Source organism: Delphinapterus leucas, chromosome 1 (assembly GCF_059928025.1).
Source record: "Delphinapterus leucas isolate spDelLeu-1000000601 "Yukka" chromosome 1, BTC_Dleu_Yukka2, whole genome shotgun sequence".
Taxonomy (NCBI): domain Eukaryota; kingdom Metazoa; phylum Chordata; class Mammalia; order Artiodactyla; family Monodontidae; genus Delphinapterus; species Delphinapterus leucas.
The window spans coordinates 87,036,120-87,324,477 of NC_143129.1; the positions used below are offsets into that span (position 1 = coordinate 87,036,120).

Here is a 288,358-nt window from a genome sequence, read left to right on the forward strand (position 1 = left end):
TCGATTGTGTGACTGGATTGCTCACTTAGCCGCTCAGAAATGTCCATTGAATGCCTACATGTGCTGAGCATCATTCAGGCACCGTGGGGGCCCAAATGGCCAGCTCCTGTCGCACGGAGCTTGTAGATTCGCAGAGGACACAGAGTTGGGTGTCTCTGAGGAGCTGAGAAGCCAGGGTTGTGGTGCAAGGTGGGCTGGGGGCCTCTCAGGAAGTTTGACAGCAGTCACACCGAGGTGGCTCCAGCCAGTAGGGGGCAGCAGAGCTGAGCGCCCCCACGAGGGATGGCAGTAAGCAGATGCCACAAAGCACTAGACGACGTGAGCAATCAGAAGCATATGAGATGGGGAGGAGAGGAAAGAAAGATGGCGGGTAGGAGCCATGGAGGCAGCAGCCGAGACAAGCCCAGCTGCAAGGATGATAAAGACACAGGAGCAGAGAAGAGATGATGCAGCATCGGAGGGACCACAGGCCACTGTGCTGAAGCCCTGCTGAGGCAGCCCGAGCTTCATCCCTGCTCACTGCTCTGCCAGCAGTGCAGGAGGTTGCCCAAGCATGCGCCTGGTCCTTGCATCCCAAAAGCACCAAACGCAGGACAAAGCTGCCATGAGCTGCCATGGGCTGGGCGGCCACCAGCCTACAGAGGCGGCTTCTTTAAGGCCTCCTGTGATGATTACCCAGAGCGGCCACACCAGACCAAGATTTGCTCGGAAAGTCCAAAGTGCAGGGAGAGCCTGCAAGCACTGGGTGGCAAATTGCAGGATTGGAGACCACAGAAAGCCACAGGAAAATTCCCGTCAGGGCCAGGAGCAGACACAAGGGGAGAGGGGCTATGAATGGCTCCCTGGATGGGAGGGGAGATAGAACGCTCAGCTAGATGGTATGGAGGAAAATAAAGAAATGATGGAACAAATGTCTGGAATCCCTGAGTGGAAAGGCTGGCACGGAGAAAGGGAACTATGTGACCAGATGTTTGCTTTGCCTCCTGGATGGAAAGCACTCCAAATGGAAAATTTTCCCGTACCAGTGAGGTCAGAATGTATGAGCAGCCCCTCTTCCAAAAAGCAAGATGGTGGTGCCTGCCAGCCCCTCTGTGCCTCTCAGGAGGACTGCTGTGGCCGGAGGGCAGGCAGCATGGCGGAGACCTCAGCCCCTTCCCTCTCTGGTCCTCTCTGAGAAAGACCACTTGTGGACCGGACAGAGTGTGGCAACACACCATTTGCTCCCCAAGTTTACAGACCTGGCTCTGGAAGGAAGACCCACGGGAAGGGAACCACATCCAACCGGAGGCCGGGAAATGTTTCCCTTGGTCTGCGGCAGCAGCTGGTGTTGGCCTGCTCCCTTCTCGTCCACAACAGAATGGCCTGAACGAAGGCAAACAAAACAGCAGCCAATGCAAAGGGTTCTTGGGCTTTCTGATGAGAACGATCCAGGAACCAAGGGCAGGAGCAACGGAGGAGCCCCCGGGGGAGGGTGGGGGGCGAGAAGACCCTGTGGGAAAGCTAGCCGGCTCCAGGGACCTGCTGTACTAGCACAGGGTCTTATGGAAATAAAGGGCAGACGATGTGGAGGGTTGCCTTGTGTTTCACGTGTGTGTATGCCCGTGCACACCTGCGTGTGCATGTGTCTTGTCTACTTCAACCCCCTCCTTGACTTCAGCCTCCAAGACCTGGCACCTCTCCTCTCTCGAGGCAGTGGGACACCTCCTTAGAGCCCCTCCCCCTTCACCCTCCCCTCCCACCTCCTCCTTTTTCCCCCAGTTTTATTGAGATATAATTGACGTACAGCACTGTATGAGTTTAAGGTGCACAACAGAATGCTTTGACTTACATAGATCATGAAACGATTACCACAGTAGGTTTGGTGATCATCCCTCTTATACAGATACAACATTAAAGAAATAGAAAAAAAAAAAGTGTTTTCTTTGTGATGAGAACTCTTAGGATTTACTCGACAGCAGCTTTTATTTAAAACATACAGCAGTGTTAATGATCCTTATTATGTTGTGCGTTACATCCCTAGTACTTATTTATCTTATAACTGGAAGTATGTACCTTTGACCACCTTCATCTTATTCCCTTCCCCCAAGCCCCCTACCTGTCTCTGGTAGCCACAAACCTGATCTCATTTTCTATGGGTTTGTTTGTTTGTTTTTGAAGTGTCATTGACCTACAACACTATGTTAGTTCCTGGTGTACAACATAGTGATTTGATATTTATATGCATTTCAAAATGATCACCATGGTAAGCCTAGTTACAAGATGTCACCATACAAAGATATTACATAATAATTGAGTATATTCCCCGCACTGTACATTTCAGCCCTGTGACTCATTTATTTTGTAACTGCAGGTCTGTACCTCTTAATCTCCATCACCTATTTCTCTCCTCCTCCCCACGCCCCGCCCCTCTGGCAAGCACCTGTTTGTTCTCTGTGTCTATGACTCTTGTTTCTGTTTGGTTATGTTTGTTCATCTGTTTTGTTTAGATTCCACATGTGAGTGAAATCATACAGTATTTGTCTTTCTCTGTCTCACTTCACTTGGAATAATACCCTCTAGGTCCATCCGTGTTGTTGCCGATGGCAAGATTTCATTCCTTTTTATGGCTGAGTAATATTCCAACCCCTCTTCTTCTCAATACTGTGTCAGTTTGGCTGCAGTAACAAGCAAACCCAGTGTCTCGGGGGCTCACAACCACGCACATCTCCTTCGCACTCACATCACCTGTGGGAGGCTGTCGGCTATGGCTCCACTGGCTCCACCCCACAACTCCTCATCCCAGGGCCCAGGCTGTAGGAGCTTCCCCAGCTGGTCAGTGCATTCTTCTGACACACTTCTCAAGCAAGTGCGATGATGGAAACTCTCACTAAACTTCTGCTGAGACCTGGAATACATCACCATATTTATTCACATTCCGTGGGCTGAATTGTATTACATGGTCAAGTCCAAAGTCAGTGGGATGAGAATGAACATTTCTCCCAAAGGGAAGGAGGGTGCGAATGAGTGCAAACTACCATGTTATTTCATATTGTATGTCAATATTGTCTACCTCCCTTCCAGCAGGTCTCTCCACAGCTCAGCAGTCTCCTCTGAGCAAGCCTCTTCTGTTCTCCTAACAACCTTAAGAAATAATCGCAGTGGCAAAAGTAACTAACTTTTACTGCCTCTTTCTTTGTGCCAGGTGCTCTTCTAAGTGCTTTACAGGCGTTCTTTGAGTTAACACTCACAGCAGCCCCATGATGTAGCGACCACTGTTATCCCCATTTTACGTGTAAGAAAACTGAGGCTGAGAGGTTGACTGGCCCAAAGTCACACAGCTGCTAAGGGTCAGGTCTGGGATTCACTCCGAGGGCGCCAAAGGCTGTACTTTCAACCCCAGCAACTACACGGCTTCTTCCTATGAGGCCAGGGTGGGGTAGCGGCCCCATATGACAGATGTGCAAACTGAGGCCCAGAAAGTTGACTTGACCTGACCAAAGATACACCCTGTAAACAGAACTAAAATAGAAATGCCCTGGTGTCTTCTCCTCCTCAGCAATCCCTCCCCTACACCAAGCTGGGGACATTGTCGTCTAGCACTTTGGGGACACTGACTGCCACCCTGGCCTGGAGCCGTGCAGAGGGAGGGTCCAGTGATGGTGCCTGTCTGTCGGCCTTTTCCTACCGGTCAGCCCAGGGTGGTGAAGTAGCCCAGTCCTGGCTCGACCACTGACGACCTCAGGCAGGTTCCTCGACCTCTCTGAGCTTTACCTTCCTGGTCTACAACATGAGAGCCACAGAGCTTAGAGCATAATGCCAACCAGAGTAACTGGCCTGACTTTCACTCTTCAGCTCCTCCACTCTAAATCCTGCTGGATTTCTTTGATTAAGACACTCTTGCCCCCCACCCCACCTTCACTTCCTACCCCACCCCTCCATCCATCCTTCTTGGGTTCGTGTCACCTCCACTGCGCACTCAGACAGGTTTGAGAGGAGGCGTGAGATGAGGTGGGGGCCACAGTCCCACCTGAGCTTCAACAAAGAACCAAATGGGCTGGCTCTCTGTGCTCCCCACCTGGATACACGTATACACGTGTGCACAGACATGCCCACATGTATATATCACACGCCCACATCACATGCTCATGTATACAATACGCAAAACACTTACATACCTGTACACAAATACACACATACCCATGTACCTGCATGCACACATGTACACACATATACACACAGGCACCTGTACACATATACAGAGACACACATACGTATCCACACAAACACACACATACATATACGCACCTACACAATATACCTGTGTATATGTGTACACACATACCCACAAACACACACATGCACATGTCCACAAATAAACACACATACACACAAATATGCACACATACATACACTCCATGCAGGCACAGCCACTGGACAGGGTGTGGCTTGTGGGGCATATAATGCTGTCTGTCCAGCCAATTCCTCCCCTGGAGGGTAAGTGCTCTTCTGGGGGCGGGGCCTTGGTCACAGCCAGAGAACGCGACAGAACATGAGGGCCCGTGGGGGTCAAGCCCCTCCCTCAGCTGCGTCTTGCAGGTGAGGAAACCGAGGCCCAGAGGATAACGGAAGCACACAGCGCTCCAATATGCCAGGCACAGTTCCAAGCTCTTCACCTGTACTAACCCACTGAACACTCACAGTCACCCGCTGAGGGACCCACTGTCTCGTTTTTCCAAACAGGAGAACTCAGGCCCAGAGGGTCACGCGTTAGTGGTCACTCAGTGGGCAGTGGAGTCAGGCTCAGGCAGCAGCTCCTCACGGGCAACCTGGGCTGCCCCTCTGCTGCCATCGCTGATCGTGTGACACTGGGCAGAGGGACCGTGATCGCTGCCGAGTCAGGTCAGACCCAGCTTCCGACCCCTGCTGCCTCAGGCAGCCTGGCTGAGAGGCTGTCGTCTGACCACGTGGTAATTTTCAGGGACACGAGGACACGCCAGACAGGCGGGCCGAGGGAGGGAGGTGCCTGGGCGGGCAGTGCCATGTGTGCTGCTGTGGTCTCTGCCCCTCCTGCTCTCGGGGCATGAATGGCCCGCCTGCCCTGAGACGGGAGCCCAGTGTCTGAGCAGGCCGGATGCCTGGTTTCTTTGGCAACTCAACTCACATTCTCCTGGCTGTGCTTTCTGGGGCTTGATTTAAGTTTAATTCCAGCCGGAATGACTGGAAATACCAAGTATTTTACTAGGATTAGTGCTTGGCTGGAAGGGCCAACTGCCTCTGCCACAACCAGGTACCGTGGACCTCAGAGGAGCGTTAATCCCAAGGAAGTCTCCGTGACTCAGCCTCGGGCGGCTTCTCAGCCCCAGGAGGGCCAGCCCAATGCACAGACGCCCAGGCTGGGCCTCCGCTGAGCTGGGGGAGGGGAGAGGCGGCACAGGAGGGCTTGCCGAGCTCAGAGCAGCCCTGCTCTCCCACCCACGGCAGGGACCCATCCAGCCCATCCCCCAAAGCACACGCTTCGGGGAGAGCGGGGAGCAGAGTGGGGCGGGGCAGGCACACAGTGCGGGCACGGCTCTGTGCCGCGGGTGGGGGGGTGGGGGCGGGGTAAGGAGGCACCGTCTGGTGGTCCGGGGCACAGCTGCCAGTCTCACCAGCACTTAGTTTCTCGGCCCTGGCCACGTCTAACCGCCCTGAGCTGTGGTTTCTCGTCTCTAAGTAGGGATGATAACAGCACCTCCCACGCAGAGCGGAGCGGAGCGAATACGAAGATTAAATGAGGCAGGGTTTTCAAAACACATAGCACAGTTCCTGGCACATGGAAAGCCCCAGATAAATACTAGGGATCAATGTGAAACATTAGCTTCTCACACCTGCCAAGCCTTCAAGATTCTGTGAAGGAAAACAGTCAAAAATGTGAAGCACCTCCCTTCCCAAGGTAATGGAGCTGGTTTTCCTTCCTACCTATTGGCTCCAGCCTGACAAAGGTGTCTACATCAGAGGAAGGTCTTCTAGCAACGGGCTCAGCCCCACCTGGCAGCTCCGGGCTCCCATGTAGCCCTCTGAGCCCCCATGTTGCTGCCCAGAGCAGGCATCCCTAACTGCCTCTGCCCTACCCCATGGGCTTGGCTTCATCTTCTCTGCCCTGGTTCCTATGCCTGGTTCTGAGCAGCCCTCCTACTGGGATCCCAGGTGCCCTCCGAGGTAGAGCCCTGCTGTGAGCCCCACGTGGTGATCAGTGAGCAGGTGGGGAGATTGCCCTTCAAAGCTGGGGTCCTGTCACCCACAGACAGATCCCCACTAGTTTCCTGGGCATCAGCTGCCTGCAGGAGTCCCTGCCCTGCTTCTCGCCTCTCCACGAGCTGCTGGAGCAGCTCTAGACCCTGCTGTGTGGCTGGGAGGGTCCTGCAGTGCCTCACACCCAGTCCCAGACTATCATAGAAGGGGCAAACCCAGAGGGAGACAGGGGAGTTAGTTAGAGGAAAGACAAGAGAAGGCCACGGGGAAAGATTGGCAGGGGCAGAATGCAAGCAAATGCCAATCAGACATAATTTGAGGCTGAAAGCAGTCAGTGAAGGATTGCCCACACTGCTCTCCAAGATGAACGTCTTCCTCCCGCAGTCACACTTGGTCACCCCAGCAACCCAGCAAGGACTTTATCAATGATCCTAGCTCTGTACCCATCATGGAACTTCAGTCCTCCAGGCCCTGCAGAAACTTTTCTTTCTGCTGGAATACCTGCCAGCCTTCCCTAGTATGCACCACGAGTGAACTCCTATTTATCCTTCAAAACCCAGCTCAAACGTCACCTCCTCTAGGAGGCTTTCCCTGAACACTCCCTCCCATATTCAACCACAGCCTCTTGAGATGCCCCACAGTGTGCTCTACATCTATGTACCTCTCTTTGTTGTGGTTTATTGGCTCATATGTCATCTTCCCTTGCTGTGCTCGGGGCAATGAGTGTGTCTTATCCATCTCCACATCCCCAGCTCCTGTCACAGAGCTAAAGCACGGAGTGAAGCCTCAGCTAAAATTTGCTGACATGGAAAGCAACAACAACAAAACAACATCTTTTGACTACTCCTTCACACCTCCCTGGCGAAGCAAATCTAAAGTCCTAGCTCAAGCCCTCTGAGGGGCTGAATGTCTAAGAGGGACACCAAGACAAAGTCCCAGACATCACACAGCCTCATGGAAGTATCAGGACATGCCCGGCCTCTGGAAGGGTGAGCCAGAAGGAAGCTTCCAGAGGGGCTCAGAAATCACCCACTGGTGTCCTGCAGTGAGAAAGCCACCCTGGCCGGCGGCGATCTGAAGCACCAGCAGCATGAAGAATGAAAAGGCAGAGTGTGGCCAGAGCTGAGAGGTTGGCACTTGCAGGCTAGGAACCGAGGAGGAGCGGCCCTGGGGGAGAAACTGAGCCAGGCGTGACCCCTAGCCCGGGGGGTTCCAGGCAGAAGAACAGCCCACTGATGTCCCTCTCAAGCTATAGGAATATTGTGGGCACTGAAACCCCATCTCCTAAGAATACTCCACACTGCTCCAGTCCCAGGCCTGACTCCATCGGGACCGTACTGCCAGGGGCGTCAAGTCCAAGCTCCAAGTCTGCCTTCCGGCCCCCGGCACAACTGACCACCCCCACACCGCTGCCGCCAACGGCTGTCCTCACTGAATTCTCTCCTCTCCCACCCACCGCCCAGGCCCAATCTCAGCCACCATCACCTCCATCCCAGCTCCTAGGGGCCAGCCTGTGGGGCTGTCGCTCTTCCAGCCTTGCCCTTGAGATGCACCTGGACAGTCCCCGTTAACATGTGGATCAGACCCTGTTTAAAAGTCTCCCTTATCGATCCTCCTCTGGAGGAGGCTGCTTTGGGGAATAAGGTAGGGGGTCAAATGCGTGAGAAACTCCCTGTCCAGCAGAACTGATGCCCTCTGCTCACCTCTCCAGCCACTTCTCATCATTCCCACCATACGACCTCTGATGCTCAGATGACAATATCCTTTCCTCCTTTTTCCACCTGCCGCCCTCCAGGTCTGTCCCCCCAGCTGAGGGAGGCACCCCCACTGTTCCCATAATGCCCCCCCCATCTTTGTTATCTCTCTCTCTCTGGACTGGGGATTCTGAGCTCTAATTCCTGAGCACCGGGAATACAACAGCAAAGCAAACAGAAAAATCACGTACGGGATGGAGAGTACATAAGATGCATACGTAAGTATATACGTACACAAGATGTCTGGTGCTGGGGAGAAGTTTTAAGCAGGACAGAGGGAATAAATGCTGGTGGCGATTTAAACAGGATCCGAGGAGGCAGGGAGCCAGCTGTTGGATAACTGAGGGAACTTCGTGCGGTGGGGAAATGTTCTGTATCTTGGCTGTGGCAGGAGGCTATGCAGTTGTATACATTTGTCCAAACTCACCGAACTGTATGCTTAAAACCTGTGGATCCTACTTGTATAAATTATATACCTCAATAAATCTGACATCATAAAAGAGTGTCCCAGACAACAGAAACCTAGAGGCAGGAGCATGCCCAGAAGAACTGGTACAGGGTTGGAGGAGCCACAGGCCAGGCACTGTGGACAGGGCAGAGGTGATGTCCAGTGCGTGCGTGCGTGTGCCTGCGTTCCGTGTTCTGGGTGGGCCCAGGCATCAGTCTCCTTATAGATGTCTGCAGGTGGCGCACCGCTGGTGTAGGTGCTGCTTCTCAGCATCTTCCTCATTACCTGTGCTGGCAGCCCCCGGAGGGCAGGAATTGTGCTCTACTCATCCCTGCATCCCTAGGAGGTACTGAGGAGGTGCTCGGTGCACGGTGCATGGAGATTAAATGGAGCTGATTCCCACTGAACCACGTCCAAGGAATCTGAAGCTGTCTGCAGCAGTGGACATCCCCCGTGCTGGAGGGGCAGGGCCCAGTCAATTTCACTGTGGATTTGGGCTGGGACAACCCTGTCTCTGGGGTTCACCTGTCCCAAGATGATGTGTAAGGAGGGGCCAGTCAAGGCCCGCTGTTCGTCGTGTGGATTCCAGACTCTCTCCCCCTCTACCTGACTCCGAGGGCTCCGGGTGGGGTGTGGGCCAGCAGCCCTAAGCCTGGACACTGTCAGCCGCCTCTGTCTTCAGGGGCAAGAAAAGACGGCAGAAAAAGGCTGATGAGCAACTCAGAATCCTCTCCTCCTCAGCTCAGACTCAGCTTCCTTGAATGAGCTTGAGTGGCAGAGGCCCTGCAGGCTTTATCTGTGTGCGCCTCTGGTGGGGGCTCGCGGAGCCTCACTTCAGAGACTCTGAGAGCAGAGCCTGCGGTGCACTTGGAGAGGAGAGGAAACCTCACATTTCTTGAGCAAATGCCATGTTTTGGGCACTAAGCCAGCACATCACACATGTCATTGCTTTATCTTCACTGCAACATGCAGGGCGCCAGGGTCCTTGTTTACAGGCAGGGAAAATGGGTCACAGAGCGGTTGAGTCATTGTCCAATGCAAGCGTGGCAGAACCGAGGTCTTTCTGTTCCCAGGGTCAGTGCCACCTCAGAGGCGAAGGAAGGAGGGGGCTGCTGTGAGGAAGGTCACTGGTTGAGAGGAGCTGGGAAGGGGATGGGGTGAGTGGAGTGGCAGCGGCTGAAAATGGGCTGCTTTGTCCAGAAGCCAAGGGATGGCCCGGGATTCCAGGCAGAAAAGGTGCTGTTTCCCCCAGGCCAAGGTGAGTAAGTCTGGTAGGGGCCTGGGGTGGAAGTAGGGTCAGCCCAAGGAAAGGACAGTGGCTGCAGCAGGGCTCTGAGCCAAGGGCGACCGGAGCACAAGGGAGTCCAGGAGGCCTCACTTCCAGCCTGAAGATGACAGATCCCTGTGACTGTGATTCACCAGCTGCCATGACCACAGTCACAGCCCCTGACATCTGCACGGCGCGTGGCACTCTCCACGGACCTTGCAAGTGTCCACACATGACCACGTTCCGTCTCACTAGCAGCCCCCTGAGGGTGGCAGGGAGGTGAGGCAACGAGGGCTGGAGGGCTTAAGCGGCCGCCGAGGTCACACAGGGCTAAATGGCAAATCAAGGCTTGAGCGACCCCCATAAATGGCAATGCTGATCCCCTGTCTGTCCATCTATCTGTGTGCTTCTGGAAGGCCTGTATGACCAGACTGAACGGTGGCCCTGGATGGAGCTGGTAGAGTGCTAGAGACTAAATGTTTGTGTGCCCCCAAATTCATATGTTAAAACCTAACCCCCAAGGAGATGGTGTTGGGAGGTGATTGGGTCCTGAGGGTATAGCGCTCAGGAACGGAATTAGGGCTCCTGTGAAAGAAACTCTGGAGAGCTCCCTCACTGCTTGCACCACGTGAGGCCACAGCGAGAAAAGAGCTGACTAGGAACCAGGAAGTGGGCTCCACCAGGCAGAGTCAGCCAGCACCTTCCTCTTGGACTTCCCTGCCTCCAGAACCGTGAGAAATAAATGTTTGCTGGTTAAGCCACACAGTCTGTGATATTTTTGTTATAGCAGCCTGAACAGAGTTAAACCAGGCCAAGGATGCCAAGATCTTAGCCTCTGGAGGAATAGTATCACCCTCCCTGTCCATGCTCCCTATAGGGCTCAGGGCTGAGCTGGCCAAAGCAAGTTGGGTCAATGGGCTTTTGGTTTGGGGACTGCCAAGGAAATATCTGTTTCAGCACTGGGGCTGTCAAACATGCAGAGACTGAAAACCATCCATCCATTCATTTTGCCAGCCAGCCAGCCAACAACCAGAGCTCAGGTGTGTGCATGCCTATATGAGGAGACCTCTGACCCCAGCTCATCAGGTTATTCATGGTCCTCAGCACTTACCTCTTTGGGAGTCAGGGGTGAGGGTAGTGCTTCCCTCTGGCCTTGCTGGTGGGAGCCTGGAAGGAAAGGAAACCCTGTCCTTCATTGGGCACAAATGCTGGTGCCTATGGAGCTCTGTTGGGAAATAAAAACTGCCTTCATTCTGGTCCTCATATTTATGTTCCCCCAGGTTCCCAGACAGGTCTCCAGCAGACGGACCTCGGAGCCAATAAGCTTGGGATATTGTCCTCAAGGCCTGAGCAAGCCCCTCCCTGATCCAGGCTCGGAGAAGTCTCCCTAGTACAGGGACCAGCTGACACTTTGTCACTCAGTGCTTCCCAAGCGTATCATCCCCAGGTCCCTTTTTGGGGTCTGTAGAAGTTTTTAGCCTGGCACACCAGTTGCCACGGGGCTCACTGGAAATCACTGTGCCAGAGAAATTTCCTGCCTAGAGGCTCCCGTTTCCCATTCTGGGTCAGCCCTCAAGGGCTTCGCACGTACACCTGCGGGGCTCCCAGAATCAAAGTGCTTTTTCATCAGAGGCGTTTTTGAGTGTGCAGCATGGAGAGGAGATTTGTGTTCCCTTATTCAAAACATATTTATCGAGCTCCTTAATTGCCTTTCCCTTTGTTAAGTAATTGCTTCATACGTACTTTGCAGGTGGATCCACAGGAGGCAAGCATTTCCCACCAGGACCAACACAATCCTGAGCCTTCGGCCCTTCCCTTACTGCCCCCTTCGTGGGGCTGAAGGAAAGCTCTGGACCGGGGGCCCTGGCCAACCACAGAGCCAAGCAAGATCAAGCCTACGGCCAGTGAGGTACGTGCGTGGTGAAGGGGATGTGGGGGAAGGGCTGGGGCTTCAGAGACGCGAGAGGGTGGCCCTGAGAGGACCGAGGCCATCCTGGGGTGAACGTGGGGAGGGGCCCAGGGAGAGGCCTGAAAGGCTGACGGAGCTGTGTCCTAGGGAAAAGGCAAAGGGAAGAGGAACGAAAGAGTTCCTTCTCTCCAAGGGGCAAGGAGCCCCCGAACTCAGTCCAGGTTTGGGTACCCTTCTGGAGCCAAGGGCTAAGGACGTAGAGCTGGTTTGCGGAGGGACGGCAGAAGGGCAGAGGCCTGTGGGCCAGACCAGGAGCAGAAATCAGCCTCTGCTATGACAGTAGGTATTGGGGGCCTGCACACCGAGCCACACAGCAGTCACCAGCCAGCACAGGTTCCTGTGAGCCCCTCGCCGGTGACATCGGGTGCGAACGGTGCCAGGCCCCAGCACCGTGTTGGGTGGAATCGGGAGAAGGCCTGGCAGAGATAAGCTGAACACAGTGGTCCTCGAAGTGTGAATCACCCCGGAACTGGTTAGAAATGCAGACTCTCACGCCCCACTCCAGACCCACTGAGTCAGAACCTCTGGGAGTGGGCCCCATAGTCCGCTAACAAGCCCCCAGGTGATTCAGAGGCACACTCAAGTTTGACAAACTGGCCGAAAGGAATCCCTGACTCTCCTTCCCCCCAGCATCCCAGGCCGCGGCTGGATCAGGGCAGGCGGGGCCTGCAGGGCTGGGCTCTCGAGAAACCCACGCAGGAGCACAGGAAGCCTGAGTGGTTAGAGTCTGTGAGGCGTGCCCTCTCCTGCAGGGAAGCCCGACAGATGAAAGGCAGCAGCTGCCGTGTTTGCAGCCTGGCTCCCCGGGCCTCGGGCCCTCCCGAGACCTGCCGCCCAGGAGGAGGCCTGGGCCAGGCACAGCCTCCCCTGCGGGGACTTGGCTGGCCCCGAACAAGACCCAGCAGGGCACCAGGAGTTCTCCACATACATTTCATCCCCTGTTATCTCCACCCCAACCTACTGAATTGAAGGCTTTCAGTACACTGGCTGTACAGATGCGGGTTTCATAGTTTCAGAGTTCAGTAACTTGGTTGATGCCACTCACTCCTAAGCTGCGGAGGTGGGTCTTGAACCCGTTCTACACGTGCACTGTTTCTTCTAGCCTCACCTCTGATTCCCTAAGTCTTCACTCTGAGGACCTGCTCCCCGTCCCCTCAGCTCGGGGGGTGCAGACTGGCATCTCAGTGGCCAGTGGGTTCCCTTTCAGGGACGGGCATTTGACTTGGTTTTCTCATCCCGGAGCATGTGAATGTGTACGCTTTGTCCAGCATCTCTCAGGAGTCTCCTTCTGGAAGGAGTCTCTCGTTCTGAAGCCTCCCCTCCTGGCCTTCCTCCCACCCCAGCCCGCCGCGGGCATCCGCAGCCATCTGCAGGCGACATGGAGACAGGCGAGAAAAGCCCACCTTGTTTCGGGTGAGGCAGCGTGGTGGGACGACGGCTCGCTGGGGCCCTACTTCGTGCTGCTCTTGACGTCTCGTTTCCACCGTGTGCTCACGCAAGGACCTCGCTTCTGGAGGAAAACAGATGTGACTGCGTGTGGGCAGGAAACCACAGGGCGGCCTCCTGCCTCATCCGTCCCCATCACTCGAGGCAGCCCCATGTGCTGACGGGGGAAACTCCCTGGCCGTGATGCTCCTGAGCTCCAGGCTCAGCCTGCGATGCAGGGCCAGGGTGACCCAAGGCAGCAGGAAGGTGGAGCTCAGCGCTGTGCAGCTGTCAGTAGGAACGGCTAGACATGCAGACTGTCGGCCCAAACCCAGATCTACTGAATCAGAGACCCTGGGGGTGCAGCCGGGCAGCCTGTGTTTTAACAAGCCCTCCCGGCGATTGAGATGCACCCCGCAACGGGCGATTCCCAGACGGCCCCCATCCCTGTTTCCAGCCTCTTCTCTCACCACAGCCCACACCCTCACACAGCCCTCCTGCGGCGCTCACACCCCCCCCCTCCTTCAGCCGGCACGTCCGCTTACCTCTTCCTGGCAAGCAGGCTCCAGGTTACCCTTCGTCATCCCAGATCCGACACACAGCATCTCACGTCACTTCCCTTCACGGCTCTTTTCTTCCACGTCCGACTTTCCCTTCCTGGGCTTTATGTCTGTTTTCCTAACACCAAAAAATTGAAGCCTCTGTTCATAGCGCACCTGCCTCCACCCAACATTTGTCAACTATTTACCACGGGGGACGTGGCAGCCGACAAGCAGCAGGGCCCCAGCTCTCACAGAGCTGACAGTGCAGTGGGAACTCATGGAAGAGGTGGGCTGAGGCCTTTACTGAGCCATCTCTTCACTCTCCAGGCACCCATCAGGCCCCTCCCGGCTTTGTCACCTCTCTGATCACATGCCATGCCCAGTGCCACGCCAGGCCAGCACAGCGCTTCCTCCCCAGGCCAGGCCCAGGGCTCAACGCTGCTTCAGCAAACCGGAGGTGAGCACGAGTGACACACACTGGCACACCCGTGCCCACACACACCACACTCCTCAGCCCTGCTGGGACGGGGGCAGAATGCAGCGGGCACGGCTAGGCAGGACCCTGGAGAATCTTGGTGGCTACATCGATCCTTAGTACTGGTCACTCTTGGTAGCCAAGGAAGAGGTACAAGGAAACATCCCCTTCCACTGAACGCAAAGGAAAATGGATAAAAACCATTTTCCATCTGTTTTTTGTACTTTGCCTCCTCTGATGGACACCAACACCTCACTAGGTCGTCTCAGGTGTTGCTGAATCTCCCTGTCAGTGCTGTTCTCACAGGGGCCGACCAGAAGCTGGCCCCAGCCATGGGGTCTCAGGTCTCTGTACCCTCCCGCCAATTCAAGACTGGTTGACCAAGAGTACCTGTTGCCCATCACCAGACAGTACTGCAGTGGTACATTGTGCTGGGTGAGGGTATGGTCTGTAGAGTCAGGCTGTCTGGAATCAAATCCCTAATCTACCACCTATTTACTCACTGTGTGACCTCAGACACGTTACTCGACCTTTCTGAGCCTTCATTTCCTCATCCCCCTGTTAACACGGGCATAATAATAAGGTCTATCTCATAGGATTGCTATCAGGATTAATTACTTAATACACACAGCTTACTGAGTAAATACTCAATACACGTTAGGAATTGCCATGATTGACTGGTTGGAAGACGACAGGCTCAAAGGCCCGTACTTCTCACAAGGACTGGCATTTTCAAGCAGCAGATGGTACCTGAGATCTCAGCACAAAGTTTCTGATAGGAGACTGTCAGCAGGAGGGGGAGATAATAAATCAACTCCCTCTTGATGTATTATCTACTTTACCAATTAGGCTTCCCTGGGAAGGTGCCCTGGGGATTTCCATAAACCCATAGAATAGATTCATGGAATTGAGTATTTCCAGTTACTAGTTAAGATAAGTTTTAACAAGTGTGAGATCAGGTCAGTTTTCAGGGGATCATCCCAATGGACGAGAGAGAACAGACGCCCAAGCTGGTTACTAATCTACCTCCACTGGCGTGGCCAATGCTGCTCGTGGGAATGTGGATGTCTCAGCCTTTCTTTTCTGGAAAGCCGCCTGGCAACACACGAAGAACAGTAAATGAGTTCATACCCTTTCACCTGGTAATTCCTCTTCCAGGCATCGACCTCAAGGAAATAAGCAGAGAGGTGCACAAAAATGTATATGTAAGTTTGTCCATCGCAGCGTTGTTTGCATTTTAAAATAAAATAGGAACAAATGTCAAATACTAGAGAAACAGTGAAAGGAGGTACATGCCTAAGACAGAATACTATATGGCCTTTAATAATCTCTTCAAGGACTATGTAACAGTGGCACGATGGCTGGTTTGCTCCTCTGTGAAAGAGGGTGACCACACTGAACTCACAGGCTCTCCCGAGCCTTAGCCCAGCGAGGCCCTGGGTCCAGCAGAGCGCAGGCCACCTGGTAAACACTCAAAGGGTGGGCTGCCATTACTGGGAGCTCCCACCAGCTGCCATGAGGTAAGGCCTAGCCTCCCATTTCAACAAGAAGAAACACAAAGCTCAGGGCCTGCAGGTTGGGACAAGGCTGTTCCAGCCTCAGAGGAAGTGGGTACAGGTGTGGCTCTCCCCGACACACCTCTCCCATCCTCACTGGCTAGCACGCACCCCATCTGTAGAGCCCCTTTCGACTCTCAGAGCACAGTCTGCATTATTGCTGCAGATCTCTCTGCAACCCATGAGTCCAGCTGGGCCAGCGTCATTCCAAGTGCCCAGCCTGAGAGAAACAAATTCAAATCCCGACACCACACCACTTCGTGGCTATGTGAACCTAGGCAAGCCAGCCTCGCGGGGCCTCCGATTTCGTTTCTCTGGCTTCCGCCTCTTCCTGGAGACGCTGCAAGGAGCAGATGTGGAAGTATCCTTTTCATCTGCACAATGCAGAGTCATGCTCTGAGTTGTGCTCTTCGGAGGAGGAAACTAAGGGTTGAAAAGGCTTAAAAAAAATCTTGCTCCAGGTCCTGGGAATAGGTGGACACAAAGTTGGGAAGCACCCAGCTCTTCCAAAGTCCTAACCTTCCTTTTCTTTTCTCTTCTCTTCCTTTCTTTTTCTTTCCTTTCCTTTCTTTTTTAACAGCTTTATGCAACATAATCCCCATGCCATAAAACTTATTCCTTTAAACTGTACAGTTCACTGGTTTTTAGTGTATTCACAGAGTTGTACCCCATCGATACAATCTAACTTTAGAACATTCTTCTCACCCGCCAGAAAAACCCTGTGCCCATCAGCAGTCATTCCCCATTTCCCCCCAAGTCCCTCTGCCCAGGGCAGCCACTAATCTACTTTCTGTCTCTATAGATCTGCCTAACCTGGGCATTTCGTATAACTGGAATTATACTACACGGTCTTTCAGGACTGGCTTCTTTCATTTGGCATGTTTGCAAGGTTTGTTTATGCTGAGCATGAATCAGCACTTCATTCCTTTTTATGACTGAATAATATTCCATTGTGTGGCTAGTTTGGTTATTCATTCATCAGTTCCTGGACATCGGATTGTATTCACTGCTTAACTATTATGAACAATGCCACTACGAACATTTGTGTACAAGTTCTGTGTGGACATGTTTTCAGTTTTCTTGGGCATATACCCAGGAGAGAAACTGCTGGGTCACCCTGCTCTTCTGTGCTGTTTCTCAGAACTTTTGACATAATGTGCATTTTCCAAACTTACTTGGCCAGGAAACCTTTTTTCCACAAAGCATCTCAGATGCCTTTGGCAAAGTCTGATTTAGCCCAACCCCCCTCATTTTGGGGAAACAGAAGCCCAGGAGGGTCCAGCACCCTGCCAAGATCACACAGGAAGTGAGAAGCGCAGCCACCGCAGAAACAGAAGAAACACGTGACCATCTGCATGGGAAAGGCAAACCAGGAGAAACAGGAGGAACCCCTTAAACATGAAAGATACTGAAGAAATCATAAAGGAAAAGAAAGATGAACGTGAAGTAGAGATGATACATTTATTAAGTACCTACCGTGCTCCACATAGCTTACATTAAGGTAGTTAATTCTCACAACAATTCCACAATGTAGCCCCATCCTACAGATGAAGAAACCGAGGCCAAGGAGTGTGGCCTAGTGTGAACAGGGCCATAGGGGCAGGGCCGGGACTACACCCATCAGTCTGCCCCTAGAACCTGAACTTAAACCATCACAGCATGCTTAATCACAGGGTGGATGCCTTTTTTACCCATCAAACTGGAAACACTCTGGAAAAGCTAACTCTCCATGTTGAAGAGGATGCAGGGAAAGAAGTGCTTTCACCTACTGCTGGCAGAATTCTCAACTGACACAATCTCTCTGGATAACCATTTGGCAATATGCAGCACCAGCCTTAAAAGTGCTGATGCCCTTTGATCCAGGACTCCCACTTCTAGCAATCTGTTCTGAGGAATAAGTACAGGTGAGGACACAGGACGTTCCAGGCAAAGTGGGATCCTGACCCCATTTCACAAAATGAGAAAATAGGGGCTCAGGAAGATGAGTAATTTGCCGAGGTATCTTGGGTCACTGAAGTTGAGGGGTTGCCATGCAGGGTCAGAAGCCCTGAGCCAAGCCTAGGGGTATGGCTGGCACCTCTCTTCCAGGGGCCGTGTACGGTTCCTGTTGGAACAATCCTAACCCTCCCAGAAGCAATGGACGGCACTGGCTGAGCCCTGAGAGGGCTGGTGGCAGGCATGGCAGGGGTGGGGGTGAAGGGAGAGCCCACAGATGGAGTTTAACACATTTCTTCCCGTATACCAGGCATATGTATGTATGTATGATTATTCTTATTTGCCCAAGGCTGCCAGTGGAGAAGCCACCAGCTCATCACTGAACACTCCACAGGCACCACTACACGGCAGTTCTGAGTCCACTGCCCGCTCCAGAGTTCTGGAGGTCAGGGTCCGTGGTTTGCTCCTATCTTGATCCCCAGCCCCTGGCCCAGGTGCTGTTTGGATCACCTGAGATCAAGGAAAGAAAATGTTAAATATTTAATAATTGTTAGTTATCCTTTGGTGACTCTTGCCCATCAGATCTGTTCTGCTGCAGGACAGTGGCATCAAGGACTGCCTGAGGAACGGGTCCTCACTGCAGAGTCCTGCGGACGGAGAGACAAGCCCTATGCCCGGAGGTATGTGACCTTGTTTCCAAATTATGTGACCTCTGGAAGTCAGCCTTCCCAAGCCTCAGGTTCCTTATCTATAAAATGGCTGCAATGATAGATTGGGTGGCCAAGAGGTATTCTTCGTAAGGCACCCTGGCTTCCTCCTGATTCTTGCATTTCAGGGCCTGTCACAGGTCAGAGGGTAGATACGTGGTTACACACAGGCCTTCCCAGTCCCTCAGATCACATACTGTTTCCCCTGGGACCCATGTCCTGAAGTCAGATGGCGCCGCGCGGTTCTGTGCCAGGACTGGGAACCGGTGGATGCTGAGCCACCATACCTCTGCCTGTCTATGAGCTCTCCATGCAGCAAGGCGGGCTCCCCCCAGCACAGCTGTGGCTGCTGTCCCATCCCGGCCTGCCTGAGCCCTGCAGTCAGCACCCTTCCGGGCTAACCAGGCAGATGGCTGGCCCTCTCCCTGGCCCTCTCCTGCCCCCGACCTCCCCCGCCCATTCTCCGTTCTGTCACCAAGGTGATGCTGGGCAGTGGTCTGTGAAAGCAGAAAGCAGGTGTCTGAGCTCCCGCAGGTCCATTAGTCGTTAAGTTGGAAGTGCCCTGGAGCCTGGAGCCTGAGGTGCAAGCAGACACCTGTGCACCCTGGGGAGGGCAGCTTCCTCGGAGCGGTCTTGGAGGCCTGCTTGTTTGTTGGCCTCCTCCCAGCCCCATGTGTGCTGGCCAGCCCAGCTCATTCAGAAGTGTCCGGCCAGCCCTGCAGGGGAGATCTGGCTGGGGAGACCTGACCCACAGCTCCTGCAGGGGCTTCCAGAGGCAGGGAATATGGTCGTCAGTGAGGCAGTCCTACAGCCCACTGCCCGTCCCCCAAAATTCTCCCCCACTCGCCAGCCACAGGATCGAGGATTCATTTTTTAACATATACAATGTTCCAGGCATCAGGCTAGACCTTTGGGAGACCAATTGCAGTCCCTGCCTCATGGAACTCACAGTCTAGTCGGGGCACCGACAAGCAAAAGGAAAAATCACAACTCAGCCTAAAAAAAGGCACGACAGGGTATGTGTAGGCTGCTTTGGGAACACGCGTGGGGTTGAAGCAGGAAGGCTTCCCAAAGGAGGGGACGGAGCCTTGGATCGAATGGGGGCTGTGCAAGGGCGGCGCTGTGGACTGTGAGGCTGCACCTTGGCTCATCCAGAGAATATCTTGGTTGATTGGTGATGTCTGTTACGGAGAGAGAATAATGGCAGCGCTTGTGCCAAATACTCACTGACCCTGTATTAGGCCTCAGCACGAGCAAGCTCATCAGATTCTTTCTAAGGAGCTGACAAGCGGAACTCAGATTATTTTGATTATAGCAGACGCTTATGGATTATTTCTTATATGTCAGGCATAACCCTAGATGATTTCACGGCAACCCTCTGAGGTAAGAACTATTTTTATCTCTATTTTCTAGATGAGGAAATGGAAATCTGGAGAGGTTAAACAACTTGCCCCAAACCGCAAGTCATCAAATGTCAGTGCTGGGAGGAACCTCAGTGATCACTGGTTGAAAGCCCTTCTTTTACAAATGAGGAAAAGGAAGGCCTGGAAGAGACGTGCTTTGTGCCAGGTCATTCAGAGCCGGAAGGATGAGGAAGGTCCCCATGTCCAGCCAGCTCGAGGGTGGGCTGTGGGCAGCCAGGGCCTGTGGAGGAGAGCCAGGCGCTATTTAGAGTGGGACAGTGAGTCAAAGACCACTAACTGCCCCAAGCATCCATGCCTCCTTTTCCATTTGAATAATAAACCTCGCTGCATTTCAGCAGGGCACGAGGCTGCTGCACTAGAAACTACATTTCCCAGGAGCCACTGTGGGATGCGTGACCACGTGACAGCTTAGGCTGCGAGATGTCAACAAAAACAACTCTAAGTCACTTCCCTAAAGACCAGCTGCACGCCCTCTGTCCCCTTCCTGCTGTCTGGAGAAATGGTGACACATGGGGCAGTTGCCTTGGACACATCAGGTGTGGAGTGTAGCAGGGCTGCCCCACTACTGGTCCCTGGATGGCCTCTGGGCCTACTCAGGAGAAAAGAGAGTCCTTGAGGGTCTCATGCAGGTGATGAGATATGCATCTCGGTAGGGGTCTGTGCCACTTCTGCCCTGAACTAGCTCCCTGCCTCAACCCAACCACAGGAGACCTGGAAATCTAATCCTACCACGTGCCTAGAAGGTGGAGAGCCTTTGGAGAGTAGCAGTAGTGAGGACCACGGCCTACTCTACAGTTCTGCCTGGGCTGGTTCTGAGAAGGGCTGCCCTTGACTCCATGAAGTCCAAAAGCCACAGTGTCTAGAGCCACGGCTCACAGACTGGCCCACAGACCAGCGTGGGAGAGGAAAGGCCTCCTGTGTTCCCTGGGCCATGTACCCTAGCGTGCCCAGAAGCTCCAGATGAGCGCAGAGCTGTGTACCATCACCCCTCCTCCCCACGCCTTCCCAGCACCCAACCAGGGCCTGACCCAGAGCAGACGCTCAACTCAGGTGATGGATGGATGGATGAAAGGAGGCTGAGTGGCAAGGTGACAAGTAAAGGAACAAAGGGCTTAAGCCTCCCTCCAACGGTGGGCCTACCTGGGGCTTGTCTGCTTCCTTCCTGAGTCCAGATGCAGCTAAATTTGCTCCTAGGGTTTCTTAGTGGTGCCTGAGTATTAGACTGATATGATTCAATTCCACAGGCACTGATGGAGCATCTTTCAAATGCCCGGCCCTTTTCTGGGCTCTTCTTGGGCAACGGGAATGGATCAAGCACAGCCCCTGCTCCTCTTGGCCTGGAAGGACTAAGAGACGGTTCCGAGGAAGGAACCGCCCAGGGTGAAACAGCCTAAGCGGGATAAGACAGGAAGCAAGCCTGTGCTTCAGGAGCACTGAGGAAAGAGCAGTGACTTCTGCCGCCTGGAGGTGAGGGGAGGGGAGGGAGCTGGGAGGACGTCCTGAAGCGGTGACAGGTGAGCAAGGCCCTGAATGATGGGTGGTCCATAAGGGTTCGGGAAGGGAGGGATGCAGGTAGAGGGACCTTCCTGAGCGAAGCAGGAGGGCAGGCGCGTGAATGCCAGGCTCTGGGTCCCATAGGCAGAGCAAAGAGGGCTGATCACCTCTCATTTCCAGCCTGGTGAGAGCTGACCCTCCCTGCTGCCTTGAAGCGGAAGACCTGGGCAGACCTCGCTGTTTACCTTGGAGACAGGTATCTCTCTGGGCCTCAGGTCCTTCCTTGTGAATGAGGGCCCCAAGCCGCCACAGGAGGAAGCTGCACGTGGGAGGCGTGTCTTTTGTCTCTGGGGGCTCTAGTGCCAGGTTCTCTCTACCCAAAGGGACTCTGGCACCTGTGGGGCCAGCTGGCTGGCTGGTTCCCTGAGGTCTCAGCCCTGGGGCCTGGGGTTCCCCGTTCTCTCTAAAGGTGAAATGGTGACATCAGCCAGGGCCCTGTGAACATCTCCCACTGGCTCTTCCTCCTCTTCCCAGGCGCTGATGACAGAAACGTGCCCTGACAGCTGTGGGGAGAAAGGGCCTTTGATGGAGGGGGGCTGGGAGAGGCTCGGCTTTATTTGTTGACTATAAAAATGTCAGCTCCTTTGGGCAGCTTCTTGAATCAATATTTGCTGTTCTGAGGCTGAGTTCAAATGCTCAGTAATCCACTCGGCTTGCCTTCTTCCTCCCTCACCTGGGTGAGGACTCATCCACAAATATTTGGCAGGGCCCCTTACTGCCCAGGATGGGGAGCCTGTTCCCTGCCTTCCCACCCCATCCCTCAGAGGGGCTGCCCTGAGAGCTCTGTGGCCAAAAGGTAGCTCCCTAGAAAGGAGGGTTCCAGGAGAAAGGATTTCTGAGTTTCATTTTGTCCATCTGAAAAATGGGCAGAATAATGACTCCTCCTGCCCGGGGTGCCGTAAGTTCGAATCAAAGAAGGGATGTGCAAGGGTTTCATCAGTTGTCAAGCTGGGCAGCACAACAACCGTAATGACGACGACGATGATGATGACGACGATGGGGAAAGCCACCCGCTGAAGCTTTCCAGGTGTTACTGTGGGGCAAGTTATCCTGTAGCCCAGTCTTGTGGCAGTGATCTGAGAGCAAACAGATTCTGGGACACTTTTCCTTGGGAACCTCCACACCAACTGGTAGTTCTCAACCTCCCGCAGCTGCCCACTTGAGGTCTCTTTCTGGTAAGGGGCCAGAGGAATGTTGGTGGAGAAACATGGGACTCTGAAGGTAGATGGATCCTGATTCCCCACTTAGTGCTGTGTGCCTTTTGGCCAGTTACTTAACCTCTCTGAATCTCAGGTCCTCCTCTGCAAGGTGGAACAAAGCTTACCCGGCAGAGTTAAGTGGGGCTCAGAGACAGTGCACATAAAAATACCCAGCAGGGCACCTGGCACCTAGTGGGTGCATCATAAGCGCTCCTTCTCCTGTTCCACAGTTGGCGTCTCCCAGTCTAACACAATTCTCCCCCTCGCACATGGAATTTGTACTGGAAAACACTGTCCCGGACATCAGCCTGAACAACACCATCCTGAGAAACTGTGAGGCTTCTTAGCAGGCACATAAGCTCTCATTATACAGACTGCTTCCAAGTTCCTCTGTCCCCTGCCTTTGTTTAGCTTCTGAATTGGCTTGGCTGCCAGAGTTGGCAAGCAGCTTGATACCCGCAAGGCACAAGGGCAGGTGGAAGCCTGGTGTTTGATGCCAAGGGTGGCCTCGGGGTGAGGGCCACACAGCACCAGTCTGGGGCTCATAAGCATCACTGCAGATGGACGCAGGGTCCCCCAGACTCTCCGTACCTACCGCCGTTTGCCATGAAGTTCTGACGAGATGGCCATACCTTTGAGGAGGCATCATGGGGAAAAGTCTCATGTGCTAGAGGGAATAAAAAATTGTACCATTACTCCAGAAAACTGGAAGTTTCTTTAAAAGTTAAACACATATTTACCCTAATTTGATTTTATAGGGAACAACAACAAAACCACACTCCTGCATTTGGGACGTATTTTTAAATGTATCTTTTAAAATTGAAGTTATAAAGGTAAATGGTTGAAGAGTCAAATAATTCAGCATGATAAAAACGAATTGTCTTCAATTCCCCATTTCCCTTTACCAAGAGGGTTATCATTTTTCAATTCTATTAGTTGTTTCTTTTAGTTTTTTTTTTCAGGTTTTCAGATTTTTCAGGCTAATTGTTTCTCATCAGGAGATGAGAATTTAGGTCTCTTTAACCACCACTACTACACATACTGGTATCTCTTCCCCCACCATCCTTCCGGTGCAGCTATATCTCAAATTTTGTTGGATATTTAGTGTTCATAATGCTATGACTGAGCCATGTGCTATACGAGTATTATTTTCCCTTCCTTGTACTACTTTTAGTTTTTGTTGAAGTTTCTTGTTGAGTCATTTGTTCAGTTTTAATCTTAGGCTAGGTCCTCCAAAAAGCAGAGTCTGCTCTAGGGATTAAAGTGCATAAACCTCCTTTGGGAGATGCAAATCCAGGTGGGTGAGGATAAGGGGAAAGGAAGGGAGGCAAGGAAAGATGGGAAGCAATGCAAAGTGGTATGCTGTCAGGCTTGGCAACAAAAGAGCCACTAAGAGACAGAGCAGGTTGCTCAGCAGGTATGTTCACTTGCACCTGCCATTTCTCCAGATGAGCCATGCCCAGTGACTCTATGGAAAAGAAGAAGAGAGAATTTATCTGTCTGGCTCCTTCTTCTCTCTGGTTTCTCATTTGGTAAAATTCACCCCCTGTGAATTTATTCCCTTGTACTTCCAGATTGCATTATGCAGTTCCGTAGTGGGCTGCCCACTTGGGATACCAGATCCCACACCCTGTGGTGTAGTGTTTCATCACTGGAAGTAATGGAAGGAGACGAACTCTGGGAACTGGCTAGTTGGCCCAGTGGCGGGAATAGCCAGAAGAGGCTCACAGAGTTTGTGTCTGATACAGTTTTCCATATACTTATTACTAAATGTAAGCCCAGCTCTCATCTGTCCATCTAAAAGTCCCTTGAACAGCCAAACCCATCAGGGTTTCTATCAATTTCCACTTCCTGGAGCTCTGCCTCTGGATCCTCCTGACCTGTCTGGGACTGGCTGCTAGCTATACCTGTTGCACAACTATTGTCCTAAAATCTCCTTTCACCATAATTTGGAGACTTTCTTCCTCCCTTTCTCAAGTTGGAACTCCTGTTTCCTGAATCTCAGGTTTTCTTCTTTCTTGGTTTACACTTTTGTTTTGGTAGAGGACTGCCTAAGAAATGGGGCCTAGTATGCATACGGTGCCTACTAGTTCAATTTTGGCCTTGCTGTGAAGCCTCAGCCTTAAAAAGGCCAAAGACAGCAATAGAGACACAGACGTAGAGAATGGACTTGAGGACACGGGGAGGGGGAAGGGTAAGCTGGGACAAAGTGAGAGAGTGGCATGGACATATATACACTACCAAATGTAAAATAAGATAGCTAGTGGGAAGCAGCCGCATAGCACAGGGAGATCAGCTCGGTGTTTTGTGACCATCTAGAGGGGTGGGATAGGGAGGGTGGGAGGGAGATGCAAGAGGGAGGAGATATGGGGATATATGTATATGTATAGCTGATTCACTTTGTTATACAGCAGAAACTAACACACCACTGTAAAGCAATTATACTCCAATAATAATGTTAAAAAAAAAAAAAAGGCCAAAGAGCCAAATGCATACTTCAGCATAATTTCTTGCATTCATGAGTTTGTAATAATCAATAATCATGCGACCTTGAGAGTAACTACCATATATAATTAGTGCAAAAATGTCAGCAATATAAGTCATGCCACCCAAATTACTGTTAATATTAGAATATTCATCTTCAAATATAAGTAATCATTTTTGATGTATTTTGGAGAGAGAACCTCCTTGTGTGTTAATTCTACACATTAGTTGAATATAAATATTATTGCAAAATTGAAATACTACCATAATTAATGGATAATTTTGCGTACAATAACAATTACTTAAAAAATTCAAATAGGGAATTCCCTGGCGGTCCAGTGGTTAGGACTCTGCGTTTTCACTGCCGAGGGCCCAGGTTCAATGGTGGGGGAACTAAGATCCTGCAAGCTGTGTGCGGCATGGCCAAAAAAAAAATTCAAATAGTTAAAGATATAGGAAACAGATTGTCAATTGATATGAAGTGTAAGAAAGAGTGGGTTAGAAAAATAACTATAGGGAGAAATTTCTGAACCAAAAATGCTAATAAAAAGCTAAATACTATAGAAAAGAATAATAGAGTTTACATTATAGCATGACTCGAATGATTATAGAATGGTTTGATATACTAGCATTCACAAAACTAACAAATTTCAAGAACTATTTTTAGCTTTGTGTCACTTAATTCCATTTAGGCCAAAGATATTTCAGTAAAATTTGTCACAGCTTGTGAGGATGTAATTTGTCCCCTCAACATTCCATAAGAAAGAGAAAAACTCCAAAACCATGTACAACATCATCTATGATAAACCATCATCTGTCTAAATACAGTATATAAATAATGTATAAAAAAGAAAATTTTCAGGAAAAAAAATGAGGTAAACAAAACATATTTTCTTCTCACTGATCAGATTTCAAAGTAATAGACATCACAAGGGTGCTTTAAGATAGTTTTTCATAGTTTTGAGTCCTAGGAGGTTAAAAACGTAAACAATATACTCGATAAAAGAACTGAATAGAATGCCATTAATTTTCAGTAATTAAAGATGATGTATTTTTGAGATTTGTTCAAGCTATGAATTCCAGGTCAAAAAAAAAACAACTATGATATTAGAAAACTTACTCCTAATATCTGCTATGCAGAAAAGGCAATATTATCAGTAATATTTCTGATATACGCTTACTTTTGATTAGTATTTCCATGGTGTACCTGAATCCATTTTATTGTTTTTAACATTTCTTATCCTTATATTTCAACTGAATCCCTTGACAGCATCATATAACTTAGTTTTTTGTTTTTTACTCCTTGCTGACAATATTTGCTTTTACTTGCAGCATTTAGTTCATTTATATTTAATGTAATTGTTGAGGCATTTGGATTTAAATATCTCATCATTTGTGTTTTGTCTCACCTGATCTATGTGCCTTTTCCTCTCCTGTCTTCTATTAAGTTAATAAAGATTTTTTATTCATTATTTCTTTCTTCCACTCCATTAGCTTTTATTTTTCTTTTCATGATTACCCTTTGAATTTACAACAGGTGTCTTTGACTTATTAAAGTCTACCATAAATTAGTACTTTACTAATTCCCACATATGGTATAATATTGTGATATAATAAGAGAGATAAATTTTGGTCTTCATCCCCAGCTCCTGGTCGGTGCTCCTAAAACTCTTTATAATTTCCTAAGTGATAAAGGTGCTAGGAACATCTTTTGTCCTAATATTTGGTCTTTGATTTTGGTTCCTGACAGAGATTTCCTAAACCCCTTGGAATTTCCTGGGTGATAGGAGCATCTTTTGTTCTAATGAGGTGACTCTTGGTGGGCTCCTGGATAGCTTCAGGATGGAGGCTGGTCACCAGAAAGACCAACCAATGATTAGAAGCTTGGAAATTTCAGCCCCAATTCCCTTCTCCAGGGAGAAAAGAGGGGCTGGAGATTGAGTTTATAATCAATTATGCCTACATGATGAAGCATCCATAGAAATCTACATGGTTCAGAGAGCTTCCAGGTTGGTGAAGACATTTATGTGCTGGGAGGGTGACATACCCCAACTCCACAGAGACAGAAGCTCCTGCTCTCAGGGCCCTTCTGGACCTCTTCATGTATCTCTTCATCTGGCTATTCATCTGTATCCTTTGTCATATCCTTTATTATGTAATAAACAGGTAAACATAAGTGTCCTCCTGAGTTCTGTGAGCTCTTATAGCAAATTATTGAACCTGAGGACAGGGTCTTGGGAACTCTTCATTTGTGGCCAAGTCAGACAGACATGTGGGTAACCTGGGGACCCACAGTTGTGATTGGCATATGCAGTGGGGACAGTCTTGTGGGGCTGAGCCCTTAACCTGTGGAGTCTGATGCTAACTCCATGTAGATAGAATGAGAACAGAATCAAGTTGTAGGACACCCAGCTGGCATTGGAGAATTGGTTGGTGTGAAAAAAAATCCACACGTTTGGTGACCTGCAGTATTGGTGTGAGTAGTAGTAGTAAAAGGAAACTGGTGTTTTTTTCCTTTTCATAAGATAAGGACTTAAACATTTTAATTCCCTCTACCTCCTCTTGCTTTTTGTAGTTTAAATATACATGTATTTCCAGCCCAACAAGAAATGACTGCTGTTTCATACAGTCAATATTCATTCAGATTTACCCATTTATGTACCCTGACCATTACTCTCCATTCCTCCTGCATTCCCAGGCTTCCATATGGGATAATTTTTCTTTTTCCTAAAGAAACATTTGTTTTAGTACAGCGGCAAATTCTCCCAGGCTTTGTCCCCCAGAAAATGTCTTTATCTCATATTAATTTGTGAAGGATACTCTAGGTTTCCAGTTATTTTCTCTTCAACACTTTACCAATATCATGCCAGTATCTCCTGTCTTCCATGGCTTTTGTTGAAAAGTCGGCTATTGGTATTTTTGTTGCTCCTTTGAAGATGTATTTTTTTTTCCTCTGACTGCTTTTGTCTTTGATTTTTGGAATTTTCATTCTGATGTATCTATTCTTTGTATCTATGCTACTTGGATTTCATAGACCTTTTAAATCTGTTGTCTGAATTTTAGAAAATTCTTGGCTAGTGGCTCTTAAAATATTGCTTCTGTTCCATTCTCTTTCTTCTCTCCTTCTGAGACTCTAGTTGCATTTATATTAGAACTTTCACTATTTCACATATATCTCACACTCTTCTTTATGTTTTCCATCTTTTTTTCCCTCACTCTTTGCACTTCACTATGGATCTGTTCTATTAACCTGTCTTCCTAGTCATGACTTCTCTCTTCTGCTGTATTTAATCTGCAGTTAATCTGTGTAATGCTTAGTTTCAATTATTTTATTTTTTACTCCTGTAACTTCCATTTGACTCTTTATTTTTTTATTGGAATATAGTTACTTTACACTGCTGTGTCAGTTTCTGCTGTACAGCAAAGTCAATCAGCTATACGTAAATATATATCCCCTCTTTTTTGGATTTCCTTCCCATTTAGGTCACCACAGAGCACCATCCATTTGACTGTTTTTATAGGTTCCAGTTCTCTGGTAAAATTCTCCATATTGTCATCTTTTCTTAAAAATATTAATCAATTATTTTAAAAATCATGTCTGATAAACTCCAATACCTGGATCATCTGTGAGACTGTTTATATTGTAAGTTTTTTTTTCTCTTGGATTTTAGTTACATGGTTCTATTTTCTATCTTGCCTGGTATTGAATGGTGACTGTTATGTGTAAAAAACTGTAGAGCAGATTTGAGGCTCTGGATGATGTTATATTCCTCTGGAGGGGAGTTAATTTTGGTTTCTGATAGAGTTAGAGGAAGGACAGGTTATATTAATCCAGTGTGGGGTTATACTGCTTCAAGGTTGGGTTTCAGTCTTCTGTGAGTACCATCTATTTCTGGTTTACCCTGGCTCCCAGAGTCAGGCTCTTGGGGGTCCTAATGGGAAATCTGGGGTGTTTATTAGGGCCTGTTCTTGGTAATCCCAGGACTCACACCTTCTTTTCCTCAGCTGTTTTAGACTACGGAAAGCTCTGTTCAGCTCCCTAGCTTCTCAGTTCTGTGCTGCTCCTAAACTGGCAAATGCGCAAATGTCTCCAAAGAAAAGCACTGCAGAATACAGGCTTCATCTCAATGCATCTTTCTTCTCTCAGAAATATGGCCACTCAAGTCCAAGGTACCTTGTATCTAGCTCTCTGATGCCTTCAAAGAGATGCATTTTTGTATTTTGTCTAGCTTTTATACTTTTCCTTGGTGGGAGAGTTGATCTGCAACAAAACACCCCACCATTACTGGAAGTATAAATTTTCATAATGTTATTCAGTGTGCTACTTCTGTAACCTGTACTTCAGTCATTTAGATAAGCAGAACCGAGCAGAAGAATTTGTTTTTTAGAGATTGTCACCACAATGGATTAATGATGAATGCTTGCCAAGGAGTAAAACCAGGGAGTGGGGGTAGGAAAGGGCAGTCTCACCAAGAGAATGGTGAAACTGATAGAAGACTTATTCACAGAACAGAAAACCAATCTTTAGACTGACAATAGAAAAATCAAAGTGAAGAAACTACAAGCAAAAAATGTCGTGTACATCCTTAAGTTGTGTATTAAGAGTTATAACAGTATGTTTGAACAGAGTTCCAGGCTGAAGCAAAAAGATAGTGGGCCATTTTCATCATTCTTCTTCTGTAAAAGAGAAACTACGTGACTTTGAAATTGATCTGCCATTTACTGATACGAGATGGTCAAACAAGTTGGAACTGCAGCTATTACATATTAAAAATGACTTGACTTTTTAAAATGGCTTAATATTGTGTGTCAGGTAATAATACTAAGTTGGTGGGATTTGCTAACACCCAAAGGTTAGTTGCAAAGAAATAATTCATTTGCTGGAATCTGCCGGAAAATAATCAAAATAATGGACCTTGAGAGGGCAGCCTTTTCTTAAATTATATCTGTTGAAATCCTCTTTTCATCCTTCTCTAGAAAGATGCTGAAATTGATGTGCATGCAATAAAATCTTAGATCCAGATGAAAAAAATTTTTAACAACTTCAAAACTCCATCATCTTTGCTTACCTTTATTTTATTATTATTTTTTATTTTTTGGCCATGTCACGCAGCTTGTGGGATCTTAGTTCCCTGACCAGGGATCAAACCCTGGGCTCTGGCAGTGAGAGCATCGCGTCCTAACCACTGGACTGCCAGGGAATTCCCCAGATGAAAAGTTATAGAAGATTCTGAAACCCAGTTATGTTCCTTCATTTCCATAGTTGATTATCCCAGGTTTAAAGAAATACAAATTTAAGTGAGAACAAAAATCTGAAGTTTCCTTATGAAAATATCCCAACAGTACAAAACTTCAGTTTGCAGGACTGCTTCAGTCAAATGACATTTCATCAGCAACCAGATTTTCAAGTAGGACTTGAAATAAGCAGTACCTTAGTTACAACAGAGAAAAGAAAAGCTTAATATGTTGGGAGGAGCATCATTACCATCAGGGGTACCTTGTGCTGGCGAGGAGACAATAAAAATAGCTGCTCTTCTAAGAAACCTCAGTTGAAAGTGAGCATCTGTTTGTATGACATATATAATGATCATAGGAGTAATCTAGCATCTTGATATGCTGACAAAATATCGTTCCTGCATTATAAAGCAAAACTTTAAAACTTGACCTCTAAAACGTTTAATAATAAAATTATATTACTAAGTAAACTCTAAAAATAAAATTTCTGGCTTAGTCATGTGTCTCAGGAGTTCATTCAATAATGGGGATTTTTGACTTCAGCCAATTACCAATTTTAGCTTGCTATTCTTCAGCATCTCTTATTAGGTGGTAAATTTGTAAGACCTTGCTTGTCTGAAAATGTCTTTATTTTAAGCCTCTTGCTTGATAGTTTAACCAAATATAAAATTCTGGGTTGGAAATAATTTTCTCACAGAATATTGAAAGTAATGTTCTATATGTTCTTGTTTCTGGGGTTACTACTGAGAAATCTAAACCTATTCTGTTTCTGATCCTTTTTATCTGACTTTTATCCAACTGACCCTCTTTAGAAGCTCTTCAGATTTTTCTTTGTTCACAGTGTTCAGAAATGTCACAGTTTCACATATGTAGTCTATTTTCATCTTTTGTGATGGGCACTCAGAATCCTTTCAATGCATAAGTTCATGTTTTTTAGTTTGAAGAAATTATCGTTATTTCTTTGATGATTTTTCTCCTCTATTTCCTCTCTCAGGAACTGCTATTAGTTGGATGTTGTGCCCCACCCCCACCCCCACCCTGCAGGAATTGCCTTCTGCCTCTTGAACTGAGAAATCTGTTAAAACCTAAATGCCAGGTTTTATATTTATCTAAAAATGTTCCTTCTTTGTTGGAAAAACACACAAACCGAAGAAGAAAGACTAGTGGGTGGGGCTGGCTGGAAATATCGGCTGGAGTTGGCCAGTTTCCCTTCCACTGCTCCCTCTTCCCACCAAAACAAGCTCTCACACCTGACGGCAGAAAGAGTTGGTTCCACACCAGACAAGCTGGTTTCCATTCTCAGCTTTGCCACTTACCATTGAGTGATCCTGGGCAAGCCACATCAATTTCTATGTTGGTGTCTCCTCACCAGTAAGAGGAAATGTGGGAAATAATAACGCGTCCAGCCTAATAAAATAATATCTCCTCACATGGTGAAGTGTGAAGGACTTGTGAAAGCAGGGTTTTTGATGTCATCCAAGCTTTGTTCAAGAGGGAGGAAATCTTACTGCGATAACATTAGAGCTGGTAGTTTTAAGATACTGTGTGTGCGTGTGTGTTTCTCTCTCCTCCAGTGTTTTTCTAGTTTCTGAGAGAGCAGAGTCTCAGATGACCATTCCAGAGACAGGGTTTCAATGTGACAATTTGACAACCTCCTCCCTCAACAGCAGGATTAGAAGGCCCAGGCTGCCTAGAGCACTAACGATGTCACTTGTAAGTGAAAAAGGGTCAGCTTCTCACAGTTCCGGAGGCCTTGACGTTGAGCTCAGAATTCAGGTCTGGTTTTGGCACAAGGGCTTATGTGTCCCTGTTTGAGATCAGAGGCCCGAGGCTGTCATTCTGACTTTAAGGGCATGGCCATTTGGGGCTTTATCTTAGGATAACTGACATGTCTTTTTCATCTCCCCCGCCCACCCTGCCTATCCCTGCTGTCGCTGCCAGAGCCTCAGCTCGGGCCCTCATCATTCCCAGCCTAGATGATGGTGAAGCTTCCTGATGGTCATTTCTGCTTCCTGTCTCGCCCCTTAGTCCACACTCCATGGTCCAGGCAGTCTCATCTTTCTAAAGCACAAGTCTGATGAGTCACTCTCTTATGTTCAACCCCTCAATGGGGGCACTTAACTTTTCCATGCCCTTAATCATTTAGTCTTGCCTGGCATTAATAGCCTATCACGGTTTTATTTTAACCTGACAATTTCTGGTTTTCTCCATTTTTGCCTTTAAAAAAAATTCATCGGGCTTCCCTGGTGGCGCAGTGGTTAGGAATCCGCCTGCCAATGCAGGGGACGCGGGTTCGAGCCCTGGTCCTGGAGGATCCCACATGCCGCGGAGCAGCTGGGCCCGTGTGCCACAACTGCTGAGCCTGCGCTCTAGAGCCCGTGCTCTGTAGCAAGAGTAGCCACCGCAATGAAGAGTAGCCACCACAGTGAAGAGTAGCCCCTGCTCACCGCAACTAGGGAAAGCCCACACACAGCAACAAAGACCCGACGCATTAAAAAACTAAATAAATTAAAAAAAAAATGCATCAAGTTATTTCCTTTGTTTCTTTTTTTCTCTCTCTTTACACATTTGGAATGTTTGTGTGCTATTTCTGGTCTTTCAGTGGTTACCTTCAAAGTTTACCACACATATTTAACCTAAAGTCTTAAGGTTGAACTACATCTTCCTTCCTCTCCTAGAATTCACCTCTCTTCCTCCCTCTCCGAACTCACACCGTGCTGTTTAGAATATTTTTTAACTCAGCAAAGACATTTTTGAGTTTATTGATATAGTTGTCACTTATTTGCTTCCCATTTTGCCTGGTACATCATACCATCCTGTTGACATCACTTTCTTCCTTGAATTTTACTCTTTAGAATAGTTCTCCTGGTGGTAAACACTCTCAATTTTGTTTCCTATATATAATTTGCCCTTATTCTTTTTTTTTTTTTTTTTTTGCAGTACGCGGGCCTCTCACTGCTGTGGCCTCTCCCGTTGCGGAGCACAGGCTCCGGACGCGCAGGTTCAGCAGCCATGGCTCACGGGCCTAGCCGCTCCGCGGTATGTGGGATCTTCCCGGACCGGGGCACGAACCCGTGTCCCCTGCATCGGCAGGCGGACTCTCAACCACTGCACCACCAGGGAAGCCCTGCCCTTATTCTTGAACAATACTTTTCGAGTAGTACATAAATCCAAGTTGACAGCTATTTTCACTCAACCCTTCATGGTCCAAGTTCTGGCTTCTATTGTTCTGTTGAGAAGCTAGCGTCATTCTAACTGGCCTTTTCAAGTGATCTGTCTTCTCTTTCTGGCTGCTTTCAAGGTCTTCTCCCCATCTTGGATGTTTTGTCATTTCACTACAGTATGTCTAGACATGGATCTCTTTTTATTTATCCTGCTCCCTGAAGTTCAGATACAAGTATCCCAACTGCCTGCTCTGTATCTCCACTCAGCTATCTAACAGCATTTTACACTTGCCACGACCAAACTTAAGCCCCGGAAGTCCCCCGCCCCGGCATTACTCCTCTTGCTATTTCCCTATATCAGAAAGGTCAACTCTATTTTTGTTTCTCAAATTGAAAAGACTTCACAAGTCCTCCTGGCTTCCCCTTTTGACATTTTACAGTTTATTCTCAACCCCATAGTCATAAGCATCTCTTAAAAACACAAATCAGATCATCTGAGTGCCTATCCAAATCCTCCAGTGGCTTCCCATCACCCTTAGAACATGATCCAAACTCCTGGTGTTGGCCCTTCCAGACCTGGTCCCTGCTTGCCTCTCCATCCTCATTCCCTTGCTATTCTTCTGCTCATTCATGATGCTCCTGCCATCTGGCACTCGAACATGTTTCTACCTCTGCCGTTCCCTCTGCCTGGAGTACTCCTTCCCCAGCGCTCCCAGGCTTGTCTGCCACTTCATTCAGGTCTTTGCTCAAAAGTCCCCACCTCAGAAAAGCCTTCTCTAACACTGTATTTGAGATGGAATACACATGCCTATCCCATTTGTACTATTTGTCTCCTCCACCCTGTTTTAATTTACAACACTCATCGTCACTGACATTATGATATATTTATTTATTCACTTATTAGTATCTGTTACCCATCCCTTCCCTACTGGAATGTACACAACTTGTTAGGCCTTTATCTGTGTTACTCATTGCTAAATCCCTGGTCTAGAATGGTGCCTGGGACATAAATATTTGGTGAATCCCTGGATGAATGATTAAATGAATGGACTTGGCTGGGAAGAGAAAAAGAGGATAGGACAGATAGAAGAGTGTGCAGAATTGAGGAGGGCTGTTTTAACTGTCTAAGGCCAACTTCTTCAGAATTTCCAGCCACGTGGTTTTACTCTCTCTGCCCACAGCATGTCATGCCTTTTTATGGCATGTAATTCACCTTGTAGTTCGGATATATTTAGACTGTGACCTTCTTGAGAACAGGGACCGTATCTTATTCACCTCCACACCCCTGGTGCCTAGCCTAGTACCTGCCATATAACAGATGCTCACTCAATGTTTGCTCAGTTGAATTAAACCCATATTGACTCAGCTAACTCTAATTAAAACAGTCTTTAGCCTAATTGTTAGCTGAGTCACTTTTGCCTAAAAACCCAGATTTAAATTTTACTGACAAAAAGCCTAGCTGGAATGAAGCCCTTTCCAGGGCAATTTTCCTGATTCAAAGCAACCTGAGAACAAAGTTGAAATGACAATATAGTGATAGGTCCTTAAGGGTAGGGACTAAATATAACGAATCTTTGTAAACACTCCAGTAACTTGGCACTAATGATTACTGAATGTGCTTTGTAAATAAACAAAAATTGCATGAATGAATTTTTAAAAGAGCCCTCCTCCCTCTCCCATTTTCTTTCTTTTTTTGGTTTCCTAATTTGCAAATTATCTTCAAGGACAGTATCTAGGACCCATTAAAGCTAGATTAAAAAAAATATTCTAGCTTATTTTAGGAGGAGGCTGGTGGTTCTCAAGCCCAAGAAGGAGAAAGCTATGGGAAGCTCAGTCTGCGGCTAACGTGTGCAGGGTGGTTTTGCCCTTTGCATCCTCTGCTCTCCTGATATTGCTGGGAAACCAGGAAGCATGTCAACTGAGGTCCCTTCTGGCATCTCCTGGGTCCTGGAGAGGCCAAGGAGGACCCTGCCTCTCGGTTCTTACTTTTTTTTTTTTTTTTTTTGGCGGTACGCGGGCCTCTCACTGCTATGGCCTCTCCCGCTGCGGAGCCCAGGCTCCGGAAGCGCAGGCCCAGCGGCCATGGCTCACGGGCGCAGCCGCTCCGCGGCACGTGGGATCCTCCCGGACCGGGGCACGAACCCGCGTCCCCTGAATCGGCAGGCGGACTGTCAACCACTGGGCCACCAGGGAAGCCCTGTTCTTACGTTTTAAGAAACTTTGCTGGCCTAGGAGCATAGGGGCAGGCTCTGGGTGAAGTCGGGGGTTCTCCTCTCCAAGCGGTCTCCCTTGGTTCCTCCACCAAGGGCGCAAGGCCTTGTGAGCTGAGTGTTCACAGCTTATCTAGGCCCTCAGCCTGAGCTGGGCTGACAGGGAGTATGGGTGGAGGAAGAAGGAAAGGACTGGAGTGAGCGACGAGTAACATCTGCCCTATAAATCATAGATGTTTGCCAAGTGGAAAAAACACCCAACCCTCAGAATGTTTCATTTTGTGCTTCTTGTTTCATGAAAGGGGTCAAATGTAACGTGCCATCTCCACTGGAGCCAGGTGTGAGTTGCTTCCCTCTGTCCTCCACAAATAGGGCTGTGTTTCCCAGTATTTGGTCTGAAGTGTGCTGGGCCCCGAATGCCGAAAGGCAATGGCACACACTGCATCACACACGGGTACCCTCTTCAAGAGAGTATCTTTGACGAGCCTGGAAGCTTCCAGCAGTGCCTAATGCTCTCCTCATTCCCGAGCTCTTCAGGGACTGCACCCCGGGCAGCACAGCTCCTGTAAGCCACAGCCCGAGCAGGGAGGAACCTCAGGGCCACACGGGCACCCCAATGAGACCCTGAGGGCGGAGGCTGGCCAGGCTTCTGAGATCTGTTAGGTGCAGATCCCCGTGGGCAGCCCAGTGCTCCAGCTAGACTCACCCAGGCCTGGCAACACCCCTGGGCCAGGATGGGGAAGAAGCGGCCCACCCAGCTCTGAAGGGAACTGCAGGATCCCTCTACCTTTTCCAGCAGGCTCTCAGGGAAGGTTGGCTTCATGCTTAAGCTAAAGTGGCCAACGCTGGGCCCGCAGGTGGACTCCATCAGCCCGTGTCAGAGGTGGTATGGCTAGCGGTTAGGAGTATATGCTCATTTCAGATGACCGTGGGGAAGCTACTTAGCCTCTCTGAGGCTCTGTTTCCTCATCTGAAAGTGGGAGTGATCATAGTACCTACCTCATGCTGTTAGGAGGATTATATAAGATGATGTTTGCAGTGCGATTAGCAGGGTGCCTGACATTTTAGAGGGGCTTGGGATACAAGGGCATTATTGTTCATCTGAATGAGGAGAGCCTGAATTATAGAGGGATTTATAGTCATCACAGGATGTACGGCAACCACCCTCTACCTATAAAAGCAGTGGAAGACTGGGAGTTGTTGGGCAAGGCTCGAGCCAGGTGGTCGGTCTGTGAGTGAAGTCCTGACTCCTTGGCCTGGGCTCCCATCCAGCAGGACAGCTGTTCAGGAAGCAAGGCTGGTCTGAGCCTCAGCTGGTCTGGCCTAGTGGGGCAATGTGAGACAAGCTATTTAAGCCTCCCAACCACCCTGTGAGAGGTATGTATTATCCCATTTTTCAGATGAGAAGATTGAGACCTAGACATGTTGGATTTGTGGCTCGTGGTCACCAAGTGAATATGCACCAGACCTGGGATTTGAATCCCTAGTGTTTGACTTTATAGAATATCTGTCTTTTCTGTTGTTGTTTCTTGCCAGCACTTAGAACTTCCAAATTTTAGGGAATCCCTTACTACATGATTCTCAATGGGCAGAAAGCTCCTTGCCCCCGCCAGCCAGAGTAGGCAATTGGACCCTTCTCCACTGTTCACCAAACACAAATTTCCAACCTCACATGAGGCTACAAAGCAAGGGGCCACTAAGAACAGGTCTGTGATAGTCCCACGATGGAGGTTGTGTCTGACAGTGGCCTCCTGCCCAGGGGTTTCTGTATCCTGGCTTCCTGAGTCCCTGGTTCCCACCCAGTCTCCAAGCCTGTGCCTCGAGCTTTCTGCAGCTTTGCCCTAATAGGAATTGCAAAATTCACATGTTCAAGAACAAATTTCTAATTTCACCCTTCCTAAATATTAATCATTCTCATTCTGTAAGTGGTAACTCCATCCTGCCGGGTGCTCAGGTCAGAAACTCGGCAGTCAACCTTGACCCCTCTCTCTTTCACATTCACCCCCACCCACGAACAGATCACGTCAGCTTTACCTTCAAATTATAGACCCGATCCTCATCCTCGCCACTGGTCTGAGTCACCACCATTCCTCACCTAGATTATTTCGGTAGCCTCTAAACTGTCCCCCAACAATCTGTTCTCCACACAGAAGCCAGAGGACCCTTTACAGGCACAGAGCTGATCACGTTGCACCTCGCTCAGTCTTCCAGGGGCTTCTATCTCACTCAGCGTAAAAGCCAAACTCTCTACAGCAGACACAAGGTCTCAGGTGACTGGGCCCCTGTCACGTCTTGGGTCCCCTCCCCTTCTACTCCCCCCAGCTCATGCAAACATGTCATGCAGCCCTGCCTGGAAGGACTGGTTGCTCTAAAGTGTAATCCCTTCTTCCCTCAGCATCTTAAATATGATCATATTGAAGATCATATTCCTTTTCCTAGAATGACTTTCCCTTGTGTGTTGCAACTGGACTCCTACCACGTCCAAAACACTTCTCATTCCCCAAAGTTCAGTCAAATGCTTCCTCTCTGAAAGCTCGAGTGAGGATGGTTTGGTTCCTCGGCACTCTTTCTTCACCACCAAGTAGCTCTGCCTGCTCCAAAATGTACAAACCCAGCCCTCAAACCTAGTCTTTGCTTAGGAAACTCACTTCCACTGCTTCACAGACGGGGAAGACTTGATCAGAGCTGGTTATCGGTAATCGTGTTGCTGTCACATCCTCCTGCCTCCCCACCACCAGCAGTTTCTCTTTTCTAAACTCCGGGAGCATTTGGTACACACCTTTACTGCAAAACATAATTTTTGGCTTGCCAATCTATCTTCTTCTAGCCCAGCAGATCCACAAGTTAGGTGTCAAAGTTGGCTCTGTATCCTCAGTGCCTTGCACGATTCTTGACACATAGATGTTCAACAAATGTTTAAAGAAAAAATAATTCCAAAAGGACTTAAGCAGAGTTGTATAAATAACTGCGAGCATTAGAATTTGACTTATAAAGTGTCATTAAATACACTATTTCACAACATATCGATTGTCTATGTGAGCTAAAATCATTCGTAGGGTTCGAATTAGAATTTTTCTAGGTCTATCTTCTGGTATGAGATGTTTTTCATCTTCTAATAAGTCTTACCTATTAGTTCAAAGCCTTTAAAGGAAGGGAGGTCATATTAGGAAAGAAATGGAAGTCTTTTTTAGGCAATATTTGTCTTCTGTTTGGCAAACGTTTCATCACTGACTTGGTTTCGGTGGGGCATGAGCCGAGGGGTGGGTGGAACCCTGTGCTGAGGCTGCTGTAGGTCCCAGCAATTTCTTAGTAACAGGCTTTTCCGAGCAGCCAAGAGCTGTGGCATCTGTCCGTTAATCAACGTCAGGGTGTTTTGAAAAACTTAAGCAAGAGGTTTCACTGCATCTCAAGCCTCCCAGGCTTCAAACAGCTGAAGATTAAAAAAAATTTTTTTTTTTGAGATTATCACCCTGTGGTGGCATACATTTCTGGCTACTTACTGCTGAACTGTTTCAAAATACTGTGCCCATGCTAATTTGTTTTGGAGTCATCCAAAGTTTGTTGTTTTTTTTTTTGTTTGTCTGTCTTTTTTTTGCGGTACGCGGGCCTCTCACTGTCGTGGCCTCTCTCGTTGCGGAGCACAGGCTCCGGACGCGCAGGCTCAGCGGCCATGGCTCATGGGCCCAGCCGCTCCACGGCATGTGGGATCTTCCTGGACCGGGGCACAAACCCGTGTCCCCTGCATCGGCAGGCAGACTCGCAACCACTGTGCCACCAGGGAAGCCCCATCCAAAGTTTTGATGAGTATTTTTGAAAGATATTTCCAGGGGACTCCCTTAACCTCTCCCTAAATAACATTCATTTTGTGTATTTCATGGGCTCCTTGATATTGGTGGATGACTGAAACTAGACTTTCAGAAGGAACAGCCACTCCTGGGATCTTGGTGGGTGCCCCTGTTGGCCCACCCTGGCTCATGGACAATGCGATCTCAGGGCCTGAAAAGGACTGCATGAGAGGGCTGTTTTATGGGTCTCAGTGAAATGGGTGTACTTTCTCAAGTTCAAGGCTAGTCTTCCTACCTGTGCTTTGGATCTCATATCCCTTCCTTCTTCAGGTATCTCTGCCTTATCAAATAGCTCCTTTCCCCCTTACCTTCAAACTCTACTTCCTTGTGAAATTCAATTCGAATGTCTGGTTCTTGAAGAATCTTTCTGGATTATCTTCTCCCCTCCCAAACCTACCCTAAGCTTGATGAGATGCTCCTCCTACTCGGCCCCTATGATATGGAGTGCATTCCTCTCTTAGAGCATTTGTCACAATATTAAGCAGGCCAATCCCTGTTGGGGATGGAGATTTTATTTTGATTTCTGTATACTTGAAGCTTACTAGAGCTTCTGGAAACAGCAGGTAAAAGTTCAATAAATGTGTGTGCTATATAATAACCATATTAATTATCTCATGAATCACATGCAAATTTTCTAGTCCAGGTTCCTCATTTTATAGAAAATACACGGAGGTCCAGAGAAGTTGAATAACTTGACTAAGGCCCTACAATCATTCAGAGGAAGACAATAGACTACAGTTTTGGACTCCTGACTAATCGAAGATCCCTGTTCCTCCCACTAGGCCTTTCTGATATTCTGTGCACCAGCTGCACTGTGTATTTCCCACATTTGCATAAAAAGGACACAATACATGACATATCCCTTTTCTAATGTTTAGACTTTTCTTAGTGTATAGGCTTTGATAAAGTTTTTGCTGCAAGAAAACTCCAAATCAAGAGAAATGGACCCTTAAATGGGGTAGCCTGATCTGGTGGAGAGTACTGAGGTCTGAGAAATGGGTGCTTATTTGACAGATATATAAGTCGTTAAGTGGGTTAAAAGATGACTACCATACTATGTCCTTAAACGTTGGACAAGCTAGTAGGGGATGTAAAGGCATGTTCACACATAAATGTAAGGTAACATGTGATAAATCGTAAGAAAGTTAAGAATAAGAACAATGGATGTACAAACGTGGAAGAAATCCCTCGAAGTTAAGGAAGTTAGGGAAGTCAGGGAAGGTTCTGTAAAAGTTTCATTGTGTGAGAACACAAAAAAATAAGTAGAATTTTGATAGAAGTGGATAAAGGCCTTTTAGGTGGGAAGAGCAAGGCTTTAAAGCTAAAATTTCTAGAGGAATTTACAAAGAATGTCAATAAAAATATCCATCCATCCATCTTCTACTTATTCCTGGAATGGCAAATGGCAGAGTGAGGAGCAAATCTCTTTCCCCAAAGGAATAACATAGACAAACTTTCTAGAAATTGAGCAAAGGCATACAACAAATCAAGAAGCATTTATTCAAGAAAAATTACTGACCTTTGGGTAAGAACAGTGTGTCTGCAGTATTTCAGCCTAGGGCTGCTCCCATGTCCTTCCAGCTCCATCAGCATGGCAGTTCTCCCAGGCAGGACAAGCTGGAGTGGAGCGAGGGCACAAAAATTCCATTCTCCTGGGCATTGTTAGAAATAGCAATCTCAGTGGCAAAAGAACTGGAAAGATCAATGCAGCTAGCCTGAGGTTTTGGTTCTGGTTGGGACCAGCAACAGTTGGCAGACTGGCCAGAAATTTAACAGGGAGATAGGTCCATGGAATGACACAAACATGGTGCACCTTGCCACATGTCCCTGGTGGTTTGGAAGGCTGCAAGCAAGAGCAAGGCAGAATATATATTCAGGGGAGACTAGAGAGAGCCCTAGCTATCTGTATACATTCTTGGCTGAATGTGAGGCCTTGGACCCAGGCAGTTATCACTAGTGAGGGCCCAATGTAAAGTAAAAGCTACATGAACTTGTAAGATGCACACAGTTTGAATGTGTTCCACAACCTGCACACAGATCCACTGGCAAAGGGTGGAAGCCCTTACTGGCTAAAGATATTTGAGCACAACTTCTGACAAATCACTGGCTGATCACTAAGCTATGCTGACGCAGGGCTTACTCCTAGGAAGACGTATTTTAAAATATAAATAAGATTTAAAACATACAACACTGAGCAGAGATATCAGTGGTCATACACCCCAGGAAAGGTGATCTCTATAGAATTAGACCAGGGAAATCACTAAACAAAAAAACAGAGAAATGGCAGTAGCAACAATCACCGCCTCCCTGGGTGGAGGAGATCAGATCAGAATCCAGAGTTGCTACAATATTACCTAAAATGTCCAGTTTTCAATTTAAAAAAATATAAGATATGCAAAGAAACAGGAGAGTGACCTATTTTCCGGGGGAAAAAAAGTAGCTAATAAATACTGTCTCTTGTCCATGACCTCCACCCACTAGATGCCAATAGCACCATCCCTCCTACCCCCCTCCCCAGGTCACGACAATCAAACATGTCTTCAGACATTGGGGGATGCAGGGCAAAAATATCCCTTTATTGAGAACCACTGCTCTAAAGCAACAGTAATCAACATAATATGGTATTGGCATAAGGAAAGACATAGATCAAGGAACAAAATTAAGAATCCAGAAATAAAACCTTACATTTATGATCAATTGATATTTTGCAAATGTGCCAAAGCAATTTGATAGGGAAAGGACAGCCTTTTCAACAAATATCAGTAGTACTGGGATAATTAGATACCTACATGCAAAAATGACTTTAGACATTTATCATACATGAGAAATTAATTCAAAATGAATCATACACCTAAATGTAAGAGCTAAAACTATAAAACTTTTAGAAGAAAACATAGGTCTAAAGTCTTTGTGACTCTGGATTAGGCAAAGAAAGGAAAATCCATAAAAGAAAATATTGTTAAATTACTTTATCAAAATCAGAGTATTTTGCATTCAAAATAGAGCATTAAAAAATATTGTAAGGGCTTCCCTGGTGGCGCAGCGGTTGAGAGTCCGCCTGCCGATGCAGGGGACACGGGTTCGTGCCCCAGTCCGGGAAGATCCCACATGCCGCGGAGCGGCTGGGCCCGTGAGCCGTGGCCGCTGAGCCTGCGCGTCCGGAGCCTGTGCGTCCGGAGCCTGTGCTCCGCAACGGGAGAGGCCACAACAGTGAGAGGCCCGCGTACCGCAAAAAAAAAAAAAATTGTAAGACGACAAACCCACAATCTTAGAGAAAATAAATACAGAATATATAAAGAACTCTTACAACTCAGTAAGACAGTCCACTTTTTTTTTAAATGGGCAAAATATTTGAATAGACATTTTACCAAAGACATATGCACAGCTAATAGCATAGACTCAACGTCATCAGTCATTAGGGAAATGCAGATGAAAGCCGTATTCAGATACAACTTCACACCCACTAGAATGGCTATAGAAAAGACAGTAACAAATGTTGGTGGGGATGTGGAGAAGCTGGTACTCTCACCCTTGTACATTGCTGGTGCGTATGTAAAATCAGTCATTTTGAAAGACAGTATGGAAATTTCTTTAAAAGTTACACATAACTTTGCCATATTATCCAGCATTTCCAACCCCTAGGTAGGTACATACACAAGATAAATGAAAACATATGTCAACACAAAGACTTGTATGAAAGGTTCATAACAGCATTGCTCACAATAGCCAAAAAGTGGAAACCAAAATGTCTATTAATTGATGAATGGATAAACAAAATATGTTATATCCATAGAAATGAAATATTTTCAGCAATAAAAAGGAACATACTCTTGATACTTGCTACAGCACAGATACAGCTTGAAAACCCTATGTTAGGTTAAAGAAGCCAGATGCAAAAGACGGTATACATAGGATGCCATTTGTATGAAATGTCCAGAAAAGGCAAATCTGTAAGACAAAAGGCAGATTAGTGGTTGCCAAGGGCTGGGACAGGAACAGAAACCATCTGCCAATGGGCATGCAGGATCTTTGTGGATTGTGGGAGGGTTGTGTAGCTCTATAAGCTTACTAAACATCACCGATATTCCCACTTACAATGGGAAAGTTTTATTTTATGTAAATCATACCTCAATAAAGTTAATTTTAAAAAGCAAATGGCAAGAAGTAATTCTCTTATATCCTTGCCAAAGAAAGATAATTGCTGTTAACTTTCGGTGTATTTATTTGTTGGTGTTGTGTATGTGTTTTAACAAAAAGTTAACTTCTACTGTGCAGTTTTTAAACTGATTAGTTCATATATATTAATATATTTGTATGTCACTAATAACAATAACAAAACTGGGGCTTCCCTTGTGGCGCAGTGGTTGAGAAACTGCCTGCTAATGCAGGGGACACGGGTTCGTGCCCTGGTCTGGGAGGATCCCACATGCCGCGGAGCAACTAGGTCCGTGAGCCGCAACTACTGAGCCTGCGCATCTGGAGCCTGTGCTCCACAACAAGAGAGGCCGCGATAGTGAGAGGCCCGCGCACCACGATGAAGAGTGGCCCCCGCTTGCCACAACCAGAGAAAGCTCTCGCACAGAAACGAAGACCCAACACAGCAAAACTAAATAAATTAATTAATAAACTCCTATCCCCAACATCTTCTAAAAAATAATAAAAAAAATTTTTTTAAATAACAAAACTGCATGAGACACTTCATGAAATCATGAATGATGAAATTGCAAAACCACTTTAGAGATCATCTAATGCCTTCACTTTATGCCCTTTTGTTTCAATTTCCTTACGTATAAAACAGGAGGTAGAACTATAGTTTTCTTGGTTCTTTACGGCCTTTCCCCTCTTTATTAATTCTTTTCTATTTCTTTTGGAATTTTTACTCCAATCTGCTGCTAATGAAAATAATTTAAAAACAGCAACTCTCTGCTGTTTGTGAGCTTATTTCAGTCCAGGTACATGGATTTTTTTTCTTATTTAGTTCTCCTAAAATATCGGTATTATCTTCCTTTTACAGACAAAAAATTAAGATTTTCTTCGGGTTAAGAAATTGAAATTTTCTTGAGGGAAGGAGAGAATGGAGAATTATTGCTTAATGGTTACAGAGATTGTTTGCAGTGATGAAAAAGTCTTGGAAATAGTGGTGATGGTTGCACAACATTGTTAATGTAATTAATGCCACTGGGTTGTACACAAATATGGTTAAAATAGCAAATTTTAAGTTATATTTTATCACAAAAAGAAATTGAAGAAATTTGTTAGGTCTACTAACAAGGTACAGTCTCTCACCATCTGAACCCACAGTCTTTTTTTTTTTTTTTTTACAGCCTGACTGAGATACAATTGTCATAACATGATGTAAATTGAAGGTGTATATGGTTTGATACATGTATGTATTGTACAATGATTACAATAAGCTTAGTTAACACATTCATCACCTCACATACATTTTTTGGAGTGAGAACATTTAATACCTACTCTCTTAGCAACTTTCTAGTATACGACAGTGTTAACTATAGCCATCATGCTGCACATCGCATCCCTAGAACTTGTTTATCTTACAAATGGAAGTTTGTACCCTTTGACCAACATCTCCCCATCTTCCCCACTCACCAGCCCCTGGCAATCACCAATCTACTGTTTCTATGAACCCATACTCTTAACATGATTGCTATTTGCATGTTGACAGTGTTTTGTAACCCAATAAATAATGACGAAAATTTCAGATAACTGGCAGACAGAGGCCCAGATTTTATCACATTACAGTCACTCAGAGATCTTACTCTTTTATCTGGTCCTGTTTTAGTTGCTTCTGAAAAGATAAGTCCATAATTAATTTTGATACATCTATAATTTAAATTTCCTAGTTTAAAATTTTGATCAAGTTAAAATCTACTGTGCCAGGAAGTAGACCTCAGTGATGTAAATTGGTTGTTATTTTGGGCTTTACTACGACCTCATGTGACGCTCCATGGGTACAGAGTTTTAAATATACTGTGCTTTACAGTATCAATAGATTAAGCCAGTATCTATAGTTTAGCTGATCCTATTCCTAAAGCCCCTTAGGCCTATTTTTGCTCAAGAATCACTTAAGAATTCTTAGGGTCAGGTCAGATTTTAATGTGACAGAATGAGATCCAGTGATTAAGGCAATTTAAAAAAAATATTTATTTACCTATTATTTATTTGGTTGCGCCGGGTCTTATTTGCGGCACTCAGGCTCCTTAGTTGCAGCATGTGAACTTTTTTTTTTTACATCTTTATTGGAGTATAATTGCTTTACAATGGTGTGTTAGTTTCTGCCTTATAACCAAGTGAATCAGTTATACATACACATATGTTCCCATATCTCTATGTGAACTCTTAATTGCGGCATGCACGTGGGATCTAGTTCCCTGACCAGGGATCGAACCTGGGTCCCCTGCATTGGGAGTACGGAGTCCTATCCACTGTGCTACCAGGGAAGTCCCAAGGCAATTTTTAAGCTTGATGGTCTCAGAGGTTGGATTAGACTAGGTCTTGGAGATAACAGGCACAGTCATACTATAAGATTGTCACACAGGCCTATAGTTTGTTTTCTTAAAATTAGATGGCATGAAAATTACCCTTTAAGTAATCTCTTCATCTTTCTATAACATCAAGGAAATGTGAAGATTAGCTGAACCAAAAGAAATACTCTCCGAACGTGGGAGACTGAAGATTACCAGTTACTGTAAATGCCAAAGTTGTTCTGAAAATAGGAAGATTGAACTGTATTGTCATCCTGGGTACAAATGAAAGCTAAACAGACTTTTCACTTAAAGAACATCTTTATTTAATCTTTAATATACAATATTACCTTTAATTTATAAAAATTACATATGGAGGACATAACTGGAAATCAGTTCAGGAGCGGCCAGTGGGTACCGATTTAGGAGGTTATACTTGCCCCTCTTATTAGTTTAGGGAAAAATTATACCACTGAATTTGAGACCAGTAAGACTGAGGAACGGCATTTCAACTTCCAAATCCAGTATTAAAATTGGGATGCTTTATTCAGTTAATCCAAACAAAAACTAATTTCTAAGTTTTCTAAAAAATAACTTTTCCCAAGAAGAGATGAGCTTATCTCCATGGAGTTTTCTGGTATGCAATTTGCAGAATTCTGTAGCATCCAAATTGTTTAAAATCCTCTGCACATTAACATGTATGTATGTGGGTGTGTTTGTGTACTCACACTTAACGTTCACACCGAGCTGAAGCCATCTGTATAGTATGCTGGACCTAGAAAGGTAGCTCATTTATAACATGTGCTCCCCTATCACTCTGAGTACAGGCTTCCCCTCCTCTAGAATTTCCAAATACAGTGAAATATTTGATAAACTTCTTCGTGAAAAAGCTGTTCTCAGGATGACTGGTGCATTGCAATGTACATACACACACACTAGCAATATGGTGTTGTGTAATTTCATGAGTTCTGCTGTGCTCAAAGTTTAAAATGGATTAGTTGTTAAACAGTTAAAAGGCTAAGGTTGAGGATGCTTTGATTTAAACATGATGCACACTGACATTCTGAAATAATGCTATTGACTTGAAAAGAATTTGAGGCAAGTGCAAGAAGAGGAAGGGGAACTCTTCTTTTGGATACATCTTTTCTCTGCACTCCTCAGATTTAGGCTGTTGTAGAGGTAATAAGGGCAGTACCTTTCTGCACTCTAAAAAATAGTGGTTGCCAAATGGCAACTGAGGCACATAACCCATTTCTCCTGTTGCTTAAAATTTTTCCAAGAGATTGGTTTCTTTAGCACAAAGGTCAGAAATTCTATCATATTCTTGTCATAGGACTCTACGAGTATTCAAGTGGAGGAATTTTTGCAGCTCCAGCAATCCAGAGTCGTTGGTCCAAAGGTCAATGAGCAGGCAGAACTTGGAGCAAATATACTATTTTGACACCACAGAGACCCTTCCTTTTACACAGAGACTCTGAAATTGTGGCATTAAATGACAAGGCAAGGATAAGGACTGATAGCATACCCCACGAACAAAAAAATGCCTCTTTCAAGATAGTTGTACCATATTGAAACCTGAACAGACTCCAGTAGAGTATAGCTGTTTTCAAGACAACAAAATATATAGCTTTAGGTTACACAAATACATACAATCATACATACACACATCTTTTTCTTGCTCTAAAAATGAACTATGTACTCAAAACACAGATAAAAGATGCAGGTCAAAGATTATAGGGTCTTATACAAATTTAAATTGGGAACAAGGGTTAACAACTACGATCCAGGGGCCAAATCTAGCCCTCCATGTTTTTGTAAATAAAGTTTTATTGGAACACAGCCACACCCCTTCCTTTATATATTGTCTATACTTGTTTTCACAGTTCAACAGCAGAACTGAGTAGTAAAGATAGAGAGTGCATGGCTCACAAAGCCTAAAATATTTATCATCTAGCCCTCTGGAGGAAGCTTGCTGATCCATTATAGATCACAAAGAGTGTGATCTGAATGAGCTGAAGGAACAAAAACTCATCTTCACCAATGTTCCTGAACCAAGTAAGTGCATTAAAATATCTCCAGATCATATCTGGTTCCTCAAATATTCTGCTTAGAATTTGTGCAGCCAAAAACACGTTAACAACCGTGTTTGTTAATTAGCAGACAGAGACAGTATTAAAAATCTCTGTGTACAACTGTATTTATGTATGTATCTACGTAAAGAGTGGATAAGATATGAACTAGCCAATTTGAGGGTAAGGAAACCTAAAGAAAAATAAGAACTCAAGATACCATTACTAGGAACTGTTATTAGCAACTCAGAAATATTTCAGTATACTTTTCTTTATATTTAACAGCATGGGACCATTACTAGGAACCATAGCAGAGCATGAACAATTCACAACTGCAAATTTTACCCATGAATAATGTGACAAAATTTTTGAATATAAAATAATCAGCATTTCTATAAAACATTAACTTTTAATTATGTAATTAAAGTGATAATAGCAAAATAAGAATGTTTTTATTTCTAAAGTAGATATTTTAGTTAAAGTTGCATCAGAAATCAAGTATTTCTTTGACATTTTCCAAGAGACTTTAGTTATTAACTACAATTATAGCTGTTAGTATTATATAGTAATACATTGTTTAAAATATATTATAAACCATTTCTTTCCTTATTTAATTTAAATGAAATACAAAATTAAGGATTTTGTAACATGAATCATACTGGAAAACACTTAAAATGATATGAACAACTCTTATACAGAAAATGCCACTGGAATCACAAAAAGTTCTAATACTTGAAAGTAGCTAGCACAACGCTTGGCACATATTAGGTACCCTGTGTTTATTCACTCACCCTCTCATTCACTCACTCATTCATTCAAAGAAATCCAGGCCTAAGGAGAAACTCCATGATGAGAATGGCGAGCACAACCTTTTAGCAACAAATTTGTAGTTTTGACAAAGACTTTGGCAATGGAGAATGGAGATGAGAAGTTAATGATCAAATTTTAAACTGCTTGGTTAAAATCTACCAAGTGAAGCCCTGGGTTGTCCTAGAGGACATCATAGAGAATCAGGGTCAATATTCCACAGAAGGAATATATTCCTTCAATATCCAGGTTTTGCTTTTACATATAAACATCTGCTCAAAGACAAGAATAAGTTGGTGTCAGAGAGACATAAAAGAGCACATCTGTGCAACCCACGAGAAAGTAAGAACCCTGTGACTGGGTACTTACTTTTCTGCACCAAGACTTCTTTTTGATTGGGACCACATTCTCTTGGTTTTAACAACTTTATACTGGTTTGAACCAAAAAGTATGATCTTAAAATTCTAAAAGAAAAATAAATATAGAAGGTAGAGGGGGTGTTCAGCATCTCTATTCTTTTTCCTTATATACCAAATGATCTATCTACTCTGCACATCTGTGCCAAAGGCACGAAGTAATGTGTCTGCTTTTGAGGAGGCACCTGGAAAGGAGCATTTCTGGGCTCTCTGCAGAAGGTCTTATAAATGTAATGAGTATTTAACCTGAGTAATAAGGCCTACAAAATGCAAAGGACTGTAAAGGACAGAACAAAGTAAAGTATGTTCTTGGAAACTAGCAGAATATGGGATACTATGGAATAAGGATGGATCTTGGAGAAAATAATTTTTTTAATCTATAACAAAAATAAAACATGACACTGGCAAGTCATATGTAGCTGACTTAAATTTAATTGCCTTTGGTATTCAGAGAAGAAAAAACAACAAAAAAAGGAAGCACACTCATAAGCGCTAGTCTTCTCACAAGGAAGGTAAGGAGATGATGAAGAAGACTCTTCCTTTGTCCCCCTCAAGCTTTTTGCTTGTACCAGAACTGGCCACGCCTGTACACTTCTCTGCCTTCTCCCGAGCTCCAGTCATCCGAGAAACACAAACAGAGCAATTGGGACGGGGCTTCCGTCTTTTCATTCCTTGAGAAGTTCTTGGGGAACCAAGAAGGCCCCTTTACTCAGCATTCTTCTAAACGAAGCAAGGGAGGGTTCACTGCCATCTCTACAGCTGTTCTGGGTCTTTTGCCAAGTCAAGTTTTTCATTCTTTTTAGTGACCCATAAGTGGGCTTCTGCTATTTTCAGGAGGAAAGCTAACATGTTTTGAGAACCAAATACTTTCCCCTTTCTCTTCTAAAGTTAGTCATCTACACTTTTCATTTAAAAATTTTAATTTTTCAACTAGTAAAAGGTATTATAGTCTCAAAATATGTACCAAAATTTAACTCTCCTAAAGATTTAAATAATGCAACTGGCTCTACATCCTTACTTTCTATGTATACTGAAAATCTTGAGATGGTTATCATTTATGGATCATTTGCTGAACTGTGAGGACTGCTTGACTATGTGTGATATAAGATGATCACCCTTAAAACATATTTAATTATATTAATTTATTAAATCTTTTTCCAATTTAAATCTACCACATGCTAATAAAAGAGTAAACAAAATAAGAAAATAAGCCTTCAGAACTCTAAGGTGGGCTTCCTGCACACTGTTCCATGAAATCTTCAAATTCAGAGTAAATACTAGACATAATACTACTCCCAACTATTACTGTCAATGGAAGCTGTCTGTATTAAAGGTAAGGAAGAAAAAGTGTCTTGCACTGCGACATAAATTCAAGGGACAGAAAATTTATTAAGTCAGATATTTATCTTACAGTTCTTGATAAAATTTAAGTTATTCCCCTCCCAATATAGAGAAATCATAATTTCTTTAAAAAGAAATATCATTGCAAAATCTATTGATGGTAAGAGAAAGCCCCTTAGATATATCCCATGTTTAGCATAATATAATTAATTATACCACATTTAATCACTAAAAATTATTTTGAAGCTATTCTGATTCTTTGAATTTCTGTAAATACGCTTGGAGAAAAAAAAGTTGAATTTATTTGTTACATAAAATATTTGTGAAAAGCTCCCTCATCTAATGGGATAATAAAGGATCCCCTGTCCCAAAAATAGTTAAGGAAGTTTCACTATGTTTTGTTTTTGATTTAGTAAGTTGTAAAAGTAATTGGCCTCATCAAGGTAAATTCAGAGCTGCATGGCAGTACGGTGAATTTTGCCAAGCTACATAAAGAGAGTTGTAAATCGAGGGATTCTACTAAGTTTATAATGAGGTTAAAGTAGATGAAGTTTACTTGGTAGATTTGCTGCTTTGGAAAAATAATCTCCTGCCAACAAAACCAAGGCTTTCTCTTAGGACAGGTTTCAAGGCAACAAACTGCAGCATTTTCCCCACTTTTTGTCATGCTACCAACACTAGACTGAACAACATGCACAAAATCCCAAACCCAGGCTCGTAAGTAGTGGTTATGATAAATAGCAGTTTCAATGATTCTATATGGAGACAAAGACTTGAAGAGTATTCTTTGTGAGATCATGCCTCCAGAGAAAACAAATTTAACCAAGGAATTTCAATGGAATAGATAGACTGAGATTTGAAATGGTTGCCAGTCTGGTCATCTAATACGAAACTTGAAAATTCGGACAGGGATAGGTATTCTGTTTCCTTTTTGAGTCTTCTTGCTGCTGATGCAGTTACACCGTTCTTTTGTTCTTATTTATTTTAATTCATTCCATTATTTAAAATGGAGAAAAAAGGGATAAACAATGTGTAAATATTTTGACTTGAGAGCTGCTCCACTCTGGGAGGAAACAAATATATAATTGGTTCCAAAGGCCATCTCCAACTCCTGCAAGGTGCTCCACATTCTTGGCTTATTCTCAGGAAATCTAGCCTCCAGATTCCAGGACTCTAAAAGCAATAAGCAGTAACAGGCATAATTTCTCACGTGACCATCTTGTTAAGAATCAAAGCACATCAGGTCTCTGTCCTACACACACCAGAATATGTTTTGGTCAGGTATAAAATGGAATTATTTCAAAGTTGAAACATCTACAAGTTGAAAAGTCTTGCAGGGAATAGTCACGTTTCACCCTGCCATGTTGACTTAAGAGGTCCAGGTTTTCAAAAGGCCCCTCTCCAGACTAATTTCTGTAGTGGTCCATGTAAACAAAACACAGGTGAGAATGGTCTTTCTGGAGCTGCTTTCATCGAACAGCAGGGTTTCTTGAAAGTGTGGTGTTGGCTAAATGTAACACAGGCAGAGGGTGAGCCTCTGTATTAAATACCCAGTGGTCTAAAGGTAAAAGGTCATCACTGGAGAACAGAAGATACAAGTATCTGAAAATAAAAGGGGAAAATGAGTTTCAATTAGAATTCAACAAGAAGATCAAGTGATCTCAGTTATAATGGCAGAGGACACCCATGGCCTATTTTGAGCAGGTTTGATGAAAAACACACCAGAAAATGAACCTCATCCATTCAAATGATTAGAAACACAAAATATTCCAGAAGAGTGCATAAGAAAATCCAGTAAGATGAACAACTAGACCTCTGAAATAAGGCAGTTAAAAAGCAAATCCCATATACCTGCCTGAAACACATAAAACAACAAACTGTAAAATGGCATAAAACAAACCAATTCAGAATTTTTTAGAGACCTTCTTTTAAAAATCAGATATAATATCAATCATATGTTTTGGCAGCTTGGAGACCTCATAGTATAATTAGAAATTAATTAATCTATATTTATTAATAAACACTGAAGGAACAAGTAAAGCACATTATTTGGACACAGCAAGGACTTTCACATACTCCTAATACATTAGTTTTTGCAGTTCTTAGAGCAGGTACCACAAATTTAAATAAAGGTTTCAGAAACATTATGGATTTACAGGAGGTTTAATAATTAGTCTCTCTTAATAGGTAATAGCGTTGTTTTTTCGGCTGCATTGGGTCTTTGTTGCTGTGCACGGGCTTTCTCTTTGTTGCAGTGTGTGGGCTTCTCATTGCAGTGGCTTCTCTTTTTGTGGAGCACGGGCTCTAGGTGTGCGGGCTTCAGTAGTTGCAGCACGCGTGCTCAGTAGTTGCAGTGCATGGGCTCTAGGGCATGCGGGCTCCAGTAGTTGCGGCTTGCGGGCTCTAGAGCGCAGGCTCAGTTGCTCTGTGGCATATGGGATCTCCCTGGGCCAGGGCCCGAACCCATGTCCCCCTCATTGGCAGGCAAATTCTTAACCACTGCGCCACCAGAGAAGTCCAATAGGTAATAGCATTGTTTATATGAAGGCATATGTTTACACCTTTCCATAAACACTGCAGGCCACAGTGGTAACTTAGAAATTAAAAATGATAGTTTAAAAAATGATTCTTACCACTATAGGTAAGAATATTATATACTATAATTGGGCAAATTCTAATCTGAATTCTATTAGGGGGTCATCAAAGTAAGCTTAAAGAAACAGCTATACAGAGTCAGGAAATCTGGGTTCTAACTCTTGATCTTAGCAATGGCTGGGCCTTACTAGGCTTTGGTGAAGAATCCCTTTACAATATTCTAGCTAAACTTACTTCAAAAATAGGCACATTAGTATCTTTTCTGCTTATTGTTATAGTTCTGGATGACAGAGTAAAAACACAGCACTGGGGTAAAGGAGGGTTGCTTATCAACTTTACAACTGATAAAGCTAGAATGGAGAGTGACAGTGCTTCTAATTTCACTTTGATCCTAGACCTTGAGATCTGCTTGACTGATTTATTCACCAGGTTACAGGCAGAGAAGGTAGAACTGAAAAAAGACTTGGATGGACATAGCAAGAGACTCTGCTGGGTCAGCTTACTGTATGGAGATCAGAAGCACAAGCTCTTTGTGTTCTGGGCACAAATATGTCCAGGAGAGCTATGTTCTGTGCAGTTCCATGTCTCTTGGTTAAATGTGGGCAAATGTATCAGGCTCATTCTAATCTTCTCACTACCTGGGAGAGGAGTAAGTGAAGGAATAGACAGAAAATGCAGTTTCCTGCAAAATGATTCCTTTCCATTGGGGATGCTATAGAAGTACCTCACATAAACACACAAGTTATAAAAATCAATAAGATAGTGATTGTGGAAGTTTTAGATAACAGAAAGTGGTATTATTATTTTTAAACAATCATTTAAAAAATAATCTTAATACTACTGTAGTGGGTTGAACAGTCCCCACGCCCCCCAATTCATGTCCATCTGGAGCCTCAGAATGTGTCTTTATTTGGAAATAGGGTCTTTGGGGATATAATTAGTCAAGGATCTCAAGAGGAAATCATCCTGGGTTTAGGATGGGCCCTAAATCCAACGACTTCTACCTTTACAAGAGAAAGGAGAGAGAGATTTGGACCCAGAGACATATAGGGACGAAAGTCATGTGAAGGCAGAGGCGAAGACTGAAGTTAAGCTCCCATCACCCAAGGAACACCTTCGGAAGAAAACGATTTCAGACTTCTGGCCTCCAGAGCTGTGAGAGAATAGAATTTCTGTAATGCCACCAAGTTTGTGGTAATTTGTTAATGGCAGCCCTAGGAAACTAATACAACTTCCATGTCTACTCTCCTTAGGACACCTCTGGACCTTAAGTAGGGGTTTGGAATAAGACTAACTACTTCTTGGAAAGTCAAATAATCCCTAGGGAGCAGAGGCTAGACTACAGATATACAGATATATTTAAAATTTATAACAAATGTTTAAAAGTACAGTAATATAGCTAAACAATTCATGTCAAGGACATGGTACACTACTACTGACTTAAATTTAAGATTTTTAACTTGGATTTTAAAAATAGAACAATTGGAGAAGTGTGATCTTTGCTGCAAAAGTTGAGGAAAGTCTAATCTAAATTAGCTATCAGACTACTAGATGTTTTTTCCTCTAATAAGGATTTTTTTTTTAGTGTTTTGTTTTGTTTTGTTTTGTTTTTGCGGTACACGGGCCTCTCACTGCTGTGGCCTCTCCCGCTGCGGAGCACAGGCTCCGGACGCGCAGGCTCAGCAGCCATGGCTCACAGGCCCAGCCTTTCTGCGTCATGTGGGATCTTCCCGGACCGGGGTACGAACCCGCGTCCCCTGCATTGGCAGGCGGACTCTCAACCACTGCGCCACTAGGGAAGCCCTAATAAGGATTTTTTAAAACTATAGTTCAAAGTTAGAGATAATAGATGACAAATGGCATTGACAGAGGCCTGTAAGTATATAAAAAGGTACTATTTAGTGCTTCAGTTTTACTGGATGTCTTGCTGACTTTTTAGGGCTATTTTTAAATGCTGCTCACATACATCTCTTTTATCTTTCTCTTATCTACAAAGACAAGACATTCAGAGGAGGTGATGGTGCCAGAAGTCATCTCAACATAAGTGTTGGCGGTAACCACCAAATAGGAAAGTTTTACAGAAAGAACAGTCAACAAAATCTGAGGAGAAACATTTAAGTATCTATGGAGAAATGGTAAGGCTAAAAGAACAAACTACCAAGCTAATATGTTCTTTATTTAATCCTTTATGTTTACCAAATGAGACTTGCCGACTTGTCTATTCTTTTTCACAACTAGCAGTGGCAGTGTCCAGGGTGCTACGGATAGATGTTACAATGCTAAAGGCTTGCATTAGGGACTACTACAAGTAACTCATAATAAAACCTCAGATTGCTTGAAAAATAATTTACTTAAACCTTCCATTTCATTTACACTCCTAATGTTTAAATGATGTCTTAGAATAGACTGGTTAGAAATCAAATTAAAGACACTCAGTGGAAATTATGTTCTAAAAGATGATACATTAAAATATACAATTATTAACCTCTCCAAAAGATCTGCCCCTCTCTGCCTTTCCCCACATCTTTTCTCAAATCTTAAAAGTTGTTTTTTGGTGGGAAAGGGTGGGGAAGAAAAAATATTGAAACAAATGTGGGTGTATTGTGGATTCAAATGCATTTTTTAAAAGATAAACGGAAGGAGGCAGAACATTTCTGGTATGCTTCAATGGTTTAGGCTTTGTCGTGAAACATAAGAGGGCTGGGGAAAATTCATCTTCCTCTGCCTTTAGGGGTCAAATAATTTAGGATGACTTTCCTATAGGATAGAGGATACCTCTACTATCAATACATAAACAGTTGGGGTTATCTCACATAACAAAAAGCCCAGAGGTAGATGGTAACAAAGGTTGGTTAATTCAGCGGTAAAACATTGTCAGATCTCTGGGTTTTTAAAGATTAATGAAAAAATATTAAATTTTTCCTGGTGCCAAAAGACCTTATCCCTTTTTCCCTATTCTTAGGTCACTGCCTTGAGTCCCTTTGATATGTATGTAAAATCTTTTTAAAAGTTTCGTAAACCTCTTGCCAGCTTTACAATCCAGGAATGTTTTTCTTAAAAGGCCTGGGAGCCATGACTTTGAAATATAAACATCAAGGAAGATAGCACCCCAATCTCTCTGTCATTGTGGGAGGTTAGCTTAGGTACCTTTCTCCAAGCTCTGATTACCCCTTTGTCATAAATACAGAAGTATTACTTTTCCACTGGATAAAGGCAATTAACACAGATGGCCACCCCAATCACCATGTGAATTTAGAAGGTACTATGTATAGCAAATGGTGTTGTCAAGAAAGTACCTCTGATCCCTAAACTAAGTGGGGGTTAATTCGAGTACAGTATCCCTGAGTCCTCTGTATTCCTAGTTCCTCCACATCCATGGATTCAACCAACCTCGGACTGCGTACTACTGTAGTACTGGATTGGCCAAAAAGGTTGTTCAGGTTTTTCCATAATATGGCTCTAGGAGCGCTTAGTTGTCTAACTTCATTCAAAAGAATTTTGTTAGATTGTATTGTGACAGCTGTCATATCAGCATGCATTTAAAAAAAAAACATCAAAATTGGTGAATATTGTGTAGCCATTTTTATATTGAAGACTGAAGAAAAAAGCAACATTTTCGGCATATGCTTTATCATTTCAAGAAAGGTAAAAACGCAACTGAAATGCAGAAAAAGATTTGTGCAGTGTATGGAGAAGGTGCTGTGACTGATCAAACATGTCAAAAACGGTTTGTGAAGTTTCATGTTGGAGATTTCTTGCTGGATGATGCTCCATGGTTGGGTAGACCCGTTGAAGTTGATAGCGATCAAATCGAGACATTAATTGAGATATAACAATCAACGTTATACCACGCAGAAGATAGCCAACATACTCAAAATAGCCAAATCAAGTGTTGAAAATCATTTACACCAGCTTTGTTATGTTAATCACTTTGACGTCTGGGTTCCACATAAGTTAAGCGAAAAAAAACTTCTTGACCACATTTCCACATTTGATTCTCTACTTAAACATCATGAAAATGTTCCGTTTTTAAAACAAATTGTGATGAGCAATGAAAAGTGGATAGTGTACAATAATGTGGAATGGAAGAGATCGTGGGACAAGCGAAATGAACCACCACCAACCACACCAAAGGCCAGCCTTCATCCAAAGAAGGTGATGTTGTGTATATGGTGGGATTGGAAGGGAGCTCTATTATGAGCTCCTTCCGGAAAACCAAACGATTAATTCCAACAAGTACTGCTCCCAATTAGACCAACTGAGAGCAGCACTTGATGAAAAGCATCCAGAATTAGTCAACAGAAAACGCATAATCTTCCATCATGATAACCCAAGACTGCATGTTTCTTTGATGACCAGGCAAAAACTGTTACAGCTTGGCTGGGAAGTTCTGATTCATCCGTCATATTCACCAGACATTGCACCTTCCAATGTCCATTTATTTTGGTCTTTACAAATTCTCTTAATGAAAAAATTTTCAATTCCCTGGAAGACTGTAAAAGGCACCTGGAACAGTTCTTTGCTCAAAAAGATAAAAAGTTTGGGGAAGATGGAATTATGAAGCTGCCTGAAAAATGGCACAAGGTAGTGGAACAAAAGAGTGAATACGTTGTTCAATAAAGTTCTTGGTGAAAATGAAAACTTTTATTTTTACTTAAAAACCGAAGGAACTTTTTGGCCAGCCCAATATTTACTATTGATAAATATCCACGTATAAGTGAACTCATGCAGTTCAAACCTGTGTCGCTCAAGAGTCAACTGTAGGGCTTCCCTAGTGGCACAGTGGTTAAGAATCCACCTGCCAATGCAGGGGACACGGGTTCGAGCCCTGGTCTGGGAAGATCCCACATGCTGCAGAACAACTAAGCCCATGTGCCACAACTACTGAGCCTGTTCTCTAGAGCCCGTGAGCCATAACTACCGAAGCCTATGCGCCTAGAGCCCATGCTCCACAACAAGCCACCACAATGAGTAGCCCACGCACTGCAGTGAAGAGTAGCCCCTGTTTGCCGCAACTAGAGAAAGCCCGCATGCAGCAACAAAGACCCAACACAGCCAAAAATAAATAAATAAATAATAAAGAAAGAAAGAAAAGAAAACAAAAAGGGTCAACTGTACTTTTACAGAAGAATAAATTATCATTTATCTTCAGAACATGTATGTAACTGATATATCTGCCTGGTTATATAGAAAGGTAAGATTTCTTTCTGTCTTTGCAATCTGCCTGTGATGGAAACTGTAGTCTGGTTTAATGCTTATTCAACAATAAAATGTTTTCTTTCTCTGCTACATTTGTAAAGGCAGGAGATTTTGTTTCTAATTTTTTCCCCAGTAATCAGAATCTCCATGATTTTCTTGACTTTCTCCTCAGAATTATAAGATGCTCCAAGCATTGTATCTCTACACAAAAAGTCCAAACTCCAGAAATTAAAGAGACATCTTCAGGTGTGGGTAAATTCTGACATTCTAATAGGTGTGTAGTGGTATTGCACTGTAGCTTTAATTTATGCTAATGATGTTGAGCACTTTTTCATGAGCTTATTTGTCATCCTTCCCTCTTCTCTGAAGATATAAGTGACGTGTCTGTTAACTCTTTTGCCTAGTTTTAAACTGGTTGTATATTATCTTATTCTTGAGTTTTGAGTATTATATAACCTAGACACAAGTCCTTTATCAGATATATACTTTGCAAAGATTCCAGTCTGTGACTTGACTTTTCATCATTTTACTTCATTTCCTTTCAAATGTTTCTCAAAGAGCTTATGTTTTTATATTTTTTAATGTTTATTTATTTTCTTATTAGTCATCAATTTTATACACATCAGTGTATACACGTCGATCCCAATCTCCCAATTCATCACACCACCCCCACCCCCCACCGCTTTCCCCCCTTGGTGTCCATACGTTTGTTCCAAAGAGCTTATGTTTTTAAATTTTAGACCAATTGATCAATTTGTTCTTTTATGGATTATGCTTGGTATAATATCTAAGAAATTTTTGCCTAGCCAAAGGTCACAAAGATTTTCTCCTATGTTTTCTATTAAAAGTTGTATATTTAGGTCTATAATCCATTTTGAGTTGATTTTTGTATATGCATACAGAAATCCAATTATTCTAGCACCTTTTGTTGAAAAGCCTATCTTTTCTCATTGCATTGCATTGCATTGCATCTCTTTGTACCTTTGTCAAAAATCAATTCCCCCCCATTTTTTTCATATATTTGGCTATCAATTATTATTATCTATTACACCAATACCACAGTGTTTTGATTATGATAGCTTTATAATGAGTCTTGAAATCACATAGTATTAGGCTTTCAACTTTGTTCTTTTTCAAACTTGTTTTGGTCATTCCAGGTTCTTAGCATTCTCATATGAAATTTAGAAAGAGCTTATTAATTTCTACCCAAAAAAGCCTCCAGGGATTTTGACCGGGATTGCGTAACTATAGAACAATTGAGGGAGAATTAACAATACTGAATTCTCAGAACCATAAATAAAGTGAGTCTCTCCATTTATTTAGGTCTTTAATTTCTCTCAGCAATGATTTTTAGTTTTCAGTGTACAGGTCTTTTATGTGTTTTGGCAAGATTTATCCCTAAATATTTCAATATTTATAAGCGGCAATTTTTTCAGTTTCAATTTCTGATTGTTCACCGCTAGTATATACAATTGACTCTAATATATTAATCTTCTATCTGTAACCCTGCTAAATTCACTTATTAGTTCTAGTAACTAATTTTTGAGAAACTCCATAGGATTTTCATAGAGAACAATTATCCTCTACAAAAAAAAAAAAAAGGTAGCTTACTTCTTTCTTTCTAATCTGGATGTCTTTTATTTCTTTTTCTTGTATGGCTGCACTGGAGAACCTCCAATACAAGGCTAAATAGAAGTGAAGCGAACAGGCATCCGTGTCTTGTTTCTGACCTTAGAGGAACTTAGGAGGATTTTAGTTTTTCAGTGTGATGCTAGATATATGTTCTTCATACATGCCCTTTTTCAGGTTAAGGAAGTTCCTTTCTGTTTTTTGTTTGCTAAGAGTTTTACCAGGAACGGATGTTGGATTTTGTCAAATGATTTTTCTGTCTATTGAGGTGATCATATGCTTTTTCTTTAACAGTTCACTGATTGATTTTTCCAATGTTAAATCAAGCCTCCATACATGGAATAAACCCATTTGGGTCATGATGTATTAACTAATATGCTGTAGATCTGATTTGAAAAAAACTTGTTTAGCTATTTTATAGTTATGTTCAGAGGGATATTAGTCTTGTTTCCAATGAGAACTCTGATGTCATTCTTATATTTGCTCCTTTTTGGCTAACTTGTGTTTTCCCTCTGGTTGCTTTTAAGATTTTTTTCTTTATCACTATCTCTGAGCAATTTGAGTACAATGTGCCTTGGGGGAAGTATTCTTCACGTTTCTTGTCCTTGATGTTTATTCAGCTTCTTGGATCTGTGAGTACGGTGTTTACATCAAGCTTGGAAAGAGTGTGGCCAATTTTCTTTTCATCCATATTTCTGTCCTCTCCTTCAGAGACTCCAATTTCATATATTTTAAGCTACGTGCAGTTGTGACACAGTTCACTGATGCTCTTTTCATTTTTATAAGATTCTTTTTTTGTTGTTTCATTTGGATTTCTATTGCTATATCTTCTAGTTCAGTAATCTTTTCTTCTGCAATGTCTAATCTGCTATTAATCCTATTTGGTATATTTATTTTCCAATTCAGACACTGCAGTTTTCATTTCTAGAAGTTTTATTTGGGTTTTTATATCTTCCATGTCTCTACTTAACATTTTGAATGTACAGAATATAGTTATAATAACTGTTTTAATGTTGTCTGCTAATTCTAACATCTGTGAGTTCAAAGTTAGTTTCAATTGATTATTTTCATGATAGGTCATGTTCTCCTGCTTCTTTGCATACACGGTATCTTTGAGTGGATGCCAGACATTATGAATTTTACCTTGTTGGTTGCTAGATATTTTTGTAGATTATCCACCTCTACTGAGGCAGGACTTTCCTGAGTACTCTACTTGGTGCACAATAAATTAGGAGTTTTTCCAGTCAGGCTACTGAAACCAGACACTATTCCTGGTCCTATGTGATTACCATAAACTGTTCCCTTTAATCCCTCACAGATGAGTCCTTCCCTCAATTCAGGTAGTTCCTTCATTCTGCTGAACACTCCAGGGGGTTTTCCTGGGATCCCTGTGCAGCTCTCTCCTCTCTAGTACTCTCCTGTGAACACTAGCTATCTTAGTTTCCTTGGAATCACAGCTCCATCTCCTCAAGGAATCTGTTGCACTCTGCCTCAGGTCCCCTTCCTGTGCAGTGGACTGGAAACTCTATCAAGACAGCAAGCTGGGGCAAACACAGGGTTCACCTGGCTTGTGTCCCATCTCTCAGAGATTACAGTCCTTCATTGCCTCTTGTCCAGTGTTCTGAAAACCATTGTTTCAAACACAGTCTATCTGTTTGTTTCAAGAGGAATGGTAAATATGATCCCTGGTATTCCAGCTTGGAGGAAGCAAAAGACCTACCCTTCCATTTTGAAATACTTTGTCAAATGATTTGCTGAACACTATGTAACTATGTTCATGGAATCTCTTACCCTCTATTATTAACCCGATCCAAAAAGATCATTAGAGTTTATCCACCAAGAACTTGCTCTTAGGAACCCTTTCCGGCTCTTCATGATCACTGATTCTTCTCTAAAGACTTCATACCATGACTTTCTAGAATCTTGTGAAAATGGACATTAAGTTCATCTATCTTTATTTTTCTCAATCCAACTCTTCCCTTCTTTAAAATTATATATCTATTCTGTTGTGTTTCTTTCCATCATTCCTGAAAGAACATTAATATTGATTACAAAATCACATTTGTTGTAGTATCTTGATGTGTAATTTCTTTGGATCCTTGCAATCATTTAAAATAACAGGTTACTTTTCTCCCTTTGGGGCTCTCTCAGTCATATTTGTTTTCCTTTCACTACATTCCAGGGTAAGCTATAGGGGTTAGAGTTAAAGTACAGATGTTTTGGCATTTTATCTTACAATTCCCTTTGTAGCATGACATTGATTCTCTAGTTTTTTATTGTGGTAAAAACACAGAACATAAAATTTACCATCTTAACCGTTTTAAAATTCAGTGGTGTTATGTATATTCACATTACTGTGAAACATTATCTCCAAAACTTTTTCATCTTGCAAAACTGAGAAACTCTGCACCCTGTAAACAACAACTTCCCTTTTTTTCCTCCCCCAGCCCTTGATAACCACCTTTTTTACTTTCTTTTTCTATGAATCTGATTATAGATACTTCATGTAAGTGGAATCATAACAGTATTTGTCTTTTTGTGACTGGCTTATTTCACTTCACATAATGTCCTCAATGTTCATCCATATTGTTGCTTCCCTGATTTTGATTCTAGAATCCTATCTCCCATTACTTCTACTGAATATTCTTTAGTCAGGATAATTTTCTTACTGTATTTTTAAAGAAAGGTAGCATTTATTTTCTCAAGCTGGATCCCTCTTTTCATGAAGTGACTTTCTGCTTTATATCACCTATTAACATCTTATGTATCACTTAGCATCATTTCAATCTTTTTTCATAACTACTCTAGCTCACACCAAAGTTCCTTTCTCTGAATTTCCAAAACATTTATATTCTATTTAGCACTGTATATATACTTTGTACTTTTATTGAGTTTGCCCATGACCAGAAGTAAGAGCTTTCTTAACTACACTGCAAGCTCATGAGTAGAGTATATGTTTCATACGCTTTAATTCTCAAATAGCACAATTCTGAGATGAGAACAACTCCTTAATAAATACTTTTGACTTGACTTAGTCTATAAACCAAGCTTCAGGGCTAAGTGAGCAGAGAATAGCAGAGAACAGGAGATTTAATGCTCTTTTGTCATCCAGCTGGAAAAATAGTCTTCTCATGGTAGAAAGTTAACTTTAGGATACAATTACAGATAGGATAAAAGATTTTAAAAAAAGATAAATGGAAGAGAATAGTGGCTTTGTTTTTTTGAGTCTTCCCTCTTGAACTATTTTTTCCTGTCTAAGAATCCTTACCCCAATAATCTATCTCATTGATTCTTCCTCTCTCACAAATGTATTACTTAGACACTTTTGATGACAAACTTGAATCATACTACTCTTGATGCTTTGTTGACAAAACCATTATCACAACTGTCTTTGAACCTACTTCAAAACCTTGTTCACTAGGGAATTAGCTTTAACAGTCTGGTAGCAGGCTAACTGTACATTCATTTGCTTATACTGAGAATAACTTTACAGGCAAAGGAAGATAACAGTAGCTATAAAAAGAAGAATTGGAACTACTATAGGATATGATAACAACATCAGCAATAATATCTGTCTCCTGGATAACAATTTACTGGCTCTTTTCCTCCTTCCTCCCACCTCAATATTTTATTATAAAACTTTCAAACCTACAGAAACTTGGAAAGAATTTTACAGCGAAACCCATATACACTCATTTTCTAGATACTACAATTAACATTTTTGGTAATTTACCACAAATCTGTTACTCTATTTGTATATTACTAGCTTTCTTATAATACTAAAATATTCCCCTAGAAAAAGCACCTAATTAGCCAACTTAGGTAAATATCAGGAAAAACACGCATAAAATTGCTTGCAAAGGGAGAAACAGAAGTCTCACTGGAATTTTTTGAAAACCAGGACAAGCTTAGAACAAAAAACTTCAGTCAGCAATATTTACTTGAGTTTTGAGAGGAAGACTGTTGCCACAAATTTTAGCTCCTACCGTTCTATATTTGCCGTCTCTGCTTTAAGAAGCCCCAAGATTAAAAACATTTAGAATATTATTTAATAGCAAATTATTTGATAGTAATTATTTGGTAACAGCAAAATAGGTGGCATTAGTTACTTTTAAGGGAGAAATTTAAAAATTCCTAGATAGAAAAAACTAAGAGCAAGACACTGATGTGTAGCCAAATGGTAAACAAACATAATTCCTTTCAAAAGCATATGACTAATGAACCACCAAAAAGTGAATGAATAAAGAATATGTGGCATAGCCATACAGCAGAATACTACCAAGAGAAAGGAATGAACTACTGATACATGCAACAACACTGACTGATCTAAAAAAATTATGCTGAAAAGAATGCCAAACAAAAAAAAGTGCATAATTATATGGAATTCTAGAACAGGCAACTTATAGTAACACAAAGCAGCTATGTGTTCAGGGTTGGGGTGGAACTCACTGCAAGATGAGGATGGAAATATTCCATATTACCTGTGGCTGTAGTTACTCAAGCTTATATATTTGCCAAAATACAATGAACTGTACACTTAGAAAACTTTAATAAAGCCAATTTTTATTTTACTTATTTTTTATTCATTTATTTTGTATTGGCATATAGTTGCTTTACAATGTTGTGTTCGTTTCTGCTGTACAGCAAAGTGAATCAGCTGTACGTATACGTATATCCCCCCTTTTTTGGATTTCCTTCTCATTTAGGTCACCACAGAACACTGAGTAGATTTCCCTGTGTTATACAGTAGGTTCTCATTAGTTATCTATTTCATACCTAGTATCGATAGTGTATATAAGTCAATTTTTAAAGTTAAGAAAAAAAGAATGATGGAAAAGGAAAATAATCGTATTATGTGTTACTGCTACATAAGTATAATTTGAATTGTAGCTCCCTCTACTGCAGCAAAAGAAAACTGGCAAGGATATTTCCAAGTACACAGCTTGCAAACTGAAAAAAATGCTTATATTAAACAGCGCAAGTGAAATTCACTCTGTGTGTGTGTCCCCTAGTGTCTAATATGTGGATTGCAGTGACACTGTGGTAAGTCCTAAGAGGGATTAAAATATATGGTATACCTTCAGTATGCCATTTGAGGAGACTGGACCACATAAATATAGCCATGATTTGTCCACATGACCTCATGGTATACTAGCTATTCCTTGTCAGTATAGGTAGTTCCTTGATCCCTAATTGCTTCCATAAGTGGTTTACTGAGTCATAGGTGTCAGTGGTCTCAAAGTGTGATCCTCCAGACCAGCAGCATCAGCATCACTTGGGAACTTGTTACAAATGAAAATTCTCAGATCCCACTCTAGACCTTCTAATCAGAAACTTTGGCAATGGAGCTCAGCAATCTGTTTTAAGAAGCTTTCCAGATGATTCTGATGCATGCTCAAGTTTAAGAACCACTGCCCTGGGTTTACCAATTTTGTAACTTCTATCACCAGTTTGTACTGTTTCTGCTTTTCTCCTTCACGTGGGCATCTGAACCTTTGACTCTCTACTGAAAACAGATCAACTGCCCTGACTCCTCCACTTTTCACATCTTGCCTTGTGCCTTTCCTTCTTGCTTTATTAATTTCTTGACCCGCTCATTATTAGCTATATTCTAGCACTAACTGAATTCTGAGTTCAAGCCCTGAGCCTCAAGCAGGAAATAAAATAGTTCTATTATTCTCTTCTCCTTCCCACTCCCATTTTTGTAAGATCTTATAAAATTGCTGTTTTTCAGCTCTCTCTCAGAATCAAATGATTCAATCCTTTACTCCACAAATATTTAATACTGAAACAACTATGTGTGGCTCCACCACTGATGCTGGGGATAAAACAATAACTAAAATATACAAATATCACCGCCCTCGTGGAGTTCATATTCTAAGGTATATATTCTTATATGCCTAAGGAAATTATACAGTATGTTAGAAGACAGGTGCTATGGCGAAAATTAAAGTAAGAGAAAATGAGGGAATAAGGGGACAAACTGAAATTTTATATAGGATAATCAGGAATGCTTTAAAAAATACAATTAGAAATGATAAAGTGATACAATCAGAAGCTACTTAAGACCTGAAACTAAAACTCCTAGAAGAAAACAGAGAAAGAGCTCCTTGACATGGTTCTTGGCAATGATTTTTTGGATATGACACCAAAAGCACAAGCAACAAAGGCAAAAATAAATAAGTGGAACTACATCAAACTAAAAAGCTTCTGCACAGCCAAAGAAACAATCCAAAAAATGAACAGGCAACCTATAGAATGGGAGAAAATAGCTGCAAATCATATATCTGACAGGGGTTAATATCCAAAATATATAAAGAACTAAACTCAATAGCTAAAAACCAAACAACCCAATTAAAAAATGGGCAGAGAAATTGAACATTTTCCCAAAAAGACACACAAATGGCCAACAGCTGATACACGTAAAGATGTTCAACATTACTAACCATCAGGGAAATGCAAATCAAAGCCACAATGAGATACCACCTCACACCTGTTTCAAAGACTATTATCAAAAAGACAAGAGATAACAAGTGTTGGTGAAGATGTGGAGAAAAGGAAACCCTTGTGTACTGTTGGTGGGAATGCAGTACAAGTCTTGCACACGATGTTCTGCACGATGAATACTTAAGCGATGATGATGACACAAAAGCATCTCATTCCATACAGTTCTTGCCGTACAGTTATTAGATTTTCACATGGAGACACTCACACACATGCACAACAGGTAAGTTTATTAACTGTACAACACGATGCTCTAATCAGTAAGTGGACCACCATCAGAAAGGTCTCCATCCTCGTCATCTTCATGTTGAGTAGGCTGAGGAGGAAGTGGAAGAGAGGAGGTTGGCCTTGCTGTCTCAGAGGTGGAAGGGGAGGTAGGAGAGGAAGGCGCATTCAGTATAGCTTTATGGAAACACATCATAAATTCTGACTTTTTTGCTTTTTCATTTCTCCAAAAATGTTTCTATGTGGTTCCAATCCTTCCTCCACTGTTTGCTTTAGTTTCAGTGCCCATATCATAGAAGGTCCATGTCATAAAAGAAGTCAAAAGCAGTCTTGAATAATCGGAACCCTCCTGCCAAATTGTCTAAGGTCCATCTGTTTTCTGCACTGCTTCTCCCAGGTCTTCTTCCTCATCACCTGCCACTGGTTTGGAAGCGCTCATCTTTTGTTAATTCCTCTGGTGTGGTGTCTAATAGCTCTTAAATTCCTCCAAGATCTGTATCTTGAAACCCTTCGCCTCCTCCCTGTTTTGCCATATCCACAATCTCTTTCATGATTTCCTTGGCTGGCTCTGTGGTAAATCCTGTGAAGTTATGCACAACATCTGGACACAGTTTCCTCCAACAAGAATTTAATGGCTTTTTCTTTAATAATGATGGCATATTCAGTGGTGTAATCCTTCCAGACTTTCATGATGTTTTCTCTGTTGTTCTCTTCCACAGCGCTGACAGCCTTTTCCATAGAGTACTGTGTGAAATGAGCCTTAAAGGTTCTTATGACCCCCTGATCTAGAGGCTGAATTAGAGATGTTGTGTTTGGAGGCAAGTAGGCCACTTTGATGCCTTTGGTGGTGAACTCTGGGGTTCTAGGGGGCCAGGGTCATTGTCCAATAATGAAAGAACTCTAAAAGGCAGTCTTTTTTTTTTTTGAATTTTATTTATTTTTTTATACAGCAGGTTCTTATTAGTTACCCATTTTATACATATTAGTGTACATACGTCAATCCCAATCTCCCAATTCTTCACACCACCACCCCCGTCCCCCCGCTGCTTTCCTAAAAGGCAGTCTCTTACTGGCAAGGTACTTCCTGACTTCAGGGACAAAGCAACGATGGAACACATTCAGAAAAAGGGTTCTCCTTCAGGCCTTCTTACAGTATAACACAAACAAAAGACGTGCTGCTGGTGTTTGTCTTTGCCCCTCAAGGCTCAAGGGTTAATTAGCAGCTTTGGAGATAAGGGCAGTTCTTACGATAAACCCAACTGCATTTGCACAAAACAGTAGAGTTAGCCTATCCCTTCCTGCCTTAAATCCTGGTGCTTACTTCTCTTCTTTACTAAAAAATGTCCTCTCTGGCATTTTTCTTTTCCAGAAGAGGGCACTTTTGTCTGCATTAAAACCTGTTTAGGCAGATATTCTTTCTCCTCAATGATTTTCTTAATGGTGTCTGGGAACTCCTCTGCTGCCTCTTGGTCAGCAGAAGCTGTTTCTCCTGTTGTGTTATAGTGACATTTTTTAAGCCAAAGCTCTTTCTAAAATTAGCAAACCATTCTTTACAGGCATCAAATCCTGCACCTTCCTTTTGCTTTAAGTTGTCATATAATGACTTTGCTTTTTCTCAAATCATATTAGGGTCTATAGGAATACCTCGCAATCCTGCACCCACATAAAAAGCTGCATTTTCGGGGCTTCCCTGGTGGCGCAGTGGTTGGGAGTCCGCCTGCCGATGCAGGGGACGCGGGTTCGTGCCCCGGTCCAGAAGGATCCCACATGCCGCGGAGCAGCTGGGCCCGTGGTCCGTGACCACCGGGCCTGCGCATCCGGAGCCTGTGCTCCGTGGCGGGAGAGGCCACAACAATGAGAGGCCCGTGTACCGCAAAAAAAAAAAAAAAAAAAAAAAAAAGCTGCATTTTCAATACAAGATAAAAAGGTATTTTGCAAAAAGTGCAAGGTTTTTGTGCCTGCTGGTGTAGCTGCAGTGATGGCTTAATGAATTTTTCTTTTTTTTTTTTTCACACTCATCCTTACACACTATCATGCAGTCGTGAGAAAACACAGCTACAGACCTCAATCTACGGTACATATCAAGCAATTCAACTTTTTCTTGAAATGTCAATGTCATGACTTTTCTCTGCTTCTTAGGAACATGTCCAGCATCACTAGTGGCACTTTGTAGGGGTCCCATGGTGCTCTCCAAGATTTACAGCATTACACTAAACATGATGAAAAATATACTTAAAAACAGGGAGAGATCGCTTTTTTCTTGATACACAATTTACTAGAGAGATGAACTGCTCACATGGAGATGATTAGCATCACTAGGCATCTTTTTTTAATTTTTGGATTTTATTTTACTTTTTTATACAGTGGGTTCTTATTAGTCCTCAATTTTACAAACATCAGTGTGTCAATCCCAATTGCCCAATTCATCACACCACCATCCCCACCCCACTGCAGCTTTCCCCCCTTGGTGTCCATAGGTTTGTTCTCTACATCTGTGTCTCAATTTCTGCCCTGCAAACTGGTTCACCTGTACCATTTTTCTAGGTTCCACATACATGCGTTAATATACGATATTTGTTTTTCTCTTTCTGACTTACTTCACTCTTACTTACAGTCTCTAGATCCATCCACGTCTCAACAAATGACCCAATTTCATTCCTTTTTATGGCTGAGTAATATTCCATTGTATATATGTACCACATCTTCTTTATCCATTCGTCTGTCCATGGGCATTTAGGTTGCTTCCATGACCTGGCTACTGTAAATAGTGCTGCAATGAACATTGGGGTGCATGTGTCTTTTTGAATTATGGTTTTCTCTGGGTATATGCCCAGTAGTGGGATTGCTGGATCATATGGTAATTCTATTTTTAGTTTTTTAAGGAAACTCCATACTGTTCTCCATAGTGGCTATATCAATTTACACTCCCACCAACAGTGCAAGAGGTTCCCTTTTCTCCACACCCTCTCCAGAATTTGTTGTTTGTAGATTTTCTGATGATGCCCATTCTATCTGGTGTGAGGTGATACCTCATTGTAGTTTTGATTTGCATTTCTCTAATAATTAGTGATGTTAAGCAACTTTTCATGTGCTTCTTGGCCATCTGTATGTCTTCTTTGGAGAAATGTCTGTTTAGGTCTTCTGCCCATTTTTGAATTGGGATGGGTTGTCTGTTTCTTTAATATGGAGCTGCATAAGCTGTTTATACATTTTGGAGATTAATCCTTTGTCCACTGATTCATTTGCAAATGTTTTCTCCCATTCTGAGGGTTGTCTTTTCGTCTTGTTTATGGTTTCCTTTGCTGTGCAAAAGCTTTGAAGTTTCATTAGGTCCCATTTGTTTATTTTTGTTTTTATTTCCATTACTCTAGGAGGTGGATCAAAAAAGATCTTGCTGTGACTTATGTCAAAGAGTGTTCTGCCTATGTTCTCCTCTAAGAGTTTTATAGTGTCTGGTCTTACATTTAGGTCTCTAATCCATTTTGAGTGTATTTTTGTATTTGGTGTTAGGGAGTGTTCTAATTTCATTCTTTTACACGTAGCTGTCCAGTTTTCCCAGCACCACTTATTGAAGAGACTGTCTTTTCTCCATTGTATATCCTTGCCTCCTTTGTCATAGATTAGTTGACCATAGGCGCGTTGGCTTATCTCTGGGCTTTCTATCTTGTTCCATTGATCTATGTTTCCGCTTTTGTGCCAGTACCATATTGTCTTGATTACTGTAGCTTTGTAGTATAGTCTGAAATCAGGGAGCCTGATTCCTCCAGCTCCGTTTTTTTCCCTCAAGACTGCTTTGGCTATTCGGGGTCTTCTGTGTCTCCATACAAATTTTAAGATTTTTTGTTCTAGTTCCGTAAAAAATGCCATTGGTAATTTGATAGGGATTGCACTGAATCCGTAGATTGCTTTGGGTAGTATAGTCATTTTCACAATATTTATTCTTCCAATCCAAGAACATGGTATATCTCTCCATCTGTTGGCATCATCTTTAATTTCTTTCATCAGTGTCTTATAGTTTTCTGCATACAGCTCTTTTGTCTCCCTAGGTAGGTTTATTCCTAGATATTTTATTCTTTTTGTTGCAGTGGTAAATGGGAGTGTTTCCTTAAATTCTCTTTCAGATTTTTCATCGTTAGTATATAGGGATGCAAGAGATTTCTGTACATTAATTTTGTATCCTGCAACTTTACCAAATTCATCGATTAGCTCTAGTAGTTTTCTGGTGGCATCTTTAGGATCCTCTATGTATAGTATCATGTCACCTGCAAAGAGTGACAGTTTTACTTCTTTTCCAATTTGTATTCCTTTTATTTCTTTTTCTTCTCTGATTGCTATGGCTAGGACTTCCAAAACTATGCTGAATAATAGTGGTGACAGTGGACAGCTTTGTCTTTTTCCTGATCTTAGAGGAAATGCTTTCTGTTTTTCGCCATTGAGAATGATGTTTGCTGTGGGTTTGTCATACATGGCCTTTATTATGTTGAGGTAGGTTCCCTCTATACCCACTTTCTGGAGAGTTTTTATCATAAATGGGTGTTGAATTTTGTCAAAAGCTTTTACTGCATCTATTGAGATGAGCATATGGTTTTTATTCTTCAATTTGTTAATGTGGTGTATCACATTGATTGATTTGCGTACATTGAAGAATTCTCACATCCCTGGGATAAATTCCACTTGATCATGGTGTATGATCCTTTTAATCTGTGGTTGGATTCTGTTTGCTAGTATTTTGTTGAGGATTTTTGCATCTATATTCATCAGTGATATTGGTCTGTAATTTTCTTTTCTTGTAGTATCTCTGTCTGGTTTTGGTTATCAGGGTGATGGTGGCCTCACAGAATGAGTTTGGGAGTGTTCCTTCCTCTGCAAGTTTTTGGAAGAGTTTTAGGAGGATGGATGTTAGCTCTCCTCTAAATGTTTGATAGAATTCCCCTGTGAAGCCATCTGGTCCTGGACTTTTGTTGGTTGGAAGATTTTAAATCACAGCTTCAATTTTGTTACTTGTGATTGGTCTGTTCATATTTTCTATTTCTTCCTGGTTCAGTCTTGGAAGGTTATACCTTTCTAAGAATTTGTCCATTTCTTCCAGGTTTTCCAATTTATTGGCATAGCGTTGCTGGTAGTAGTCTCTTAGGATGCTTTGTATTTTCTGCGGTGTCTGTTGTAACTTCTTCTTTTTCATTTCTAATTTTATTGATTTGAGTCTTCTCCCTCTTGATGAGTCTGGCTAATGGTTTATCAATTTTGTTTATCTTCTCAAAGACGCAACTTTTAGTTTTATTGATCTTTGCTATTGCTTTCTTTGTTTCTATTTCATTCATTTCTGATCTGATCTTTATGATTTCTTTCCTTCTGCTAACTTTGGGTTTTGTTTGTACTTCTTTCTCCGGTTCCTTTAGGTGTAAGGTTAGATAGTTTATTTGAGATTTTTCTTGTTTCTTGTGGTAGGCTTGTATAGCTATAGACTTCCTTCTGAGAACTGCTTTTGCTGCATCCCATAGGTTTTGGATCGTCGTGTTTTCACTGTCATTTGTCTCTAGGTATTTTTTGATTCCTCTTTGATTTCTTCAGTGATCTCTAAGGTTATTTAGTAACTTATTGTTTAGCCTCCATGTGTTGGTGTTTTTTTCCACTGTGATTCATTTCTAATCTCATACCATTGTGATCAGAAAAGATGCTTGATATGATTTCAATTTTCTTAAATTTAATGAGGCTTGATTTGTGACCCAAGATGTGATCTATCCTGGAGAATGTTCCGTGCGCAGCTGAGAAGAAAATGTAATCTGCTGTTTTTGGATGGAATGTCCTATAAATATCAATTAAATCTATCTGGTCTATTGTGTCATTTAAAGCTTCCGTTTCCTTATTTTCATTTTGGATGATCTGTCCATTTGTGTAAGTGAGGTGTTAAAGTCCCCCACTATTATTGTGTTACAGTCGATTTCCTCTCTTATAGCTGTTAGCAGTTGCCTTATGTATTGAGGTTCTCCTATGTGGGGTGCATATATATTTATAGTTGTTACATCTTCTTCTTGGATCGATCCCTTGATCATTATGTAGTGTCCTTCCTTGTCTCTTGTAACATTCTTTATTTTGGAGTCCATTTTATCTGATATGAGCATTGCTACTCCAGCTCTCTTTTGATTTCTACTTGCATGGAAGATCTTTTTCCATCCCCTCACTTTCAGTCTGTATGTGTCCCTAGGTCTGAAGTGGGTCTCTTGTAGACAGCATATATATGGGTCTTGTTTTTGTATCCACTCAGAAAGCCTGTGTCTTTTGGTTGGAGCATTTAATCCATTCACGTTTAAGGTAATTATCGATATGTATGTTCCTATGACCATTTATTTTCTTAATTGTTTTGGGTTTCTTTTTGTAGGTCCTTTTCTTCTCGTGTTTCCCACTTATAGAAGTTCCTTTAGTATTTGTTGTATAGCTGGTTTGGTGGTGCTGAATTCTCTTAGCTTTTGCTTGTCTGTAAAGCTTCTGATTTCTCCATCGAATCTGAATGAGATCCTTGCAAGTTAGAGTAATCTTGGTTGTAGGTTCTTCCCTTTCATCACTTTAAGTATATCATGCCACTCCCTTCTGGCTTGTAGAGTTTATGCTGAGAAGTCAGCTGTTAACCTTATGGGAGTTCCCTTGTATGTTATTTGTCGTTTTCCCCTTGCTGCTTTCAGTAATTTTTGTCTTTAATTTTTGCCAGTTTGACTACTATATGTCTTGGCATGTTTCTCCTTGGGTTTATCCTGTATGGGGCTCTCTGCACTTCCTGGACTTGGGTGGCTATTTCCTTTCCCATGTTAGGGAAGTTTTCAACTATAGTCTCTTCAAATATTTTCTCTGGTCCTTTCTTTCTCTCTTCTCTTTCTGGGACCCCTATAATGCGAATGTTGCTGCATTTAACGTTGTCCCAGAGGTCTCTTAGGCTGTCTTCATTTCTTTTCATTATTTTTTCTTTATTCTGTTCTGCAGCAGTGAATTCCACCATTCTGTCTTCCAGGTCACTTATCCATTCTGCCTCAGTTATTCTGCTATTGAGTCCTTCTAGTGTAGTTTTCATTTCAGTTATTGTATTGTTCATGTCTGTTTGTTTGTTCTTTAATTCTCCTAGGTCTTTCTTAAACCTTTCTTGCATTTTCTCGATCTTTGCCGCCATTCTTTTTCCGAGGTCCTGGGTCATCTTCACCATCATTATTCTGAATTCTTTTTCTGGAAGGCTGCCTATCTCCACTTCATTTTGTTGTTTTCCTGGGGTTTTATCTTGTTCCTTCATCTGGTACATAGCCCTCTTCCCTTTCATCTTGTCTATCTTTCTGTGAATGTGGTTTTTGTTCCACAGGCTGCAGGACTGTAGTTCTTCTTGCTTCTGCTGTCTGCCCTCTGGTGGATAAGGCTATCTAAGAGGCTTGTGTAAGTTTCCTGATGGGAGGGATTGGTTCATCACTAGGCATTTTAAGCATATACTCGAATCACTGGATGCAAATGTCGCCATCTATAGCCTAAGTGTTTGTGTAAGTTTTGAGAAATTTTAACTTTTAATAATAGATTTGTGTATATTTTATGGCAGTAAATGGTATAATGGACCAGTATGTACATATATTTTATGAATTCATGATGTACCTGACTTTTTCCTTAATTTTTCAATATTTCTAGACCACTCAGTTCACCTGCATATTTTTTCAAATTGTCACAAATCTCCGAAAACTTTCCAGTATATTTATTGAAAATAATCTGTATATAAGTGGATCTGCAAGGTTGAACCTCTGTTATTCAAGGGTCAACTGTAGTTATCTTTGGGAAGTGAAACTACATGTGGAATACAGAGAAACTTTTTTCATTTTTTCTGTTTCATACTACTTAATTCATTTTGCTATATCCACATACTGTTTTTACACTTTAAAAAATATCTGTATTAAAAACAAACCACATTAGCCTTGATTTCTGAGGACCTACACAAGACAGAGGAGATAGATGTTTATCTGACTAATTTTAACATGACAAGTGCTATGCTGTTATTTCTGTACAGTTCAACAAACATCTGTTGAATGTATGTATACTCTATCCCAAACATGAAAGTAAGCAGTGAGGATATTAATATTTCACATAGACTAGACTATCAGAACAAAGGAAGTATTTTAAGTATACCTAAAAATGGCTTAATTCTGTCTTAGTGTTGAAGAGGGTTCACAGAGATAGTAATATTCGAGCTAGACCTTGACAAAGTAATAGGATTTTGTAAGGGATTAAAAAAAGGAACGATAAATTTCACGCAGAAGGGAAAGCAAGAGTAAAAACACATAAGTGAAAATGTACAGTGGGTAGGTATGGATCAAATAAATGCATGGGGAAAGTGGTGTAACAGGAGATGTGCCTAAAAAGGTACATGCAGCACTTAATCTTAATTATTCAGTATAAGAGCAAAGAATATAAACAATATGGAAGTAAGGAGCAATCTTTTTTATCCATCTTTCTCACTTGGGGAAGTATACCTGTAGGACAACTTCTAGAAGTAGGATTACTGAAGCAAAATTAATGTGCTCTTAATATTTCAACAGGTTCTTTTTCAGATTTCACTGAAATCACTCACATCAAACAACATACATTCTCACTTCCAGCGTTTATAAGTGACTGGATCCATACATCCTTATTAACACCAGATTGCAAACTTTTAAAATCTTAAGTAATCTGATAGTGAAACATGGTATTTGATTATTAGTTTTATTTCATTTCTTCATGAGTGGGTCAAATATTTATTTTTCATGTATTTATGGTATTTTCCATCTGTATTTTGCAGTGAACTGCCTTTACTTATTTTAACTTAATACTTATTCCTTAATAATTTCACATTTTAAGAAAATTTACCCATTGACTATCAAATGTATTGCAAATATATTTTCCCAGTGTGTCATCTGTCTTACTTTGTTTAATGTTCTTTTTTTTTTCTTACAGATGTCCATTTTTCTGTAGTTAAAAATTTATATCTTTTTCTTCTATGGTTTCTGGGTTTTGTGTCATGCCATCTTCACCCCCAGAGTTGGGAGAAAAAAAAACTTCCAAATTTTTTCAGGATTTTATTTCATGTTTAATGTTTAAAGCTATGTTCTATAAGATCAGTTTTATTATTTACAGGAATACCATTTTATTTTTTTTTCTAATGGATAATTTTTCTAACTTCCTTTATTAATTTAATTTTTCCTCAATGATCCGAACTGCCATTTTTCAAAGATAACATTTCTACATATAAGTGGGCCTATTTCCAAACTATCCTGTTCCACTGTTCCATTTATTCTTATACTACTACTAAAGCCTTTTAATTAGTATAGCTTTATAATACTTTTTAAATGATCTCTTTTATATACAAATACTGTATACCATATGATATAAAGTAGGTTATAATATTTTTCACTATCTGGAGGGACCTGTCTCCTGTGGTGATTGTATACTTTGTCAGCATAGCTAAGCTGGAACTGTATTTGTCAGAATTACTTTCTCTGTATGATTCTGGGTTAGGATTGGCTACAAAAACATACGCATGTGATGTGGAGGCTGAAGTAAAGCAGGAGCCATAATGCTCTGAGGGACGGTGCAGGGTTGCCACATGCTGTTAAAGTTATGCATGTTGTCAGTGATTACCTGGCTCACCTCGGAGGTGTGGGGCAGCTGCCAGACCTGCAATTTCTGCAGTTCCTGTTGGAGCTCCTCATCAATTTCTCCAGTTCCCAGGCCAGGCATGTATAGCCCTGTGGCAGAAGGTGCCAGCTACTTCTGCAAGTCACCTGTTTATCAACGCTAGAGGCAGTGAGACACATATGTGGGATCGCTGGTCCTTGTGAGTTCTAGTTTGTCCTTGTCCTCCATTGCTTCACGTCTACCTTTTTTCCCCATCTCCCAGCCCTGCTGTCCTATAGTGACTTTATACCTGCTATCTCGTATTTTGTGCCAGGTATAATTCTAAGGGCTTCGCTATATTAATCCCCATAACAAGCCCTTGAGATGATACTATTAGTAATTCCTCTTTTACGGATGATGAAACTGAGGTAGAGAAATTAAGTAAATTGTCCAATGTCACACAGCTATTAAGGGAAAGAGTTGGGAAAAGATAGATAAGTATGAACTGGTTAAGAATACATAGGTTAGATGTCTTTAATGTTTGATTAACTTGGGTATATACAGAAAAGGCATACCTATTAAATCTGTAAATGACACAAAGGTAGAATAGCTAATACATTAAACGAAAAACTCAAGGGTTCAAAAAAATTTCAATAAATTAGAATATGTTAAATCTAACAAAATAAGATTTAATAATGGATAAAGGTAAAATGTAATAAATTTCATAAAAGCTAATCATACCAATGTAAGATAGAAAATAATTATCTGAGTTTATGTTAAAAAAAAAAAAAAGACCTATATCAAAATTTCAAGCTATATTGACAGGGCTACCAGAAAACAGAATACAATAGTATCTTGCTTTGATGAAGGTATAAAGACCAAATTAGCAATTGGTACTCTGCACTGGTTTATTCACATCTTAAATGCAGTATTCAGTCTAGAAAACCATGGAATCATCTCTAGAGAAGTCAACCAGACTGGTATCAGAAAGAAATAGTACAGAAACTTGTCACCTTTAGCCTGATAAATACAAGTATTTTTAGTTAACATCCATGTAGAAGACTCCGTATTTCCAAATGGTAGAGTATGGATCACTGAATGGAACGCACAGTGAAGCAGATTTTAACTCAATATAAGAAAGATATTTCTAACAATGAAAGCTTCTGAACAATGTAATGAGTTAGCCTTATGAGGCAGTGAGCTGCCTGTTAACTAGAGATTAACAAAAAACTAGAGATTAACAAAAGACTTTATGACAAAATATTCTGTATGTTGCAAAGAGATTTTTTAGCATTGGGAATGTCTATGTGTAGAGGGGAGGAATGGATTGCAGTGGTGTATGTTGTATCTCTAAAATTTTTGCAGCTCAAAAAATGTCTTTTGATTCTAGGCACAAAGACAGCAAATGAATTTGAGACAGGAAAATGTGACTGCAGTTTAACTTATTTAAAAAAATGTTTTACCTGATTACAAAAGCAAAACCAGAAATGGATTTAAAAGAATACCACCAATTAAGCTAAATCACAGTATACATTTTGATGTTATTGAAATAATATTAAGATGTGCATCTATATATGTGTATGTGCACTTAATAGCTCACTTAACATTATACTGTGACGAGTCTATAATTGCTATTGGTTCCATAATACCCGTTGTGGATGTGCCATAATTTATTTAACCTTTCAACTAATATTGAACATATAGTAACTCTTTATTTTTATAACTTCAATAAACATCCATGTACATCTTTTTCCATAGCTTTCACTATATAAAAGTATTGACATATTCTTATATATATAGTTTTCCAGAATTTTGCCATTATATTCAAAGTTTGAATTTTAAGATAGGAAAGGGGAAAAAGCACACAAGCAAGATACACAGACAGGTGCACACATGCAAAACAACTTCTGCCCTGGAGATTCTGATACCACTGAAAGCAGACACACCATGGTGGTAAACTTGGTCTTAATTTTATGTATTTCTCTTTTCTTTTAATAATAAATTCATTAAGAAGACTATGTTTCCAACTAACCTGTAATTTTTCTTAGTCATTTAATACCTGACATATATGAACTCAAGAAAAACTGACTGAAATGTATCCTCAACATGCACACTTTTCTCAATTTATCAGACCTTCAAATAAACATGCAACAATTGAGCTGAGGTGAAATGAATGTAGTGCTCAACTGTGATAATTTTCTTAGCCTAGGTTTTGTTATAAATACCTGTATGATTCCTCCTTTGACTTTTTCTACTTTTATTGATCCAAATGTATTTGTGTGTGTGTATATATATAACTGGTTACCTAGAGTACTGCGTTGAGAAGGATTCTTCCTGAACTTGAACTTGGCAGGGAAAAGTACCAAGGTCAACTGGTGATATCCCATATACTACAAGGGGAAAAGCAGCACGGCACATGTGTATTTGCAGCCCTACCCCATGTGCTAAAGTGCTCAAGGTGTGTACTGAGGAGGCATTTGAGAATTAATTATGAAAGCCAACCTGCAAGAGGTAAGATCTGAACTTTATTTAAAGAGGGGCATTAACTGATAGAAAGAATAAAGACATTCCTGCCAGAGCCAAAGAAATATGAAATAGACAATGAAATTCAAAAGAACAAATTATAGATGGGTAGATATATAAACAGATAGATTAACTTGGTTTAAGGATAGAATATATAAAGAAAAGAAGTGAGAAATGAAGCTAGAGATGAATGAGCCATTGGAGTTTTTGAGCAGGAGAAGAGTGACATGAAGAAAATGGTATATGAATGTTGAAAATCAAGTAATTTCTAAGACTAGAGGAGGCCTCAAAATCAGCATTTTACCACTACTGTAGTAATATTCAATTCAGGCAAGATGCTCAGGAAAGATGCTAATAACACTGAGTGAGAAAGACTGTTGGAAAAAGGATATTCACACAGTCTCAAAGTTATCACTCCACAGATCACTTATTACAAAAAGAAAAAAGATTCTTTACATGACCTTATAATCAAATCTAACCTTATGATCAAATTTAAAATCATCAATGAGTTAAACCGTTATCATGTGCCTCTTTATGAGATGAAATGAGGCCACATCATCTATATAATATTCATGCCAAAAATGTTTAGCCTAAATCTGATCATAAGGAAACAATCACAAATATCTAAATTGAAGGACATTCTTCAAAACAACTGGCCTGAATACTTAATGTCAATGTCATAAAAGACAAAAGAAGAATAAGGAAACTTTGTTCTAGGTTAAAGTAGACTAAGAAACATGAGAAGCAAATGCAACAATTGATCCTTTATTGGACCCTGGGTTGGGGTTAAAAAAAAATTATAAAGTACATTATTAGAACAATTGAGAAATTTGAAAATGGACTACATACTAAGCAGCAGTACTGTACGAATGTTAAGTTTCACAAACGTGATAACCGTATTGTGATTGTGTAAGGTTATGCCCTTTTCCTAAAAATTCCTGGGTAAATAACAGAATGCTGGTAACTCTCAAATTATAAAGCAAATAAATAAATAAGCAAACAAGTAGAACTGTGTCTATGTATATATATACATGGGGGTATGGGAATGCAGCAAAAATTAACAAAAGGTAACTCTAGGTGAAAGATACAATCATTGCACTATTCTTATGATTTTTCTGGGCTTAAAAAACAGTAAAAAAAAATTTTAAAAGAGAGAGCTCTTACATAATTTGGGTCAAATTCCACAGTTGACAACTATGAAAACTGAAAGCAAGGAAGTTTTATTTTGACATGTTCCTTCAGCTAGGTTGTATGTAGCAAGTGTATAACTAAAGCTCCTGCAGTTTTATCTTCCAGTCCAGTGCTCTTTCAACTATCCAGTACAGTCTCAAGCCTAATCACACAGGATAAACAAATACAAGAAATGACTGGAGGTAGGGAACTGACTAAACCATCTCAGCAAAATAAGGGTTTGGTCTAGGGTCAACTACAGATATGGAAACGAGGGGGCAAAATAAAGAAATGATATAACAAGAAAGTGATATATTAGAATGAGAAAAAAAAATAACCATAACATACAAGCTGAGAAGATAGGAAAATAAAAATATGAGGGATAATAAAAGAAAAATTGGAGTAAGATTGCTGTTTAGGATAAGAAACGTAGTTTGAGACATGTACATTTAAACCATAATACACCAGAATGTAAGCTAGAAGTATACTAGAATGTAAAGTCCAAGAGACTGAGAATTTTTTTCCCTTTTGCCTACTGATATATCCTCAAATAACCTGAACAATGTCTGGAAATAATATTTTTTGGGACAAATGTAGCGACAGTTTATGAGGTATTCAAGTAGAGACTGACTGGAAATAGAAATGTGAAATTTAAAAGAAGGTATTAAGGACCTTACTTTGCAGGGGTTTAAGGTCTCCACCTTCTTCCAGGAAAGTTTGTATAATTCTGCCTGGGATTCTGATTATAAGTCCAAATAATAAAGCTGTCTTTTTTCTTTTCAATTATTCCCTTTATACAGATTTCTTTACAGGAAACCTCATTGGGAGGATGGGTGGCTATGGTCATACACCCTCTAGTAACCATCAAAACTCTTATGATTGTTCCTAACAGATTTCATTAGCTAGAACAGGGAGTTGAGGTGTGATCCCAGGACCAGCATCATCCGTACCACCTGGGAGTTTGTCAGAATGTAAATTCTTAGGGTCCACCCTAGACCTACTGAATCAGAAACTGGGCATGGCCCGGTAATCTGTATTTTACAAAGTCTTCTAGGTGATTCTAATGCATAGTAAAGAGCTAAATACAAAATAAAGGTACTCTTATTTGACAAAATGCCTTCATGAGATGTAGCTAAAAATTGAAGACACAATTACATAGAAAGATTTTTGTAATAAAATATAGTGTAACATCACATAGTCATAATTCATCATGTAGTGACCACAGAGCAAAACCCGCCTACAATTAAAAAAAATTTTTTAAGGCATCTACTTACTTTAATGTTTCAGCAAGAAAGAAGCTCTGCTGTACATCATCATGCGTAGGAGTAGAGGAATATACATCCTTCACGCCAGAAAATCCACCAGTGACTCGGCAATACTTTTCAATAGCCTGTAAAAGAGATGAGACAAAAGAGTCAATTCCATAGAGTTTCAAACTTGGAAGGACAAGTTAAGGAACCACAGTCAAAAGTTTACAGAGATCTCTATGAGAATTTGACAGTTTCAGAATAAGATTTTACTTGTCTGGTCTTCCTCCTTTCTAATGAAAAGCTAATTAACACTAAAAGTGTTTAATCAAATTGTTAATTTTTATATAGTTCCATTTTGATTACAGCTTGGTTTATAAAGTCTCCTTACCAAAGGGTTGGTACTTTTCTCTATCTAAGTATTTTAAACATTTTTATTTTTTATACCTTTATTGGAGTTGCTTTACAATGGTGTGTTAGTTTCTGCTTTATAACAAAGTGAACCAGCTATATGTATACCTACATCCCATATCCCCTCCCTCTTGCATCTCCCTCCACCCTCCCTATCCCACCCCTCTAGGTGGTCACAAAGCACCGAGTTGATCTCCCTGCGCTATGTGGCTGCTTCTCACTAGCTATCTATTTTACGTTTGGTAGTGTATATATGTCCATGCCACTCTGTCACTTCGTCCCAGCTTACCCATCCCCCTCCCCGTATCCTCAAGTCCATTCTCTACGTCTGTGTCTTTATTCCTGTCCTGCCCTTAGGTTCTTCAGAAACTTTTTTTTTTTTTTTTTAGATTCCATATATATGTGTTAGCATACGGTATTTGTTTTTCTCTTTCTGACTTACTTCACTCTGTGTGACAGACTCTAGGTCCATCCACCTTACTACAAATAACTCAATTTCGTTTCTTTTTATGGCTGAGTAATATTCCATTGCATATATGTGCCACATCTTCTTTATCCATTCATCTGTCAATGGACACTTAGGTTGCTTCCATGTCCGGGCTATTGTAAACAGTGCTGCGATGAACATTGTGGTACATGTCTCCTTTTGAATTATGGTTTTCTCAGGGTATGTGCTCAGTAATGGGATCGCTGGGTCATATGGTAGTTCTATTTTTAGTTTTTTAAGGAACCTCCTTGCTGTTCTCCACACTGCCTGTATCAATTTACATGAACACGTTTTTAAACACATATTCTTCGCAATGATCATGCATCTTTACCACTGTAGAACATCGGAGCAGTTTAAGGATACTGTGAAAGTATCAGGGAGGCATGACTAATCTTTAAGCCATTTAGAGACATTTCTTAAAGGCACGTTTTCATGCATAACATATTCAAGTTTGGAAATTTGAAGATGTAAATTGGAATAGTTAAAGCTACAGAAGGCATGAGATACCACTATTCTATTCCAGCTTGTCTTCCCTTTTCTTTCTTTAAACCCAACATGGGAGCCAGTAGTGGGCAAGAAGGAAAATTCTATTTAAGATGTGAGTTCTCTTTTGTCTCCACACTGCACCCCCTTCTCATCATGTCATACTTTTGAAACTTGAATTTTAAGTATAATTATTTCAGTTCTTGTTCTTCAGAGTTTGTGTGTGTCCATATAGGCTATAGAAGCAAAATTTTAACTCTGTAATTCAAATATGGACAGATATGGGTTAAAGTTTGAGCCTGTCAAACCTTTAAGAAGGCACACAGGAAAAAAAAGAACCTTAGGAAAAGGATAAATTATCCTTTAGTGTTTCTCAATGAAAAGATGCATTTCTGCCACCATCCCTCACCTCCCTGCCCCACATGATTCAGATACATCTCCCATATTCCTCTAAATAAGAAGCATTAAATATTAGTGGACTTTCAAGTCATATTCATTGCAGGATTACTTTACCTATTTCCCCTATATAAAATATTGCTTGATACATGTAAGCATTAGTAAAAGCCATTGCTACACAACAGAAGTGTGTGTGTGTGTGTATGTGTGTATGTCTTATTCCCAAACCACTGTGCCAACATTTTGTCTGTCTCTCAACTGCAGCAGGATCCTCCTGCACAGAGAGTTTCACTAGCAGCTGTGTTTCCAATTTTGGACACAGGTAGTCAGAGAAAAGCAGCAACAATAAATGCTTCATCTGTTCCTGCTCTGTATTCATAACTGCCTTGTTTCCATTAATATTCTCTTATTGTTAAACTCCATAAGGACCAACTATGTCTGAATGACAACACATAAGTGCCCTCACCTTAGTTCGTCTTTATCACATTATTCCTAGATTATCGCAGTGGTCTCCAAAACCCACCAATTTGCAGATTATAATCAGATCCTTTTGTTTTGTTACTCCCCACTAAAAAGTCTTCAGTAGTTCCTTCCCCCTTCAAAAACCTTTAGTAGTCCCATAACGGATTCTTAAAGTCAGGGAGCTCTGGTGGGTAGGAGACGGTGAAGAAAAAGAAGATCTGAGGGGCTTTTTAGACAGGCAAAGGACTTTTAATCCCCACCTGCCAAATAAGAAACACTTATATAGTAACTGAGAAAACTAAGTATGTGTGTGTTATTCCTGAAGCACTGAGTAAAGTATTCATGCCTTGATCTGGCATGTAAGACCATCTACATAATGGCTCCAAACTTCTCTCTCTGGAGTTGCCCCTGTGAAACCTTTTTACATAAATTGGTCTATATTCTGCCCTAAAACACATCATGCACATTCTTGTCTGAGCAATTTACTAACACTACTTACCTCACCTAGAATGTCCTCATTCTATCTAGATTGCAAGTTTAAGCTAAACAATTCGACTATGAATATCCATCATAATTAGTACTATTTATCATAATTAGTATGTCTTAGAGAATAAAACACCTCCTCACTCCCAGTGATAAGCTATACTTTCATGAAAACTCTAATGATTTCTCTTCCTCCCAGGTACTGATGACAATGGAATTCTCTGAAAGGCTAGCATTTCATGAGTAAACAATTTGCTTACTTTACTAACCATTAAAAATTCCTCATTACAAATACACACACACACACACACATGTGTGTGTATATATATATGGAGAGAGAAAGAGAGAGAGTGTGTTGGGGTTTTTTTGTCTTTCAATGTAGAAAATTTTTAACAATTCACTAGTCCTTCTTATGGTGCCACTAAGGAATTACTCTGAACACAAGCTGAAGTGAATGGGGGTTAATCTACCCAGGCTGTGAATCTGGGCAATTTCACAATGATTTTATTTTTCCCCCAGAGGTTAAGCATTAATAGACAAGTATAGAAATTTTATAATCATAGTGAAAAACTGCCATTTAAATGACTCCTTTAGTTATTCAGTAAGAATAATGAGTGAATACTTAGGAGGAAAATAGTTCTAATAGAAAACTAAACTGGATTTTAAGGTTTACTTCTACTGCTTAAGAAACAAACAGTTTTTCCATCAAAAAAAAAATGGAAGTAGCGCTATAGTTACTGAACATGAGGTAACATGGATGAGGATACATGGCACTACAGGAGGCTTAATTGAACACTCTTGCACATTAAATGAAATATCGGCTTATTTACCAGTGCTGCTTCCCAGCCCCACTCCCTATATCTTGGATCGTGAGTGAATCGCCACAGGTACCAATAGGTTTCAATTACTTCTGGACGTAGGATGTAATACTTTTCAGCCTGCCGAACTGCCACAGCCTCTACTGCACCATCAAACTTGAATGATTCAGGACCTAGCTTTAATGCTGTAACATGACAAAAGAAATAAATGAACAGAATAAACCATTTGTGTTTGTTTGCCAGAGTTTTTTCCTCCCCCTGTAAGAATGCAGCATGAAGTAAAGTTGTTTTGTTGTTTGTCTTATTTTTATTGTTGCTGTTTTGCAAAATCAGTGATTTTTAAAGATCTGCATTTGATTTTCTTATAAATATTCCTATTATTCTAACGTGAAATATTTCTCGTAAATAATGTACATCAACATACTGCTATATCTAACTAAACTGACAAAAGTCTAGTAATCCTTTGGAAACAAATGCCAAGCTAGACATAAACACATTACATATTCTGTTTTGGTCCAAAATCAAATGAGACAGGTAACCGTATTGTGCACAATAATTTTTTTAAAAGTCAAGACAATTTAAAAGTCCTTTTAATATAACACATACATATAAGAAAACATTTTAGAGCTCAGATTTTGAATTAGATTTAGTTAGTCCCTAATCTTTTAAAGCATACCACAGTAAGAAACAATACATTTTTAAAACTTAAACCAGTTTTAAAAATCATCTCTCTTTGCCTATAGCTTCTGTATATACAGCTAGGAAGAGGTTCAAAACGCCAGCCACTAAGAATTTCATCAGTAAATTGCCTATTTATCAGTTTGAATAAACACCTGAAACTAACACAATATTGTATATCAACTATAGTTAAATAAAAATAAAAAAATTTTTTAAAACATGACCATAACACATATATTTCAACATTAAATAATACTCCTTAAATGATATGACTTCCATTCAGGCTGGAATACAGCACTACGTGAAAGGCTTTTTAAGAACCTCTTTCTAATCACACCCAGCACCCTAAACCTGGCAATATAAAACCATCCTCCACTGGGGTGCTGGAGTCACACACAATTACCACTCTCAGCTGCCATCTTTCTTTCTTTTTACTAGTTTGTACCAGTGGCAAACAGTTTCAAAGTCTCTTGCCTCTTTCAAGAAATGTTGGACACTTTTATATTTTCTCAGAAAAGGGAGAGTAAGAACTATACCATAAACAAAATCATGCCATAGTTGTTGGCATGACAGGTGTTGCAGCAGCCAAATTTTAGCATTACAAGGGTGACGCCATAAACTCCAAATAACCACAATTCAAAGGAGATGAAAATAAAGCATTTCGTACCACTCCCCACCCCCAAGAAAAAACACAAAACCAGAAACACTATAGTGATGGTAGATAGCTCTATTAAAAGCAAGGCGTGTGATCCAGAAGAGTTAATACTCACAGTTTGTTTACTGCTAAGTCTTGGAGAACTAAAGCAGAACTTAAGCAGGTGTTTTTAACCTGAGGATCATGAACTCTACGGTAGGCTTTGGAAGAGGGAGATTAATGTGTGCCAAAGAAGCCTCTGAAATTACATGCTAAACTTTATGTGTGCTCATACAGCTCTGACCACCTCCTCAATGGGATTTGAGGTTAGGACTAACTAAGAAATTATCAATGTTTTGTAAGAAAACGTCTACTCAGCTTATTGACAAGGTCTGGCATACAATCAAATATTATTTGTCATTTAATAAATGTTTTAAAAATAATAAAAGTCAAACATCATAAGCACTGAGATGATGGTAATCCAATAAATAGTAAGATAAGTCATTTTGTCTGGATTTCTTGTTTTTCTTTTCTCAAAGACTATGAGTGTTAATTGATCATACAGAGTTTTCAAATGATACTATTAAGGCTAACTTTAAATTAGATAATAACTTCTGTAATTATAATGATATTATCACCTGAATTGAAGTAGAAATTGGCTGCATGGAACTAATATTTTAGACTTCTTACTAAAAATTTTATTTCACTGATCAGTCATTCATAACTTCACAAATAAAACACACCAGAAAGATAACATATTTGTTCTGTGAGGAGCTGGTGAGTAAAAAACATACAAGCCACATCCATTGGTATGCGGTATGTAACATATACATACCGCATACCATTGGTATGTGATATGTAATATATTACATACCACATCCATTATTTTTGTCAAATCATTGCTTTCATGTTTCTGAGGGCATTATTTCTTAGGTGCTCTTTTGTCTATGCAATGCTATAAAAAAATAATTTCATAACATTCTACCTTGCACTTAATTTCTACTCCCTGTCTTAAATTTCCCACTTATATTTGATATATCATTTCTAAAAGGAAAATAACTAATCCAACAAGTAAAAATTGAGTCAAAATCATAAATAATTTAGTGTCTAGGTAAAAAGAACTCTAGAGGATGCAAAAATCATATAATGTAGGTAAAGGAAAGAGACATGCACAAAGAAAACAATTGAAGTAAAATATCAAATGTGCTAAAAGTCAGTTGTAAGAAAATAAAAGATAATTTTAAAGAAGGTACAGATTAGTTCGTAAAGTCATGGGAAAAAAATATTCATGAGTCCTCCAAGACAGGCAGAATCTGTAGAGATGGAAAAATAAGTACACTTAAGTCAACAAAAGAAATTCAGCAAAAGCTAAAAAGCATGAGGAATATCTGGGACAGGCAATCTGAATACAGTTAGAATGGGCTAATAGTAAGGGAAGAACTTAAACTATTTTCCTGTATCCTTCCCTCCTATTAACTTCTCTTAAAGAAAAAATAGTTGTAGAAACTCTTAAAATATGTCCATTACTCCATGTTCAATGGATGTTTTGTCCATTGGACATGTTATATGTATCTAAAGAGATTAAATTTACCCCCAAAATGCGATAGCACATAGTCTAAGAAAGGTGTTATCCAATTTCAATATGAAATACATTAAGTTATATAATAGTCATTATTTTAATGATGTTTAGCAATTTTTTTTTTTAATCTAGAAACCCAGATCAAGAAGGTACTATATTTTGGAAGTCTAAGATCTGGTTTGGCATTAATTTTGCATTTTACCTCAGAATAAACTAAAACAATGTATCAAACTAGCTTCCCATGTAGACATAATAATGTTTAACTACCAGTAAGTTACTGCTCAGTCTCATGAAAAGATTCAGCAACATTTCCTACAAACCCAGCTAAGTATTAAGCAGCAGGCCATGTTTATCAGTAAGTGGAATATATGAAGAATACCAGATTTTGAAATAATGTTAATTATAAGTCCAACAAACTGAAGTGAAATCCCAAGGCAGTAATTATTGTATGAATTTAGCCCAAATAACTGCTAAGAAGTGAATATATTTTTAAACAAGGTTGCCAAAAATTATAGCCTAGCTATAAGAAAATACAGCAGAAGATGTAATGGTAGGAAGTAAGCAAAACTACAATTGTACTTCTTAATTAAAGGATCTAAGGTGAGATTAAAGATAAGTAAAAACAGTGAAAGATGTGAAAATATAGGATACAAACCAAATAGTAATCTTTTGGGGCATACGATGGCAAAGAGGGTCACAGGTTCATTGACTGGCAATGTGAAAATGACGTCAGAACAAGCATGACAGCAACAACCAGAGACTGCATTTAAAAAATTTTCATTTGTACTCACAACATTCTGAGGAAGACAGTGTAGGTATTATTGCCCCAACTTTTTGCAGATGGAGCAACTGAGGCTTTAGGAAGGCTAAATGATTTGCCTAAAGCTCATAGATAATAAATAGTGAAACAGGGGCTTTTTGCATCCTAGTTCACATGTTCTTTTCATAATATCAGTGTTTCATATCAGTATGAAATGTGAAAGTCAGAAATATAGGGCATCCTTTCGTAACTCTGGTATTCTATGAATTTCTCAAAGGCAGGGAAGATATCTTGTTCACACTTCAACCTGTAAGAATCCAGCATTAACGCCTGGCACATAATATGTGCTCCATGTTTAATGGAGTGAATGATTAATATAATAACCATAATATACCGTATTTTAATACGTCTGTTGCGTGAAATGCTACTATTTTAGATCTAGTATTTGATTTGTGGTCAAAAGCTGCATAACAGCAAGTCTTATTATCATGGGTCCTAGTACAAACACTTAATATCCACTCTGGTCCTCAATGTTTTACTAATTTCAGCTTTAAGTATATATTTGATATTCTATACCGACATCATGACAATATATTTTAACTTCTATTTGTAACTCAGATAACAGACTTTAGATGTATTATATACTAACTTAAACCACCACAAAATAACATCTGCTTCAAGGTCCCTTTGACTTAGTTATATTTTGTCACGAAATGGAATCCTTGATTTGGTTACTGAGAGAGCTGAAGGGTCAATTTCACCACAAATTCAATTCTTTATTATATAAAAATAACTTGACAGATTTATGAACTAGGATAACTTTTAAGCCAACCATATTTGTTTCATGGTACCTGATGATAAATTAACCCTAAAACAGAAATTCAGTTATTTAACTAAAACAACAATTCAACTTCTGAAATCACAATCAGGAATTCCTAGTTTTTAGTTTTTCAGGGAACTCATTTTCCCTTATTTCATATAGAAACATACATTTTTGGGATCTCCCTGGTGGAGCAGTGGTTAAGAATCCGCCTGCCAATGCAGGGGATACAGGTTCAAGCTCTGGTCCGGGAAGATCCCATATGCCGCGGAGCAACTAAGCCCAAGCGCAGCAACGAAGACCCAACACAGCCAAAAATAAATAAATAAAATAACAATAATAATAATAATTTTTTTAAATACATTTTTAAAGCCAGAGAAAAACCTGGAAGACCTAGTCCAGTGTTTCTCAACCCTATTCTCCAGGCTTTTATTTATACCTAATTGCCTTCTCCTTCCATGAAATATTATTAACAAATATATACTGTTTATCTATCTATGACTATGTGTGTGTGTGTGTGTGTGTGTGTTTGTGTGTATGCTTTATATTTAAAGATATTTTTTGCCCCCAGGAACCAATTTTTGTCACCTGTAAAACTGAGAATCGTCTCATTTTTTTAGGTGAGGACACTGAAGCCCAGAAATATCACATACTTGCCTAAAGCAACGTAACAGGTTCTTTTTAAAGGCACAAACAACTTAAAATTATTGGTGAACTGACCAAGAGACAAACTACTAGTTATCTACATACCAATTATACATATAACATACAGTTATATACATACTCAATATAACTAATATCTTTATTGGCAAGGCGTGTAACCTAAATCAACTCTGTATTCTTTTAAGCAACTGATTTTACAGAAGCTGAAATAAATGGATGAAATGGATTCTTCTATATTAAAATAAACAACGTTAGCCCATACATCCCTAAAAGCCCTACCTATTGTCTTTAAAACAACTTCTTCAAAATCTTTATTAACAAAAACAGAATTCAGAATAATAATTTAGAAAGATGCAGGAACATTATTTTCAGAATTAAAATTCATGTTTTAAAGAAAATTTACTGTGTTAGAATAAATTATTTTGAAGTAAAAACTGCCTATTTATTTCCCTTCTAATTCCTGGACATATTTTTATCTTAGAAATTATTTTAGACTAAGTAATTAGCATTATTAATATTCTTACCAGTTCTGTCATATGACTCATGACATGTACGTGCAATTTCCGCTCCTAGCTCTAAATAATGTCCAGCTTGATCCATTCTAGAACCATCTGCTCCTAGCACAAACATTCCCCCAGCAAAGCAGGCCAAATGCCCCATCTTCTTTTCCAAGTGCCCGTTCTTCCATTCTCCAATAAAGGTAAGACCTCCCCGAGACTTCCTAATAAGATGTTTTTCTATAGCCTATAAGAAAGAGTAGATATTCCAAGTTTTAGAGGAAAAGTGTTAGTATTCAAACTTACTACATCCTTCTCACACAAAACCTTGGTAATATGAAATTCTACAAAGCTGTAACTTTCCCAAACTGGAAGACTTAATTTACAATAATTAAGTTTGGGAGTGAGCAATCAAGTTACACATAATCTTGAACAAATATCCAAATCACAAGTATAATGAGACAAGGTGGGAGAGAGGAGACTGGCCTCAAGATTACCTTTCAACACAACACTACCCATATTACAGGTTTTTTCTTCTTGCTCTAAATGAAATTCATAATAATCAGTGAACTGAGGTCAGGATGACAAGTTAAAACCCAGAGGCTCTACCGGTTTATTTTCTATTTCAAACAACAAAAAATGAATAGGAAGAAAACACCCAAGTTAATCAGAAAAATGTGATTTTGATAATCAGTTAAAATGGTTTCTTTTTCATGTAACTATACATGTTGTCAAAGTGTTTTAAAAAGGCATATTAGGTGAGATACATCATATGTTATAAAACTTAGAAAAACAGTTGAAAGTTCAAACTTAACTCCTTAGTCCCTTACTTCACAGACTTAGGCATTTGTTTTGGATGCTGTGCCAGGGTTAAGAGAGGCCATGGGACAATGTCAATTTTACTTCTTCTGAAATGTCAACTTTCCTTAAAGCAGTGGGAATGGAAAGATAAATATTTTACATTAAACCTGAATATAACACGAAGTAGAGTCCAACAATCACATTTCATTTTAAAAATGAAAAAGTTTAAGAACTTTGGACCATGTCCTTAGACTTTGCTGAGAGGGGCTAAAGAATAGTTCTCTACCTTTAGAGGTACTTCTTTGTAAAAGTATAAGGAATTGCATTAATTCAGTTCTCTTTGGTAGAAATTATTATACATAATTAAATACTATACTTTTCTGACAATAAAAATAAGACTCAACTCACATTTTTATTGTGGGCTGTTTTCTGACAAGCTCAATAACAATCAGCTTTTGAACAATTTATTCTATGTTCTTTATCACAATAATGTTTGTTCTACAGAAACACAAGGACTATGCCTTATTCATCATCTTACACTCCACAAACCCTATAAGTGTAGTATGCATTCAACAGTTGTTCAATTAATAAGTCATTTTATAAATAAATGGTACTCTTTGATAATTGTATTTGACCTGTTAGAGGAAGAAGGGGTAAGCTGATAAGTAAAATAATAAGGGACTACCATTGGATTATAAATGTTTATTGTTGTTTTATTTTAACCATAGTACTATGAAGCACAAATGAAAACATTCGTTTTTTGAGTAAAGGGACAATGTTTTTCATCTTTGTGGACCTCCCTACATCTAACATGTGGGTAAACTTTTTACCAACAATTCACTTACAGACCCCTGAAATTTCTTGTATGGCTCCCTTCTCTCAGTAAAATTAAGACAAATGTCTAAGAGTTCAACTTATGTAAAAATTTTTGAATGGCAGTTAAGAGTAATATTATTGCTCTTCTATTAAAAATTGTTAAACAAATCTTCATAAATAGTGGCATCAATTTCTTGCTCCAAAGGGACCTTTAAAAAGGTATAATTTTTCTTCATTATTTTAAATAAAGACTAAATATAAACTTGATCAGAATATAAAACCCATAACTACATAATTTTTAAAAAGAAAGCTAAGATGCAGGAACCAGGGATATGGGTAGCCATAAGTGTAGAGGAAGGTAAGATGAGGATGGAATAATTTAAATATATTAGTTCAGAAAGACAAATTTAAAAAATGACTTATCTCAAACTAGAATGGATCTTAAAATTCATAATCATTCCTATCTCTTCTGTGCATACCACATGTCATTTATTTTACAATTTGTATATACTCTGTCTCCTAACAGAATTAACAGTCATCGAAGATAATTAACAGGGCAAAAACTGCATACATGTCTCAAAATGAAAGTTAGCCAACTGGTTATTTAAACACACTTAGTAGGTGCTCATTTTAGACTTAAGAACTAATAAAAACAGGACACAGAATACAAATATAGAAAGATTTTTAGGACACATATATAGCAGATGATTCATGGAAAATAATTTTTATTTATGAGATTAACTTTCAAAACAGGTATCATGCTTTTCAAAGTATATATGATTTAAAAAGCAATGACAGTACAGATGAACCAGTTTGCAAGGCAGAAATCGAGACACAGATGTAGAGAACAAACGTATGGACACCAAGGGGGGAAAGCGGCAGGGGGGTGGGAGTGGGATGAATTGGGAAATTGGGATTGATATATATACACTAATATGTATAAAATAGATAATAAGAAAAAATAAATAAATTTTTAAAAAGCAATGACAAATATCATGTTCTTGTTCCTTTAGGAAACATTATGCAAAACAAGAGAAAATGGTTTTAGATTCAAAATATTACAAGCAGCAAGCTACGAAGAAAAAATGATTACGTGGTATATGACATGTCACACTTTCTCAAAAATAAAAATAGTAAACACAGACATTCATTTATCAAATACTTACTGAATACCTATTGTTTCAGGTCATACTAGACAATAATAAACAAATTAGTCTGTCTTCAAGGAACCCACAGACTAGTGGGAATGACTAAGGGTGGCTGTTTTCAACATTGCAATTCTAAAATTATTACATTCTTCCTAGATAATGACTTTTCTTGCAGCATAAACATTTCTAGGTTTAAAGTTTAATAACAGAATAAAATTCTACAACTTTTCAAAATACAGGTCTTCATAAAGAATTTTAGAAGTCACATACTAAAGTGGAGATTCCTGATTACCCATCAATTTAGTTCAATTTCTTAGTCAACACACTCCTTCAAGAAACATTTATTGAATGCCTACAGTGGGCGAAGCACTATAATGCCACATATTAGTTCAACTCCCGTGCATTTTTATAAACAACTATAGAGATTAGTTCCTCAAAAAGTAAGGATATAAATGGGTAATAAGATCCTTGGTTTAACTTAAATACAAAACAACTGTAACTTTGAGTATGGATGATTGACTAGAGTCAGAAATGGTGTTACATAAAAAATACACAATTTTTAAAAGTGATTAAATTATTACAGGGATAGGGGTTTATACTAGATCAGAAAGCAAATAATTTACAAAGTAATTAAATCACTTTTCTATTTCACAGTTTCCACTTGGAGGTATCACATATAAGTGTTTCCAAGAATGAAACTTGTTCCAATTTTAAACTTTTACACTGTGATACGGGGTTACATAAATATAAAACAATACAGAATAGGGGTTAAGAGCATAGGCTTTGGATCTAGACTCGAGTTCCAGGCTCCATCACTAACTAAGCTATGCGACCTTTACCAAATTACTTAACCTCTCTGCACCTTAAGGTCCTCATGTACAAAATGGTAGAGAAGATTAAATGATTTCACATATGTAAAAGGGGTCAGAACAGGGGTCAGAACAGTTCCTGGCATGTAAAAAGTACTATAAAAGTGTTTTGTCCTTATTATTTATTTACCCATAAGGCTCTCAACATGTAGGTTTAATGGGTCATTTCAAAAAAGGAATGTTTATGGAAAAGTATGTGAAGTTGGCTTTTCCAGTCTCTGTAGAAAATAGCTACAAGTAATTAAGATAAATTTTCATACATAAATATGTTACACTAAATTCCTCAACAATTTCTTTAAAGTGCCACAATAAAGAAAAACTTAATATATGACTATTAAAATACTAACAAACTCTAAGGAATGTATATAATATGTACAGATGCTCATCAATTTCTATCAAATACATCATATATTCGATATGTTAATTAGGTAAAGGTTCTGATAATAATTACCTCAATAGCATCATCATACATTTTTCTGGCCTCATGATCTGTTTTATCTGACATCAACCATGCTTTTAGTAAGTACTCATAAAAACTGTCTCCTAGCCCGCCAACTGATGTATGATCTGCAACAAAAGAGAAAAGAGAAGGATGGAGGTGGAAGAAAGAGAAGACAGAGGATAAAAAATAATGTTTTTTAATTACAATGACTATATTAAGACCAATAATTTAAACATTATAGTGACAGCCGTATTTCCAACATACTTCAAATTTAGTCCAGTAGGAGTACACCATAACCACTCTCCTCAAATATGTATCCAGTTTTCTAGGATATCTTTTTCTCCTGGATGTGGCATTTCACATATTTAGTAGTCTTTTTCATGTATCGGTGATTATGTGGAAGAACACTATTGATGGGAATGTAAAATGGTACATCCACTTTGGAAAACAACTTGGCAGTTTCTTAAAAAGATAAATCTACACACCTACCATACGATACAAACATTCCGTTCTTGGATATTTACTCCTGAGAAAGAAGAACACATGTCCACTCGAAGGCTTGTGTGTGAATGTTCAAAGCACTTTATTTGTAACAGCCCAAAAGTGAAAATAACCCAGATGTCCATCAACAGGTGAATGGATAAACAAACTGTGGTATTCCACAAAGTGGAATTGTACTCGGAACTACAGATATACACAACATGGATGAATCTCAAAATAATACTGCTGAGTGAAAGAAGCCAGACAAAAATTAAAAGTACATATAAAGGATTGCATTTATATAAAATTGTAGAGGATACAAACCTATCTGTAATGATAGAAAGCAGATCAGTGGTTGCTCGAGGAAGGAGTGAGATAAGGGAATGAGGAAAATATCATAAAGGGGTATGAGGAAATCTTTTGGGGTGATATGTTAATTATTTTGATTGTGGTGATGGTTTTCATAAGTGTATACTTACTTTAAAGCTCATCAAATTGTATACTTTATTATGTACAGTTTATGTCAATTTTACCTTAATAAAACTGTTTTTACAAAAGCAAGTAAACAAAATAAAAAGGATATTTGGAATCAGCCCAAACCTATCAGTAACATCAACAAATCAAATTAAACTCATCTTTTAAAATAAACTGAGACTCTCACACAGGAATTTTTTTAAGTTTTATTTTATTAATCTATATAAATACTTTTTACTAAAGACACACCTAAACTAAAACTGCCCAGGAAATTGAAAATAAAGAAACAGTCAAAAGAGAGATGAGGGTGGATAGGAGGTTTATACGTAAGACTTTAGGAGAGTAAAGAATAAGAAAGTAAACTGATCAAAGTTAGAGTTGTGAGGGGTACTGGTGATCCAGTTAGAACTGAAAATTATAAATTTATAGTGACTCTACCCTGTATTGCTGATGATTTTCATCAGCAATCCTCACTGACTCTGTAGATGAATGCAAAAGGTACATGGCTACACTGATACAAGTATTGGGACTTGTAGGACAGGTAACACAGAAGACTAAACGTACTCGCGTATTCTCACACTATTTTGGATCCTATGCAGTCTAGGCTGGTTAGGAAAGGAAGCAACAGGTGATCCTCTTGTCCAACCATTCAGGATCCTCGCTCCACTGTTCACCTATTGCATGCAACCAGTAAAACATCGGCCCACCTGTCAGTCCCAAATTCACAATTTTCACCGCCAATGAGAACCTCAGCATTGCTTGCCAACTTTTCTATGACCCCTTGATTAGTGCTCTTTCCCATTTGCTAAAGCAGATTTTTGAAATCTCTTCTTCAAAAGGCCTCTACAGCTCTACCTTCTTCCTTACTCTCAGCAGACAACCAAGCCTTCAAATTCACATAAAAAATACAGATCATTCACCCCAAAAATGTATCTTTCAACTTCCTATACCCCATCTATCAATTTATCTATTCCCTTTGCCTGTTAAAGAGGAAGAAATGTTCCTTCTCTACCCTATGCACTCCATCTAGCTCTGGACACTAACCACTTCTGCTTCCTTTCCAGGAATCCCCCTCTTGGTTTATCAACTTCTACCCTTCAACTGAAACTACCTCTTATTATTAACATCTTAAAATAATCTAATTTTTCTTGACTCTACCACACTCTTTTGGTTTGATATCTATCAGGTGTTTACTGAAAGAATGGAGAAAGAGAAATCATGGATGATGTCTAGATTTCTTGCTGGGACAAATGAGTGAACAGTGGTGCTCTTCACTAAAACTGGGAATACTAGAGGGGGAAATGGCTTAAAGTGGAAGGAGTGTGAATCTTGGGCATGCTGAATTTGAGGGACTAGCAGGATAGCTAAATGGATATAACAAACATGTGGAAATCCAGAGAGAGATAAGTTGGGGGTATAACTTTGGGAGTTATAAAATTGGGATTTATAAAAATGTATTTGAGCCATAATGGAGTTTACTCAGAGAGAATGTATGAAATGATCAAAGGACACAGATGGTACTTAGGAGCATGGTCTCAAACATGTATTTGGTCTCAAACATATATTTCTGGATATGTCGTAGATCTAAGGATTAATAAATGAGCAGGAAAAGAAAACATAACAGAATTAAAGTAGGTGAAATAATGAGAAAAAGATGGAAAAGGCAAAAGTCTTTGGCATCACGGTTTAGGGGAAATGATTTTTAGATATGTTAATTATTGCTAGGGATTACAGATTTAGTTACAGGTTACTTAGGTTATAGGATGTAGTCTCAGTCCTGCCTGACAGGCTCTCTCCAGCTCTTCTAGACTCTTGTTCCAGTGGAAGTTTATATGCTTAATAAATAAATACACAGCAGACACCTGCAATCCTTGGTCAACTACGGAATTTATCACCCAGCAGTCTGACTTTCTTATTTGAACCACTGAACCATGCCTGCCTAGATGTCAAATCTGATGAACCATGTCACTCCAAGGTCCTTTTGAAATTCAGAAATTGATAACATATTATAAAGTATTACTAAATACCAATGGTTCATATTATCTGTCTTAGCATGTCATGAAGTTAATGGCAGGTTTCTAAGAAGTTAATTCTTGAAGTGTTCTTACAAGAAATTCTAGAATAAAAATATTTGTATCATGTGTTATAGTTTATGAAGCATTTTCAAATATATTTATTATCTCATAAATATGACCCACACAACTGTCTTATTAAAATAAGTACAATTAGAACAGATGAAGAAACAAAGGCATGAGGTTAAATAACTTATTAAGCAGGAAAGCCTGGATTAGTCTTCTAACTCCAAATATTATACCCATTCTTGCTTTTCTTTCACAGTTTTTAAATCAGTAGTATAAAATTTAGTGAATCAGTAATGATAAATTTCCTATATTTTCTTCACTTAAGTCATTAAACGGCATAGGCTAAGTATTGTACTTAGAAAACTAGTGAAAAAATAGAGTAAAAAAAAAGATATTAATGATGTGCCTTTAAATCTAGGTTGCTTACTATATTCTTTTATATCTGTTGCCAAGTACTTTTCCTGAAGGTAATTACCATAACTATTCTCTGTGATTGCTGTGTTCATGTCACAGACATTATCATTACTCTAATTATAATACAGTTAGCCAAAGCTGAATTGTTAAATTTCAGTTCAATTCACTGTTTGTTTTGCAGACTATTTATAGTTATGACAGATGTATACTGCTCAAAGATAATAATGGAATTTGATACACTTTTCAGAAAGTGATACGAAATATACAAAAATACTAAAAGGAATAAATTGGACAATTTAAAAGGACTGCAGCTGCTAAAGGGATATCAGGATAGCTCCCCCAGAAGTTTAAAGACCTCTTGTCAAAACAACCAGTGAATAGCTCTTTTTATAACATTCTCAAAATTAATAAATGCTGAGAGTGGACATACTCTAAAGAAGTCATCTGGATTTGTTTTGTGGGAAAAAACAAGTATGAATGAAAGAATTGTATTTCACTGCAGTTTTTTATTGTGGTAAAATATATACATATAACATGAACATTACTATTTTTACCATTTTTAAGTGTACTATTCAGTGGCATTAATTACATTCATAATGTGGTACAAACACTGTCATTATTTCCAAAACCTTTTCATCACCCCAAATAGAAACTCTGTACCTATTAAGCAATAACTCTCCATTCTCCTCCCACCCAAGCCCCTGGTAACCTCCAATCCACTTTCTGTCTCTGTAAATTTGACTACTCTAGATATCTGATGTAACTGGAATTATACAATATTTGTCCTTTTGCAACTGGCGTTTTTCATTTTAGCATAATATTTTCAAGGTTCATCGATGTTGTATCAGAACTTTATTCCTTTTTATAGCTAAATAATATTCCATTGAATGTATATACCACATTTTGTTTATCCATCTCTTGGACACTTTGGTTGCTTCTACATTTGGGTATTGCAAATAATGTTGCTGGGAACACTGGCATACAAGTATCTGTTTGAGTCCTTGCTTTCAAGTCTTTTGGGTAGATACCTAGGAGTTGAACTGCTGGATCATGTGGAATTCTATGTTCAACTTACTGTGAAACACCAAACTGTTTTTCACAGTGGCTACACCATTTTACATTCCCACTAGTGGTGTGAGAGGGTTCCAATTTATCCACACATCCTCACCAACACTCATTATCTGTCCTTTTGATTACAGTCATCCTGGTAGGTGTGAAGCGACATCTCATTATGCTTTTAATTGCATTCCCCTAATAACTAACGATGCTGAGCATTTTCTTCATGTGTTTATTTTCCATTTGAATATTTTCTTTGGAGAAATATCTATTCAAGTCCTTTACCCATTTTTTAATTGAGTGTCTGGTCTTTTTGCTGTTGAGTTTTAGAAGGTCTTTATATATTCTGGATATTAAGCCCTTATCAGATATATGATTTGCAAATATTAACTCTCATTTATTTGCAAATAAACTCTTGTTCTGTGGGTTGTCTTTCAATCTCATGACAATATCCTTTGATACACAAAAGTTTCTAATTTTAATGAAATCCAACTGATCTATTTTTTCTATTGTTGCCTACGCTTTTGAAGAAGTCACTCCCAAATCCAAGGTCATGAAGATTTGTCCCTCTTCTAAGAGTTTTATAGTTTTGGTCCTTAAATTTAGGGTCTTGGGTGCATTGTGAGTTAAGTTTTGTATCTAATAAAGGTAAGGGCCCAACTTCATTCTTTTTCATGTGGCTATCTAGTTTTCACAACACCATATGATGAAGAGAAAGAGTTATAACTTTAATAATTAAGATGCCATCAGTGAGACACTGCTGGTCATTTCAAAGGCTGGCAATTCTCAAACAGTGATTTATTTTTTCCAGTATTCTAAGATTTTGGTGTGGAAAATAGCACCTTCTTATTTAAAAATGTTTTTAATCTTACTTCAAAAGTAATACATGTCCATTATCAAATTTAGATTAATAGAGGTAAACAAAACAAACATTCAGTAAAAAACCACAGGTAACACTTTGGTTTCTATCCTTGTGGTATTTGTTTTCTCTCTTTTTCTCAATATCTTTCTAGATATTTCATATTTACCTATGTCAAGTATTCTATAACATAACTTTTAATGACTATATTGTATATCAGATCTGGAGGGATTATAATTTAACCAAATTTCTTTCATAGGATGTTTAAAAACTGCACTGTCCAATGTGGTAGGCTGTAGTCACAAATATCTAATTAAATTTAAATTAATTTAAAGTAAATAAGATTTAAAATGCAGTTCCACAACCATACTAACATTTCCAGTGCTCAATAACCACATGCTAATAACCACTACTATATTAGACAGGACAGAAATAGAAGATTTTCATCATCATAGAAAGTTCCATTGGACTTTCTATGGAGTGCTTTAGAATGTTTCCAAATTATCCCTATTATAAATAACTCCAAAATTGTAAATTACCCTCTCTATATATACATATATATGTGCTGGGTGTGTGTGTGTGCGTTTGTGTATATCTATCTATCTATCTATCTATCTATATATCTGAAAATTTCTTCGGAATAAATGCTTAGAAATGAGTCACTAGTTCAAAGGTCATACAAATTTTAATACTTTTTTTTTTTTAAGAAGATATTGGGGGTAGGAGTTTATTAATTTATTTTTGCTGTATTAGGTCTTTGTTTCTGTGCAAGGGCTTTCTCTAGTTGTGGCAAGTGGGGGCCACTCTTCATCGCGGTGCGCGGGCCTCTCACTATCGCTGCCTCTCTTGTTGCGGAGCACAGGCTCCAGACGCACAGGCTCGGTAGTTGTGGCTCATGGGCCTAGTTGCTCCGCGGCATGTGGGATCCTCCCAGACCAGGGCTCGAACCCGTGTCTCCTGCATTAGCAGGCAGATTCTCAACCACCGCGCCACCAGGGAAGCCCTAATACTTTTTGAAACACTGGATACAGGGATGTGTCCACTTCCTTTATAGATTTAATAGATAAAGAACAGTGTCTTCTGTTTAAAAGCTTCATTGATTTGATTAGGGACTTGGTGAAGTGGGAAGACAGAGGGACAAAGGTCTCTGATGACCAGTCTCTGGAGATGCTACAAATATGGTACTACAGATGGCAGTCTTTTGTACATTCTAGTAAAGTAGCACCAGTCTGTACAGAAAGAGTGTACTGTTACACTACGTTGTCTCCACGTATCGTCCTCATTAGCACCACTTTTAGGATCAAATATGAACATCTGTATATCGTCCATTTGTGTTTTGTTTTTTTCATGAACAGAAAACATTTATTATTTATTGTTTTTAAAAAATCAATTCCTTCAAAGATCAATTCTAAAACTCTAATAAGAAAATCACCCCCTCCCCAAACAAAACACTGTCTCCTGAGACAGGAAATCACTTCTACCACAGTCTCACCTAATAATTGGTACATTCCTCTACTATCAATACATCTATCACATTATATTTCAACTACTTCTAAGTGTGTCTGCCTACCCTGCCTGCTAGCCTGAGAGCTGCCTGAATTCAGACCAAGTCCTATATATTCTTTCCCTATCTCCAGTCTCATTCAAGAGCCTGGTGAATAACAGACACTGATACCTTCTTTTAAAATGAATGACCAGACATGGCCTGTCCAAGAGCAATCACCCCATTTTCTAGTCATTTGACGTGCTCAACTGTTCTTCATATTCCGCTACTACATACTTATATCAAGCAATGCTCTTATTTACATGAAGACAGAGTTTACAAATAAGGGCTTAAAAGTACAACCCTGCGCAAATGCCACACTATATTTTAGCAAAGTACTTACACATACCCGAAATAAAATACTCTTGTGAGAGGGGAAATTCATGTTTCCATTTTACAAGTAGAAAACCTGAAGCTACAAGAGATTAGAAACTTGCCAAAGGTAACAGCACTAGCAGATCACAGGGTTATAAACTGAGGTTTCTAACACTACATGTAGTATATTTATCAATACATCAAGCACAAGTTTCAATCTTTCAACAAAGCCTCAGTTGTAATAGAAATACTTACACTGACCCCAGCGACCTGTTCGTGGATTCAAATAATTTGGATAAAGACCATTTGGACGATCCATTTTCTGAAGTAGTTTCCGAATGTGCATGACCTAATAAGCAAAATAAAATTAAGAATGCAATTATTGAAAATAAAATCATTAAGGTTTTATATTAATCTGGGCTTTGTTTTTCTCCTCACTCAGAGCCTACACTGCCATCCCACCCCCAATCTTGTGTGTGTGTGGGGGCGGCGGGGGAGAGACGGTAAGGAAAGGCTTCTAAGGACTCATTATTTTTATAAGATGAAATATGAGCATTATTTAAAAGTCAACAAATAAAAATACAAAGAAAAGAGCACAGACGGAAACCAATTTAAATTCCAACATTGTACTATCCAGAAATAGCCATCAGAAACATTGGTGATAAACATCATTCCAGACATATTCAATGTATGCATAACTAAACATAAAATCAGAAATAATTTCATAGAAATATAATCATAATAGGACATTTGTAATAAAAAAGTATGAAACCACGCTGAAGTTAATAGATGAAAAAGTAAATAAAGTAAAACTAAATTGCTGAACTTTAAATATTGATCCCATAATAGATATCCCTATATTTCTAAAATTCCTAAGCTTCCAATTCCTAAAAGACATCCTGAAGTTAAGGGGGGAAAAATCATGAAACATATTAAGGAGCTAGAGACTTTCCCAGGGACTTTGTTTTGATTCATCTCTAGATTGGATGATGGATTTTTTAAGTGCTTAAAAAAAAGCACAAAGGTATACCATTTCTTATATTCTTATTTGAGAATGTTATCTTCTCATCTGAAGGATAACTTAATTGGTATAAATGACTTGGGGAAACATTTTCTTTTTCACAGGACCTTATATGTACTTCACTATTTTCTGGACTTGAGCATTATAACATTAATCCTTTTAACACAAAGTTCCCAATCATCTTTCACTCAGCTGGAATCTGTCATCACGCAGTTTCAGGAATGGGCTCAGGGATGCTTATTACCTGTGTTCTTTCATGTTTGAGACCAACTCTATGTACAACAATCTCAATCTGAATAATTCCATGAACCAGGTTTAGTCAGTTCAGGATGATGTTGTTATGAAAGACGAAAAAATTAGCGTTCTTTTGACTCCTGAAAATTATGCATACATTGAATCCTCTCTGCTTCTCTTCTACATTATTTCCTTTCTAAATCTTTTTATCTATCTTTTCATTTCCATACTTTTACTAGCCTGTCTCAATTTTGTCTTCTAAGTCTCTTACCGTATTTTGAATGCTTTCTTTGTATTGCTTCCATTTTGCCCTTCATTTTGACGATAACTTAATTTTTTCTTACACTTTATTAATGATATCACATCTTATATTCTTGTTTCACAGAGATGAGCGCTTCATTATCTTCTCTCTCATGGTGATGTTTGGTCCAGGTCTTCAATTGCTATTTTCTGATAAGCATTTTTTGGCCATCATTCATTTTTCACATTTTTTCCTTCTTTTTTTTTCCTGGTAATATTTTTGTATAAATTCTATACATGTTCTTTTTTGATGACTTACTCATTACTATTTTTCCTGAACCAGCAATTCACATGAGTTGTGACATAAAAGGATAAGTAGAGTCCAAATGTGAATGTGTTTTTTAAGCCTTTGCTTCTCCTCAGGCAACTGAAACTAGCAATGCAACACTATGCATAATAGAGAATCTGTCATTCGTTCTCTTCCCTCACCAAAGTGTATGGGCACAAATACAGCTTGTCAGTGAGATTCCTAACTGAATTCTGTTTTTCTAGCTTCTCAACACATCATATTTAGTGGGGTCCAAAGAAGCATCCACCATCGGTCTGTGATCCTGTTCTCATTGCTGCTAATGAGGATTTGGTTTTGTACCTCAAGATGTACCACTTATTCTAGAGAACTGCTCTATTAGCTTTCTTTTTTTTTTTTTTTTTTTTTTTGCCATCACATGTTTATGACATGAGGCTACAGCCTTTCCTTCTTACATTGTTATTGATGAATTTTTGCTGGTCTTTATTATTTTCACTGTTATTGTTCATTTAATCAGGAAAGGGAAAATTCTGTGATCTGGCTCCATTTTGCTATCTTTAACTGAAAATTCTTCTCAGTTGATGAAATATTTCATACACAGAAAGGAATATATATAGATTCTACTCACACCTCAATTTAAGAAATACAACACTATGTAACCTTTGCTGTTCTGTTTACTGCTACCCATTCACATACCACTGCCCTTGTCCTAGGTATCATCACAGCTCTGAATTTTATGTTCATCACCATCCTGATTCTATTAAAATCACTTTTGAATCCCTAAACGATATTTTGTTCAGCTCTGCTTCTTTAAACTTTATGAAAGTTGTATTATACTCTTTTGATTGATGAATGTGACCATAATTAATTTATTTTCACTGCTGTATTAAATCTTATCATATAAATTGCTAATATAAACAATGTTTTTATGTATATGATATAAATGTACATACCAAAGAGTGGAATTGCTGGGTTATAGAGTATTTGTATTTTCAACTTTATTAGATTTTGTCTTTTAAATTTAAACCTTTAATGCTCCTAGAATTGTTACAATCTACAATGCTACCACTGTTACAACATTTCCACAAATATGTGGGTCTGTTTAAGGGCTATCTATTCTGTTCATCAGTCTTACCTGTCTCTATACACCAACACTATACTGTTAGTGTTGATAACTGGGTAATACAAACCCACCCAACATGTTTTTCTTCAGGAATATTTTGAATGTTTCTCTTCTATTTAAATGCTAGAAGTGTATAGTCAAGTTCCATTAAAAAAAAAAAAGGCAGTGGGGAATTGACTGGCATTGAATTGATGCTATAGATCAATCTGGAGATGACTGAAATTTTTATGATATTGTTTTCCTATACATGAACATAATACATCTCTCGATTTATTTAGGTCATCTTTAATGTCACTTAATAGTTTTGAACTTTGTTTATCTTTTGTTAGATTTATTTGTGGGAAACTTATACTTTTATCCTACCACATAAGATACGCTTTTATAAATGATACTTTCTTGCCTGCTGTACCTGGTACAGAGAAATTCTATTGATTTTTAATATTTATATTGACCTTTTATTCAAAATATAAATTAAGCTCTTATTTCTAATAATTTATATGTAGATTGTCTTAATATTTTAGGTAATCATCTAATCTGTGAACAGTTACTGTTTTCTTTCTTCCTTTTCAATTCTTTACCTTTTTGTTCATTTTGTTTGTCTCATCTTGCCATGCTGACTAGAAACTTCAGCACAATGCTAAATAGAGATAGTAATGGAATTTTAAAAAAACTTACTAGTGGTTATACCTTCTCAAATAACAGTAAATATTTTAAATATGTTCTAAATAGAAGGGACACTTCTTTACATAATTTTTAAAAAGGCAAACATTTCCTAAGCTTTAATCAAGTCTTTGGGGTAGAATCCTAAAGGATTCTTTTATAACAAAGAAAAGAAGGCAAGAAAACTAACCTTTTTGTAGTAAATCGGGTTTCCTGTCAGGTAGCTGAGGTGGACAAACTCCATATGCAGTGTACCAAATTCAGCAAGAATGCTGCTACCTGCAGATGCCCAGCCCCAGTTTCGCCCTACTCCACTGAATGAAAGAATAGGTAAAAGGAGACAGGATTGGGAAAAAAATGAAACACTTTTTTTAATGAATACATAAATTTTAAATATATCTCTTAGAAATTATTATCTCAAACAATAGATTACTTATATCTAAAATTTTATTATTTTTAAATTATTGTTAATAGAATATCCACATGTTCTAAAAATCAAAACAATGTAGAAAAGTACACATTAAATATATTTCACCCCATTCTCATCTCTCTTCCCCTTACAGGCTCCAAATATAATCATTCATTAGCTTATGTATAAGTACAGAAATTTCTATGCATATATAAGCAATCCAAATATATATTCTTATTTTCCTCCTTTCTTAAACAAAACATAGCAAAGTATACTTACTGCTCTGTATGTCGGATCTTGCTATTAAGATGCACCTCAGTAGGCATTCCATATCAGTTCCTAAACAACTTTCTCATTTTATTTTTTTAACAGATGCACAGAATTCCATGACATTAATGATTTTCAATTGAAATGTCTCACCCCAGAGGCATATGAAAATGTGTGAGAGCATTTTGAGTTGTTTCAAACCTTGAAGGTGCAACTTACAGTTATTGTGCTGGGGCCAAAGATGTAACATGACAGTATCCTGATAAAGAACTGTCCTGCCTCAAATGCTCATAGTGCCTGTATGAAAACTACTATGTTATATGAATAGACATAACTTATTTAATCAATCCTCTATAGTGGTCCTTTGGCAAATTTCTAATATTTTGCTATTATGAAAACTTTTATAGTGAATAATCTTGTGTACATTTCATTTGTGCAGATATATGTCTAGGATATCTTCTTTTTTTTTTTCTTTTTTTTTTAGCCTGCCTTATAAATTTTTTTGGAAGCCAAACTATATAAATGAAAAACTGTAGACTTTTTGGATGTTATCTTCTTTCTCAGAAGGTTAAGTTTCCTCTCAAACAAGGTTGAGTATAGGCTGATTACCTTGGTTTTAGGCTTTGTTAAGGGTAGTCTATTTCAGTTTTACCTCTCCCTCTAGGAAGTGGCCCTCTGGGATCTCAGCTGAAAGCCTGGGGTGTTTACCAAGGGCCCTTCACCTTGGAAGCTTTAAACACTAACCTCTGTCTTCCCAGTACCATGTACTTGTTAAACTTTCCCCTTTATATCTACTTGTATACTGGCAATTCAATTTGATATGTTTTACTTATGTGTTGAGAAAACATTAAAATAGATATCAGGGTATATCATTACCTTGCTGAAAGTTCGTTAATTTTTTGGTGCTATTTTTATATTGTTTTTGAAATTATGATAGGCAAATGCCAGTAATGTATTTTTTTGAAGCCAGACATGAGAATCAAGGAAGAAATATGGATACAGTAACTATGTAGGACAGTCATTCATTTCACAAATATTAAGTGCCTACTATTATCTGGGACATATAGTAGTGAACCTGACATATAACATTCCTGTTCCCATAATAAGTAAGACCATTTTAATAGTGATAATTGTTATGAAGAAAATTAAATAGAGTGATAGAATACTGAGTACTAGCGATGGAAAATGAGTTCGAAGACTTTATGTATAATGTTCAAAGAGTTTCTAAAATGACACAATTTAAACTGAGACCTGAATGACGAGAAGGAGCTAGTGATGAACAGATACGGAAAAAGAGAATTCCCAGCAGAGGAAATAGCAAACGCAATGGCCCTGAGGAAAAAGTTGGCTAGTGTGGCTGGAGTTCAGGAAGGGGAAGTGAATGATACAGAATGAGGTTAGAAAGCTAGGCAAAATCCAGACTGTGCAGCAATTCTGTAGGCTATGGTGAAATTTAAAGTTTTTTTTATTTTAAGTATGATGGAACATCATGGAGAATTTTAAGGAATGTAACATAATATTTAAAGAATAAAGCATACCATCTAGAAAGTTTACCTAGGTGTCAGCATGGCGAATGGGTTATAGCAAAGTCAAGTATAAACACAAAATCCCATTTCCATGTAAAAACTTCTGTCCCAAAGTCCCAAATGAAAGTTTCATTCATAGTGCATTTAAACGTCTCAAAATACTAAATTCTAAACAAGATTTTTCACTTTTTATTTTACAGACAGCCTCACAGGGCCCTCCACCTTGGCAGGCTTAAACACTAACCTCTGTCTCGCCAGTACCATGTAGCTGTTAAATTAGCTTCCAAATGCTGTTATCTAGTTCTTTTGAGTCCCCCTGCATGGGCAGGTATAGAATCAGCCAACAATTTGAGGAAAATGTGTACATAAATTTTGGGGCTTTTCCTCTGCAATTCCTTCCTGTCTTGAGACACTGTCCCTCGTATCTCAGCCATTCTGGCAGCTCCAAGACCTGACCATAGTCTTCTTTGCCCTAAATGACCCGCTACATTAGGCTTGGCTTCAACTGCCCTGCACCATAATTTAGAATATGCCCTCAGGGGGTAAAGCCAGTGTTTCTACGGAGATGACCTTCTCTTAGGATCACAGCCCCTTGTGTCCTCCCTTAGTTAGTTGCTCTCTAATCCCTTCAAACCATCTTGCTGACCTTTTATGATTGTTTTCCGTGGGAGAGTTAACCTGATATAAGCTACTCCATGGCTGGAACTGGAAGTCTAGATTAATTATTCAAGTAGCAGAGTTCACAGGTTATTCCTACTAGAACTCTAAACCATTCTCTAAGGTCTTTTCTACTTTTAGGAGGAAGTAAAAAATATAACTCTTTCTCTCATAGAAGGATTGATGTTATTGGTTTTCTATCTTTTAGCACTAGCTGACTTTTTAAACTCTGTATCACCTAGATAAATATTAAATTAGGTAAGTCAAATGACAAGTATGGAATAATTATGAGCTTTTTTTAGACACAAGAACCATATCTTATAATTACCACTAAAGTGTAAGCAGAATAGAGTAATACATGATTTGGTAGAGGAGCTGAAATAGATGTAGAAGATAAGGATAATAATCTTAACTACTGATGTAGCACATAGGCTCCTAGCCCTGCCATTAATTAACTGTAGGACCTTGAGCAAGATATTTGCCTTCTCTGACCCAGGAGTCCCACTCCTGGGCATATACCTAGAGAAAACCATAATTCCAAAAGTTACATGCACCCCAGTGTTCATTGCAGCACTATTTACAACAGCCAGGACATGGGAGCAACCTAAATGTCCATCGACAGAGGAATGGATAAAGAAGATGTGGCACATATACAATGGAATATTACTCAGCCTTAAAAAGGAACGAAATTGTGCCATTGGCAGAGACAATGGATGGACCTAGAGACTGTCATACAGAGTGAAGTAAGTCAGAAAGAGAAAAACAAGTATCATATATTAACGCACATATGTGTAATTGAGAAAAATGAACCTATTTGCAAAGCAGAAACAGAGACACAGATGTAGAGAACAAATGTATGGACACCAAGTGGGGGAGGGTGGGATGGACTGGGAGATTGGGACCGACGTATGTACACTACTATGTATGAAGTAGATGGCTGGTGAGTACCTACTGTATAGCGCAGGGGAAGAATAAAAAAGAAGGTACCATGTTTGCAGGACATATATTAAGTTAACCTTAAAAATGCATTCCAATATACATTAGGTGCAGACAAATACTGTTTGATTCCACTTATATGAGGTACCTAGAATAGTCAAATTCATAGAGTCAGAAAGTACACTGGTAGATGTCAGGGGCGGGGGGTGGGGATTGGGGAGGGGGAATGGGGAGTTAGTGTTTAAGAGGGACAGAGTTTCAGTTTAGGAAGGTGAAAAATTCGGGAGATGGATGATAGACAGAGTTGCACAATATGAATGTACTTAGTGCCACTGAACTATATAGGTAAATATGGTTAAAATAGTTATGTTTTTTATTATGTGACTTTTACCACAATAAAAAAAAAAAGATATTTGCTTTCTGTGAGGCTCAGTTTCCTTATCCATAATGTGAGAATTCATGATACCTAGTTCACATGGTTGTTAGGAAATTAAATGACATTTAACATTGTGAAAACACCTCACAAAGAGCCTAGTAAGAATAGTATCTAATGAGTTTTTGAATAATTTTATTCTAAGTTATTTTAACAGTTTACCTAGAGAAAAAAACTTCCTCAATCTGATAAAGGCAATTGATTAAAAAATCTACAGCCAACATCATATTTGATGATTTTTTTTAAAAAAGCAGTATTATAAAAACATTTTATGGAAATCCAGAAGACTATAATATATAGGTGAAGACAATCTTTTTAACCAAGGCTGAAAACCCCGAAGTTATAAAAGATATATTTGAATATATAAACATCTAAAACTTAGGAATGAAAAATTATTAAAACTAAAGATAACAAACAAGTAGTAGAACAGGGAAAAAAGAAATAATTCTATAATCTACAAGGCTCTTTTATAAACTAACTAGAAAAAGACAAACAATCCAATCAACGCTAGGAACAGACAATTCACAAAAAACAAATCTAGATGTCCAACAAATTTATGAAAAGATGCTCAAATTCACTAAGCAGAAAATACAAATGAAAATAACAATAGTAACACTTTATAGCCATCAGTCTCTTGAAAATGAAGCAGAACATATACTTGTAGACATTTTGGTACTCTCACACACTGTTGATGGAAATATGATGACCTACAGCCTTTTGGAAAACATCTGCGGAGTAATTACTAAATTTAAAAATACATATATGCTTTGATCCAGCAATTCCACACTTGGGAATCTATCCCACAAAGATAAAAGAGACATATGCCCTTTGATACAGCAATCACATTCCTAAGAATCATTTTCAGAGAAAATTCCCCACTACACAAGGACACATATAACAGGATGCCATTGTAACAATGTTTACGGTAGCAAAATAATGGAAATAAACAAATACCACTGATATGGAATGATTAAACAAATTATGGTATAACCTATGTGTTATAATACATCCTATATTCCACTAGGTAGTCATCACAGAGATTGATTTAAAGTTCTGTGGCATGACCCGGAAGAGTATTTCCATGAGATTTTGTTGAGTGAGAAAAATAAGAAGTAGAAAAGCAAGTATCCAAACAAACCATAAAAAATTTTAAAAGCTCCACCGGTATCTATGTTTGTGCTTCTATATGCTGCATATCATATTGTAGGAGATAAATAATGTTAGATTATTAACATGAGTTGGCTTTCAGACAGCAAAATTGGAAGAAAGTCTGTGAGACACATGTAGAACTCAATCAAAAACAAAAACCTTTAAAAAATAGGTAAATAATTACATCTGTGTTCGGTAAACCCAAGTAAAATGCGTATGTGTATGAATATATACAAAGAAACAACATGAAAATTAAACTTATGTTCAAGACATGGTCCTTGAAAACCCTTCTTTTTTCATCTCAATCTAAGTTTGAAGTTCCGCAATGCTGGATTTTTCGGTTATTTTCTATATAGACAAATAATAATAATAATAACATCCTGCAGTCTTTCTTCATCTCAGACTTAAGTTGTAAGCTAATTAAGTTAAAATTCTTATTATCTAAGAAAGTTATATGATATGACTCTGACAATGCTACTGAAGGAAACATCAGAAAATCTATCATGAAACTAAGGACAGAGAACAGGTATGTGACCACATCCTTTTGTGGAGGTTGGTCTGGAACTCTAGCTAGCTTTTTCCTCACAAACAGGGAGTTTACATTATATATATTGCATGACATCAAAGAATAGTAAAGCTAGATGTCATGTTCAGTATTAAATACTGATTTCTCAGTGAAAATTAAAACTTTATAAAGTTCTCCATTAGAAATGACTAAAACAGATTAGTTTTCCCAAATAAAGCTGTCACAGAATCATGCCTCACTTTGAACTTCAACAGTGTAAATACCATAAAAAGGACCCTATAGTCAACGTCAGGAATTATGTCTTCCTTTATCATCAGTAAGACATTCAGCAATAGGAAGTCCTGATTTTAAGGTATACTGTGTTCCATTTTGACTTAGAAGAAGATCAACATGCCGTGTACATAAAACAAAAGAGGGAAAGCACTTTGAATCCATTACAGCACTAAATGGAAATGAATAAGCAAATCATAAAGAACCAACTATTTTGTAAGAGACAGAAATCTAGACTTAGAGAAACAAGCAGTAGAAGCTGGAATACAGTTACGGCAAGCGAACTGTTTCAAAGTAAAGAACATATTTTAAAAATCAGACTGTTTTAAAGAAATATGCTTCTGTACATATGAAGAGAAAAACAGTCTGCTTCTGTACATATGAAGAGAAAAACAGTTTAAGTCTTAAAAAGTATGGTGGGGGCTGATCATTAGAAATTTCTAATACCTTTGTAAAGGGTCAAAAAATCAGTTAATCTAATTTCTTTAGAACAGGAATAACCACATAAAAATAGAATTTACCTTTTCAGATTCACCATTGCCCAAGGAATCCCCGTAGGTGTGTTAAAGGCAGGAAGGAGTTTCTCAGCCAATTGGACTGCTTTAATCTTGAATATCTGAGATAAAAACATGAACATTCATAAATTATGAAATTACTGTTGTCAATAATATTTCCTGGTCTCTTACAGGATGCACACCACAATGTACTGGATACATGAAAGTACGAGGGAAAAAAATGGCATCTCTTTTGGTACCACAGAGCATACAGCAATCAGAGAAAATGGTTGTAAAGTGGATGGATACTGAGGAAAAAGCTACCCAACGTGAAATGGCCAGAAACTGCAATTAATTGAAAGGGAAGGACATGGTTTTGGTGTTGATATTATCTTTATTTTCAACTGGGAAAAAAATCTGAGAGAAAACACTAGGCTATGAAATCTTCATCCATGGTATACAAGCTTAGTACAAATATTAAAACAAAAGAAAGAGATGCAACCCAATTTGGATAAATGCCCTTGAATTACCATAAGCTTGTTAATACCTCAACATTCTCCATTAAGGTTCAGCCACATTTATTAAAAGAAAAGAAAATGTTTATGTTCACATTCCAAGTTTATTTTATGAGTTATAAATGCTTCACCCCTTGGTCCCAGCTGCTGCTTTTTTTGGTACAAAAAACAATAAATTGGGCTTCCCTGGTGGTGCAGAGGTTGGGAGTCCGCCTGCCGATGCAGGGGACACGGGTTCGTGCCCCGGTCCGGGAAGATCCCACATGCCGCGGAGCGGCTGGGCCCGTGAGCCATGGCCGCTGAGCCTGCGCGTTCGGAGCCTGTGCTCCGCAATGGGAGAGGCCACAACAGTGAAAGGCCCACGTACCGCAAAACAAACAAACAAAAAAACCAATAAATTGCCTAAATATCAATGGCTCTCAAACTTTCAAAACCATGTACTATTACCAAGACGTATATAATAAGATTTCTAATATTCTTAGCATATACCAACAGATTTGTGTACCTCATTTTGAAGACTACTGACTTAATAGAGACTCAAAACTGAGATTAGGTCATAATATCCTACTAGGAAAAGTGGCGTGTTCTTCTATATGCCCCAAATCTGTCCTCTCTCAAATTAATTTCAAATTCATTGGACATTTAAGGTTCCATCTTTTCACTGCAGTCAAGTATTTTTGTTAAAATATTATTAGATTTTTCAAATAAGTAAGTAGTTGAAAGCCAGGACTAGATCAAAGTTCTAAAGTGACAGTATATTAACAAAGCATACCAACATTATTGGGGGTATAAATTAGAGAGGAGTATGTGCAAGTAGAAAAGCAATATGATGTTAAGATAGTTTTCAAGGTTCCTTAAATAAGGAAAAGCTCAGCAGAACTTTTAATTAGATATTCTCATATATCTACAATTTACCATTTCCTTGAATACTTACTTTAACACAAAAATACCAGTGAAAAATGTAACAATGTAAAAAAATGTAAAAAGGTAAAAGTTTTAATAATTTTCTCATATTCATTCCATTAACTCAGAAAAGCAAATGGAAAACTCAGTTCTCTCTGTATTAACATTTATATGTTAGTAAAGAGAAATTACATTATACAGTAAAGAGTATTGCTTCTTTACCTCATGCTTTACCATGAGGACAAAGGGACTAAGTTCTTATCTAAGAACTAATATTAATGCTATGTATTTGTTAATCACATATTATCACATCTTTTACATATAAAACTAATATTCAAAATAGTAAATTAACTTATAAACATAAGCTTTTTCTAAACAGAAAGCATTCTCATTTCACTTCCAGAAGTAATTAGTGACACATTTTCTAATTTTCAACTTCTTATGTCAGTTAACATATATAGTAACCAATTATACTACACGATGCCAAAAAACACCACCCTTATGTCATTGAGAAAAAATTCCTTATATAGAATTCTTAATTTATTCAGGAATATACAAAATCTTTAATGATAAATATACCACAGCCTTACACTCCTTATTTGCAGAAACATAGTTTGACAGACAACAGCAGTAGCTAATTTAAAACAAATTAGTTAGTATGCAATGCAGGCAAATAATATAAAATCCAAAAAGTATCAAAGTAAAACCTAAGTCCCTTTTCCAGTCCTATTCCTTGACCACACAGTTCCTTCTATTGATACAATGCAAATAGCTATCGATTCCTCAAATGTCTAGTAAATATTTTGTGCTAAATCAGTTCTATGGTATACATGGCTCCTAGCATGTCACATCAAATCCTCATTTTCCATTTCTCAGAAATAGAAATTCTATTACAGTTTATACACACATGTCTTTGTCTTTGTCTTTCAAACACAGAATATCATATACTCTAGGCTCAACTTGCTTCTTTCATTTATTGTACCTTGGAGATCTTTCCAAATCATTCCACATCCTTCTCTTTAGTGGCTGCAGAATTTCCCCTGTATAGATCATACTGTAATTTATTTAGTCAGTCTCCTATTGCTAGACGTATGTTTCCAAACTATGTGACTCTGTACGATAAATTCCAAGAGTGGAATTACTGAATCTATGGGTACATTTATTTGTAATTTTAATAGTTAATGCCAATTTGTTCTCTACACATTTCACAAATTTATATTTCTACCAGAATTTATGACCAGCTGTTTCCCTGTATTTTTGTTAACATAAAAGTTGTCAAACTTTTGATTGCTGCTAGTCTGATAATTGAAAAAGGATACTCCATTGTCGTTTTTATTTTCATTTTTTTTATTATGAATGTGGTAGATACTCAACACTCACTCATATCTTTCAAGCATACCTTCATACATTGCAGAGGATGGATAACTATACATAACATTTTCCAGACTCCACTCCAGCTAAAGCTCGAGACAAGGCCTAGGCATTGCTGAGTATACATAAATATGCAATATTTGGAAGGAAGAAGTAAATGATCTGAAGCAGTGATCTTTCAAGCACAGTGGTGACAATGTCTGATTCTTCTGTGGTAGCTCTGACAGAAGTTCCAGTGACTGGTGCCTAGCTTCAAAGATAACATGTGGGCAACAGAGGGAATGGAGTTGGATCATACCATGAAAGCCACATGGTATGCTTGAGCATTTCTCCTGCCTGCATGTTTCCAAGCTATATAACAAAAATATCTGATTTCATGGCCTTCCCAAAGATTCTGTTAGCTGGCCAGTACCTTCTAATAAATCACTAGATAAAACAGATTGTTTCCTGCAACTGGGACTCTTGACTAATGAGATGATGAAAGTGAATCAATTATTTACATGTTTAAGAGCTTCAACAACACTTAAATGAAGATTTCCAAGATATTTATTTATAGAAAAAAAACTTTTATGTATTCATTGTCCATGATGTAAAATCTCCCAGTTATTTTTACCAGAACAAATTGTAAGTAACGGAACTATGCTAAAACTGGTCCTAGGTTTAGAAAAATTAGGACTAGAAGAATTACCTAGGTCTGGAAGAATTGGAGGAAATGGGATTAAACAGGTAAAATGTGGCAAGACTATGAAGAGCTTTAAAACATAAGCAATGAAACTTAGGGTAACACAACAGATAACACAGAAGCACTGTGGATTCTTGAGGAGGGAAGTGATATTAGAATCCATGTACACTTTTAGTTGTTCTTTTCTAATTGGAGTATTTACTAAAGTAAAAATCTGTTTTCAACCTAGTAGAGTTAGAATGTAAAATAGAAGTCAAGAGTTCGTAACACTCAAATGACTTCCCACCTCATTCAGAGTAAAAGCCACAGCTCTTTAAAAGGCTACAGAATATGTTTTTTCCAAATAAATCTATTACTTCTGTGGCCTCACTCCCTTTCTCCCCGCTCCAGTAACCTTCTTCAGCCCCACTAACCTCTTTTATTATTCTCTGAGAATGCCAGTTATGCTTTTTCTTCACTAACTTTAACTTTCATTTGCTGTTCCTTTCAACTAAATGCTCTTACAAACGAAATCCTCAAGGCTCTCTCGTATCACCTGCAGCTCTTTACACAAATGTTATCTTCACATGCACTCCCTGATCATCCTATTTGAAATTAAAAACCCCTTATCCCTTTCCATGCTTTATTTTTCTCCTGAGCACTTATCACTAACAGTGTATATATGTGTATGTAAGTGTATGTATACACATACTCTCTCTCCCATATATACTTTGTTTATTGCCTTTTACCCTCACAGCAGAATGTAAGCCACGGTTGAACAGGAATTTTTTTCTTGTATTCACTGTTGTATTCTTAGGACCTAAAAGAGTGCCTAATGTATTCAACATGCTCAACAAGTGCTGAATGAATTGATTTAAGAAGCCAAAGTGGGGCTTCCCTGGTGGCGCAGTGGTTGAGAGTCCGCCTGCCGATGCAGGGGACACGGGTTCGTGCCCCGGTCCGGGAAGATCCCACATGCCGCAGAGCGGCTGGGCCCGTGAGCCATGGCCGCTAGGCCTGCGCGTCCGGAGCCTGTGCTCCGCAACGCGAGAGGCCACGACAGTGAGAGGCCCGCGTACCGCAAAACAAAGTGTACAGAGATTTAAAGTAAACAAGTAAATTATCTTCTCTCTCCTCCATACCAACCCCATCTCCCTGAGACATTCAATGTTAACATGTAAAAGTTTTAAGGCCTCTTTACAATATTCTACAAAAATGTTGGGTTGATGATGATGATAATGGCAAGCATATATATTAATCCATTTCATCCCCACAACAACCCAATGAGGTAAGTACTATTGTTACTCCCATTTTACAGGGTTGAAACTGAGGTATAAAACAGAGAAGTTAACTTGCCCAAGGTCATACAGTGGTAAGTCTGAATTTAAACCCAGGCAGTGCAGCTCAAGTTCATGTACTTGCTTTACTATTTCACTATATTAGATATAAATACAGATACAGACATAGACATATTTTATACTGTGCTTTTTTTTTCATTTCCTGCTACTAACGTAGTATCATAAGTACCTTTCCAATTTTTACAAAACTGCCTAATTTACTGTATCCGTTTCCTCTCCTACCACTCACTACTCCACCTATTTCAACCTAGTTTCTGCTCCCATCATTTTACTTAAAGGGATCTTGCTAAGGATTAGCCACACATTTGAGCAAAGAGCATTTTCAGACATTATTGACCAGTTCCTCCTTAAAATACTTCCCTTGTATTTAATAATACTACAATCTCCCTGCCTCCTTCATTGACTCATCCTCCTCATACTTGACCTTTAATGTGGTGCTTCTTGAGGGTTGATTCTAGGTCTCCTCTTCCTTTTCTAAATTGCCTCCCTGAGCAAGTTCATGTGTGCCTGTTTTCAATTATCAGCAAAGCAACTGACTCCCAAATTTATATCACCAGTCAACACCTCTCCAGTGAGTACCAGATCCATTACATCTGTCTACTACTTATTTCTACTTAAATATAGCAAAATCCCCTCAAATTCAAAACACCGGAAACAAACTGATGAGATTCCCCTCCCAATCCAGTATTCTTAAAGTTTTCAATATCTAGTAACTGCCCCACCATCGGTCTAGTACCAAAACCCAGAAAACTGGAGGCGGGACCAACTCCTCCTTCTGCCTCATTTCCCCCTGCAAAATATCACCCAATCCTTTTGAATTTATCTTCCTTGATATCATTTATCTCTCTCATCTCTACAACCCATCTTAGTCCAAGCTGCTATTATTATTTGCCCCAAATACTGCAATGGCTAACTGACTGGATGAATGGAAACACACACACACACACACACACACACACACACACAAGCTATTGGTCTATAACTTGCTTTCATCACTAAATATATCAAGCCTATGTTTACTGGTTGAAATATATCAAACTTATGTTCATAGTTGTACAATATTCTATAGTAGTAGATGTATCAATTTATTTAACCATGCCCCCAGATGAATATTCAGGTCTTTGCAAACACTGGCCTACTACATGTTTTCAAACATTGGATACTACAAACACTAATGCAATGAAAAAAATCCTTCTGAGTATACCTTATGTATCCCCATTGTTACTTTTAGATAATACATTCCTAGAAGTGCATTAGTGGGTCAGAGAATTTTAAATTTTAAATGCTTACTTGACACAATCGAAATAATTTTCCAAAAAGTCTGTATTGTTTGTATTCTCTCCAACAGCATATCAAACATTTGTTAAAATTTAAATGTATTTAATTAGATACTACACATTTAAAGTGGGTACATTTTATTGTATATAAATTAACTTCATTCAGTAGAGTTGCTTAAAATAAACAAACTTTGAAGCTTTAAGTTCTTTACCAGGCAGAGAATGTGGAAGGGTGAGAGTCTATTTCAGGCAGAAAATTATGGTATAGCTTGATAAACATAGGGAAATAAAACAAAGTGGTCTAAATACACAGTTTCATGCATGCGAATTTGGGGCTTCTCCTGTGGCTCTCTCCTGTCCTGGATTTTACCCCTAAATTTCTAGCACCTGTGGTAGCCCTAAACTGTCTTCTGACATGATTTTAAACAGGATTTTTTTACCTTCTCTTTCTGATATTTCACTGTTAGTGTAAAGAAATGCAACAGATTTCTGTATATTAATCTTGTATCCTGTTACCTTGCTGAATTCATTTATTAGTTATAATAGTTTTTGTGTGGATACTTTAGGGTTCTCTATAGAGTATCATGTCACCTGCATATAATGACAATTTTACCTCTTTCCTTCCAATTGGATACCTTTTGTTTCTTTTTCTTGTCTGACTGCTGTGGCTAGGACTTCCAATACTATGTTGAATAGAAGTGGTGAGAGTGGGCATCCTTGTCTTGTTCCAGCATTTAGCAGGAAGGCTTTCAGCTTTTTGCCATTGAGAATTATGTTGACTGTGGCTTTGTCATAAATGGCTTTTATTATGTAGAGATATGTTCCCTCTATACTCATTTTGGTGAGAGTTTTTATCATGAATGGATGTTGAATTTTATCAAATGCTTTTTCTGCATCTACTGGGATGATCATGTGGTAAACTCTAACTTCTGATCAAACCAGTAGTCATAATCATAATCAACTGTGAATTTGTATTAGTACTGTGACTTTAAACATGTATGAATGTATACAAATATGTAGATGAACTCACATATTTAAGACGAAATGTTGGAGAGTACATTTAAAATGGTATCTAGGTCAGCAAAGCTTAGTGGAATGTTTTATCCAATTATGAACACATCTACAGAAAATGCAGAGGTCAATGGAAATTGCAGTAACTTCTGAAGCAAAAATATAATGAAAATTAGTTCAATAAGGACAATAATGGCTAATATTTAAATCAGGAAAAATTAACACTGTAACATTTCTCTTTTTTTATTCAGAACTTTAGGGCAAAAAAGGCACACTCTATTTGCCTTAGAAAATACCCCTGGGACTTGCCTGGTGGCGCACTGGATAGGAATCTGCCTGCCAATGCAGGGGACATGGGTTCGATCCCTGATCCAGGAGGATCCCACATGCCGTGGAGCAACTAAGCCCGTGCACCACAACTACTGAGCCCACACGCCACAACTACTGAAGCCCGCATGCCTAGAGCCCGTGCTCCGCAACAAGAGAAGCCACTGCAATGAGATGGCCGCGCACCGCAACAAACAGTAGCTCCCGTTCGCCACAACTAGAAAAAGCCCATGCGGAGCAACGAAGATCCAATGCAGCCAAAAGTAAAAAAGAAAATATCCCTGAACTTACTCAGAAACGATCTTACCTACTGGCAATGAAGTACACAATTGTGTTTTAGTAAAGAAAAAGTTTGCTTTTGTTGTTTCTTTTATTTTGTGTTTATATTCTGTGAAACGTATTAAACTCTACATAACCATTTCTCTATTTTATCTGACAGATTTCAGATGCATTTATCCACATAAATTACATTGTTATCTTACTCAGGAAGGGATGCCACTTTGATAGCCGTTATAAAATGAGAAAATACTGTAAAAGAAATGTCATATATCTGAGGCTCAAGTAAACATAATAAATCATCAATATTTTTAAACTTGTGAATATTTAAAATAAATAACCTTGTTCTGAGAAAATATTATAAAGATTCACATTTATAATATTAATAAATCACAGGACAGAGGAACGCTGTGTTAGGATGGCATATAACCCTCATTTGGTTCCCCATACCAGAACACTGAATGCATGTAAAATGTTTATTCTAGTTACACTCTATCTAAATATAAGAAAGGTGCTTTGCCATGTTATAAATTATAGTTAATTTTCTGTCTTATGTGAGACATAGGAATTTATTGGCTATCCAGTATTAGAATAATCTTATAGTCAGTGTTTTATTTATTTTTAGCAGATTTCAGGGATTTATTTTTGGTTTCCTGGAATAGATATGGATCAGAGCTTTCAATGTAAAACAATCAAGTACGAAAGTAAAATGGTCAGTGAAATCTGATTGTATGAGAAAGTCAGAAAAGTAAAACGTTTTCTCTACCTTTTAGTAGACTCTATCCTAAGAAATTAACTTATCTATTTTTAAATAAGTAGAAGGATTTCCCAGCTGTTAGAAACAGTATACTTACCACACGGGAAAAAAGTCAAAGGAAGAGGAAAGAAAAGTAAAGTAGTATCTATTGAGTCAGGTGATATTGTCAGGCACCTTCACATAATTTAATCCCCCCAACAACTTTCAGGTGAACTCTCTCGTTCTTTTATAAATGAGGAAACTTAAATTACAGAAGGTAAATAGCTTGACAAATATTTTTATGAAACGGAGGCAGAGGCAGAACAGAGCCTCAAACCTCTAGCTCCAAAGTACTTGTGCTTCCCTCCACTTCACAATGTTTCTCCCTGAAGTCTGAGGAGTTAAAACTGCAAAAATGGAAATACTGGTAACGTATACTTTTTCAGCATTTTAGTGTTTTCCTATTACAACAGCAACCAAAATTTCAACATTTTGCTTCAACCTACAGATAAGGAGCCTAATGAAATGGCAGAGGCTGACACTTCTCTTTCATAAGCTGTTCATAGGTAATTTTGAATCATATGCTTTTTGGTATGCAAATTAGTCAACTATACACAAACAATTTAGTATTTCCTCTACATAGTCAGGCATGAAAGTAAGAAAAAAATACTCAAAGACATCATATAATGTTTAACCTGGTAAATATTAGGAAGCATGGAGTAGCAAGTAACAGGAGTTCATGGCTGGGAGAGAAACAGGGTGTAGAGGCAGACCCTCTCTGAGGCACAGGCATACAGGGAATGCCTAAAGTGGACAGTGGAGCAAGAGCATTAAGAAAAACTTGCCTGCAAAACAGGCCCACTCTAATTACAAGGTAGTGTTAGAGGAATTTGAAGCCAGTGGTACTTTGTAGGTAACCTTAGCAATAAAAAACCCAAACCTGGTTCAACTCAGACTAAACTGACTGAGCTCCTAACACTAATAGCACAGTCATGCTATTCCAGGCATAAATATTATTAAACTCTGTCTTTACTGTCTCATCCATACATGATATTTTGCATTAAATAAAAAATTATTAAATACTTAAGAAAGCAAGAAAAATTAATCCACTTTCTACAGACAAAGCAAGTGACAAATCAGACTTAATGAAGTTGAAATAATCATAAAGAATTTTAAATGACTATAATTACTATTGTAAAAGACCTAATGGATAAGGTGGAAAACATACATGAAGACAATGAGGAATTTTAGCAGAGAAATGAAAACTGTAAAGGTCAAATGAAGTATTAGAAATAATAACTTTAAAAATCAAGGTAAAACAGAGATGCAAAATGCCTTCAACAATGACCCAGCAATCCCACTACTGGGCATATACCCTGAGAAAACCATAATTCAAAAAGACACATGCACCCCAATGTTCACTGCAGCACTATTTACAACAGCCAGGTCATGGAAGCAACCTAAATAAATGTCCATTGCCAGATGAATGGATAAAGAAGATGTAGTACATATATTAAATGGAATATTACTCAGCCATAAAAAAGAATGAAATTGCATCATTTGTAGAGATGAGGATGGACCGAGAGACTGTCATACAGAGTGAAGTCAGAAAGAGGAAAACAAATATTGTATATCAACGCATATATGGAATCTAGAAAAATGGTACAAATGAACCTGTTTGCAAGGCAAAAACAGAGACACAGACATTGAGAACAAACGTATGGACACCAAGGGGGGAATGGGGTGGGATGAACTGGGAGATTGGGATTGACATATATACACTACTATGTATAAAACAGATAACTAATGAGAACCTGCTGTATAGCACAGGGAACTCTACTCAATGTTCTGTGGTGACCTAAATGGGAAGGAAATCCAAAAAAGGGGATATATGTATACATATAACTGATTCACTTTGCTGTACAGCAGAAACTAACACAACACTGTAAAGCAATTATACCCCAATTAAAAAAGAAAAAAGCCTTCAACAGGCTCAAAAGTAGATCACACATTAAAAGATATACCATGCGATACCACCTGAAAGAAAGCCAGAGTGACTATAACAGTATCAGACAAACTAAAGAACAGAGAATATGAACAGAAATAAAGAGAAAAATTTTAAAACAATAAAAAACCAAATTCACCAAGAAGACATAACAATCCTAAATATGTACACACCTAAGAAGAGATCTCCAAAATACATAAAGTAAAAACTGATAGGACTGAAAGGAGAAACAGACAAATCCATAATTATAGTTGGAGGCTTCAAGACTCCTCAACTTAGTATTTGACAGAACAAGGAGACAGAAAATTAGTAAAACTACAGAAGATCAAGCAACACTATTATCTAGCTTGACCTAATTGACATTTTAACCCAACCACGGCAGAATACACATATTTTCAAGCATACATTCTTTTTGATAGACCATATTCTAGCCCATGAAACAAATATCAAAAAATTCAATAAATTTGCTCATTATTCACTGCCAATTAAACAATTAAACTAGAAACCAATAACAGAATGCTATCTGGAAAATCCTCAAATATTTGGAAATTAAACAGCATACTTCTAAATAACTCAGCAATCAAAAAGGAAGAAGAGAAATTAGAAAATATTTTGAATTAAAGGAAAATAAAAACATAACATATCAAAATTCATAGGATGCAGTTAAAGAAAGACTGAGAAGCAAATCTATGATATTAATGCTTACAAACTACTGGGAAAAAATAAGTTACAAAGATGTAATGTACAGAACAGGGAATACAGTCAATATCTTAAAATAACTCTGTATGGAGTATATGCTATGAAAATACTGTATTACTATGTATACATCTGAAACTAATAGAATATTGTTAAGTCAACTATACTTCAGTAAAAAATAAGATAAAAATAAATCAATAAAATAAAATAAGAGAAGGTGTCATATTAATGAGCTAACAAGCTCCAACCATAAGGAACTGGAAAAAAACAGGAAAAGAAATGGGGAGAGAGGTGCAACTTAACCCCAAAGCAAGAAGTAAGTAAAGATAAAAGCAAAAAATTAATAAAACTGAATACACAAAAATAGAGAAAACTCAATGAAACAAAATCTAGTTCTTTGAAATAAAAATATTAATACACTTGTAGCCAGACTGACAACAAAAGAGAAGATGAGATGGGGAACATTACTAAAGACCCTACAGATATAAAAAGGATAATAACAAAGTAATACAAACAACTTTATGTCCACAATTCAGAGGAAACAAATTCCCTGAAATACACAAACAACAAAAGCCACACAAACTACAAAAGCCACTCATGAATAAATAACCTGAACAGTGTTATATCTACCAAAGAAATTGAATACATACATTTTAAAACTTAGTGGGAAAAACAAAAACAAAAAACTCCAACCCCATGTGGCTTCACTGGGAAATTCTACCAAACATTTAAGGAAGAAATAATACCAATTATACACAAACTTCTCCAATGGAAAAAAAGAAGAAACACTTCCAAACTCATTTTACAAGGTCAGTATTACTCTTCTACAAAACACACATACACAAAAAGATATTAAAACTGTAGATCAATATCCCATATGAACACAGATACAAAAAAATTCTCAACAATACATTATCAAATCAATCCCAGCAATATTTAAAAAGGATAATACACCATGACCAAGTGGGGTTTCTTCCCAAAAATGCAAGGTTGGTTTCATGGTCAAAAATCAACCAGCATAATTCACATTATCAACAGATAAAGAAGAAACACCATATAATCATCTAATTAAATGCCATAAAAACATTTGACAACATTCAACATCCATTCATGATTTTAAAAACCTCAGCAAATAGGAATAGCAGGGAACTTCTTCAAGATGATAAAGGGCATCTACAAAAACAAACAAACAACAAAAAATAAAACTTTATGTCTAACATTATGCTTAATGGTGAAAAACTAAATGCTCTTCCCCTAATATCAAGAACCAGGCAAGAATGCCACTCTCACCACTCCCATTTAACTCTGTATTTAGTGAAGGTTCTGGGCAATGTGATAAGGCAAGAAAAAGAAATAAAAAAAACTATACAAATAAAACTGTTCTCTATATAGAGAAATAAAACATCTCTGTTCACTGACGACATGATTAGTTACAAAGAAATTCCCAAAGAATCTATTAAAATCCATTTAAAAGTGACTAGAATTAACTAGTAAATTTATGATAATCTCAGGCCACAAGGTCAATATAAAAATCAACTGCATAGTGCACAACAATGTGAATGCTATTATTTTATGTTATGTACATTTTACCACTTTTTTTTTTTTTTTTTGGCAGTACGCAGGCCTCTCACTGTTGTGGCCTCTCCCGTTGCAGAGCACAGGCTCCGGATGCGCAGGCTCAGCGGCCATGGCTCACAGGCTTAGCCACTCTATGGCATGTGGGATCTTCCCAGACTGGGGCACAAACCCGTGTCCCCTGCATCGGCAGGCGGACTCTCAACCACTGCGCCACCAGTACAGTACCACTTTTAATAGCATCAAAAAATATGAAATAGGTACAGATCCATCAAAATATGTATAAGATCTGTAAAAACTAGAAACATCAATGAACAAAATTAAAGAACTAAATAAAGGAAGAGATATGCTATGTTCATGGATTGGAAGATATCAATTTTCCCTAAACTTCCTGATAGACTAAATATAATCCTAATCAAAATCCCAGTAAGATATTTTGTAGAAATCAGGAAACTGATTCTATAATTTATATAGAAAATAAAACTAGAATAGCCAAAACAATTTTCAAGGGGAACAAAGTTGGAGGACTCACACATAACCTGATTACGAGACCATAAAGACCATGATTTCAATTCCATAAAGCCATAATTATGAACACAATGTGGTAATACCAAAAGGATGGATACACAGATCAACAACAGAGTCTAGAAATATACCCACATTTGGTCAGTTGATTTCATATATGGTCAATTGCTTTCAACAAAGGTGCAAAGTCAATTAAATAGAGAAAGACTAGTCTTTTCAACGAATGGTGCTAGAATTTTTGGATATCCATATGGCAAGAAATGAATCTCAACCTCTACCTCACAGCACATAGAATTTAACTCAAAATGGATTATAGATTTAAAAGTATAGTAAAGTAAAACTATAATATATTTAGAAGAAAACAAGAGAAAATCTTTGTGACCTTGGATTAGGCAACACTTTGTAAATAAAATGCCAAACACATGAACCATAAAAGATGAAACTGATAAACTGGACTACTTCAAGATGTAACAACATCAGTCCTTCAAAAGATACTGTTAAGTCACTGAAAAGCCAAAGACAGAGAGAAAATATTTGCACATAGGTTATAAAAGTCCTATGTCCAGAATATACAGAATATACAAAAAACTCTCAACATTCAATAATGAGAAAACAAAAAAAATTTGATGGCCAAAGAGTGAATAATTAAAGAAGATATATGAATGGCAAATAAGCACATGAAAAGGTGCTCAACATAGTTTGTCATTAGAGAAAAGTAAACTAAAACCACAATGAGATACTAATACACACCTATTAGAAGAGCTAAAAATAATAAAGAAACTCTCAATACCAATTACTGGTCATGATGGAAGGCAACTATTTGAAAAAGTCTGGGGAGTTCTTCCAAAGTTTACTTACCATTTGATCCAGCAATCCCACTTCTAGACAGTTACCCAAGAGAAATAAAAATTTATGATCCCACAGAATCCTAATACAAATATTTATAGCAGCTTTATTCAGAATCTCCAAAACTAAAAACCAATCCATTGGTGAATGGATAAACTGTTAGAGCCACACAATGGAATACCATACAGCAGTAAAAAGGAATGAATTACTAAATACATGAATAAATCTCAAATGCATTGTGCTACATGAAAGAAGCCAGTACTCCTTACTGTATGAACAGAAAACAGATCAGTCATTACCAGAGGCTGGTGGTAGCATGCGGGGTAACTATAAAATGGTAGAAGGGAATTTTCTGGGATGATAGAATTCTTCTATATCTTACTTGTGCTGGTGCTTACTAGATTGTATGCATTCTCAAAACTCAAAGAAGTATACACTAAAGTGGGTGAATTTTACTCTATATAATAATACATCAATAAACCTGACCAAAAAATCCTATCAATTAATTTACAATGATTTTATTCATGTAAGCTAGGTCAGAGTTTCTCAAAGTATAGAATCAGCATTTCCAAAATCACCTTTAACACGGAGTACTTTATTAAAACCATAAATAATGGTTTCCACCTCAAACCAACTGAATTTCAGTCCTGTGAGCAGGGCTTGGAATCTTCATTTTTATAAAGCACGCTATGTGACCCTGAAACACACTGAAGTTTGAAAACCTCTTTGCCAGAGTATAAACCTTTTATTTTATTAAATGGGAACTGAAGTGTTCTGACAATTGAAACATAGGTTGGAGGTATAATCAAATTACATAGTAAAGGTTGACAGTAAAATCATATATTAAGATAAGTGTTATTTATCTATATTATATATTAAATACCATCATCTTCAAACATATTTCTTCTACAGAAAAAGTTGTACATGGGTATCTCACTCTTTACACACAAAAGCACACAAAGATAGATGAAATAATTAAATATAAGCATATAAAATCATAAAAATCCAGAAGAAAAGTAGAAATATTTGTTTTATAATGATACAGTCATAGGGAAGGCTTTCTAAAGACCAAAATCTAGAAGCCATAAGTGGAAAAACAATCCTAAAAATGACCACTTTAAAGTTAAACACAAAAAATAAAAACTGAAGACAATATAAAAATCCATCTTTACAATACATATAATAAAAAGTGAGTTTTCTTAAATTTACAAAGCTATCTTACAATCATTTAGGCCAACAAATCAATTAAATCTATGTGCCAAGGAGTTTCTCAGAAAACAAAACAGAAATGACTATAACCTCTTCCTTTAGCTTCTCTTTCTCACACTCTCCAAGCCCACTCTTTAACCCATCTGAGTAGTAAAAAGCAATTTCCTACACCCACTTCCCCATCACCGTAAGTCTCAAGCGTGTCTGTGTGTATTACACCAAGACTTCCATAAAGGAGAATTCAGAGCTGTTGTTTTGTTTTGTCTTAATTTACAGCAATAAATTGCATTCAATTTCTAAATAGGCAGTTATATTAATTAATTTTTGGACTTAGGAGGATCCATATTCATTCTTACTGATTCATTCCTTAATTCTAATCTTATTAATATATTTTCTACTTTTGTTTCAACCATGTAATTAATTGCAATGGTAAATCCTGGGGAAGGATAACTCTTACAGAGGAGACATAGTGTATATAGTGCTAGGATCTGTGATGAATCTGTTTCACTGAGATTCTCAAAATGGAAAAATCATTATTCCCAAGAAACAGAGCTCTACCTGAAGATCTAGTTATTTCAGCAAACCTGTAGATTAGTCCAATACTGGACAATTTAAAAAGATGACATGGGGCTTCCCTGGTGGCACAGTGGTTAAGAATCCGCCTGTCAATGCAGGGGACACGGGTTCGAGCCCTTGTCCGGGAAGATCCTACATGCCATGGAGCAACTAAGCCTGTGCGCCACAGCTACTGAGCCTGCGCTCTAGAGCTCGCAAGTCACAACTACTGAGCCCAAGTGCTGCAACTACTGAAGCCCGCACGCCTAGAGCCCATGCTCCGCAACAAGAGAAGCCACCACAATGGGGAGCCCGCGCACAGCAATGAAGAGGAGCCCCTGCTCAATGCAACTAGAGAAAGCCTGTGCGCAGCAACGAAGACCCAACACAGCCAAAATAAAAATAAATAAAATAAATTCATAAAAAAAATAAAAAGACGACATGAAATCTTTCATTTTACTAAATTCCATTCACAACCCTTTCCCCCCAAACAACGTATCACTTGATTTTGCTCACCTCCTCTCCTGAAAGGTAATATGCTGCAAGTAGGCCTCCTATAAATCGAATGTTGACTTCAAACACAGACACCTCTGAATTCTGTGAAAACATATTGAAAATATTCACATATACATAAAGCTGTAAAGGTTTCAAAATATCTTCAATGCTTCATATGTTTCTCACAAACATGCTGGGGAGAATGTTTTTTTCCACTTTCTATGTCTTCGTTTCTCATGCAACTGCAATCTCACCTCCCATTTGTTAATGTTACTGAAACTCCTCTACTGCTGTCAGCACAGCTTCCTAATTGCCATAACCAATGGGCCATTTTCATGTGCCTTACATATTATTGTGAAATTATCAAGATATTTGATGCTATTGACTATTCTCCCTCATGAAAGCCTCTACTTCTTGAATTTTGGAAGTGTTCTCTCTACTGGTCCCTTTCTGTTCTAATCACTAGACTATAACGTCCATTTTTACTTCTATCTCTCCTCATGAATTTTAAATGTTTTTCTAGTATATGTAACTTAATCAATGTTAAAGGAGGTACCAAAATATAATGGCAAGATGATAGATTTTTCAATTAATAATGTTGAAAAAACTGACTCCTAGGTAAAAACTGAAATAAAAAAGTAGAAAAAATGTGACAATATATCTATACTTCCTTGAGAAAGCAGGTACTTTGTAAGCATAAAATCGATAGCATTGATAACAAATGATGATAGAAGGACTTGAATTTCCCCATAATGAAAATTACCTATAAGAAAAAAAATCATGAACAAAATTAAAAGGCAAACGACAAACGGAACGAAATTTGCCACAAGTATAGCAGTATTAATAACCCTACCACATAGAGTCTATAGGTTTGTATTTAGATATGGATAAAGATATTGCTGAAGAACATTCTAATGCATGGAAAGAAATTAGAAGTGGCAAAGAAAAAAACCAAAGAATCCACAGAATATACAAAACTGACTAACAGAAAAATAACACTCATAATTAATTTTTAAGTAAAAATTAAAAGGAAATATATATTACCCTGAAGTCTTTCCAACATTCATAGGCAGAAGACATCATTTGCTAACACAAGAATAATTCTCTAATATAGAATTTTCACAATATAATGTAGTTTTTTAATAACATAACTGTTATCCTACCCCATCCTCAAAAGCAAAGTGGTTTATACTACTTCATATATTCCCAATATATAGCATACTGCAGGGTACATAGTAGACATTCACTAAATATAGAGAGGAAGCAAAAGAGGGAGAGAGGGCCTCTCTCCACTCCCTAGAACAATAATACCATCCTTACCCTCTTCTCAGCACTCTACTTATTCAGCACCATATAGTTACAGTGGTGAACCTTTTAAATCTAAAGTTAGCATAGGTTACTACTCTGTGCGAAACCTTACAATGACTTCTGGTTACACTCAGTAAAATGACTTACTAGACCCAACATAATCTGATTCCCCACAACCTCTCTGACATCATCTCCTACCAATGTCCCTCTGACTCACTTTTTTATTACCCAGCGGGTCTACCTGCTGTTTGAGAACTGTCAAACTCACTTCTGTGTCAGTCTTTATACTTTACCTGCAGATCTCTGAGCAAATTTCACTTAGAAAGTTTTTCTGACCACACAATATAAAATTGTGAAGTAATTCCTCATCACTAATATTCCTTACTCTGTACTATTTCCCCAGTTAACACTTATTATCATCTGAATATTATATAATTCTCATGTGTAAAATTCATACCTTCCCTCACAAGAGACAGAAGATAAGAAAAGTTTCTAGAGGGAGAGAAGGGAGAGACTGAGGGAGAGGCATTATTCACAGGAGAAATGACTGAGAATCTTTCTAAATTGATGAAAACAAAAGTCCTCAGACTGATAAAACATGAGTCCTTTAAGGAATAGTCTAAATACAGAACGGTAATGGAATTACAGAACAACAAAGCAAAAAAAAGAAAATGTTAAAACAAGGGGAAAAAAGACAGATTACCTTTTAAATATTAAACTGATAGCATACTTTTCAATAGCATAACAGAAACAGGAAGACAATAGAACTGTATCTTTAAAAGGTTAAGAGAAAATAGTCATCAACCTCTAATCCTATACTCAGCTATAATATCTATTAGGAGAAAGCTTGGATCTCTCATATCCACATGGCTTCCCTTGGGTCTCTTCTCAGAAACGTCACCTTCAATATCCAATGGATATAAAATAGCAACCCCTCACCACCACTTACGCCAATCCTACTTACTCTTCTTCAAGAGTAAGCACTTATCACTATCTGACGTGCTATATTCAATATATCTTGAATATGTATTTACTGCTTTTCTCCTCAAACTAGAATAGAAACTAGTATAAACTAGAGATAAGACTCTGTTTTGTTAATTCCTGTATCCACAGATTTAGAACAGTGTCTGTCACAGAGAAGGCACTCAATAAATATATTTATTTATTTATTCATTACTTAATTTGGAAGTTTCAAATACAAGTTGGGACCAACTAGACAACAATTACACATAAGACAAGAGGGAGATGAGCTAAATTAAAGCATTCTAAGATCCTTATGTTTTTCAGAAGAAGGATAGAGAAAATGATTAATTTTAAACTTTGGTAAGTATACCTATTAAAATTTTAAGGGTAACCCCAAAATGAATGGAAATGGAAAGTATAAAGTCAAACTAGTAGAGGGAAAAAGAGACATGAAGTAATTTAATCCAAATAAGATAGACAGAAAATAAAGGCAAATGAGAAGTATAATAATGATATAGGTAGCAAAACAATGATTGAAGATTCAACTCTAAAAATATGTTATACTAAATGTAAATATTTCAAGCTTAACAGTTAAAAGACTCCAAGACTGGGCAAAAATAACAAAATCTAAATACGCACTATATGTAAAATATAGAGCTAAAACGTATGACACAGAAAGGGTAAAAGTGAAAGAATGGAAAATGACTGTGCTGATTATTAAGCTATTTTTTCTCAGCTTCAAATCCATCCTTCTACACTCTACTTCAGTATACTGAAACTAGAACTCTTCAAACGCATCTGGCTTCCTTATAAGCCCTGCTGATGATAGAAGGTTCTACAAAGGTCATGCAAAGCTGAAGGAAGAAAAAGGAATTTATTCCTTCCAGTCTACTTCTAGTTTCTGACAGTGTCAAACCAGCCATGGTTCTTCACCCTGGCAGTGGTAGGTGGTTCCAGGTTACAGTTCCCCTGCCAGAGACACATTCCCCAAATCAGCCTCCTTGTGCCCTTTAGAGATACCAAGCTCTAACTAGGCACCCCCTCCTCAGAGGTCTGAGCCCCAGGTCTGAGAAGCCCCTTTTAAGAACTCCTAAGGTATCAAAAACAGAGTCCCAAGCTAGTAAATTTTAATGATCTCAACCTCTCCCCACTGTTCTCACAGTTCCAGGCACAGCAGCCATTTATTGTAGTTACTACCTCTTGTAATACCACAGTGTTCCCTTTCTGTCTTTTCAGTGCCCCATTACTTGGTTAACAATTCTAAACACTAAATTCTCTAATTTAAAAAACTGTACAGTTCTGGTTCTTGATTGAGCCAACTGACACAATGATATACCAACAAATTATGAGGCATAATAAAGCTGCCATATTAACAAACAGGAGTATTTGAGATTCACAAATGCCAATTCTCGCCAAATTAATCTATAAATTGAATGCAATCCTCAGCAAAATTTCAACACAGTTTTTCCAGAGCTTAAAAGAAGAACTGAGAATTGCTAAGATAATTTCCTAGTAGAATAAGATCAGATATCAAGATTCAGCTATAGATATTAAGCTTTTCTTATAAAACTAGTTAAGAATATAATAAATATTTAGACTACTAAAATATTGATGTAGGGATAAAGAGAAAAGCCAGTAGAAAAGAATAGAGTAATATAATACATGACTAATGTGGCATGTATAAATAGTAGAGAAATAAATGTGCTAGGATCAATTGATAGTTACCTATCTTAACCTACCCACAAACTCAACTATGTAAGGACTAAAAACCTAAATGCAAAAGCAGAACTTTAGAACATTTAGAATTAAATACAAGAATATATCTTCATGACCTTGAAGTACATAATCTCTAAGAGCTACATAACTATACAGGGGAAAAAAACCTGCATTTCTCAATCCCCTTTTACAGTAAGGTGGGGCCACATGAGTTAGATTCACTCAATAATACACAAGCAAAAATGGGGTAACCAACTTCTGAGCAGTCACATATCTTTTCTCTACCCCTTCCTCCTTTATGCCACTGGAAGGTTTATCTACCCTATCTTGAGGAATCATCTTGTACCATGAGGTTGAAGCTTTATACTGAAGTTGACAGAATAATAAGACAAAGGATCCTAGGTCCTTGGTCATCGAGGAGCTACCCAAACCAGCCCTAAACTGTTTATCTTTGTACTTGACTTGCATGAAAGAGAAATGAACATGTATCTTGCTTAAGCTATTTTATACTAGATTTTCTGTCATTCACAGCCAAATCTAAACCTGATAATAAAAACTGTTCTGAGCTATGTCCAAAATGCTAAAATAATATAAAAGAAAGTAATCAGTTTTTGTCTAATTACCATCAGGAAAGGCTAATGATACAGAGTTTGAATGATACAGAGTTTGCCAAAGAGAAAAACAGATAAGGAGTGGCTTCTCACTACAGTCAGAAGGAACAGCAAGTAAAAATATCATGAAAGATGAAAATGAATATGACAAAATAGTCCACACATCTTTTAGGTGAAGACTGGTAACAAAGAAAATAACTGCTAACATTTACTGAACACTGAATATGTACCAGATTATTTCAAATAATCCTCACAATATTGCAATAGGATAGCAATTTTATGACAGGTTTAGAAAGAATAAGTAGCACTTACTTATAGGTAGGTTTCCCAAATATCACTAGAATTGTGACTGTGCTGGGCTTCAAACCTAAGCAGCACTACTTAACAACTATGCCAAAATGCTGGAAGGATGAGCATGTACCTAACTATGAAGGCGCTTCAAAACTGTGCCAAATCCACAACACTGTAAATCAACTATACTTCAATTTAAAAAATAAAATAGATTTTTTTAAAAATGTTTAAAAAAACTGTGCCAATCATTATTTCTTTAAAAAATAATAAAACACTTAATATTTATAAAGTAACTTATGGTTTCCTGATGTTTCTAATTCAATGTGCTTTTTCTCCCTAACTCTTGCCTTAACACATGCAACACATTACCTTAAATGATAAGGGTAAGAAAAGGAAAAGGGAAATGGTGAGAAAGGGTGTTTATTTTACACAAAAATTGAACAACTGACAATCGCAAAAGAAGAAGGGGGACTTAGGATTTCCTTAAACTGCTAGTATAACACTCAAAACTATTGTTACAGTGTCTTTTCATAGTCAATGGAATAAATTATGAATTGTATACTCACCACGCTGAAATCAAGGTTGTTTTCGATCCATTTTTGCCCATCTCGGAATTCATCATGAAGTCCCATAATATAAAGGGTATCCAAAGCATCTACTATAGTAGCACCCATTTGTGAACTTCCTATATATGGGGGGAAAATGTCATTAAAAAGATGCCCTTCATACAAGGTCTATTTTAATTTTTTATAGTTAAAAAGTAAATCAGGACTTCCCTGGTGGCATAGTGGTTAAGAATCTGCCTGCCAATGCAGGGGACACGGGTTCAAGCCCTGGTCTGGGAAGATTCCACATGCCGTGGAGCAACTAAGCCCGTGCGCCACAACTACTGAGCCTGCACTCTAGAGTCCGTTAGCCACAACTACTGGGCCCGTGTGCCACAACTACTGAAACCTATGAGCCTAAAGCCTGTGCTCTGCAACAAGAGAAGCAACAGCAATGAGAAGCCCATACACCACAACCAAGAGTAGCCCCCACTCGCTGCAACTAGAGAAAGCCCCACGCAGCAACGAAGATCCAATGCAGCCAAAAATATAAATAAATAAATAAATAAATTGTTTTTTAAAAAAGTAAATCAAAGTAGAAATATAAGGATAAAAAAATACTCAACATGGTTCACTTTTCCATAAGAATAGATAATATACATTGTTTAAAACATTTTCCTAAAGATGACACATTGATAACTAATAGAAAGATAAAGGAAAACTAAAATTATAATTCTCCTTAATTTTCTTCCTGGTCAGAAAATGAGATCTATCTACTTAACTGAGATAGATTGGGGGAAAAAAATAAAGAGGATTAATTTAAGAAATGGGGATGGTGGTTCAAGATGATAAGCTAAGTCATAAGACAACCAGGAACCATGCTCTTTTGGTACAAATTCATAGGAAGGTCAAAAAATATACTTAAAATAATAATAAAAGTATAACAAGGCTATATAACCGTGATGGAATATAAACTATAATAGTCCTTAACAATCAAAAAGCAGGTAGAACATATTTAAAAAGAAGTCATAAAATAAAATGTGAGTAGAGAAAATCAAAATAGTAAGATCTACCCATCTTCAAGAAAGAGATCATCTTGATCTTAAAAGAAAATGTTTCAGGGAGGGAGGAACTAATTCAACAAAGCTAGCCTAACTGATACCAAAAACAGATACTGTAAACACAAGAAAACAGAACAGGCCAATCCTACTAATGAATATAACTGCAAATATCCTGAATAAGATACTGGCAAGACAAATCTAGTAGTGTAGTAAAAGAACAAATAACATGGAGCAGCTGGGTCCTCCCTAACCCCAGGAATTCAACTATTATTTCTATCTTCTGAGAATGAAAATCACCCACACAGCTTATTGTCTACATTAACATGACTTTACTGTTACACTGTCTTCATCAACATGAGTTTACTCTTCCAGAAAACTCTTGCTCAGAAAGAGAGAAGCTGCAAAATAAGTTATTGTTGATTCCAGGAACTTCTTGAAAGATCCATCAACTCTTTAACAGAAAGTATCAAATGATGGTTAACACTCTAAAACTCTAAACCTCTTACCTCCAAATTCTCCACTCACCAATCCAAAACTATTATATCATGATCCTTACCCAATCATAACCAAGCCATAATCAACCATAACTCTCCAACTGAAAGGCCCTTGTTAAACAAGACTTAAAATCTCAATATATATCTCAACTTTGTCCTTCCTCGTCTGACAGGCTTACTATGGCTCTGGTGAGGTAGTGATCTCCCTTACCATGGTAAGCATTAAACTCAGCTTTGTCTTATCAACAAGTTATCTTGGTGATATTTTAGGAGTCAGCATTCGACACTACTTAGGTTCACATTTTCCATTTAGTATTCCTTCTTTTCTTTCCTTTTTAATTCCGTTCCTTTTTCTCCTAAATAAATAGTGTTTTCTTGTGATGGTTTAAGGCTATACAAATTTGTTCTTATAATGACTGTCCTCAACCTACATCACATTTTCTTATTCATGTGCTCCTAATAATTTCTTCAACTTATCAAGAAGTATATCTTCCCACTAATAAAACACGTACTACACCACACTCTAATAAATCCCTTGGTCTTCTCTCCACTCAGTTCCCTTCATGTTGATATTAACTGGGTTATTACAGACATACTTTCCCTTTTCTTTTCTTGTTCCTCAGCTTTTAATTAAGATAATAAAAATTTTATCAAGCCATTTAGTCACCCATATATCCCTATCTCTTGCATAATCATCTGAATTAAATATGTACCTCTTTTTATTTTTGTATTTTGTCCACAATATCATCCTTATTTTAAATCCTTAGGAGTCCCTGTTTTTGTTATTTCAATTTTTATAGGTAGTTATGCTCAGTTCTCTAGTTATTTATTTAGCTCTATAAGTGCATGCTCCTCTAAGGTGCTGACTACTCTGAAATGGAAAAAGGCCTGACCCACATATTTATACCAACTCTAGTTGGTTCCACAAGGAGAGGTTCGTGCCACGAGCTAAACAGCACAACGAAGAAAAAGGCAAAACTGAAATTACTGGCTATCACTGTGAGTGCTTATCTAGACAACTCAAGGTTTCAACTGGAAAACATTAAAGGGTCTAAAACTACACTTGGGTCAAATAAGAATTAAAATATGACACAAAAGAATATATAAAGCATTAATAAAGATTTATTACAAGAACATAGGAGTCAACTGAACCAGTTCTCTGAGAAAAACTCATAACTTAAAAATTGTATACTATTTAATGAGAACAAATGAAAATGTTCTACTAAGAAAATAAGAAAAAGAATGATAAACTTGAGCAACGAAGTAGAAGAATCAGAAAAGCTAATGAAATAAATGAATTAGGAATAAAGAAAACTGTCAAAATAATAAATTCAAGAGATGGTTCTATGAAAAGAACTATACAATAAATCTAGGACCAACTGATTTTTTAAAAGTAGTCATGTTAATATAAAAACACAAAAAAAGGAATTGAGAGTATATTAAAAGGCAGATACAAAGGAAATTAAGAAAACTATTTTTAAAAAAGCCTAATTTAGCCGTATCATCCCAATAAATTTGAAAATGAGTGGAGCTGACAATTTTCTAAGAAAATAGGTATTATTTTGACTTATGAAAAAGGAAATAGAAAATCTAGATAAGCAGACCAAGAAACAGGAAATTGAGAAATTTTCAAAGAGCTACACACTATAAAAGTATCACACTCTAGAAGTTTCATAGAATAAATTCTACTTTAATTTTAAGGATGATAACTGACATAAATTTTGATAGAACATAGGAAAAGAAAGCTTAAAATTCAACTTAATGAATTCTGCATACCACTGATGCAAAAATATAATTTAGTAAGAAAAATAAAACTATTATCTGATCTCACTCATGAGCATCCTGGAAATATTTAGGAACAGGCTTGCTGGGGGGTATAGTAAGTTTGTGTTTATGAGAGACTGACAAACTGCTCTCCAGAGTGTACCACTGTATACTCCCAGCAGCAATGTATGAGAGGTCTAGTTGTTCCATCATCCTTCTCAGTATTTGACATTGTTGGTCTTTTTAATTTTATTCATTCTACTGGGTATGCAGGATTTTGCATTGTGGTTTGAATTTTAATTTCCCTGGTGACTGATGTGCTTATTGGCTACTCATTTACTTTCTTTGGTGAATTATTGGTGAATTATTTATATATTCTGAATACATCCTTATACATGTATCACAAATATTTTCTCCAATTCTGGGGCTTGCTTTTTCATTTCCTTAATGTCTTCTGGAAAGCAGAAATTTTTTATTTTCATGAACTCCAATTTAGCAATTTTTTTTCCTTAATGGTTTATTCCTTTTGTATTCTAAAAGTTCTTTGCTCACCTCAAGGTCACAAAGATTTTCTCAAATTTTTTTTTTTTTTTTTTTTTTTTTTGCGTTACACGGGCCTCTCACTGTTGTGGCCTCTCCCGTTGCGGAGCACAGGCTCCAGACGCGCAGGCTCAGCGGCCATGGCTCACGGGCCCAGCCACTCCGCGGCATGTGGGATCTTCCCAGACCGGGGCACGAACCCGTGTCCCCTGCATCGGCAGGCGGACTCTCAACCACTGCGCCACCAGGGAAGCCCTCAAATATTTTTTACTGGAAGTTTTATACTTTAAGTTTTTATGTTTAGATCTATGATTCATTTCAAGTTCATTTTTCTATACAATGTTGAAGAGTTAAGGTTTTTATTTTTCTACATGAATATATAACTGACCCAACACCACTTATTAGAAAGACTTACCTATAACCCACTGAAAGCACCCTTGTTGAAAATCAATTAAAAATGTATGTGCAGTTCTATTTCTATTCTTTTCCAGTGATCTCTATGTCTATCTTTATGCTAAAACCATACTGTCCTCATTACTGAAGATTTACAGTAAATCGTAGAATCAAGTAGTGTAAATCCTTCAACTTTGTTCTTTTTTAAAAATTACTTTTATTATTGTACATACTTTGTGTTTTCATACAGATTTTAGAATCAGCCTATCAATTTATGTGGAAAGGTCATTTTTACTTAGATTGCTTTAAATCTAAATATGGATTTCAAGAGAACTAACAACAATACTGAGTATTCCAACTCATACAGGCATCTCTCTCCTTTAAGTCCTTTTAAATTTCTTTCAATAATCACAGTTTTCAGTGTACAGACTTTGCACATAGTTTGTTAAATTCATCCACATATACTTCATATTTTTATGCTACTGCAAACGGTATTATTTTAAAATTGTACTTACAACTGTTTATTGCTAGTATCTAGAAATGTAATTTATTTTGTATATCAAACTTGTATCATATGGCCTCATTACTAAATTTGTTTTCATTCTAGTACTTTTTTATTGTTGTTTGGTAGATTCCCTAGAATTTTCTTGTGTGTGTGGGTGAGTGGGTGTGTTTTAATACTCTTTATCAGGCTAAAAAAGTTCCCTTCCAGTCCAAGTTTGCTGAGAGTTTTTATTATGGATAGATATTGAGTATTGTTAAATGATTTTTCAGCATCTGAGATGCTCATAACATTTTCCTCTTTTCGTCCCTTAATATCTTCAGTTATATAGACTAATTTCCAAATGTTAAACCAACCACACATTCCTTGGATAAACCCCACTTGGTCATGAGGTATTATTCTTTTTACATATTGCTGAATTACATTTACTAAGATAAATCTAATTTGGTCAAAGATTTTTGTGTCCATGTTCATGAGGAACATTGGTCGATAGTTCCCTTTTATTGTAATATCATTGTTTGGTTTGGGTATTAGGGCTTTGGTGGTCCTACCAAGGAGATATAATTATCCTAAATGTGTAAGCACCTAACAAGAGTACCTCAAAATATATAAAGCAAAAGCTGACAGAATTGAAAGGAGTAAGAAAGAAATCCAATAATTCAGTTGGGAACTTCAACACCCCTCTCTCAGTAACTGACAGAACTACTAGATAGAAAATCAGCAAGAACAGAAGAAGCCTGAACAACCCCATAAACCAATGAGATCTAACTGACATTAGCAGAACATTCTACACCCAATAACAGTCACTACATACATAAACATTCTTTTCAAGCACCAATGGAACATTCACCAAGACAGGCCATATTCTGGGTCAAAAAGTAAACCTTAAATAATTTAGAAGAATTATAATCGCACAAAGTATATTCTTTGACCATAATGGAACTAAATTAGAAATCAGTCACAGAAAGAGAAAAGAAAAATCTCTAAGCATTTAGCAATTAAACAACTTACTCAAGGGAAGTTTTAAAACATACTGAATTGAATAAAAATGAAAACACAGCACATCAAAATCTTTCAGATGCAGCTAAAGCACCACTTGGCAGAAAATTTATGGCACTAAATGCTTACGCTGGAAAAGGGGATTATGAACCTATAATCTAGGCTTCTATTTCAAGAAACTAGAAAAGCAAGAACAAAAGAAACCCAAATCATGCAGAAGAGTGGAAATAACGAAGAGCAGAAATCAAAGAATTGAAAACATAAAGAAAATATACAGAAGATCAATGAAACCAAAAGTTGCTTCTTTGAAAATATCAATAAATTTGATAAACTTCTAGCAGGACAAACAAAGAAAAATTACCAGTATTAGGAATGAAAGAGGGTTATAACTACAGCTGCCACAGATATTCAAAAGGTAACAAGATAATACTCCAAACAACTCTATGCACACAAAATCAGTAGCTTAGATGAAATAGACCAATTCCTCAAAATCATCAACTACCAAAACTAACCCAAGGTAAAACAGATAAACCGAATGGCCCTTATAGAGGATGTGAAATAAACTGAAGTTGTAGTTTAAAAACCTCCCAGAGGGCTTCCCTGGTGGCGCAGTGGTTGAGAGTCCGCCTGCCGATGGAGGGGACATGGGTTCGTGCCCCGGTCCGGGAAGATCCCACATGCCGCGGAGCAGCTAAGCCCGTGAGCCATGGCCACTGAGCCTGCGCATCCGGAGCCTGTGCTCCGCAATGGGAGAGGCCACAACAGTGAGAGGCCCGCGTACTGCAAAAAAAAAACCTCCCAGAAAAAGAAGCTCCAGATGCAGATGGTTTCACTGGCAAATTATATCAAAAACTTGAGAAAAATATAAAACCAACAGTACACAATCTTTTCCAGAAAAATGAAGAGCAGAGAACACTTCCAAACTCATTTTATTAGGCCAAAATTACAGATACTGAAACAAGACAATAGTTCAAGAAAAATACAAAACAATATCCTTCCCAAAATATGAATGCAAAATCCTCAACAAAATATTAGAATTCATTAGCAAGTTATAAATATCAAGAAGAATTTATACATACACACATACACTGAAAATAAAAGGTGCACTTCAAAAAGCATTGTAAGATCAAGTAACATTCTGTTCCAAATCAAAATTCTTTTAAATGCAAAAAAATCTATTCCTAACAAAAATCTTTCAATTCTCCAGGATATCTAACTAAAAATAATTAATTGTGACTATTAATCACTGCTGGAAAAGTTATTACCAGTGATAACTTATGTCCATCAACATTTTCTTCTTCCCACTCACAAGCTCCAGGGCTGAGCCCTAACTAGGCAAAACCAAAGGAATCTATCCCAACCCTCTGGGTATAGCTTTCAGGTCAAGGCTGGACACAAGACCCAGATAAACAAGAAACAAGGTGGTTTCTGAGAAAACCAAGCGCTGTCTTCTCTACAGTGTTCTCTTTTCTATAGATGTGTTAGTAGGAAGATATGAAGCTTCAAGTTGCTGCAGCCATCCCTCTATGAAGCCAGCCTGAAGATACAAACACAAAGAGGAAAATAGAGGAAAGAGATAAAGAAAAAAGCTTAGCTGGTACCAGATCTACTCTAGAACAACATTGAGCCGATTGAATTTCTTTTTTAGTTTAAGCCATTTTGAAATGGATCTTCTGTTATCTGTACATAAAGAATCCTCTGATGCCAAGGACAAACTAGACAAAAGCCAGAGCAATATGATTTCAGTTACCATATAAAAGAATGTTTTAATAGTCAAGGCTAAGAGACAGGAAATGAACACATTTTAAATTGTTTTCCTTATAATCTAGAATATTGTAAGAGTTTAATACCTGCCTATATGTTCCTATAGTAATAGACTAGACTTTTAAAGTTCCTCCCAACTCTTAAGATTCTGATTCTGTAAAGGCATACTGATTTGGGAGGTCAAATGAGACACTCAGAACTATGACTCCTCCCTTAGACTTCTTCTATTTAAATAAAAAGATTAAAAACAGATTTTTTAAAAAAAATCTCAAATCATACTCACTAGCAAGAATATGAGATGCAGAAAAGGAACAGAGCAAGTAGGAAACAGAGTCAAACTCTTTTTTATTAATCCTTTAATAAACTAACTACATGTCTAAAAATATAAGACAAAATAAACAATAAAGGATCCATTCCCACTTAGCTTATTTGGCTGAGAAAAAAATGTAACCACTCAAAAGTTTTTCTAAAAGTATAAGCAACTAATTTTGACTACTGAAAATAATACAGATTGCATTTTCACTTTTCTACCATTTCACTGTAATTTTGTCATAATGGATTTTTCCCATGTGCGGGTATTAATTTTCTTCTATCTTTAAAGTTTACTGAAGCAGAACAAAATATCAATTAGAAGCATGAACCTTAGCACTAAGCTGCCTGTAACCAAATTCTGGCTACATTATTTACTAGCTGTGCAACCTTGAATAAGTTAGTTAACCCTAACTGTGCTTCAGTTTCCTCATCTGTAAAATGGGAACAATAATAATAGTACCTGTCTCCTAGTGCACATAAATCACTTAAATCAGTACTTGGCATACAGCACGTTTATTAGTCTGCTCAGGCTGCCATAACAAAACACCAACGACTAGGATGCTTAAACAACAAAAATTTATTTTCTCACAGTGCTGGAGGTTTGAAGACCAAGATCATGCTTCCAGTTTTTAGAGGAGCACCTTCCTCTTGGCTTGCAGATGTCCACCTTCTCACTATATCATACCCACATGGCCTTTCCTTGGTGCATGTGCAGGGGGAGAGAGAACTTGGGTGTTTCTTCCTCTTCTTTTAAGGGTACCAGCCCTATCTGATTAGGGCCCCTCATTCAATCTTAATTACCTCTTAAAGGCTCTATCTCCAAATACAGTCACATTGGAAAGTAGAGCTTCAACATGTGAATTGATGGGGGACAAGGCTCAGTCCACCACAATATGCATTGTATAAATACTACAGATGTTGCTACTAATAACGTGTATGTGACTATTGTTCCAAAGGAAAATACAGTTTATTCAGGAACCCAATCACAGAATCTCTAAAGCAAATAACTGACCTCATGACTCAATAAAAAGGTACAACTTTTTATTGGAAAATACTTAATTGCTACTCATTACAAGATGATCCCTCAGAAATGGTGGACCAAAACTGACAAAATATTGCTTCTGCTCTTTTAATGAGTTAAAAGGCTCATTTTGTAAAGTCACCCTTTCCATCTTTAAGCTCCTTTAATTTCTATGACCTCACAAATAACTTTGTTTACCCAGTAAATCAGCTTAATGATCCTAATGAGCAGATGACAATAACTCACCTGACAATAATCTGAAGCTGCCACTGCCCTGGTCATCATTTAACAGCCTAACTAAATAGTGGTCTACAAAGGTCACTTCTGAAGAAGTCTGACAAAAGTGCCACAACTTAAAACCACCTTTCCTAAAAAAATAAATGCAATTATTTTTAAAAAGAAAAACATTAAGTCAAAACTTACTCATTACGATTTTAACAGAATCACATTCATTTAAGAAACATTCCTTTTGCTCCCTAAAAGAAATGATTTATATTGACTTATAAGGAATAAAATTTTAAGAAGTTACCTGGGTTTAAATTCAGCAAACAGTCTTTCCTTACACAGTTATTGCAATGATTAAATAAAATAAATGTATATTATCTACCTACTACCTTGCCTAGGACGATCTATCTGATAAGTGTTACTACATTAGATGTTCTGAGAAATAAGGTTTAAAAAACCAAGCAGAAAATTAACATCCAACTCATGTTTGATACATGTTCATATTCCAATTTTTTAAAAGGGCTCAGAGTTTACCACTGAGTTTAATATAAAGGGATGGTTACTTGCAGAGAGGATCTAATTTTAATTAATCACTAAATATAATGACTTTTAGTCCATTAATGTCTCATGTGGCATCCACAAAGCAACAGGAACTCTTCAGATCACTCTATAACCTCTGCTGAAGAAAAAAACTCTATTTCATTAAGTGACAGCCGCTAAATTAAATGTCATATATGAGACCTCTGGTGTCTTTGATTACCTAAAGGAAAATTTTTTTCCATTATTCCTCCATCCCAACATCTCTCAAACCCAGGAGAAATGATCTTTTCAGTCATTTTCTTTTTTGACAGAAAACAATCAAGCATCAAACAAATTATAAGAGAAATCATAGTGCTAGAAAAATTCTTCCAGAGTCACATTTTTTAAAAATGTTATTTGGATTACTGTGGTGTTGCATTACAATTACTAAAGATGATTGCCCTGCATATGACTAATATATGTGCTTTCTGCCCCATTAATATTTTCTTGCTTTCACCTATTGTTATTTAAAAGATATCCATCACATCAAGAAGCATCTAAAATGGGGGAAAGAAGTGAAGACTATAAAGAACAACTTGGTAATTCTCAAGACTTATCCTTGGATTAAGTAAAAGTTAAGTAAGTTAACTTACTCTTTTCAACTGATAAGTTTAACAAGAGAACTGAACTCAAGAGAGGTAGAAAGAGCAAATCCAAGTTAAACAAAGCTCTTCCCCAGGGGCTTCCCTGGTGGCGCAGTGGTTAAGAATCCACCTGCCAATGCAGGGGACACAGGTTCAATCCCTGGTCCGGGAAGATTCCACATGCCACAGAGCAACTAAGCCTGTGCACCACAACTACTGAGCCTGAGCTCTAGAGCCAACAAGCCATAACTACCGAGCCCACGCACCACAACTATTGAAGCCCACACACCCTAGAGCCTGCGTGCCACAACTACTAAGCCTGCATACTTCAACTACTGAAGCCCACACGCCTAGAGCCCGTGCTCCACAACAAGAGAAGCCCCCACACTGCAACAAAGAGTAGCCACTGCTCGCCGCAACCAGAGAAAAACTGTGCACAGCAAAGAAGACCCAACGCAGCCAAAAAAAAAACCTCTTCCCCAGACCTCCATCCAGACACACACACTGTTAATTTTTCCCTTGGAACTATGAATGTAAAATATAATTCACTCAATTTACCGAATGAGTCACCTTGGCCATGTTACTTTTTTTTTTTTTTTAACATACATAGATAGCACTACTGGAATTTCCCATCCTTTTTCTCCTCCTCTAAAATGTACAAGTATCACAATTGGTATTGTGTTGAAGATAAAAAATTACAAATTGGTACCTACCTTGCTTAAAGTAAAACAATGCAGAAAAAGCTTCAAAATACTCAAATAAATGACTAAAACATCTGTATGTAAATAGAAAATCTATCACATCTGTGTTTTCAAAAGCAACTATAACTAAATCTTGACTGAAACTTGCCAAAAAATACATGTTGCTTCAAATTATAGTTCCACAGAAATACAACAGTTCCCCCTCATCCACAGGGAATTCATCCCAAGATGTCCAGTGGATGCTTGAAAGCCTGCATAGTACTGAACTCTATATATACTATGTTTTTTCTCCTATACACACACACGTATGTTAAAGTTTAATTTATAAATGAGGCACAGTATGAGATTAACAACAGTAACTAATAATAAAACAGAACAATTATAATAATTTACTGTAACAAAAGTCATGTGAATGTGGTCTCTTTCTCTCTCTCTTCCTTAAAAGATCTTATTGTACAAATTTAATGCCTTCTCCATCTTAACTAAGCACTTATTGCACTGTGGCCATAACTTGTACAGTTTAAGGTATAACAGCAAAACTAGCACAGTATTTCCTTCCTCACAATTTCACAAATAAAATATTCGTGCTTACCTTAGATCCATCAGCAAACGATTTTTTTTTCCTTTCCTTATTAAGTCAAGAACTTTCATCTTTTCACTTAAAGCAGCGGTCCCCAACCTTTTTAGCACCAGGGACCAGTTTCATGGAAGACAATTCTTCCATGGGGAGTGGCAGGTAAGGGGGGATGGTTCAGGCAGTAATGTGAGCAATGGGGAGCGGCAGATGAAGCTTCACTCGCTTGCCCACCACTCACTCCTGCTGTGCGGCCTGGTCCCTAACAGGCCACAGACCAGTACTGGTATTCAGCCCAGGGGTTGGGGACACCTGACTTAAAAGAAGCACTTACAGCTTCTCTTTAGCAAATCCAAATTGCTGGCATCACTACTCTTGTGGTTTGGGGCTATTATTAAGTAAAATAAGGGTCACGTGAACAGAAGAACTGCAACATCTCCACGGCTGATCTCATAATCCACAGGGCTAATAAGTAACTAACAAGCAGGACAAAGGGATGGTTCACACCCTAGCCTGGAGGGAGCAGGATGGTGCAAGATTCATCACGCTACTCAGAAAGACACACAACTTAAAATTTATGAATTATTTCTGCAATTTTCCATTTAATATTTTCACACCAAAGTTTACTATTGAAACAAAACCTTAGATAAGGTTTTGCAGAGGGAAAACAAAACCTTAGATAAGAGGGGACTACAGTACTCAGGTTTTAGAAAGTACCTAAAAAGTTAGATCCTACTTTTAAAATGAAGGTAGAAAACGAAAACAGTAATTAGAAAAAGTAAACAAGAGAGCAACAGCCAGCTCTACCCACCACCAGTCCCTCCCATCAGGAAACTTCACAATCCTCTTAGACAGCCTCATCCACCAGAGGGCAGACAGAAGAACTACAATCCTGCAGCCGGTGGAACAAAAACCACATTCACAGAAAGATAGACAAGATGAAAAGGCAGAGGGCTATGTACCAGATGAAGGAACAAGATAAAACCCCAGAAAAACAACTAAATGAAGTGGAGATAGGCAACCTTCCAGAAAAAGAATTCAGAATAATGACAGTGAAGAAAGTCCACGACCTCGGAAAAAGAATGTAGGCAAAGATCAAGAAGATGCCAGAAATGTTTAACAAAGACGTAGAAGAATTAAAGAACAAACAAACAGAGATAAACAATATAGTAACCGAAATGAAAAATACACTAGAAGGAATCAATAGCAGAATAACTGAGGCAGAAGAACGGATAAGTGACCTGGAAGACAGAATGGTGGAATTCACTACTGAGGAACAGAATAAGGAAAAAAGAATGAAAAGAAATGAAGACAGCCTAAAAGACCTCTGGGACAACACTAAACACAACAACATTTGCATTATAGGGGTCCCAGAAGGAGAAGAGAGAGAGAAAGGACCCAAGAAAATATTTGAAGAGATTATAGTCGAAAACTTCCCAAACATGGGAAAGGAAATAGCCACCCAAGTCCAGGAAGTACAGCAAGTCCCATATAGGATAAACCCAAGGAGAAACATGCCGTGACACATAGTAATCAAACTGACAAAAATTAAAGATAATGGAAAATTATTGAAAGCAGCAAGGGAAAAAGGACAAATAACATACAAGGGAACCCCAATAAGGTCAACAGCTGATTTCTCGGCAGAAACTCTACAAGCCAGAAGGGAGTGGCAGGACATATTTAAAGTGATGAAAGGGAAGAACCTACAACCAAGATGACTCTACCCGGCAAGGATCTCATTCAGATTCGATGGAGAAATCAAAAGCTTTACAGACAAGCAAAAGCTAACTGAATTCAGCACCACCAAACCAGCTATACAACAAATGCTAAAGGAACTTCTCTAGGCAGGAAACACAAAGAGAAGGAAAGACCTACAATAACAAACCCAAAACAATTAAGAAAATGGTAAGAGGAACATACATATCGATAATTACCCTAAACGTCAATGGATTAAATGCTCCAGCCAAAAGACACAGACTCACTGAATGGATACAAAAACAAGACCCTTATATATACTGTCTACAAAGGACCCACTTCAGACCTAGGGACACATACAGACTAAAAGTGAGGGGATGGAAAAAGATATTCCATGCAAATGGAATTCAAAAGAAAGCTGGAGTAGCAATACTCATATCAGATAAAATAGACTTTAAAATAAAGAATGTTACAAGAGACAAGGAAGGACACTACATAATGATCAAGGATCAATCCAAGAAGAAGATATGAGAATTATAAATATATATGCAACCAACATAGGAGCACCTCAAGACCTAAGGCAACTGCTAACAGCTATAAAAGAGGAAATCAACAGTAACACAATAGTGGGGGAATTTAAAACCTCACTTACACCAATGGACACATCATCCAAACAGAAAATTAATAAGGAAACACAAGCTTTAAATTACACAATAGACTAGATAGATTTAATTGATATTTATAGGACATTCCATCCAAAAACAGCAGATAACACTTTCTTCTCAAGTGCACATGGAACCTTCTCCAGGATAGATCACATCTTGGGTCACAAATCAAGGCTCAGTAAATTTAAGAAAATTCAAATCATATCAAGCATCTTTTCTGACCACAATGCTATGAGATTAGAAATCAATTACAGGGAAAAAAACATAAAAAACACAAACACCTGGAGGTTAAACAATACATTACTAAATAACCAACGGATCACTGAAGAAATCAAAGAGGAAATCAAAAAATACCTAGAGACAAATGACAATGAAAACACGATGATCCAAAACCTATGGGATGCAGCAAAAGCAGTTCTAAGAGGGAAGTTTATGGCAATACAAGCCTACCGCAAGAAAGAAGAAAAATCTCAAATAAACAATCTAAGCTTATACCTAAAGGAACTAGAGAAAGAAGAACAAACAAAACCCAAAGTTAGCAGAAGGAAAGAAATCATAAAGATCAGAGCAGAAATAAATGAAATAGAAACAAAGAAAACAAGAGCAAAGATCAATAAAACTAAAAGCTGGTTCTTTGAGAAGACAAACAAAATTGATAAACCGTTAGCCAGACTCATCAAGAAAAAGAGGGAGAGGACTCAAATCAATAAAATTAGAAATGAAAAAGGAGAAGTTACAACAGACACCACAGAAATACGAAGCATCCTAAGAGACTACTACAAGCAACTGTATGCCAATAAAATGAACAACCTGGAAGAAAAGGACAAATTCTTAGAAAGGTATAACCTTCCAAGACTGAACCAGGAAGAAATAGAAAATATGAACAGACCAATAACAACTAATGAAATTCAAACTGCGATTAAAAGTCTTCCAACAAACAAAAGTCCAAGACCACATGGCTTCACAGGTAAATTCTATCAAACATTTATAGACGAGGGAACACCCATCCTCCTCAAACTTTTCCAAAAAATAGCAGAGGGAGGAACACTCCCAAACTCATTCTATGAGGCCACCAACACCCTGATACCAAAACCAGACAAAGATGCTAAAAAAAAAAAAAAGAAAATTACAGACCAATATCACTGATGAATATAGATGCCAAAATCCTCGACAAAACACTAGTAAACAGAATCCAACAACACGTTAAAAGGATCATACTCCATGATCAAGTGAAATTTATTCCAGGAATGCAAGGATTCTTCCAGGTATGCAAATCAATCAATGTGATACACCATATTAACAAACTGAAGCAGAAAAACTATATGATCATCTCAATAGGTGCAGAAAAAGCTTCTGACAAAATTCAACACCCATTTATGATAAAAACTCTCCAGAAACTGAGCATAGAGGGAACCTATCTCAACATAATAAAGGCCATGTATGACAAAACCACAGCAAATATCATTCTCAATGGTGAAAAACTGAAAGCATTTCCTCTAAGATCAGGAACAGGACAAAGATGTCCTCTCTCACCACTATTATTCAACATAGTTTTCGAAGTCCTAGCCACAGCAATCAGAGAAGAAAAAGAAATAAAAGGAATACAATTGGAAAAGAAGAAGTAAAACTGTCACTGTTTGCAGATGACATGACAAATTGGAAAAGAAGAAGCAAAACTGTCACTGTTTGCAGAGAATCCTAAGGATGCCACCAGAAAACTACTAGAGCTAATCAATGAATTTGGTAAAGTTGCAGGATACAAAATTAATGCACAGAAATCTCTTGCATTCCTATACAATAATGATGAAAAATCTGAAAGAGAAATTAAGGAAACACTCCCATTTACAATTACAACAAAAAGAATAAAATACCTAGAAGTAAACCTACCTAGGGAGACAAAACACCTGTATGCAGAAAACTATAAGACACTGATGAAAGAAATTAAAGATGAAACAAACAGATGCAGAGATATACCATATTCTTGGATTGGAAGAATCAACATTGTGAAAATGACTACACTACCCAAAGCAATCTACAGATTCAATTCAATCCCTATCAAATTACCAATGGCATTTTTTTATAGAACTAGAACAAAAAATCTTAAAATTTGTATGGAGACACAAAAGACCCCGAATAGCCAAAGCAGTCTTGAGGGAAGAAAACGGAGCTGGAGGAAACAGGCTTCCAGACTTCAGACTATACTACAAAGCTACAGTAATCAAGACAATATGGTACTGGCACAAAAACAGAAAGATAGATCAATGGAACAGGATAGAAAGCTCAGAGATAAACCCACGCACCTATGGTCAACTAATCTATGACAAAGGAGGCAAGGATATACAATGGAGAAAAGACAGCCTTTTCAATAAGTGGTGCTGGGAGAACTGGACAGCTACATGCAAAAGAATGACATTAGAACACTCCCTAACACCATACACAAAAATAAACTCAAAATGGATTAGAGACCTAAATGTAAGACCTGACACTATAAAACTCTTAGAGGAAAACATAGGAAGAACACTCTTTGACATAAATCACAGCAAGATCTTTTTTGATCCACCTCCTAGAGTAATGGAAATAAAAACAAAAATAAACAAATGGGACCTAATGAAACTTCAAAGCTTTTGCAAAGCAAAGGAAACTACAAACAAGATGAAAAGACAACCCTCAGAATGGGGGAAAATATTTGCAAACGAATCAATGGACAAAGGATTAATCTCCAAAATATACAAACAGCTCATGCAGCTCAATATTGAAAAGACAAACAACCCAATTCAAAGATAGGCAGAAGACCTAAATAGACATTTCTCCAAAGAAGGCATGCAGATGGCCAAGAAGCACATGAAAAGCCGCTCAACATCACTAATTATTAGAGAAATGCAAATCAAAACTACAATGAGGTATCACCTCACACCAGTTATAATGGGCATCATCAGAAAATCTACAAACAACAAATGCTGGAGAGGGTGTGGAGAAAAGGAAGCCCTCTTGCACTGTTGGTGGGAATATAAATTGATACAGCCACTATGGAGAACAGTATGGAGGTTCCTTAAAAAACTAAAAACAGAATTACCATATGACCCAGCAATCCCACTACTGGGCATATACCCAGAGAAAACCATAATTCAAAAAGACACGTGCACCCCAATGTTCACTGCAGCACTATGTACAACAGCTAGTACATGGAAGCAACCTAAATGCCCACTGACAGACGAATGGATAAAGAAGATGTGGCATATATATAGAATGGAATATTACTCAGGCATAAAAAGGAATGAAATTGGGTCATCTGTAGAGACGTGGATAGATCTAGAAACTGTCATACAGAGTGAAGTAAGTCAGAAAGAGAGAAACAAATACCGTATACTAATGCATGTATATGGAACCTAGAAAAATGGTACAGATGAACCGGTTTGCAGGGCAGCAATTGAGACACAGATGTAGAGAACAAACGTATGGACACCAAGTGGGGAAAGTGGCGGGGGCGGGGTGGTGGTGTGATGAATTGGGAGATTGGGATTGACATATATACACTGATGTGTATAAAATGGGTAACTAATGAGAACCTGCTGTATAAAAAAATAAATAAAATTTTTTTTAAAAAGTAAACTTACCAAATATATTAGTGGAGTGTCCTTTCCTTGCAATAGGTCTCAGTTCATTATGTCCCCATCCATATATCCTGTAATTATCCCATGCATGTTTCATCATCTGAGAAAGGAAAAATTATAACCCATCAATTTATATTTTTCACAGACTGTTATCTTTATATTTCACATAATTTAGAGATTCTATTACTATATCCTTACACATTCTCCTGTATCTCCTACTTTAGTATATTATTCTATTAACACCTGTATCAGTGTGAAAACACACATAATCATGTTTACCTTAAGTCTATACAACAGAACAAAAAATGAGTTGTAATAGAAAAACTGTTTTTATTGGGGAGAAAGGTGTCTATTTGGCACTCTTTCCTTTTAGGAACTGCCAATCCTTTTGGAAACAGCTCTCCTTCCCTCACTGTGATTATGACAAAGCTGTCAAAAAGCGGCTCTGATTCCACAACCAATTAACACAGCCTAGCTAGAGTATCCATAACCTTTAGACCAAAGATCAGCAAACTCTTCCTATAAAGTAAATATTTTAGGCTCTGCAGTCCGTAAGTATGTATAGCAACTACTAAACTTGGCTATTGCAAGCAAGTTTAAAGCAGCCCTAGACAATACATAAACAAATGGGGATGACTGGGTTCTAATTAAACTGTATTTTAAAAAAATAAAAGCAGCCCTAGACAATACATAAACAAATGAGCATGACTGGGTTCCAATTAAACTGTATTTTTAAAAAATAGGCAGCAATCAGAATTTGGCCAGCAGGTTGTAGTTTGCCAACTCCTGACCTACACAAAGTGATTGAGTACATGTGACTCAAGTAAAGGCAATCAAGTCCTTTCATACATATTGTTATAGACACCAGCAGACAGAGGGACTCTCATTTTGCAATCTCAAGATCTATGTAATATATAATCCTGGAGCTGATGGGGTCTCTCTCCCAACATGTAGAAACTAAATAAAAAAAGAAAACAGAAAGAGACATGCATATTATTGACAATAACATCTACAGACTTGGATTCAGCCAAACTTGAAGCTCTAGTTCAGAGCCCCTAAGCTAAAAAATATTTTTATATCAATTAGTTTGAACTGAGTTTCTTACAAGCCAGGGAGTACTAAGCTACACAACAGCAGAGTATTTAATTATATATTAGTTGAATTATGTAATAGTAGCCTGTGGTATATCAAACATAATATTCATTAAAACATTTATCAACTTGTTTTTTGCAGCCAGCATTACTCAGACACCAAAACTAGGCAAAGACATTACAAGGGAATTAAAAACCAACATATCTCAAAATTCCTTAACAATTCCTTAACGAAAAGTGACAATATATAAAGAGGATACTACAAAATGACCAAGTGCAGTTTAACCCAGGAATATAAGTCTAATTTAACATTCAAAAACACATCACTATAATTCACCATGTTAACGGAATAAAAAGAAAAAAATCATACAAGCATCTTTTTAGATGTAGAGAAAACATTTGACAAAATTCAACACCAATTTATGAAAAAAACTTTCAGTAAACTACAACTACAAGGCAACATCCTCAACTTAATTAAGGGCATCTTCAAAAAAAACCTACAGCTAACATCATACTTAATGGTAAAAGACCCTACTCCTAAAGTTGAGAACAAATCAAGTACATCTATTCTCATCACTTCTTTTCAACAATGTACTGAAAGTCCTAGCCATGGCAATAAGAAGAAGAAATAATAGGCATAAAAATCAAAAAGGAAAAAGGAAAAGTACCTCTATTCACAGACGACATGACTATGTACAAGGGAAATCCTAAGCAATCTTAAAATAAAAAGCCACTAAAACTAGAAGATGACTTCAGTAAATAAGATACACGTTCTGCAAACTAAAATAAATTATATTTCTATAGGCTAGTAATGAACATGAAATGGAAATTCAAAAACAATTCCATTTATACTAGCATCAAAAAACATGAAATAGAACATGTGCAAGAACTATACACTAAGAACTACAAAACACTGCTGAGGTAAATTAAAGAAAACCTAAATAAGTGGACAGATATGCTCAGGGAATGAAAAAGTCAATACTGTTAAGATGACAATTCTTCCCAAATCATCTACAGATTCAATGAAAACCCAATCAAAATCCCAGCAACCTTTTATTTTCACAGAAAAGCTAATTCAATAAAGTCAAAGGACTTAGAATGGCCAAAACTATTTTTAAAAGAACAAAGTTGGAGGGCTTAACTGATTTCAAAACTTAACTATAAAAGTCAATCAACAGTGTCGTACTCTCATTAAGGACAGGAATATAGATTAATGAAACAGATATGAGTCCAGAAAGAGACTCAACATCTGTTGATTTTATCAATTGATTTTGAACAAAAGTGCCAAGGTAATTCAATCAAGAAAGGATAATCTTTTCAACAAATAATTCTGGAACACTAAAAAGCCCTATGGGGAGAAAATGAAGCACAACCTTTACTTCACACAATAAACAAAAAAAAAAAAATAACTCACAACAGATCACAGACTGAAATGTCAAACTAAAACAAACATATGTCCACAAAAAGACTTGTACACAAAGGTACATAGCAACTTTATTCATAATAGCCAAAAACTGGACCAAAGGTTGAACAAATGTTCAACAGGTGAATGAATAAAACAAATCATCGTATAGCCATACAATGGAATACTACGAAGAAAAAAAAATTACCTTTATTGTAATATACATAGATGAATCTCAAAAACATGCTGAGCCAAAGCCCAGAAACAAAATATCACATACCTTATGACTCCATTTCACTGAAACTCTAGAAAAGACAAATCTAATCTATAATGATTAAAAGCGGACCAGCAGTTGCCTGGGGCCAAGGAATGGGGTAGACTGAAGAGGGGCACAAATAAACCATTCTGAGATTATGGACCTATTCACAGCTTGATCGACACTGTTGTTACTCAAGTATATACATCTGTCAAAACTCATCAAGCTATACTCTTAAAATAAATACATTTTATTGTACATAAATTATGTCTCAATAAAGTTGAATTTTTAAAAAAATCTAATAGCCTGTCCTATCTGCCCCACTTTCCTTTCCTTCCACTTTCCTGAGCCAATTACTTAAACTCTTTGACCTGCTTTTCTATTTACCACTGTATTTCTAAGTACATTTTTTACTGCTATTTCTTGATTTTAAAAAATGTTTTAGCTATTTACTATATTCCCCTATAGTTAAGATAATTTAGCTTTCGTATACACTATCAGCTCACCTCCACATAAACTTCCCCACATATACTCCCTGGCTCACATCCTTCCAATGTAGTTAACATGTTTTTCTTACAATTACTGTATTATTTTGTTCAACTTTTGTTTTCCCTGATGTTAACTACTGGTCTGAAGTTTGGTGGGTATTTTTGTTGATGTAGTTTTAAATGTAACAATTATTAATTTACTTCCAAATTATACTTGAGTTTCAAAATTTGTCTCAATATAATTAAACACATCAGATAAACCATTAGCTCCATTTTATTCTCTGATAAATCCTTCCTGAGGCTCTCTATCCTCCTAACTCTAACCTGGGCTTCCATTCTCTCAACCTGAAGCACAGCCATGATCTGATCCCCTTTTTCACAGTCCTGAGACTGACCTTCCTTTCTCTCTCTAGTGACAGATCCTGTTTCCAAAATCGTTTATCTTCCTATTTTTATGCTGAAGCATATTTTGCAGTAGCAATCTGAGAAAACATCTAAAAATATCTTTACCCTCAGATTTGATTCATAATTTGGCTGAATACATAATTCTTCCTAAGCCTTAGCTCCATTCTCTTCCACTTTCTAATATTATTGTTGAGGAATCTAATGTGCCATTATGTACAATCCAAATCTTTTGGGTGAAACTATTTTTTTCTCTGTAAACTTTTAGGATCTGTTTTTTATGCCTCTTTTTCTAAAATTTCAGTAGGAGTCTTTGAATTGTTTCTTTGACTTCTTCCCCTCTATTTTCCCTGTTCTTTTTCCAAAACTCCTAATTAATCACTTGTTAGATGTTCCAGATTGATCTTATCATTTTTCTTGTTTCCTTAATCTTTTGTCCTTCCAAGAGATTTGCTCAATTTTATCTTCCAACTCTTCTACTGAATTTTTTAATGTATCAATATCTTTAATTTCTAAGAACTCTTCCTTATTCTGTAAATGTTCCTTTTTATAACTTATTCTCATTTCATGAATTTAATTTTTTGGCATCCTAAAGATATTCCTTTTTGATATATGTATTCTGCTCCCTGTATGGCTTCTGTATCCTCTAAATTCCTTTCTTCCATTTGTCTCATGTGAGAAACTTTCCTTACATGTCTGGTGATCCGTGGTTTGCTCTTCACATATGAGTGAAGCACTTACAAGACAATCAAAGGCTGTCAGTGAAGAGGCAAGACTTATTGACTGAGCCTCATCTTAGGGAGCTCAGATGAAACCCAGGGGTGTTTCACTGAGAAATAGACTAGGTCTTTCCTCTTGGGCCAGTCAAGTCTCTCCAGACAGAAGTCCTTCATTTTCCTGCTAATTGAAAATACACCTGGCTGCCAGAATTCAAAGAGTTGAGCAGGATAAAGTTGTCTCAATATTCAGAATCCATTTTTCACTTAATTCCCTCCATCCCCACTACTCGCTTCACTTTTTTTTTTTTAAACATCTTTATTGGAGTATAATTGCTTTACAATGGTGTGTTAGTTTCTGCTTTATAACAAAGTGAATCAGTTATACATATACATATGTCCCCATATCTCTTCCCTCTTGCGTCTCCCTCCCACCCTCCCTATCCCACCCCTCAAGGTGGTCATAAAGCACCGAGCTGATCTCCCTGTGCTATGCGGCTGCTTCCCACTAGTTACCTATTTTACGTTTGGTAGTGTATATATGTCCATGCCACTCTCTCACTTTGCCCCAGCTTACCCTTCCCCTTCCCTGTAACCTCAAGTCCATTCTCTAGTAGGTCTGTGTCTTTACTCCCGTCTTGCCTCTAGGCTCTTCATGACCACTTTTGTTGTTGTTGTTGTTAGATTCCATATATATGTGTTAGCATACGGTATTTGTTTTTCTCTTTCTGACTTACTTCACTTTGTATGTCAGATTCTAGGTCCATCTACCTCACTACAAATAACTCAATTTCGTTTTTCTTTTTATGGCCGCTTCACTTTTTAGAATGACCTCTGCCCTTTCCCCTCAGCCATACTTGGTATTCCCAAAATCTAGATCTTCCCTAATTCATCCATCCAAAAGTAAACTTTTGGTCTTCTTTTGGGGAAGGGAGGACAGCAACTTAGGCTAGATGCTTAGGCTAGAGAATTAGGGATCTAAGGGTTAAGAGCTCCTTTAAAAACTTTCAAATAATCCTTTTCCCGCTCTATTTTATACCCCTGCCTTCAGAGGTAAATGGTGTTTCTAATTCTTGATACTTTCAGATATTCTGCAGGTATTCACATCACCTTGCCTCTTGTTAGCTTCTTCCCCTACAGGCTTAGATTCCAACTTTCTCTGCTTACTAAGTCAGTTACCATAATGTTTAACAGGAGCCTACACAGGGATTCTTAATATGTTTTATGTTAATTTACAAGAACCCTGGATAATATTGTATGCTCTATAGGATTCACTTAGCAGGTCTGGGTTGTCCAAACCCTGCACATCCTCAAAAAAGGTCTGGCCTGTACCAGGCTCCTGGAAAATAACCTCTAAACCTTTATTATCCTGCCTGTTAAGAGTATCTTTGTTTACCTGAAGTCTTGGGCCATGTCAGATAGTTTATGCTAAAACGTGATTTACAGTGGGGACCTTGAACCACACGGTATCAGCATGACCTCTGGAGGGGCTGAAGAAATAACATTAGCCAACCCTACATAATGAACTCTTGATAAACAATCTGGACACCAAGGCTGGGGTGAACTTCCTTGGCTGGCAATACATTGTGCACATTGCCACAAATCATTTCTGGAAGAATTAAGCGCTGCCCGTATCATTCCACTGGGAGAAGACAACTAGGAGTTTGTACCTGGTCTCTACTGGACTTCGTCCTATGTGCCTTTTCTATTGATTTTAATCTGTACATTTTCAGCTGAATACACCAAAACCATGAATGCAACAGTTTTGCTAAGTTCTGTGAGTACTCCCAGTGAATCACCGAGCCTGTGGGTGGTCTTGGGTCCTCTCAACACACACTGTTACCTATCTGAATTATTATGTATATCAGACAGTATTTCAATAAATTCTAATGACATCTAAAAAAAAGGTCAGGCATCTGAAAAGAAATGTATCAAAGTCCTCAACACTGTCCAAAGAAAGTGCCTCAAGCAGCCTGAGTATAAAACACAGAATCCAAAGGTGAGGTAAAATCAGAGGACATATTTTATACCAATTCATAAGGCCACGCTTAAAATACCTGCAAATCTTCCATATTCATTACTAGAATATATCCAAATAGATATCTATTTGAACTAAACTTATTGTCTTATTTTATGATGAACAATAGATTTGAAATATTGTTGATGCTATTACACTCTAACGAAGTCTTTTTCTTCATAAGCAGTACAACTACAAACTCCACCCAGAATTAGGAGTTCTAATTAACAAAGTTCTACTAAAATATTCACTAGATTTCCTCTCCCTCTGGTACTCTCTTTATCTCCAAATAACTCCTAGAATAACAAATTGACAGACTTCTGAGACCAAAAGAAATTTCAAAAAAGTTGAAATCAATCCTTCCCTACTCTTCAATCCATTGAGACTCTTTGGAAGGATGTGTTCTTAATCTGCAGTATAGTTAAGTGGTATCACAACGGGTTCCTTGAAACATGGCAGACATAATGCTAACTCTTCAGAAACATGTTTATGAGAAGATTTACATAATATCTAGCAGAGTTCCGAGTAACTAAACACTTAAGAAATTTCTTATTAAATGATAAATTGTTATGGATATACTCTACATTATTTATAAAATACTGAACATCAAAAGATCTCTGAACACAGGGTGAGTAATGTAACTATCCAAACAACATTACATCAAAAATTTTAAGTATTCTATAATTATAATCGATATTAAGAGAGTTTTAGCTCTTACTGCCAACTTGCAAACTGAACTACAATTTTGACCTCAAAACAAACAAGATCAAAGTATGACACCATAGATGGTACAAATACAGATAGATATTGGGTTGGGTGGCCAAAAGATTCATTCAGTTTTTTCTGTAAGATGGCTCTAGTAGCGCTTAGTTGTCTTTAACTTCATTCCAAACAATTTTATTAGATTGTATTGTGACAGACCTCATATCAGTGTGCATTAAAAAAACAAACCAAAACTGGTGAATTTTTGTGCAGCCATTTTAATATTGAAGATGGAAGAAATAAAGCAACATTTGGGGCATATTATGCTTTATTATTTCAAGAAAAGTAAAAACGCAACTGAAACACAAAAAAAGATTTGTGCAGTGTATGGAGAAGGTGCTGTGACTGACCAAACATGTCAAAAGTGGTTTGTGAAGTTTCATGGAGATTTCTCGCTGGATGATGCTCCATGGTCAGGTAGACCAGTTGAAGTTAATGGCAATCAAATCGAGACATTGAGAACAATCAATGTTATACCACACAGGAGATAGCCGACATACTCAAAATATCCAAATCAGGCATTGAAAATCATTTGCACCAGCTTGGTCATGTTCATCACTTTGATGTCTGGGTTCCACATAAGTTAAGCAAAAATAAAACTTCTTGACCATATTTCCGCATAGTAATTCTCTACTTAAACATAATGAAAATGTTCTGTTTTGAAAACAAATTGTGATGGGCGATGAAAAGTGGATACTGTACAGTAACGTGGAATGGAAGAGATCACGGGACAAGCAAAATGAACCACCACCAACCACACCAAAGGCCGGTCTTCATCCAAAGAATGTGATGTTGTGTATATGGTGGGAATCGAAGAGAGTCCTCTATTATGAGCTCCCTCCGGAAAACCAAACGATTAATTCCAACAAGTACTGCTCCCAATTTGACCAACTGAAAGCAGCACTCGACGAAAAGCATCCAGAATTAGTCAACAGAAAATGCATAGTCTTCAATCAGGATAACCCAAGACCACATGCTTCTTTGATGACCAGGCAAAAACTGTTACAGCTTGGCTGGGAAGTTCTGATTCATCCGCTGTATTCACCAGACATCGCACCTTCCGATTTCCATGTATTTAAGTCTTTACACAATTCTCTTAATGGAAAAATTTTCAATTCCCTGTAAGACTGTAAAAGGCACCTAGAACAGTTCTTTGCTCAAAAAGATAAAAAGCTTTGGGAAGATGGAATTATGAAGTTGCCTGAAAAATGGCAGAAGGTAGTGGAACAAAATGGTGAATACGTTGTTCAATAAAGTTCTTGGTGAAAATGAAAAATGTGTCTTTTTTTTTTTCCTTAAAAACCAAAGGAACCTTTGGCCAGCCCGATATAGATAGATAGATAGATAGATAGACAGACATATCCATATCCATAACACCCCGTATCACAAATCTCAGCTTATTACCTCTTTAATTTTTTCCCTTTTCTCTCTTAGGTCATTATCTTCTGGGTCTCCACCATGTGTTCCTATAAGGTTTGGTATAGGAACTGCTGGCAGTGGCTTTTTCTCTTTTGTCTTCATTTCTTGGACTACCTTATTTTTCTCTGTCTGTATTTCTGCTCGGATTTCCTCTCTTGACTTTTTTAATTTTTCTTTTGCTTCTTCCAGGGCCTTCTCGTGATCAGCTCGAATTTTATTTCTCAAACGTTCTTCTTCTTCCCTATAAGAAGAGGAGAAAAATAAACATAAAACTTAAAGTTTCCTCCACCAAACCCTGAGAGTTGTTTTCTGCTCCTGCCATTAAAAAGAATGATCCATGGGCTTCCCTGGTGGCACAGTGATTGGGGGTCTGCCTGCCGATGCAGGGGACACGGGTTCGTGCCCCGGTCTGGGAGGGTCCCACATGCCGCGGAGCGGCTGGGCCCGTGAGCCATGGCCGCTGGGCCTGCGTGTCCGGAGCCTGTGCTCCGCAACAGGAGAGGCCGCAGCAGTGAGAGGTCCGTGTACCGCAAAAAAAAAAAAAAAAAAAAAGAATGATCTGTGAGAGAGACTTGGATCTACCTGCCTGAAGAAGAGGATAAATATATCTTAGTATGAGAAAGAAAATGAGCTCTAGATGCTGAAGAGCAACCACCTCACACAGTGGAGAAAAAGGGAACCTAGAAAGTTACAATTTAAGGGCCAAGTAAAAACAGAAAATAGCAATCAATAACCTCATGTGTGTAGACACATGAGGGAAAAAAAAAGAGAGAGAGAGAGAAAAGAGAGACCAGTGAAAAACTAGATGGGGGAGAGAAAATAAAAAATAGAAGTAAGTATCAAGAGGGGACCAAATAATAAACAACAAGGTCCTACAGTATAGCACAGGGACTATATTCAATATCCTATAATAAACCGTAATGGAAAACAATATGAAGAATATATATATATATGTATAAGTGAATCACTTTGCTGTAAACCAGAAACTAACACAACATTGTAAATCAACTACACTTCAATTAAAAATAAAGAAAAAAGCTTAAGTAAATAAATAAATAAGAGCATTTCATAAACTGATGTGAAGAGGGGACAAAATATAAACATAGGGTCAAAGAAAGAGAGAGAAGCAGGAAAGATAAGAGGATGGGAAATTTTTTATTTGTTAAATATACATCATACACTTCTAAAATTTTGGAAATTCCATCGATCTTACAACACAATGGTCCAACTGATGTGAGCATGACCACTTAAAATTCTCTTGAACCCTTGTTAAAAACACAGATTCCAATTTAGCAGGTCTGTATGAGACCCATGAATTTGTATTATTAAGAGCTCCTTTGATGATTCTGGTGTGCATACAGGTTTGGAAACCACTACTGCAGTAGATACCTACTGGGTTTCTACCCAGCGCTGAATCTTTTCTCCACCTCCACCCCAATCCACGTGAATGAATACAGGAGTGGTAGTTACTATTTTCCAAATCATCCAGTGATGACTACTCTAAGGGGGTCACCAAAGTTACCTCTCTAGAAATTGAATTCAAACTCTGGACTTACAACATTGCTGGTGAGATTGTAATACAGTACAGCTACTTTGGAAAAGTTTAGCAGTTTCTTTAAAAACTAAACGTAACTATCACAGAATCCTGCGATTGCCCTGGACATTTATCCCAGAGAAATTAAGGCTTATATTCACACAAAAACCTATACACAAGCCAGTTACAAAAAGACAAATACTATATGATTCCAATTATATGAGATTCTTAGGGTAGTCAAAATCATGGAGACAGAAAGTAGAATGGTGGTTGCAAGAGGCTGGGGGAAAAGAAAAAATAGGAAGTTATTGTTTAATGGGTGCAGAGTTTCAGTTTAGCAAGATGAAAAGAGTTCTGGAGATGGATAGTGGTGACGGTTGCACAACAATATAAATGTATTTAATACCATTGCACTGTACAAGTAAAAATAGTTAAGATGGTAAATTTTATGTTATGCATATTTTACCACAATTTCAAAAACTGGGGGGGGATCCTATACAAAAATGTTTATAGCAGCTTTACTCATAACAGGCAAAAACTGGAAGCAACCCTTATGTCTTTCAACAAGTAAATGGTTAAGTAAACCACTGTTTATACTGTGGTATAGCCACACTATGGGAATACTACTCAGCAATAAAAAGAAACTATTTGTAAACACAACTTGAATGCATTTCAAAGGTATTATGTCAGTGAAAGGAGACAGTCTCAAAAGTTACATTTTACTTGACATTCTCAAAAAGACAAAAATAGAAGGATGATGACTATATTAGTGGATGACACAAGTTATGGATAAGGGGAGAGGTTAACTATAAGAGAATAATACAGGACAGTTTTTCTGGATTATAGCATTGTTATATATCCTATTTCAGTGGTTACACAAATGTGAACATGTGCTGAAAACCACAGAACTGTATATCAAGAGAGAAAAAAATCAATTCACAGCCTAGTATTTAAAATAAAATGTTAAATGTTTAGAGAAAAAGAAAATTGGATACCTTGCTGCGAAAAGGGGCTGATGAGGAAAACAGAGAAAAGAGGAGGAATCACAGCAGAGCCAGAGAGTCAGGGACAAACAAGGTCATTCGGGTAGCAAGAAAAAGTCCATAGGGCCTGCAGACAGACTGGATATGAAAAAAGTATGGCACAGAGGAGCCAAGATTGGCCCCAGTGTGCATCCAAGGGTAATCCTGGGCTGATCTATTCAGGAGACTCAGGCAGATGAGGGCAGCAGCAGGAGACAGGTGCTGAATAAAGTCTTAGATAAGATAACCAAAGTAAATACAGGCAGGTACCACCCAATTGCCTTCCAATCCCCCTCCCCCTCCTTACCAACAGAAAACATTGTGCCTAGGCCTAGAGAATAGATCCAAGAAGAATCATTTTGTAGTTGGGAAAAAAGTACTTGAAGTAGAAGTACTTAAGCAAAAAGTTAGGAGACAAGGATTCCAGTTCCAGTTCTGCTCCAAACTCACCCAGCAACCTGGCACAAATCACTCAAAAACCTCTAACATCAGTACTTTCTTCAATAAAAATAGGAAAACAAATAATACTCTCCTAATACACTTGGCTACACTTATTCAAGGTAAGTACAAGTATTTAACAAAACTGTAATTTTCTATACAAACATAAACCATTAATTATATCAAATCCTCCAATCTCTGTTTCAAAATACAAGTGAATGCAGTAATCCCCACAAATGCACTTTATTCCTGCTTTTCCTTTCTTCCTTAAGAACATCTTTCCACAATAATCATTTAGTAGCACCATGAGTTTTCTTTCTCGTTTTTTCCCCTATATATCTCAAATTTTTATTTTGATCTCTTTTCAAGGAGCTCCTCAAATTTTGCTTTAGTGCCCAAATTTCTAGATTTTAAATTACACCAGCTGGATCAAATGTTCTGGATGTTTATTTTCACCTGAATGATCTTTGTTTTACTTATGTGTTTTTAAGATTTTTTTTTAACTTTGATATCTTCAACAGATAATCATGTTGAACTTCCATTTGCAAATGTCTCTTGCTTTTCATCAGTGCCTTATATCTTTCTATGTAGTAAAGAATTTGGCCTTGCCCAAAGAGAAGTCTGGCCTTGTCCTCAGCTTCTGGGAGGTAATCTGTCAAACTTCATAGAAGTGTCCTTGTTTATGGTGGGTGCTGGCCACACCAGATTTTAGGATGGGGTTGGCCACATCCAATAGTCCTAGGGTGGGGGCTGGCCATGCTAAAAAAATCCAACAATACCACTTAGGGTAAGGGTTTTGGGTCACAAAGTATGAGCCAACAGGGAGACTGAGTTCAACTACATGGGAAATCAATTAATCATGCCTTGAAAACTCTGGACGCCAAAGCTCATGTGAGCTTAGGTGGGTGGCAACACATACTGTCACACATTGATGCTGGGAGAGTAATGTCCTGACTTTAAAAGAAGAGGACACCAAAAGCTCCACATTTGGAACCTTCCTGGAATTTATCCTATGTGCTTCTTTCCCCTTGGCTGATTTTAAACTCCATCCTTTCTCTGTAATCTATAATCCTTTCATGAGTGTGATAACTTTCAGTGAGTTTTGTGAGTCCTAGCAAATTATCAAACCTGAGGGTGGCTTTGGGAGTCCCCTGAAATTTCAGGTGGTATCCGAAGTAAGGGTGGTCTTGTGGAGGACTGTGCCCTCAAACTTTGCAGTCTGGCTAACTCTGGGTACCATCCAAGGCTTCCAAAAAAAAATCTAATCTTAAATCTACAGGTTCTCATGAGATTTGAAATTACTTTTTCAATTATATCGTATGTGTAATAGTTAAATCACTTTTTGATATCCCATAAGTAATATTAGGTTTGGGTTTTTTTTTAGTTGTTGTTGTTGTCTCGTTTTGTTTTGTTTTTGTTTTTTCCTTCCACACACCCTTGATCCTTGAAAATCAGAGGCAAATGACAAAACTAATAATTGTTTTTGGGTTAGATATACCAGGCACAGACTTAGTCAACTACTTAGATTATCTTATTTAATCCTCATACCAATTTATGAGGCACCTTATATTTAACACTGTTCTCCATCTTATTAGGAAAACACTAAAGCACAAAGAGAAAAAGGAATTTGCTCAGGGTCACAGAGCTAGTAAGTAGAGAGCCTAGGTACAAACACGTGTATTTTGACTTCTTAAACTATGCAAATACTGCCTTTCACACAAAAGATGAATTTTATTTAAGAGATTGTCTCTACTGTGTAGACACTGATACCATTCTCTCAATATCTTGCTCCCTTCCTCCTTAGTCTTAGAGCCATCAATTTTTAGCTAAGCATATGCTCCTGCAAAATAAAAATTCTATTTTTCAGCTTCCCTAATAGAAACTGCCCTATAGATCAGAAACAGGCTTCTACTTTGCTTCAGCTTAAGCCACTATTATTTTGTGATTTTTATGGCTGGTGAATGACCTAGTCTTTACTGAGCCACTCTCCACCCTAGATGTCCTCTTTCCCTGAGACTCTCGTTAGTATCTAAGGGCTGATCTGCCAGAAATAAACTAACCAAGTAATAGATTTCCTTCTCCAATTAGAGTGTTTAAATAAATCATGTTTGGAAACATTCTGAAAGACAAATACAACCCTAGATTACAGAAGAACAGATAAAATTACATTGAAATCTTGTTTGGCAAAGATTTAGGTGAATATACATTTCCCTTTTATATTCACTACATCCTTCTTTACTAGAGTTTTACTCTTCACCTACAAACATGAAGTCTCATCCACCCTTAAAAAATTAAATAAAAACTTCCTTCAAAACTGCCTCCAGTTCCACCTTCACTGGTGTCCCCCCTCCTTCCTTTTACCACCATACTTTTTCAGAGTACTACATTTGCTGTTTCCACTTTCTCTAACCTCACATCTCTTCTACCCACCACAGTTAAAAACTGATAGCTAAGTTTTTCCTTCCTTTAAATTCCCTGTTTCTCACACCTGCCTTTCCAACAAGCCTCTAATTATTGGCTTTACCATCATCGATGAACCCCCAAAATGTATTCCATCCTCATTTCTGTTCTTACTCTATATACCTTCCTATTCAACATCATCCAGCTGTATTTTCTCAACTATTATATCAAAATATTTATAGTCAGCCTTTTCCACGTTACTAAGTACTCCAGATCCAAATTTCTAATATCATGTAAGACACTTGCCAAACCCCTCTAATTTAACATGCCCAAAACAGAACTGAATGATTACCATGGAAAAAGGACAATCACAGGCTAAGCTCATTCATGAACACAGATTTTTTTTTTAATATTAGCAAAGTTATCAGTAACATTTAAAAAATAGAAAAAAAATTCATCATAACTAATTGGCCTTATCCCAGAAGTGAGAATAGTTTAACATCAGAAAATTCTATCCACGTAATCTACCTATTATTAAAGAAAAATTGTACAAAGTAAAAACAGAAAAGTGACAAAATTCAACACCCATTTTTTTTTTTTTTTTTTTTTGCGGTACGCGGGCCTCGCACTGTTGTGGTCTCTCCCGTTGCAGAGCACAGGATCCGGACGTACAGGCTCAGCGGCCATGGCTCACGGGCCCAGCCGCTCCGTGGCATGTGGGATCTTCCCGGACCGGGGCACGAACCCGTGTCCCCTGCATCGGCAGGCGGACTCTCAACCACTGCGCCACCAGGGAAGCCCTCAACACCCATTCTTAAAACTCTACAGCAAAGGAGAAAAAGAGAACTTCAATCTAATAAAAGATATCTTCCAATACCTACAGCAAATATCATTCTTCATAGTGAAACTTTAGAAGCATTTCCTTCAAAATGAGGGAAACAAATAAGGATCCTCACTATCACACTTCTGTTTGATTGTACTTCTAGCCAGCAAAGTAAAACAAGAGACAAAAGTAAGATTAAAATATAAGAAAAAAATTAAAGTTCCAAAAAGAATGCCTTCTATGACAGATAACATGCTTTTTATATAGAAAATCCAAAGAATCTACAAATTATTATAAATAAAAGTACAACAAGGAAGGGAAAGAAACTATCTAACAGACAGAAGGTACTCAGTAATTTCCTTCTCTTCCTACTCATTGGGTCTCATCTTTCTAGACTCCAAGCATTTAAACTTCCTTTGATAACATTCTTTCCTCATATTGATAGAAACACTTTTTACATCAGCTTTCATTCACATCCATTATTTCATTGCTAAGATTTCCAGGCCCTGTTCTTTGACCTAGATTTAAGAAACATGAGAGCCCTTAAAGACTTTGGCATATATTAACTACCCTCAACCATTATAAGGGAATTTTACTAAATTGACTCTTACTAATCTCCAAATTCTATGAAAACTCACCAAAGCCCCTATGAAGTGACTTTTTAAAAAGTGCTGAATAAATCAGCAATGTAATTCTATCTTTTAAAAGATAAAAGACAATGCCCATACAATGGTCCTTGTTTTTAATAACAATGTTAGATACTAAATAACCTTTCAAACACCCTAAATTTTAATAGCACCCTAAAGATATTTCAGAGGATCCAGGAAAGCACAACAAAAATAGTTGAAACAGTTATGTAAATAGCTACTTATGTACAAGTATAGGCCAAGAATGGTTTTAGGAAACAACTATAGGAGAGTGAGCAACCAGTACAGAAAATACTCAAATAACAGTATTCTACAGAGCTCAGTGGCAAGTGCCTAAAGGAATTAAGCCCTTCCAAAGAGAAATGTCACTCCTTCAATGTCATGAGTAACTCTTTAAACTCAAAGTAACCAAGAGGTATCAACCATTATAAGGGAGTTGTTCACAAATACAGTCTAAGATGATTTGCGATAGCAAATTAATATATCCCATTTGCACAGAATAACACTGTCATATAAATAACAAAGACCTTTCTGAATGTTACCCTTTTAAGCAAAATCATGTATTCTTCTGGTGTACTGATTTATAGTTAAGAACCAAACAACACAAATTCTATCACACTTGGGCTCACAAATTCTGTAAGAGTGAATCCCATTCTTAAGAAAACATGTTAATAGAAAAGTCCAACTGTTTCTCAATATGAGTAATTGTCAGCTACCTGAAAGAGGATGAAAGCAATTCAAGGTGAAGCACAGAGAAATTCACTGACCCTCAGCTTCTACACCAAATCCAATTACTCTGGTCATGTAGCTCCCACAAAACACCAACTTCTTTAGTGTTCCCACTTTAATAAAGCAGTTGATGAACCATCAACACAAACTCACTGTCTCCATCTTAAATTTAGTTAGATACAGGTCATTTATGTGGCTATTAACAGATTTTATTTACATAAAGAGCTGTTACAGATTAATCTAACTTGGGTTTTAGGGGATTTTAGTTTGAATTAATGGTAATTTCAGGTTAGTTATCAGTCACTAAAGTAACTTCAGCCTAACTCAATGATAATCAACAAATATTTACCAAATATGAGTGGCATTGAGCTAGAGGCAGGGAATATAAGAAAAATAAGACACATTATTTGCCCACAGGAGTTCACAATCTAATAAATATGTAAACAAAATAAGCACCAAACAGGAAGATCACAGCAGAGGAAGTAAATAACTACAGGTGAGGTACCAGGGGACCATAGGTTAGATAGAAGAGGTGTCTAACAGCATAGGCATATTCTAATATGCACACGAGTACAACCTGAAAACAGATTTACATAGGAAAGAGCATTAGAAAGGCATGATCTTCAAATAGAAATTAAAAGCAAAAAAAAGAAAAAAACGAGTTTGCCAGGAAGATCAAGAAAATAAGGGCATACTAAGTAGAGAAGGAATAGTGTACAAAGATATGGAAGACGCGATACAATACACCAGTTAGGAAATAAGTTGGTATGGCCACTAGGGTATAGTATGCAGGGTGGAGAAGGGTGCAGTAGCATAGAACAGACTGGGCATAATAAGGAAGACAAAAGCTCAATCATGAACAGAGCTTGTGTTGCAACCTGAGGACAAAAGCAAACCATTAAAGTACTTCTAATTGAAAATGGCATACCTGTACTTAAATCTTCAGAAAAACACCTCCTCAGGATGGACCTGGGAGAGGAGGTAGAAAGGGAGATACAAGGTTGGCAGTACGAAAGGGAGTTAGGTGATCATAGCAGCCACCCAGGCAAAAAATGACCAAAAACTAATAAAATCCATCTAGCGTAGATATGGAGAAGGACCAAATATCAGCGACCTTAGAAAGTCAAGAATAGTAAGTTTAGGTAAATGATTAAACATGAAAGGGAAAAGAAGTTAAGGATGATAGGTTTTCACTATAGTGACTAAATAGAAAGGAGTACCATTAACTAGACAGAGCCTAGAGAACAGGTGACTTGGAATAAAGGGAAAGAGTAAGAAAGAATTATTAAGTACGGTTTTTAGACACGCTAAGTTTAAAAGGTCAGCAAAGCACACAGGTTAAGACGTCCAGGTCTGAAGACTTGGATTTGGAAATCATCAACCTACTGGAGGCAGCTAATGCTCCAACCTAACTGTTCAGTTATATGGGTGAATTTTATGGTATGTAAAGAAAACTTCAATAAAGATGTTTATTAAAAAGCGGGAGCAGGGGCTTCCCTGGTGGCACAGTGGTTGAGAGTCCGCCTGCCGATGCAGGGGACACGGGTTTGTGCCCCAGTCCGGGAAGATCCCACATGCCGCGGAGCGGCTGGGCCCGTGAGCCATGGGCACTGAGCCTGCGCGTCCGGAGCCTGTGCTCCACAATGGGAGAGGCCACAACAGTGAGAGGCCCGTGTACCGCAAAAAAAAAAAAAAAAAGAACGGTTAGAAGGAAAGTCATAGTATTAACCAATCTATATTAGGAAAGAAAAAAAGATCTCACATGAAGGACCTCAAGTTCTAACCTAAGAAAACAGAAAAAGAGAAAATTAAACCTAAAATAAGCAGAATAAAGGAAATAATATTAGAAGTGAAAAAATAGAAAACAGAAGATTGAGAAAAAGCAATAAAAAAGCTGGTTCTTTGAGATTAAAAAAATTGATTAATTCTGACAATACTAATAAGAGGGGGAGGGGGAGAAAAGCCACAAATCACAATAACACAATGAAAGAAGCATAACCACAATCCTACAAATATTAAAATGATAGTAAATGAGTATCACTAACAACGTTACACCAAAATTTCAACAATTTATACACCTTGTTAGAAATAAAAAATTACTCAAGTAAATTTAAGAAGACCTAGATTAACTAAATAGCCTATATCTATTACAGAAACAGAATGTGTAGTCAAAAACTTTTCCACAAAGAAAATTCCAGTTCAGACGGTTTCACTGGTGAATTCTACCAAATATTTAGGGAAGAATTAGTATCAGTTTTACAGAAACTCAGAAAATTGAAGAGGGAATACTTTCAACTCACCTCATAAGGGCAACATTACTCTGATATCAGAACCAGACAAAAAAAATAATAAATTAAGAAAAAACAGAAATGGGGGCTTCCCTGGTGGCACAGTGGTTGGGAGTCCACCTGCCAATGCAGGGGACACGGGTTCGTGCCCCAGTCCGGGAAGATCCCACATGCCGCGGAGCAGCTGGTCCCATGAGCCATGGCCACTGAGCCTGTGCATCCGGAGCCTGTGCTCCACGACGGGAGAGGCCACAGCAGTGAGAGGCCCGTGTACAAAAAAAAAAAAAACAGAAATAGTGTTTTCCCAACACCATTTATTGAAGACACTATTCTTTCCGCACTGAACATTCTTGGCTCCCTTGTCAAATATTAGCTGGGCTCTCAATTCTGTTCCACTGGTCTATGTATCTATTTTTATGTCAGGACCATATTGTTTTAATTAGTATAGCCTGGTAGTATAGTTTGAAGCAAGAAGTGTGATGCATCTAGCTTTGTTATTCTTCCTCAGGATTGCTGTGTTTATTCAAGATCTTTTGTGGTTCCATACTAATTTCAGAATTGTTTTTTCTAGTTTTGTGGAAAATGCCATTGGAATTTTGATAGAGGTTGCACTGAATCTATAGATGGTTTGGGGGGTGTATGGAAATTTTAACAATATTAATTCTTCCAATCCAAGAACATGGGATATCTTCCATTTATTTGCATCTTCTCCAACTTCCTTCATCAAAGTCTTATTGCTTTCAGTGTACATATTTTATACCTCCTTGGTTAAATTTATTCCTAAACATCTTATTGTCTTTGATGCTACTTGTGAATGTGACTGCTTTATTTCTTTTTCAAATAGTTTGTTGTTGCTGTATAAAAACATAACAGGGGCTTCCCTCGTGGCACAGTGGTTGAGAGTCCACCTGCCCATGCAGGGGACACGGTTCGTGCCCCAGTCCGGGAAGATCCCACATGCCGCAGAGCGGCTAGGCCTGTGAGCCATGGCCACTTAGCCTGCGCGTCCGGAGCCTGTGCTCCACAACAGGAGAGGCCACAACAGTGAGAGGCCCGCGTACCGCAAAAAAACAAAAACAAAAAAAAAAACATAACAGATTTCTATATGTTGATTTTACACCCTGCAACTTTACTGAATTCATTTATTAGTTTAACAGTTTTTTGGTGGAGTCTATCTGCAAACAAAGACATTTTACTTCTTCCTTTCCAATTTGGATGTCTTTTATTTCTTTATCTTGCCTCACTGCTCTGGCTACAACTGTCAGTACTATGTTGAATAGGAATGGTCAAAGTGCGTGTACCTGTCTTGTTTGTGATTTTAGAGAAAAAGCTCTCAACCTTTCACCACTGAGTATGATGTTGGCTGTTATTTTATTATATACGGCCTTTAAGTTGAGGTATGTTTCTTCTATATCCAACTTACTGAGTTACCATAAAAGGATGTTGTATTTTGTCAAATGCTTTTTCTGCATCTACAAAGATGATCATATGATTTCTTATGCTTCATTCTATTAACATGTTGATTGGTGTATTTGAGGCATTCTTGCAGCCCAGGGATAAATCCTGCTTCATCATGGTGTATGATCCTTTTAATGTGATGTTGAATTCTGTTTGCTAATGCTTTCTTGAGAATTTCTGCACCTATATTCATCAGATACCCTATAGTTTTCTTTACTTTTAGTATCCTTATCTGGCTTTGATATCAGGGTAATGCTGGCCTCATTAAATGAGTTTAGGATTATTGTCTCCTCTTAAACTTTTTGAAGAGTTTGAGAAGGACTGGCCTTAATTCATTCTTAACTGTTTGCTAGAGTTCATACGTGAAACCATCTGGTCCTGGGCTTTTTCTTATTGGGAGGTTTTTTATTACTGATTCAATCACCTTACTCATTATTGAACTGTTCAGATTTTCTCTTTCTTCATGATTCAGACTTGGTAAGTTTTATGTTTCCAGGAATGTGTCCATATCTTATAGATTATCCAATTTGTTAGTGTATAACTGCTCACAGTACTCCTTTATGATCCTCTGTATCTCTGCAGTATCGGTTGCAATGTCTCCGCTTTCATTTCTGATTTTGAGTTCTCTTTTTTCTTAGCCTAGCTAAAGATTTGTCAATTTTGTTTATTTAAAAAAAAAAAACAGCTCTTAGTTTTGTTGATCTTTTCTACTTTTCTATTGTTCTTCTGTTCTCTATTTCTGCTCTGATCTTTGATATTTCCTTCTTTCTGCTAACTTTGAACTTAGTTTGTTCTTTTTCTTAGTCCCTTGACATATAAAGTTAGGTTGTTTATTTAAGAGCGCTCTTTTTTCTTAATGTAGAAAACTACATTGCTAGAACTGCTTTTTGCTAGATCTTCCATGCTAGAACTGCTTTTACAGAATCCCATAGGTTTTGGTATGTTGTGTTTCCATTTTCATTTGTTTCTAGATATTTTTTAAATTTCTCTTTGTATTTCTTCTTTAACCCACTGATTGTTCAAGAATGTGTTGTTAATTTCAACATATTTGTGAATTTCCAAGCTTTCCTCCTGTTATAGATTTCCAGTTTCTCTTTGTCTTTGACTTTTGGCAGTTTTATTGTAATATGTCTTAGAGAAGATCTCCTTAGGTTTGGTTTGTTTGGTGATCTGTGAGGTTCACGAACTTGAATATCCAAATCTCTCCCCAATCACTATTTCATTAAATAAGCTTTCTGCTTTCTTTCCCCTTCTCCCTCACTTCTTCTGGAATATTAAAATTCATTAATTGGTTTTGAACACATCCCCTAGATCACATAGGCTTTCTTAACTCTTTTTCATTATTTCTTATTTGTTTTCCTCTGACTATAATTTCAAAGTTCCTGTCTTCTCTTTCACAGATTCTTTATTCTGCTTGGTTCATTCTACTGTTTATGCCCTCCACTTCATTTTTTCTTTTTCTTTTCATTCATTAAATTCTTCAGCTCCAGAATTTCTGTTTGGTTCTTTTTGATGATTTCTAGCTCTTTGTTAAACTTCACATTTTGTTTGTATTGTGTTCTTGATTTTGTTGAATTGTCTGTATTTTCTGAAGTTTCCTTAAAACAGCTATTTTTTTTGTTTTGTTTTGGTTTGGTTTTGCAGTACGCGGGCCTCTCACTGTTGCGGCCTCTCACTGTTGCGGCCTCTCCCATTGCAGAGCACAGGCTCCGGACGCACAGGCCCAGCAGCCATGGCTCATGGGCCCAGCCGCTCCACGGCATGTGGGATCCTCCCGGACAGGGGCACGAACCCGTGTGCCCTGCATCGGCAGGTGGACTCTCAACCAATGTGCCACCAGGGAAGCCCCAATACAGCTATTTTTTAATTCTTCATCAGGTAACTATAGATCTCCATGTCGTTGAGTTCAGTTACTAAAAGTCTGTGATCCTTCGGTGGTGTCATGTTTCCTTGGTTTTTCATGTTCCTTAGAATTTTGTGTTGCTGTCTTCACATTTGAAATATCAGTTAGCTCCTCCAGACTTTACTAACTGCCTTCTGGGGAGAAATATCTTCCATCAGCCCTGTTAGAGATTCTGGGGCTTTCTCAGACCTTCTATGGATACACTTGATCCATGCTTCTTGTTCCCTCTTGTGGCAGAATTCTTAAGCTTGTATGCTTTCTCTCAATCCTGCAATGCACCAGACCGAGTGCTGACAGCCTCTCTTTTGTCTTGCCAAAGGTGGCACTACGGCTCAAGTTTGTGTTCTCTCCCTGGCACACAGATTGGAGAATTCCAAAGCTTGCTCTCACCACTACCTTCAGGAACACAGAGAGCCGGCTGCAGAGTGGGAGGGTATGTGAATGATGCATGTGGGATGCTAGGGATGCCCATGGGCCAGTTGGAGGAATCCACAGGTGAGGCTTCCCCAGCAACTCATGGGCAGGCTTCTTGATGGAGTCCATGAAGCACTTAATAGGATCCACGTCCCTTTAATGTTCTCCAAGAGTCCTATCTGCACTATCCCACTCTTTTCCCACCCCCCCGTCATAGAGCTCACAATTTAACACTCTGGATAGGCTGAGAGAAATGAGCCTCTTTGACAGCATCCTGCACAACTAGGGAAGCTGGTTGCTCACTCACCTGCTCTCCCTTTCCCCAGAGGGAGAAACCACAGGTTGAAATAGGCTCTCTTGGCCCTAAGCTGTGCCATACTGGGGGAAGCGTGATTCAGGTAAAGTCAAGCTGTTCCTTTCACCCACTCCAATGAATCCAAACTCTTTTTTCTTTTTCTTTTTCTTTTTTTTTTTTGCTCTAACAGAGTGTTAGAACTTCCCCTCTAGAAATCCAGTTGTCCACTAAGGCTCTCTAATCCATGGATGATTGTCTAAGTCAGACTGTCTAACTCCAGAGGTTCCAGACCACAGCCAAGAAAGGCTGGAGCTGGTTCACAGCTGCATGGTCCACAGCTGGGACCAAGGTCTGTCTATTATCCAATGCATGGATGGGTGAGACTCTTCCTGGGTCCCTTGGTGTATGGTGTTGGGTGCCACAGTACCCATAAAGGCATTTTTGTACGTGAATGGATGCCAGAATTTTGTTGGGGGGTGGTGAGGAGGGATGATGTATGTCTGATGCAGCCATGATGCTGAGGTCACTCTTCCCTTAGTCCTTTATTTATAAATCTTATAAATTTTCATATTTATCATTTTCCTGTGAGCTTCTTAAGCTCTTTGAGTTTAGAGCATTGTCTTACTCTATGTTAATCCTTACTGTAAAACACAGTACTCAATAAATATTTGATGAATGAATGATCACATGGAGAACCACCTTAATTCTCTTTATGTATCTCAGACCCTATATTATTTCAAGCTGATCATCTATGTTGACCATACTATTTCAACCCCCAAAATAAATATAATGCTGTATAACAAGTTTCTGTTTCCTTCATGTGATCATTTTGATTGTTGTTTCTCTCATGTATTTTTTTTAACCAAGCCAATTTTTATAATATATTTTCAAGGCAAAAACAACAAAACAAAAACACATTTTGTCAATTCACTTCTCTCCACACTCAGGTATCACCTATAGCCTGAGATTAAAATCTAAGCACATCCAGACACAGAAAACAAACTTATGATTACCAAAGTGAATGGGGGGAGATAAATTAGGAGTGTGGGATTAACAGATACACACTACTATATATAAAATAGATAATAGACAAGGATTTACTATATAGCACAAAGAACTATATTCAACATCTTGTAATAACCTACAATGGAAAAGAACCTGAAATATGCATGTGTATGTTTCTGAATCACTTTGCTGCACACCTGTAACTAACACAATATTGTAAATCAACTATACTTCAATTTTTAAAAAAATCTCAGCATAGGGAAATGCAGACACACAGATAACTAAACAATATATGTAAAAACTCATCATAAACTTTATAAGACCTTCAAATTGTTTTGCTGGAGTTTAAAAATACATAATAAAAAAAACAGTAAAATCACTACCCCAGTATGCACATTCTATATAAAACAAAGCCTGGCCTTTCTGCAATGAATCAGGACTGAAAATGGGTATAAAGTTCAAAGGAAAAGGAAATTATCATGCATACTAACTCCTCCCCACCTTCTTCCTTTCAGCTTCAATATTTTATAAGACTTTCACTGTTTTTTGGTCTTAGAAGGTAATTTGGTATTTTAAGTAGTCCCTCTGATTGACTAAAAAAGTATAAAGGATGAAAGTTGAATGGTTTTCTGATTATAATCAAGATCCTCTCCCCCCAAATCATTTATGATCATCAAAAAGTTACCATTAAATGCAGAGATGCCAAAGACAACACTAATGCATTAGACTACTGAGTATAAAAAATCATCAGTACAAAATAAAACATCACTACAGGTCATCTGTCAAGACACAAAAAGAGTTTATTTAAAATATTCTTTATAAAACGGTTTTGTTAAGTTATTCATTATTTGCTTATGGAATAAAGCATTATCCACTCAGGCTTCAGTGCAGCTCCTGGCCCAAAGCAGCTATTTCAATTTAAGTATCCTTACCAAGTAACCTCTGCCTACACCTAAGGCACTGAGACTCAACAACAAATGCTGAAGCCACCTCTCCTTGTTCCAGGGAATTTCTCTAAGCTCTGCCTTCCCATTTTCTGGTTTTGAACCTTTATTTTCTTCTTCTTTCTCTAATTTTCGTCTTATTGGCTCACACCCTCCTTCTCTGACAAACTGACCCCCTTCAAACTAACATTTTGTTTCTGTGGTCTACCTAGGTTTATTTGTTTTCTCCCTAAGACACTATCTCTTAAACTAAACATGTCCTTCAAAATTCATACTAACAAAATGTTTGTGTCCCTAGAAATTCATATGTTGAAACTCTAACCCCCAACATAGTATTTGGAGATGGGCCTTTAGGAAGTGATTAGGGTTAGATTAGGTCATAAGGGTGAGACCCTCATGATGGGTAGTGGCTTTATAAAAAGAGGAAGATAGAAATAGATCTTTCTCTGCCGCCCTCCCACACCACCACAAGCACAAAGGAAAAGCAATTTGAGGGCACAGCAAGAAGGCAGCCACCGGCAAGCCAGGAAGAGAGTATTCACCAGAAACCAAATCTTGCTGGGCCTTGATTTTGGACTTCCCAGGCTCCAAAACTGTAGAAAGTTGTTATTTAAGCCATCCTGTCTATGGTATTCTGTTATGGCAGTCTGAGCAGACTAAGACAGCCCCTGACACTCAGCTCAAGCCCTGCGGCCCACAAACTAACAGTGGCACAACAATTTTTAATTTTAATAAAGTCCAACTTATGTACTTTTTCCTTTTGTTGCCTGTGCTGCTGATGTCATATCCAAGTAATCATTGCCAAATCCAATGGCATGAAGCTTTTCCCTTAATTTTTAAGGGTTTTATAGTTTTAGCTCTTATATTATGTCTCTGACCCACTTTGAGTTAATTTTTTATACAGTGTTACAGCCAGATTTAAAAAAATTTTTTAAGGAATTAAGCCCCCTGAAGTAAGGAAATGGACCAAGAAGCAAAGAAGCAAGAAATAATGCTCAAGTTACAGTATAAGACAATGCAGCAAAGGAAGCCACTAATAATTTTTAGCCCTTCATTAAAATAATCCATATAACCTAGTATTTCTCAAAGGCAATATGGACATTTGGGGCAAGACAATTCAAACCTTTTTTGTGTGCAACCACCAGGACACTATGGAATGGTTAGCATTCTTGGCCCCCATACACTAAATACCAATAGAGCCACCTTTCCCCTCGTGACAACCAAAAAATGCCCCCATGTTTCCAAGAATCCTTGAAGGGGAGCATTACCGGCTCCTGTTTTAAACCCCTGCACAGAAGGTCTGAAAAGGTAGAGTCCAGAAAGACTATATCTACATCTCTAAATAGCACAACACAGATAAGAAATTCATCCCTAACTATAAAACAAGTCACTGTAATAAAACTTAGGGTTCTTTTCAGTTTACTTTATGTTTCTTAAGCTGTTTACATGTAATTCCCTACTTAAATTCAGGAATTCACCAGTATATTGGTAGCAAAATTCCTTCCCTTCCTACAGAAGCCAGAAGATTCAAGATCTTTCTATCTTTCTATCACCTAACAGCAAGGCAAGCGCCTATGACTACACTTAGGCAATCATATGCTCTGGCCGGGACTACAGATCCAGGGTAAGTGATATAAAGAAACGAGAACTCAATTTTACAAATCACTCAGGAAAGGAATTCCATGCAGAGGTAGCAAAGCCATAACTAGTGTTCAGAGACCAGCAGTACTGACAGTGGTACACTAACTGTTCCTTAACCTTCACTACAGTTCTGCATATGTGACTTCCTTTAATGCTTGACTACACTCAACTTAGTTCTCCAGACTTTAGGTCAATTCTGAAAGCCAATATCCTTCCAATAAATACCTTTTTCTGCATGCGTTACAGTTGGTTTCTACTATTTGTATCCAAGATTCCTCTCCTATAATTCTTTTTAATGTAAATGGAAGAGGTATTCTGGGACTATGACTTAAGCACATAGCTTTGACTCATTCCCTCTCAATTCTTGCTAAGGCAATTAAACCAATGTACAATGGAAAATTCTGACCCATCAATACCACTGAAAAATAGAGAAGTCTCACCTACATGTTTAAAACTCCAAGTTATTTTGAAAATGGCATGAGAACAAGATAAAATGCAAGAAGGTAGTCAACCAGCCCATAATTATTATTTACTACTACTCACTCATATAGAAGGTATTTTTCAGGAATCTGGGAAGAGACCTGCGACCTAGCAAGGGTCTAACCTATACAGCCTGCTCTCCTGCAAGGCTATTCACCTGAGTTGAGAACTGCTGTAACTTCCATAACTTCTAGCACAAGCTGAGAGAACCCACCTCAGTTGCTCCTGGGGAGAGGTCCTTTGATCATCTACCCAGTTCAAAACCACCACCTGAAGGAAACTGCAAGGCTCTCCAGAGAAAAGGCCGATCCCAACAGGCATTAAATTTTGCCTGAGGCTGGGGAGGGAGGGGGAAAAAAAAAATTTGCCTGAGGTGAGGTGCTAGCTATTCAACTCCAATTCTATAAAGCGGCCCTTCATAGACTGCTTCACTGACTGTTCATCTAGACCTAAATAAAGTCCACACACTAAAAACAAGGAAGCCAGGTAGCATCAGTAAGTAAACCCAAATCCTCAATTCCAAATTCACTCTTCTGTGCTCTCCTTCTTGATGCTGGGTCTTAGACTTTGTAAACTACCCCTCTCCCTTTTGTCAGCTGGTTTCCTATTAGGTTCAACCAACAGGCAATACCAAAGGGAGACTGGAAAGTAGAAGGATCAAATCTTGATACCTAATTCTAAGATACTTATGGAGGCCAGTCATCAAGAAGACACAACAGTATAGAAATATATATACTGAGAGAAAGATGGATTATTTTGTGCATTTACTATCTTATCCAGACTCTCTGACTTGACAAACTGAGAATAGGGAAGGCACAGCTAACTGGCCAGCCATGAACTGAGGAGGCAGACCTACACCTCAAGTCTCTATGACATCCTTTCCAAGACATTTAAGAAGCATCAGCTATTTTTCAAGCATTGGCAAAACAGAGATGAGCAAGTGATGGCACACAAGAAGAATATAATATCAGGAAACAGTAATTGAAAGGTTGCCTGCTGTGCAAAAGACTCTGTTCTGCCAGCCTGTAACCTGACTGAACGCAGCATTTGCCAACCATGTGCTGGAAGCAACAGTGCAATGAAACAGCAGCTTTTCTTTTATTCTGTTTTTTTTTTTATCTTGTTTTGTTTTTTGTCTTCTGTTTAAGTTAGTTTTAGTTTTTATTATTGGTATTCGTTTTGGGGCTCTCTTGTTTGTTTGGGTGTCTTCTTGTTTCCTGCTTTCCATGTTGTCTCTTTTGATGTTGTTGTTTGCTTGTTGATTCGTTTTTTGTTTGTTTGGATTTGTTTTTGTTACTTATCTTGGGTTTTATTTGTCTGTTTGTTTTCTTTTGTGTGTGTGTGCTTGTTTTTCTTTTTGTTTGCTCGGTTTTGTTTTTATTATTTGCCTTGGGCTTTGTTTGGCTGTTTTTTTTTCTTGCAGCTTGCAGGGTCTTCGTTCCCAGGCCAGAGGTCGGGCCTGAGCCCCTGTGTGGTGGGAGCCCCAAATCCGAGCCACTGGACTACCAGAACACTTCAGGCCCAAGGGAATATTAATTGCTGTGAGCTCTCCCAGGGTCCTCATCTCAGCACCAAGACCCAGCTCCACTCAACTGCCCACAAGCTCCAGTGCTAGACGCCTCAGGCCAAACAATCAGCAAGAAAGGAACACAGCCCCACCCATCAACAAGAATAAGACGACAGAGAAACATGAAACAGATGAAGGAGCAAGGTAAAAACCTACAAGGCCAAATAAATGAAGAGGGACTGGGCAATTTACCTGAAAAAGAAATCAGAGTAATGATAGTAAATACAAAATCTTGGAAATACAATGGAAGCAAGAATCGAGAAAATACAAGAAATGTTTTACAGGACATAGAAGAACTGAAGAACAAACAAACAGTGATGAACAACACAATAAATGAAATGAGAAATACACTAGAAGGAATCAATAGCAGAATAAATGAGCCAGAAGAACGAATAAGTGAGCTGCAAGATAGAATGGCTGAAATAACTGCTGAGGAACAGAATAAAGAAAAAAGAATGAAAAGAAATGAGGACAGTCTCAGAGACCTCTGGGACAACATTAAAGGCACCAACATTCAAATTATAGGGGGCCCTGAAGAAGAAGAGAAAGAGGTAAGGTCTGAGAAAATATTTGAAGAGATTATAGTCAAAAATTTCCCTAACATGGTAAAGGAAATAGCCACCCAAGTCCAAGAAATGCAGAGGCCCATACAGGATAAACCCAAGGAAAAACACGACAAGACACATATTAATCAAACTAACAAAAATTAAATTCAAAGAAAAACTATTAAAAGAAGCAAAGGAAAAGCACAAGGGAATCCCCATAAGGTTATCTGCTGATTTTTCAGCAAAATGTCTGCAGGCCAGAAGGGAGTGGCAGGATATATTTAAAGTGGTGAAAGGGAAAAACCTACAACCAAGATTAATCCACCCAGCAAAGATAGCATTCAGATTCGATGGCAAAATCAAAAGCTTTACAGACAAGCAAAAGTTAAAAGTATTCAGCACCACCAAACCAGCTTTAGAACAAATGCTAAAGGAACTTTTCTAGGGGGGAAACACAAAAAAAACAAATCCAAAACAATTTTTAAAAACGGTAATAGGAACATACATATCAATAATTACCTTAAATGTAAATGGATGAAGTGCTTCAGCCAAAAGACATAGACTGGCGGAATGGATACGAACACAAGACTGATATATATGCTGTCTACAAGAGACCTACTTCAAACATGAGGACACATACAGACTGAAAGTGACAGGGTGGAAAAACATATTCCATGCAAATGGAAGTAAAAGAAAGCTGGAGTAGCAATAATCATATCAAACAAAATAAACTTTAAAACAAAGACTATTATAAGAGAAAAGAAAGGACACTACATACTGACTGAGGGATCAATCCAAGAAGATGTAACAACTGTAAATATTTATGCACCCAACACAGGAGCAACTCAATACATAAGGCAATGGCTAACAACCATAAAAGGGGAAATCGACAGTAACACAATAATAGTGGGGGACTTTAACACCCTACTTACACCAAAGGACAGATAACCCAGACAGAAAATTAATAAGGAAACACAAGCTTTAAATGACACATTAGACCAGACAGACTTAACTGATATTCATAGGAAATTCCATCCAAAAGCAGCCGAATACACTTTCTTCTCAAGTGCACACAGAACATTCTCCAGGAGAGATCACATCTTGGGTCACAAATCAAGCCTTGGTAAACGTAAAAAAACTGAAATGGTATCAAGCATCTTTTCTGACCACAATGCTGAGATTAGAAATCGATTACAGGAAAAAAAAAAACAGTAAAAAAACACAAAGACATGGAGGCTAAACAATATGCTACTAAATAACCAAGAGATCACTAAAGAAATCAGAGAAAATCAAAAAGTACCAAAAAACAAATGACAATGAAAACACGATGACCCAAAACCTATGGGATGCAGCAAAAGCAGTTCTAAGAGGGAAGTTTATAGCAATACAATCATACCTCAAGGAACAAGAAAAATCTCAAATAAACAACCTAACCTTACACCTAAAGCAACTCGAAAAAGAAAAACACACAAAATCCAACGTTAGTAGAAGAAAAGAAATCACAAAAATCAGTGCAGAAATAATGAAACAGAAACGAAGAAAACAGTAGCAAAGATCAATGAAACTAAAAGCTGGTTCTTTGAAAAGATAAACAAAATCGATAAACCTTTAGCCAGACTCATAAAAAAGGGAGAGGACTCAAATCAATAAAATTAGAAATGAAGAAGGAGAGATTACAACTGAAACTGCAGAAATACAAAGGATCATAAGATGTTACTACAAGCAGCTATATGCCAATAAAATGGACAACCTGGAAAAAATGGACAAATTCTTAGAAAGGTACAACCTTCCAAGACTGAACCAGGAAGAAATAAAAAATATAAACAGACCAATCACAAGTAGTGAAATTGACATTGTGATTAAAAACCTTCCAAAAAACCGAAGTCCAGGACCAGGTGGCTTCAAAGGCGAATTCTATCATTTAGAGAAGAGGTAACACGATACTTCCTCAAACTCTTGCAAAAAATTAGAGGGATGAGCACTCCCAAGCTCCTTCTACGAGGCCACCATCACCTTGATACCAAAATCAAACAAAGATATCACATAAAAAGGAAAATTACAGAGCAATATCACTGATGAACACAGACGCAAAAATCCTTAACACAATACTAGCAAACAGAATCCAACAACACATTAAAAGGATCACACACTATAATCAAGTGGGATTTATCCAAAGGATGCAAGGATTCTTCAATATACACAAATCAGTCGATGTGAGACACCATATTAACACACTGAAGAATAAAAACCATATGATCATCTCAATAGATGCAGAAAAAGCTTTTGACAAAAATTCAACACACATTTATGATAAAAACTCTCCAGAAAGTGGGCACAGAGGGAACATACCTCAACATAATAAAGGCCATATATGACAAACCCACAGCAAACATCATTCTCAATGGTGAAAAACTGAAAGCATTTCCTCTAAGATCAGGAACAAGACAAGGATGTACACTCTTGCCACTCTTATTCAACAGAGTTTTGGAAGTCCTATCCACAGCAATCAGAGAAGAAAAAGAAATAAAAGGAATACAAATTGGAGAAGAAGAAGTAAAACTGTCACTGTTTGCAGATGACATGATACTATATGTAGAAAATCCTAAAGATGCCACCAGAAAACTACTAGAGCTAATCAATGAATTTGGTAAAGCTGCAGGATACAAAATTAATGCACAGAAATCTCTTGCATTCCTATACACTAACAAAAAAAGATCAGAAAAAGAAATTAAGGAAACAATTCCATTTACCACTACAACAAAAAGAATAAAATACCTAGGAATAAACCTACCTAAGGAGGTAAAAGATCTGTACTCAGAAAACTATGAGATTCCAATGAAAGAAATCAAAGATGACACAAACAGGTGGAGAGATATGCCATTTTCTTGGAGTGGAAGAACCAATACTGTGAAAATGACTATACTACCCAAAGCAATCTACAGATTCAGTGCAATCCTTATCAAATGACCAATGGCATTCTTCACAGAATTAGAAGAAAAATTTTACAATCTGTATGGAAACACTAAAGACCCTGAATAGCCAGAGCAATCTTGAATAAGAAAAATGGAGCTGGAAGAATCCTGCTCCCTGACATCAGACTATATTACAAAGCTACAGTAATCAAGACAGTATGGTACTGGCACAAAACCAGAAATATAGATCAGTGGAACAGGATAAAAAGCCCAGAGATACACCCACACACCTATGGTCACCTAATCTATGACAAACGAGGCAATAATATACAATGGAGAAAAGACAGCCTCTTCAATAAGTGGTGCTAGGAAAACTGGACAGCTACATGTAAAAGTATGAAATTAGGACAATCCCTAACACCATACACAAAAATAAACTTGAAGTGGATTAAAGACCTAAATGTAAAGCTGGACACTATAAAACTCTTAAGAGGAAAACACAGGCAGAGCACTCTTTGACATAAACCACAGCAAGATGTTTTTTGACCCACCTCCTAGAGTAATGAAAGTAAAAACAAAAATAAATAAATAAGACCTAAAGAAACTTAAAAGCTTCTGCGCAGCAAAGGAAACCATAAACAAGATGAAAAGACAGCCCTCATAATGGGAGAAAATATTTGCAAATGAACCAACTGACAAGGGATTAAGCTCCAAAATATACAAACAGCTCATGCAGCTCAATACCAAAAAAACAAACAACACAATCAAAAAATAGTCAGAAGACCTAAATAGACATTTCTCCAAAGAAGACATACAGATGACCAACAGGCACATGAAGAGATTCTCAACATCACTAATTATTAGAGAAATACAAATCAAAACTACACTGATCAGAATGGCCATCAAAAAATCTACAAATAGTAAATGCTAGAGAGGGTGTGGAGAAAAGGGAACCCTCTTGCACTGTTGGTGGGAATGTAAATTGATATAGCCGCTATGGAGAACAGTATGGAGGTTCCTTAAAAAACTAAAAATAGAATTATCATATGACCCAGCAATCCCACTCCTGGGTATATACCCAGAGAAAACCATAATTCCAAAAGATATATGCACCCCAATGTTCACTACAGCACTATTTACAATAGCCAGGACATGGAAGCAACCAAAACGTCCATTAACAAAGGAATGGATAAAGATGTGGTACATATGTACAATAGAATATTACTCAGCCATAAGAAGGAACAAAATTGTGCCATCTGCAGAGATGTGGATAGACCTAGAGACTGTCATATGGAGTGAAGTAAGTCAGAAAGAGAAAAACAAATACCATGTATTAATGCATATATGTGGAATCTAGAAAAATGGCACAGATGAACCTATTTGCAAAGCAGAAATAAACACACAGACATAGAGAACAAATGTATGGACACCAAGGGGGGAGGGGGGTGGGGCGAACTGGGAGTAGTATATACACTACTATGTATAAAACAGATAACTAATGAGAACCTGCTGTGTAGCTCAGGGAACTCTACTCAGTGCTCTGTGGTGACTTAAATTGGAAGGAAATCCAAAAAGGAGGGGATATATGTATATGTATTGCTGATTCACTTTGCTGTACAGCAGAAATTAACACAATATTGTAAAGCAACTATACCCCAATAAAAAAAAAATTTTTTTTTAATATATACACTAAACAACAGAACTCCAAAACATATGAAGCAAGTGCTGATAGGAATGTAGGAATAAAACTGACAATTCCACAATAATAGTTGGAGATTTCAATACCCCACTTTCAATAACCCCACTTTAAATAGACAGAAGAGTAATATGGAAAGAGAAGACTTGAACAATATAAAAACCCACTAGACCTAAAAAGCATATACAGAACACTCTACCCAACAACAGTAGAATCCACATTCTTCTCAAATGCACATGGAATGTTCTCTAAGATAGCCCATATATTAGGGCACAAATTAATTATCAATAAATGTAATGAGATTAAATCATACAAAGTATCACTGATTACAATAAAATGAAATTAGAAATCAATAGCAGAAAAAAATAAAAATTCAAAATATGTAGAAATTAAACAACACACTCTTAAACAAACAATGGGTCAAAAAAGAAATCACGTGGCAAATTAGGAAATACAAGAAGAATGAAAACAAAATCACAACATACCAAGAATTATGGAATGCAACAAAAGCAGTGCTCAGAGGGAAATTCATAGCAGTAAATACCTCCGTTTAAAAAGAAGGTATCAAATTAATAATGTAACTTTACATCTAAGTAGCTAAAAGAACAAGAGCAAACTAAACCCAAAGCTAGCAAAAGGAAAAAACAATAAAGATAAGAATAAACAAAATAGAGAATAATTTAAAAGAAGAGACAGATGATGGTTCTTTGAAAAGATCAACAAATTTGACAAAACTTTAGCTAAATGACAAAGCAAAAAAAGGGAAGCAAATAAAATCAGAAATAAAAATGGGGACCTCACTACCAACTTTACGAAAATAAAAAAGATTAAAACAGAGTACTATAGGTGGCGCAGTGATTAGGAGTCCGCCTGCCAGTTCAGGGGACACAGGTTCGATCCCTCGTCTGGGAGGATCCCACATGCCGCGGAGCAACTAAGCCCGTGCACCACAACTACTGAACCTGCGCTCTAGAGCCCATGAGCCACCAACTACTGAAGCCCTCGTGCCTAGAGCCCTTGCTCTGCAACAAGAGAAGCCACCACAAGGAGAAGTCCGTGCACTGCAACTAAGAGTAGCCCCCGCTTGCCACAACTAGAGAAAGCCCGTGCTTAGCAACGAAGACCCAATGCAGCCAAAAATACATTTTAAAAACTTAAATCTTTAAAAAAATAAAAATAAATAAAAGAGAGTACTATTAACAACTGTACACCAACAAATTAGATAACCTGGATAAACCAGATACAATCCTAGAATGGCACAAATTACCAAAACTGACTCAAGAAGAAACAGAATATCTGCAGAGACCTATAACAGATAAGGAATGAAGAACTGATACATGCTACAGTGTGGCTGAGTCTCAAAAACATCATGCTAAGTGAAAAAAGCAAAAGCTAGATACAAAAGGTCTTACATAGCATGATTCCATTTATGTGAAATACTTACCACATAGGTAATAATACTTACCAGAATAAGTAAATCCTTAGAAACAGAAAGCAGATTGGTGGTTTGCCAGGGAATGGTGGAGAGGAAGGAATGGGGAGTAACTCCTTAATGGGTTTAGAGTAACCTTTTGGGATATGAAAATGTCCTGGAACTAGACAGAGGTGGTGGCTGCACAACACTGTGAAATGTATTAAATGCCACTAAATTGTTCACTTTAAAACGGTTAATTTTATGTTTTGCAAAATTTACCTCAATTAAAAAACTAAATACTTGTGGAACAGCTTAGAATCAAGAAGGCAAACACAATTTTAAAGAATGAGGTAGAACCCACTCTACCTGTCTTAGTCAGTTTGTGCTGCTATAACAAAGTACTATAGACTGAGTGGCTTATAAACCACAACAATTTATTTCTCACAGTTCCTGAAGGCTGGAAGTCCAAGATCAGTGTGCCAACATGGTCAGGTTCTGGTGAGAATCCTCTTCCAGGCTGCAGACTGCCAACTTCTCAAATGGTAGTAAGAGCAGAGAGAGAGAAAACAAGCTCTCTTGTGTCTTTTTATAAGGGCATTAATCCCATTCATGAGGGTTTAATCCTCATGACTTAATTACTTCCCAAAGGCCCCATCTCCTAATACCATCATATTGGGGACCAGGATTTCAACAAAAGAATTTGGGGAGGACACAGACATTCAGTCCAAAGCAATTCCTAATATCAAGACTTTCTAAAGCTACACTTATTTTTTTTTAAGATTTATTCTACTTATTTATTTATGTATTTATTGCCTGTGTTGGGTCTTCGTTGCTGTGCGTGGGCTTTCTCTAGTTGTGGCAAGCAGGGGCTACTCTTTCCTGCAATGCGCAGGCTCCTCATTGCAATGGCTTCTCTTGTTGCGGAGCATGGGCTCTAGGCGCGCAGGCTTCAGTAGTTGTGGATTGCGGGCCTCAGTAGTGGTGCCTTGTGGGCTCTAGAGCGCAGGCTCAGTAGTTGTGGCACACGGGCTTAGTTGCTCCACAGCATGTGGGATCTTCCCGGACCAGGGCTCGAAGCCATGTCCCCTGCACTGGCAGGCAGATTCTTAACCACTGCGCCACCAGGGAAGCCCCTATGCTTACCATTATTAAAACAGTATGTTATGCTAGTTCAACAAATATACAAAAGAACATAGAGAATCCAGAAACAAACCTATGGAAATATGAAAAACTGTTATATGGCAGAAATGGCATTACACACCCATAGGAAAGGAAAGACTCTTCAGTAAGTAGCACAGGGACAAAGTGGACATGCATATGGATAAACATAAATTCAGTCCCTACCTCATCATACACAAAAATCAAAACCAAGTAGATTAAATCCCTAGATGTGAAAAACAAAACTTTAAAACCACCAAAATTGAAAATATCGAAGACTGTAACTTCAGGGTATAAAAGCATTCCCTATGTAAAAATCCAAAAACCAAAATACCATAAAGGAAAATATAATGAACTTCAATCACACTTAAACCTCTATAAAACTAAAGAGGCCATTGCAAGAAGATATGTGTAATGCATATAACTAATGAAGAATTCATCTAGAATGTACAGATAATTCCTACAAATGAATAAGAAAAACAATCTCAACAAAAATTGCCAAAAAAAATGAACAAGCAACTCAAAGATGAGGAAACCCAAACAACCAATAAATAAAAAATATTCCACCTCACTAGTAATCAGAGAACTAAAAACTAAAATTGGCATCAGATTGCTAAAGATTTTTAAAATTTAACAATGCCATGGTTTGCAAAGACGCAAACGGGAGTGTAAACTGGTACCCCTTTAGAGACTAACTTAGCAACAAACTATGGAGACAATGATGCATATACTTTACAACTCAATAATTCTATTGCTAAGCTTTTACCTTGAAGAAAAAACACATGTGCCCAAGAACACATGTACAAGAATGCTTTTGCAGCAAAAAATATGGAATTAACCTAAAAAACAAAATCTATCAACAGGGGCATATATAAATAATTTGAAGTTTAATCATACAATAGAATATGTAAGTGAATAAAATAACTAAGCCAGAGCCTGATATGTTAATATACATAAATCATTTTTAAAATGTTGAATTAAAAAAAAACTTGCTGAATGAGATGTACAATGTTTAAGAACGTGCAGAACAATACAACTATATATTTTTATATTTATTGGTATATATAATTTATATTGATATATATGTAGTAGAAGTACAAAACCATGTACTGAGAAAGACAATGTCAAACTCAGGCTAGAGGTTTACCTCAAGAAGGGTAATCTTCAGCTAAAATAGAAAAATGTTAAGATTTAAAATAGTGGATACAGTGACAATATCAGCTGTTAAGACTTTTATGTATGCTTATAACTTTAAAAAAAAATAATGATAAAGAGGACTTACACCAGCTATCAAAACATACTATTGTACACTATTATAAAACTATTAAAATAGTGTGTTATTTTAGGGAGTAATTGGAAGGATCCATAGGGGGTTTAAAGAAAAAAAGAACTCTCTATAATCTGGGATATATTATCTTTTATTTAACCAATTCTCTGATAACAGACATTTGGATCATTCACAATATATCATGTTATAGCTTCAGGGGACATTCTTAAACATCTCTTTGTGCAATGATGTAAAGATTTTCCAAGAATAAGTTCTTAGAAGAATTTCTAAATTAAAGAATATGTACTTTAAAGTAGTTGATATTTACTAAAATAGTTGATTACTAAATTGTTCATCACAAAAATTCTATTAATTTACACTTACACCAACAGTAAAAGTGCAAGAGGAGCCATCCAATCAATGTTCACTGCACCCTAGATATAACCAATCTTTTGAAGTAGAGGAAAAAAATCTAGGTCATGAAAAGGTAAATGTTTATTAATGGCATCACAAATTAACAGAAAAAATAATTCACATTTATTATACACACCAAAAAGATATAAACTTTATATCAGATGCCACCTTACTGCAAAGTAATTAAAGAAGTCATGTACACACATGTAATTTTATAAATAAACTTACAATATAACCCTATAGAGCTAAACATAAATAGTTTTAGATACACAAATACATATAATTGTACCAAATCTCAATTTAGCACAATGATTGACATCATCTTTTAGATGCCAGGGTCTGGCTCCTTATTAAAGAAAGCTTCAGAACATTGCATCTCACTTCCTGATAACCCTGTCCATACGTCAGAAATGCATAAATTAATGACATAAATGCATATTAGGAAAAAAAGAAAGGAAGAAAGGTAAGGTAACAACTTATCTGAACTCTCAAAAATTACCAAAGAACTAAATATATATACTTGAGCCTCACCTAGGTGAAAAGACATCTCTAAGACCCTCAGAATCTGACTCCAAAGATAATACTATATGCTTTAAGGCAATGTTAAGATCTGAATCTAAGGTTTAACTTTCTCAGTAGTGTCCAACTGAAAATTAATCCTCTGTAATATTCTCCAATAACCCCAATACTTAGTATAATGCTTGGTACATCATACTCAAAAACACTTTCTTAGTAAGTGAATGTGATATCACTAAGGAGAGACCAAGAGATCTACACAAGTAACAGAGGTTGATATTATAAATATGTAAATGTCAAAAATGTAAAAGGAAAAACAATACACACATTGTTTTTTGTAGTCTCCAGATTACTTCACATCCTTTTTTTTAAAACTATTTATATAACTTATCTCTAAAGCTCTTATTAAGATATGGAGAACAAAAGAACATGGCATCTTTCAATACTGAGGTTAGGAAATTATAATCTTAAAGAAAATTTGGCATCGGGGTAATAAGAGCCTTCACAGGGTCTGAGGCCTGAATTACTCAAGCACTCTTGTTTTTCCACAGAATCTATCCTAAAGTTTTATATGAGAGATGTAATTGTTACTGAGCTCAAAAATGACACCTGGAAATACTTTTGTAAATATACCTATTACTTTCAGGCTGGTATAAAATATGTCCAGTAAGTTATACTTTTAAACTTATGAGAAATAAGAATGTATAAAAACAGCATTTCAGTCATTTACTCTTTAAATTGGTACACATTTCATTATATAAATAATCATAATATGATATAAATTAGTCATTTATAAAATGATTTTTTAATCTTAATTTTTATATATAGAAATGACACTAATTCCTATTTAGTATGCACTTTATTTTCAAAGTATCTGTAATGCCTTGAACTAAATTACTACACATTCTTCAGTCCCCACTTCATAAAATTACTGGTATTTCATATGCATGAGCTGGAAGGAATCTTTAAAGGTTCATTCAATTCCTTCATTTCATAAATAAGGCACAAAGGAAGTTGAATAGCTTGATGAAATGCATCCAGCAAGTAAGGACAACACTGAAACTAGAGCCCCTATCTCTTAACACTGAGCCCAATGCCCTTTTAAATATACAATGATGCCTTCCTTCTGGACTACATAAAATTCCAAGATAAATCATTGGAATCAATGCCTTTTAAAGTGGATGTTGCTTTATAATAAATCCTAAAAGCCAATCTGTAAATAAATCTCCATCCATGCTTCATTACAACCGTGTTCTAAAAGGGAAAAAAATCCAGCAAAAATTTAATGACAATCAAAACAAAGTTTTCTGACAGAATTTGCACAATTATGGAAAAAGAAAGTAGCAAACATTTTCCTAGCCAAGAATATGTAGTCAGCCTAAACCATAAGTTAAATATTTTTATAACCTTCAAACAATAGTAAACATAACATTTGCCCAGTTAATCAATTAAATTAATGTTTACCACATACTACAGATTTTAAGTAGATGCTTAGCTTCTGTGGTGCCAACTTTCCAACTATGGCATGATCTAGATTTTAAAGTGTTCATATTTGTAAAAATAAGATTAGTAATACCTAACTTACAGGTCTGATGTAAAGACTAAAGGTTAAACATGTGAAAACACTCATCACATACTCTCTACTGTTATTTTTTTTCCTAAAGAAGGAAAAATTCAATGTGAGGACATGCAAAATACCTTAGATACATGTGTATGAAAAAGTTTTTTCTAGAAAGGGCAAATATGAATAATTCCTGAGTTTTTAAAATTATTTTTAATAAAGAGCCTTTATTAAAGACTGTATCCTTCTCACTTTAAGACATCATTCGTCCTACTTTTGCATCTTATCTCTCAATGCCTCCTAGCATTTTGTTTATATCTTCTCTTGTGGAATTTGTCACCTTGCCATGGACATCGTTTATTCAAGATATATACTTTTCCAGATGGCTTCAATGGGGAATTCTACCAAACATACAAAGAAGAACTTATACTGATCCTTCTTAAACTCTTCCAAAAGACTGAAGAGGAGGGAACACTCCCAAAGTCATTCTATGAAGCCACCATCACCCTGTTACCTAAACCAGACAAAGACAATACCAAAAAAGAAAACTAAAGGCCAATATCTCTGATGAATAGAGATGCAAAAATTTTCCACAAAATATTAGCAAACCAAATCCAACAAGACATAAGAAAGATCATACACCACAATCAAGTTGGATTCATCCCAGACTCACACGGATGGTTCAACATATGCAAATCAATCAATGTGATACACCACATCAACAAAAGAAAAGACAAAAATCACATGATCATCTCAATACACACAGAAAAAGCATTTAATAAAATTCAACATCCAATCATGATAAAAGCTCTTACCAAAGTGAGTAGAGAGGGAACATATCTCAACATAATAAAAGCTATTTATGACAAACCTACAGTTAACATAATACTCAATGGTGAAAAGCTGGAAGTCTTCCTGCTAAAATCCAGAATAAGACAAGAATGCCTGTGTTCACCACTTATATTCAACATAGTATTAGAAATCCTAGCCACAGCAATCAGACAGTAAAAAGAAATAAAGGGTATCCAAATTGGAAGAGAAGAGGTAAAACTGACATTATATGCAGATGACATGCTACTATATATAGAAAATCCTAAAGACTCCACAAAAATCTACTAGAACTGATAAACAAATTCAGCAAGGGAGGAGGATACAAGATTAACATACAGAAATCGGTTGCATTTATGCTCACAATGAAATATCATAAAGGGAAAGTTAAAAATCCAATCCCTTTTAAAATCGCATCAAAAAAAAAAAAATACTTAGGAATAAACCTGACCAAGGAGATAAGAGACTTATATGCTGAGAACTATAAAACACTGATAAAGGAAACTGAAGATGATTCAAAGAAATGGAAAAATACCCCATGCTTTTGGATTAGAAGAATTAATACTGTTAAAATGGCCATACTACCTAAAGCAATCTACAGAGTTACTATGATCCCTGTCAAATTACCCATGATATTTTTCACAGAACTAGAACAAATAATTCTAAAATCTATATGGAACCATAAAAGACCCAGAATTGCCAAAGCAATCCTGCAGGAAAAATAACAAAGCTCGAGGCATAACCCTCCCAAACTTCAGACAATACTACAAAGCTACAGCAATCAAAACAGCATGGTATTGGGAATTCCCTGGTGGTCCAGTGGTTAGGACTTGGTGCTTTCACTGCCAGGGCCCAGGTCCAATCCCTGTTTGGGGAAATACACAAGCCATGCAGCACGGTCAAAAAGGAAAAACAAAACAACATGGTACTGGCACAAAAACAGACATATGGATCAATCGTACAGAATAGAAAGCCCAGAAATAAACCCACACACCTACGGTCAATTAATTTGCAACAAAGGAGGCAAGAATATACAATGGAGAAGACAGCCTCTTCAGCAAGTAGTGTTGGGAAAGCTGGACAGCTGCATGCCAATCAATGTTAGAACACACCCTCACACCATACACAAAAATAAACTCAAAATGGCTTAAAGACAAATATAAAACATGACTCCATAAAACTCCTACAAGAGAACACAGGCAAAACATTCTCTGACATAAATCGTACCAATGTTTTCTTAAGGCAGTCTCCCAAGGAACAGAAATAAAAGCAAAAATAAACAAATGGGACCCAATCAAACTTATAAGCTTTTGCACAACTAAGGAAACCTCCAACAAAACAAAAGACAACCTACGGACTAGGAGAAAATATTTGCACATGATGCGACTGACAAAGGCTTAATTTCCAAAATATACAAACAGCTCATACAACTCAGTAACAAAAAAACAAAGAACCCAATCAAAAAATGGGTAGATTACCTAAACAGACATTTCTCCAAAGAAGACATACAAATGGCCAACAGGCATATGAAAAAATGCTCAATATCACTAATTATTAGAGAAATGTAAATCAAAACTACAATGAGGTACCACCTCATACTGGTCAGAATGGCCATCATTAAAAGGTCTACAAATAACAAAGGATGGAGAGGGTGTGGAGAAAAGGGACCCTTCCTACCCTGCTGGTGGGAATATAAATTGGTGCAGCCACTATGAAAAACAGTATGGAGGTTCCTTAAAAAATAGAGCTTAAAAACAGAGCTGCCATATGATTCAGCAATCCCACTCCCGGCAATAGAACCGGACAAAACTCTAATTTGAAAAGATACATGCACCCCCATACTCATGGCAGCACTATTTACAATAGCCAAGACATGGAAACAACCTAAATGTCCATCAAAAGATGAATGGATAAAGAAGGTGTGGTATATTTACACAATGGAGTATTTACTCAACCATAAAAATAGTGAAATAATGCCATTTGCAGCAACATGGATGAACCTAGAGATTATCATACCAAATAAAGTCAGAAAGAGAAAGACAAATATCGTATGATACCACTTATATGTGGAACCTAAAATACAACACAGATGAACTTATTTACGAAACAGAAACAGATTCACAGACATAGAAAATAAACATGGTTACCAAAGTGGAAAGGGGGTGAGGGAGGGATAAATAAGGAGTTTGGGATTAGCAGATACAAACTACTATATGTAAAATAGATAAGCAACACAGTCCTACTGTATAACACAGGGACCTGTGTTATATATCCTGCAATAAACCACAACAGAAAATTAGATGAAGAACATATGTATATATAACTGAATCACTTTGCTGTATACCAGAAACTAACACAACACTATAAATCAACTATACTTCAATTTAAAATAAAAAAATATATACTTTCATTAAGGGTCAAATGTACCTCAAGCATTGGAAATACAAAAATAATTAAAAGAACAGTCATTTGTCCTCAAAGAGCCCATGTTCTACTGGGAACAACAGATAAGTAAGCAGATGATTATAAATATGCAGTCACAGACAATACATGAGAAAGATAAAAGTACATGGGAAAAAGACTACGTAAAGGCAGGGAAAGTAAGGGAATAAATCTATCTGTGGATGTGGGCAATCTCAGCTGTTAATGGGTAAATTAATATTAACAAGGCTGCTGTAGATCAAAGAACACTATTATTAAATAAGATTAAAAGCAAGTCAAGGTAATTCAAGCACAGATTTATAATACTAAATGATGATAAAAAATGAAACCTAATCTTAGACTACATATTACAGAGGCTTCATAATCTACATAAGTCTACATTAGTAATATAGAAGGAATATTCTGAGATTGTATGTTTGATACTTTAATAGGAAGAAAAGTCAAAAGAAATATTAATAAATAAAAATAAACATTTCACAGCCCTAGAACACTTGCTATGAAACCCAAGAGAAATTTTGGAAAGGCTATCATAGCTTTAAAGCAAATAAACCATCAATATGTTTGAACAAATTTTATTTCCTTAAAACATTTAACTTCATCCAATAAATAATGTTTACCTATTAGCATTCAACTTCTGGGGCACTGAACAGTATGTCATCTCCTGCAATTTCCAACACTTCCTGACCAACATGAAAATCAGGACATACCTTGGCATTCTGCAATTTAACCACACCATACTAATACTTTATTCATTTCTGAGAAGAATGAAAAACATTCTGATTTTATAACAGTGATTTTATAATGCTGAACTAATAAAAGCAAAGTCACTATCACTTTGCTTAGGATCAAAATTAGACTTTAAATAAGGGTATACAAAATTTCATCTGATGAGCAGACCCAAAACACAGCTTCTACCAAATTACTATTAATACTTATGAAAGATGCAGAAAATAATAAAAACTCAGACTATCAAAGAAATAAGAGCCATCATGTCAGAATCTGGAAGAATTCTTCAGTAACTTATAACCATATTTAACTCATGAAACAAAAAATATCCAAACTACTACACAACCCCAACTGTAACTTATCTCAGAGACCCAATGATAAAATGGGACAGAAACCTTTATATAGTCAGAGCACTGTTCAACTTTCCTTTCCCCACAGTCTCTTCCCAATTGTTTCCTTATTATTTAATTAGCTAGTCTATGTCAGAGAACAACTCCTGGAGGATGGGGGAAGTAGAATAAAAAACTGTATTCTAAGTGGTATGAAGCAGAACAAGAAGAATCTCAGTAGTTGTCCATGATGCCAATTGTACTCGGAATTGTGAAATCTATTCTAGCGCCACAGTTGAAACGACTTAAAGATATTAGAACAGAGGAAAACAGACTGAGAGCTATACAAATCAATTTGTACTCCAACTATGGAATTGAAAAGGGTATTCACTCAATATGCAAGTAGATCAATATGCAAGTAGAACAAAGGAAAGCCCCACAGACTTAGAGGATAAAATGTGTGACCTCCCTAAAACAGGAGCAGTAAGCCCTAAGTAAAGAACAGGATGAGGGTGGGGGTGGGGGTGGGGGAGGCATGGAAGAGAGATGAAATGAGGAAAGATGATAAGAAAGCTAAAATCACAATAGTGAGATATAAAATCTCTACTCTTGCAACAGAAAGCAAAAATGAATCAAGCAAAAAATACAAATCATGACATGAAAAACTTGAGAAACTCTCACCAAAGCGTGCTACAATCTGGTGTCAAGTTCAAAAGCCACATGACATTAGTGACTACCATATATCCAGCACAGGTTTAGAGTGATTATGTCTAGTAAAATGTCACACAGCTAGTTAGTAGAACCAAGATGCAACTTTAAGTCTTTCTAACTCCAAAGCCTATGCTCTTTACGTCTGAGGAAACTATCAGAAGTTAACATACACCCAACCCGCAAGTATTCAATTCATACTTGCAAAATCCTGACTGGAGGATGAAACTTACTGGCAGTTCAACTAAATATTTTAAAAACAAAACAAAACCACAAAGCCCATTTATATAATGCCAATATATAAAACAAATGTCAATTTCAAAGTGAAAATTAATGAAATTCTTATTATAAAACATTGTTTATATTATCCTCAACTTAAAATAACACAAATGGCCATTAATAAGAGACTGAATTAAGTAAACTGTAATATTTTCATATAATAGAATGCTACATAGTGATGAAAATAAACTACCACCACAAACTTCAACATGATGGAATCTTAGCAAGATAATATTGGGCCCCTTCACACAAAAAAAGGCAAGACACAGTACATACATCATTTATATACTTACGTAAAAGTTAAAGCAGGAAAATCTTAGCTATATTGTTTAGTGATGTTTACCTAGTGGTAAAACCGTAGGGAAACACACGGTTGTAATTACCATAAAAGTCAAACACACGAATGGGGCCAGGAAATACTGAGGGATGGTTTGGGAAGTGATGATCTGGAGGCTTTTGGGGTGCTGACAATGTTTGTTTTCTCAATCTGGGAGGTGGTTGCATGAGTATTTATATATAAATACTATCTATTATAGTGTGGATTATTCTTTTATGTATTTTTGTATAATAGTTACATTTTACAAATTAGAAAGGTTTAAATAAAATGAATGTAATAAATGAAAACTAAATGTAGGCACAGAAATAGGAAAATGTAAATAACACGCTGACAATATATTGTACGCATGTATTTTATATATATGTATAAAACTATTGTGAATAAAGGGTTACTATCAGGCCTGTTTCAGGAAGAAAAAAATAAAATTCTTATTAGATAAGTCTATTATGTACACAAATTATGAACATGATACTTTATGTGTATCACTGTATATTTATAACAATATTCATGTATACTATAACCAATACCTGTTTTGGTTACTTCAAAATCACAGATGCTAATAAACATGACTGTCATGAACATCAAACTATACATTTTATGTCATCATCTGGAAGATATATATTGTTTGAAAACTCTGGATTGTTTATGAACCACTTAACAGAAGGAAACATACAGGTTTTCTCATGAAAATACTTTATCTTAAATTCATGTAGTAACAATTACATAAATTAAAGTATTAGTTAAATATAGCAGATATTTCTGGGACTTTCCTGATGGTCCAGTGGTAAAGAATCCGCCTGCCAATGCAGGGGACATGGGTTCGAGCCCTGGTTGGGGAACTAAGATCCCACATGCCATGGGGCAACTAAGCCTGTGTGCTACAACTGTTGGCTCGCGCGCCTCAACGAGACAGCCCACATGCCGCAAACTACAGGGCCCACACTATGGAGCCTGCGCGTCGCAACTAGAGAGAGAAAACCCACATGTCACAACTAGAGAGAAACCCGAGCAGACCGCGAGCCATAACGAAAAGATCCCACGTGCCTCAACAAAAAGATCCCGTGTGCTGCAACTAAGACCCAACGCAGCCAAAAAAAATAAGGTAAATAAATAAAATAAATATTTTTTTAAAAAATACAGTGTATATTTCTCAGTAATCCATAATCATGTCAGCCAGAAACTGGGACTACCTCCTCCTCCTACCTCAGCCCCCATATTCAATCAACCACCAACTTCTGTGAAACTTAATAGATTAACATCTCTTGAATCAACTACTTTTCTCCACGAATTTCTCTCCTTCTCCACTTTCATCACTCTGGTCTAAGCCAGTATCCTCTGTGACCTAGGCTCTCCTAACTGATTTCACTACATTTCCTCCTGTTCCTCTCCAATCCACTGTTTACACTGCAACCAAAGTAATTATTTAAATTTTTAAAAAATATTAAATGATTATGACATTCCCTTGCTTTAATGAAAACTCTTCAATGCCTTCCCATAGTACTTAACATAAAGATCAAAATACTTGACTAAAAACTCTCCAGGATCCTGCCTAGGGATTCCAAACTCAACAACAACCAGGTTAAACATTGATTCATTAAATTTACTTATCGGGCAACTTAATTGAGTGGCATAAAATGAAGAGTCCATGCCCCACTAGAGGGAGTAGCAGCTGCCTGGATCCAGCTGAGCGTTGCCATCTGAAAATACAGACTTGGATGTTGTTATATCCTCTCATTTTTCAAGAGAAGCCAGAAATCCAGACTTTTGTGTGAAATTTTCCTGATATGTCAATGCTGGCAACTCATCCAAAACTTTCCAATCAATAAGGAGGCCAAATCTGACCTGTCATCTAGTCTCTTCACCTAACCACACACCACTAATCTCTACACCAGCCATACTGAATCTGAATATTTCTCAGAGCCTCAATGATACTGAAACCGAGCAGGACCCCGTGGGGGCCTCCAGGGCACAAAACCCTTTCTGCTTCTGGTTTCTTGTTTGTAGGAAAAAGGCTTTCCACCTCCAAGACCTTTCCTAAGTTCCACAGGGCAGATTCAGTTACTAATTAGGGGAATGAGGGAACAGCAGAAAGAAACAATAGTGCAGTGACCGGGCAGGGGCCTAGTTCTTCCTCAGGGCTGTGCATAACAATCTCATACATATCTCTGAGTTCTTCTACAGAAACTAGGGCCCGCATCCAGGTGGAGGGTGGTATTTTCAGGCTGAGCACAAGCATGTGGACCTCTGACTCGTTGGAACCAGAAGGCTGATGATTGAAATTCCTAGAATACCACGCTGTTACCTCACCACCAACCAGTCAGAAGTAGGTCACACACCCTGCAGCTCTCCCCTGAAATTTTGCCTATAAAAACTCTTCCCCCAAAATCTTTGGGGAGCTCGGGTCTTTTGAGCATGAGTCACGATTCTCCTTGATTGGCCCTTGCAATAAACCTTTCTCCACTCCAAACTCTGACGTTTTGGTTTGTTTGGCCTCACTGCGCAGCAGGCACATAACTTGGGTTCAACGACAGTACTACTTAGGGCTCTCACACATGTTGTGTCCTCTGCTTTGACCACTTTTTTTTCCCACAACTCTACCTGACCTAGCAATCTCCTACTTGTAAGCTTCTCAGCAGTTGTTTCCTCAAGAAGCCTTCCCTACTCCCACTGCCTGTCCCCGCGACCCCCACTCCACAGGCTAAAACACATTATGTGCTCTGATAACACTGGGTACACCTTCATAACACTCATCACACCTAAAAAATAAATTTGTTTATTTAATGCCTGTCATCCCCTCTCACCCCTCCCCCAAGATGCGAAGCTCCATAAAAGTCGGGCCTGATACACAGCAGACATGCAATACACATTTGTTGCTAAATAGTTTGGTTATAAAATATTCCTTTACACAATAAGGGTCTGGTGTACTTTTAAAATATTAATTAATCTCTACCCAACTTTTCAGGAACATGTACAATATTTTAAGGTAAGTAGACTCAGAATTAAAATATTCAATTAAAACTATAATTAATGATAATAATAACTAATATTTATTGAGCATTTACTAAATGCTAAGAGCTATGTTGAGCACTTCACGTGTACTGCCTCATTCAATGTAACAATCTATAAAGTGATGCCACTATCATCCAAAGGAAGCAACTTATGCATAGAGTTTAAAAATGTGCTCAAAATCACACATCTAATCAGTGACAAACTAGGGTACGAATCCACGCAGTCTGACTCCAGAGCTTAAGCACCTAACTACACTAATTAAGAAAAGCCAATTCAACAAGTATCTGTTAAATACTGTAAGAAAGAAATAATGGCCATGATTTATTTTTCATTACTTCTCCGTTAAAGTAAGGTTCCTCATCCCTCTAACCTGCACTCCTCTCCACACATATAAAATTAAATCATCAAGTTTTATTTTCCAAATTAAGAAAGATGGTTCTTTGACCCACATCCAAAATAAGCATGATCTTAGTACCAACTATACCTGTTAAAATGCTATCTTTCCGAATTATTTTTAAATATGTTAATGTTTATATATTAATGTTTTACATTGTAGTCTTATTATTGGAATGATCTCTAATTTGAAATGTATTTCATTGATCAAATTAGAAGAGTTCTTATGACTACAGACTGTGTTTTCAGATACCGTGACAATCGATATAAAAATAAACTGAGGGGGGGACCTTCAAGATGGCGGAGAAGTAAGACTTGAAGATCACCTTCCTCCCCACAAATATATCAAAAATACATCTACATGTGGAACAACTCCCATAGAACACCTACTGAGCGCTGGAAAAAGACCTCAGAACTCCCAAAAGGCAAGAAACTCCCCACGTACCTGGATAGGGCAAAAGAAAAAAGGAAAAACAGAGGCAAAAGAATAGGGACCTGCACCTCTGGGAGGCAGCTGTGAAGGAGAAAAAGTTTCCACACACTAGGAAGCCCCTTCACTAGCAAAGACGGGAGGTGGGCGTGGGGCGGGGGGGCCTTCAGAACCACGGAGAAGAGCGCAGCAACAGGGGTGCAGAGAGCAAAGCGGAGAGATTCCCGCACACAGGATCAGTGCCAACCAGGGCTCACCAGCCTGAGAGGCTTGTCTGCTCACCCGCTGGGGCGGGTGAGGGCTGGGAGCTGAGGCTCGGGATTCGGAGGTCAGATCCCAGGGAGAGGACTGGGGTTGGCCGCGTGAACACAGCCTGAAGGGGGCTAGTGCACCACAGCTAGCCTGGACAGAGTCCGGGAAAAAGTCTGGACCTGCCTAAGAAGCAAGAAACCATCGTTTTGGGGTGCGCGAGGAGAGGGGATTCAGAGCACCGCCTAAACGAGTTCCAGAGACAGGCGCGAGCCACAACTATCAGCACTGACTCCAGAGACAGGCGTGAAACACTAACGCTGCTGCTGCAGCCACCAAGAAGCCCGTGTACAGGCACAGGTCACTATCCACACATCCCCTCCGGGGAGCCTGTGCAGCCCGCCACTGCCAGGGTCCCGTGATGCAGGGACAACTTCCCCGGGAGAACACACGGCAGGCCTCAGGCTGCTGCAAGGTCACGCCAGCCTCTGGCGCCGCAGGCTCACCCCAGCCTGTACCCCTCCCCCCGCCTGACTGAGCCAGAGCCCCCGAATCAGCTGCTACTTTAACCCCATCCTGTCTGGGTGGGAACAGACGCCCTCAGGCGAACTACATGCAGAGGTGGGGCCAGATCCAAAGCTGAACCCCAGGAGCCGGGCGAACAAAGAAGAGAAAGGGAAATTTCTCGCAGCAGCCTCAGGAGCAGCAGATTAAATCTCCACAATCAACTTGATGTACCCTGCAGCTGTGGAATACCTGAATAGACAACGAATCAACCCAAATTGAGAAGGTGGACTTTGGGAGCAACTGTAGACTTCGGGTTTGCTTTTGGCAACTAATTTGTTTCTGGCTTTATGTTTATCTTAGTTTAGTATTTAGAGCTTATTATCATTGGTAGATTTGTTTATTGATTTCATTGCTCTCTTTTTCTTTTTTATATATATTTTTATCCTTTTTGTGAATGTGTATGTGTATGCTTCTTCGTGTGATTTTGTCTGTATAGCTTTGCTTTTTACCATGTGTTCTAGGATTCTCTCCTTTATTTTTTTTCTTTTTTTAGTACAGTTTTTAGTGCTTGCTAACGTTGGTGGTTTTATTTTTTGCTTTGGTTGCTCTCTTCTTTTTTTTATTACTGTTTTATTTTAAATAATATTTCTTATTTTAATAACTTTATTTTATTAATTTTTTTTAATTTAATTTTTTCCCTCCCCTTTCTTCTGAGCTGTGTGGCTGACAGGGTCTTGGTGCTCCGGCCAGGTGTCAGGCCTGAGCCTCTGAGGTGGGAGACCCAAGTTCAGGACACTGGTCCACCAGAGAACTCCCAGCCCCACAGAGTATCAAATGGCGAAAGCTCTACCAGAGATCTCTATCTCAATGCTGACGCAGCTCTACTCAACGACCAGCAAGCTACAATGCTGGACCCCCTATGCCAAACGATTAGCAAGACAGGAACACAATCCCACCCATTAGCACAGACGCTGCCTAAAATCGTAATAAGTTCACAGACACCCCAAAACACACCACTGGATGTGGTCCTGCCCACCACAAAGACAAGATCCAGCCTCATCCACCAGAACACAGGCACCAGTCGCCTCCACCAGGAAGCCTACACAACCCACTGAACCAACCTTACCCACTGGGGGCAGACAGCAAAAACAACGGGAACTACGAACCTGCTGCCTGAAAAAAGGACACCCCAAACACAGTAAGTTAAGCAAAAGGAAAAGACACAGAAATATGCAGCGGATGAAAAGAGCAAGGTAAAAACCCAACAGACCACACAAATGAAGAAGAAACAGGCAGTCTACCTGAAAAAGAATTCAGAGTAATGATAGTAAAGATGATCCAAAATCTTGGAAATAGAACAGAGAAAATACAAGAAATGTTTAACAAGGACCTAGAACTAAAGAGCACACAAACAATGCTGAACAGCACAATAAATGAAACTAAAAATTCTCTAGAAGAAATCAATCGAGGGCTTCCCTGGTGGCGCACAGGTTGAGAGTCCACCTGCCAATGCAGGGGACACGGGTTCATGTCCCAGTCCGGGAAGATCCCACATGCCGTGGAGCGGCTGGGCCCATGAGCCATGGCCGCTGAGCATGCGCGTCCAGGGCCTGTGCTCCGCAACGGGAGGGGCCGCAACAGTGAGAGGCCCGCGTACAGCAAAAAAATAAATAAATAAATAAAAAATAGAAATCAATCGAGAATAACTGAGGCAGAAGAAAGGATAAGTGATCTGGAAGGTAAAATAGTGGAAATAACTACCACAGAGCAGAATGAAAAAAACAGAATAAAAAGAACTAAGGACAGTCTCAGAGACCTCTGGGACAACAGTACATGCACCAACATATGAATTATAGGGTCTCAGAAAAAGAAGAGAAAAAGAAAAGAACTGAGAAAATATTTGAAGAGTTTGTAGTTGAAAACATCCCTAAAATGGGAAGGGAAATAGTCAATCAAGTCCAGGAAGCACAGAGAGTCCCATACAGGATAAATCCAAGGAGAAACATGTCAAGAAACATATTAATCAAACTATCAAAATCTAAATTCAAAGAAAAAATATTAAAAGCAGCAAGGGAAAAGCAACAAATAACATACAAGGGAATCCCCATAAGGTTAACAGCTGATCTTTCAGGAGAAACTCCGCAAGCCAGAAGGGAGTGGCAGGATATATTTAAAGGGATGAAAGGGAAAAACCTACAACCAAGATTACTCTACCCAGCAAGGATCCCATTCAGATTTCATGGAGAAACTAAAACCTTTACAGACAAGCGAAAGCTAAGAGAATTCAGCACCACCAAACCAGCTTTACAACAAATGCTAAAGGAACTTCTCTAGGCAGGAAACACAAGAGGAGGAAAAGACCTGCAATAACAAACCCAAACCAATTAAGAAAATGGTAATAGGAACATACATATTGATAACTACCTTAACTGTAAATGGATTAAATGCTCCCACCAAAATACACAGACTGGCTGAATGCATACAAAAACAAGACCCATATATATGCTGTCTACAAGAGACCCACTTCAGACCTAGGGACACATGCAGACTGAAAGTGAGGGGATGGAAAAAGATATTCCATGCAAATGGAAACCAAAAGAAAGCTGGCGTAGCAATTCTCATATCTGACAAAATAGACTTTAAAATAAAAACAATTACAAGAGACAAAAAAAGACACTACATAATGATCAAGGGATCAATCCAAGAAGAAGATACAACAATTGTAAATATTTATGCACCCAACATAGGAGCACCTCAATACATAAGGCAAATGCTAACAGCCATAAAAGGGGAAATCGACAGTAACACAATCATAGTAGGGGACTTTAACACCCCACTTTCACCAATGGGCAGATCATCCAAAATGAAAATAAATAAGGAAACACAAGCTTTAAATGATACATTAAACAAAATGGACTTAGTTGATATTTATAGGACATTCCAGCCAAAAACAACAGAACACACATTTTTCTCAAGTGCTCATGGAACATTCCCCAGAATAGATCATACCTTGGGACACAAATCAAGCCTTGGTAAATTTAAGAAAATTGAAATTGTATCAAGTATCTTTTCTGACCACAGTCCTATGACACTAGATATCAATTACAAGAAAAAATCTGTAAAAAATACAAACACAGGGAGGTTAAACAATACACTACTAAATAACCAAGAGATCACCAAAGAAATCTAAGAGGAAATAAAAAAATACCTAGAAACAAATGACAATGAAAACATGACGACCCAAAACCTATGGGATGCAGCAAAAGCAGTTCTAAGAAGGAAGTTTATAGCAATACAATCCTACCTCAAGAAACAAGAAACATCTCAAATAACCTAACCTTACACCTAAAGCAATTAGAGGAAAAAAAACAAAAAAACCTCAAAAGGGCTCCCCTGGTAGCACAGTGGTTGAGAGTCGGCCTGCCGATGCAGGGGACACGGGTTCGTGCCCCGGTCCGGGAAGATCCCACATGCCGCGGAGAGGCTGGGCCCATGAGCCATGGCTGCTGAGCCTGTGTGTCCGGAGCCTGTACTCCGCAACGGGAGAGGCCACAACAGTGAGAGGCCCGCATACAGCAAAAAAAAAAAAAAACCTCAAAGTTAGCAGAAGGAAAGAAATCATGAAAATCAGATCAGAAATAAATGAAAAAGAAATGAAGGAAACGACAGCAAAGATGAATAAAACTAAAAGCTGGTTCTTTGAGAAGATAAACAAAATTGATAAACCATTAGCCAGAATCATCAAGAAAAAAAATGAGAAGACTCAAATCAATAGAATTAGAAATGAAAAAGGAGAAGTAACAACTGACACCAAAGAAATATAAAGGATCATGAGAGATTACTGCAAGCAACTATATGTGAATAAAATGGACAACCTGGAAGAAATGGACAAATTCTTAGAAAAGCACAACCTTCTGCGACTGAACCAGGAAGAAACAGAAAATATAAACAAACCAATCACGAGCACTGCAATTGAAACTGTGATTAAAAATCTTCCAACGAACAAAAGCCCAGGACCAGATGGATTCACAGGCAAGCTTTATCAAACATTTAGAGAAGAGCTAACATCCATCCTTCTCAAACTCTTCCAAAATACAGCAGAGGGAGGAACACTCCCAAACTCATTCTACGAGGCCACCATCACCCTGATATCAAAACCAGACAAAGATGTCACAAAAAAAGAAAAAACTACAGGCCAACATCACTGATGAACACAGATGCAAAAATCCTCAACAAAATACTAGCAAACAGAATCCAACAGCACATTAAAAGGATCATACACCATGATCAAGTGGGGTTTATTCCAGGAATGCAAGGATTCTTCAATATATGCAAATCAATCAATGTGATAAACCATATTAACAAACTGAAGAAGAAAAACCATATGACCATCTCAATAAATGCAGAAAAATCTTCTGACAAAATTCAACACCCACTTATGATAAAAACCCTCCAGAAAGTAGGCATAGAGGGAACTTACCTCAACATAATAAAGGCCATATACGACAAACCCACAGCCAACATCATTCTCAATGGTGAAAAACTGAAACCATTTCCAATAAGATCAGGAACAAGACAAGGTTGCCCATGCTCACCACTATTATTCAACACAGTCTTGGAAGTTTTAGCCAAAGCAATCAGAGAAGAAAAACATATAAAAGGAATCCAATTGGGAAAAGAAGTAAAACTGTCACAGTTTGCAGATGACATGATACTATACATAGAAAATCCTAAAGATGCTACCAGAAAACTACTAGAGCTAATCAATAAATTTGGTAATGTAGCAGGATACAAAATTAATGCACAGAAATTTCTTGCATTCCTATACACTAATGATGAAAAATCTGAAAGAGAAATTAAGAAAATACTCCCATTTACCATTGCAATAAAAAGAATAAAATACCTAGGAATAAACCTACCTAAGGAGACAAAAGACCTGTATGCAGAAAATTATAAGACACTGATGAAAGAAATTAAAGATGATACCAACAGATGGAGAGATATACCATGTTCTTGTATTGGAAGACTCAACATTGTGAAAATGACTATACTACCCAAAGCAATCTACACATTCAATGCAATTCCTATCAAACTACCAATGGCATTTTTCACAGAAGTAGAACAAAAAAATTTCACAATTTGTATAGAAACACAAAAGACCCCGAATAGCCAAAGCAATCTTGAGAAAGTAAAACGGAGCTGGTATTATCAGGCTCCCCAACTTCAAACTGTACTACAAAGCTACAGTAATCAAGACAGTATGGTCCTGGCACAAAAACAGAAATATAGATCAATGGAACAGGATAGAAAGCCCAGAGATAAACCCACGCACCTGTGGTCACCTTATCTTTGATAAAGGAGGCAAGAATATACAATGGAGAAAAGATGGCCTCTTCAATAAGTGGTGCTGGGAAAACTGGACAGCTACATGTAAAAGAATGAAGTTAGAAAACTCCCGAACACCATACATAAAAGTAAACTCAAAATGGATTAATGACCTAAATGTAAGGCCAGAAACTATAAAACTCTTAAAGGAAAACATAGAAAGAACACTCTATGACATAAATCACAGCAAGATCCTTTTTGACCCACCTCCTGGAGAAACGGAAATAAAAACAAAAATAAACAAATGGGACCTAATGAAACTTCAAAGCTTTTGCACAGCAAAGGAAACCATAAACAAGACCAAAAGACAACCCTCAGAATGGGAGGAAATATTTGCAAACGAAGCAACTGACAAAGGATTCATCTCCAAAATATGCAAGCAGTTCATGCAGCTCAATATCAAAAAAAACAAACAACCCAATCCAAAAGTGACAGAAGACCTAAACAGACATTTCTCCAAAGAAGATATACAGATTGCCAACAAACACATGAAAGGATGTTTAACATCACTAATCATTAGAGAAATGCAAATCAAAACTACAGTAAGGTATCACCTCACACAGGTCAGAATGGCCATCATCAAAAAATCTACAAACAGTAAATGCTGGAGATGGTGTGGAGAAAAGAGAACCCTCTTGCACTGTTGGGGGGAATGTAAATTGATACAGCCACTATGGAAAACAGTATGGAGGTTCCTTAAAAAACTAAAAATAGAACTACCATACAACCCAGCAATCCCACTACTGGGCATATACCCTGAGAAAACCATAATTCAAAGAGTCATGTACCACAGTGTTCACTGCAGCTCTATTTACAATAGCCAGGACATGGAAGCAACCTAAGTGTCCATCGACAGATGAATGGATAAAGAAGATGTGGCACATACGTACAATGGAATATTACTCAGCCATAAAAAGAAATGAAGCTGAGTTATTTGTAGTGAGATGGATGGACCTAGAGACTGTCGTACAGAGTGAAGTGAATCAGAAAAAGAAAAACAAATACTGTATGCTAACACATATATATGGCATCTAAAAAAAAAAAATGGTTCGGAAGAACCTAGGAGCAGGACAGGAATAAAGACGCAGACATAAGAGAATGGACTAGAGGACACGGGAGGGAGAAAGGTAAGCTGGGACGAAGTGAGAGAGTGGCATGGACATATATACACTACCAAATGTAAAATAGATAGCTAGTGGGAAGCAGCCACATAGCACAGGGAGATCAGCCTGGTGCTTCATGTCCACCTAGAGGAGTGGGATAAGCAGGGAGGGAGGGAGACGCAAGAAGGAGGAGATATGGGGTTCTACGTATATGTATAGCTGATTCACTTTTTTATACAGCAGAAACTAACACACCATTGTAAAACAATTATACTCCAATGAAGATGTTTAAAAAAAAAAAACTGACATAACCACATAAAATATACACAAAGTTAATACAGGGATCCCTCAATACCTGAACTCTATCTGAATTCTTGCCTTCCAAAACTCAGGAACCAAACAGATTTGAGTAAGTTCTCACATGTATCCAGACTCTTACTACCCAAAACCCAGAATCTGGCTCACTCACCATCCCTTGTTAAGAAAACTCAATAACCAATCTCTCACTCCAAACTCCGGGATCCAACAGTATCCAACAGTCTTGTACAGCGAAACAGAAGCATATGTATTCAAGGGCTATATAAATTTTAGAATTCTTGTTTTAAGAGATTTAAGCAGATTTTTTTTAATGTGAAAAAAATGGACATATCTGTATTTTCATTCAAATTTGAAATTTAAATTCCACTTAATGAAGAATTTTTCTATGTGAATGTTTTTAAACTAGAAAGTGCCATATTTTTTAATCTTTAGACCACACAAAATATAAAGTAAATTGTTAAGTATATGACAGACAACTTATAAGAGTTAAATAAAGTTAATTCATGACTTCAAAGAGCTCTGAAGTCAGTCTTAACATCTTTTTATAAAAAAAATACTTATCATTATAAATAACATGGGAAATAAGGTTTTCAAGGAAAACAGTACTTTCAGTGTTAATTTTTCAGCAACGTTATTTCACAGATTATATCAGATTTTTCTTGAAGTCACAAAGAGCAAAGGGCAAAATAAAAGAAACAGATGAAAAGAGTACAGAAGTTGAAAATGATGGCAAAAATTTCAAATTAATTTGGTTACAGACGAATGATATGAAACAGTTTTAGAAGTAATTACTCCATAAGGTTCAGCCCAAAGTCAAAGAAACAGCAAGCAAAGAACAAATTAGCTAGACTGAGAAAAAGGAAAAACCAGCTCTCATTACAACAGTGCATTTTTCTAAAGTATTTAACTTAGGATAACATTTGAACACAAGCTTTTTCAAAAACCTCGTGCATGATGAAAACTTACAGCATCAGTTGAGAACAGAACTAAAACATAATTTTTTTACATGCTCAAAAATTATTTTAAGAAATAGAGAAAAAAGGAGAAAGGTTTAGCAGGTTAAAAAAATATATATACTTCAGGTTTGAAGAAAGCAAACTACTTTCCCAGATTCTTTTGATACAAATTACATAAATGATTTAAAGAGACCGTAACTAGAGCTCCCATTTTATACTAATTTGCCCATATTCTCCCAAGAGCTCACTTCGGATTTACTGACTTTAAAGAATGTGAACCCTTTAATCAAGCAAATTCTAAGAGTTATTCGATACACTCCATCTTTCACATTTAGGGAAAAAAAAAAAAAACAGCAAAATTAAATTTTAAAACATAACCAAACCTTGTCTACAAGAGTCACAAAGTGAGTGACTTAAGATTCAGTGATCTCTTTAACTTAACTGACTCCACACAGAGCACCAAAACACATCTATTGTGCCTGTGTTTGTCTTTCTAAAAAGCTAAGATTCACTACTAAGCTTTAACTACCAGCCAGAGATGAGAGCCCTTTGGGAGAGAACAAACCCAGAGAAGATGTCAGGATTCCATGGATCTATTTCACAGGGTGGCACAATGATTGAATGCAACACATTCTTAATAAATGAAGGCGCAGCATATGTCACTATTTCTTCAGGTTAAGTCTTCATACCTCCATTCCCAATTGTTCACATCAGACACAACAACCCTGAGCACAAGCACTCCTCCTACATAAAAGGAAGGAGCTGGACTTTGGATGAGGCTCTAGGTGTCCTTCCAGTTTATGATTCTATTTAACTAGTTGTGTAAAAATACAACTCTCACGACTCAGGGAAAGTTACATTTTACTGCCAAAAAAATGACAGATTTGATGCAATAAACCATACCTTGCTCTGCCAAATGTTAATACCAGAACTTCTGAAATAAACAAACCTGTGTCTATGTTCATCTGGTCCATGGATCAGGAAGACTCCAGGGTTTTTAGCCCCTTTGCCGGCATCTACATGAGGAATTAACACATCTTCCAAACCCAGATCAAAACGTTTGTGTTTTGAAGAGTCTGGAAGGAAGAAGAATGCCCCAAAACACAGGGTGATGAAGGCACTTAGAATAAGGAGGAGGATAAACTTCTCAGAAAGTCTCAAGGTAGCCCTGTGATGCGGGAAGGAAGGCGGCCCCAGGTTCAGAGGTGGTATCCTCCGTCCAGAGAGGGGTAGCAGCGCTGGGGTAGTCATCGTTTACGCTCTTGGGCAGAATATTTTATAAAGTTCTCATCTTACATCAAATGTACGATACATTGAACAGTCTTCAGAATCCTGGCAAAAATGGGGAAACTCAATTTTCCTCCTCTCAAAGGACTGCTGTGCGTTTCAATAGGGTACCTCTTTCACGCTCAACCAATTACATGCAGAAATGAGTGTGGCCCCCAAACGATCATTAGTTTAAGTCCTGTGATACTTTCTTTGCCATGTGGCTCTCAGTACCTCACCGGGTGATTACAAGTCTCCTCTTCATTCCTAAGGGTAGATCAGACAAGCAACACCACACTGAGGATGCAAGGTGGGTTCTTCCATTCCTGAACCTCCGGGAGATGCTCCAACGTGGTTTCCCGCCCCAAAAGGGAGCCTGACGTGATCCAAGGAGCTGTAGAAGGTTCACTTGAGCTCCTCGGATGCTTCGATTGCAGAATCTCTGAACCTCAGTGGTGGAAAACAAGGGGCTCCTCGGAAGTCAGTCAACCGGGAGGAGGGTCACCCGCCTCGCCGGGAAACCGAAGCAGCGGCGCTGGGCGAAAAGCAGGAAGGAGGGGTCAGACGCCCGCGCCTCCCGACGCTGTCCCCGGGCTCCGACGCTGCTCCCTCGACGGCTGGCGCGAAGGGCATCCGCGTCCAAAATACCTGCGCCCTCCCAGCCGCGGCCGCTGTCGCTACCGCTCGGATCTGTCAGGGAGCGGAACTTCCTCCTCCGCGGCCACTGAGAAGCCCCGGAGTGAGCGGGGGGAGGGGAGGCGCTGCGGCCGCCCCCGCTCGGCTCCTCCTCCTCCTCTCGGCAGCGGGTTAAGTTAACCCAGGCGCCGGCTCCCAGAGCGAGGCCGCTTCTGACCCCGCCGTGCCCGGCCGCGGCGACCGAGCCTCCGCGACCCCGCGGCGTGGGAAGAAGCAAAGCCGCGGCCCCCCTGTCCGAGAACCCGGGGCAGGCGCCTGCTCATTCCTCGCTCAGCCCGGGGGCGGCGGCGGCCCCGGGCTCGCGAGAGCAGTCGCGCCTTGGGCGGGCAGAGGTCAGCTGCGTCTCCTTCCTCCCTGGCCGCCGTGGGGGACTGCCTGGCCGCCGTGGGGGCCTCCGCAGCGCAACCTCCGGTCGCTCGCAGCCGCTCGCTCTGGTGGTGGCGGCGACGGCTGCGGGAGAGGCAGCGCGTCCACGCGGTGCGGGGCTGCGGCCCGGTCCTCGTCCCGCGGCTCCCTAGGCCGGGAGGGCGCTGAGCAGCCAACTACCGACACCCGTTGGGCACACTCCTGAGGGGAGCCGGCGTGCGGGGATGGGGCGGATGGCTCGGGCCTGCCTCCGGCCCCAACTCGCGAGTGGGCGTCCCCGAGCGGCGGAGTGTGAGGTGCGCGCGCACGCTCCCAGCCTCGCCGCCGCCGCCGCCGCCGCCCCCGCCCCTTCCCCGCCCCACCCGGCCCGGCCCGCGCTCAGGCCTCGCGCTGCTGCTGCGGGCTCCAGCGCCCGCCCTCTCGCCCGTCGGCTGCGCGACCCCCGGAAGCGTCCTGCAGCCGGCGTCTGGGCACGTGATGGGAGAAGGTCGACCGTTCGCGCTTCACTGATAACTTCACCGGTGCCAGGCTTCGGCATTGCCAGTTCGTGGGACTGACCCGGCGTTTGGGAGGTTGGGGGCGGGGAGGGCGGGGAGGCTCAGGTCCCGAAGGCTTCGCTGCAATCCAAGGGTTGCTAGAACTAAAGGGATCTGACGGCCAAGGTTAACGTTTAATATTGCTTTGTGGAGATCGTGTCTTCAATTATGGACCATTGGTCCCTAGGGCTCAACGACTGGGTCTCCAACTTCTTCCTTACAGCCCATGTGCACGTCGTTGGGCACCCGAAGCTCGAGTCATCTCTACTGAGCAGCAACCGTGTGCCAGGCTCTGTGTTAAGAATAAAATGGCGACCTTCAGGTTAGGTTTCCTGGCTGAGGTGTCTCTGACAGCAGCCCATATGACCCTACAGGACAACAGCTTCCTCGTGGTTCAGTTTCTGGAAGACGTTCTCCCATCATCACACTTCTCACCACCACTCCTCCCATAAAAGACATAATAAGTATGAACGAGAAGGTGCTAAAATCCAAAAAGACAACAATGTTGTTTAAATTCAGGCTTAAAAGCACCCTGAGTTGATTCTGTTATCCATAATCTTAAGAACCATGTTGTGATTAAGTCCAAAAAATTTCTATGTAATACACAAATATTCTCACTTGTTTGATACTAAGATGTCAGTGCCTCTACATATCCTTAGTGATGACTGGGAGTTGGAGAGCCGTCCCTTCAGCGGCAGGGACAAAAGTTCAGCCTTAGTTAAAAATCAAGCAAAAATCCTCATCTTCACTGGCACAATTCGAAGTACAATTCCGGTCTGCAGTATTTCCAGAAGCTCTGCATATCTCACTATCTACCATATGCCAAAGAAGTCATTGTCATTGATTCACCAAATAAAGAGATAAAAATGTTAGGTGCCACCTCTCACCCAGTCAGGCTGGCAGCCCAGTCCAAAATGAAATTTTTGTTGGACACTTGTGGAAAGTAGGTATAAGGAATTCCCTGCCTTCCCAATGTGTCTTTATAAGTGTGCCAATTTTATGAATAAGTTTCTAATGCTGAGCCTCTCTGTAAGCCAAAGGAAGAGAAACACTTGGGTTTCCAACTACTGAAGTCATTAATTTCCATGGAAAGGTCAGGGGAAATAAATATTGACATCTGAATGAAATAGCAAGTTACATAAGCCTTGAAAGGTAAATGTTATCTAGGTTGACACCAAATTGTTAACCACAGAAATATCGATCATGAAACCTGCCTTAACCTAGCTGACAAGCATGACTTAAGCAGGCTCAACCTCATAACCAGTGGAGAAGACTTATCTGTGTCCTTTCCTCTTTCTTGCCCTTGCCTGTTTTGCAAAATTCATTTTTCCTTCAGGAGAGTAAAAATATTATTTAAATTAGAGGTTATTGCAGATGTCCAAATGCAGTCTGCAATTCTAAGGCCCTTGATGATGCTATCAGTTATTTTAATCCTACACAAGCATCAAAAAGTGTGTGTGTGTGTGTGTGTGTGTATTCTCTTCTAGAGACTAGGGCCCTCTCAAATGAGTTTTAAAAGAATTAGTATTAGGGGCTTCCCTGGTGGCGCAGTGGTTGAGAGTCCACCTGCCGATGCAGGGGACACGGGTTTGTGGCCTGGTCCGGGAAGATCCCACATGTCGTGGAGCGGCTGGGCCCGTGAGCGATGGCCGCTGAGCCTGCGAGTCAGGAGCCTGTGCTCCGCAACGGGAGAGGCCACAACAGTAGGAGGCCCGCGTACCGCAAAAAAAAAAAAAAAAAAGAGTATTGTTTTGTTGGTTTTTAAAAGCAAGTTGAAATTTGAAAAAGATTATAGCTGTTGTGTTAAGATGTTGGTATTACATATAGTTTTTCCCCATGTGTTCTGTTTGTGTTACTTTTATAATTAAATAATTTTTAAATAAAGTGATACTTGAGAAAGTTAAGGTCAGATTTCAAATAGGTGGACTCAGTTGTATCAAGATGAACACGTCTGAGGACAATCAACAGAAATCAGAAAGTACATGAAATATACATATTTTTTTCATATATACGTGTAATAGGGACGTAGCTCATTCTAGACAGTACAAAGAGAATATTTCATTTTCAAGGAGTAGCTGTGCTTTGATCAACAGTATAGACAAGATTCCAAAGTGGCAGATAAAGTGGTAATTTCCCTTTTATAAATCCATGTAAATTAATTAATATTTTAGGAAATAGGAATTGTTCAATTCCTAACAAAACAAAATCTACCCCGACATATTTCAGATTTATAGGGCCATTACTGGGATACACTTATGTATTACAATGCAAAAGTTATTTGTATTTGTTCAATCATACGTTAACTTTTCTATTATCGAAACAATTTAACACCTATTACACACACACACACACCATCTAGTTCTGTTTTAAGTGAAACTGAAGTCATATGCTAGAGAAAAAAAATACAGCTGGTATGCAAAAAGAGGCTTTTGATTTACTTACATGACTTGTTCCTTCTTAGTTTCAACTGGTTCCCAAATATCCCAAAGACATGACCACTAAATGTGTAGAAAAATAACCAAGCTTTGGCCCTGCTCTTTCCACTCTTGCATTCTTCTATAAAGCTTTTTTCCTACAGGTCAGGGATAACCTAAGTTCAATGTTATGAAACTCTCACTTTAGCTCCATGGTAAGTCATGAGAGCCAAAAATCCTCACCTGTCTCTCTGAGCCAAAGTATTTAAGGCTCATTTTCTTATAAAAGACACATTTGTTGAAGGGTACTGTGTGATACAGCCTCTACTAGGTGCTAGAAGTTTGGAGAAGTCAGAATCCCTATCTTAGTGAACTCAAAGTCTTGTGTGGGGTGGTAAATGAGCACTGACAATTACCTGACAGGGAAGAGTGCTGTTAGACTAAAGCCCCAGGGGCCCATGTGTTCACTGAAAGGGCACCAGAGTGAGGGGAGGGAGATTGGGCATGTGTCAAGGAAGGTTCCTAGATCAAGTGCCACCTGAGCTGAGCCTTTAATTAACCAGCAGGAAAGAAGGGTGGTGTTCCAACATAGGGAGCAGAACATGCACAGGCATCCACAACTGTTTGTTCTTCACACTTATCCAGAAACTTCCCTGCTTTACTCTTCCAATAAATCGCTTGCCTGGCCCTAAACCCCCAATACTCTTGAAGGGGGAAAGTGAAATTTTTAAATTTCAGAAAAACATATGACTATGGAAACACATTACTCTCTCCCAGTGCCTAAGACAGGGCCAAGCAATGAGGAAGCCAGAAGCTTCAGCTTGCCTGGGCTCATAGTAAATCTGCTTCTGCTCTGAACCCAGCCATATCTAAGGCTAGTTCATCCTTTGAACCTCTCAGTTACACAAGCCTATAAATTTCTTTTGCAGTCAGAATTAGTTTCTGTGGCTTGCAATGTAAAGTCTTGACTAATACACAGCGTGTCTTTGCATGGAGGTGCTGTGGCTGCCTGTAGTATGTGAAGCACCAGTAGTTTCACAAGTGTAAAGGATCGGGAACCAGAAGGAGCCTACTCTTTCAGGCCACCAACAGGCTTGGGCCAGGAACAAGAGTGGGGAGAAGACCTAAAATTGAAAGGATTGAACATGGGCTTCCCTGGTGGCGCAGTGGTTGAGAGTCCGCCTGCCGATGCAGGGGACGCAGGTTCGTGCCCCGGTCCGGGAAGATCCCACATGCCGCGGAGCGGCTGGGCCCATGAGCCATGGCCGCTGAGCCTGTGCGCCCGGAGCCTGTGCTCCGCCACGGCAGAGGCCACAACAGTGAGAGGCCCGCGTACCGCAAAAGAGAAAAAAAAAAAAAATCACTAAGCCTGGAGGGGTGAGCACAAAGAGGGTGAGAGGGGAAAAAAAAAAAAGCACACTAAATTAAAATAAGACAGAAAAAAACAAATAGAACCTTTCCACTCAAAATGATCCTGACCAGCAAATTCCAAAGACATTCAGATGTCTAATACTAAGAAAGATTGCCAACAAAATGAACACTCAGAATATGAACTTACTCCAGATAAAATTAACTCTATGGTACTGTGTAACAAAGATTTTTTTAATTAATATTTTTGCATTCTCAAAGTGATAAATGAAGGCATAGCACTCATTTTAAAAAGAAAAGAAATTAGGAAACAGATAAGCTGAATAAAGAACAGGTAAATAAGGTAAATATGGCAAAAAACTGATAGAAATCTTGAAAATAAAAATCTGGTCATTGAAATTTTTTAAAAAGTCAATACATGGGGTTAACCCTGGAGCTGGCCAAAGTTGAAGAGAAAAAGTAATTCGCCCAGAACATAGTATAGAAGAATTCACTCAGAAGAATTCACCCAGAACATAATATAGAAAAATAAAGAGATTTCAAAATGTGAAAAATAATTCAGATTCATGGGGTTATATTGAGTGGCTTCAACATATGTCTCATAGGAGCTCCAGAAGGAAAAACTGAAGGGAAGAGTGGATAAGCTATACTTTAAAAAAGAAGAAAGAAATGACTGAAGATTTTCTAATCAAAACATCAGAACACCATATGTACTGAGCAAGGTAAATAAGAGTAAAGGAACACTTTTCTCACTATAGTGAAACAACAGAGTAATACGGATAAAGATAAAATCTCAAGTCACCAAAGGGAAACCACTGATTATTTACAAAGGAACTATAACTAGAGTTCTCAAAAGCAACCACAGAAACAAGAAAACAATTGAGTTTTCTCCAAGTATTGAATGGAACACTATCAACCAAGAATTTGATTTCCAGATAAACTGCCATTTCAGGGAAAGGGCAAAACAAAGACATTTTCGATCATAAAAGGCAAGGGAGTTTTCCACCCACAGACCTACACCAGAAGAACTATTAAAGAATGTACTTCCCCCAATGAGAAAATTAAGCCCAGAGGGAAAGCATAAGATACAAAAGATACTAGTGAGGGAAGAAATTAACAAAATGTGATGGTAGAATTAAAAATAGCTACTTAAGGAGTATGGGATTAACAGATACAAGCTACCATACATAAAATAGATAAGCAACAAGGATTTACTATATAACACAGGGAACCATGTTCAATATCTTATAACAACCTATAATGGAAAATAATCTGAAAAAATACATATATATATAACTGAATCACTTTGCTGTATGCCTGAAACTAACACAATATTGTAAATCAACTATATTTCAATAAAAAATAATAATAGCTACTTTAGTGTTTAAAAGAAAAGGAAAGAAATGGTTACAGTGGGTAGTTAAAACATGCTAAGGTCTTTGTCATGTTTGGAAGAGGAATATAAAAAACTGTGTCTGAATACTTTGTCTATAAGATATTTTATATTAATAAAAAACTGATCTAGAGCTTCTAAACATTCAGAGAGAAAAGAGTAGCAAGGGATGAGGATATTGATATGGAAAAACTGATCCTTCAATAGAAGGCAGGAAAGGAGAAAAGAGAAGAAAAAGACGTCAAACAAAACACACAAATTAAATAGAATAGTAGAATTAAATTCTAATATCAGCAAGCACAATAACTAAACAGATTTAAATTAGTTACTAAAAGACAGATTATCAGACTGGTTTAAAATAATATTCAGTTATGTAATGCTAGCAAAAAACAAAACTAAACCACAGAAATATTGGATATAAAGGGATAAAAAAGAAATTATCAAAACGCTGTCAAAAAGAAAGTCAATGAAGCATTATTAATATCAGACCAAAAAAATTCTTTTAAACCAAATGTATTAATAAAAATAAAGAGGGTCAGTACCAAAAGTCAAATGTACCTAATAACATAGCTTTCAATTACAGAAAGAAAAATTACAAAGAGAAACTGACAAACTCATTCTCTGAGTGAGAGATTTTAACAATCTATCAGACATGACTAGATCAAGAAGAACAAAAAAAAAAAAAACAGAGGTAATAAGGACTGAACCATGAAGGGCCTCTAAGAAGGCCACGTTAAGGAGTTGGGTTTTATTCTGAGAGTAATAGGAAGCCATTAAAGGGTTCTAAACAAAGTAATGATTAGATCAGATGTCCTTTTTTATAAGGATCACTCTGGCTAGAAAATGGAGAATGGACTTCAGGGTGGTCAGACCACATAAAGACAAGAAGACCATTTAGAAAACTCTTCCTTCCCTCTAGCTAAGAGATATTAATGACCTGAACTATAGTAGGGTTATTGGTGAAGGAAAAGAGTGGGCATTTCAAGGGACATTCAGATAACTTGTTGATCGAATGGCAGGGGAGGGAATCAAAGATAGCCTCCATATCTGTGCCCTACAAGACTTGATGCATAGCAATGAGGAGGAAGAGCAGGGTTTTGCTGGAGGTTGGGGGGAGCAGGGTGTGGGTGGAGGTAGGGAAAGGTAGAGATATTGTTTCCTTGTTTCTGGTGATACCACTTAACTCTCAACCCCTCAATTTTGACATTCAAACTGGTTCATTAAAAAGTTAAATTATATTCAATGTACAAGGAATATGTAAATCAATTTTAAAAGATGTTTATCAGGGTTTCCCTGGTGGCGCAGTGGTTGAGAGTCCACCTGCCGATGCAGGGGACGCGGGTTCGTGCCCTGGTCCAGGAGGATCCCACATGCCGCAGAGCGGCTGGGCCTGTGAGCCGTGGCTGCCGAACCTGCGCGTCCGGAGCCAAAAAGACGTCTACCAAAAAGTATTCTGTTTTAAACTATTGGTGCTTAGGGAATGTTTCAATCATCTGGGGGAAAATTACACTTTAACAATATCAGAAAAATGTGTGTATATTCTAAATAATAATTTTCCATATAATAATAATAGTCCTTTATGATTATTTTTATTGTAGATTTTCATACTTTTCTGTACATAATGGATTTTCAGACATAACTATTTGCCTAACTACTACAGTAATAAAGTACTCATGACTTTCCTTAGTGCACAGCTGGTCTTAAGAACAAGGAAATCCAATCTGTTGACCTGTGAATTTTCAGAGTCATAGATTTCATGGCACATAACTCCCTTTCTTTTCCTGGTTGTTATTAATTACCTTAAACTAATTCCAAGTTTACAATGTGTGTTTATCTTTCAGAGAACAATGACTCTGCATTGACCGAAGTTGGGAGGGGTGTCCAATTATACAACCAAACTGAGGTTACTTACAAATGCTGGAAATTAGGAGCTATTTTTCCAAAGACACTTTATTCAGTAGCTTCAAGCATGAAAACAGTTTAAAGAACTTACAGATTTCCAATTATAATTTTAAGCTTTGTATTTATTTTACAGCCATTCCAAAATGCAAATGAGGTTCAAAGCTCCAAACATGCTGTGCAATTTCAATTTAATATTCTAATGCATGGAGTGAAGTTTGAGCCTATAATACAGAAACAGGACTACTTGAACAGCCAAGAAACCCTTTGAAGCCTTAAAGGGAAATCTGTTTGGGAGTCTGCAGACTAAAAGGTTTCTGGTAGGAATGGAGCCACAGTGAGATGTGTGGCTCTAGCACTGCCTCTCAAGTGATGGCCAGGATGTGTTTTGAAAAGACAAAACTCTTTTTGTGTCTGATTTTTAAAGTTAACACTTATTTGAGGGCTAATATTGCACTAAATTTCATACATGGAGTCTGCTGTTTATTATGAACCATTATGTTCAAGTTCACTTCAGACAACATTGCTCCTTCAATTGCAGTCCTCTGTATTCAAGGGCAGTGCAAGCAAAATAGTGAAGAGGGCTCTTCTCCTTTAGGGCCAGTTGCTGTATCACCCTACCTAAAACCTGATTTGGTTACCATCATGCTATATAGACATCTCTGTCTTGATGCAGAAATGCTAAACTCAGAGATTCCACTATCAAGATGTTGTAGGGTTCTTCCCTATAACAGAAGTTGAAAGAACGGATGCATTACATTTTTCTGATGTTTTTCAAAATTATAGTAACATGTTAGTTTTAAACAGCATGAAAAAAATTAGGCAACATCAATAAAATTATAGTTCTTTATATTTCTAGTTGAGCCAGATATGTATTAAAGTTGAAGGGGGTTTTCATTTTTGTTTTTGTGTTGGTGGTAGTTTTTTTCTTCAAATCTTTGTGCTTCCTGGAAATATATATGCAAGGAAGGAAGGAAGGAAGGAATTGATGTGCCAGTAGATGTGAATAATGCTGAAGATTTACACACACTACACAGAAATTACTACTACCTCTGCAGCTACATCAAGATTTGAAGATGGGATTAGCACCCAGCAGAAAAAAAAAAACTAATTGTATCATTTTCACAGTAGCAATGTTAATCATTATGTTAATATATCAATAATAACAAGAAACTTGGAAAGGTCTTTAGTGCTTTCTCTTGTTTTTAAGCAAAATATCCACAGTGTCCCCTTATTTTTATGAACTGGGGGAAAATGAAGACCCCTCAAACGGGCTGTCTTGCTCTTTCTTACAAAGTTGTTCTCTGCATCTAAACTGAACTTCTCTCCTGACTTAACTTCTCTACCAGGGATTCCTATAGGCAGTGGGGAAAATGATAGTCACAGCCTCTTCTGGGTATCAGGTTCATTTAGGCTGATGTAACAGAAGAAGCAGAAATTCCTTATACAGATAAAAGCAGAGCTGGGGAGCAACCACTAACCCCAAAGTAAGCAATCAAATGAAGCACTGCATAAATATAGAAAAAAGAACACCGAGAAGCAATATGAATAAAACCTGGAGGGAAGATGGACCAAGGGGCACAGAGCTGCAAGTCAATGATGGGTAAGGGACACAGAGGACCCAAGTTGTAACTTTCCACAAAAGAGCTGGGCCTCTTGACATGACTGTGGCACAGCAAAGGCAGGGAAATGTTTATTTCTAATGAAATACCAAATAGTCTGGGAGCATTTAAATCCCAAGGTTACACTGAAGCATTCATTTATTCATCCATTCAACTAATTTATTTATTATTATTATCATCACCCCCACCATCACTGGTGTCAGGCGTTCTTTACCTTTTTCTGTTAACCAGAGAGATTAATGACTCCCATCTGATTAACCAATTCCAGGGGTTCTCACTTCTAGCTGTAGATCATAATCACCTATGGAGGTGTTTTTGTTGTTGTTGTTGTTGTTTTTATGTTTTGGGGTTTTTTTTAAATTTGCAAGGCCTTGTCCCTTCCCTGAGCCACTAAGTGAGAATCTCCTGGGGCAGGATGTGGTGATGTAATGAACCTTAAGACGCTTCTCCAGAACAGAAAGCTTCCACGTCGTCCCTGCCATCGACCTTAGGCTGAGGATTTCTGGAGCTCCCTGAGGAGGAGCCAGGATTCCAGCCTGGGTGAAAAACATATACACCTGCAGGCAGCCACTCCACTTCCGGAGAGCCAGGGTTCAGGCAGTTATCGCTTCTCTGAAGGTACAAGCGTTACAGACATCCTATTCTTTGGTGCAGGTGTAGGGGGAAATGAGTCAAAAGCACTGGTGGGGGGTGGGGGGGTGGTAGATTTATCCACAAGGTTGCCTTCCAATGGTTTTATTCTATATACTGCTGGAGAATGGACTCATGGCTTATCTTCCAGAATTTATACAGCAAGCACTCCAAAATATCTGAGGAGCGAATAGATAGTTAGATCTAGCTATTGATGGATTAGGACTCTGCCACCTGCCACTGTGAAACTTGGAGCAGGCTACTTGACTTCTCTGATCCTCAGGAAAGTTGTAAAGATTACTTCCTCGTAGGTTCTTGCAATGACTAAAGGATAGAGCATGAGGAAAACAGCTGGCACAGTGCCCAGAACAAAGTTAATATTAATAGTTAATACACGTTTAGAAAAGCAGCACCGCCAAGTGCACCCAAGACTCATTTTCCTGATTTTGTCTTTCCTTATTTAATAAAAATGGATGTTACGACCATAATTGTCACTATCAAAACCCCAGAAAACAGGGGAGACAGGATGAAAGGTCAGAGGTTACTGCTCTGCCATTCTCTCAGGTAGACATTTATGAATTCTGACTCATTAATATTGATTAGACAACTTGTAGAGACCAGGTAGCACATACAGGAAAAATGGCTAACTGAGAGCTTGGCCTACTTTCATACCAGCTCCTCTGCACAGAAATTAATCCAACGCAAAGTCAACATTTTCAGAACTGAAGTAAAAGACATAACTTAAAGCCCAGCTAAATGTGCCCCTTTTCCCCATTCAAGAACCCAGGGTCAGGGACAAAAGAACCACCAATCACACATCAGATGCCATTTGAAAAAATCCGTGTCTGTTTTTTTTTTAATAATGTATTATTATTTATTTATTCAGTTTTTCCCCATTTTTATTGAGATAGAATTGACATGCAAAATCTGTTTTGCCTTTGATGATAATGATATCTAGCATTTAATGAGTGCTTACTACAGACAATGCGTACATCTCTTGTAATTCTCGGAACGTAGTTATTTCCTTGTTAGAGTTAAAGAACTCGAGGTTGCTGTTGAAACTGTAAAGGTTTAGAAATGTGCCCAAGATCAGTTGGTTAGTAGGAACCAGACTATCAGACCCCACAGCCTGGACTCATAGCCACTGCACTGAACCGCCTTGTCAGACGCTAGCCTTGGGATTTCCCTGGCGGTCCAGTAGTTGAGACTCCACACTTCCACTGCAGGGGGCATGGGTTTGACCCCTCAGAGAACTAAGATCCTGCACGCCACGTAGCAAGGTCAAAAAACAAAACAAAACAGATGCTAACCTTCTCCCCCACTGGGTGGGCAGGTCTGGTCCCCATCCTGGTTTCCCATTTCATTCTGGTGTCCAGTTTCCTCAGGCTGAGCTCTTCCGGTCCCTGAGCTTAGCAGCATCTCTCTCAGTCTGACGATTCTGGGTGATATTTACTGCTAGTTCGCATAACATCTGAACTGTAGGGAGGCTGGCCCTTGCCCTTCCCATGGTGAAGGGAATGCTGTGATTTCATGGCAGGATTCCACCGGTGTAACTCCTCTCTCTGCCTATTTATTTAGGCATGCAGTCCTCAGCAGGCTCCCCCCACCGAGGGGACACAGCCACTCAGGCAGATGACAGAGACGATTAACCAACAGCATGAGCTTTGAGGGAGAAAGAGAGCCAGGAATAAGGCAGGTTATTAGGGACATGTATTCACTGAGTCAGGGACATGATGTGGACTGTAGTTGGTAGCAAGCTGTCACTCCCATTCCACTTGTACTGAGTGTCTTTCTCACTTTGAGGCCCAGCCACTCCTGATCTCCCTCCCCCAGAGCATAGGTGCTCTGGGCTTCACACGGCAGATGAATGATATCCTATTTTGCAGAAAATTCTAATAGTCTTAATTAAGAGATTTCAAAACATCATAACAACCTCGTTTCCTCATATCTCATCCAAAACATGTTTAAAGGATACTTCTATCTGTTATGACCACATTATAATTTGTAAAGCTTATATGCATTTGAATGCTCTTTTCACAAACAAGAATAATGTGGCTTAGTCTCTGTGTCAACAATTTATGACCCACCCCACCTCCCACCGCACCTTACCCCCACCCTCACTGATAGGAAGATGAAGAATCGTCCTTTAATAGTTTTGAGAATACTCTCTAAACCACATTTTGTACTGATTCTGCATGTGGAATGTTTCTTTGCTAAGAAAAACCTCGTTTCAGTCCAATCCTACGTTGCCTTGGTTCTATTTCCTAGAATGAGCAGGAGGAAACTGAATAGAATATCACCGCGTTTCGCATTTTCATTTTTCTGCATGAGGTTAGTGGTGACGAGAACCTGCTTTTCAAAGCAATTGCATCTGTGGCAACTGGCCAGAGTCTGAGACTGTCTATCCCTAGCTGGCCTCAAGGTGGTCACCAATGCAATGAGCTGTGGCCAAGGCCTTTCCTGATCTAGCTGTTATTCCAGAGAGAATCCACACAAGAAAGGGTCATAGCAAAGGCACTGGCGACAGATTTTTTTTGTTGAGGGAAGAGGATAGCAGGTGTGGGAATAGGGATGCGGAGACTGAGGATTTGAAATGCAGATTTTTTTTTCTCCAGAATTTCACAGCATTAAAGTGAGAAAGATAGATGATATTACTATTGCTGAATCCAAAAGATAATAAAAGAGTGCCCTCATCCTCTCCTACACACATACCTCCCTCCAACTATTTCTGTCCAAGTTTTTGCTTTCACTTTGGAGGAGTATTTTCTTATGGCAGGAATCTAAATGCAATTATGAAATACTGCCTGTTTCTCTAACCCACAGTGAAGCTACCTCCATCCTAAAACGAAAGAAAATGTGGTTGTTGTTTTTGTTTCCCCTGCAGGTATACTAAAATTAGTTGCTGAATTTACTCTTCTCTAAATTGTTTAATGGCAGTGTTTTGGGGCGTCTTCATAAAAACAAACCTCATTTAGCCAGGCTGTAAGCCTCTAATTGAAGTAAATCTTAACTTGCCTAAAGTGATTAAAGATAAGTGAGTCTGTAAGTTTGACTTACCCTACTTGAAATTCTTCTCTGTCCACCAAGTATATATAAATCTTTATGGAATGACCTATTAACTGCCTGCTGCTGGGACCAAGCTTTGGGCTTTGTTTCCATTATAAAATAAGGTCACTCTGCTTTTGGTATAAAAACGGATGTAGCTGCTTTGATAATTAAAATCTACAGGGTCCTGAAGAGATGATATATTTAAACCTCTAAAAAATAATGTGGAACCTATAAAATTACAAAAGGAGAAGGGATGTGTTCCCTATTACTGGCCATCAAATTATATGTTGTAATAGGGTATTGATGTCATTCTTTAAAAAGTAATTTCAAGAAGTTTTTTTTGAACTCTTTAAATCCAAATCCTGAGCCACTTCTTGTCTGGCAGACATTCTCCACTATCAAAGGGCACCTCTAGAGAGGGCTACAACTTGAAGGGTATCATTTAAATGTCTTCCACTTTGTATGAAGAGTCCTACTAAAAAATTCACTGATGCTACCATTCGAGGAGCCTAGACTTAAAGGAAGTCAAGCTGACCCTTAACACGGGGGTTTTACTCATAGAGAGACCTACTCCCTGTAAGCTTGTAGGCCTCAACCTGCTCTAGGAGAAATTCTTTTCCCACTTCTATCTGCCGTAATTCAGAGCAGGTGCTTCGGCTCCAGTGTGAGAACACCATCTGGAGAGGCAGTACCTAGAAGTGAAATCAAACAAATGCTTTACTCCTCATGAGGTTCCAGTGGTCTCATGGACTAGAATTTTTTTTAAGTTACTCTTTGAATCAAAGAACTTTTAGGCTAAATCTTTGAGATTTTTATAACAAAGCTACAGTAATCCTACCTCAGTCAAGATACTTAGCCTCGCTAAGCCTTTATCATTTATAAAACAAGTAAATCGTAATTTATTTTATGAATCACAAGCTTGTTCTAAGTACTAAAAACAGTGGTGCCTGTCGAGAGAACACTGAGCATAGTGCTCGCACTTGGTAATTGCTTCTGAAATGCTAGGTACAATAAGGAAAGTCAGGCAAGTAGTTTTAGCTCCATTTTACAGATGGGAAAACTGAGGCTCAGAGAGTTTAAGTGGTTAAGATATTTAATGTAGAAGATAAGATGGGAAAACTGAGGCTCAGAGAGTTTAAGTGGTTAAGATATTTAATGTAGAAGATAAACAGTGAGGCCAGGATCCCAAATTAGCGGTCTAGTGATACAGTGAAATTACTTCTACGGGATATGGGCTACAATTTGCTTCTTGTAATCGGTCGTTCTACAAACCCCCAAATGGTTGATTAGTCCAGTCTCCTCTCCAAATGGGAGGAAGTGCACCCTGGCACTGCATGCTGCAATGCTTGCCTGGCTCTCCCCCTGACTCCCTCACCTACCTCTGCCCCCGGAAGAACAGCCCTACTCCCCAAATGGAGCAGAGCTGTACTCTCTAGATCCTGTCCTGCTGATTGCTCACACTTGGGTTACGGTAAGGTGTCCCTGAAAATGTTGAGATTTACTTCAATTAGAGGCTATATCCTGGCCCTCCCTCACTTTCCCCTCTGCCTCTTTTTCTTCCTCTTCCTTTTTTTTTTTTTTTTTTTTGCGGTACGCGGGCCTCTCACTGTTGTGGCCTCTCCCGTTGCGGAGCACAGGCTCCGGACGCGCAGGCCCAGCGGCCATGGCTCACGGGCCTAGCCGCTCCGCGGCATGTGGTATCTTCCTGGACCAGGGCACGAACCCGCGTCCCCTGCATCGGCAGGCGGACTCCCAACCACTGCACCACCAGGGAAGCCCTCTTCCTTTTTTTCTTGATTCTCTCGCTCACTCGCTCGCTCTTCCTCCTCTCCCTACTGCCTCTCCCCCATCTCCCTGTTTTCCTCCCCCTCTCCTCCTTTCTCATTCTTCCCTCACCTCCTCTCCTTTCTCGTCTGCTCTGCCACCATCACCACCATCCTTATCATCACTACCACATTCCCTTCTAGAAGGCTCAAGAGTCTTGAACGCAGATAGACCTGGGTTTGAATCCTGTCTCTCATACTAGTTGTGTGACTTTGGGGAAGCTAATTAAAGTTTTTGTGTCTAAATTTCCTCCCTTCTAGAATGGGACAGTTGATGATAATAAATACTGGTAATAATGGAATTAGAAATCAGGATGGGCACATTGTGTGAGTACATGTTTCTCCTTGCCTGTTTCTCAACATCCTCCCCTCCCTTCACACCCATCACTGAGCCCCATGATTGCAGTTTGTCATCCCACATGATTTGCCACAGGCAGAGGGTACTGCAGTGCGCCAGCACCTGCATGCTATTTGGTTCACATGGTGGTAACGTTTCTCACAATAATTAGACCAGCCTTTTGGTGTAGACTTTGGTCCCTTCTGGGTTTGGTCCAGGTGCTTCAGTTGACTTTGAGAGCAAAATTCTGGGACATTGACAAGCTAGGGACAGATCTTGCAACTTGCTGACTCAGTGGAGTAAGGACACCCGTGAGGTCTCTGAGGAGACAGACAGCTTCTCCTCCCCTGGCAATGCACCTGCCCCAACCCATGCTCATTTTGAATGTCAGCTTCATTTACTGGCTGTGTGGGCTTAAGTCACTCAACCCTGCTGGACCGCTCAACTCCCCTGTACAGTCTACCTACCTCACAGGATCATGGTGAAGATCAGTAGGGAAAACACTCTATAGACTGCAGTGCACTACACAAGTGTAAACTATTATTTTTTTAATTTTACATTAAAATCTAGGAAGTCTTATCATTCTGCTTCATTCTGTCAATGCGAGGACGAACCAAAATTGGAAGGAACTTTGAAAATTCAGAAAATCACATTTGGAACGGTATTTGAGAAACACCATTTTGAAGCTTTCAAAAAATACGTATATATATTTACGTCTTCTTATATTATGTATATATTAAGTATATTATTACATATTTATGGTTATTATGTTGAATCACTGTTATAACCCAGATGGTGGAATTTTTAAAGCAACAAAACACAATTTTATGTTAGTTAGCATACATGTAGCTTCTGATATGATACAAAAATACCTTTTACCTTGAGGTTTATTGGTCTTCTATTTATTTACCCTGCGCCAATCATTAGAAATTATTTTCCGAGGCATAAATGTCAACTATAGGAGCCCCAGGTGACCCATCTTTGCTGTGCCGTAAACTAGATTATATAGTGGAATGGCTAAGGGTATTGAATACCAATGCATTGGGTTTGGAGTTTTATTACTCTCTCTGGCCACTGAGCCTACCAGTTATAAATTATATTTTATTACCTTCTAGAAAAACAAATTAAGTGATGAGCAACTCACATTCCACATGCAAAACAGCTATCTGAGAAGTAAGATTTGGCTGGGCAAATCCCCGTTTTTCCCCAGGGGGAGGGGGAAAGAGAGGAAGAGGGATGAAGAATGTGTTTGTTTTGAAGTAGCTGAAATAACCTGACTTGCCAGTCCATCCTGTTACTTGAGCCAGCTAGTTCCCCCCTGTGGTGATGTAACAGTGGGGAGGGAATTCCCTGGCGGTCCAGTGGCTAGGCTAGTGCTTTTACCCCTGGGGCCCAGGTTCAATCCCTGGTTGGGGAACTAAGTTCCCACAAGTCATGCAGCGTGGCCAAAAAACAAAAAACAAACCAGTGGGCAGTCAGAGGGGTCTGTAGCCCATCTCGCCCACAGCATCTCGACTCCCCCTCAAGAAAAGAGGGCAATGAATGACAGTTAATATGGCCTACAGAGTTAGTCCATATGCTTATTTGGATAATTTCTGCTCATGCTTATCTTGGTTGGATGTTGGTTGGATGTGATGTCACTTGGTAGCCACTTTCAGTCTTAAAAGAGCTTTGCTTCTTCCTTTTGTTAGTCGCCTTTGTTTACATTCAAATAAGTTTATCCCCTCAACTTCTTTTACATTTTGCCTTATGCTTGTTCATTTTTTGCTCCTGCTTTGTTTCTGCTTCATAATTTTCCTAATCTGTTTTCTAGACTTTTTTATACCTTCTTTCTCTGATTCCCCACTGTATTTCCACTGCATTCAAGGTGGATGAGGGTTACATCATCTTGGGAGGGTCAAGAACTGTGTTTCCCAAAGTACACAGCACACAAACTGTGATTTGGGCTTAAGTGGCACGGGAGAGGATTATCAGTAGTACCCAGATGCTGACATTAAATGACATTGAATCACACAATGAGAAAGTTATTCCCTTTCCAATGCTCTCTCAGTCCTGCTGATTACTTCAAGGGAAAAGTTTCCATTTGGTCCTTGTACAGCTATCACTTCCTAATCTCCCTTTTTTTTTAAAGATAGAATTTATTTATTTATTTATTTATTTTTTCCTCTGTGTATTTATTTATTTATTTTTTTACCCTTTAGAAAGAGAGAGCAGGCCTCAGGCTGAGAGCCTCTGGCATGCAGTAGTATCTAGCTGGAGGTGTTTCGTTTGCATTGTTTTGGTTTCTATTACATAAGTACTTGTTTTTATTGTTACCTCCTATTTACGGCAAGTGTTTTATTTTATTTTTTTACAGTCATGTTATAAAGTCTCTTCTTTAAAAGGGTATATGTAAGTTTAAAGTGCATATTGGTTTAAAGAAACACATTAAGTGAAGTTAAGCACAAAGAGATGGCAAAAAATGTTGAGGGTGGTAGCGTGGGAATGGCTAAAGTTCGGGAGACAATAGCCTAGAATCACTCCATAAACATTTGTTATTTTCTTATTGCTTTATGGTATTATATGTTAGTTTTCAAAGCATCCTTGTTAATAACATCCAGGTCTAGATGCAAGTCATTCTACTTCCGAATTTCTCCAATTGAAATTATACACCGATTATGTCATGGTCTCTTTTAGGTCCCTTCAGTCATAGGGTTTTGACAAGCTTCTCTTCAAATAGACACTGAAAATCACTGATGTTCCAGTAGGCAGTCTAGGGCAAGTATTCTGGACAGTGGTCTGCTACAATCTATAGGTTTTTTTTTTTAACCCCATCTTCCCTCTTCTGCCATGAGGAAGAATATAGGCCATAGGACTTCAAGACTTTGACATTTCTTTAGAATTCTTCAAGATGATCTCACTAATCCCAAGTAATGCAATCTTTGCAAACTTTTCTCTAAAGGGAAAAGGTTCATGCTGCTCTCTTTTATGCTGTTTTCCCTGAAGACCACTCAGTCCCATTTATAGAAAGAAAAATTTTGTTCTTATGGGGTAACATTCTCCTCAACCTCACTTTTCACCCAGCAGCGAAACTCTCTAAGATTTCTCAATTTATTCTTGGGGAACCAGTTGAAACATCCTCAAGAGCAGAGGCCTTTCGCTCCTCCTGAGTCTGTCTCGGTAGGCTTCAGTCTGCAGGGGTTGGGGAAAACTTCTGGATCTCTGTTCCAGCCTGCTGCCCAGTGTGGAGCAAGCCCTCTGAACAAACCGGAGCAGGTTTGAGTCCATGCGGATGTTCCTTGTCCCACCTTCTTTTAGGCACAGAGACACTGCCACCCACACCTACCTCTTCCTTTCCTTCAGAAAAATTCAAGCCTTGCACTCACAGTTCCAAAGAGGGTAAAGTCAAACCTTTATGCTAAAACCACATAATCCTAATCCACCCAATTCTCGTAAAAGGAGGCGAGTCGGGTATAGGTCGTGGAGTGATTGAGAGGTCATAACTGCTTGTGATCCGCTGTTCCACACCACTTGACATCAAATCCCCCTTGTTCCTTTTGCATCCACTCTGATACCCTTGAATCTCTGCACGCCTAGTGACTGCTATTGTGAGGGGTAGGACCAATTCATATCTTAGCCACTTTGCTGGGTCTGACTCTCTGTGATGCTTTTACCTTGTGAATACTAAAGATGGGTTTTCTACCTGGTCAGTGTTCTTGCGTGTAGCGTCGTTCCCTACACCAATAACCCATTAAAGGGCACTTTTTTTTTAAATTAATTTATTTATTTATTTATTTATTTTTGGCTGTGTTGGGTCTTCGTTTCTGTGCGAGGGCTTTATCTAGTTGCGGCGAGTGGGGGCCACTCTTCATCGCAGTGCACGGGCCTCTCACTGTCGCGGCCTTCTCTTGTTGCGGAGCACAGGCTCCAGGCACGCAGGCTCAGTAGCTGTGGTGCACGGGCTTAGTTGCTCCGCGACATGTGGGATCTTCCCAGACCAGGGCTCGAACCCGTGTCCCCTGCATTGGCAGGCAGATTCTCAACCACCACACCACCAGGGACACCCTAAAGGGGACTTTTGTTTTGCAGTTTTCTGAGCACTGCTCCCCACGTTATTTCTTGGAAGACTGAGCCTTGTGACTGGCAAGAGGCCTCCTATAGGTCTTCTCAGAAGCCCTAGATCTAGTCAGGACTTCACCTTCCTGGTAGTTCAGTGGCTGTCCCAGTTGGTTTGGGTGACCCCTTGCTTCCTGTCCTTAGTCTTGGCAGCTGGAGGGAATTAGGAACCTGTTCTTAGACTGCCAGTCAGAGTTTTGATTGACATATTCTGCTCAAGGCAGCCCCAATAATTACTTGTTCACACAGAGCTTGATCTATACCTTCTTCATTACCATCATAGGGTCTCCAATTTTAATAAGTAAGCTTTTTTGGTCTTTTCTGGCTCACTAATGATTTAGCAATTTTGCCTGTGTAACTCTACAGTTGATAACACTTCCAAATACCTGCTCAAGACTTCTCAAACATCAGGTAGTCTTACTGAAATAGCACATGACTTAGGATATCTATAACCTCAAATGTCAAGCTTCTAACGCTCTCCGTTAACGTTCCTCAATTTCCTAAATGAGGTAATGCTTGTAAAGTGCTTCGCACAATGCCTGACACTTAGTAAGTAAGTAGTAAATGTGAGCTATTGTCATAGCTGTGTTTGGTGCTGTTACTATTTCACTTCTGACACCTGCCATTTTTGCAGTGTCTAAGTGGTTTTCCCTAGCCGCAGTGTAATGTTTTTTTCCCCCAATGCCGTAGTAATACTCTTGAGGAACACACCACATCATTTCGCCTCCACCCACCCCCACCTCCCATGGATTCTACCCCTGTCTGTCCCAGAACATGAGCTTATATGTGCGTATGGCAGCAGGTAACCTGCTTAGGTTTTAAATCCATTGGGTGATCTTTTATCCGAGGACTCTGGTCATATCTGACATTTACTGCCTGTCTTGATCCAGGAAGAAATTCAGTCTCTACAGAAACTCAGTATTCAAGGTAGAGAGGACAGGGCTAAAAGACTACTTTCTAATACTTATCTCTCTAAGGGATGCAAAATAATTAAGCTCTAGCAAGGCTGCATTTTCTTTCTCTTCCTTTCCGAAAAACTTGCCAAGCACTTTATGCCTTTCCAGGGTCTTTCAAGAAGACTGTCAGGTGTTTGTAATTTCAACTTCCTCAATACTCACTGGCACTTACAAACAAACTGAGACCCACACCTATTTAGGCCTCCTGCAGTATCGCTGCCATTTCCAAATCCCAATTCACTCTAGGTCTTAGGAGGAACAATTAGTCCTTGTTATATGCGTGTACAGCATTAGAATTCATAAAACCCTGGAAGGAACCCTAAAATGTAACAATATGCAGACTTCGTCAACCTGTGAGGCTTCATGGACATTTATACCCAAACTGCAGTGACTCAGAGCACACTCTTCCTGCCCTCAGCCTCTCTCCTAGCTGATTTGCCCTAAGTCCAGTCTTCCCTGGGTTTCATTCTTTAGCAGTTTCCATTAATTCCTGTGAGTGTTTGTACACATGCTCTCTGGCTTACTAATGAAGCTGGTGCTCAGACTCTGCCCACCTTGATAATGCGTGCTTGGAGAGAGAGAATCTCTCTCCCTTGCCTTCTTATTCAAGGTTCCAGGTGTGATGATCCACCTTACTCTGGTCTCCTCCTCGTCTTGTGTCTCATTCTCAGGGTTCTGTGACAGCTCAGTAATCTTTTCTGAAGTGGGAAGGAGAAGATTCCCTCAGCCAGCTTCCCAGGGTAACACCCAGTGAAGGATATACCATTACAAAGCTGCCTGAGCCCCAAAGTGTTATTGTGCTCTTTGATCGTGCTGCTCTTCAAACTCTCTTACACACACACACACACACACACACACCACAGACACTGAGGTTTTGTCACAAAGCAAAAGTGACTAGACTGGGATGGGTCAATGGCCTCCCTAAACAGCTATCTTCCTATCATAAAGCTTCAGCATGATTCTAAAAGTCTCATTAGAAAATAACTTCAATGATGATGAAGAATAAAAGCATAGCTATACCAAAAAAGTCTACTGCTCATCCCCAGTAAGCTCAGGTTTGTCATGCTGAAGAAACAGCTTAATAGAGGATATGCATTTTGCCGATACAAATGGACACAAACACACAGAAACTCCCCTATAAACCTCTGAGTTCCTAAAGTTTTCTAAATTAATAAATTCCATAATTTTCCTAAGGAAAGTCACAAATTCAGTTACAGCTTCCCTTCAACAAGATATCTTTTAAAAATATCATATGTTATCACTTATGTGGAATCTAAAAAAATGGTACAGATGAACTTATAAACAGAAATAGACTCACAGACACAGAAAACAAACTTACGGTTACCAAAGGGGAAGGAGGCGGAGGGATAAATTGGGAGTTTGGGATTAACATATACACACTACTATATATAGAATAGATAACCCACAAGGACCTACAGTATAGCACAGGGAACTACACTCGATATCTTGTAATAACCTTTAATGGAAAAGAATCTGAAAAAGAATATATACATATATATGTACATATACATATATATAACTGAACCACTTTGCTGTACACCTAAAACTAATACAACTTTGTAAATCAACTATACTTCAATTTTAAACAATATCAAAGTAGTACCTTGTGCAGAAAATCCAGTTCCACCAGGAATCAAATAGACTTCACCTGCTTTTTCATTCTTGCTTTTCTTCCCTCTTCTATGACTGAGACCCATCTTCAGGAAGGAGTGACAAGGAGCTCTAGGGATCTGGTCACTCAGATCCATCAAATCAGCCTTGACTGTCAAACAGGCCACATCTTTCACTTTCACATTTATTCTTTCCATTTTCAAAGCCTCAGACAGCACATCATATACTTTCCTACATTAAGGTCCCCCAAGTAGTAAATTGTGAGTTAGTTGCAACTTGCAACTGGGAGGAAACAAATAGTTCAGGATGTAGAATACTGACTCTAGTCCTGTTTTATTGTCTGTCTACTATCACTTGAGGTTGTCAAGCAAGATTGATGTACAGAAGACATGCCAGGCCATGCAGTCCTGTATTAGTAGCAGGTTTGGGCTCCAAACCCCTATGTAGTTCTTTGATGAGGTCTACGTTTTGCCTTCTTTTTAAGGGAATGAAGTTTGCTATATAAAACTCTAATTTTTATGTAATCAAATTTATCAGTCTTTCCTTTACAACTTCTGGGTTTTGTGTTATATTTTCTAAAGTCTTGCCCATTCTAGAAGCACAAAAATATGCATCCATGTGTTCTTATAGGATGTCTGTGATTTCGTGTTTTACATGTATATCTTTGATCCATCTGGAACTTATTTTGGCAAATCAGTAAATCCAGTTACCATTTATTGAATAATGTTCCTTTTAAAGAAGTCCTTAAAATCGCAAACTTTTCCATGTACATTTTAAATATGATTCAATTTATACAAGCTCTATATATATACTTACTTATAAAAGTTCTATTTAAAACATAACGCCAGAAACAGTTATGTGACTGTGGACCGTTGTTTAAATGCTCCCTCCTTGGTCTATTTCCTCACCTATAAAAATTAAGACAACACTATCTACCTTGAAGCGTTCTTATGAAGATTTTAAGTGTCAAGTATGTATTTAGATAAATGGGAATTTCTTTCTGTTCAATTTTCTGCAGTAAAGTGATGTGGGCCCTCAGAACAAGGATCCAATTTGGGTGTAAAATTCAGTTTCTCTTTACTTCCTGAGCATGTAGAGATGGCAAAGGGGGTCATGGCTTTTTCAACAGTGACACATAATTGTTGTCCTCTCTGGTCAGTGCCTAAAGAGGTATCTTATTTAATCCTCTTGAGGTACATTTTTGGTTTCCCAAATATTTCATCAAGTTATGGTGCTAGTGGCAAGTGGTACCACACAGACCTGTGTTTGAATTTCAGTTCTGCCACTTGCCAAGTACGTGGCCATTCTTGAGGAATAATTTAAAGGGGGAGAATAATAGCCCCTATGTTATAGGGTCATGGTTGGATAAAATACAAATCCTTGTGTAATGCAAGTTCCATGAGGACAAGAACTTTGTCTTGTTAATCACAGTATCCCCAGTGCTAGAATAGTGCTTTGTGTGAAATTAACACTTATTAAATCAGTATTGAAGGAAGGAGGGAAGGAACGGAGGAAGGAAGGGAGGGAGGGAGGAAGGAAGGGAGGTAGTGCAATTAGCAAGTTGCCAAAGGAAGTGGGCTAAAACTGTTAGCTATAAGCAGAGGTCAGAGGTGACAAAAATGTGGTCCTGCCTTCAGGGGTTACAATCTGTATCTGAAAACTAAGGTGTATAGTACTTACCTATGAGGCATAAAGAAATGCGCAGTATCACATAAGCATAAACAAAGTGCTTTGGAGGCAAGTGGGAAGTAGTGAATTTCAACTGGAGGATTAGGGAAATACTTCACGGAAGAGGGCTGTGTTTAAGCCGGACCTGAAAAGAGAATAGATTTTTTTTTAAAGAGATTTGATTTTCCAGGCTGGGGGAGAAAAAGAAACAACACAAAATGGGATAAGTGTTTGGCATATTCCAGGACCAGAGTTTAGTATGAGTAATGAGAGTGCAAGTCAGGTAGAAGAAAGAGTGTCTGGTATGTCAATCACAGCAGCTTTGAGTGTTCCACTGTGGTGTTTAATTAAGACAGTGCACAAAACTGAAGGTTTTTGAGTTGCCATGTTATAGGGACAGGATCAGATTATTATTAATATTGTGTTTTACTTATTCATTATTTGTATTTGTTATTCAGAAATCAGTGCAAAGGATGACTTAGAAGCGGTAAACATTTAGAAACTGTTGTAATAGCTCAGGAGAGAAGTGCTGATGATCTGAACTTGAGAGTTGCTGAGGAAAGGAAAAGGAGGAAGAGACAAAAAGTGAGAGGGGAGTGCACGGTCAGAGATAGTTGAGAGTCTGCCAGGCAGTTAGGTAACGTCAGGAATACAAGAGGACAAACAGGGTCAGTTTAGTCTGGGAAGTGTTGAATTTAAGGATGTCTTCTAGACACTCAGTTGGAAATAGGCCACTGATACCCAAGAAGATGTCAGTAGTAGAGCTGTATCAGCATTCCTCCGTCGTTAATGAGACGATCAGTGTTGCTTTTCTGAGATGTTTACAGTCAACATAAAATATAGAAATGGAAGTGTCTCAGATCAATGAGGAAAGATGAATTATTCAATAAATAGTGTTGATGAAATTGGCTGGTTATGTGGTCAAAAAAAATGTGGCACTCCATCTCACACTGTACTCAAAAATAAATCCCAGACAAAGCAAATGTGGAATTGAAAATATAAAAAAGTCAGAGAAATATTTAGGTAAGGAATAGGTATGTATATAAGTATATACACACACATATATGTATATGAATATACACATTTGAATTGATTTCCATATCTATATATATTTACTGAAATCTATGAGCTTACGCTGATACCTCTGATATCACTTCAACACCACAGTGCTTATTCTCTTTCTCCTTTACTTTATTTTTAAGTCTCTTATATGACAGTGAGAAACTTGGCCCTCATTAATTTTAATCTATTTATTTATTTGATCAGCTCCCCAGTATGCTGGCTGCTCCTTTCCCTGAATAGCTACCTTCTCACCCTACTTGAGTTCCGGCACCCAACAGTAGGCCACCCATCTGATGTCTACATTGTTTTGCCCTGTATGATGGCTTTAGGACTGAATTACTCAGGAAGGGGAAGGGAAGAAGAGGGCGGGAAGAGGAGAAGACCCTTCTGTTTTTTGGTGATTGAGCATGCGTCAGAGGGGTCCACCTTTGCAGCTGGGTCCTCTAAGGTAGCTGACAGCACCACAGTGTGACCTGGCATAACCCAGTCAGAGAACTCATTTCCAAGTGGTCTTTTTTTAAAAGGGTATTACCTTGAAGTGATGAATTTACTTACCAATGTGCTGCCCATTAGTTTAACACAGAAAATAAATATTCCAAATTGCCAAAATCTACATACACATGTAAATATATATATATGCTTCTGTTTCATTCAACTACCATTCATCAAACACCTTCTTTGCTCAATGCATTCTGGGAAAAATAAGGTCCCAGAGCATCACTGGCGTCCAAGAGTTCACGGTCTCATTGGAGAAATTAAACACAGAGACTTAAAGCAGATAAGTACAATTTAAAAATAAGCAGTTCAACACAATTCTGGCGCAAGCTGGCGCCAGATCCCTGATTCTCGTGCAGCCAAGTAGATGAAGACATAATTTCTGCAAGCCTGTCTTATCTGGGGCTGACGCTGACAGCCTGGTAGGGCAGGCTGAAGACTCACTCTTAGTAAAAGGGAGCCATCCTGTACGAGCAAGTTTTCTCTCCAAGGACATTTTAGCGTAACCACTTCCTGCCAACTAAATAAAAATTGCTACCATCCTGTATTACGCAGAACAAAGGGCTGTCTGCAGATCCTAATGGATCATTGCCCCATTCCCAAATAGAGCAGGGTCTGTGATCCCAGGGGTTCCTCTTCCATCACTCAGACTCCACATGAGAGCTTCTCCAGGAAAAATGGGCATGGGAACTCTGACATCCTCTCCTTTGGTTACATAAGTAATACAAATTCTTTTTTAGAAATTATACACAGGCAAAAGTGCAAACATTACCCCCAGTCTTACAATTTTTAGAACAAATACTTTCAGAAATTTCTTTCTATGCGTTTGTATAACCTTGGGTAGGTAATGTAATTAGTTGCTGTATGTCAGTTTCCTCATCCATAAAATGAAGGTAGTAAGAGTAATATGATTCACCTCAGAGTGAGGGCAAAACATGAGTTAATATACACAAAGTGCTTTGAATAGTGATGTTGCGTTGCAAGATCTGTAAAAAATAATATTACCTATATTTATCTAGCATTTATCTACCTAGATTCAGCTATATATTTATATTAAGTGGGAAGGAAGTATTAATATTTCTTTGTAGCCTGCTTTTTTTATCTAATGATATAACATGAACTTCTTCCCTTGTGTGACAGTTTTAAAAGTGCAAAGAGACCATTAGATTGTTTGAGTGATTTTTCTAAAGTGAAAAGTAGTGTAGGGAATGGACCCTGGTCCTGCAAGGGTATTAGTTCAAGGTGATGAGCCAGGTTAGGGCAAGGCCTAGATCTGATACTTTTTGAGATCAGAAGGTTGGGATGCTGCTTGTATATAATCTCAGAGTCTAAGCTGAGCACAGCTCTGAGCTCCTCTAGCTCATAAGTTTTCAAATTTTTGTTGTTGTTAAAACAGTAAAGCCGTGTTGTTCCCCAACAGAATCTTATGTGGAACTCTACCCAATAAATAAAACAATTTTAGAACATCAGAGTAAATTTATTTCATAAGTTCAAGTGTACAATATTTGCTTATCAATAAGATCACTAAGGCTGCTTGATTAAGAAAAATTGGAACTCCAAAGATACAGATGATAATCACACTTTTACGTAGCAGCCACCTCCATGAAATGGGGTAAAGCCTTTGTGAAGTCCTGTAGCCCCACTGCCATGGAATGAAGTATCAGAACCAGCGTTACAACACCCTTATTTTTCTGATGAGAAAATGAGGCCCAGAGGTGCTGTGTACTGCTCGGGCTTTTAACATGAAAAGTCCCAACAATAAAAATAATCTGATAACAGAATGAAAATAAATATTTCACTGAAGAAAGTATCTGGAATGGTTAAATGTATTATCCACCAAATACAGTTCTTTTCAATTTAAATGATCTCCATAGAGTTCTTCAATTAATAAAAATGGAAATGGTCAATTAACTAAGCAGCTGTTCTTTATTGTTTTGAATTAGCCTCATAGCTTGTAAGCACTGAGTTGTGCTGACTATGTAATTTGTATTTTATTCCATTAATGGATATAGATTTACTGATTATCTCTAATAATTAAATTATGCATTTCAACTTATGAATCAGCATCTCGTTCTCTACGTATCAGCTCTTTTCGGCTTTTAAATATCCATCCCATCATCTGTAATTTCAGTTGTTTTCTCTTCATGAAGCTTGCCTACAAAACTCAGGAAACCACTATTGTCCAACAAGTTCCTTCATTAGTTAAACAAGACCAAGCTTCACTGACAGAAACTTAGGAAGTTCATTCTGTATTTCCTCCTGCCACTTCCTCCTTACACCCTGGACATCTGATGCATGTGCCTTAGTGTAGTTATAGCTACTCTGCCCTGTTTATATGAGGACTGACAACCCCCTGACTTGTGTGTTGGGCATAGTCTTGCAGAACTTTATGTATATTTCATTTTTTTAAAAAACTAAAAAAAGGGGGCTTCCCTGGTGGCACAGTGGTTGAGAGTCCGCCTGCCGATGCAAAGGACGCTGGTTCGTGCCCCGGTCCAGGAGGATCCCACGTGCCGCGGAGCGGCTGGGCCCGTGAGCCACGGCCGCTGAGCCTGAGCGTCCGGAGCCTGTGCTCCGCAACGGGAGAGGCCACAACAGTGAGAGGCCCGCGTACCGCAAAAAAAAAAAACAACTAAAAAAAGGAAAGAAACAGTTCTCACAAATGATCCAAAGTCAAGTTTTTAAAAATTACATTGTGAAATATATCATATATGCAAAAAATATATAAAGGTATTTACAGAAAAGTAGTCATTTGTTCTTTTAAAAATTAATGGCATCATAAAATCATACTTGCTTATTGTAGACCGTTTAGAAAATATTTTAAAAGTATAAAAACATATAATAACATAATTGAAAATCACCCATAAATAAATCTACCCTTCTTTGTTTTCTCTATCTATATCTATAGCTATAGATGTATACATACATATACCAAATATATGTGTATATGCATATTTAAATTTTTTGTGTCCTCCATTTTCACTCAGTAATATAACATGATTATTTTCCCATGTATTAAATGTTTTGAAAAATCTGATTTTAAAGACATCTTTATTTTTTCCCCCTTTTTTTGAATACTGGCTTTTCTTACAAGTGTTTTCTTATTATCAATAAGACTGTGATGTAGAACTTTAGGCATAAATATTTGTCCTCATCTCTGATTTTTTTTTCTTTGTGTTAAGGTCATATCTTCTGACATCAGACTGTGTGACTAGATTGATATTCTCCTAGTAATGCTCCTAAATCTATTCTAGTCAGTATATAAACGATTTCGACACTAAAGTTCCTGGAAGAATTGTTATAGGCTCATGTCGACAACACTGGTGAATTCTGGTTCCTGCTCTTACTTGGTTGACTGAGCTTTGGTTCCTGTAAATCTTTTGGCTTCTGGAAGTTTCTTTTGGACCGAACTGTGTTCACATGATAAATATGCAAATAAAACAGACTGAGATTTGATGCCTGTCCAGGATTAATGGGAAGACTTGGATCCAGCAAAGGAGGGACGAGGAAGGGCACAAGATGTAGGAGTAGAAGGAAAAGTAGCATCAAGTTGTGGAACTTGAAATTAGAAAGACAAAAATCAAGTAAGTCGTTGGGCAATGGTGCCAAAGGCAGCAGAAAGATCAAGATGAAATGAATCAAAGAGACATCATTAGATTTGGTCAGAAAGTGAACATCTTTTACTATTGAGCAGTTTAAGTGGAGCAGAAATAAGGATAAAAGACAGGGGATGGGAGGGGATTATATTAAGGAAACTGGTTAACACCACACAAAGCCTGAACCTCTTTTCTTGCCCTAAGTTCATTCTGCTGGTTAGAGTAGCATAATACATGCAACTTCATTCATTTTCTCATTCCACAGGTATTTATTTAGCACTATTCTGTATGAAGAACTGTGCCAGGGCAGGGGGACATAACAGTGAATAAGACAAACATGGTTCCTGCTCTGATTAAGCTTACGTTCTAGTAGAGAGAGACAGTCACTTAACAAGGAAACAAATCATCAATGAAAAAGAAATTGTGATGTGGTGATAGATGCAAGTGAAATAAGACAGAATAGAGGCAGAAATTGTTTAGAGTTGGGGGGAAAGCTAGTTTACCTATGATAGTTAAGTCCTTCTGAAAGGTGCTATTTGAGATGAGGTCTGAGAAAGGGCCAGCCATAGGGGATGAGCATTTTTGGCAGAAAGAACAACACTTAGAAATCTGGGAGATGGGAATGAACTTGACTTTCTCTAGAAACAGAAGAAAGCCCATGTAACTGGAGGGACGTAAATGAAGAAGAGATCGGGGTGGCTCTGGGATGATGGTTAAGAAGGTTAGAGATGCAGATGTAGGCAGGTCGCCATATTTTATACGAGATTTTGAGTTTTGTTCTAAGTGTAGCTGGAAATCAACTTTGATAGAGAAATAATCCTGAAGTCAAATGATTGTGTCCTTGCCCCAAGTGGCATAAGGGCCTCATTTAAGTACTCTAAAGATCCAAAATGCTAATGTTTATGAAAATAAGATTAGCAGGTAGAGGGGACATATTTTTATTTGGTCCACTTAACTAACCTTTCCCATCTCTTCTGGTAACTGCAGCCACATGACCTACCCCAAACCAGGTATGTCTACTAAACAGAACCTTACTCTCTCTGGCCTCAGGTATGCACACATTACCTAGGTCTAGCCAATCAGGTTCCCGTTCCTCTGGCCACAGTGACTGGCCCAGACATGGGTATCTGACTTAAGCCAGGACTATCACAGTTGTTCCCAACAGAGTCGGATGCTGGATGGGAAAAACTGTCTCCATCCTCTGGGGTCACCAAGCAGGGGTGATGTCAGCTTGACAATATCTGTGACCAGTCCCTCCTTCTTCCACTCTAGATTTCTCCTACTCACCTCCTCAGCATAGAACCCCCCTCTGTAATTGGAAAGAATTAGGTGAACATGCAGAACAAAGCTGAAAATGGAGGGGGAGAAAAAGATCTAGAGCTGGCAACTGACACACTTCCTAACTCTCAGGGATCCCAGAGGCCATCTCCTTCCTGGACTTCCTGGTTGGAGGGCCTCATCAAATAAATGTCCCTTTTTTGCTCAAGGTAGTTTGAATTTGGTTTCCGTCACAATCCAAATAATTCTGACTGTTGCAGTGTGTTAAAGAGGGGAAAGCAAAGTCTGTTAACATTTACACACACTCTCCGTGCTTTCTCTTCTTTATCACTAGAAACAGAGGTATGTGAACAGTTGGGATGTGTATCACTTGAGACTTCAGTTTCCCCGCCAAAGACATGTACATGTAAATTCTCCAATGACCATTCACTCTTTCTCTCATGGCTTCCTCCTAATGGTGTGCTTTTTTTTCTTTGGGGAAAAAAAAAGAGCTGATTTGTAACACTTGGCAATTTCTGTTCTACAGATCCTCCCACTATGGGAGATTAAACTACCAAAGGTATGGCAACCCAGCTAGAAAAATTTCTGAATGTGAGAGTCGGTAAGAGCAGGCTTCAGCACACCATCATTTTTCTCTCTCTTTCTTCATATAATCTCCTGTTCACTCTTCCCTGTTTTGTGCAATTGCCTTCCCTCTCTGCCACGTGTTACCCACAATTTCACCTAGGATTTCCTTCCGTTCTCCTTTCCTCTGAGTCTCACCAGCATTATCATCCTGTCTGATGCCAACAACATAAGGTTACTGGAAAGAACAGAGGCCTTGCTGTCATGTTTAGATTCAGTCACTTGTGACCTTGAGCAAGTTACTTAATTACATTGAGCCTTGGTTCTCTAATGTATAAAGTGATAAAAACAGTACCTCCCCATAATGGATATGAGGACTATCTAAGACAATTGTTATGAGAAATGTCAAGTGAAAGCTTTTGTCTTTCCAAGGCCTTCAGAGAGAGTGATAACACCCCAACTGTGCCCCCAGGACATCCCCCCCCTCCCGGGGCTAGTTCTTGCAACGGGCATTGCACTTGTCTCTCCCATCACTCACGGAACTCTTTGAGTGCAGGGCTTTGTCTTATTCATCTTCATACCCCGGATCCTGGCTCAGTGTCTGGAACATGGTAGATGCTCCAAAAATATTAAATGAATGCTGTCTTACCCACTTCCTATTTGATCATGAGAAGGGCTAGGAGAGAAAGAATTGAGCTGCAAAAGAAAATAGGAGGAAGAGGTTTGGGGCCCGGGAGACTGGCTGGTATGGATGTGAGCCGCCAGCGCAGCAGTTGGGCAAGGGTGGGAAGGATTGTGTGGAAAGCTGATTTGTTAGCATATGGATCGTTGAGTTCTCCCACAGGCCCAGCTCATTAGTTTACTTGGTACACAAAGCTGAACAGAGCCCAAGGGAAAGATAATTCACTCAACAACATTCACTCTTTTTTCCTCTCTTGTTTATCTTAGTTGCTGGTGCTCATGTCATATCTTTAAGTTTCTTTCACTGAATGCCTTTTTGCTTTAAATCTTTAAGTTATTTTTTTCCTTCCTGTCCTGGAGATATACAAACCAGAGCCAATAAAATAAGAGCTCTCTTTTTCCTTCACAGCTCTGAAAGCTTTACATAAGTGTTTCTTCACTTCTATTTTATGGCCAGGACCAGATGCAGAAGTGCTAAAATATTTTGATAAGAGCTGTCCTGGCAGTACTTCTTGCTTTTATAGCTATCCAGAGGGAGAGAATTAGCTAGGAAATCAGTGCACAGACAGGAGAGATAGAAGCTATGAAATCTCTCTAACTGACTGAGATTCTCAATTAGTTTCAAAAATCAGTTGGATGATGAGAGAAAGAAAATATTTAGGCCATAGTGCTCTCAAAATGAAAAATAGTAAATAAATTTGAAGGCCATAATAATTCCTAGTATTTATTGGGGTGGGTTCCTTCAAAGTTTATAAAATGCCCTTATATACAAACATATCCTGAGACCTCAAGTTAAATACACACTTCCCGATCCCATAGTACCTACAAGGTAAGAACTATTAGTATCCCCATGGAACAGTTGAAACTAAGGCCCAGAGAGGTTAAGTGGCTTGCCCAAGGTCACACAGCTGGTCAGTGGTGATGCTGGTATTTAACCACTATACTCTACTTCCTCCCATCTGTTTCGCAGAGAAAAAGTGTGAGGTGCAGGGAAGTCAGGTGAGTTGCACAAGATCACATAGAACAGGAAGCAGGAGGGCATCATTCCTTTCTTTCTCCACTCTGCAATGGGATCATCACCTCACCCTGAGCTGTGCATTTGCCTCATATTATTTTCCGTCTTATAACTTTCCCTTCATTCTGCCCATTCTTTTGTTTCACTTCATTCCACTTCATTCTGCCCTCTTCATGTCCTTTGGGGGCTCTGTTTTCATCCCTCCTTCTGTGACTGTGTTTTCATCCCTCCACACATGACTGTGTTTAAGCTGATGTGCCTGGGTCCTTAGCATGTGCCAGGGCCCAGTCCACATGCATACAAATATTAACTCACTTTTATTCCCCACAGCAAATCTATTAAGCAGACACTGTGATTACCCTTATTTTACAGATGAAAAAATCAAGTCACCTTACCTTCCCAAGATCACACAGCTAATAGGTAAAAGAGCCAAGGTTCAAGCCTGAGCAGTCTGCCTTCAAAGCCCCCTCCTAAATCATTTAGCTACAGCTGCTTCTCATTTGGGCCTTGACTGTACCTATATTTGTCCTTCAGGATATGTTCATACCTAGGTTTGCCTAGATATAGACGCCCTGGATAACTTTGTTTTCTACTCCTTTAAATCTACGTGTCGTGTGAACTTAGACAGTGTGAGCTGGGAAGTGGCTTTGGAGAAAGGAATTTTGTATGGGATACAGCTGAGATAAAATTAAAATTCATGGTTTTTGAGCCTTAGTTCAGGATTCTATTTATTCATTAGTTTGTTCATTCATCAGCCTGATGTTTCCTGCTACCTACTTGAGAAATAGCAAAAACTAAACAATTAAGCTACTTGAAGGATGGTTCATAATGATAAAATAAACTGTTTGTTGAATGGTTCATGATATGTTTGCAGCTATAGGAAACACGTCATTTTCCAAAGGGAGAGAGGAATTTAGCCTGACAGAAGGGAGGATAACCAACATGGGAATAGGTAATAAAATAAGAATTCTGAATCCAATTTCCTTTGGTGACACATATTTGATTTTAATCATCTAAACCAAATGGCTGAAACCCAATTAAAGCCAGATCAGCTAAATTTTACCATGTGTTTGATTATGTAAGTATCTTCCTTCATCTGCCACCAGACTAAAAGCTCCTTGCATATGAAACTGAAGGTTACTCATCTTGGCCTCCCTCAGAATGCCTGGCACAGTGTCTGGCACATAGCAGGTGCTCAATAAATGTTTATTGAATTGAATTAAAAAGAAAACATTCACTGCTTATCAGTTCTACACTCACCCCAGGAGAAAAAAGAATGAATGTGATGTTATGCCCTATTAAGTGCAAAAATGAAAACAAATATCATCTCAAGGTTGTTAATTTAAGAATATGGGGATTCTGAAATGAAGTCTCTCCACAATGAAGAATTGCAAGCAAAGCATTTTCTATCTCAAGGTTTACTATAACAATACCACACAATAGTCCAAAGCCTTTCTATTTTAATTCCAAATTTTCCAAGATCAAAGAATAAAAAACTCTCTAGAAAACACAAATAATCACTCATTATATTTGATCTCAATTTAAAGTTTGTCTTTTAACCTACTTATATTTGAGGTAGAAGAACATGGGAATTAGAAATAGGCTTGTTAATTTTTCTGCATATGTTCAGGTTTTTTTTGGCAGGGGGAGCAGTATGTAATATCCTTATCCTTTCCACTGTCAGAACCAATTGTGTGACAGTAAGATAAGCAAAATGAGAAGACAGAAAAACACACAGCAGATGAAGGAGCAAGATAAAAATGCACCAGACCTAACAAATGAAGAGGAAATAGGCAGTCTACCTGAAAAAGAATTCAGAATAATGATAGTAAGGATGATCCGAAATCTTGGAAGTAGAATGGACAAAATGCAAGAAACAGTTAACAAGGACCTAGAAGAAATAAAGATGAAACAAGCAACGATGAACAATGCAATAAATGAAATTAAAAATACTCTAGATAGGATCAATAACAGAATAACTGAGGCAGAAGAACGGATAAGTGACCTGGAAGATAAAATAGTGGAAATAACTACTGCAGAGCAGAATAAAGAAAAAAGAATGAAAAGAACTGAGGACAGTCTCAGAGACCTCTGGGACAACATTAAACGCACCAACATTCGAATTATAGGGGTTCCAGAAGAAGAAGAGAAAAAGAAAGGGACTGAGAAAATATTTGAAGAGATTATAGTTGAAAACTTCCCTAATATGGGAAAGGAAATAGCTAATCAAGTCCAGGAAGCACAGAGAGTTCCATACAGGATAAATACAAGGAGAAATACGCCAAGACACATATTAATCAAACTGTCAAAAATTAAATACAAAGAAAGCATATTAAAAGCAGCAAGGGAAAAACAACAAATAACACACAAGGGAATCCCCATAAGGTTAACAGCTGATCTCTCAGCAGAAACCCTACAAGCCAGAAGGGAGTGGCAGGACATACTGAAAGTGATGAAGGAGAAAAACCTGCAACCAAGACTACTCTACCCAGCAAGGATCTCATTCAGATTTGATGGAGAAATTAAAACCTTTACAGACAAGCAAAAGCTGAGAGAGTTCAGCACCACGAAACCAGCTTTACAACAAATGCTAAAGGAACTTCTCTAGACAAGGAACACAAGAGAAGGAAAAGACCTATAATAAGGAACCCAAAACAATATAGAAAATGGGAATAGGAACATACATATCGATAATTACCTTAAATGTAAATGGACTAAATGCTGCCACCAAAAGACACAGATTGGCTGAATGGATACAAAAACAAGACCCTTATATATTCTGTCTACAAGAGACCCACTTCAGACCTAGAGACACATACAGACTGAAAATAAAGGGATGGAAAAAGATATTCCATGCAAATGGAAACCAAAAGAAAGCTGGAGTAGCAATTCTCATATCAGACAAAATAGACTTTAAAATAAGGACTATTACAAGAGACAAAGAAGGACACTACATAATGATCAAGGGATTGATCCAAGAAGAAGATATAACAATTGTAAATATTTATGCACCCAACATAGGAGCACCTCAATACATAAGGCAAATACTAACAGCCATAAAAGGGGAGATCGACAGTAACACATTCATAGTAGGGGACTTTAACACCCACTTTCACCCATGGACAGATCATCCAAAATGAAAATAAATAAGGAAACACAAGCTTTAAATGATACATTAAACAAGATGGACTTAATTGATATTTATAGGACACTCCATCCAAAAACAACAGAATACACATTTTTCTCAAGTGCTCATGGAATATTCTCCAGGATAGATCATATCTTGGGTCACAAATCAAGCCTTGGTAAATTTAAGAAAATTGAAATTGTATCAAGTATCTTTTCTGACCACAACGCCATGAGACTAGATATCAATTACAGGAAAAGATCTGTAAAAAATACAAACACATGGAGGCTAAACAATACACTACTTAATAATGAAGTGATCACTGAAGAAATCAAAGAGGAAATAAAAAAATACCTAGAAACAAATGACAATGGAGACACAACGACCCAAAACCTATGGGATGCAGCAAAAGCAGTTCTAAGGGGGAAGTTTATAGCAATACAAGCCCACCTTAAGAAGCAGGAAACATCTCGAATAAACAACCTAACCTTGCACCTCAAGCAATTAGAGAAAGAAGAACAAAAAAACGCCAAAGCTAGCAGAAGGAAAGAAATCATAAAAATCAGATCAGAAATAAATGAAAAAGAAATGAAGGAAACGATAGCAAAGATCAATAAAACTAAAAGCTGGTTCTTTGAGAAGATAAACAAAATAGATAAACCACTAGCCAGACTCATCAAGAAAAAAAGGGAGAAGACTCAAATCAATAGAATTAGAAATGAAAAAGGAGAAGTAACAACTGACACTGCAGAAATAAAAAAAATCATGAGAGATTACTACAAGCAACTCTATGCCAATAAAATGGACAATCTGGAAGAAATGGACAAATTCTTAGAAATGCACAAACTGCCAAGACTGAATCAGGAAGAAATAGAAAATATGAACAGACCAATCACAAGCACTGAAATTGAAACTGTGATTAAAAATCTTCCAACAAACAAAAGCCCAGGACCAGATGGCTTCACAGGTGAATTCTATCAAACGTTTAGAGAAGAGCTAACACCTATCCTTCTCAAACTCTTCCAAAATATAGCAGAGGGAGGAACACTCCCAAATTCCTTCTACGAGGCCACCATCACCTTGATACCAAAACCAGACAAGGATGTCACAAAGAAAGAAAACTACAGGCCAATATCACTGATGAACATAGATGCAAAAATCCTCAACAAAATACTAGCAAACAGAATCCAACAGCACATTAAAAGGATCATACACCATGATCAAGTGGGGTTTATTCCAGGAATGCAAGGATTCTTCAATATACGCAAATCTATCAATGTGATAAACCATATTAACAAATTGAAGGAGAAAAACCATATGATCATCTCAATAGATGCAGAGAAAGCTTTCGACAAAATTCAACACCCATTTATGATAAAAACCCTGCAGAAAGTAGGCATAGAGGGAACTTTCCTCAACATAATAAAGGCCATATATGACAAGCCCACAGCAAACATCATCCTCAATGGTGAAAAACTGAAAGCATTTCCACTTAGATCAGGAACAAGACAAGGTTGCCCACTCTCACCACTCTTATTCAACATAGTTTTGGAAGTTTTAGCCACAGCAATCAGAGAAGAAAAGGAAATAAAAGGAATCCAAATCGGAAAAGAAGAAGTAAAGCTGTCACTGTTTGCAGATGACATGATACTATACATAGAGAATCCTAAAGATACTACCAGAAAACTACTAGAGCTAATCAATGAATTTGGTAAAGTAGCAGGATACAAAGTTAATGCACAGAAATCTCTGGCATTCCTATATACTAATGATGAAAAATCTGAAAGTGAAATCAAGAAAACACTCCCATTTACCATTGCAACAAAAAGAATAAAATATCTAGGAATAAACCTACCTAAGGAGACGAAAGACCTGTATGCAGAAAATTATAAGACACTGATGAAAGAAATTAAAGATGATACAAATAGATGGAGAGATATACCATGTTCTTGGATGGGAAGAATCAACATTGTGAAAATGACTCTACTACCCAAAGCAATCTACAGATTCAATGCAATCCCTATCAAACTACCACTGGCATTTTTCACAGAACTAGAACAAAAAATTTTGCAATTTGTATGGAAACACAAAAGACCCCGAATAGCCAAAGCAATCTTGAGAACAAGAAAAGGAGCTGGAGGAATCAGGCTCCCTGACTTCAGACTATACTACAAAGCTACAGTAATCAAGACAGTATGGTACTGGCACAAAAACAGAAAGATAGATCAATGGAACAGGATAGAAAGCCCAGAGATAAACCCACGCACATATGGACACCTTATCTTTGATAAAGGTGGCAGGAATGTACAGTGGAGAAAGGACAGCCTCTTCAATAAATGGTGCTGGGAAAACTGGACAGGTACATGTAAAAGTATGAGATTAGATCACTCCCTAACACCATACACAAAAATAAGCTCAAAATGGATTAAAGACCTAAATATAAGGCCAGAAACTATAAAACTCTTAGAGGAAAACATAGGCAGAACACTCTATGACATAAATCACAGCAAGATCCTTTCTGACCCACCTCCTAGAGTAATGGAAATAAAAACAAAAATAAACAAATGGGACCTAATGAAACTTCAAAGCTTTTGCACAGCAAAGGAAACCATAATCAAGACCAAAAGACAACCCTCAGAATGGGAGAAAATATTTGCAAATGAAGAAAATGACAAAGGATTAATCTCCAAAATTTACAAGCAGCTCATGCAGCTCAATAACAAAAAAACAAACAACCCAATCCAAAAATGGGCAGAAGACCTAAATAGACATTTCTCCAAAGAAGATATACAGACTGCCAACAAACACATGAAAGAATGCTCAACATCATTAACCATTAGAGAAATGCAAATCAAAACTACAATGAGATATCATCTCACACCAGTCAGAATGGCCATCATCAAAAAATCTAGAAACAATAAATGCTGGAGAGGGTGTGGAGAAAAGGGAACACTCTTGCACTGCTGGTGGGAATGTGAATTGGTTCAGCCACTATGGAGAACAGTATGGAGGTTCCTTAAAAAACTACAAATAGAATTACCATATGACCCAGCAATCCCACTACTGGGCATATACCCTGAGAAAACCAAAATTCAAAAAGAGTCATGTACCAAAATGTTCATTGCAGCTCTATTTACAATAGCCCGGAGATGGGAACAACCTAAGCGCCCATCATCGGATGAATGGATAAAGAAAATGTGGCACATACATACAATGGAATATTACTCAGCCTTAAAAAGAAATGAAATTGAGCTATTTGTAATGAGATGGATAGACCTAGAGTCTGTCATACAGAGTGAAGTAAGTCAGAAAGAAAAAGACAAATACCGTATGCTAACACATATATATGGAATTTAAGGGGAAAAAAAAAGTCATGAAGAACCTAGGGGTAAGACAGGAATAAAGACGCAGACCTACTGGAGAATGGACTTGAGGATATGGGGAGGGGGAGGGGTGAGCTTTGACAGGGCGAGAGAGAGTCATGGACATATACACACTAACAAACGTAGTAAGGTAGATAGCTAGGGGGAAGCAGCCGCAAGGCACAGGGATATTAGCTCGGTGCTTTGTGACAGCCTGGAGGGGTGGGATAGGGAGAGTGGGAGGGAGGGAGACGCAAGAGGGAAGACATATGGGAACATATGTATATGTATAACTGATTCACTTTGTTATAAAGCAGAAACTAACACACCATTGTAAAGCAATTATACCCCAATAAAGATGTTTAAAAAAAAAAAAAAAAAAAAAGAACCAATTGTGTGAGACACACGGGGGTCAGGCAAATGTAAATCAAAAATTAAATCTTTCTTTATTTCATTGAAGTATAGTTGATTCACAATGTTGTGTTGGTTTCTGGTGCACAGCCAAGTAATTCAGCTATACATATACATTCTTTTTCATATTCTTTTCCATTATGGTTTATTACAGGATATTGAATATAGTTACCTGTGCTATATAGTAGGCCCTTGTTGTTTATCTATTTTATAGATCGTAGTTTGTATCTGCTAATCCCAAACTCTTAATTTATCCCTCCTCCCCCCCTTCCCCCTTTGATAACCACAAGTTTGTTTACTATGTCTGTGAGTCTATTTCTGTTTTGTAAATAAGTTCATTTGTATCATTGTTTTTAGATTCCACAGATAAGTGGTATCATATTTGTCTTTCTCTGTCTGACTTACTTCACTTAGTGTGATAATCTCTAGGTTCATCCTGTTGCTGCAAATGGCATTATTTCATTCTTTTTTATGATTGAGTAGTCAACAATAAAATCTTTATTACTCATGAGGAAGGTGTTTGGAGAAGGTGCTTAGGTCTGTTAGCAAGTGTGCTTGCTGGTACTATGACCCAGATTAAGTTTACCCACCACCCTGCTATGGCAGCCTTAGAATTGAACAGCCTCAGACCTCTGTTACAGGGGCCTGCCCCTTAAAACTTATGGCAGAGTACGGGAGACCGAGTACCTGCTCCCTACAAGCATGTAGATCCTTAGGGAAGAGTGAAATGGGCTGACATTAGCACGCCCTGTTTGGTCTGCCAGACAGAGAGTCACTCCTCTTTTCCTGGAAGGGGTAAGAAAAGGGATGGAACAAAGGCTTGGAATGTTATTCTAATGGCAGCCCCTCCACACAAAAAGATGAAGAGCAGCGACTAATTGTTCCCTCCAACACATAACATATTTTACAGCAGATGTACTCTATTGCCGATAACTTGTGAACAATTTGAATTTTATCTTTCAGCAGTGATTTATTGAGCCCTATGTGCCAGGCACTATACTAAAAGCTGTACAAATGTGTTGGTTAATTTGATCCTGAAAACAACCCTACAAGGGAAAGCAGTTTGGTGTTTCCTCAACAAGTTAAACTCGGAATTACCATATGACCCAGCAATTCCACTCCTGGGTATATACCCCCCAAAATTGGGAACAGGTACTTAAACAAAAATTTATACACCAATGTTCATAGCAACACTATTCACAGTAGCCAAAAGGCGGAAACAACCCAAATGTATATAAACAGATGGACAGTGAAACAAAATGTGGTATGTTGCAATGGAATATCACTCAGCCATAAAAAGGAACAAAATACTGATACGTGCTACAACATGGAGAAACCTTGAAAACATTATGTTAAGTGAAAGAAGCCAGGCAAACCCACAGAGACGGAAAACTGATTGGTGGTTGCCAGAGGCTAGGAGGAGGGAAGAATGGGGAGTGATTGCTTAATGGATACAGAGTTTCCTTTTGGGGTAATGAAAAATTCTTGGAAACAGATAGTGGTAATGGTTGTACAACATTGTGTACTTAAATGCCACTGGACTGTACACTTTAAAGTGGTTTAAATTGTAAATTGTGTTATATGTCATTTACCACAATAAAGAAATATAATCCTAGGAGTTAGGTATCATTATCCCAACGTTACAGATAAGAGGACTGAGGCTCTAAGAGAAGTCAAGGACATTACCATCATACAAGGGACAAATCTAAGTTTGTGTGGTCTGAATTTTTTACAATTTAAGAAAGGGCCCTATTTAAGAAAAACAATACAAAATTATGATTATAAAACTGCTAGGGTACTTCCAAAGATCTTGCAAAGGATCTTCGCAAGGGAGAACTCTGGGGCTTAAGCTTTATTAACCCCAAGGTAAATTCACATTTGCTCTCAGTAGGTAGAACTGAAAAATGAAAAAAATTAAAAACCTCTAACTCCATTTTCGATAAGAGCAAAAACATATAATACTTAGGAGTAAATTTAACAAAAGATGTGTCAGATTTCTGCACTGGAAACTACAAAAGAGAAATTTTAAAGGACCTAAAAAAATCGATAGCTGTACCATGTTTAAAGATTGGAAGACTCAATATTGTTAAGGTGTCAATTCTCCCCATATTGATCTATCAATTCAGAGCAATTCCAATCATAATACCACCAAGATTTTTTGTAGAAATTCTCAAACTCTCACATCTATATACAAAGATTGCCCAAAGAATTGCAGAAAAAAAAAGAACAACGTTTAAGGACTTACACTGGCTTCAATACTTACAGTAAAGTTATACTATCAAGACAGAGTACTATTAGGAAAGAAAAATAAATCAACAGAACCAACTAGAGTACCCAAGAATAGACAATTTATACAGTCAAAGGCACTATTAATAGTCCAATGAGGAAAGAAAAGTGTTCTCGCTGGATGATGCTGGAATAACTGGACATCTATATGGAAAAGTGAGTAGGTAGAGGCAGAATTTGTACACCCTAGGTCTGTCTGCCTCCTTCTATATCCCTTCACTACATCTCTGCTCTCTGTTCCCACCCTTGCTCTGTCCTTGCCCTGCCTATACCCTCTCTGGCCACAGTCTTCAGAAAGGTGACTCTAAAGCTTGAGACAATGAGGCCACCGAATCAATCACAGTGCCAATTGTTTGCTAGGAAGATTAAGGGAGTAGAATCTTGACCCTGAAGGAATTTACCTGCCTTGGGTCTTGAGGGGGCATGGGACCCAATTGCCTATTGTCTGAAAGGGATTAAAGAAGTCTGTCAGAACAGGAAACTAGAAAATCATAGTACATTTTCACTGTCAGTCAAATGATCAAAGCCTGCTATCAGAGGTCACCCGTAGGGAGGGAGGAATTCTAAACTTGCATTCAGAATTCTTGGGTTCTGTTCTCTCCCTGCCTCTGTATGACTTTGGGTGTGTCCTTAGTTCTTCTTTGATCCTTAGTTTCCTCACATGAAAAATGGTGATAGTAAATACCTCCTCTGTTTTACCCCATGGGTTGCCATTAAGTTCAAATGAAGCAGACTATATAAATATCCTTTGAAAACTATGAAATATTACATGATATAATTTATCACAGTTCTGTGTATACTCTTTGCAAATTGAAATGAATAATAATATTACCTTGTCTATTTTAAATTCAAATTTTACATATCAAGTTTATTCTATAGTTATTTTTCTTGTTCCTTCTGTGTTTACAAAAGAAATCTAACATTTTAGTAAGGATTCAAAATCCCTTTATAGTGCAGCTTTGAGTCAGATAACCTGTTTTTTTTAATTTCATCTATTCATTTTTTTCACTCTGAGTTTTTAAAAATTCCCCTCATTAATCAATCAATTCATTTTATTTGACAAGTTCTTATTTAGTGCCTACTCGGGGCAAGACACTGTTAAATACAAGAGGTAAATGGATGAAGAGACACAATCCCTGTCCACAAAAAGCTCAGTCTAGTGAGGATACAGACATATACTTAAAAAGCCAATTATGATATAATGTCATCACTGCTGTAAAGGACCTGTTTATAAGTTACTGCCCTGGAGGAAGAGCATCTAAGCCTGTGAGTATCAGGGCTTCACAAAGGAGGTGATGTTCCGAATTGGCACTTAAAGGAGAAAATAGACTTTACCAAGACAGTCTAGGGTAGGTGGTAAGGGTATCCTAGTTCAGGGACACGTACCATGACATGAAACAGCATGTTGGAGAATTGCAAGAGAATTTAACATATGTGGAGTCTAAGGTTAGAATAGGTGTGGCCAGAGAAGAGACTGGAGGAGCTTGCAGGATTGGGCCATGGAGGGCCTCGTAAGTCACACAAAGGAGTTTGGTCTTTGTCATGTAGATGTCAGAGTCATGGAAGGTTTCTAAGCATAGAGTAATAGGATCAGCTCTGTATTTTAGAAGGGAAAGTATGGCTAGTGGAGGGTGACGTGGGAGCCTAGAGGTGGGGACAGGGGGACAGGCAGAGGTGGGGACAGGGGTATTGAGACAAGTAGGGAGACCAGTTAAGTGGTCATTGCAATGGTCCAGACTGAACTAGACTCATAGTAATAAGACCGGTCAGTCAGACCAGAGACTGATCTGAGACTCAGTTAAGCAGCAGAACCAATAGGATTTAGCAGTTAGTTAATTGAATGAAATGGATGAGAGAGAGAAACTCCATTCTACCCTGTATTACTGATGTGACCTTGGACACAGTGCCTGACCTTTCCAATTCTCAGTTTCCTCATTTAAAACATTGGGATTAGTAATACCTAATTCATAAGGTTATTGGGAGCCTTAAAGGTGCTCAGTGTAAAGACACCTATCAGAGAGCCTTGTACAAAATAGATTTTCCCCAAAGACTGGTTTTCTTCCCCGCTTCCTTTTCTTCTCCTCGGCCCACACTGCAGAAGAGCTCTTCTGAATTATGGAGACTTTGCTCTTAGAGATGCTCATGCTGGACACTGAAAACATTTGGGATTTGAGGCTTTGGGGCCAGCATGTCTTCCCCTAATATACCTCTGGAGTTTTCATGATAAAGCAACTTCTAGGCTGGGTGGATCATGTTTGGGGCTCATATGGCAATTCCTGTGTTCTTCTGTTATCTGAGGAAGAAATCAGCGGTTCCTGGTAAGGTTCTGGAAGTTCCCAAGTGAATTCCGACATGTAGACCATATTCTTTGCTCCCTACCCTTTAGTTCTCATTGTTCTCACCTCTATGAAACAAGCTGATGGGAGCTGGGATCCTATGGCTCTTCTAGGGGCCAACAGGGCTCTGTGTCTCTTTCCTACTCCAGCTTGGGGCCAGTGAAGGATTCTGGAATTTCCCTTCAGCCTCCATAAGATCTCCTTGCTTCCCATTTAGAGACCCAAAACTTTGTCATTTTCCTACTGTGACAGAGGCCACCTAGGCCTTGAATATGACTTTAGGAAACACTATTCCAATCCTCCCTTTTCTCTGGTTGAGAAGAAATGGAAAAAAACCTGCAATGCTTCCTCCTGGTGTCCTGGCTGGATGTCCGGGTGGCATTAGAGAAAGCAACACTTGAAGAGAACAAGCTGCTGTGTGACACATCCCTGAGGAGGTGGAAGCAGATTTTTGAAAAAGTTGACTACAAAAGCTACTGCCTCAAGAGATGTTGATTGAAAGGCCTGCCGTCTTCAGAGGCTAAGATAATTAAGAATTTAAGAGCTTTCTTAAATTAAATGTTCCCTTTATTTCTGACTGGCGTTTCTTGGATGTTATTGCTGAAAAGGAGGGACTTATGGGTAACTTGATATTCTTACCCATGAATAATAATTAACTACCTCCGGCTTCCATGGTCACTAACCCGATCAGGATTTATGCCACTCTTTTGAAAACTAGAGCAGCTCTGAAATTTTTCCTTTGTTAACCCATTTCCCTTTCCTCAGCAGATCAGCACTACAGACCATTCAGAGCCTGAGCTCCTGGGAATCCTATTAAGACACACCAGAGGGAAGTCATTAATGATCTGCCTGCAGAAAACCTAAGCTCTGCTTCTCAACCTTGGTACCCTCCCTTGTGATAGTGCCTTGTATAATGGTGTGCAATAATGTGCCGAAACCTGGAGGGAAATTGAGTTCTCTCGCAGGAACTCTGGGCGGTGGGGGGCAGTTTGCTCTCATGAATGGTGTCTCTGCAGTGGGGAAAGGTTGGGACCCTGCCTCTTCCTAACAGTTCCTGGGCTGCAGGAAGGGGAATCGTGATTAAACCAGGAAAATGGAAGATGGTAACAGTCCTCGCCCAGCTGCTCAGCACCCCATCCACAGATGTAATCAAGATAAATAAGTCAGGGTTGTTATAGGAGATGTAATTCAGGGTAGTACTAGGAGCCAAGTTATAATTATTATAATAAAAATTCACACACAGGGAACTCTTAATTATCTGATAATGAAGTTCAAGAGAGGATACCAGAATTGCAGAGCACAGATAATCCAAAAAGCTAATTTCAGATACATGTTCTTTTTCATCCAACATTTATCCAGGGCAGTGGATTTCCACTCTAATGATAATAGTTCATGTTTATGTGTGGACCTTTCATATGTATGAGTGAGTTTCAAGGATGTTTTTAGCAGTAGATACATAGTCTCAAACAAAATCTCCTTTGGCACCTCATGATATAAAGCAGATAAAAGTGGAGCTGCTGTGGTGTAGCCAGACCAGAAGACATCAGAGCCCTGCCCATGTGGATAATTCCTCCCCTCCCTCCGCCCTGGAGTTGTGGCTTCTGAGGGACCACTGAGGAAGCCTGGAACCCAGAAGAATGCAATTCGAAAATTGTCATCCATTAGCTCTTGACTCTCATGTGCCCTGTGAGGTGGTATGTCAGGAATTAATATTCTTACGTTGTAGATAAGAACAGGCTCGGGGAGGAACCCGTAGGAACCAGCGGAGCTGGAACTTGAGCTCAATCTTCTGATGCCAAATTTAGTATCCTTTTAACCCTACCTATGCCCTGCCCTTTGCTCACTTCCTCAGTCTACCCTTTCGTGTTGGGACGTCATAAGAAGAAAATTCACCAAAGGAGAATTAAGGGATGAGGTATAAACAATCAGTTAAATAGAGAACCTTCCACATTTGTTGAACTGTCCTTTCCCCATTCTCGATGTGACAAATCAACCACTGGTCCGATGATGAATGAGATCATCAGTCGAGATGGAACGAGAGATGTTTTCTCTTTCACTGATCACCTTTAGTGATTGGAAGTTCAATTTCTTAATAATTTCTGTCACTTCCTGGCTGTGTCTAAATATTTAGGCAGATCCATGCAGAGTGGATTTGTCTGTTTGATGTGTTGCATATATTTTTTGTGTCTGATTGTCAGTCAGTGAGGAAAACACACCACAGAGAGCAGATGTTATCTGACAGTCGCCAAATGTGACTCTCACTTTTCCCAGCATTCCCTGCACCTCTGAAAGGCAGAACTAATTTCTGCCTTTAGACCACAGACTCCTGGAGAACTCGACCACCTGACATTTACCTTCTATATTGATTTTCTGTGAAATCTTAGGCATATCCATGGCTTCAGTTACATTCCCAAACTCTGGTGGTTCTCAATTCTATGTCCTTAGCCCTAACCTACATTTCTAATTACCCACTGGACCTGTGTAATTGGAAGCATCCATACTTACATGTTCAAAATTAGATTAATTTCTAGCAAAAACAGTGCGCCTCGAATTTCCTATCTTGGTTAATGCTGCTGCCACTTACCTCCTAACAAAGCTAGACAACTCAGTTTCCTTGAACCACCCCCTTCCCTCACCATCCACTTTCAGCTAATCTACCAAGTCACTCAGATTCAACATTTTAAATATCTCCTGTCTCGAATTCCCCCTACCCCTCCCAATTCCCACTGTCTTAGTTCAGTCCTTCAACCTGACTATTGAAACAGTTTAATGGGTGTTTCTCCAGTTAGCCTAACTGTTCTCCCTCTATTCTGGTTCATCATTCTCTCTGCTGCCCCTAAACTTAACCTTTCTGAGATTAACTTCCTATAAAGGATCTACACAGTCTATGCCTGGTCTATCTAGCCAGGCTCAACTCCTGTCACACAACCCGAACTTCTCTTTTCCTTAACCCCCATATCCATCCAGTCAGAAATCCCTCCTGACATTTTTATGACATATACCTCATAGCCACCCCTGCTGTGCTGTTCCCACTGCTCTTCCACCAGGATAATGCCAAGCCTCATCATTCTTTGCCTGCACTTTTGTAATCATCCAAGATTGTAACTGATCCCACTGTTTCCAGTCTACCTTCACTGAGTTTTGTTTTTCAGTGTATCAATATATTTATTGTTACAGCTTTATTTTTTATTATTTTTATTGATGTATAGTTGATTTACAATGTTGTGATAGTTTCAGGTATACAGCAAAGTGATTCAGTTATATATATAACTAAATATATATATATATATATATATATATATACACACACACACACATATATATCTATTCTTTTTCAGATCCTTTTCCATTATGGGTTGTTACAATATATTGAATATAGTTCCCTGTGCCATACAGCAGGTCCTTGTTGCTTATCTATTTTATATATAGTAGTGTGTATCTGTTAATCCCAAACTCCCAATTTATCCCTCCCCTGCTTCCCTCTTTGGTAACCTTAAGTTTGTTTTCTATGTCTGTGAGTCTGCTGCTGTTGGGTAAATAAGTTCATTTGTATCATTTTTTTAGATTCCACATATAAGTGATATCATATCATATTTGTCTTTGTCTGACTACTTCACTTAGTATGATAATCTCTAGGGCCATCCATGTTGCTGCAAATGGCATTATTTCATTCTTTTTTATGGCTAATATTCCATTGTATGTATATATACAACATCATCTTTATCCATTCATCTGTTGATAGTGTTGTTACAGCTTTATATTATAAACTTAATATCTGATATAGTGAGGCCTCTCCTACTTCTCTCCTCTCATGCTTCCCTCTTGCCATTTATTCATTATTTTCAAAATTGCTTTACTACTTATAGACCTTTATTCTATATAACATTTAGTATCTTAAAATATTTTGAAAGTACTACTGAGATTTATATTAGATACATAGTTTTGGGGGAGAATTACTTCTTTATAATTTTGCATTTTCCCATCCATGAACATGGCATATCTTTTCATTTATGCAAATTCATTTGTTATTTAATAGAGTTTAAATTTTTTCTTGGTGAAGTTCTTTTTTCTTAGGTTAATTCTTAGATTCCCTTATTGCTTTTTGGCTATTGTAAATAGTATCTTATATTATTTTTTCAGCTGGATCTTACTGGTATAGAAGATGCTTTGTTGTACTTCTTATCCAGTTTTGGAACCTGGTTCCTATATGCTTCATAAAATGAGTTAGGGAGTTTTTAACCTTTAAAATTTTTCTGGAACATCTTTGATGATAGTGACTATTCATTCCTTGAAAGTTTGGTAAAATTTACTTGTGTGTGTGTGTGTGTGTGTGTGTGTGTGTGTATGTGTGTGTTTAGGTAGAGAGCTTTTGATGACTTTTAATTTATAGTGTTTGATTCCAATTTTCTATTTCTTCTTTTCCTTTTTTACAGTAAAATGAATGTTTAATGCACTCAAAACTATCAACACACACCATAAAATTTTCTCTGATTAAATCTTTACATAATATTTCAGAGGTATGTTGGGAGGAAATGGTATCCTCTTTCGTGACATTACAGGTGACCATGACAATGTGTCTGGACAGAAACAAAATCAGAATCAAATATTTAAAGCTGAAAGGAATCTTGTAACAATCAAGTTAAAACAATCAGATTTTAAAGGTGATTAACCTGAGGCTAAGAAAAGTTAACTGATCATTTAGCCAACTAGGAATAGTCAAAAAATTCTGCATAAGATCAAACTTTTAAAAAACTTTATCATTTACCACAATCTAACAGTAGTATGTAGCACTATTGAGTAACTCAAATTACATCTTTTTCCATTTCTATACACATACACCCATACCACACATTTATATACACTTCAAAATTTAAAACTAGGAAAGGTTCAAGAGCCTACTCTGATGGTGGCAGTTACCTGAAGCATAGGATTCTGTACAATAGGTAGTTCAGGAAAATTAGCCTAATTTAAATTCTGACTGATGTCCAAGAAGGCCTTCTCATCTTAGCTACTCTGAATGTTTACCCAAAATGCATTTCAACCTGCAGCAAAAAGTCACCCCATCAACTAAAAATATAAGCCATGCCTTACGCAGAAACAGGACTCCAAGTAATTAACTGGTTCACCTGTACCCGTAATACCGGCAAACCAAAGCCGAGCCCACTTAAAAAAGAAAAAGCTAAACAAATGTATACCTCCATCTTGAACATTTAAATCTGAACTCAATCAAATGCCCTTAAAAGTTTAACTCTTAGCCAGTCCTCAATGGAGAGTTAACTGGGAAGAATCAAAAAAGAACCAAACTCATACAATAGAGGAAAATTTTTTAAATCAAAGTAAAATTTCCCCAAAGAGCTTATCATTAGCAGTAGGCTTTCATCTGTGAACTGATAAACAACCAAAAACCAATTAGTTATAATTGGTTTTTATAGTTTCCCTTTAAGTTGCCTGTATATATACATTTATGTATATATTTAAGTTGTACCAAAAACTGCTTTTACAAATGGCAATTCCTGTGAAGTAGATGATGATGAAGTTCCAGGTAATTCTAGCATGTTTCTTAATGTACTGGTACTGGAGTCTGGATCATCCCGAAAAGATAAATTTATTGAGTTTAATTGCTCTTCTATGGTATCGCTATGGTATCTCAACCATCTTCTATGGTTGTATCTCCTAGTGAAAGGGGGGCTGGGAGAAGGGCTGCTTTTTCATTGCTGCCGTCCACTTCATTTCTTTGCTTACTTTTCTGTGTTTCAGTTTGAGGAGCTAATGGCAAGAATGGTGATTTGACTGCACCGTGTCTACTGCCTGGTGTGCTGTCTTGTTCATTTCCCCTGGCCACGTCTACACCATTCTCTGATTTAGGCTCATAATTGCAGGTGGCATTGGTCTGAGTTTCCTCAAAGATCTCCTCTATACTCTCATCCTCTGTGCCTGGCTGATCTGGGTCCATTTCAGAATCTACATGTGCATCATGCAGACAAGTAAAATTCTCAAAGCGCAGAAAGCCATTCTTGATAGTCTTTGTTACTTTTACCTGGAGTTCAGAGGAGTTATTACAAGAGGGTTCCTGTTTCATAGCAAGTGCTGTTGGACCACCAGGACTCAGGGAAGTGCAAACAATTGGCGACTGAGCTCTTGAATCACTTTTTTCAGGGTCTGAAAGGATTCTGATCCATCAGCAGACCCATTTAAATACTCTGCATTGATCACGGAGGCCAAATCCCGTAGTCTCCGCAGTGGAATGTAACAAGATGGAGAATCTTGTCCATAAGCATTTGGGGATTTTTCACTGGCAGTACGTAACTGCATAGTACATCTATTAAGTGGCTCAGAATAATTGGATTCACCATTACCGAAAGGGCTGTCCTTGTCTTCAGAGGCATCTAAATTCACTGGATTGGAAAAGGGCAGCAGACAATTTCTTCTAGGTAGTTCACAGGTCTGATCCATCCTGGGCCAGCATCAACCGTGCCCCGCACCCCATCCCGGGCCGGCTGGGGGGAGGGGGTGACCCTCATTACACTGGGGCGCGAGTGGAGTGATGGGGAGAGCGCAGAGCCGCTCTCCACACCCGCCTCCCCCCGCATCTCTCTTCAGGGTAGAAGGCAGCGAGTGCGACTTGCCCCGGCCTATTCTGCCACTGTCCCCAATTTTCTATTTCTTCTTGCCTCAATAATTTTGCCTGAGGCGTCCCCCAACTGCCATTTCATCTATGTTGTCAAATTTATTAGCATATAGATCTTCATGACACTCTGATTATGTTTAAGATCCTTGATGTGTCTTTAGGTATTTTTTCCTTATTATTCTGTTTTATTTATTTTATCACCTCACTTTTTTTTCTCATTACTCTTGCCAGAAGTTTGTCTACCTTATAAATCTTTTCAAATAAAAGATTTTTTTCTTCATTATATATATTTATATATTATATATATTTGTTTAAATATATTTGTTTTTATTTATTATATTTAACTTTTTGAGTTGTTAACTTAATTCATTAGTTTTTGGTCCAGGAATATTTTTAGGAGTGTGTCTTGTGTGTTAAAGTTCCTGGAGCCTTGTTTACCTAAGAATATCTTTATTGAATCCTCATGTTTAAATGGGATAGTTTAATTCTATGTTAGAAGTCCTTTTTTTCTCCTTGGAAAGAATACTCCATTGACTTCTTGATTTCAGGGTCACAATTTAGATATCTAATGTCAAGTGAATTCATGCTGTTTTGTAAGATATATATTCTCTTTCTACATGCTCTTAGAATTGCCTTTTGGAATGTGAAGTTATTACATTCCACTATAAATATTAGGTAATTTTTTTTCTTATCTTTTTGCACTGTATCAACCTTTCAGTCTCAAATATTTTTTATTTCAGTCTAAAATCTTTTACCCTGGGAATTTTTGGTCATTATTTAGCTATACCTCCTGTATGAATTATCTATTGCTGCATGCATAATAAATTACCCCAAAACGTAGTGGCTTAAAAGAACAACAATGATTTCTTAAGGTTCTGAGTCGTCTGGGAGGTTCTATTGGTTTCACGGGGCGAACTCCTGTGTCTGCTTTCAGCTGAAGGCAATCCAGGGAACTAGGCTGCTCTGGACAGCTGGGATGACTAGGCCTGTCTCATCATGGGGTCTTTCATCCTCAAGGAGGCTAGACTAGGCTGCCTCACATGGTCAGGACAGTGTACACAACTGCTTCTTAAGTCTCTGCTTGCTTCAAGTTTACTGATGTTACATTTGTCAGAGTAATCAGGGTAATTCACGTGATCACACCCAGCATAGGTACTTACATCTCTACTTGCTTTATTGATATCCCATTGGTCAAAGTAAAGCCCATGATCAAGTTCAGCATCAGTGTGAGAGGGGGGCCTAACTCTACATTGTGAGAGGTATGGTTCATTGGGGAACGCGTAGTGCTACAGTCTACCACATCTCCCTCTGTTTACTTTTTTCTTTCCTTCTGGAACTCCTGTTAAAATCCCTACTTTTTGCTTTCATTATTCTTACCTTTTCTAGTTTATTTTTCCTCACTTTATTTCTTCTTGATGCCTTGTGAGATAGTTCCTCAACCTGATCTTTTGTTCACTGGTTCAGATTTGTTTGTATCCATTCTGTTTTTTGTCTCTTTGAATTCCTTAATTAAACTGTTATATTTTTCCTACCTAGTATTTTTACTTGATCTTTTAAAAAATTGTTATATTCATGTTAATATACTATTTGTCCCTCTTTGATTGTATATATTATACCTATTTCAATTTTTTAAATCTGCCTATCATCTAGTATGAATAATTCAGTTTATTATCTTTCTTTTATTAATGGCTGCATTCCTCAGCTATCAGGGTACTTTTCTCTGCAATTTCATTTTGCCTTCTAGGTGTCAGCTATTTGGCTGCTTATGTGCCCTTAGTGAAGAGAAGCCTCAACTCAGCCTCTTATTTGTGTCATTCCTGCTGATTTAAAGGAGGACAGAGATGGCCCCCCAGGGAAGAGAATCAATAGATCGGAGTCTGGGTTTGACCATCTCCCATTGCTGCCTCCTCATGAGACGATCTTGTCCGCATAGTCTGAGTCCCCATACTTCTGTCCTTGGCACTGTTTCTGTTTGTTTATTTGTTTCTTTGTTTTTATCAAGAGTTTTACTTACTTGACAGGAAGGCAGGAGGAAGGGACACCTTGGTCTAACCTTTGCTCCCATGGCCATCCATTCCCTCCTTCTCACACGAGGCTTCTAGACTCACATAACATTAATGCACCAACCCTCTGCTGGCCTGACATTTTATTTTCCTGTCTCTCAGTAATGTTGGGGCGGGCAATGATCCATTCAGAGCACTTCTCTTTTGAAATCTTGTAGAAAAGTGTTCTTCACTTTGACCCTTCCTCTCAAGGGGTGTTGGCCACATGCCAACTATACCACCGTTTGGAGACTGAAAGCCCCCCTTACAATCTCAGCTGGGTCTGTCAAACTTACACCTTTATGAAATCCCCTCCTTGTGAAGGCGAGTACTTAATAGTAATCTCTAGGCTTTCTGGCTCTTAGAACTGTCTTCCCTCTGCTGCCTTCCAGTCTGGTAGCTTTCTTCTTGTCTGTTTTGCTATCTTAGGGGTCATCCCTATTTTTGTTGGGGGGAGTAAGGAAAATTAAAAATCACACCATCTTGCCTCTATTCCTCTTCTAACTTCACTTTTTCATCTGAATGACAGGGTGATTTTCTGACACTAAACTGATGAGATTCTTTGTGGCTCGAATACATTCAAGAGCTTTATTTTCCCTATTGGACAACACCCAAAATCCCTGAGGCCCTCTACTATCTCGGGTCCCCTTCTTATGCAACCTTGTTTCTCACTTCCCACAAGCCTTCTCTTTCTTGGAGAACAAATAAGGCTCCTTCCTGCCTCTGCCTTTGCTCAGAATGTTTCCCTAACCCTGAAAACACCCACCTCCCCACTGCCAGCCTTCCCTTCTAGCTAGCCAAATCTTTATTGTTCTCCAGAGACCCGTTCAAGTCTTGCCTTTTCTGAGGCTTCCCCTCCCATCCTCTTCTCTTTCAATAGCTTATCACTGTAAACAGTTACATTTATTGAGCACTTATATTTAAATGCCAGGTGCCTGGCACTACACAATGCTCTAGTTAATCCTGATGAGAACCCTATGAGATACAACAATTACTATCCCGCTTTAAGAAAACTGAAACTCAGAGTGGCTAAATATAACACGGACAAGGTAACACACTCAGTGGCAGAATTGGGATGTAAATGTACCTTGTGTCTTCAGAGACTACGCTCTCAGGCATTTTGCTACGCAGGTCTTAGAGATGCAACCTAACTTATTTGGTGAACATCTTTCCAGACATTTCTTTTTCTGTCTTTCTGTTTCGAGATATACAGATAGATGTGCTCTGTCCTCTCTCTCCCTCCCACTCTCTCTCTCTCTCAGACACACACACACAAACACACACACAGATGGAAAAATGGTTTTTCGTAAGCTTCATATAAAATTTGCATAAATCACTCTCTTCTTAAAGTTATTAGCTATAGAAGCGGGAGCAGTCCTGCCTAATTCTGCCTTCCAACTAGGTTTTAAATTCCTTAGTGTCCTCTTGCTTCTGAATATCTCCCTTCACTGTCATTAACTCAGTACTGAACACTGAGTAGGAGGTTTACACATGCTTGTTGATGGACTAACAGAAAGAATGTAACTGGAAAAGGCTGATTTACAGATAGAGTCACCCATACATTGTGACAAAGGCCTACGGGGACAGGAGAAATGTCTCATCTTCCTCTGGTCTCACACTTCCGGGTGACCTTAAGCAAGATACTTAAGTGGGGAGGTTAAGAAATGAAGATCCTGTCTGCAGCTGTGAAGGAAGGCCAGCCCTATCTATCATGGTCATCAGCCCGCCTACTGCGGAGGGAGGATCCGAGCAGAAGGGAGGTAACATCTGTCAACTGCTAGGAGCTTCCTGCAGAGACCAGACCACACAGGTACCAAGGATAACTGCTGGTGGGGGTCGGGTGGGGGGGCGGGGCACAGGAACAGGAGAGCCGCCCTTGTGCTCACCCAGCAGGATGTGAAAAATTCAGCTGGGTTCTTTTTATAGTATCAATCATCCCTGGTAATGAAGGTTCTGCAATTAGACCTCAGCTGACAGTTTTGTTGGGGTGTGTGAAGCAGAATAAACTCCTGGGTCTGCAGGAGGGCAGGCCTGTTTGTCAGAAAGGCTTGAAGGCACCGCTGGGAACAAGCAATGTGATGCAAGGACGGGAGCTATTTTTACAGACCATTTTCTAGCCATAATTGTTCCTTAAATAAGTTCCACTTGGGCATTACAGCGCTAACATTTTATGGAGACTACATTCAGCTCTCAATTAGCTATACAAATGGAGGGAAGTATTAACACAGATAATGGAAAACAGCGACACCACATTTATGTAAGCCACCACTAATTTGGAATTTATGATCATTTCACCTGGGCTTGATTGACATTTACTTGTATATATCCTACGAAGAGAGCATTTGTTGAAAAAGATTCAGGGTGGATTAGCCTACTTAAGAGAACATACTGTCTTCAAATACTTACGAATATTGATGAGTAAATTTCTGTTGAGCACTTTCTATGTGTTTAGGTGCTATGCAAAACCCTTTACATGTATTATTAGCCATAATCCTCTTAGACACCTTATTAGATAGGTGCTATTATTAACCCCGTTTTATAGGTAAGGAAATGGACCTCTTGTCCAAGGTCACCTAGCCAGTAAGTGGCCAATTCTGCCTGTAAACCCAGACAAACATGACTTGGCCATTCTTACTCTCAAGCATGAAACAGTAAGCTGGTTACAAGCCAGGCTCCTCTAATCAAAAAAACAACTCTGGTTGCCTCTGCATGGCATTTGCTGGTAGCAATTGGAGCTATTATCACTGCTTCTTAAAAATCTTTTCAGTAAAGGATGAGGGGGAAGCATCAGTTTCTTGCTAAATTCTGCAATGCCTTTCTCATTCCTTTCTTGTTTATGTGCCTCTTGGTTCCTTCTCTATTGAATTTAAAACTCTCGCTAAAACTCCTACACTATGACAACCATTCCATTTCTCTAAGCTGTATTATAAAAACAGAAAACACATCTGCTCAAATTGACATTTCTCTCCTGACAAACTCATCTGGTGAGCCCCAAGCTGCTTGTATTTGAGTCACGAGCCTGTATATGGGCTAGGCTGACACTGCTTATCCCTTCCCGAGTTATAAACTCTGGGGTCACTTGTAGTAAATAGACTGCTGGGTGTGGAGCAGTAGAGACCCCATGAAAATATGAAAGAGAAAGAAGGAAAACTTACTGCTTCTCAATACTCTGATAATTGTAGAAAGCAATGATCTATTTTATACTTTTTAGAGGACGGGTCATATCGACAGTCCCATTCATTAATATGTGAATTTAATTCTGTCATGTGAGGAACAGTATTGGTCTGTGGCTATGTTACATGATAAAATGTGCCCATATTCTCTATCAGGTATAACTGTCACAAAAGATGAGTACACACACACACAGCACGTAATCAATGTATTGGAAAACCCCATTCTCCTGATACCTTAAGCCTGAAAATCTACAGGCAAAATGTGAAGTTCCGTTTATGTTTGTAGTTATGACAATGCAGCAAGCCTTACTTAGTGGTATCTAGTGCCAACATCCTAAAAGTTCATAAGCTAGCGATGCTTCCCTCTGAAGATTAGACCAGAGAAAGTGGATTGAAGCTGACTTATTAGAGATTCAAGTGACTACTACTAAAATAAGAGAAGGTTTTGGATGCTTTCTAAATCAAATTTGCTAATACCACACACACAAAAGAATTTTATTAAAGATAAGAAAACAGGGCTTCCCTGGTGGCGCAGTGGTTGAGAGTCCGCCTGCCGATAAAGGGGACACGGGTTCGTGCCCTGGTCCGGGAAGATCCCACATGCCGCGGAGCGGCTGGGCCCGTGAGCCATGGCCGCTGAGCCTGCGCGTCCGGAGCCTGTGCTCCGCAAAGGGAGAGGCCACAACAGTGAGAGGCCCGCGTACCACAAAAAAAAAAAAAAGAAAAGATAAGAAAACATTTTGAAGAAATGCTTCTTTGGCCTTGGGTTGAATATTTAGTTTTGCAGAGAGGCTGCTATGTTATAACAGAGAGAGAAACCTAACTATGTTTTTAAATAGAGTGAACTCAGCCCTTCCATGCCGATCATCCAAAACAAATCTTTAATCTCTGGTTAATTTATTTAATCTCTGGCAGTTTTGCTCTATCTTCCTTCAGTCCTACTATATTCAGTAGATATGAAACAGAGAACACAAGTTAATTGTAATTCAAGAAAATCTATGCTGGAATAAAATCTACATTAAAAAGAATCACCAATTACATTCCAAGGAGAGCTCTCCAAAGCCCTAATTTTGTGAGATCATCTGCCATTTTGAATGGTTAGCGCCAATGCTCACTGCCACTGGTGTGGGTAAGAGCTGACTCTCTGTGAGTGATAAATGTTGGCACAGTCACACGCAGAAGTTGGGGCAACATGAATATGTTCGCCTGACTTTATTTCAGGTGAGTCAAGAGGCCACCCAACCAAGCTGCTCGAAGCCCGCAGATGGCCCCAGCCATGTTTCTGCCACTCCCAAGCTCTTCTGCTGTCCTCACATGCATACACCTGCCTGCCACACACGGTCCCACCTGAGCTCCAGACCCCCAATTCTCACTGTGCCTGGGCACACCTGTGCTTGAGGTAACTTTCTCCCTAGAAAGTTCTGTGTACATAGCTAGTTTTATAGCCCTGAATGCTGCTTGAGTTCAGGGCTGGGCATAGCAGTGGGTGGGCCTGGAGTTGGACTGAGCCCTAGACTAGGGGGTAGGAGACTAGGATGTGAAGGAGGGGCTGAAGTTGAGGGGGACAGGTTAGGAGCAATAACCAAGTCAAACTATGTTACAAATAAAGAGTTGCCAGCAGCGAAAGGTAAAATGAAGAGCTGTGCAGAGCTGCCACCAGCCCGTATGGTAGCATGTTGGGACTTAGGAAAAGATGGGCCTCTGTGTGTACGCAACCTGGTGCCGGGATTCACAGCCAGGCAAGGACGCCTCAGGCTGAATTTCAGCCCCTACTTGTCCCCTGGGCTGGGTGCTTATGTACAACCCTAGAAGATCACCCTGGAGTCAAGAGGAAGAGTCTGGGAAGATCCTCTGAAGGATGGCCAAGAAAACTTGGGGAAAATGTTACAAAGTTAAGAGCAATATTCACTTAGTATTAAAAAATATAAAGAGGGCTTCCCTGGTGTCGCAGTGGTTCAGAGTCCGCCTGCCGATGCATGGGACACGGGTTCGTGCCCCGGTCCGGGAAGATCCCACATGCCGCGGAGCAGCTGGGCCCGTGAGCCATGGCTGCTGAGCCTGCGCGTCCGGAGCCTGTGCTCCGCAACGGGAGAGGCCACAACAGTGAGAGGCCCGCGTACCACAAGAAAAAGAAAGAAAGAAAGAAAGAAAAGTAAAAATCTCTATCTCACCAAAAGAAACCAGTGTTGACACTTTCTTGAACATTCTAGAAAAAATTGTATGAATGTACTCGGATGTATAGTATTTACATAAAATATTCCTGTTATACATACTTTCTGCACCCTGCTCTTTTCACTTAATGTATTTTTTTTTTTTTTTTTTTTTTTTTTTTTGCGGTACACGGGCCTCTCACTGCTGTGGCCTCTCCCGTTGCGGAGTACAGGCTCCGGACGCGAAGGCTCAGCGGCCACGGCTCACGGACCCAGCCGCTCCGCGGCATGTGGGATCTTCCCGGACCGGGGCACGAACCCATGTCCCCTGCATTGGCAGGCGGACTCTCAACCACTGCTCCACCAGGGAAACCCCACTTAATGTATTTTGAAGTAACTTAATATCAGTGTATGTTAACCAACTTCTTTCTTTTTTACTGGCTATATGGTATCCCATTACGTAGATGCACTCTATTTAACCAGTTTTTGTTATTGGATATTTAGATTCTTTCTGATCTCTTTCTATCTTGATATTTCAGTAAATGTCCTTAATATCATCCTTGGTATATTGCTTGGGTGAGGAGAATGAAGTGAAATCACAGTGCCATGCCCACTTCAGTGTACTGTGACCAAAAGCTGCAGTGGAGAATTTGGCCTGACAAATCTCTTGCCTTCTATGGACTTGACTTACTGTTAGTGGCTGACGCTGAGTGGGCTTTGGGGACAGAAGGACATGGGCAGTGCATTGGAAATGCATGTTTTCCTCCTCGTGGGTCTGACACAAACTGCAGCTGTCTTTCTAAAGAGAACCACAGGGTGACCCATGAACTCGCCTCCGCAGTGCCCACCATCACACCAGCCATGAGATAGAGAAAGGCCTCCCTCTACTTGCCACCCCTGGCTGGATGACAAAGCAGGTGGGGTTGTGAGCACAGTCCCTGGGGAATACAGACCTTAAAGAGCAGCTGTGGATCCTGCTCTATTTGGCAAATTTATTTCCAAGAAATGGGTCTTTTGAGAATTTCTTGGACTCGTGGTTACAATCCATTTCAGAACTAACTTCTGTGCTCTATTTATGCTTTCCAAGGAGAGTGGCTCAGTGGGCTGAATTATTCTGAATTATACCTGGCTCTGCTTCCAGATTTCCTAAAATGAGAAATTGAAGAAGTTACAATAATGACCTTCCTTCTTCCTGAAGTTTCAATCAAATGATAGGAAAGCAATCTACATAGTAATTACAGCATCCCTCCAAGTGAATGCCTGTGAAGCAGCAGAGAAGAAGAGCGCGGAAGTCATCTCTATAATGAAATTCAGACCCATCAGGTTCTAAATCACAGGAAGGTTAATTCAGGCTACGCAATCACAAGCAGAGGTGGTATAATATACTGGTCACTGGAACAGCTCACATTGCTCTCAATAGCAGAGGGCAACAGGAAATAAGCTGTCATGGAGACAAGGCTTGTGCTAAGAGGGACCTCAATCTGGGACTGCTTGAAGTACGTTATGAAGGTACCACGGACCATTCCTGAGTTCTGAATGGAAGCTTTGCCTTTTCCAACATCTAAGCGGAAAATTCAATAGCCAGAGTCCTTGTCCTAAATCCGCAAATCAAAGGATCACAAGATGAATGGATGCTAATGGTATTAACACTGGATTATACTTTAGGGGAGGTAGAGGCGTCAGGGGGGAGAAGTACGTATCCCCAACCTTTTGAGAGTGTCCACCCACAAACCTCCATGGGTACCTCTGTTGGTCATCTTGGTCGGTGATGCTGAGAGGATTTATTCATTCTCATCACCTAGGGTAACATTTCTCATGTTCTTATTGATAGTGCCAATGAAATTCAATCAAGTCTTTCCTTTCTACAATTAAATAATATTTACCTTTTAAAGATGCAATAAATTATCACTATCCTCAGGGCCCTGATGCTAACTAGGGAGCTACGACCTGCCAGCATTCAGTGGGATTCCTCAGTCTCCAGGTCACCCCCACCGGAGCCCACTTGCCTCTCTGTTGCTGGGTAACCTCCAGCTCTACCCTAGGCCGTTGAACCTGCACATTATCCAGCTGGGCACTTCAAACAAAAAGTCAGTTTTACTCCTTTTCTGTTCACTCCTGACAAGAGTTCCAGTCCCAGCAATATTTCTGAGAATGGTTTCCTTCCCAGAGCCCCAACACAACTCTTGTCTTTGTTAAGCTTGAAGTTCTGCTTGGCCCTGTGCTGGCTCTTGTCACTGCAAGTGATGTCATGTGTGAGGTAAGCTTTTAGTGCTGAGTTAGAGGCATTGAAAAACCACCAGCGATTCCACGGGAACTAAGCCATCGACACCATAAGATACTAATGCATTTCAACATTAGATTTCACCCTGTCACCCTGTATTGTTGGTTTTATTTGTGTGTGTGTTTAAATCAGCACACCCCATTCTTGTCTCTGTTCCAGATCGTTGGGCTGTTACCAATCTGTTATTAGATGTATTAGTTCCTGTGGCTGCTGTAACACAGTATTACACACTTGGTGACTTAAAGCAATAGAAATTTATTCTCTCACAGTTCTGGAGCCAGAAGTCTGAAATAAGTAGCACTGGACCAAAATCAAGGTGTTTGCAGGGCTGTGTTTCCTCCACAGGCTCTCAGGAAGAATCTGTTCCTTGCCTCTTCCAGCTTCCAGTGGTTGGCAGCGTTCCTTGGCTTGCGGTTGCATCATCCAGTTTTCAAGACCAGTATCTTCAAATCTCTCTGCTACATCTTCACATTGCCTTATCCTCTGTGTGTATGTGTCTAACCTTCCTCATCCTCCCTGTGTAAGCATGTACAGGTATTAATATAAAGATACATGTAATTGCATTTAGGATCCACCCGGATAGTGCAGATAATTTCCTCCTCTCAAGATCTTTAATTTAACCACATCTGCCAAGACCCTTTTTCCAAATAAGGTAATATTAGCGGTTCCTGTTATCTTTGGGGGACATTATTCAGCCTAGTATACTTGCTTCTGTATATTTCCCATGTTGCTGTGTATACACAATAGGTGCTTTATAAATGCTGCTTTTTTAAAAAAATTTACAATGTGTTAATTACTGCTGTATAGCAAAGTGACTCAGTTATACCTATCTATGTTCTTTTTCATCTTCTTTTCCATTATGGTTTATCACAGGATATTAATATAGTTCCCTGTGCTCTACAGTAGGACCTTGTTGTTTTATCTATTCTGTATATAATAGTTGGCATCTGCTAACCCCAAACTCCCACTCCATCCCTCTCCCACCTCCCTCCCCCTTGTCAACCACCAGTCTGTTGTCCATGTCCGTGATTCTGTTTCTGTTTCATAGACAGGTTATAAATGCTTCTTTAATTAAGTCAAACATTTATTGGAATGAGCCCCAAAGTTAGAAAGATATGCCCATGGGAACTGATTGGACAGAACCTAAGGCCAGATTTTCCACTTCAGGAGAAAGGAAACCAACACGTGGGGCATGTTAGACATTGTCCTAGGCTTTTCCCACACTCTGATTCACTGAATTCTCATTCTAGTTTGTACCACCTACTGGAGTGAACCCCAAAAGGAGGAGTGGAAAGAGAACGCAGTAACCAAGTAAAAGAGGAAGTGAAAAGTGGTTTTGGGGATTGTTCTTCTTTTGCTCAGAAGGTGGAGGATAAAATCAGAGCCTTAGGGGAAAGGACTAAAACATTGATCCCCATTCCTTCTGTGCACCCACCCATTCACGTTTTATTCACGTGACAGGATAAGTCCCATGAACACGGGAGCCTCTGAGCATGGTGGTTATGGGCACACAGTGCACGTCTGGAGTAAGGACCTCAATGACCAATCAAGAATCCCAACTTTCCCATGAGTCTGGGACAGCTTCTCTCTCTTCATACTTCTGCTGTGTAGTTGATATGTTCATAAGTCAATAAAACATACCTTAAAAAAAATACCTTAATCTCCCCCAGGAGAGAGAAACTGGATTTGGCTTTAGAATATAACAGAAAGTCCGAGAGGAATCTGAAGTTTGGGGCTGGAGGAGGAAAATGTTTAGTTTAGGAAAAGCTTGTGAATAGCCAGAATGTAGAGTTATTGGACAAAACAAGGGGCAGGGAAAGTTGTCAGACAGAGTGGGAGATGAGAGTACTCTACTGCCCGAGGACACAGGGATAATTGGGTACAAAGACAACCATTCAGACTGCAAGAGGTAAAGCTTAGGCAGCCAAGTGGAGAGAGCTGTTGTCTGTTCTTCAGTTTCAAGCAGAACTACCTTCATGATAAAAGGACTCTCTCAACCACTTCATAGAATGTTTCCTTCACTGAATACTTTGACATCCAGCTTAATTTAATTTTTTCCTCTCTTCTCCAAACTCTGCCATCTTCCTAGATGATAAACCTTGTAGACAGCCCATCTCAGATCTGGGGATGCCACTGATTCTACTCTCACCAAAGTCATTTTTGACCAAGTTATTACACCCGATGGAGACCTCTTGGTCCCTATCTACCCTTTTCTGTCTCTGGCATTTGATCCTGTTGGCCATTCTCTCCTCTGAAAAGTTTCTTCCTCCCCTGGTTTTCCTACCACTGCTCTTGCTTAAATCTTCTCTCTCTCTCTGGATGTCTTCACCTCCATCATGAGCTTTCTTTCTCTAAGTCTTCGTAATCTTCCAACGTTCTCTCATCACGTTGCTTTGTGCTTGTCTGTGAATAATCTCATCCACTCTCACGGTTTCAATTACTATCAATATGCTTATGACTCCCAAATATCACTCTCTGGCCCAGCTCTCTCCCTTGAGCCCTGGACCCGTATATAAAACTATTTGCTGAACATTTTCAACTGCATATCCTCCCATCACTTCAGTTTCAATACATCCAAACTGAACTCACTGTCTACCACCTCAGGCTAGCTCCAATCCTGTATTACTATTTTTAATTGATTTAAATATAATTGATAACATCACTATGAACTCGAGTTCATTATTCTTTTAAAAAATTTTTTTAATTTAAAAAATATTTTTGGCCACACCGCACAGCACATGGGGTATTGGTTCCCTGACCAGGGATCAAACCCATGCCCCCCCTGCATTGGAAAGACAGAGTCTTAACAACTGGACCACCAGGAAGTCCCTTGAGTTCATTATTCCTATCGCTGTTTCTTTTAATTAACTTTTTATTGAAGCCTAAGATACATGCAGAAAAATTCACAATCCCTACACAATCCCTAAGTGTACAGCTTGATGAATTATCACCAAGTAAACTCATTCACGTAATCATCTGGGTCTACGAATGAAGCATTCATCAGCATCTCAAGGGCCCACCTCACACACTTTCCCAATCACTAACCCCTCCCTAAAGATAACCAGTATATTGATACCTAGCATCATAAATTGGCTTTGCCTGTTTTTATTTATTTATTGGCTGTGTTGTGTCATCGTTGCTCCACGTGGGCTTCCCCTAGTTGCGGTGAGCGGGGGTGGGCTACTCTTCATTGCGGTGCGTGGGCTTCTCATTGCGGTGGCTTCTCCTGTTGCAGAGCATGGTCTCTAGGCATGCAGGCTTCAGTAGTTGTGGCGCACGGGCTTAGTTGCTCCGCGGCACGTGGGATCGTCCCAGACCAGGGCTCAAACCCGGCTTTGTCTGTTTTTAACTTTATAAACATAGAGTATGTATTCTTTTGTGTCTGGCTACTTAACACCGTGTTTGCAAGATTTATTCAAGTAATCACTCTAGTGCAGTTCATTCATGTTTGTTCCTGTATAGTACTCCATCTGTAAGTATACCATAACGAATTTGTCCATTGTACAACCAATGGACATTTGGGCTGTTACCAGCTTGAAAATATCATGGATGATGCTATTTTGAACATTCCAGTGCATACCTTTTGGCACATAAACCTCTTCAAGCTTTTGTCCTTGGGTTTGTCATTTCCAATGCCTTAGTTAATGACATCAAAACCATGAATCACACAGTACCTTAGGAAAGTCAAAATTCAAAAATCTGTTGATATGTTGTAGTAATTGGCAAAAACTAATGAAGTTAAATTTAACAGGCATAAATGTAAAACTTTTTTTGAATTTTATTTTATTTATTTTTTTATACAGCAGGTTCTTATTAGTTATCCATTTTATACATATTAGTGTATATATGCCAATCCCAATCTCCCAGTTCATCACAGCACCCCCCATCACTTTCCACCCTTGAGGTACATACGTTTGTTCTCTACATCTGTGTCTCTATTTCTGCCCTGCAAACCAGTTGATCTGTACCATTTTTCTAGATTTCACATATATGCGTTCATATACGATATTTTTTTTCTCTTTCTGACTTACTTCACTCTGTATGACAGTCTCTAGGTCCATCCACGTCTCCACAAATCACCCAATTTCATTCCTTTTTATGGCTGAGTAATATTCCATTGTATATATGTACCATATCTTCTTTATCCATTCATCTGTCAATGGGCATTTAGGTTGCTTTCATGACTGGTTATTGTAAATAGTGCTGCAATGAACATTGGGGTGCATGTGTCTTTTTGAATTATGGATTTCTCTGGGTATATGCCCAGTAGTGGGATTGCTGGGTCATATGGTAATTCCATTTTTAGTTTTTTAAGGAACCTCCATACTGTTCTCCATAGTGGCTGTATCAATTTACATTCCCACCAACAGTGCAAGAGGGTTCCCTTTTCTCCACACCCTCTCCAGCATTTGTTGTTTGTAGATTTTCTGATGATGCCCATTCTAACCGGTGTGAGGTGATACCTCATTGTAGTTTTGATTTGCATTTCTCTAATAATTAGTGATGTTGAGCAGCTTTTCATGTGCTTCTTGGCCATCTGTATGTCTTCTTTGGAGAAATGTCTATTTAGATCTTCTGCCCATTTTTGGATTGGGTTTTTTTTTTTTTAACATTGAGCTGCATGAGCTGTTTATATATTTTGGAGATTAATCCTTTGTCCATTGATTCATTCGCAAATATTTTCTCCCATTCTGAGGGTCGTCTTTTCGTCTTGTCTGTAGTTTCCTTTGCTTTGCAAAAGCTTTGAAGTTTCATTAGGTCCCATTTGTTTATTTTTGTTTTTATTTCCATTACTCTAGGAGGTGGATCAAAAAAGATCTTGCTGTGATTTATGTCAAAGAGTGTTCTTCCTATGTTTTCCTCTCTGAGTTTTATAGTGTCCACTCTTACATTTAGGTCTCTAAACCTTTTTGAGTTTATTTTTGTGTATGGTGTTAGGGAGTGTTCTAATTTCATTCTTTTGCATGTAGCTGTCCAGTTTTCCCAGCACCACTTATTGAAGAGACTGTCTTTTCTCCATTGTATATTCTTGCCTCCTTTGTCATAGATTAATTGACCATAGGTGTGTGGGTTTATCTCTGGGCTTTCTATCCTGTTCCATTGAGCTATATTTCTGTTTTTGTGCCAGTACCATATTGTCTTGATTACTGTAGCTTTGTAGTATAGTCTGAATCCAGGGAGCCTGATTCCTCCAGCTCCAGTTTTTCACCCTCAAGACTGCTTTGGCTATTCGGGGTCTTTTGTGTATCCATATAAATTTTAAGATCTTTTGTTTTAGTTCCATAAAAAATGCCATTGGTAATTTGATAGGGATTGCATTGAATCTGTAGATGGCTTTGGGTAGTATAGTCATTTTCACAATATTGATTCTTCCAATCCAAGAACATGGTATATCTCTCCATCTGTTGGTATCATCTTTAATTTCTTTCATCAGTGTCTTATAGTTTTCTGCATACAGCTCTTTTGTCTCCCTAGGTAGGTTTATTCCTAAGTATTTTATTCTTTTTCTTGCAATGGTAAATGGGAGTGTTTCCTTAATTGCTCTTTCAGATTTTTCATCATTAGTGTATAGGGATGCAAGAGATTTCTGCGCCTTAATTTTGTATCCTGCAAATTTACCAAATTCATTGATTAGCTCTAGTAGTTTTCTGGTGGCATCTTTAGGGTCCTCTATGTATAGTATCATGTCATCTGCAAACAGTGACAGTTTTACTTCTTCTTTTCCAATTTGTATTCCATTTATTTCTTTTTCTTCTCTGATTGCCATGCCTAGGACTTCCAAAACTGTGTTGAATAATAGTGGTGACAGTGGACATCCTTGTCTTGTTCCTGATCTTAGAGGAAATACTTTCAGTTTTTCACCATTGAGAATGATGTTTGCTGTGGGTTTGTCATATATGGCCTGTATTATGTTGAGGTAGGTTCCCTCTATGCCCACTTTCTGGAGAATTTTTATCATAAATGGGTGTTGAATTTTGTCAAAAGCTTTTTCTGCATCTATTGAGATGATCATATGGTTTTTATTCTTCAATTTGTTAATATGGTGTATCACATTGATTGATTTGTGTATATTGAAGAATCCTTGCATCCCTGGGATAAATCCCACTTGATCATGGTGTATGATCCTTTTAATGTGTTGTTGGATTCTGTTTGCTAGTATTTTGCTGAGGTTTTTTACATCTATATTCATCAGTGAAATTGGTCTGTATTTTTCTTTTTTTATAGCATCTTTGTCTGGTTTTGGTATCAGGGTGATGATGGCCTCATAGAATGAGTTTGGGAGTGTTTCTTCCTCTGCAATTTTTTGGATGAGTTTGAGAAGGATGGGTGTTAGCTATAAATATCTATAAATGTTTGATAGAATTCACCTGTACAGCCATGTGGTCCTGGACTTCTGTTTGTTGGAAGATTTTTAATCACAGTTTCAATTTCACTGCTTGTTATTGGTCTGTTCATATTTTCTGTTTCTTCCTGGTTCAGTCTTGGAAGGTTTTACCTTTCTAAGAATTTGTCCATGTCTTCTAGGTTGACCATTTTGTTGGCATGGAGTTGCTTGCAGTAGTTTCTTAGGATGCTTTGTATTTCTGCGGTGTCTGTTGTAACTTCTCCTTTTTCATTTCTAAGTTTATTGATTTGAGTCCTCTCCCTCTTTTCCTTGGTGAGTCTGGCTAATGGTTTATCAATTTTGTTTATCTTCTCAAAGAACCAGCTTTTAGTTTTATTGATCTTTGCTATTGTTTTCTTTGTTTCTATTTCATTTATTTCCGCCTGATCTTTATGATTTCTTTCCTTCTTCTAACTTTGGGTTTTGTTTGTTCTTCTTTCTCTCGTTCCTTTAGGTATAAGGTTAGATTGTTTATTTGAGATTTTTCTTGTTTCTTGAGGTAGACTTGTATTGCTATAAACTGCCCTCTTAGAACAGGTTTTGCTGCATCCCTTAGGTTTTGGATCATTGTGTTTTTGTTGTCATTTGTCTCTAGGTATTTTTTGATTTCCTCATTGATTTTTTCAGTGATCTGTTGGTTATTTAGTAACGTATTTTTTAGCCTCCATGTGCTTGTGTTTTTTATGTTCTTTTCCCTGCAGTTGATTTCTAATCTCATAGCGTTGTGGTCAGAAAAGATGCTTGATATGATTTCAATTTTCTTAAATTTACTGAGACTTGATTTGTGACCCAAGATGTGATCTGTCCTGGAGAATGTTCCACGTGCACTTGAGAAGAAAGTGTAGTCTTCTGTTTTCGAATGGAATGTCCTATAAATATCAGTTAAATCTGTCTGGTCTATTGTGTCATTTACAGCTTGTTATTCCTTATTACTTTTCTGTTTGGATGATCTCTCCACTGGTGTAAGTGAGGTGTCAAAGTCCCCCACTATGATTGTGTTACTGTCAATTTCCTCTTTTATAGCTGCTAGCAGTTGCCTTAGGTATTGAGTTGCTCCTATGTTGGGTGCATATATATTTATAATTGTTATATCTTCTTCTTGGAGTGATCCCTTAATCATTATATAGTGTCCTTCCTTGTCTGTTGTAACATTCTTTGTTTTAAAGTCTATTTTATCTGATATGAGTATTGCTACTCCAGCTTTCTTTTGATTTCCATTTGCATGGAATATCTTCTTCTCTCTCTTCATTTTCAGTCTGTATGTGTCCCTAGGTCTGAAGTGGGTCTCTTGTATATATATATATATATATATATATATATATATATATATATATATATATATATATATATATATGGGTCTTGTTTTTGTATCCATTCAGCGAACCTGTGTCTTTTGGTTGGAGCATTTAATCTATTCATGTTTAAGCAAATTATTGATATGTATGTTCCTATTACCATTTTCTTAATTGTTTTGTGTTTGTTATTGTAGGTCTTTCCTTCTCTTGTGTTTCCTGCCTAGAGAAGTTCTTTTAGCATTTGTTGTAAAGCTGGTTTGGTGGTACTGAAGTCTCTTAGCTTTTGCTTGTCTGTAAAGCTTTTGATTTCTCCATCGAATCTGAATGAGATCCTTGCCAGGTAGAGTAATCTTGGTTGTAGGTTCTTCCCTTTCATCACTTTAAATATATCATGCCACTCCGTTCTGGCTTGTAGAGTTTCTGCCGAGAAATCAGCTGTTAACCTTATGGGAATTCCCTTTTATGTTATTTGTCCTTTTTCCCTTGCTGCTTTCAATAATTTTTCCTTGTCTTTAATTTTTGTCAGTTTGATTTCTGTGTGCCTCGGTGTGTTTCTCCTTGGGTTTATCATGCCTGGGACTCTCTGTGCTTTCTGGACTTGGGTGGCTATTTCCTTTCCCATGTTAGGGAAGTTTTCGGCTATAATCTTTTCAAATATTTTCTCGGGTCCTTTCTCTCTCTCTTCTCCTTCTGGGACCCCTATAATGCGAATGTTGGTACATTTAATGTTGTCCCAGAGGTCTCTTAGGCTGTCTTCATTTCTTTTCATTCTTTTTTCTTTGTTCTGTTCCATGACAGTGAATTCTACCATTCTGTCTTCCTGATCACTTGTACATTATTCTGCCTCAGTTATTCTGCTATTGATTCCTTCTAGTGTATTTTTCATTTCAGTTATTGTATTGTTCATCTCTCTTTGTTTGTTCTTTAATTCTTCTAAGTGTTTGTTCTTAAATTCTTCTAGGTTTTTGTTAAACATTTCTTGCATCTTCTTGATCTTTGCCTGAATTCTTTTTCTGAGGTCGTGGATCATCTTCACTATCATTATCCTGATTTCTTTTCTGGAAGGTTTCCTATCTCCACTTCATTTAGTTGTTTTTCTGGGGTTTTATCTTGTTCCTTCATCTGGTACATAGCCCTCTGCCTTTTCATCTTTCTATCTCTCTGTGAATGTGGTTTTTCTTCCACAGGCTGCAGGATTGTAGTTCTTTTTGCTTCTGCTGTCTGCCCTCTGGTGGATGAGGCTATCTAAGAGGCTTGTGCAAGTTTCCTGATGGGAGGGACTGGTGGTGGGTAGAGCTGGGTGTTGCTCTGTTGGGCAGAGTTCAGTAAAGCTTTAATCCTCTTGTCTGCTGATGGGTGGGGCTGGGTTCCCTCCCTGTTGGTTGTTTGTCCTGAGGCGACCCAACTCTGGAGCCTACCCAGCTCTTTGGTGGGGCTAATGGCAGACTCTGGTGGAGCTCACACCAAGGAGTACTTCCCAGAGCTTCTGCTGCCAGTGTCCTTGTCCTCATGGTGAGACACAGCCACCCCTGCCTCTGCAGGAGACCCTCCAACACTAGCAGGTAGGTCTGGTTCAGTCTCCTTTGGGGTCACTGCTCCTTCCCCTGTGTCCCGATGTGCACACTACTTTGTGTGTGCCCTCCAAGAGCGGAGTCTCTGTTTCCCGCAGTCCTGTCAAAGTCCTGCAATCAAATCCCACTAGCCTTCAGTCTGATCCTCTAGGAATTCCTTCTACCATTGCCGGACCCCCAGGTTGGGAACCTTCACTCCAGTGGGTGGACTTCTGTGGTATAAGTGTTCTCCAGTTTGTGAGTCACCTACCCAGCGGTTATGGGATTTGATTTTATTGTGATTGTGCCCCTCCTACCATTTCATTGTGGCTTCTCCTTTGTCTTTGGATGTGGGGTATCTTTTTTGGTGAGTTCCAATATCTTCCTGTCAACAATTGTTCAGCAGTTAGTTGTGATTCTGGTGCTCTCACAAGAGGGAGTGAGTGCATGTCCTTCTACTCTGCCATCTTGAACCAATCTCTAAATGTAAAATTTTAAACTTAGCTTTAATAAATGTATCATTGCACATGATATCAGTTAAAACTGAAAAATAAATATCCAATAATATGGACGCAGTTCAGTAAATTATTGTTTACCTTCTCAATAGAATACTAAATATTATTCCCAAATGAAAATTTAATGTTGTTTGAGTGCCAGAAAAATATTTCTGATGTTATGTAACAAAACAAAGATGTGCATATATGTTATGATTAATTTAGAATAATTATTTATATACATAGCAAAAATTTGAAAAAATTTTAAAAGGCCTAGAATGATGAAATTAGAGGTTAAATTTACTTTCAAAATTACCTTTAATATTTTTATGATATTATTTCAGTGAGAATTAAAAATAGAGATTTTCAAATTTGTTGGACATGTAGGGGCAAGGAAGCAGAGATGTGAAAATGAGATACTAACCCACCTGGGGATAAAAATGCATTAATCTTGTAGGTCATTATAAAGATTAAAAGTAGTACAAGCCCAGTAACTTTTGGAAACTGCCCTCCTTCTGGCACTGAGAGAGTGTGAGGACAGTAGGAATGTGATGTAGGAAGAGTCCATGGACAAAAAATCATGGGGAAGATGTGGGAGCATGATCATGATAGGAACTTATGCCTTCCCAGTGAAAACCAAACCAACCACCCAAAAAACCTCCTCCTCCCCCCTCCTGGAGGATACAAAACGGCAGCATCACAAGGGTGTGGAAGGTGATGGTGCAAGGCAGAAATGATTGCGGTTCCTGCTGGTGCAGCTTTTGCTGCTGGGAAGCCAGTCAGTTGCTTAGGGACCAGTAAAGAAGTGGCATGCCAGGAGTAGAGGGTGTCCCAGCAGCAGAGGCTCTGATGACTGGCACTCTCCATCCATCATTTGAGTTCCCCTCCACCAACTGTAAATTTATGGAGCTGCACATTCACTCTGAGATGGGGATTCTGGGAGGCTGTTAGCCTTGATGATTTGTAATCTATAGGTTTAATGTTTGCTGTATATTTTCTCTATAACTAAATCTCTTTCTATAAGTTATACCAGTAGAATATGTAATGTGGTTGGGCAAGACATCATTTGCCCCATTTAGCTGCAAGTTGCATCAGTGCTTGCTCTAGGATAGTGATCATCCTTAAACTGGTGACCTTCAGCCCCCTCTTAGAGAGCTGTGACTTTGAACTTGAACAGTGCTATTCTTTATGCTGCTGTATTAATTTCTATCTCTGTTCAGTATGTCTGCAGTATATTTACTCGTGCGTGTAATTGTAATATAACAAACATACAGAAGAGTTTTAAAAATAAAAATATGATTTAACAGTTTATAAAACAAATCCCTGTGTAACCTGTATCAAGATATAGAATGTTGCTAACACCCCCAAAACATTTCCTAATTATAACCCCTTTCTCCCCCTAGAAGTAAATACTTTCTTGATTTTCACAGCGTTTACTTCCTTACATTTTTTTAATAGTTTGTCCTAAAATTTATTTAATCTTTTTTTTTTTTTGGTTGCGTTGGGTCTTTGTCACTGTGCGGGGGCTTTTCTCTAGTTGCAGTGAGCAGGGGCTACTCTTCGTTGCGGAGCACGGGCTTCTCATTGCGCTGACTTCTCTTGTTGCAGAGAACAGGCTCTAGGCACATGGCTTCAGTAGTTGTGGCACGCAGGCTCAGTAGTTGTGGCTCATGGCTCTAGAGCACAGGCTCAATAGCTGTGGCACACGGGCTTAGTTGCTCCACAGCATGTGGGATCTTCCCACACCCAAGCTCGAACCCATGTCCCCTGCATTGGCAGGTGGATTCTTAACCACTGAGCCACCAGGAAGTCCCTAAAATTTATTTAATCTTGCTTTACAAATTTTTAATATAAATTATATCATACAGTATGTGCCCTGTACTGTTGGGCTGTCTTCATTCGATATCATGTCCTTAAGATTCATCTTCTATGCACCATATAGTTGTATTCCCCAACCCAGTTTCTCACTCTATAGCATTTCATAATATGAATATACCATAATTTTTATTTATTCCACTCTCGATAGACACTTAGGTGGTTTCAGCTTGGAGCTATTATTCAGTACTGTTATGAACATTCTTAAATATGTATACTAGTGCACATAAGCATATGTTTTATGGGAACATATACCTCAGAGGGGAATTGCTGGGTCATAAATTATGCATATCTTCTGTTTTACTAGATGATGTCAATCTTTTCCATGATAATATGCCAATTTACAGTTCCACCAGCAGCATGTCAGAGTTCTTTACGTTCAATATCTTTGCAACACTTGGTGATGGCTCTCTAGTGAGTGTATATCAGTGTGGTTTTAGTGTGCATTTCCCTGCCAGCTAATGAAGTTGAGCATCTTTCTTGCGCATGTGGTTGATTTGGTTTCTCTTTTGTGGAGAGCCTGTTCAAATCTTCTGCTCATTTTTCATTGTGTTGTTTATTTTTGTTTTCTTTTTGATTTATAGATTTGTAGGAATTCTTTATATATTCTGGATATGAACTCCTTGTTGGTTAGACTCATTGCAAAATGTTGTTCCCACTTTGAGGCTTGTCTTTTCCCTCTTTCAGCAGGATGCTTTAATGAACAGATGTTCTTAATTTTAATGTAGTCACCTTTTTCAACTTTCTTTTTTTTTTTTTTTTCCACTGGCAAGTGCTTTGGTGCCTTGTTTAGGAAATTTTTCCTGACACAGAATTCATAAAGATATTCTCCTATATTATCTAGTAGAAGCTTTATTGTTTTGCTTTTCCCATTCGATCTGTGATCTACCTGGAAATGATTTCTTTATACAGTGTGATGTAAGGGTTTATTCACTGATTTTAGAGGATTCGGCTCTCTTTTGGTGACATTGAACATCTGCATGCTTGGTTCTTCATACCCTAAATATAGGGTTAATCAAGGTGGCGAGCCCTCAACAGTAGTGATCTACCAGGTCTTTAAAATACCCCAAAAAAAGTATATATATAATAGGATTTATACATGCAGTACACCCATACATTCAAGAAATAAGAGTGATAATTATCTATCAAGAATAGGAAGATGTACTCTTTACAAGGAGATGGAAAGATATGATGGTGAAGGTGACAATGTTTTGAGAAGGCAGAAGGACTGGTTATTGACAGAGAAGTTAGGAGTCTTAACAATTGGTAGGTGTGGTGGACACCTATTGTTTTTCCTGGCCAGAGTGACAGGCCTCTTCTGAAGACCTAGCTAGAATGTTTGCCTCATGAGGCCAGGCCTTGAGCGTCTTGAGCTCCACATCTGGCACAGTACCTAGCACAGCAGAAGCAGCCCAGCAAATACTCGTTGAATGAATGGCTGAAATACTCCTAATATCATGGTTCAAATGAGAGCTGTCATCTTTTCATAGACCACCTACACAGCCTTCATGATAACACTAATGATAACTTCTGCTGCATGCTTACTCTGTGCTAGGCCAGATGCCAAACGATTGACATTTATCATCCCATTTATTCCTTGAAACCACCTTACAAGGTAGGAACCATTATTCCCCCTCTTTTTATAGATGAAGAAACCAAAGGCACAAAGTAGTTGAATAACTTGCATAAAGTATAGCTGGTAAGTGGGGGAGTTGGAATTTGAAGCCAAATCATCAGACCACAGAGTTTACGCTTTTAATCTCTTCATTAAATTGCCACAGTGAGTGATTTAAGCATGGCTTCCTAACCCTGCCAGCTAAACCAGTAATGATAATAGCTAATCATTATCGATCGCTTACCCTGTGGCAAGTACTACATAATATTCTTTACTACATGTTTCATCTCCTTTAATCATCACATGAAACTTAACAAAGTAGACACTATTATTAAAACCATTTTACAGATAAGGAAACTGAGGTAAAAGAGCTTAAAGAACTCTCCCAAGATTATATAGCTAGCGGGAAGAGGAGTCAGTATTTGGACCTCTTACCCACCATGCCATCTGCCTCTCCTAAGACCCTATATCCCTTGTCTCAGAAAGAAACACCTCAACAAGTGAAGCCCATCAGAGCCCTTCTCTGTTTTGAAGGACTTTTGAACTTGAGTCCATTCCTTTCTGGTGGGGGACCTGTGAGGCTCTGAGCCAATGACAGCCATAACCCCCACGGGGTGGCTGATCCCATCTACAGAGGAAGTGAGTGACACTGACTGACAGAGAGAAGCACGTAAGAGAGAAAGAATGAGAATCCCGGTGGCTCTTTCACTCACATCCAGCTCTTCCTTTTGGAATGAGAGCTTTCCAATAAGTTATTCCCTTCACTCCTTCTTAGTCTGCGTAAGTTAGTTCAGTCTGGTTCTTGTCACTAGCAACCAGCATAGTCTTAGCTAATACAGAAGGCTGTGATGCTCTCCCAAATGTATTAACGTTTACGAAAAAGCATCAAAGCACTTTACAGTTTAACACATACAGTTTAACACACACTATATTTCCTGACTTTCCATTTGATGTGTGAATGAGGATGATGACTTTTATAAAAGTGCCCTCTGTGGGTTTATAAATGAATAATAAGTCTGGTCTTGTTTTGCCAAATGCTGCAACGTCTTGTGTTCATCTTTCCAGTGAAGGGGACGGCCTGATTTACACTCTTTCGAACTAAGCATTTTTTTTCTACCTGCTGGTCTAGGATTTCAAAATGTGTACTCTTTGCAATGGATAGCTCCTCTGGGGAAAATGGTCATGAGTACTGGACTCCCACAGAGGCATATTGTGGTTATATTTCTTCATTGGGTTTTGAGACTATAGTTTCTTTATAGCTCTCTGAGTCTCCAGCCTTATTTACAAAATAAAGGTATTAGGCTGCAAGAGACATTTAGGACCTTAGGGTCCCTCCCAACTCTGAGCTTGGTGGTTGAAACTGAGCCTAATGTTAACTAGTGAGGTATTGGTGGCCATTTGTATTATTGGTCCTGGTACTGGCTTGGGTGAGATAATACCTGTCATTTTATAATGTGGAGGGAGATCTCTCTTTCTTAGTACATCTCTTCAATGTCTAGTGTTGCAATGTTAGAGTCATCTGCACGATGGGACACTAGGCCTTGGAGTGGTCCTCAATGAAGGAGTCATTATTCAAAAACTGTATGTGCCATCTCCCTTAGGGATTCACAATTTCTAATTTAAAGGCCCTGAGAAATTTTTTAGTACAGAAACCTGTGTGACTTTCTTTACCCTAAGATTTTCCAAACTTATTTGGTCACAGATCATTTCTCTTTTAGAAAAAAATGCACATTGCACATCACATTTGGGAACTGCTGATCTCACATCTTCCCCTAGGTCTACTCAATAGAGTAGATGTCATGACTGCCTAACATGACCGTATTTGAACTGCAATCATGTTGTCTTTAATTATCCCAATTCTTGGGTGTAGCTTTTTGTGAGTTGAAAGTCCAAAGTTTATTCAGAGATTATGATTTGGTTTTATTACTAGTTACCAACAGATTAATCCTTTCCCTGAACTATAAATGGCTATTAAGAGTCCTTCCAATTGACCAGAAGAGGGAAGCAGAGGACCTGCGACTTGGGAACAAACCTAAGACAAGGCAGCAACAGTCCAGGAGTCCGTCCTAGAGGATCATCTCCCAAACAGAGTGATCCATTCCCATTTCAGCCACATCATGGGCAGAGCATGTGTCCCGCTGTTGGAGGCCATCACCTTGCACCTTGATGCATTTCTCAGAGTTTCCATAGGGAATAGGTTTCCTTAAAGTTGGGGAGCACCAGGAGATCCATCAGGAAGAGACTGATTGAGACAGCAGAAAACAGGGAGGCACAGCCAGGGAAAGAGCAGACCTGGAGGTCACAGCAACGATTCTCAGGCCCTAGGTCCTCCTCACAGCTGTGTGTTTTCTCCCTCTGATCCCTATGAGCAGCCACTGCTCAGCTGGGCTCAGATCAGAGGAGTCACTTGCCAAGGCATCAGCCACAGTGGTCTTTCTTAGAATGGCACATCTATCACCACCTGTGCTGCTTGCTTTGGATGGCATGGTACGCTTTTGGGGTAGTGCTGGGCTTGGGCCCATGGTTCTGAAAACCAAATCCATTCTTGCCAGAGCTATGCCCTTGCCCATGGGATCCACAAGGAAGATATCATGCTCAGAGGACAGAGCCAGGCAAGTGCATGCATTTTTTTAGGGTATTTAGGCCTCAAACGCTACTCTAGGCCATTGAGAAGCCAGGAGTAACCACCAAAAGATTCTTCTTGCCTAATTTAAAGGCAAAATTCAATATTAAAAGTAGGCCAAGTGATCTTCTTGGCACATTTTCCCCTCAGTTTATACTTCTTTTGTTTATACCTCTTTCTTGAGCTTCTATATTTTAACTTTTTTTTTTAACAAGGTCATCATTTAATATGTCTGAATTCGTTTTCATCACATGGTATTGTACACGGTTACCTGTTGAAACAGATTTCTTTTTAACAGATCTTAGTTTTAAAAACTCATATATACCGTGAGTTCTGTATAAACTGGTGGACAGTAAGTTAGTTCCTTTGTTTTGACTTATAAGCCTCAACTTCACTGCAGAATAAAGAATGTAAGCTGAAGAAAGCATAATCGGTCACTCGTATAGAACAGTACTGTGTCTATGTATTTTAGCTTTCTGATGGCAAGAAAAGATGAATCCAAGGAAAAGCATGTCAAGAAAAGGAGATCAAAACAAGTTTCTCCTAAAGTTCTGAAACAGAGATAGCATAAGCCGCTTACTACAAGCCTTCCTAGCACAACAGGGGTACCAAAGAAAAATTCCTAAGGCATGTACACGAGAGAATGATGGGGCCAATAAAATACCTATGAACTTGACTCATCCTCGTTACCCTTTTTATCACTCTCTTCCTTGGATGTGTGGGTGGGAATTAATGGTGGGGGGAGTGAGGTAAGGAGTATGGAGTGGGGAACATAAAGGAGACTGTTTTCTTACTCCCCCTTCTTTCTCCTCCCACCTGCTTCCTCCTCACCTTCTGTTTACCCTATTCCCAGCTGTCAGAGCCCTTAATTACAAATTTGAGTGTCCTGTGTTGAATGTCAGCACCCATGCTCTGTTCTCTCTTGTGCTTTCTGCTTCCTGCCTCTTAGTGGCTCTGTAAGAATGAGAGAGGGGTTTTGGTGTTACTTGATGGTGTTACCTCTCTTCTCCCCCGACCCAGGGAACCCAGGAATACCTGAGCTCTGCCCTTTCAGAGTTCCTTCTTGCCATTAGATTCCCAAGGGAGTTCTCTGCAAAGCAAGGAACAGCAGCAAATGAGAATCAATAGCTGAGCCAGCACCTGATAGTTCTCAATGCAGGGTTTTCTGGTAAAAGATGAGCTTGAGTTCGTGGCTTAAGCCTCAAAATCTATGTGGGGTCTTTTACTCTTCTTCAAATCAAAATCTTAGGCATATTGGTAGATAGAGAGCTCCAGGCCCAGAGAGGAGTGCTAAATTCACTTATCTTCCTAGCACCATGTTGAGGAAGAGGTAAGAGATCTCATGGCTGCATATTAAAGACAGATAGGAAGTAGAAAGTACAAAAGAACAGGGTGTGGGTACTGACAGGTCAACATAGTGACCCTCCCCCATCAAAACCTTGGATGGAAAATCAGTT

General features: G+C 39.0%; 1 protein-coding gene across 3 annotated transcripts; it reads right to left on the reverse strand.

Moving 5' to 3' along the window:
• Window positions 1–1,757: 1,757 nt before the first annotated feature.
• Window positions 1,758–211,457, reverse strand: MAN1A2 (mannosidase alpha class 1A member 2). Of its 3 annotated transcripts, XR_016394219.1 has the most exons (18): window positions 209,778–211,457; window positions 159,744–159,999; window positions 151,209–151,305; window positions 133,743–133,861; window positions 128,309–128,389; window positions 111,974–112,068; window positions 105,470–105,593; window positions 101,950–102,043; window positions 94,482–94,597; window positions 90,424–90,643; window positions 84,778–84,950; window positions 81,253–81,368; window positions 40,923–41,055; window positions 15,117–23,132; window positions 13,619–13,751; window positions 13,052–13,158; window positions 10,791–10,846; window positions 1,758–2,884 (listed from the first exon to the last, which is right to left on the reverse strand). XR_016394219.1 is itself a non-coding variant. In XM_089917086.1 (13 exons), exons 1-13 carry the CDS (start codon window positions 210,077–210,079, stop codon window positions 40,959–40,961), a joined length of 1,890 nt encoding a protein of 629 aa, XP_089773212.1. In that variant the 5' UTR covers window positions 210,080–211,457; the 3' UTR covers window positions 40,318–40,958. The 3 variants fall into 3 exon arrangements, 2 of the variants coding, with proteins under 2 accessions (XP_089773212.1, XP_022439662.1); XM_089917086.1 differs by lacking the exons at window positions 1,758–2,884; window positions 10,791–10,846; window positions 13,052–13,158; window positions 13,619–13,751; window positions 15,117–23,132 and having other exon boundaries at window positions 40,318–41,055; XM_022583954.3 differs by lacking the exons at window positions 1,758–2,884; window positions 10,791–10,846; window positions 13,052–13,158; ... (1 more) ...; window positions 15,117–23,132; window positions 40,923–41,055 and adding an exon at window positions 49,590–52,123.
• Between the last annotated feature and the right edge of the window lie 76,901 nt (window positions 211,458–288,358).

Excerpts from the sequence above, each read along its gene's own strand:
- MAN1A2 (XM_022583954.3), bottom strand. The coding sequence starts at position 210,079 with ATGACTACCCCAGCGCTGCTACCCCTCTCTGGACGGAGGATACCACCT. Across the intron at positions 105,594-111,973 it reads GCAATGGTGAATCTGAAAAG|TGGAGTAGGGCGAAACTGGG; the intron begins GTAAATTCTATT and ends TCTTTCATTCAG. Across the intron at positions 90,644-94,481 it reads TGTATGATGATGCTATTGAG|GCTATAGAAAAACATCTTAT; the intron begins GTAATTATTATC and ends TCTTTCTTATAG.